Source organism: Netta rufina (genome assembly GCF_964035555.1).
Source record: "Netta rufina genome assembly, chromosome: 8".
NCBI lineage: Eukaryota > Metazoa > Chordata > Aves > Anseriformes > Anatidae > Netta > Netta rufina.
The window spans coordinates 13,688,838-13,977,195 of NC_140131.1; the positions used below are offsets into that span (position 1 = coordinate 13,688,838).

Genomic DNA, 288,358 nt, shown 5'->3' on the forward strand with positions numbered 1-288,358 from the left:
TTTTTTTGTCTTTGATATAAAGAATATCAAAGTTGCCAGACTTCAAGAAAACCAATAGCAAGACACAAGTTTTATGATGAACTTTAAGAACAATAACACTTTCCAATGAACAAGGCAGGTTAGTTGTTCTTTGAAACTTTTTTATAGGAAAGTAAAACCTGCAGGTGAAGCTGTTTTGAAACACTTGTTTTTAACCTATAGATCTATCCCCCTGATAGTAACAATGAGGTCTGCTTTGGCAAAGTCTGTGATGTATTTTTACCTGTCTGCTAACTGTATTTCACAAGGATCAGGCCTGAGGATCCTTTTGGAGCATATCTGTGATTAAAAAGAAATAAGTCACATTGAACTAAGGAAAACACACACACAAAACAGTTGCAAACAGACATGAGAACTGCATTTAACCTCCTTCATCCACAAACATAAAAATATTTGAGAAGAACTTGAGTCATTTTTAATCAAAATGATTATCTGTGTGACAGTTAAGTAGGTTTGGGATTAAACTATCAAAGGGTCTGTCTCTTTTGTGTATGTTTGCCTATTAGAAGTAGGTACTTGGCACAAGGATCGTATGTAGGTTGCAGCCACAGACAGATGCTTGCGCTGCATACACCCTTTTCTGCAATGTTCATTAGGCAATAATATTGTCGAAGGTAAGTGTTTACCAGCAGCTTTAGTCTACTTAAAACCATTTTAGCCTGAGGCTGATTTTGTGAAGAAGGCTTGGGGGAAGGGCAGAAAAGAGGCACAACATTTCATTTTTCATGAAAACAAATGTATTCAGCCAGTATCCTGATTTGAGGTAATTTATAACTCGAAATTTGCATGCTAAGTGAAATTGTAATTATTTTTATTTTGAGGCCAAGTGTGTTATCTACATTATAAGCGAAGGCAATAGGACAAAGGCTTGGGCCTTAAGGGTTACTACAACAAAGACCGTAATAGATTATTTTGGGGAGAATTCCTTTTTATGTGTATAACCATATACACCCCAATGAGTTTTCCCTGACTTGTTTGGAATCAACGTTACACTGCTGATTATGGATTTCCATTATGTAAATGTAATTCAAATATAAATATATTTTAAAGTTGTGTGTCTGTTGTTTAAGGAATGGGAAACTGAGCTCCCTCATATTACTGCAAGGCTTTTTTAATCCTGAAAATAAGATAAATGTCTCAGAAGAAAATAAATTGTTCAATATAATTAATACAAGTTTAAGAAAAAAAAAACACAACTTCTAATTTCTATCTGTGTTTAACTCTATCTGTGTTAAATGAATAAAGATTAAATGCACATTACTTTGAACAGTCACAACATGTAGATTTTAATCTAAAAATGGACTTTTCTCTGTGTATGTTAAGAAATTATATGTTATCTCAAGTTATTCCTAAATACATAATATTTAACGGTAGTGTTTAATTAAATATGTAGCCATTTTGTCATGAATTTTGAATTCTATAACTGTTTTTGATATGTGAAAAATCATGTCTTAGATAAACTGAGAACATAAAAGAACTATTAACATATGTAGAGGGCCGCTGCAGCTAAAAACAGGAGACAAAAAGTAGTTCTCACTTTCCTCTCAATTAAAACTCTGTGCAATTATTCTTTTAGATTATAGATCTCTTTTGGGATTCTGGTTACACAGAACTTTTTGGTTCATTTCACAGGAATAATATTCATCTTAATTAGCAAAAACAATTGATGGGCTTTTCTCTTTTTTACAAGAGGGAGTTCACTTGGTGTACTGATTACGAGTAGTAGATTATCCTGATAAACGAAAAGTTCTTGTCTTTCTGAACAGCAGCTGAATATGTTATCTGTCTTCAGCCTTGTAGCTTCTTTGTTAGACATCACCTTGTTGAGACAGAATGACTTACTTGGTAAGTGGTTGACCCAATTTTTTGTCTGGCACCCTAGCATTGCTGGGCATTATGCCAAGCTGGATCTGTAGCTATTTATGATGGCATTCAATGTTCAACTATGCAAATCACAACTATTAGCCAAAAAAGCATAGCAGATTTTTATTTATTTATTTATTTATTTAATATTTCCATAGCTCACAAGGTCAAAGCATTTGTTTTCACAAATTTTAAGTATAGTTTTGTAAGTAATGATCTGTAGTGTTTGAAGAGATTGTCACCTTTTAACATTTTATTTAGACTGAATTAGACAGAACATAAACATGTTTCCTTATGTGTTACAAAATAATTGTATGGAGAAGAGACATGAGATGAAGTGAACAAACATATTTCATTTTATTTGTCCTGTGAGTAGCTTGGCTGCTCTGTACAGAATTACAATAAAAGGAAGCAAAGACAAAGAGTCTTTGGAGAATAGTCTTTCTCCAAAAGCCCATCCTGATGAGGGTGGCTGTAGGAAGCTGTAGCCCAGAGTTCTCCCTGGCCTTCAGCTTGAGCAGCTCCACGTTGCCTGCATGTCTGCTCTTAGTGTAGAATCAGATCTGAACCCTTGGCCAGTTGATCTGTATGTACTCACAAACATTTATGCCTCTGTTATTTCCAACCCCTAAAGATGGTGCATACCCACCATCTTCTTGATGAATCATAGTTCCAGACAGAGACAGGGTACAAAGTCCCAGGAGACCTGTGCTTGAACTGTGCAGTGAACTGCAGTGGTCTGCTGGAGCTTTGGCCTAGCCAAACACTCAAAGATTCTGAAACAACATAATATAAATAGGCAATAGCTAAAAAGTAATATGCAATATGTGATAGAGTGATATGTATAGTCACTACATATACTGGCCTGTATGTAGTTGACAATATAATAAATAGCGACATATCCTCTTAGAGAAAGGGGAAGTAGATTTAGGTATGAAGAGCACGCGGTGTGTTTTCTAATAGAGATTTCGGGCATAATTTGGATTAGGTCTGTATTTTGTGACAGAATATGAGAGGGGAGCACATGTTTATTCACTGGGTGAGCACCCTTCACATAACACCAATGGCTGCTTAATTTAGTGATTGCAACATGAAATAATTAACAAGGCTGAACCTGTGGTGCAGAGTATTTCTTTGCCTGATATAAAGGATTAACCTTAAAAAGTATAAAATAAAATGAAACAGATATCAGAGTTGTAAGGAAAAATGTGTTTCAGATTCTGTTAGCTAAGAAAAACAGTTTGAGTGTTCAGTAACTGTGGCTGAGTGTAGTTTTCATCTGTGAGATAATTTTTATTCATCATCTGAGTTTTATGGATTGAAGTAAAATACTGTGTTTCAGCAGAAGTACAGGAGATCATGTTAATGTTTGAGTGCACAATAAAGCCAATCAAGATAAACTGGTCAAAGTCTGATTTCTGTTTTTGAGTTACCATCCAGTCAGAGCAGAAATACTCATTGATCTTAGTGGGGTTTCTTCCCTTAAGAACTACAGGACAGAGACTGTAGGGATTTGCTCATCCGTAACAATATTTCCCTCATATTTGTCCTAACAGGGTGTGAAAGAGGCTGCCAACAAAGTAGAGAAAATACATTAAAGTGGGATAAAAAATATAGGTTGAATTGGGAATATGGAGATTTTCCATCAAATACATAGGGTTTGCACAAAGAAGTAGAGTATGAGCTTTCTTAATACAATGCAAAGCCCCAGAATTTATTAATGGTTAAATTTCCATGCTTTGGCCAATCCTTTTTTAAAGAGTCCCTTCTCCAAAGAAAGGCACAGAGCACTGTGTTATGGTAAACACCAGCAACTCTGTCCACAGTCAAATCTAAATAATACTTAAGAAACTAAATCCAAAACATTAGCAATAAAAACACTTAGCATGTATTTCTTTCCTGGGAGCCTACATGGAAATTGAATTCCACTGAGCTGCACTTACACGATACAGAATTCAATTAAAAAAAAATCCGCCTGGATTCCATGCTGTGAAAAGCCCTTGCAAATTTATTTTAGGGACTTCGGGTGTGGAGCCTGGACATAGTTTTATTTTATTTTTAATGGAATCAGTCTTAATGTCTAAGGTTATTCTTTACTTGCCTCTGCTGCACAGTTTTCACATATAAGCCAACTGAGGACAACTCGTTATTAAAGAAATCGGCAGGTGTCCTATGCTGTGAAACATATTAAATAAAGAACTCAACGGGATCATGTTAACTGTAAGCTCCACAAAGGAATTAAATAATGAAGACAGAAGCTCTTCAACAACAACCATTTATGCATAAGTAAAAATGTCTCATCAGAAGATGGAAAGTTCTTTTACAAATTTTTACTGGAATCTCTGTTGTAGTATTTTCTGAAAACATGCGGTCTATAGATTTTAGAGTCTTAAACTTTCTGACCTGAGTCTTATGCAATAAAGTCATCAGAATGGCAGGAATTGAGGAGCCAAAATCTGCCCTTCTCTATTCAGCTTCATTGCTCAACAAAACAGCCATTGCAAAATGGCTTCGTTATCCCTCTGAAGTTTTTGAATTGCCTTACCCATGTCAATATTAATATAGAGTAGCTGTGGAAAATACAAAAAGAATAGAAAAGAGTCTACTGTATTTTTAGTTAATATAACTCTAATATATAAAGCCCTCCTGTCATGGTAACATTTAAAATACAGTCCCCCTTGAGATTTAAAGGGTATTGGGATAAGGTAATTTAAAATCACATTAGAAAGGTTCAAAAATAATATAAATACAGTTTTGAGCTTCCCATTGATTCTGAGTTGCTGAATAATTGCACTAGACAAATGTCTTTAGAGTGGGCCTTAATACAAGAAATCACAAAATGTATTGGATTTTCACTTATTAAAAAATGTTGTCATGCAGTAATTGTTTGAAAAAATTTGACAATTAAGAAATATAACTAAATCCCTTTTAGAACAAAAATAAAACTTGATTTAATTCTCTTTGAAAAAAAAAAAAAAAGTCAGCTTCAATAGAGGTTGGTCTGAGCATCTCAGACTCAATTGGAAAATAAATTATGCTAACTGCATACAGACTCACCCAGCATCTTTAAGAAACAGAGTGTTCATAATGAACCAACATCTTCCGACAGCTTAATATGACTTTGAAATAACTAATATGAAAAAGAAAAAAACCTACAAAACCTTTGTTGACCAGGTGTTTTCCCTTTTTGTCAATACAGTATATTCCTGTATTAATCATCCCATGCTCTGTCATTAAAATTTGAGCTTTCCTTTCAGGCACTCTGCCTCAGACATGTGGAATTCTCATCTGCAGTTTTTACCCTCCCTCTCCAACTTAATCACACCAGGCTCGAGGAGCGACAGCTTGCTGCAAACAAAACTCCACACTCTGGGAAGTGGTGATTTAGTATGAATTTACAATTAAAAACTCCTTCTCCAAAACCTGCCCTCAATTTTAATACAAGACATGGGATGACACATTTCCTTACAGCTGCAACTTCTAAGTTACTATTGTTGATGAGATTTAACAGGTACTTGTAGGACTGAAAATATGGTCTCAGTTCAGCAAAAGTTTGCTCACCAAAGCCTGTATGTTTGCAGAAATGGGGCCTCAGCTTTTTCTATGTTACAGGTGAAAAAGAAGTATGAGGTTCTGAACTCCATTCATGATATCATTCATTCCCACCAAAAAAATTATTCCATATACATATTCATTTTCTCAAGAAGGAAACAAACAATTGAGTAACGTTAATTCTTCCCTAGGCGTAAGATAAACTTTACTTAAATGAGTTATTGTTTGCCAATCTCTTGTTGTTAGCCTAATGCCTGTTGTATGGGTAATTTTGTGTTTAATAGAAATATTTCTCAGAAAGTTCAGATGAAACTGCAGAACTAGTCCAGTTTTATACACGTCAGCCTCAGTATATGACAGAAAATTTTTCTCATACCATTTTTTCAAACCTTCATATTGCTATGTCAGGTCCCCCAGCACAGCAGTCCTCCTCCTCTCTTAAAATGAAGTATGTTCGCATCAGCCTGCCCGGGTCAAATATTCTGCCAGTGCTGCTTCATGCCAGCCCACAACCCAGTGCAAAAATACATCTAACGGACCATATGCTGTACATATCAAGGGCTGCACTAGTAAAAGTGAAAGCAGAATTTGGAGCAATATAGAGACTGAGAGTTATGCTTGTGGCTTAGTCTACATGACTGGCTAAGGCTATAATCCCAAATCAAAGAAGGCAGTAGGGAATTTACTCTTGAAGATCTCTTGAGTGAAGCACAAATGGCAATCTCTAAGTGCACTAGAAGAGTGAGTGACCAAATAAATTGAATGCATTCAATCACTTTTAAGACATCTCATCCATGTGTAGCATTTTGATCCTGTGCTTCAGTAAATATATGATTAAATTTTTATTAAAAGGTAATGCTCCTGTTTTAATGATAGTTAATTATATATAATTAAAATGAAAGGATTAATAATATTAAACATTTCATCAGAGGTAAAGATAAATATAAATACATATATTGTAGTATGATTACATATGAATATATAATATCGAGCATATATTATTTTCAATGCATTATGTAAAATAGTAAATGAATAATATAATTTGTAAAATAAAATTATATTCTGGGTATTATGTAAATCAAAGGCCTGGTTCAGCACTTGTGTGTTCATAAAATCTATTTGATTTTTTTTGGGTGCAATATGCAAGAAATAGTTGAGGTAGCCTAAAAATAATTATAAAAAATGCCCTTATGGAAAAGATGCTTGCATTTTATTGCTACATCACCTTTCCATGTGAAAAGTGAATTGCAATGCTAAATGATGTATAGTTTGGCCTCAGAAGAAATCTTTTGAGGAGTCCTGGATTAGAATTTGGAAAAGCCTCATTTCCAGTTAATCCTGAAACCATGCATCTTTACAGGCCTAACTTCTACTGATTTTCAGAATTTTTACATCAGGCCTGTGTATGTATTTACATTACATACACAGGGTATTCCTCTTGCATGCCATTTGCTTATATCTTACATATATAATCTTATTTTACCTCTTTTTAATAAAATTCTGTATTTAGTGAAGCAACACCACAACTTGATTTCTCATAGATATGTTATATTTTAGGCTATAACACTCATTCCAGTTGTCATTTCTGCCATTAAATACAGAAAATCTGTATCTCCAGATCTAAATTGCAATGAATCCACTGAGCCTTTGTCCTGTAAAATTTTGTATATTAACATAGTTTAATAAGCTGAGAAATGCATTAGGTTTTTAAATAAATCTTTAAATTGTGTAGTTTTAAATCAAAGAGATGTTTTGGTCCCTGCAAACTATATGGAACTAGTATTTGTCTAACAGGACCTTAAGACCTGTTGAAGAATTTTAAGGATTTTTATGAACATCTGCATGCATTCTTTAGCTAGATTTTGGCATAGTTTCAATGTAAATCCAGCACAACTCAATCAGTTTACTTTATAATTAAAAACAAGGAAATAGTAACAAAAATACATAATATATGGTACTCGTGTTTATAATAGAAACATCCATAAAGAAAGAAACATGTTCTAACTCCTCTCATTACCCCAAAAAGAATTGCATCTTTAATCACACAAAGCACAACGGCTTTCTAATTTTGTTTAAAGTGTTTCAGTACTTACAAAAACCAGATCAGGTTATTGTAAATCTAGAGCAAATTAGAATCATTGGCCTCTGCTCAGCTGTATTCAGGAATACTATGTAAATCATAAATTTAATGGCATACTAAGACACACATCTGTTTCTACTTTGTAGAAGTTAATAATCTAACTTCAGAGTATTTAAACATTACTTTCATTAACTGGAAAATTGTGAAAAATATAAACTGCTATAAGTCAGATGTTGCAACAATGTGTTGCTGCAATATGCTAAGGAAAATATAAAAATTGCAGACCTGTACAGTAAAGACTAATTTTCTGAGAGATATGTGCCATTGTCTGTTTCATGACCTTGCATCTCCTCTGTTTACTTAGAAAAACATCACTTATACTAACAGAGCTGCATTGCTAAGTAGAATCTGCACCTGCACATACTAGATTTTAATATGTATCTTTAGTAGCAAATGTCTTTCAGAACAAGGAATAGATGATGCCTAAATTCCCTAAACCTATTAAATGACCAAATGACTTTTCTTATAGTAAAATGATAAAAATTTCTGCTCCATTGATTGATTTCCAGTATATATTTATTTTTACAAAACTTACTTTGTGGTCTAGGATGTACTGTTGTTCTTATTGAAAAGTTTAGTTTATTCACAAATTAACACACAGTCTTCTACTGTATCATAAATTGTCTTGCATAATGTGTATAATTTGCAAAGATCCCATCGTGTGTTTCATTGGAGAAATGCATCACTCTTTTCAACTTTCAGACTTCCAGACACAATTTTTTTCAAAGGAAACAAGTGAATTAACAAACATGTACTAATCTTTTTGAAAATGTATTTGAATTCAGTTGTAAGGCAGAACAGAGCTGGCCTGCTAGCTTTAGCACTGTAATAAAAAATCCAATTGCTAAGGTTTGCCATATTAATGGATTGTAAGGTGATAAATTTTGACCAATAAATACCTTGGAAACTCAAAAGTTGGTTGCATTAAGTGGTAAAGTCAAAATATGTAGGATACTAAAGTATATCTTTATTCATAAAAATTACAATGTCAAAAATGTAATTTTCTAATAATCTGTTTATTTAAAGACATACAAGTCAGATGTCATTTATGTGCTGTTTTGCTTGTGCTAAAATTACCTGCGGTAGTAGATACTTTGCATTAAACTTAGGGTGCATAAAGTTGAATGGGATTTATGTAAATAACCATATGAATATGTATCTCACCTTTTACCAGTGCTAATTTCAATGAGCTGTATTTGAGAGGGAATTATATACAACTGATAGGGAATTTGCACATTCATTTTGCTATCAACAAAAATTCTAAAGAAAGCAAACTAAACCAATGCATCCATAACAGAGGGGACAGGAAGAGAAAACAGAAAGGCAGCACAGGCCACCTAAATGGTACAATGTAAATTTGTGGTTTATTCCTCAGTAAGATTCAGTGGTTGCATATGCATGAAATTCTCTCTGTCCTGTGCAAATGCATACAGAGGTCCCACTTTGCTTTTCAAGCATGCAATAAAAGCTTAAGTGTGTTGTCTTACTGATATATTATATGTAGTACTGTGACTTATCAGACACAATAAAAAATATTTTGGTGCTGATTATTCAACAGGCAGCAGCCAGTGCTCATACTGGGATGGGAAATAGCATCTTAATTAGTTATTGAATATATTTTAATATTTCTAATTAGCAGTAATACTAAACAGTCAATCGATGTTCCTTACAACAGGAGGAACATGGTAGTAATATCATTCTTTTACTGCAGTGTTTTTAGAAAGGCGTAACCATACCTTCAATCAGATTCAAATACTATTTGTCAAAAACATCGAGGTCTGTCAGAAGTAAATGATCATTTAATTAGAGAAAAAAAGGTGGAATATCTTTGATCCCTATACTTTAGTGATATTAATTCCCATGTGCTGCAGGTGTTTGTAATGTATAACAAATCATTACTGAAACAGAGGCTTTTATAGGCAGTTTCAGTGAAGGAAAATGACTGTTCTTACAGCTGCCAGAGTTACACCTGGCAATGTAATGCAAGCATGACAAAACATGAACTAGAAGATGTAAGCCTGGAAACAAATCTGGGTTTCCCTCTCTATTCTCTGCTCACGCCATCCAAGATGAATTGCAAAGCAGTACTGATGTACCAAGTGGATGGGGAGGGGGAAAGAATGAATTTGCTGCTGTTCCTTCACTCTCTGACCAGTGATCCATGATGCATCTCTGGTATCTGCTCCAGAGGGAGCCAATCACATAACTGTCAGCATTTCAATAGCAATCAGTAACAAGAGGAAAAAATATATTCTTATAAAAAAAAAATAAATATATATATATATATAAGGGACCAAGTCCTTGGCTTAAACCACAAAACAAAATCAAAGCAAGTATAACCAATCATCTTAGGGTTATGAGTACCTGCAGAGTGGCACGGGAAACTGAGAAGCAGAACCAGATGACATGCACATAAAGCATCATGTTGCCTTGATTAAAGCTACCAACTGAAAGGTTTAAATAAAACCCAACAACAACATCAAGCAACAAAACAAAAACAAGAAAAACAAAAACAAAAACAAAACACTCCTACTTACAGAATAAAACCTGGTGGCATACTGGGAAAACAGTAAATGTGAACTAGAATATGCAAGTTTGGAAGCAAATATATATATATGGCTCTCGGTTCCTGTAAGGAGCTTTGAAAGTTGCAATCATGGCATGGGGATGACACAGTAGGAGGTTCTTTTCTTTTTGCGATTGATCCTGAACACCCTGTACTTTCGTGTTCCTAACCTTTTACCATATCTCTGAACTTGATTATTGTGATTGTGGACCAGATTTTCATTTGGTGTGGTATAGAATTCCAACAACTAGGCTCTTAAGAAGAAACATGGAAGGAATTTAGGCCCTTAAGTTTAAGAAATCCTCTGCTTCAATGCTGTTCAGTAGACACTTCCATGTCTTTTTACTAAAATTTAGAGCTGTAACACTCCTCATGCCTAATACTACTTCAGTCAAGACAAACCAGGCTAAAGAGCTCTGCGCCTACAACATTGCTAAGGCTGCGAAACAAAACTGAGCAGCTAAAGGTGATAGTCATGCTCGAAGAGAACCTGGAACACACAAACACAGTTATCCTGTCACTAAACTCATCAGTAATCACCACTTTCTTTTAAATTTGTAGCTTTATTTTACAACTGGCAATTGGAGACTTCTCTGGTGTGCGAAACATTGCTAAGGCTGCGAAACAAAACTGAGCAGCTAAGGTGATAGTCATGCTCGAAGAGAACCTGGAACACACAAACACAGTTATCCTGTCACTAAACTCATCAGTAATCACCACTTTCTTTTAAATTTGTAGCTTTATTTTACAACTGGCAATTGGAGACTTCTCTGGTGTGCGAAACAGGATCAGTTCTCTCCCCTGCCTGAAGGGACTCAAATGTATCTCTCCGGCTAAAGAGTTCTCTAACCAACAGTTTGATTGCAGATGGAGATACTCTCCACTTCTCCTGTTAAAGTTGTGCACCAAGCAGAAAACAATTCAGGATTCACTGGGCCAGAATGCAAGAGCACCAGAGGGAACACGACTGTAACTTAATGATCTGGGCAGTCAATTGGAATGGGAAGGCCTGAGTTCTGCTTGGTGGTCCAAGAATTTGATGTATTTTATCCCATAACTTCTCAAAAAAGTAAGTTTAACCATACCCTAAACATAGTTTTCTGAATACTTACGGGTTTGTAAACCTGTGCAGATAAAGACAAGTATCTCTACAAATCTTGGTCTATGCTGTCAGTAACATGGAATTTAATAATACCTAGGTTCTTGGGTAAGAACAGAAAAGCCTTCATGGATTCATAATTGCAAATATAATGGTTTGCCTTTGAATTCTCTATGCTTTGTTCATCTTTCTTGCATCACCTTTCATTTTGTGACACACATCAACGGAAGAGAGTGTCCAGCTACACTAGGTAATATTATAGTTAAAAGCACTCCATAATGGATATAAGCTTTAGATCCACAGCTGGAGTTTGATAAAGCAAATTATAAGAGGTAGAGGGGTTTGGCATAGACAGACAGTTCTTCCCCTATTCTGTTTCAAATCTTTCTGCTCTGCTATATCAAGCAGTAGGGTAACAAGGCAAAGAGGTGATGAGAATACACAGTGATTGCCACACTTGCCAATCTGAGACATGGGACATTCCTTTGACTGCAGATTAGTGGCTGAAAGAGATACAAAGATTTAGCAAAGTCATAGCAAATTGAAAGGGGGAGGAGGAGAGAAGGAGAAGGGTCTCCCTACCTGCCAGGCAAAATTACATTTATTTTAAATAGAAAAATATATTTAATTTCTTACTATTTTTTGGGCCTTGCTTCTTTCCTTAAAAAAAAAAAAAAAAAAAAAAGCAGCTATTTGCTGCCTGAATGCAGAAATAATGCCTAGGCAGATATAGCAGCTGGAGAAAAGGGAACCTAGAAATGTGCAAGACTATTTGGAGAATTGGGATCTCATGACATATCTCTTTCTCCAAAGCTCATCACTGTAGTTCCTTTTCTGGCATCATTGTTTCAGCTTCTGTACTGAGCTTTTCATATGAAAACAGGGAATTGTGCTTGTCTCCTTTTAAAAGTGTTCTTCTACGTGACTCCTAACAGCTCAATCTCAAAAACTCTGGGCTTTATAAATGCCTGTACAATTAAACTGTAAACTCTTCTCCCCAGCACACACCCATAAATACCCAAAGCCCACAGTACTTCATCATGTACTTCATCAATAACACAGCTCCATCGCTCCCCTACATTCACTTTTCAGAAAGTAGAGAGACAACTGCAATGAACATAAAAACATGCTTCCAAGTTCACTGTTAAAAATCTTATTGATGTCTTCTTATTTCTTAATGTGATACAAAAATCATGTTTCAGAATACCTAGTTAATATGGAATACACATGCTTTGTTTCATAGCTGCATTTTCCCTGAACAAGGTTGTTTCTAATATTACTTAATTAAACAAAATTAAATTAATTTCTATCTAAGAAACAAGAAACAACAGCTTTGTTGAATAAAACAATCTTCATTTTCTTGAAGCTATTTAAATTAAAAACATGAGTTTCTACAGTTGGAAAAAAACATCCATGGTTAAGATGTTTGAAGCCCATCAATCTCTTTAACCACACAGCTAATGTGTTCCTTCTGTTTTCTTTGAATGAAATCACCGTGAGTGGTTAGATGTTGATTTAACATAAAGCAAATGGAAATGGGTGTTTCCTTAGTCATGTGTAGAATTTATTTTTTAAAAACAATTAGCAAGTGTTATGAGTAAGTCAATGATTTTGTCATTTCTTAAATAATGATATAGATTATAAGTCATTAAAATTGATTACTGAAGTAAACTATGTATAATGCAAATTCATATTACATTTATTTGTTAAGAACATCTGCAGAATTCACTTTATTGATGACTTTAATTTTTATTTTTTTTTTTTCCCCAAGTGACACTTAAATCAATTACTTAGTTTAAAAGATCAGTAATTGTAAAGATATATTTCCAAAGTTTTAAGACACTACATTAGATATTTCCTATTATGGTTTATATCATTTGCACTTTGTTTTTATAAATTTGTCTGCAAAAATAATTGTCCTTTTTTTTTTTTTTTTTTTTTTTTTTTTTTCCTAAATGAAACGATCAAAATTTGGCTCTTTCAGTTTTTAGTTCAAATGGTAAGATCATATGATAGTTTGTTACTTTATCGTGTGACAAATTAAACCACGTCTTTATATTACACCAATTTTAGCTGTTGCTAATGTATTACACATATACAACCTCTCTGTCAGTCTTTGCTAACATTACATCTAATTATAAGTTCATTGATATGTTATTCACAAGAGTATACACAGGTAGGAGGAAATGTCAGTTGCTAGTATTTAAAGTTCAATCATTTCATAAAACTCCAGTAATATAAAAATAGGTTGCATAAAATCTCTGTAAACCATTTCCCATGGGACGACTGACTCTTTAGGCAATACAAAAAATTATTTATCAAGATGTTCAAACATTTTTAAATCATCCTTTTAAGAACAAGCATATGTAAGCTGCACTTCTATGGAAACAAACAAACAAAACCTCTAATGGAGTCAACAGGATCATATTTGTAGACATCATAATTTGGCTATGTTTTGCCACAAGTTACATCATCTTTCTCATATGCACCTTCTCCACGTAGAAAGTAGACTGTTAAATCTCTTCCAGTTGTTACTGTCCTAGAGATAGTCCCTTGAAATGCTAACTGACACACAGCCCTTGTGCTTATTTAAAAAATCACTATAAATTTGCTTTTATTTTTTCAAGGACACTATCCAGCAGTTTCACCAAAGTGATTTGAGAGCAATGCACACAGAATATATAGCTGAACCTGGAACATCACAAAATTTAATGTTAGTGAAAGGGGTAGATAAACAGTATTGAATGATTTTGCTAGGAGGATAACATTTCTTTTAGTGTTTTCAAGCTAGATATTTTGTGATGTTGCAGCAAAGCAAGATTTTAAGGAAAATGTACTTGTCTGTATTTACTCGTGGAGTCCAAATGGAATGAGGTACATATTTTATAGGGATACAGCAAAAAGCAAATAATAGGCAGTTTTGATGGTGAGAAGAGACTTGACTTGTTATAATTTTATTTTATTTTAATTTTTTTAATCTTAATATTCAAATCTGGGAATAGTTGTGGCCAAGTGAAAAACAAAGGATCAGATTCAAGTCTGCTAGGGGTGTATGTGTATACAATTTTCCTATTTTAAAGAAACAGATGCAGATTCATATGGAGTCAAATTAATTGCTTGAATAGTATTATTTTACTTGCCAAAAGGATATACACTTCTGCCGGGTATTCTTATATCCTAGTCTGGATTTAATGAGAATTCATGGAAGCATGTGCTTTTGAAACAAATGCTGAGAGGTCTCTATCTAACATTTTTACTAGTTGCTTAAAACTCACTTTTACAGCTTAGAGTTGTAATTTTTTTTTTTTTTCATTTAGAAATAAATATGCTTCCAGGTGTTTTTGATGAAAATGGGGGAAAATAAACTTTAGTCCTGCAGTTGAGTCCATATAGGAGAATACCCTTCAACTTCATCAAATATTGACACAAGACCCAATTCTGCAGTTATTTTCAACTTTTTTTTTTTTTTTTTTTTTTGGGGGGGGGGGGGGGGGATTAAAAAATCTTACAGAAACCAGTGGACTTTTTTTTTGCTCCAAATGGAAGAGCTCCTCTCTCTCACCTCCTCTCCAAGGAAAACTGCCAATCACAAATAATTTTTGTTGTGTTCTTGACTGTTCTGTGGCTAAGTCCTGTGTCCTGTTCTCATCAACTAAGCAAAAGGCTTATCTGTAGTTACATTCATTTGACAAAAAGTAGGATGTGTTATTGATATATATTAAAACTAGGGTAAAAAAGTAGCCAATCAATATGTATATTTTTACATTTCTGTGATTCCCTTTTTAAGAGTGTCTCTGTAACAGATGCACCCAATCCTCTTAATGAAAATGTTTCTAAAAACTACATGAAAATGACTTTATGATTGAATTCCAATTGGAAATATGGAAGGAGTTATTTAGGATTCTATAAAGATAACTATATGGATATTTTTAGCAAGACGGGGCAAACAGCTATACTGGGGATGTACCAAGGACTTAAAAAAAAAAAGGGGGGGGAAAATACAGAAAACCTCTTCTGCTGCATTTTGCACTCACTATAACCCACATATTTTACTTTTAGCTATACATAGTAGGTATAAAAATATCACACAGACACATACATGATCTTCTGTCCTCCCATACTGAGCTGAAACTGGCCTTGGGAAGATGCTCTCCCTACGAGTGAATATCTTCTTTGGCCCTAAATGCCTGAGACTGCTCCTCCACTGCCCAGCAGGTGCTGTGGATGGAAGAAGATGGAGGAAGGCCAGCATGGCCATGGCATGTCCATGTGTCAGTGACCTTTAGTTATTAGTCCCTGGGATTATTGCTAGCACCATTGAAAAATCGCTGTGGTTTTGAAGAGCCCCGGACCAGTCCTATGATTCTTACTACCTCATGTAACAAGGTCTTACTGATCCGGTTTCCTTTTAATGTCATGTTTCTCTTAATACACGTTAAAATTTTCTTAACAGGAGCACTAATTGCATAGGTATGCAGCAGAATCCAAATGATTAAGTTAAAAAATAAACCTTTACCATTGACAAAGGTAACGACCCAGGTTTCCTGGCGTGGCGTGGGTGTTTTAAGCTGAATTGTCAATATGCTTTGGACCTGAGAGTTTAACAAGCCCTGAGTGGTCCTGCCTTGTGCCAGCGATTCTGTGGGCAGATGCAATTGAGAGGGTTTTTATTTCACTGCTGCAGCTAGAAAAGGAAGGGAATAGTTTAAAAAAAAAAAGAAAAAAAAAAAGTGGTGGGATTATCAGGGCAGGTTTGTGCTGCTTTGATCTTCGGCTGTGCCTCCGTTTCCCCCTCTGGCCACCGCCCGGAGCAGCCCTCGGTGGGCACTGTCAGGTGCAAGAGACCCCCCCAGGTTCTCCCGTGGGCTCGTGTCCCCCAGGTCTCTCCGTGGGCCCGTATCCCTGGCCACGCGGAGCTGCGCCCAGCCGCTGCTCCCTGACCTTGGGAGCTGCGCATCGTGCCCATCCCGAAAGGTCAGAGCGGATCCTCGCTGTTTCGCAGCAACCCGGAGGGAAACAAACCCCCCGCCACAATCCCAACCTCCCCTTTCTAGGACGGGGTTTTAGGCAGGAAAGCACCAGCGCTTGCAGCCTGCGTTCCGCAGCCGAGCCGTGAGCCAGCCAGGGCTCCCCGCCCCGCTGCCCAGGGAGCTGCCCTGCCCCTCGCGGTGTCCCTCTCTCCTCCGTGCCGATGGCCGCCACCGGGCGCTAACCGAGGGGTCTCCGGGCGGCGACCCCCGGTGAATTCACCGCTCCTGGGGACGGCCGAGTGGGGCCCGCAGCGCAACTTTGGGCTGAAGGGAAGCAGCCAGGGTACGGCCAAGGAGAAAGTGCCGCGGAGACGCCTGCCGGCCTTCAGCGCGCCAGCAGCAGCCGGGGGAGGCGGAGGGGGAGGGGGGGGACCGGCAGGCCCCAGGGCCCCAGCCCCGAGCCCCGGGGAGGCTCCGCGGTGGCTCTGCGCCCCTCGGGGCCGGGGGCGACCGATGCTCGCCCGGCCGCCGGTGGCGAGTGGCCGCCCGCTCGGTGCTAGCCTTCACCCCCCGGCTAGGAGAAAGGAGGGGGGAAGAAAAATAACGAGGGGAGGGGGGGGGAAAGCAGGAAGGGAGAGATTTTCGTCCTTCGCCGGTTCTGCTCTACGTGATAATATGTTTGTATCATTAGCTGAGCCCAGGGGTGGGGAGCGCGGAGAGAGGGGGTGGAGATTGGAGGGGGAGGAGGCTGGAGGTGACTCCAGTTCAGCGCCGGCGGAGAGTCCGTGTCAGGACTTCGCAATCCCCAGTCACACACGGAGAGGTGCATGAGCAAAAAGGAGGCTGCGATACGATTCATTGGGATTTTTTTTTTCCTGGTGTGTATGTATTGCGTTTTTCCCATCGCTGCGCGCCTTACTCGCTCAGCGCCTGCTCTCCGGCCGCCGGCGGGGCAGGAGCACCCAGAGGACGAGGGGAAATAACGCGGAGCCGAGCCGAGCCGGAGGCCGGAATGTCATCCGGGGAGATGTAAATCAGGTCGCTGCGAACGATAGAGACACAGGAGGGGGGGGCGCGTTGTAAAATTTTTGAGTTGTTCCCCGCTACTCCCGCTGCTGGCGTCGCCTCGGTTTCCCTTCTGATCGCTGCCTAGAAAGGACTCCAAAGGCTGGGTACATACAGCACGCTGCGCCCTTCGCCCCTTCCATTTCTGTTTTTTTTTTTTTTTTTTTTTATTATTATTATTTAATTTAATTTTTTTTCATCGCCTGCGTGCGGGAGCCTGGCTGCATCGTGCGTTTCGTGCGGAGCGGAGCGTCGGAAACCGCAGGAAAATGTTGACTTAGCCCCGGAGAAGCCTGCCGGCTGGCTGCGCCGAGGAGAAGCCGCCGCCCGCTGTGCGCTGCCCCAGCCCGCCGAGCCAAGCCGTGCCGCGCCGCAGAGCCGGCCGCCTCCCGCTGCCCCACCGGCACCCAGCCCCAACCGCGCTCCGCCGCCGCCCCGGGACTAAATCCCTCCTCCCTGTGCCCACCGGGGCGAGAGCTCCCGGCCCGCCTTCGGCTCGCAGACAGAGGTAAGCGGGGCTCCGCGCTGCTGCTGCTCCCTCCTCCGCTCGCTCCTTCTGGCGCTGCGGGGAAGCGCCGACCTGGCTCCGGGGCTGCTCGGCTGGCTGCTGCTCGGGGGGCCGCTCCCCCCGCCCCTGGCACTCAGCACGCACCCCCCAGGCCGCCACCCAGCTCCCGGCCCCGCTGCCTGAGGATGAGGAAGGCGCTGGGGGGGGCGGGGGTGGAACGCGCCCCTCGGCGAGGCCCCGGCTGCGAGCAGCGAGGCCCCGCAGCGCCGCCCGGGCTCGCCCCCTCCGGCCGCTCGGCACTGGGCCGGGGGCTCCCGCAGCGCCCCCCTGGCCTTTCCTCGCCCTCCCGCGGGCCCTGCGGCAGCCGCGGCGGCTCCGAGCCCGGCCCGCAGCGGCCGAGCCCGGCCCGGGGGGGGGCCGCGGGGCCCCCGGCCCCCGAGCAGGCCCCGGGCGCGGGGGGGAAAGTTGTGACGGCCGGGGGAATAGCGACCTGTTGCCGGCGTGTGCGTGCGGCCCAGCCGAGCCCCCGCGGGGGGCTGGCAGCGGGAGGAGGAATAAATCGCCCTTTGTCGGATGTGGAGCGAGAGCAACTTTTTTTTTTTTTTTTTTTTTCATTTAAAATTTTCTATTTATTTTCGCGTGTAGAGAAATCTGGGGCCATCTGGAGACAGAAAACAGAGAGTGTCAAGAGGCACCGTTGCTGTGTCTGGCTCTAAAAATAACATCTTGTTGTTAGTCTGCGCTCAGCCCTGCTGGGGCTCGGGCGCGGAGCGGGGCTGTGTCGACGCTCAGGTGCTGCGTTCCGCCGGGAGGTGCCCTGAGCGCCGCGAAGGGGTCCTGCGGAGCCAACGGGCAGCTCCTCGCTCCCCTCGGCTCCCCTTCCTTTGTTACCCGCCGCTAAAAGAGGTGCCCTTTCGCATCATTCTGCCCAAATTGTTGGAATTAATGCAAGAGTGAATTCTTACCGTTTGAAGGGGGGGTATTAGCATATCAAAGGGTGCTCAGCTCCGACTCAATTGAGAAAACTTCGGCTCGTCTTCCATTTGCTTCCCAGCAGAGGCCCAAAGGGCAGTAGGAATTCAAAAGGGGCAAAATGGGGAGGTGGATGTGGGTTATGTTGCTGAACTTTCGCTGTTTTGCAATTATGTGAGTGAAAAACAAGGTCCGGCCGCTGCAGAGCCCTTGCAAGCGCTCAGACAATTAGATCTATTGATTAATGGCTCGTTCCAGGGGGAAAAAAAAGTGACCTTTTATGACAGGCACTGTTGCATGGTTTCTGATGTCTGCTGCCTGTTGGAGGATTTAGAAAGCCTTTTCTGCCGCTCTCCTGCTTTGGGGCTGGCCTGCACGCTGCTGAGCTGGGGGACTGAATAGGGAAGACCAGCTAATGACTTCGGGAAACAAATGAAATCTTGTAATGAAAGACCTCTCCCTTCCAAGCCTTTGAAACAAATACACTTCAGTCCTTAATGGATGGGTAGGCTGGGGTAAGAAATTTTTATGGAGAGTTTCAAAAGAAGTTTTGAGCCCCACCAGGCATATGCTTCCATTTCCTTTTTATTCTGAAGTAAAGTGAAAATGAGTTTGTCTTGTAATCTCATTTCATCGGTTACGTTGTGTTTGGCGAGATAACTTAATTTGCAATTAGTGTTACCCTGTAAAAATAATTTAATAATAAATATGGCAAAACTGCTATTTCGGTGGTAGGGTAGAACATGTACCACATTTAAAGTTGTTTTACATGGCTAAATATTTGCAGTTTTTTAAGTCATTTGTTACTATTTCCTTGTGTCTTCAAGGGGATGTGGTCGGCCTAGCCTTTTATTATCTTTGCCAATCGATATTCATAATCTCCCAAACCAAAAGCCAACAAAAGGCAGTTCTCTATCAATAAGTTGGGACCTTTTCCAGGGACCAGATGCATGTTAGGGACTGTATTCTGGTTTGTGTCTCTGGCAAACAAAAACAAACAAACAGAAAATAAAAGAACTTCCTATGTCTTTGTTTCCTATTCCTTCCTTCCAAACCTTTTAGTTGAATGATACAGATACTGAAATATGTATTTTGTGCTGTTAGAAGTGCTTGGCTTTTTTGGTGGGGGTTGGTTCTCCATTGGACAGTCGGGGGGGGGGGTCTTTTCTAACCATGGAAGTGATGTGCCTTTAGAGTAGGATGTCTTCACTCACGCGTCAATTTCCTTTCATTTAGTGAAGGAACTGAGCATATATGGTACGCCTTGTGAAAAAGCCTTGCGATTAAATAAATAATTCATATAGATTTCTGTTATTCCTAAATGAACACGAACATTTGGGCATTTTGTAAACAGATGTGTTTAGTGGTCCTAAAATTGCATGTCATTACTTTCAGGTAATTTTCAGCAGTTTATTTACCTAATGTCTTCAGCTGTCTGAAGTAGTACCTTTTGGTGGTATAAAAGGAACATATTGATGTAATTGCCATTATCACACTTAAGTTGCTGTTAACTAGTCTGCTTTGAATGCAGAGTGCTGTAAAGAAAGCACATTATCCTCACAGCTATTAGGGATAATCTAAAAATTGTCTTGAAAATGTTGCACTTCAGTTTATATGATGGCAACCCCAAATTAGACGAATCTCTGAAGTAAAAAAAAAAAAAGTGTAGTGGAAAGAAGATTTTCAACATTCAGATGACAAAATTGGACCACTTAGATAAAAATTAATGTGCTGCAGCAGCACTTCAGCTGCCATTTTCAATCACTGGGTTACTATGTGTTGGCAACAGCAAAAAAAGCGTAGACGTTCAGATAGCTGAAGGAGTTGGTAGTTGGGGGAATCAGGATGTGGAATCATGTGGGGTAGAAGAAACCAATTACTTCAGGTTTTGACTTGAGAATTTCCAGTAAACATTTTTTTCTGGCTTTTGTCTCTCCTGCTCATTAATATACCAACATCAAAGCAAGCAACCAAACTTCCAAATGTTATAAAAACTAATGTAAAGATACAGATCTCACATGTAGTCTTGCAAGTCTTAATTTAAGTCAAGCAGTTGGAGTTTTTATTGCTGCAATTTTCACAATCAGCAGAGACATTAACACCAGGCTTCTGGGTGTTTCCCTTCTTAAAATGAGCAAGAGGAGAGCTTTAAAAAAAAAACAACAAAGTTTGCGTAGTTAGTCCTTATTTGATCACTTGAGAAGCTTTCTCAATGTTTTATTTATCTCTTACAGCTTTTAATGCTTAAAGCCAGGAAAGGGGACTACTCTGGAATTCTAGTATCTAGTAAGGAGTCACCTTATGAAAATTTAAAGAAACTAGGTAGTATAGGCTTAGGAACGTCTTGTTTTATGGTTAGTAATGTGTACTGAATGATTATTTTTGTTTTTAAAAATGTAGTATGTAAAGATGGCATTTTTTTTTTCTTAAGTAGAACAGTTCTGATGAAGAAAAATGCTAGTCTCGAATTACAGCCTTTTAGAAAGGTCCATCACTTTCACTTAAGTGAATGTTAGAAAGAGAAGTCTCTAGTTAAACAAAATATTTGTCTTAAGTTGAATTTACAATACATTTCTGTATAGTGTGTCAGAAATTCATACAGATAGCAATACTTACCCAATATAAAAAATTGCTTAGCGTTCTGAAAAGGTAGAAAAATGTCTTCTTTCCTGAAATTTGATCTAAAAAGTTAATGTATTTCCAAGCCCATGCTCATCGTATGTCCACCTAAAATGTTGACCTGTTTGTAAGAAAATACTGCTAATTTCCACAGCTCTTCCCAAGGATTGGGCTGTGCCTTGTACTAATGGAAAAATCCCTACCAATAACTGCCTGCAGATATTTTTTGTCAAAAATTGCTGCATGTCTTCTCTGCGTTCCCACTGAGGGATGACTGATAAAAGGAGAACTTGAAGTAGTGATTAATGATTTTACCTGGTGAACTGCAAGAGAAGAAGTTAAACTACATCTGGTGTATAATTGAAATCATATTCATGCATAGGTAGACAAGCAGTCAGTTATAAAGCAATATACTTTAGAGCATAGGTTAGGGAAATTTATAGTCAGACGTGTTACTTGGAGATGTCATGTTAAACAGGCTCTTTCGAAGCATTTTTTAGGATTGATGTTTGTGATGTACAAATGTGATTCAAAATTACATTATATTCAGCTTTTAAAGTATTTATGTGCAGCTTTTAGACTTAAAAGCTGCCTTTTATTTTTTTTTAACCCTCAGTTTGAAACAAGTAAAAGATTTAAGCCATCACGGTTGTAATTGCATGTCAAGAAAACTGGAAAAACAAAAAGCTATTTTAAGGCCATTCTCAATACTCTTAACAATCATGTTTAATATTTAAATAGTTTTCCAAGATGTGCATTTTTAACAGTTCTGAAAATAAAAGTAGTAGATGGCTCTGTTGGAATACAGATGTAACTTGCGGCATAAGGTGAATATGTACCTGTTTGTGAAAATAATTCCAGTCTTGGTTCAACAAATATGATATTCTTTTAATCATTCATCATATTAAAGGTGAAAGATGACAGGCTTAAAGTTGATTAAAGTTGATTCTCAGTTGATTTTTTTTTTTTATTTTATATTTATTTTTGCCAGTGGTGTATGAGATATGTTTCTATAGCATAGATTTTGAAGATTGTGTCACTTACTGTAAGTGATTTAGTTACAAAAATGCACTTGCTTAATGCATTTTTACAGCATTCTCTAGGTCGAAAGTGGTAGTTAACCAGAAACTAATTCCAATGGAAAAAAAAAAAAAAGTCTTTTTCAAATTCAGAATTGTAGCATCTTCAGGATATAGATCGTTGTATGAAATGGAGTATTTTATGGGTTTTAGAAGACTGTGTGATCTGCATATGTCACGATTTCTTTTGATTTTTTCATGAGGTACTGTAATGATTCAACTTACTCTAAGATGCTATTTGCCAAAATTATTTAGAAAGGCATAATAATCAAAAACTTTGCAGGCTGACTGAAGCAAGCACAATGCTTAACACCTGCAGGTAGAGTGCAGTTTCCAACAAAATGCTATTGATTGTTATCCTGGCACAAAGCAAGCTTAAATACAGTTTGCATAATTACAACAAAAATGCTTTTTTATGAGTAAGGTACTTCATGTTTGGGGAGTGTTTTGTGTGTTGTCTGCTAAGTAAAATCCCATCACACTTGTATAAATTTGTCCAATTATCAGACCAGCTAAGAGGAGGAAAAAAAAAATCAATTTACCCTGAAAAGCACCAGAAATAAGATTACCTTGGCTAGTAGGAACTTGCCAGCATTGTCTAAATTGCTTAATATTATCAAACGCTGCCATTTTTCAAGTTCAGTAAGAAGGATATTGACTATTCTACATGTCCAGGTCTTCTATTTGGCTATTTCTTTATAAGGTATGAGCATGTCTTATTTTTTTTCCCACAATAGCAGTTACAGATAAATCGGAGGATCTAACAATGACTTTATGAAATAGATGGAATAATACCATTCACTGGAGAAATAGTATTTACTTGAGATAAGTGATCACAACTAGTTTTTTTTTCTCCTGTCTAGCTTGTTGTTCTTGTAACATACAAATGTAAATACCTTAGCAGACATTTCAGAGCGAAAGGCAAGAGATAAAATGTAATTACTTTTCAGGGTGGCCCTGACGATGCCCGTGTTCTTGTCTGTAACACACACAAAAAAATCTTTGCTCATCACCTCAGCATATGAAGGCCATTGTTACCCCTGAATATAAAAATATTTTCTGATTTTTAATGTTGACCTCAGTATTTATCTTCAGCTCTTCTGTGTAAGCTGGAATCCTTATAGCTGTAAATTGTAGTCGCTGTTATCCAACCAAGCATTTAATAGAGCACCTAATGGACTCTGCTCCTATATTTTTCTTGAATGTGTAACATCTTGCTTCATTCAGTCACCAAAACCAACTTTGCTACAAGGACAGGCAACACGACAAGTTAGAATCAATGGACCATTTGTAGGTCACAAAGTCAGTTTACTGGAATTTCAGAGGAAACTGGTTGAAAAGAGAGGACAAATGTCACTTTGAATAGAGATGTTTAAATCAGACTTCTGCCTTAGGGTAAAATTTAGGTCTGTTGTAGCCTAGATGTAATGTCTCCCTCTACAGAGCACAGCATTAATCATGGCTTGACAAGTGATCATGGGCTGAGAAAAATAGGGCCTGTCTTGTTGTTTTTTTTTTTTTTTTCTCTCTAAATCTCTTAGGAGCACATTATAAACACAAACATTTACACAAAAAGATTTAAGTATTGGTGTCTGTATTTCAGTAGTGGAAGGAGCTGGCTTCAGAGAAAATCTAGTTAGAGCTATTGAGAAGCTACTTAGGTTTCTTACGTGGACACAGTGTTAGGAATACTTCCTTCTAAAGTCGTGCAGATTTTTGTCCTAGGAAATTCATCGTCCATTTTTACTCCATTTCATCATACAAATAGGGTAGAGTCAGGGTCTGTCTGTTTTGTCCCTTGATGTATTAAATATGTCTTAAACAACTGTTTTGGGTTTTGTTCATTTGTTTTGTTTAAACAGCATTCTAGAATGTGTTTGACACCTAACAGAGATGCTTCCTTTTCCCCCAATGGCAATATGGGGTGACAGCAGTATCCTTTTTATACAGTGCCGATTGACTTGATGCTGATCAATGTATATGAGTTTTTTATGCTATGCTTTTTTCTATATACCATGTTAATATTTTAATGATAAGTTACTTGGCCACAACGAGCTACAAATGCTTGAATAAAATAGCAGGAATGAAGGCTGCTATTTAAGATCCTGAGTTCTGATACTGTGCAGATAAAAGTGAGTTTAATATTTTAATTCTTAAATTAGGAATACGTTGATGCACAGATCAGGTGTAGGGAGTGCTCATACCTTTTACGGTAAAGAATTAACTCCATGAAGAAGGGAATCTCTCTATTTCCTAGGTTTATTTGCTGTTTTCTGCAGTGGGATCAGTACAGGGAGCAGTTCTAGCATTCCGTATGTACACTTTGTAGAGAGGTGTATCTTTTAAAGGTACAATTAGATTTGTATCTACAACTGTTGAAAAAATAGATAATATCAGTCAAGTAGCACCAAAGCAAGTAATCACTGGAGAATTGTGCATTAAAAATTATGCTACCACTGTTTATTTAGTTGTCTCTGGATGTGATAAAATCCCAAATCACTCGTTTCGGGGAGGCTGCTGCTTTCCTTTTTGCGCTCTGTTGGTATTTTCATATCAGTCACCACCTCAAACCGATTATTGCTCTGAATCTAGATGACAGAATAATCTAACACCGATTACTGTTAAAAATTGTTTCTGGCAGCTAGGGAGGGGATGACCGACCTTGTTCCTGATGGTAATACTTGCCTTGCTGTTGATGGGATCCAGTGTAAATAGGCAGCCTTGCTCTGAAATCGTGCTGCAGTGGTGAAGAGAGATCACATGCCAGGAGGAGGCTGTAGTTCACCCTTCTTTCTATATATTTTCTTACTGTATCATATTTGTCATTTTTTATGGCATAGCAGCCTACACTGGTATGAACAGTGTTCAAAAACAATTCCCAAGCAATAGGCACTGTCAGCTCTAAATAAAGTGACATTTTAAGAAAAGATTCCTGAGAAGAAGTTCTGCTGTTGATGCTGCATTTCTCTGACAAATTCCTGATTCCTGTTTTATGGTAGGCATAATTATTTTCACCTGGTCCAGGCATTCTTAATCATTCTTTGAAGTTTAATTTAGACTTTCTGTACGTAAGGTGCCCGAATTGGACAGCTCTGCTTTCACAGGAGAAATGATGCATGTTTGCTTTGAACAACATGAACGCCCTCCAGAAGACCAATTCATAACTATTTTGTTGGTAAATTTAGCATTTAAGTATTGAAGGTCTTCAGTGGTTGTGATTTCCTTCGGCACAGTAAGTATTTCTTCCACGTGGACTGCCAGCCGGCGGGGCTGGTTCTCTCTGGGTAAAGTGCTAAAGATGGGGTGCTAAGGGAGAGAAGGTGCCTCACAGTGATGCTGGCTGGGGAGAGTGGATGAGAGTGGAAGTTGTTTTAGAGAGGAAAGGGACTTGCAGGCTGACAGAAGTCGAATATAAGAAGAAATCCTTTTGCCCTTCAGGCAATAATCTTACCTGGTGCTGGAAGAGAGGATAATCTCTCCATAATGTTAGATTTTTTTTCCTGCTTTCTCTCTTTCCTCATTCTTTCCGTCATTTGAGAAGGTGTACAATGGTATCTGCTAATAACTGGTTGTGGATCCAACTGCTACAGATATTCCAGCAGCAAGGAAGAGCTCTGTATGCAGCAATCATCGTCTTGAAGTGAACGCCTCAAATTTGTCCTACATTTGTCCTGTGTAATGCATGTAACCTTACTAGAATATCATAAGTCTGTTTCTACTTTTTTTTTTTTCTCCAATTGTTCAGTATGAACTTTAAAGGTTGTATTTTGGAGATTATTATTCCAGCAAAAAATTATTATTCCAGCAAAAATTAAACCCTTACTTTTTATTTTATGAGTATTCTTCATAAATCTAATGACATTGCTTGTAAACAAGAGGGATTTGGCCATATTAGAGAAACAAAAATACTGGTGTGCTTTTGTTCTTTCCGTGTTAGAAAAAAAATTAACAGCGCCTGATGTCTTCTTTTTTTTGATGGTACATGATCAGCTACGATGAAGACTTAATTTTGGTCTGCTTAATATTTATAGCTTCATTCATTGAAACTTTTTCCCATTTATGTTTAAGGGATTTTTGTCTATAAAGTTTGTTTCTGTAAAGAACAAACTTAAGATATTTTAAGGTAGGGTAACGTGTTTTGGAAGAAAAGTTGTTTTCATCCAACTAAATGAAACTAAATTGTTACTTCATAATTTGGTATTTAGTATTAGAGACTTTGATTTTTGAGATAAACTTAACCGTTTAGTTCAACTGATTTCTAAGCTTTGGTGGAGTGCATTTGTAATCATATCCAACAATGGCATTGGGTTTTGTCTTGCAGCAGTAAATAGGAGGTATGCTGCTGTTTGTTTTGTTGTGTTAGGGAGATGCATTAGATAGGTTGAATTTGTTTTCTTGTTTGTGGGGTTCTTTCATTTCTGTTTGGTTCTGGGTAAGCAGAGGATTTTTAAAAAAATTAATTGTATTTTATTTTTTCCTCTGAAAGGATTTAAGTGGCTTTGATAAAGAAACCTGTGTATTTTGATATAGGAAAAACTAAAGCTGAATGCTTAGCTCCTTTGAGGGACAAAAACAGGCGGTGGAATGGAAGGGGGAAGACTGTTTTTATATTAACTCTTTATCTGATAACATTTGAGAAAGATTTCTGAGGGAATTTTAATTTCTTTAAAATAATGACTGATCATTTGGGTTTCTGTGCCAGCTATTACCCACATTTTTCACATATTTTCGCTAATTCTCCTTACTACCTGCAGAGGGAGCTTGTATATGAGATAATCAGAGTAATCAAGGCATTCAGGGCTGAATTGTTTCCAGTAAGTACAATTTTCTTTTGCTGTGCATTCTCTGTTATTCAGGGCAAGAAATCCTCTGCAAGGGAACTTTTAAAAAGGTTCTACATGAGTAGCAGTAAACAACAAAAGGCAAAAAATTTAAGTTGTTAGTAAGCAAGAGCTGACATTATAAATACCTATTTGTATTTTGAAAAGTGCCTTTCTATTGAAAGTGTAAAAAGGAACTGAGCAAAACAATTCTTGCATGCAGAGGTACAAGAAAACAGTTTTGCTGCTCTGTGTGACGGGAAGCAGATTTCAGTTGCATAAACTGTCTTCTCTGATTCTGAAAATGTCATGTCAGTGTGAGAGAGACAGCACAGTGCTCTAAGGGCTCAGTACCTCTTGTGCAGAGCAGTGTGCTAGCCAAAAAGCGATAGGTAAGTCTTTTCTATTTATGCAAGCAGTCTTATGAATCATAATCAAGCTGATTGCAGATGCAAGGTTAACAGTTAAATTTGCTTTTTCTGTATTTTAAAATATAAAAAGGTGAATGATTCTATCCTAGTATAATTGATGATTTTATACAATTGTACGTAAGCAGGCAAACAGTGGAAAGGATTGCTGGCGTAAGTTTTTAAGAAAAATATGGGGAAGAAAGAACAAGGAGTATCAGAACGTAAGTTTATTTGCAAATAGTAATTTAAACATAATGTGAAGAATCAGAAATACTTTAGTGATTTTCTTTAACACAAATGAAATGATCTGGTGCATTGCAGGTTTTATAATTTGTATTACAGTGATTTGGATCGTGAAAATATGTGATCCTTCAAAAAAAGTTGAGACCTTTTCAATGAAGAAAACAATAGAGCTTTGTTTGTTGAACAAGAAGCATAATTGACGATACATGAATTTTGTGCTATTTATCTCTGGAAAAGTGGCGGCAATCATTTTACTTTAAAATATTTCAGTAAATTTAAAGATGATTTGCTATAATGCTGCTAGGAAATAAAGCAGTATGCATGCACATTCCATAAAACAGATGCAGCTCTCTGTAATGTGCTCTCCTGGAATAGATTATGCCACATAAATTGGTCCAAGAGTTGATTTTTTTTTTAATTTTATTTTAGTTTGATTTTGTTAGTTTAAGTTAGCAGAACTTTAAGCTGAACATATTCATCTTAACATGGTTTTAGTGTTTTAGTTTGGATTCTCTTTTTAAACACCAGGAAAGTTTACCATATCTAAAAGAGCAGCAACTCAGTGTCGATTTATTATTTATACTGGCTAATCCTTGCTAATGTGAAAAGTCAGCTTGTTATTGTAACACCAAATGGCCCTCTAAGTAGGGAAACAGTTAAGTAGATCTCCTGTAATAGGTTGTTGTCTAATAAAGAGATTTATGGTATTGGCAAGGGCTATTGTATAGGTATTACCCTCTCACAGCATGATCATGTATTATCTTAACAACTCAGTGCCACGTTTATGTTGAACATTTTCATAACAGGGTAAGAATATTAGCCACAGCAATTACACTCCAATAGGATTATAATGGTAAGACTTACAGAAAATATATAAATGTCTTTTACAGAGATTTTGATAGGTATTGGGAGTTGAAAAGTTGCATCGTGCTTTTTGCGTGGGAGAATACTGTTGTATTAGCCATGATGAAGAAAGAGAGATTTCTTAATTTAATCTTGCTGAGGAATTATGGGGAGGCAATGGACATAATCTTTCTTTACGCAATGCATCTTTTTCTGTCCCTGCAAGGTAAGGATGTTTCAGAAATTCAGTTCAGTGGAGACTGCCGTACTATACAAAAATCAAGACGTATATGTAACTTTAATTCTTTTGTGAGGATAATACAGCTGGGATTAAGATGCATTCTTTTGCAGCCTTGTATTTTGAAGGTAGAACAGTGATAATTTACTTGCTATGTTGGAAGAACCTACGTGAATAAAATCATATTCCTTCATTTTAACAATAGCGTTACACACATTTTCTGTTTCACTGGGGCCATTTTTTTAATGGTGGTAAGCAACTCAACTTCTTTTAAAAATGATTACAATCAACAAAAGTGACAATAATGTCATACTTGTACAGTTTTCATGTAAGTGACATTCAAGCTGTTCCTTAACAAAAATTCCATCTGCTTAAAAAAAAAAAAAAAAAAAAAGTGAGACATTAATACTCACTCACTTGGCAGAAGCAGTGTTCCAGCCACATTTAGTAAAACTAATTATGTTTTATCAATAAAAAACACTTGGGGGAAATGACTGAACAAAATACTTTGGGTTCTACAGGCATTTATGCATAACTGTGTTAAGTGTAACAGAAGTTGGAATGGCTAAAAGTAACTAAACAGCCTTACATTTTAAGATGATACCTTGAGATACAATTCAATAAATATTGGAATAATAAGTGTTTAAGCAAACGTACCTTTTTCTCTATTGTACTTTAACAAAAATAATAATTAGGATTATTCCAGTTTAAGACAATGTATAAGATAACTACTACTATTGTAGAAGAACTTTCCAATATATGTTCCATGTATTGTACACATCCACGACTAGTATTAGCTAAATTTGTAAGACATGTTTCCTAGATGTTTGGAATTAATTCTATGTATAAGACAATGTGGAAAGATTCTGTGACCAGCTGTCTTAAATTGTTACTGATTACCAGAAAGTAGAGGAAAGATGCACCTGTTTATATTGACAAGAAATACTCCACTTCTGATGGAAGTGCTGATAGAAAGTGATGTTGCACACAGGTTTGAGTGTTTTCTGGTGGATTACTAGAAAATAGTGGAGAACTCAAAACTACATTAAGCAATGAATATTCAAAGCTTTAATTGTAATCATTATAGCACTGTATGACTTACCTGTCATCAGTATTTTGTACATGTTGTATATACACAACCAGAGCAAAATCTGGAGCTTGGTCTTTAGTCTTGTATTCAGAACAAGAATTATAACTGATGAATGTTTTCAGTTTTAGAAAAACTCCTGTAGGTTCTTCGATTGGCTTCATGTTTCATTCATTTTGAGCTGTGGAAAACGATTGTATCTTTTGTCTGTAAGTAAAAAGCAAACACAAAAGGACGAATGTTACCCCCTGATGAATGTGGAGCTCCAACCGATTTAAGAGTGTGAACCGTGACTGCATTGTTGAGGGCAGAGCTTGGCTTGTAGATGCCAACTAAGAAAAAGCAAATACTTAGAGTAAAAGGAAGAATAACGAATAAAAAATTAATAACAGGTAAAACAAATTTTTCAATAGTTTAGGAAATTATAAATCTAATATTTAAACTATTAAAATATGTTACAGTGCATTTGCTTTAGAAAGCTTTCTTAGTGATACATGTGTATAATGCTCTAGGAGACAATCTGTGTTTGAAAGAGAAAAATATATGTGGAAGTACTCTTGATTAAATTGTTATCCATTTGCTCTCTTAAACCATTTTTTGAGTATACACACGTAACTATAAGATGAAGATTTGCCTTTTTTTTTTTTTTTTTTTTTCTCTGTATAAATCCCATAAAGAATGGTTTCTTAAAATTAGTATTCTTCTGTTTGCGGAACAGTAAATTAAAGCACAAATCCACACTTTAGTCATTTTATTTGTAGCATGCATTAAAAATGAAGCCGCACTAAGTCATACTTAACTGCTTGTGGACAGCTAACTCTGGGATAAGTGTTTTTTTTCCCTTTTTTGTTGATCTTTATTATTATTATTACTCTCTGTTTGGAACAACGGTGTTGTTATGACTAACAAAGCTTTTGTATTTGGCAAATGGAACACAAGTAATCAGTAGTTCTTGGCTCATGACTGAAAAATCTGCCAAACAGAGCCCTTAAAAACAGTCTAACTTTTGAAATATACCTGTGAATGAAATTCTTCATTACACTGCTGTCATCTGTATGTAATTCATATATCATCAGTGCTTCTAATGGTATTATTTCTGGTTATAGAGAGATTTACATCAGTGGACAGTAGCATAATTAGAAAGAACTGTTTAGAGCCTGCTTGTGAACATACAGCCACACAGATATTTTTTTAGACAATATAGTGACTTTTGGTGAAATCAGTTCTTTTTCTATTACCTTTCAATTAATGGTCATTTAAATATACCAAAAAAAAATTTAGTTGAATTCTTTGTCCTGCTTTGATCTTTGTATATGTTAGACTGCCAAGATTCTATAAACAATAAGTTTTAGTTCTTGTTTATTTTTCACAGAAGTCACTTGATATATGAAATGAAAATGAATACCTTTACCTGAAAGAATACTTTGTTTGATGTAGTTTTATGTTAAAAAATCTTTATTGAAATTCCTGCACATTAATTGAAGGAAAGTCAAATAAATGAAAGGTCTGCTAGCAGATAGCCAATGCATTATTGATGCTTTATATATATATATATATATATATAAAATATGTATTTTTTATATATATATATATAAACCAATGCACCAAATAAAGCTGAAGAATTAATATTATTAAAACTAATCTATAGGGAATTTGTGAAAAATACCAGGAGTAATGGGAAAATTTGCTGCTGCTTCAGTGCAGCAGTTTGTACACTTACACAGTTTGTACAACTGTTTGCATGACTTCCGTACAGTTGAGAGAGGTTATTAATGTCTTCTAAATCACTTAATTTCAGCCATTATTTAAGTTACATAGAAGAACAGCTGCTTAGGCCTAGTACATGTAGGAAATACTAGGTGCTGCCAAAACAACTTCTAAAACAGAATCACAGAATCACAGAATTTCTAGGTTGGAAGAGACCTCAAGATCATCGAGTCCAACCTCGGACCTAACACTAACAGTTTACATATAAACATAACAACTATGTAATTTAAACATAGGATTGATAATATGTAAATTAAAAAATGCATTTAATTATGCTCTGTGGAATTTTTTAGGTTCACAAATGGTATGAAGAAGTATTGTGCTCTGAGATGTGTGGTTTATTTAGTAGAGTCCATCTGACTGTTGAACAAGTTGTTTCTTTCTTAAAATAGTAATGAAAATATTTGAATGCACAAGACGTTTTAATCCAAAGAAAAAACAGTGTGTCTTTTTTATTGTAGTCTGGAGATTAGAGCTTTCTGGGGACCTTGTCTGATGCTTAACTCTTGTCATCTTCCTTGAAGTGCTAGTCCCTGTCATGGCTGCCCTGCAGGTCTCTGGGAATGTACGAGTCCTTTTGTGCTCTAAAGCCAAATGCAGGGCTGGATTTCAGTTGCTTCATAGTAAAACAGAGGTGTAATTACTACTAAAAACAGAGGCGTAATTACTATTAATTCAGCTAATCATCAGGAACTGGAGGTAGTCCCATCTGCCCTTCACCTCAAAAATTAGCTCAAAAATTTTTCATGATGCAAAAATACAGTCTCTGTGAGATGAAACATTGGTGTCTTGTGTGAGCTGTCTTCCGATGAAGATACTCGGAACCCAGGTTTTGTCCTTTTTCTGTTATTCACAGACAAAAAGTCAAAATCTCCATTTTAATGAAGATATTTCAAAGAACAGATGGGCTTAGAAAGGCATTGTATTTCCTTACATGCTCCTTACTTTTAAACACGGGAACCCTTAGGCTATAAATTAGAGTGCTTTACCCTGTGTAGCTGATCTCGGTCTGCCCACTAGCAAGAAGAGTTAAGTGGAAAAAAAAAAAAAAAGTTGTAAATGAGCTTGGTGGTTTCGTGCTTTTCAGTCTGTGGTTATCTTATGTCCCCCTCATGTCCTGTTTTTGTCAATATTTTCCTTTCACCTAAGAACTATAGCAAGTGGGAGGAAAAGTAAGTTGAAAGAATGTAATTATGCCAGAGATGCATTTTTGTGTGGGAACCTTTATAGTGTCTTCATGTAAATGAAATTCACTATGGAAACCATAAGAGCACTTCTGAGCAGAAGGGTTTATCCTGTGCTTCATGGGAAACACCAGTTTGCTTATCTCTTTTCCCGGAAACTGTACACACACGTACAGAGGCTGGAGCTTGTCTCTGACCATTCTCCAGGGCTGCAGATGAGCTATGGAGGGGACTCTTGAGGCGATGATGGAGGGGTCTCAGGCGATGGAGTGTGGGAGTCTGTGCACTTTTATGAACATGCAGAAATTGGAGCTACCTCAGTGGATAATTGTGTTTTGCATTTTTTATTTTTTCTTGGTGTTTTTTTTTTTTTTTTTTTTGGTTTTGTTTTGTTTTGTTTTTCCTCTTGGCATATTCTCAGGCATGCTCATTGGCATTCAGACTTTATCTGAATGCTTACTTCTGGAGAAGGAACAGTCAATGTAACAGATTTTAAATCAGAAAATCCTCAAGGCTATATTGACAAACAATGCAGCATGGTTGTCCTGGTTTCAGTTAGGACAGAGTTAATTTTCTTCCTAGTAGCTGGTAGAATGCTATGTTTTGGCTTAGGATGAGAAGAGTGCTGATAACACCCTGATGTTTTAATTGTTGCAGAGCAGTGCTTACCCCAAGCCAAGGATGTCTCAGCTTCTTGCTCTGTCCTGCCAACGGGCAGGCTAGCGGTGCAGCAAGAGCTGGGAGGGGACAGACCCAGGACAGGTGACCCAAACTAGCCAAAGGAGTATTCCATACCATCTGACGTCATGCTAAACAATATATAGGGGTGGCTAGCTGGGGGAGAGGGGCCGGACTGCTCGGGGTTAGGCTGGGCATCGGTCAGCGGGTGGTGAGCAATTGCGTTGTGCATCACTTGTTTGTACACATTATTAGTAGTAGTACTATTATCATCATCGTTGTTATTATTATTATTGTTACTATTATTTTCCTGTCTTAATAAACTGTCTTTATCTCAATTTACGGGCTTTACTTTCCCGTTTCTCTCCTCCATCCCAGAGAGGGAGGGGGGAGGATGAGCGAACGGCTGTGTGGTGTTTAGCTGCCGTCTGGGTTAAACCACTACAATGGTGTATGGCCCTGTGCTGCAGCCTGGGCACTAACTGCTCTCGGCTTTGCTGGTTGGGCTCTGGAATTGGTCCTGAGGACCACAGTCTTTATTTCTTAACCTGGAACGAGGAGTAACGTAGATGAATTTATTTCAAAGACTTCATATTTGTTAGCTTTGTCAAAGGTTCTTGTAGGATTTTAAAATGTTCTGCAATGTTTGTTATTTTTAAAAATTAATCATCTTGTTGAATAGTGTTTCCCAATCATCTTGAATTATTGATGTTTTGGTCCTTAGTAGAAGGTCAGTGATACTTTTCCTCCCAGACAACAGCCTGTTCAACCCCAGTTTAATGAGTTACATCTCCGTATCTGTAAGAGAATGACAACATGAAAGAATCTCATAATTATGGCTTACTGAATGGGGCTCAAAATGAAAAATGGCAAATAGACTTTTGTGTAAGCCCAGGCTTTAAGAAATCAGTGCTTGGTAAATGCTGAAGCAATTGCTGTTTGAATTTGGAGCTGCTGGTGGACTAGAGGAATGCAACATTCACTACTATGTTTAAATATTTGAAAGTATTTAGCTGAATATATTTTTATTCTCAACTATCTTAAACTATTCTTAGAGATTGTAGTTTTCATAAATATTATTTGAAAGTGAATGAAAATAGAAGAAAAATTTGAACAATAATTGAATGTCTGCTCAGAAATGTGTGTATGCTTGAGTATGTCTGTCTGCGTATTTATTAATACAGTATTTTTTCTTTAAGAAAATATAAAGTGTCCACTATATTATGTGATAAAACCATGCAACAGAGCAGGAGAAGAGATGCTTTTCCAGAGCCACAGACAAAGGTCATGGCCAGCCAGGAGGAGCCTTGTTTCCTTTGTCCTGTTCTCAGCCAGCTGGTCTGTGTGTGCACGCCTTCCAGTTAGTAAATAACAGCACTGCGGAAAAGCTAACAAGTGGTATTTACTTAACAGTCCTAAAGTAATACCGTAAAATTGAAATTGTTTTCGATTTTTGGTGACCAGAAGCCATTGTGGTGAAACATCTGGCTGTTGAAATCATACGCTGTGCTTGCTGTAGGCTCTTCTTGTATTTTACACCATACTAATTTTGATTTAGATACTTTTATTTTTAGAAGATCTGTAAAATTGCTATTTTTAGGTGAAAAACAGCAGATCACCTTTTGAGTAAAGAGGCATTAAAATAAAACAGCAAATTCTAGGGAGCATGTTGATAACCAGTCAGGTGGAGTGCTCTGCCAGGCCTTGCTCTGCCACTTCTTGCATATCGGAAAAAATGGGCCTTTTTTGCCTTTTCTTCTGTTTTCATCTGTTATTCCTCCTCTTACCTCTTTTTATCTTTTTCCAGAAATTAAATCTCAGTTCAGCCCAATAGTGACCCATAAATAAACTGCACATTTATTACTATTATGGCCTCTTCTGGACTTGATTTTTTTAAAACAACAATCTTACCCAGAATCTGCAGTAGATGTGTTGAAACTGGTCGGCTGTTTTTTTATTCTTCTGGCACTGTGAAATCATCAGTCATTTATAGCATATGATTGCTTGCAGAACAACAAATGTTTCTAAATAGTTGTATGCAGGTACACATGCAAGCATGCATCTCATTTTGCGCTCATGCCGGCCTTTCCAGTAACATCTAGTGTGAACGTTAGCTTTCTGTCTCCACGTTCCTTACTGCTTTGACTTGTCCTTCAAGTGGAGTGTGGCTTCTGGTGTGGACCGGCGGATAACAAAGCTCATGGCTGCAGGTAGCGTGTCTTGTGCTTAAATTCATTTTTGTGTGTTGGGTCATGAAAGCATGGTACCGTTCCTCGGTGCCAGCAGTCAGCTCGAAGGAGGAGGCATTACACTTGGATATTCTACATGTGCAACTTGTTCCCTTTGTGCACTGCTCTGCGTGCTCCCAGTTCCCTGTCAGCTTGCGACTCTTCACTGTCATTCTTTCCTTGCTCTCTCAACCACTGCTGCACCTCGCGTGTCCCCTCCTGTGGTCCTGCCTCCACATAGTCAGGGCCCAGGTATGGGTCTCCCCTCAGGCTTTCCCTTCCATCAGCTTCTTCCCCCTCTGTGCTGCCCCAGTGCTTTCTTGCTGCCACCGCCTGTGGAGCTGGCTGGGGGGGATGCCATTTTCGGCTCTGCCAACTCCCTTTGTTTTTCTTCTCTTTTTCTTCTTTTTCTGTGGCCTCACAGCATGGCTCTCACTGGCTTCTGATGAGTAATATCAGTACAGGGCCATCTACCTGTCAGAGGTTTCCTCGTGCCTTGGGTTAAGTGCCTGCAATGCAGAGGGCTGGGTAGTGTTATTCAGTGCTACAAATTCTAAATATTTAAGTCCACGGAGCACCACTTAGATCAGCGTGCCTTTCCAAGCATCTCTGTAGCTTGCATGACTTGTTTTGCGCATTAAATAGATCTTTGGGCAAGCTGTGAAATACAGTGATCTAGGTAAAATTTGGAGTTTTTCAGGTTGCTGAATTAGAAGTGGGTAGAAAAGCATGTGTTTTCCAAATGGGAACAGCTCCTCTTAAATTTACCTCGTGTCTGTTGAGCTGTCAGCTACTCTGTCACTGCTAGTGTTGTAATGGAAGGCTTAAAAATGTATTCATGAAAACGAGATTTTGTTGAATTTCAAATAAATTGTTATTTTTGTTAAAAATAGCAGATCAGACCAGAAGGTTAGACTGTCTTCAAAGTGTCTGTAAAAATATGCTTAAGACCCAATTCTGTTCTTTGCTATGACAAGAGAAGATGACTTGTAAATTGCCTTACATGAAAGTGAGTTTGATTTAAAGTATTAATAAAATCTAAATTTGTGCGTTCTTGCTGTGGGGACTGAAGATTTTAATTTAGTGGAATGCCAGAACAGTTTTTTTGTGCTCGGTTTGATGAGTGTTGTGTGAGAATTCCATCTTACTAAATTAGGGCAGACATATATATTACACAGTTTACAAACTGTTATGATTAAAATCTGTTAAATTTCATATTTAATATTCAATCGTCTTTGAGCAAAAGTGTTACCTAGATTTCTCCTCAGCACTGTTAAAATGGATGAAATAGCAAACGTTAATCTGAGAATGAGCGGAAAGCCCCGCCTGGGCTTTGAGAGGGCAGTGAGATCCCTGTGGCAGCCGTAAGCGCCCAGGATGCGCATGGGGCTGGTGCATGGCAGAGTGGGTGTGAGGGTGCTGGCTGGGGAGCAGCCTCAAGGGAAGTCCTGTGTCAGAATCGTCTTTCACTGTGCTGAAGAAAAACGGTAAGAATTTATCGCTTTAATATAAAGCTGTGTTCTTACAGGCAGCGAACAGTGATTTAAACATTTTTTTATTTTAAAATGATAATCTGAAAGTCAAAGTGTGTTTGAGAAAAAAGAATTTGTGAACTGTGTGTGGGAATTGTAGGCACAGACCTCAGCATAAAGAAACCATCAGTCCAAGGAAATAATAGATACTAAATGTACTTACATGTTATTTTAAGCTTTTGCCATCAGTCCCGAAATTATTATTATTATTATTATTATTATTATTATTATTATTATTATTATTATCCTGGCTACGCCTAGCTTCAGCCCTAGTTGCAGATATTTTAAAACCTGATAGCATCAAAAGGTCCTGAGTACTAGTTGTCAAGTGCTGTGCTGGCATTGCTGCTGTCTTTTATTATCTTACTACTTTGGTTTTCTTAATCTCTCTTATAACGTGTCAAATAAGAATGTCGAAGATGTCAGGAGAATATGACGATAGTCATTTTTTCTAGAGCAATGTTTTGACATAAAAATAATGTTAAAACAATCATGTTTAAGCAGTTCATAATGCAAAAATGGGAAGATTCATTACTAATTAAAAAGAAAGGCAAATTAAATGTATTCTACATGCTTACTTGATCCAGTTTGGCGTTCTCTCTTATCTCTACGTACATTGATACAAACTTCATTTTGCTGCTTTACTATTAAATGATAATACCAGTTGGAATACGACTGTTTCATTCAGTGTGTAGTAAGGGTGATTGGCAGGCTCTGTTATTCAGCTGTCCACAGCTGAGCTGCAGGGGTTGAGCTGCGCTGGCAAGGCTGTGTGTAAAAGTTTCTGCCGTGTTTGCCAACTGTGCTCTTGGCTCCAGCTGACATTACACGGCTCTCGATTCCAAAGCCTACTTGTTAGCCAAACTCTCCCTAAAAAATTATTCTGGAGTTGTTAATTAAATAAAACCTTTGATTTTTATTTTATGTCATAGAAAGACATGCATTTTTTCACAGTAGATTCTGCTTTGGTAGAAATACATTTTATTTATTTATTTATTTATTTTTTTTAAAAAAGGATTAAAAAGCTGTAATTGGTATTAGCAAAGAAATTAACTCTTGGAAACATATTGGGAGCTTCGGTTTCTTGTAAGTATTTAAATCATGTGATTTTACCAGGTTCTTCCCTGAAATTCTTTGCATGCATACATTTTTGTTTATTTTTCAAGTATTTTAAAAATTGTTCTACTAGAGATGATAACTGCATCTGGTATATAATTCCACTGATTTTTTTCCCCATAAGCTAAAGTTATCAGTTGCACTGTAAAGGTATAATTTATGCCAAACCAGTCTAGAAGCTTTTTCAGAAGACTGATAACAACTGCTTTTATACATATTGCTATGTAAAATGCTTATTAATGTTAGCAGATGTTGCACTTTAATCCCCCAGAATGATTGTTTGGTAGCAGCAGGAGATTTATTAAGCTTGAGTTGTGTGAAATTGTGTGTGCATAAGCTGCTATTTAGATTGTAAAAATGCCATTGAAAACTGTTAAAAAGTTCTAACTGTAATTGGCAGAGAGGTATTAGCTGTTCAGAAAGAAGTATATATGTACCATTGGCCCTTGTGCTGTAACCTCTTTATCATTTATCTTCTTGTATTAATGTCACTGAATTATTAATTCATGAGCAGGGTTGAATAGGGTGAAGTCACTATTTAAATGTGTGGCATACGTATCCTTATCGCTGGAGACATGAAAAGAGTCATTTTGTGTTATCTATAAAATGGAAAGGACATTTAAAACTTCATTTACGGTAATCCACTTCACTTTCCTGTAAAACATCTAGATTGTTGCTACCATAATATAATGTTCATATTCAAATTTTGTAATCTTTCCACTCTGTTCACTTATAAATATTGTTGGTAGACAAATGTAGACTGTTTTCTTTTTAGTTGCACTTAGAGTTCATGAACTGCAGCAGAAGATAGGAAGAACAGTTTTTTAATAATAACAATTCTCTTTATCATCTAGTAAAAGAATATAAAAGCTATCATTTAAAATCCTAATGTAATCAAATTATAGAAAAATAATTTTTCCAAAGTAGCGGTGTCTGTCACAAGCAAACGAGACCTTATTATTTACAAGAAATTTTAATTGTTTGACAGCGTTCTTGGTCTGCTTGATAAAACCGCATAATATGAAAGGTTATGTTGTTGCTAACAAATGTGTTAAATTGATGCTATGTCTTAAACTTTACCTATGCTGTGTGAATGATATTAAAAAGGGGAAAAAAAAAAGAAAAAAAGAAAATGTATGCGAAATGTACCGTTTTCAGTCACTTCATTGAATAGAGATCATTTTCCATTCAGCGTTTCTCAAAATTCTTTGAGTGAAAGTGATTGAGCAATTCTGTGTCCTCAAGCACTCGCTGCGGATGGTGTGGCAGTGCTGGAGACAACCTCTATTCCATTTTGTTTTATGGCTAGAAGGTAATGCTTCACACCTCCCTTTTCACTGTACATGGGAAAGGTGTTCACTGTTTCCAAAATATATTTTTCTTTTCCCTCACAGGGAAGAGAAAATACTATCTAATACATGTATGCTAGGGAGAAGAGAGGTGCCGATTTTACACAGTGGTACATCCAAGTAGTAGGAGCTTTTCTGTCAAATTATAATTTAAAGCTCTTTTGGCTCATAACTTCTAATTAGTTTAATTATTAGAGTTTTCCAACTTATCTTTTCTACAAAGGGAATTTAAAAGTGTACTGAAATAGTTTTCTGTTTTTCTGTTACAGCTTGAATAAAAAAAATAAATAAAAAAAAAAAAAACACGGTTCACCCCAGTTAAATGGCTGGTCGTCATCCAGCTGCCTATTTCAGTGAAGAACAGTCACCTGAACATTCATTGCTCATTCAATTGTATAAAAGAATACTCTTAATTATAGTTGCACCATTAGATGGCTAGGTAGCTTGTATATCTTTGTAGAGTCCATTATCCAGTAGCAGAAATGAGCTTATTGTTTCTTTGTAGAATTAGGCATTTTTTGTATAGATACTGAAGATTTGCCACACATATTGTGTATGTTTTGGATGTTCTTAATGATATGTTGGGCAAAAAAGCAATTTATTTATGTGTAGTTGTAAGGAAAAGTTACTGCTGTCCATACAGCACTGGCATGTATGACCTTTGACCCATAATTTCTTTTTATGATTTTTGTTATGAATATATGTATTAGAAAAGCTAATTATGAGTGAAGGAAAAGTTTGATTTTTTTTTTCAGGGTTTTGAGATATAAGCCTTTAAGTGCTACTGGTGTGTAAAATCAGTGAACCTGAAAGATATCATCTGCCAACATCTGCTTCCTTTCTGTACTTAATATATACACACAAGTCTTCCAAAGGGTTATGTAAATTCAGAGAAGTTTCCACCTGTAAATCATATTTGGCTGGAGAATCTCACATGTGCTTAGAAAACAGTGTGAAGACCTTTCCTGTATTTTTTGTTCCTTCAAAGGTGACGTTTTTGAGCTGCCCACCATGTCTTTCCTTCTTCCGTTGTCAAAACTACAAATTTTGATGACGCTGTGGCTTGTGACTGAAATTGGGATGGCAGTACACAGCACTTCTCAGGTTTCTCCGCAAGAGGTTATCCACCACCTTTTAATGACTAAATGATTTGTGAAGCACTTGATAAGGCTTTATGGAATTATTCTTACAAAAAGTGTTTGTTAGGTTTGTGGGTTTTTTTTTTTTTTTTTTTTTTTTTTAGAACTAAAATGTGGTCTTCTGGAGCCCTTGACAGGTTGCTAGTAAGAAAACGCTATTATCTGATCACTGTAATGCTAATTATGCTTCACAGGAGAGAAAAACAAACAAAAAAACCTAGTAATATATTAAGAAGGTGTTATTTGAAAGAAGACAAAGAAAAATGCTCAAGTACAGCATGCTTCCAAACTTAATTAAAAGCGTATATAACTGAAATGGTCTTTCAGCAAATGCACTGTTATGATTCTAAGGTAAATTCTAATATGTGAGGTTATGATGGAGGAAGAAGTATTTGAAAATACCTTTATATATCTATATTTAGCCAGAGGTTTTTCACATTTCTTTGTAAGCTCATCTGATATATTTTATCCTAGATTACCTCACTGTTCCCAAGAAATCCCTTTTGGTAATATTGATAACCCAATATATGACAGATTTTGGTCATTATTATTTCATTTAGTGGTCATATGTATAGACCAAGAGGGAATCTGAATATCGATTCACTGAATGGCAAGTAACAGTGATTTATGAGTCAAGGTTTCAACACAGTGAGCCAAACACAGTAGAGATTACATTTTGTGCCACCATTGATTTTGTTTCATATTTCACTGCACAATGATTAGGCCACGGTCTCACAGATGTTGACATTGGAACCATATTCTTCTGTAAGCATAAAATATGCCACTAATATATACCTAGTGCACTGTGTATATATCTGTGTGCCTCCAGCTTCTGATTTATAAAAAATGATAAATATTTTTCAGTTACTTTTGGAAGAGTTGGTATTTTTTCTAGTGACATCAAAGATTTTTGACAGAATTAAAAAACAAACAAAAAAAACACCTGACTTTGCTGCCCACAGAAGCTTCTTCTTGAAACTTGAATAGTATCATTTCTATTGAATACAGACTGCATGCACTGATCTTCAGTACAGCGGGTAGAAACCAGGGTGCTTTAAAATGGATGCTATCACAGGGCCTTCATTAACCTGTTTGATGATATTCCTTGGCAGATGCCTAGAGAAGTCTTTGATGCGGTAGTTTTAGTGGGCTGGTGCTACCAAACCGAGATGTGTAGACACATGCGCATGAATGCAAGGCAGCTGCAGCGTATTGGGGCTGAACAACCTGTTTACCCTAGTTACAGCCTAGGTAAAAAATGCTGCATTCTTGTTCATGTTCAGCCACAACTTGATTTGGGGAGTTAGCAGCTCACGTATGTATTGCTGGTGGCTGGCTGCTGGTATTGTGGGCTGGCTGCTGGTCTTGTGAGGCCATTTCACCTCACCATGTCACTATGAAAGGCTCAGGTGAGCCTGGTGGGCTGCTGGGCCCATGGGCAGAGTGGTTCAGGTGCCCCACAACCACGGCAGTTGGCAGGAGGAGCGCCGCGTGGCTGAGCAGGTACGGGCCTGCCAAGAGCAGCCCTGGGCCAGATCCAGTCTCATTTGTTTTTTTTGCCTGCTTCCACTTCAAACAAATGCTCTGCTGTGAAAATCACTTAGGGTGGGGCTGGGTGGAGGGGGGTAGAGGAAGTATGGGCTTTGTAGGGCCTTGTCAAGACTGCCAGCAAACAATTCACTGTCTTACAAGAACTCAGTGTCCTTGGTTGATACCAGCCTTCTATTTTATCATTTTTTTTTCCAAGGAAAATAAATATTTTAATATAAATAAATTATTTTTGAGGATTTCTCTTTTGTGGGGAGTTTGGGAAGCCTTTGAATTTTCTTCAGCTCTTATGATTGCTGCTTTCAGTTTGTCATATGGCTCTCCCTGTGTTTTTTATAGCTATTCATTATTTTCTTGTTTATTTTTGATGTTCATAAAGTCTGTCCTATGTAGGTTTGAAAATGAGAGCTATTTGTTTTGTGGTTTAATGAAGAGAATGGCAAGCAGCTTCAGACTGTGCCTCTGGTGTCCAAAGCGATCAGCATATTTAAGATGCTCAGCATGACACTCAGATATTACAGCTGATAACGGTTGTAATTGACTTACAACATCTCTTTCCCTCCCCCATTCTTCGGATGCTTGGGATTTATCTCTGAGACCCCAGGAAGATTTAGCGACACAGAGGGCAGCGGTGTTAAAAAGGTTTTACCCTAGCCGTTTGAGTCAAGGTGGTCTGATTGAGCGGTGCGATGTCAATTCAAATGAAATACCGGAAATTTGTAATGAGGATTGAGTGACACTCCCACCCCCCTCCGATTCAGAGTATTTAGCAAAGGCAAAAAGAGAAATTCAGCCTTGGCAAAAGGAGAGTGCCTGGAGCCAAAAAAAGCCATTCTTATTAGCACTAGCAAAGGTTTACTTTGCTGGCTTATTGAATGAAAACTCCCTAGAGTGTCCAGGCTTTATCCTGTGTTAACAAGACGGGGCAAAGCTGCCTTGTTGGGAATGGAGCTCGGGTAACATGCCTGTAAAACACAAGAGTGAGGCCAAGCCTGACTGGATGAGAAAGGAAAATCTTCATCTCTTCCTCTTAAATCCTATTTATTTTCTCTGTGAATGATTGAGGTAGACCACTGAGCTGCTGTGTACTGATGGACTGAAGTGTAATGTTGCACTGTTGAAGTCGTGTCAGCGCACTGTCTGGTGTCGTATCTTGCATAGGTAGGTCTTGCATTTTGAATAATCTTCTGTTCTCATTAGCTGGGAACCCAGAGCAGTAGGGATGGGTATTTTTGTGGTCACTCTAAATTTAGGGTACACGTGTCTATTGCGTGCTATTTCAGGCTTTCCTCCGGCATGGAGATGTCATTTCAGAGCACAAGGCAGCTGAATGCACAGAAATTGCATTTTTGTTTTAAGATTGGATGACCTTGCTCAAGTCTTGTTCTTACTGTGTTACACCCTTCCCTGAGACAGCATTCCTTGCCTGCAGCTTGGAAAGAGATATTTTGGGTTAGAAATCCACTATTCAAGGTGTTAATTGACAGGGACTGTTAAATACAGAAAAGAAGAAAAGACTTTGTGGTGCATTTTTAGTATTGGATTGCTTTTAATGGAAAATAAGTCTTTGTTAATCAATTTTAGATAGAACAGAGTTGGCCTTTCTTTTCTTCTCGCAATATGTGACTTAATTGGAACGGATCAGGCATTGATTATTTATCATAGCTACTAGAAGGATGCTAACTAAATCAGTATAGGGTCTTGCTTGCTTTTTTTTTTTTTTTTTTTTTTTCCCTCCAAGATTTCACAACTTTGAAAATTTTATGCAATGTGATACTGTAGCATCAATGCAAAATTATTAAAGTTATTCTAAAGTTGACTTACATTAATAACCATATTGAGGATTTGGGAGTGACTCATATTGAATGCATCTGAAGATACGTTAAATGTTGCAAACTAGAGCTGGATCTTGTTGCAAGTATGTATAATACCAATCATAAACAATATTGGTCTCATTCTAGTATTTTACTAGTGTAGCTTAGAAGCTTTTACTAATCACACTGCAGTAATTGAATTCTTATGTTACAGATTATAGGAAATTTAACTTTTTTTTTTTTAAATTTGGAAAGCCTTATGGTGGGAAGGCACGTGGATGCGTGATTTCTCAGGAGACTATATAGTCTATTATATTGTATGAATATATATCTACTCACCCATGCCTCCTCATCTCCCCCCTTTCCTCTGCAGAGTGCCTCAGATGTATTACAGAATTACTTAGTTTCATAAACTGGGTTATGAAAGGCAGTGGGGGTGCTGCATGTGTGGCAAGGTAGGTCAGACAGGATTTATAAAGAGCACTGCCTGGGATCCACTCATTCCTTGGCATGTACAGGCTGCATGGCCATAGCATGAGTTCCTTACCTTGCTCTGCACCACTGTCAGTAAAACCAGTCTGGTTTTTATTTGTGTAATACAGATGTTAAAGCATAACTATGTTGCAAGTGCTTCACAGTGTTTCAAAGATCATTTGGAAAATTAAGTGCTACATTGTGAAATACGTTGGTGTTAGTCTGAAAGGCTTTCAGCTAAAGGAAAACATTCTTGCTTAGCTAGAAAGATCTCTGCTTTCCTGTCTGGCTTAATTGCCTGAAAAGCTTGGAACTGGAGGGGAGAGGCAGCTCTTGAGCATGCTGTGTCAGTTGTCCGGAAGCTCTTAAAAGACCCTTTTTTGGCTTTTGAAAATAAAACCTTGGGAAGGTTAAACACAGTAGAGTTGGAAAGAAGCAGTCCTTTAGAGGTCCTTCTCTTCTAAGATGAAAGTATTTCAAGGAGCATGCTTGGAGCAGCTTTCTCTTATCTCTGGGGTGCTCTTGAGCAGTGTTGCGGGGAGGGACATGGTCAGAGGTGGCACGTATTCTGCAGCTGCTTTTCCATCTGTAACAAGTTTTAGAAGTACCGAGGAACAAGGAAGCAAAGTAAGATACTAAGATGTTGGGGACTTGGAGCACAGCCTATGAATACAGTATTAAGAGATACCCAGTACCTTTGTGGGGTGCAGGTTTGAACATTTCCATTACTGATCTAGTCTCCTTGAACAGCACATATGCAAAGGAACTTAACAAGGTGAGCTGCTCTGTTTCCAGTAGAGTTTTTTTTTTTGTTTTTCTACGAGAGACTGCAGTATGGCCCAGAGGTAGGGATTTAAGTTACAACTGAAATTTTCTGGGCAGTTTTTATTGCACTCTGAAATTCAAGCAACCTTTTGCTCTGGGGAATCTCTCTCTGCTCCACCCACATGCCCAAACAGTCAGCTATCCAGAGAAAAGGTTTATTAAGGTCCGAGGGGAAATAAGTTATTTGCGCAGGATAGCCACTTGCTGTTGTCTACTTTTTCTGTTTACGAAGAAGTAACTTAATATGGCTTTTCCTGGTCCTGCTTGTTTGGTTTGGGATTTGTTGTTAGATTCCACCGACAGTCTCCATATCTCTGACAGATGCATGGTCAGGAAGACACGAGTGACGGCAGTGTCTGGAGTCAAAGTGTGCTTTGGCTCCAGTTTATGTCTGGGTACCTTTTTCAGGATTAGCTTTTGTTTTGTTGATGAATAGTTGGTTCAGAATAGTAGCATTAATTTGTTTGAAGCCGCATAGAGCTTCTCAAGTGTATATGTTGCTTTAAAAATTGATCACTGTGAAGCTGTTGATTTTTATTGAGAAGAGAAGAAAGAAGCAAAACTAAAAGCCATTGTATCAGTTTTCAAACATTGCATATTTTTTTCTTGCCTTATTAGAAAAAATGTGTCATTGATAATCTGGTAGATGTTGGTTAGCTTATTTTGAATTCTTTTTGCAGCAGCACACTGAGTTAAATTTTATGTCTGTAGGCTACAGCAATCTATAGAGAAAAATACATTGCACACAAAGTACTTAAATTTATCCTAAAATAATTTCCATTTATTCTTAGTTGAATAGTTTCTGCTGGTTTTGGTATCATAAAAACATCAGTATTCTTTCACAAACATTTCTTATTAAAATAGGTAAGTCAGTTTACAAGGTCAGAACCCCTTATTTAAAAATCAGCAATAACAACTACAGAAAAGTGTTTGCCATGAATTATTTTGCAGCTATTTCCCAGAGAGATGCTAGGTATCTCTGAAGGTGCTCTGACTGTTTTTGTTTTTCTACAATGTCCCCCTACTTCTCCCAGATTTAAAAAAAAAAAAAAAAAAAAAAAGGGGGGGGGGGCAATGAGATTAGGGATACTAATACACAGGTATGTCACTGTCCACTTGAAGGTGAAGGAAGATGTTAAATCTGGGTATGCAGCAATATGTTATGGAAAAAGCAATAAAAATTAAGTCTCAGAAAGTCAAAATTCTCTGGACAAACTGGGAGTAATCAGGAGCCAGACTTAATTTCACTTTTAGTTATTATAGTTCCTCATCTGTTTTCTTGGATTATTCTGATTGCTTACTGAAATTATACTGATTAGTCTGTGGTGTCTGAAATAGTTTTATGATTTTTCATTTGCTACAGCTGAAAAATAATCCAAACACTTCCTCAGCTTTTAGCTGAACTATCTCCATATTTTTTTATTTTTATATAATATATATTAATTTTATATATTTTATTTTATATTTATATCCTAGGGGCAGTTTTTGCTGCTTTACTCAGCAGGAGCTCCTTTGCAATTGTAATCTCTCCTGAATGCAGTACATCTTTTGTGGACTTTGATATAAATATATATGTTGCAAAATGTGCTCAGACCAGTGTTAAAGATACAGAGATACAGTATGACTCCCTCTCATGACTGCTACTGTAGCAGCTGGTGTATCACCATCTAAATTGAGGGCACATCTTTTACCTCCAGGCATGTAGGGCTGTGCCAGGGAGAGCCACTCTGTAGCCGGCCTGCCCTGGTGCACTCTGCTTGCTATTGCATGTCGTTTCTTCAGACATGTGTGGATAAAAGCACCTGTGATTGAAGAGCACCTGTCTGTAGTTGGAAATTAGAAAAAGGGGTTGTTTTTATGTATAAATAAACATAAAATCAGTTACCCTCAGATGGCAGTTCCCTTTCATTTCCCCACATGTGAAATCACAAGCATGCTTGTGTTCTGCGAGGGGGATCCCTACACTGAAGTGGCATGGCTCCCGTTACAGGGGAGCCAAGTAAAGAAGCGTGCTTGGCTATTTAATAATCCCTATTCTGCCACAGTCATATTGCCTTCATTCAGAGCCAGAGAAACTGTACTGCAATGTTTTCTGTTAATTCCATCTTTCCCGCCTTGCCGGAAAAAAGTCAGCGCCAATCTTGTTGCTGTCTGTGTGCTTAGGGAAAAAAAATATTATCGTTGATTAATATTAATATTCACTAATATAAAAGGAGTTAACACTTATTTCTTGTTAAAATGATCTGTAGTTCATAGTATTTCTTTGCCTGGGATTGTGTGCTTTTCATCCTTTCCAATTCTCTTTGGCAAAAGGGTAAAAATATTTTTATAGCCCTAAACATGCTCTAGTACTCATAAGACTCGTAAGTGGCTCTTGGATCCTGACAGTTACATTTTACTAAGCGCTGGCATAGACATTGCTGTATGTTTATAAACTAACGTTAACTTCAGATATTTTAGAAATACATCTGCACATGAAAACGCAGTCCTGTTCATCAGTTTTAGAGAGACCAAGCCAACATGGCACCAGACTCAGCTCTTTGGAGCTGTAATTGCTGCTATGTTCAGAGTTGTTCTTCAGGAGTTGTTTTGTGTATCTGTAATATACAGAGCCATCTTTGCACTTAAAAATCATTTATACTTTTATACTGATGTTCATTTTTGGCTTCCCAAATTCTAGTAGTCTGAGTTGATATAACCTAGCACAGTGAGACAGAGATGAGGATGCTCATAGTTGCTGGGCTGGCTGGTGCAAGAATGGAGCCACTGGCTAAGGGGAGCTCTCTGCTGCCAAATCTTCTCTCACAGGAACTGTACTATTTCTGTAATTTTATTTTTCAAATGCAAATTATGGTTTTAAGATTTTTTTCCATTGGTACTTAGTTTACAGGAGCAGTGAAGTTAGATTTGTTTCTGATTGAGAAATACTTGTCAGAAGCAGTAGAGTATCGTTCGTTACTTTTCTCTGAAGGTGTTTATTATATATAAATGTATCAGACTATAAAGTCACAAAGAGACTTCCTAGCCAAAAAGATAATTTTGTCAGCAAAGTTGTTGTTACTACTTCTTCTCTGAGGCTGCTGACCTTTGTGTGTCACAACAGGGAAGGCCAGAGGTGTGGCAGGGAGAAGACCTGCAGTGTTACTGCTGGGTGGTGTTGCTTTGCTGCCTCCAGCCCCTGCATGGTTTGAATCACTAAGACACAAGGCATGGCCCTAGACTTATTTTTTTTTTTTTTTTTTTTGAGGTAGAGAAATGTAGGCAGTGTCAGATTTGGGAGAATGGGAAAAGCTTCACCTAAGCATCTGCAAATACAATTTCTTAAATCCAGAGAAAATTCTTTTTTTTTTTTTTTTTTTTTGTTCCACATGTCTTAGTACACGTACATCAATAACATTCTTACTTTCAACTTTAACATGTACTGTTATTTGGCATTCTGTTTAATGATCACTGACCTTCAGAGATTAGATCCCACATACCTGCCAAATTCTCAGCTACAGTACAGGTGTACCGTCAGTTTTTATTAAAATGTTCTGTCTTCAAGTCAAGTAAAATTTGGTATTCCAAATTATTGGTGTTCAGCTATTGATGAAGATTTTTTTTTGCCCTTTTTCTTTCAAACTCTCTCTTTCTGCAGGTATGAAGATGAATAATGCAGACCACTGGTTTCGATGATGCTGGGCTTTTATAACTGGATTCATTAAGGAATACAAAGAAAATTCTTACAGGAATCAATAATGGTGTCTTCTGGTTGCAGAATGCAAAGTTTTTGGTTCCTGCTCACTATCAGCTTCCTGCAGTGTACTGAAGGTAAGCTTTCGTTTACTTGTTTACTTTTTACTTGAGTTTGCAAATGAGATGAATGGTCTGTATAATTAATTTCTGTTAGACTACTTGAAGCTTCAGGATGTCAAACTAAGAGTATCTGTGTCAGGCTCTAGGTTTAATTTACAAGATTAAAATTGTTCTGTTTTTTTTTTTTTAAGAAAAAATATACTTTGTGGTTTTGATACAGTATGGTATGTTGAAACTGGAAAGTTCAGGCAACTGAAAGGACAGTATTAATACCCTTGACTGGTAAGTTCCTTATATTTGGACTCTTATATTTATTATTTTCCTGTTCTCATTGTGCAGCCATTTAGAAGCAATGTGTACCATGTTAAATGTGATACAAAATTTCTAAACAGTGCAAATGAAATACCTGTTTTGCTTTTCTAATTTGGCTGGCTGAAAATAAAATGACAATCACTTCATTAAGATTAGAACTATGCACATTAAATTTCAGGAAATAAAACTCAAAATGCATACAGAAATAGCATCTACTTAAAAAAAATTTCTTTTAAAAAAGGGGAAAAATACTTCACTGCTATTGAATATAGTGATTAAAATAGCTCTTAAATTAAGGAGATAAGGAATAAAAAAGCTTTTTAAAGAAAACTTGTATAATCTATCTTTCTTTCCTCATAAAATCTATCTCCCTAGCTGTTCTTGTAGACTTAGTAATAAGTCTTGTACTTAGTAATAGACAAAGCAACACGAACAAATGATCAGGAAAGCATAGTTTGTGAATTTATAATTACAAATATTTGTAACTTGAGGCTATTCCTGTTTATAATCATTTTATTTGACTAGATTGCAGGTAGAAATACTGATTTGGTAATAAAATAGCACTTCCGTGCCTTCTTACATTTTTCAGCAATTGGTGTATAAAATATAGGCTTCTTCAGTGCATCTGTCATGTGATCTCACCATCTTTTAAAGCAGATGCATACCTTACACTGTCAAAATTCTTTGAATTTAAGGCTGGATTTCTAGAGGAAAAAAAAGGAAAGCTGCTGTGCCTCCCCCACTCTTCTTTCCCAAATCTATATAAGCATAAAAGATCTAGTCCCTAAAAATGGTAAAAACAAAGATTAAAAATGTAAGTATTGTATAAGGGGTTCCACATTTACTGTATAATTTCCTAGATTCTATTCTGGACTAAGACTTGGGTCGTGACGGACAAGCTATGCTAAAATAGATTGTTCATTCATATATATATGAGAATGAATGAATAATATGAACATACACATAGAACAGAGTCTATATACTAAGAGACTTCCTGAAGGCTTCTGAACATTGGAAAGTCTTATTTCATTTAAATAGCTTTCACATTTAATTTCTTCTCTCTCCCATTCTTAAACATTGCAAGGATGCTATTAGAAAACTGCCTTGCCAAGGCATGCTGCAGCTCTTGCATGGTTTCATTAGTGATGGTGATTCTGATTTGGTAGCTGCTGCACTGCTTGTTGTCTGCCAAGTCTGCAGTCTTCAGTAAAATCTCTGTTTTATATGAAAAGTCCCATCAGCTGGAAGGTAAACTGTTTTTCAGCCTCTTTGACAGATAAGGAAGATAACTGTATATTAGGAGAACAGAACTGTAAATTTTACAAAAGGCTAGTTAAGTAGTAACCTGTGATAATTTTAAATCCACTTACACTGCAAAAGTGGTTGCACTAGGGTGTAGGAAATAGAGGTAACTATTTATGTTTTAAAATGCTGAGGTTTTTATTTGCTGTTGTAATTGTTTAAAATCCCTATATGTAGTACATTTAAATAAATTCAGCAGAGTACTTGCAGTTTAATACTACGTGTTGGTTGAAGACATTTGAAAACAGAAAGGAAAAGCAGATAAACAACTTATTTTCTCTATTTTGGCTACAGTAGCAAACAGCATGTTACAAATAGTATTATATCAGATGAGTCTGGAAAGGAAAAAGTCAACTGAGAACTTCTGCAGATTGATTTTTTATTTTTATTTTTTCCATTTGCAGAAAGCTAATTTTCATTGTCATCTGTAATATTTCAAGTTCATTTTGTTCTGTCCCTGTTTTTCTTGCTTTCAGTAGCCAGTAGCAATCTTTTGATGCTTCAGTTGTGAATTTACTTTTTTTAAGTCTGTACAAGAGCTGCTTTTTCAGCTAAAAGAAACAGGAAAGGAAATTGGGAGCAGATAACAGAATCATACCAAATTAATTGTAAATTCTTAAAATAAATGAAATATTGTGGCTCTGTATACTGGAAATGAATATTAATATAGAGTTGGCTTCCAGCCACAGAAGCAAAATGAATACCGCATTATTACACTTTCTCACAAGATTACATTGCCTTCTGCTTCAGTAATAAGAGATGCCAAGTGTAACGTGCTTTAGTAGCACTTCATGCCTGGAAGTATGAACATGAACAAAGGTTAAAATAAGAGCATCAAACTTTCCTTAGAAATAAGGAAATCTTTAACTCTCTCACTTGAAATTTATTTATTTTTTAATAGAAATCTTATGTGCATATGCAGGTTGTTGCAGTTGGTGGGGGGGAGAAAACCTGGCTGAATTCCCTGCTGTTACATTTTAGTGTTGCAGTACATTTAAAAAGAGAGGGTAAAAAAGGAAAAGACTCCGGGTGTGGACCAGTGATTCATTTATTCAGATAATGAAACGTTTTCCAATCAAGATAAAGACTTCATTACTCTCACGGTGTCTTGACTTTAACTCACCAGCGAATTATTAAGCATATACAGTTATATGAAGGCTACAATTTTATTTTAGTGTCATCTGCCTGATTGGGAATCATATTTTCAGTTATTTTTTTTGCTTTTTTTTTTTTTTTTCTCTTTCATTCTCTGGAAAGAGCAGTCTAGGTGGGGTTGCTTTTGAAGCAGTCCTACCTTCAGGTAAAATGAACCTGGAACTGACAAATGATGGCAGCTGGGAGGAGAACAGCACTGAGTTATTATATACTGCTGGTACATTGATCAACAACAGGTCAATATTCTTGTGTAGAGGCTTGAAAAACATTATTACCATCAACAGCAAGCATTGCAGCCCTAAATAAGGAAAAGATGAGAAGCATGAAACAGGATGAAAAGCTGAAGTCATGACCTTGAATATTAATGTTCATTCAGAAGATTTCTTTCTTTTCCTTTTTCTAGTATGTTTTGCTATAGGTCTGTCTTTAAAACAATGGTTTTTATTACAAAGGACAGATTGAAAGAGCAGCATTGGCAAATAGTTTGAATCAGAGATGGACAGGTTGTTGTGTAAAGGCTGGCCTCGTATCCTGGCTGACTGCCTGGAGAAACAAGGGCCTCCACTGAGGCTGCACCAGAGTCCATATCTGGGAGGTCTGTGCCATCCCGCAGCTATCCCTTTCAGTCAGATTCCTCTTTATATATCTGTTTCTTTAGAACTGCAGGAAAGGAATTACTTTTGACACCACCTCTGTCTTTTTTTTTCTCCCTCCTGATCAGGTGAAATCATCCAACACGTTAAAAATTATCTGAGAAAATACAGAAAGGCAGAGAGAGTGGGATCACACATGCCTTGTTTCCATAGCAAAGCAGAGTAAAAAGCTTATTATACATATTATTGGTTTCTCTTCAAGCAAGTTAGGACAGATACACTAATATGCATATGAAAAATAGATGTCAGAGCTAAACATTCTGATTAAGATTTGTTTTTGGGGGGCAGTACAAATTTAGCTATTTTAAGCTTTACTTGCTTACATAGTCCAACTTTTCTGCTAGATTTATATATATATATATATATATATATATATGTATATAATTGTGAAGCACAGGCACTTGGGAAGCACAGAAGTAACTTTCTTTTGCTTATGTTTTATGTTAATCAAGGTTAAATATCCTTCTAATTCAGTTTATTATGAATTATTATCTGTGCTTTGTCCAAAGGAAGAAGCATCATGCTTTCATTATTTGTTTAATTCTGTTTTCTTAAACTACTATAATGTTGTTTAAAAAAAAAAAACAAACAGCCTGTTTATGCCTTTGAATGTACATTTTAATTAACATTACTCTGAGAATAATAATTCCTGTAAATTCCATTTATGCCAGCCAAGGAGCTAAGTGTTAAACTGGAAACAGTTTTGAGTGTATATTTGGTGCTAGTGCATTCACTGAAGAGGATACATACTAAATGCAGATAGCATACATTGGGCCACTACAAAGCTGACTGTATCACTTCAGATCTTCAGCTCCCTATGAAGGCACTCTGACTCAGTGTGTTGAGTCCCATACATAAGTCCCAGGTAGAAGCACCTCTATTCTCACACACATTTATTATTAGGACTTTGTCCAGTGTAAAAATTCAAATCTTCTGCCCTGGGCTTAAGAAGAAATCAACTTCTGTTAATTAGTGGATTTAAGTTCTACAAGGGATGAAATTCATTATGGAGTCACACAAGAGCAAGCAGGAGCTCTAATTTGTTTCCTAGCCGGGGAGTTTATCACAGTGAAGGCTGCATGAAGCTCACCGTTAGTGGGCCACTGCCTGCCTTTGCAGGGCTGCCAGCCGTCTGTAAGCATAGCCAGTGCAGTAAGGCTGGGTGGGTATTGCCAGTCCTTTGGCAGGTCATTTTAATGCATGGTCCAATTCTGTCTTCACTTCTATAATGTGTAACTAATGTAATGTATGATTCTGTAGCAATTGATTTTTCTTAATTGGTTAATGCAAATTACATAAAAGGAAATATCTAGATGAAAGGAACAACTGATGGAATAGGTGAAAACACATAGGTTTTCACTGGAATATTCTGGTTTGTTCTACGTGGACATCTTTTTCCTTTTCTGAGGCAGGTGTTAGGTACAACATATCTTCTAAAAAGGAAATTGATCTAAACAATGATACCAAATTTCCTCCTAAAGAAAAATAACCGTTAAACTTTTCAAGTGCATTTCCAGATAATAGAGACTGACAGACTGTCTGGAAAAGCCAAATATTCTTTAACATGCTGGCAGTGAATAGCCTTTCATATATTCCCTGAGCAGTGAGATCTGCAGGATCCTATGCTGTATTTTGGAAACAAAGCAATCCCACCACTGTTTTAAAATGTAGAAGAACTGCATAAAGGAATATGTGAAGAACCATTTTAAATATTGTGCTAAAGTTTCTGTGAGAATTTTCTGGGAAATGTTAATGCAAAGATCTTAATAATTAAGCATTTATACTCTTTTTTTTTTTTCCACCTTAAATTATGTGAGATGAATTATCGCTATTCTAATATGCCATCATTTTTCAGTTACTTAAAAGCATTCTCTGTTATGAAGGGGAGATTTTGCATCTTCTTAAGCTTGGTATTCAGCAGACAGAAAGAACCCTGTACTGTATAAAACTGCAGCAACCCAGCATGTTGCTGCTAAGGACAGATGTTATATTTTCAGACCCCTCCACGTTATCATGCCAGGTCACCATCTTTCATTGCTGTAACCTTGTTGGGTCTCGGTGGGCAAGGCAAGTGGTGCTGCTGACTGCTGCAATGAGAGGGGATTGACTTAACCTTCCACTAGCCTGGACACACACAGTTGCCTAAGGGGATTTTCTTTTCTTTTATGGAATATAAATCTGGATATATTTTGGATTAGATTGTTATTGTAAGATACCTTTCCAAGAAGACAGGAGTGAAATTTGGACATGGTTGCCCTTTAAAAAAAACAATAGTCTTCATTCATACTATATTACTAAATATGAAAAACACATAATTAATTTTTATTAACAGTTGTATTTTTATATGTCCTCTTTAATTATTTTAATTTCTGTTTTCTGTCAAGTGGAAGAATATTGTTTGTTTTAATTATTTTTTTAAAATAACTTTAATGACTTTTTTAATATTGTACTTTGAGGTCGTAGTACAAAACGTAAGTGTAAGTGCCTGAAGCATCTGATATCAGTGAATGCCTCAGCACTGGATTTCTTATTACATTTACAGTCCTCGTGATCATGTTATAAAAAATTATAAAGTATAATAATTTTGGATTTAATAAGCTTTGCCACGTTCTGCAAGCACATAGTGGATTTTATACTAGCAAGCAGATCCATTGGTGTTCATGGTCTACCTCTGTGAATAAACTGTACAGAGAAACAATATATTTTATGCAAATTGTTTCTTTTAAAATATAGCTATTTTAATAGCAGCATATGTGTTTAGGACACAATTATTAGAACAAGGAACTCAGGCAGATTCTCAGCTCCAATGTGAACTTCATACGCATGCCCATTTCCATGCTTATGGCTGAGTTTTAGGTTGTTTAGTTTTAGGTTTCCTTGATTTATACTAGTATAATAATTACCTGTGTTTCCTCAGTGTATAAAATGTTGGGGGGGAACAGGAAAATGAGAAAAAAGCAAAATGACTTTTTTTGTCCGTTGCCTGAGCAACAAATACATGTGAGAAACCCAGAGGGACCACATAACTTTCAGCTGTTGGTTACAGCACTTGGTGAGTTTTATGAGAGATCTTAGTGATGGAAAGAGAGCTGACTTTTGTGTTCTCCTTGTTAGGGGCATTTTGACGTCTCTCTCAGGAGTTAGGTAGTTTTGTTCCATCCCACTAGAAAGCACAATTAATGCAGGGTGCTGTTTGAGCAATTTTCCTGTTTAATTTGTGTTCAGTAAGTCATGTAGGAAACGTGATAGGAAGTCGACACTGAAACCAAATTCTCCTGCCTTCTGCATTTTTAGTTAGGAAAGCAATGAGAAATGCCTTTTAAAGACTTCAGTGCTATTTCATATCATTTTTTGGTTTTAGCTAGCTTGAGTCAGATTTGCCTGTTAGCTGCTGTTCCTGCTTGAATGCATGTAGATTGATCTTCCTTCCAGTGTTTCACATTGCTGTCTCCCATTTCTCCCCATTGAGCTGTCCCAGATTTTTTCTTTAATTTAGGCTTGTGGATTGCCTTTCTTTTTTTTTTTTTTTTGTTATAAAATGCCCCTTTAAGACTAAAGTTACTGTTTTACAGTTTATTCTGCACCATTATTAACATCTACCATAGTAAGTCTGTTGCAAAAATGTTGTTTTGTGGCTCAAAACTGATCATGCTTTTTAGTGGCTTCAAGATAAATATGCTTTTAGTAAACAAAAAAAGAACAGTTTGCTGCTTACACTTTTGCATCATTTAATTTGCAACAGATAAAGCTGGCATGCATGAAGAGTGAAGCATGGAAAGTACTAGAGGGCAAACGGATGGTTTGTGATGTGGATTATTACCCGTAAAGATGGATGGAGTCCACAAAACATCACATCATGTATGAATGTTCCAGCTGGAAAAAAAATAAATATATATATATCAGCATAGCATATCATGCATAAATGGTTGGTTTAGGTCTTCATTGCAAATCCTGCTCAGTAATCAATAACTTCAAATCTTCTCTGTAAAGACATATATCTTTTTAGATATAGAAAAAGCATACTGTGCAAATATATTTTAAAAAAACAACAACAACAACAACAACAAAACAGAATGCAAAACTCTGGAAGTCATCCAATACAAAAGTCTCCTAAAGGGTTTGTAACAGACAATGTTTTGTTCTGCAGAATAAACTAAGTGCCAACAGAAGAACTGTCAAGAAATGCTTCTAACTACCAGTGCTTTTTTTTAACCAATTGCACTGCATCATTTAGTAACACAACAATTATTTTGTTATATAAGAGTATAATAATTAATTTGCTATATAAATTATTTTGAATTTCAGTCTGTTAAATCAGCAGAGTTCTCAATTCTGGCAACAACTCCAGCTATATGCAACCTTATCTCTTGGGTGCATTATTTCTAGCTCCTGGATTGGTTGTGGATCCATTTTGAACAGCATTTCTATGCTTGCTTCTTTTTACAAAAGATTTTTTTAAAGTATGAAGGGACACATTCTGAATACTTGCTGTGAAAAGTTCTTTGTTGTATTAATGTCATTTACAACAGACTCAATACTAATTTTACTTACCTCCAAAGCCTAATGTGTTTCCATTCTTATTGATTCACTGATTCCTTTTTTTTTTTTTTTTGCTGAGATTTTTGTTTGTTTGTTTTGACTTGACGAAAATTTTGCTCTTGATATTTCCATTTGGAATAAGGGATCAGATCGTAACAACAACATAAAAGTACATTTAAAAGCATTAAAAGATGTTAAGCAGCAATAAAACTCTGTAACCATTTAAATGACAGCAGCTGACTATTTGAATTAACTTTGTGTTTGACTTAATTTGGGGTCCTAATTATTCTTAACTTACGTGAGTAGATTTCAATTATACAATACTGCAGGGATTTGTAGCTAAGGCAACTAGAGGAATCATTTTACATAAAGTACTTTTGTTCAACTGATTAGGCAGGTTAAAATGGAATGATAGAAAATTGAAACTCTTGTCTGATAAGGCCCAATGAATTGTTTCAAATGACACTATGAAGAAATAACATGATCTTATTATTTAAGATTTTGAGAATTTTTATGCAATGCGTTTGTATCTCAGTAATGTTTTATTATTATTATTTTCATGGCATTAGTGAACTACTTACAAGTGATTATCGTGAGTAGTAACAATAGATTTATTAGTAAAAAGCCAGTTTGCATTTTTGTGGTACCTTAGTTTTGTCTTCATGAGGTGACCATTCCTAGAAGCTTGTTATCTAAAACTTTAGTTCTAAAAAGATAAGTTGTTCCTGAAAAGGCTTTTTTACATAAATATATACATATTTACCTATGTTTTCTGGTTAACCATTTAAATAAGCAATCATGATGTGTTTTTTTGCATGATATTTCATGTTTTAGACATGCAAGCATTTTTATATGCAGGACTTTTCATCTCCCACATTCCATTAAGTTGGTGTTCCATGAAAATAATTCTCAATTATGCTACATCTGTAGATAACCTGGGGGAATTGAAGGTCAGCCGGGTATTGAAATAAAAGACTCTGGAATCAATTTCCTTTTGTATGTATAACACAAATGTATACCCTTCATTGGGAATTAATTTTTGAGCAAATACATAGTTTGAGCTTAAAAAAAGGATATTTAAATATTAAAAACATAAAAAAGTCTTCTTCTTTAAGTGTGTCCATATAAGTTCAGCTAAAATTTAATTTATTTTCTGAACACTTCCAAATAAAGTCATGCCTCCTAAGTTAGTTCTGTAGGTAGGTGTCTCTGATGACTGCAAACTACCATCCTTGGGCTTAGAATGCATAGTTCTGGTTTTCTCCGGATTTTTCACACTCACCTGTTTGGTTTTGTATTAAAGGCTACAAAAATGCTTATTCTGCTGACTCAGGAGAATAGACAAGACAATAGCATGTCTGAAACCTAAACTGCTAAGTCCATTGTTAAAGCAGTCAGATTTGCCTGTGTCCTTTGAATGTACACCAAGATCTTACATTCAGAGACTTTCAGAGAAGCACTGCAGTTGATTTCTGTCTACATTGTGTTTAGGAGATCAGAACTTGAAGTAGCTCTAATGAGGTCAAAGTAAGGCTTTGATGCTCTTTAAGGAAAAAAAAAAAAAGCATATGAAGCATATGGCTAGCATGTGTAACAAATTGCTAAACTAGATCCCAAATAATTTTTGTAAAAGGAAGAAAAAAATGTTTTCACACAGTAACAGTTCCATGCATGTATCTTCCATACCCCCAAGAAAGTTCCAGTTTTCTGTAGAAAATACGTATTTCTGCTCATATGTCTGATGTTAACATATTAACACAACACACTTTCAATTAGTACTGCTGACAAGTTATTTAGGAAAGTCTCTGGAGCATGTGGAGATGTGCACAGCTTCTCTGTGTCAGGTGTTTGCTTTCCAAAGCAAAAGTATTAAGATTTAATTACCAGAAGATGTTTGCAGTAGGTAGTGCGCTTTTGGAAGACCCTCAAGGGCAAGGCAGCTGGGCAGGAGGACATCTGCACCTCCCTGTCAGCTGCCGTCACAGAGGTCGGGCACAGCTGCTCCTCAGGGTGCGACCTGTCTATGGGATTAGCAGGGAGTACTGTTCTGCAATGTCTTCATCTGGGTTGGGATGGGATATTTGGTTCTGCTCTCACCACCTTCCCTTGTGCTGGCTCTGGCACATGTGGTGATCCAGGGGTGGGATGATATGGAGAGCAAGACTGGCAGAAGTTGCTTGGTCCTTCTTTGAGGAAGGTGTTTCCCTCCCTGATCATCTAAGAACTGTTATAGTGCTTCAGATCGAGAGATGTGTGTGTCAGCTGGGGCTTGGGAAAACACAGTGCCATATGAACGGGCATGTTTTTAGGAGGAGAAGCAGATCTAAAATGCATCAGTTTTTGTTACAGATTTGATCAAGTTGACTTTGTCGGTCTCTGTCATCTTAAGTTGGAGTATCTAGAGCCTGAATCTCCTTGATTTAATTATGAAGATGGCAAAGGGTATTCCAATTTGTCGGCAAGTGTTTAAAAGTGCAAATATGAAGATTGTCTTTTGACTTAATAAGGGTGTGGTTAGGTAGATTTCAACAGAGCTTCATCTCATCTCTGCTCTGAAGAGGAAAACAAGATCTTTCCAGAGGACTCATTTCCCAGATAAGCTAGTCCTTTCAAAGGTGCTTTAGATTTAAGATTGCTAGCATTTTTATAGGAACTGTAAATTGTTTCATTGTATCTTGGTGCTTCTGGTTGAGATTTGTTTTCCTTCTCTGGTAGTCAGTATAGAAAGTTTCAGAGGAAGGTGCCAAAATAGTAAAAACGCACCAAGTAGCCTACTTAGAGGGAATGTTCCTTAATTATCCACTGTCAGTGAATCGTAGTAGATTCTGATCCTGACTCATGCTCAGTTAAATACTTTTTTTATATCCTAAGTTATATCTTCAGGTTTTTGAGTGCATTACTGTGGTCGTAAAACTCTGTCATTTTGTAGACTATTTTTAGAGGAAATGATCATGGAGGAGGGTTCTCCATCTCTCTCTTCTCACCCTATTTTCAGATCATTTAAGGAGTATGCTGAGCAACACCATTGCCTTGTCATCCTTGGTCATCCTGTTTCATCCATCAAACTTTTCAGACTTTGCCACCTCACAAACATCATCTGTGCAGAGGAAATAAGTTAACTTCTCTGCATTGTCTTCTTTATCCTTAGACGGTTCTCTAATTCAGCAAACACGTCATTTATTTCACAGGCTTCCTACTTTTGTTGTACTTAAAGAATTTCTCATTATGAAATCATAGGAAAAAGTTTTGGAAAAACACCTGTGAGTTTTAATGTGTACAGAACATTGGTGTGGAAAAATATACCACAGTCAGAGACGAGTTTATATTTTGCTGCAGTTCGGTTAACTTTATATAGTTATAGAATCATAGTGCCAGATACTTTTCTTTAATTTTGCAATAGTTATAAATTTTGTTATATCTAATGGCAGCAAACCTTTACTGCTCAGCAGATTTTTCTTCTTGCTAAGCAAGTAGTGTTTATTTGAATTATACTTGGGTATATATTCTTAGTTTATGGATGTTTAAAGGCTTATAATTTTCTCTTTTAAAGTCAAACTTAATTTTATTTTTATTTTTTAATGAAATGATTTTATGGCTAACACATGCCCCATGAGAAAAGGAGGGAATTACAGATGGTCCAGAGGAGAAGGTCTGCTTCATACATAAAAACTTCATGTCAGCATTTCAGCAGAGCATTTTCGTAGGGTATCTCTGTTATCACTGACACTTTCCCATTGACAAGCATATGGGATGTAGTGCTGAATGTGTAAATTGAAATGATCACATCTAGCATTTCCCTTTCCCAGGTGCCAGCTTGCTGCTGCAGCTCTGCACTTAATGTTGAAGGAAGAGTGCTAGGAATAGTTTCATTTGCTAATTATCTCTTGTCTCCAGTACATAGTCCTTGGGCAAACAGCTTACCCAGGTGTTTTTGAGAACACCTATCTGGACAGTGCAGGATTGCAGGTGGTCCTGTGGTGACAGTGCAGTGTGCACAACATGTAAGAAATCTCCATCCATCTGCATTTTTTTTTTTTTAAGTCTTCAGTGAAAAACTGAGACAAATCTGAGAGCATTTTTCTCTTTATAAAATGTCAGTGTGAAAACTGAAGACTCTAAGAAAAAAACGTATGTGTTTTTTTAATATATATATATATTTATAAAAAACACACCTTAATTATTCTGTCTTGTGATTTCACAAGAAGGGAAAGTATGTACATACTAGTAAGAGTTTGGCAAGGACCTGCAAATGAAAATAAATAAAAAGTGGTGCTTTAAGGAAGTGGTAGAGTCTAAATTGCCTCTCAGTAATCCTTTTCCAGGATCCAGTTTAACCAGATTATATAATTTTACTAATACCACTTTCATCTGTCATTTATACAAAGGGGCAGGCTTTCTGAAGCATTTGCCTTACATGTTCTTTTTTGCGCTAGACTTAATCACTAGCAGAACTGATAATATTTTTTCAATCTTTAAGAATTCATTTCAGTCTTATGCTTAATATGACTGATTTGGGTATGGAATGGTAGAAGGAGACTTCTAATTCATAATCCAGTCATTCAGACAGCTAAATTATGTCTCCCTTTACCTTGATATTTATTAAAATGCATCCAAAGAAACTTCAGAAATGTTGATGTCATCCAATTGCCCTTTTAGATTTCCCAAATACTGTTTATAGAACAGATAAATTTCTTACTATGAGCAAGTGCAACATCTGTTTCTTTATGATTTCTCCTTGCATTTTTCTGCACTTCTCAGAGGAGTTACAGTTTTCATTCTCAGGCATTCTGTGCAGTGCAAAATTCATGAGCATTTCTTACATATGCGTACCCCAGAAGATTTTTTAGTAGCTGCACCTTTGTGCTCACTTTACTACTTGTGTATAGTTTGCAAGTTAATAAAATAAAAAATAAAATTAAAAAAACATGCGCGCGCGCACACACACACACACACACACACACACACAAAACAACAGAAAAAAACCACCACCAACAAAAAACCAAACCACTTTCATTTGAATTGAAAAACTCAGACCAAAATTTGGATTCCTGATGATGAAAATTTAGTTACTGATGATGCACTCTTTACAACAGAATACAAAGAGTTAATAAATGCTAAAATACATAGTTAATCAATAACGACAGCATCTAGGAAAAATACAGGATTTTTTTTTCCCACTAGCTTGAAAATGACTCCTACAATCTTTTGATGTACGCATGTTGAGTTTGTGCTACTATATGATAATTTTTGTTTAAAAACAAAGAGATCTTAAGTGTATTCAAAAAACATTTCTGTCAGTCCTGAAGTGCATTTTTAAAGGATCTGAGGTGGTTTCCAAGGTTAATTCTGTGGAAACAAATCTATATTTCTCTTTTCCTCTCTTTCACTTCTTCTGTAACCTATTTGGTTTGCAGTGTTACTGAGAGAAAACAAGAAGGTTGTGTTTCAACAGCTGGAAAAATTGCTATTTCATTATCACTTTGAGTAGGAGTAAAACTGCTCAAGCTAATAACTCGAGTATGAGGAAAGGCTGACAATTATTGGTGTAGTTCTCAATGCGTTAGGTGCCTAACTTCCATTTCAATCAGGGAGAATTAGGTGCTTTAAAAATCTTAGAAAAAAAATAAATAAAAATAGAGCCCTTGATAAGAATTCTCACTTGACTGAGAAATGCTTCTTCATAAATTGATGCATTTCTTTCTGCCTTTTGTTTAGATTAGGAAGAATAGTCACTCAAGCCGAGGTTAGATTGATTTAGTGCACAGGTTATCCTGAATTAAACATTGTCTCTGTCACTCCCGTCCCAAATTCATACATCCCCTGCTACACCTGCACTGGTGCTGCCGCTCATCTTGGGGAGGTGCTTGGGGATTCGGCAGGGACACCTTTCTGTGGGATCAGGCTTTCTGTAGGGGTGAACCCTACCATGTGCAGCTAACTGAGCAGGTTATCTGCATGGGAACTTGGAGAATGGTAGTCTTTCCGTGCTGGCTCACCTTGAACCACTACCAACCCATTAGCGTGTGTATTCCTCTTCCTTGCTTTTCTAATGTCTTCTGCATAAGTTACAAACACAACTTTGGTAACAGAAAGGACAGATACTTCCATCTGCTGAGTGGTATATTCCCCCTACTAAAGCCTGGTTTTGTATTAGCAACCTGCTTCTAAGCATATTTCCTAATTAGAAAAGCAAAAATGTCAGAATATTTTAAAAAGGGAAAAAAAAAATAATAAACCAAAGTCTCTTGAAAGCCTTGGAAAGTTTTGAGAAAAATGTATCACAGCTCTCCACTGCATGGTGTGTGTCTTCAGAACATTTTATGAAAGGTTGACTTGTGTGCTGTTTTGTTACTATTTCTCCATTTTGTAGGTGAATAAATCATGGATTGAAAGGTCAAGTTACTTGCCCTAAATTACAGAGCGAGTAAACACTGGAACCCTGATGAGCATCCAGAGGTCTTTTCCTCAAACTATGGATGTTAAAGGAAACATTATTTTAAAAATAAATTAATTCACTTAATGTCAGGCAATTTCCTCTGGCATCTGTTGCATAAAATACATATTCATAGATGAACAGTTTTGACTAAAAACTCAGCAGGTACTAAAAAGGATAGTAAAAAAAAATATATATATAAAAAAATCTTTTTCTAGGTGGGAAACTATTCTGAATCTGTAGTCCTAAAAGGAATTAATCTCAAACAATACTTGAGTGTGCAGTTACGCAGTTGAAATCAGCCTTAAAAACTAGCGTATGGGTTTTGATGTAATGGCTTAGATCTATTTCTCTTCTCTTTATATATCTAAGCTATTGGCAGTGCATGTGTCTGTTCGTGCCAATCTAATGTAAAATAAATATTCATGATAATTGGATCCAGCTTCCTAAAATTAATTTAAACTTTCTCCATGTGCTTAATCTGTATTGTTTTCTGTCTCTGAGTTTGTAGGCAGCAATTCAGCAAGCTCTGAGAACAATTAACTTTTCAAAGAATTTTTTCAATCAATTAACTCTAATTTAAATCTTAATCTGATTATGGAGATAGAATCATCTGGCTAATTCCTGAAGAATGGAGTTTACTTGAAATGCAACAGCAGCCCTGGTCAGTTTGCTTCATGTGTGCTGGGGACACAACCTGTGTATCCAAGGCTGGCTCCTGGTTCTGACCCACTTCCCAGCCTGCAGTGTGAGCCCTGGGCCGTGGGGATAGGCTGAGGGGCTGGGTGATGATGAGGACATGGAAAACATAAGGCTCCACCTTCGTATGGCAGACTAGTTTTGTGCTGGATTAAATTAACTCTGAATCTATTTCCTTAATCTGTCTTTCATGTCCTGGTTACTGCAAAGCTTGTTTTTTCTGTCCCAAGAACCAGGTATTTTTAAAAATGGTGATATGCTTGGAGATGAAGGCAATGACTTCATTGTAGGTTCACACTGTAAATTCTTAGGTGTTACCAAAATATGTGTATGGATGCCATTAGCCATTTTATCTGCATTTTAGGTAACTAGAATCAGGGGAGTGTGATAGTGGCATTTTCCATGTCTTCTTTTTGCAGAAGTACATTTAAAAAAAAAAAAAAAAAAAAAAAAAAAAAGGGAAATGAATAAACATTGAAAACCAAATAGCATCTCGCACCTAGGAATTTATTTCAGGCCTGTGAAGAACTCATTTACTTTGTTCAAGGGGTCACTTCAGTAGGTGACTCCTAGACTAGGAAAAACAGGATTTTCAGAGAATACCTTCAGGCCAGGTAAGGCCCCAGACCTTTTAACTCTGATTTTCATTATAATAGGTTCCCCAGTCCAGGCATGAATAGACATCTGGGAAACTGATCTTTTCATCCTGTAATGGCCTGAGTGAAAAGTCAGATCAGCCATTTCTTGTCTTTCTGATATTTATTGTAGCTGTTTCATAAGTTTCACTGTGAGATTTATGAGCTCAGCTGGGATTGATCATGTAGAAGCACACTGAATTTAGAGAAAACTGGACAGTTTCATGAAAAGTGTGTTTTTTCACTCCCTTCCAAATCTCACAATAGAAAAAAGCACTTCTAAACAAAACAAATGGGAACTACACTTAGTGAAATACTTTCTCTGGAAAAAAAAAAAAAAAACAGAAGCGATTTTAAGAGTTATATTTATGATACCATAAGTTAAATTCTTAAAATGACTAAAAACAATCAGAATTTCAATGTAGCATATTAAGAAAATTCAATTTCTATATCCTGTAATTCAAATATACTATTGGTCTTTAGTACTGTACTCTGTTATGGCTACAATGTAATAATTATTTGAAATATAGTTTTGTTTATTTCTAAGCTTTTTTGCTAGAACAAATGTTTTGTTTTGATCAGCTTTATAACCTTGAATACATCACACGCTATTGTTGAAGAACATGTATACATAAAAACATATAGGGAGATAGGTTGAGCTATAGAAATAAATGCTTCCGTTGCTTTCATCATACTGATATTTCCTATTGTCAACGTTTTATTTGCCTTGTTATATAAATAACCACAAAGTATTTGAACACATTATTGTGCATTTCAATTTCATTTCTAAATATAGTTGTCACTGTTCAAAAGTATTTTATGATTCCATTAGTTATTTGGCAAGCTGCTGGTCCCAAGGCAGGACATTTCTTCTGTACAGGTTTCTGGGTACCATACAGAAGAGGCTAGGTGCACACACAAGGCAAAATATTCCTTTGGGCTGTGCAGGAAGTATTTAAAATATATTTTTTAATCTTGTTATTTAAGAAATGTGGACTGTATTCTCTGACATCTTAACATTTGTATTTTCTGTTAGTGAAGATTAACGGATCTGAATCTGAACAAAGAAATTAGATTGCTACAGCAGTACCAGAAATACAGATCTGTCATGTTTGATGTTTTTGCTTAAGATTCAGCTGGAGGGAACTGCATTTTGTGGTGACAAGAGTCCTAAACTGATAGAAAATAGTAATGGATGATAATCTGGAAAAGGCATTGTAGATGTTAGCTATATTACTTGTGTTACATGTGACCTCAATACAATGCTAAAAATAAATGTAGAAATTAAGTAATAAGTAAGCTTTGTATATGCTGAATACTTCTAAATATGTAAGACTTACAATTTGAGTTGTACATCATAGTAACTCTTGAACCTCCTTTGAGTGAAACCTGATTCCCTAGTGCAAGGGGAGTGGCATTCTACTTAATTGCTTTTTTATTTTTTAATTTTAACTCCAGACAGCACCGGGGAAAAATATCAAATTTGCACAGCCGTGTTTGGTATGACTAGTACTGGCAACAGTGAAAGGACAATGTGCCTGATAGGATGCTAAGATATTCGACTTTGATCGAAAGGAGAGGAAGGTAGCCCTGAGCAAGTGCTCTGAGCAGCCCTGGAGGGACTCCATCTTTAACAAAAGAACAGAGGAAATGTAGCTTCAAGTAATTCTCTGAAGCAAGCTAGCTGTGGATAGAGGAGGAGCTCAAAAACCTGCTAAATGAACCAAGACAGTGCAAGAGCTAGGAAGAATTTCCTTGGGAAGCAAGCTCCGGAATTTTGCTTTCATACCTTACATTTTTCTCAGCTGTTCCCAGTTTTGTAATCAAGAATGTGAGTCTTTTATGCTGCTCACTGTTACAAAACAAAACAACAACAACAAAAAAAAGCACTTAGTGAGAAGCACTAAGTTGCTAGTGTCAGTGTGGCAATCAGTGTTGTGAAGAGTCTGGCAGAAGGAAGATGCTCCTCTGGCTGATGTCCTGCTGGCAGCGAGGTGTCCCTGTTCTCAGGTGATCCCTGAGAAGCAGATAGCAGCAAGCAAGACATTCCTGCAGGGTGGGAGGAAAAATACTTCTTACAAAGGAAAAGCTGCAACCTTTCAGTCCAAACAATTATGTCAAGAGAAATTTGTTATGAATAAATGCAGTTTCTCATACGGACGACTAAAATGATGAAAACCAAATACTATTTTTCTCGTTAATTTTTGTGAGGTTGAGAATATATGAAAGGTGTCTAAGGAAGAAAAACCCATAGTTGCCCACTTTAGGTTTCTCCCCAGTGATGTGCTTGAATGGGATCAATGAAAAACAAACAAACAAACAAAAACAAACACCAATCCAAACTAAAAACATTCAGCGATGTAAACATGGTGTATTTTTAGATTAAAAACAACCAGATTAGCACTGCAAGTACAATATTTGCCTGTAATCTATTTTCTACATGTAGTTAGTCAGAATTGTTGTTTCTGTAAGGGGTTAGAAATGGTAATACGTATCTTGCATCTCTCTGAACAACTATTAGGTTGTTAGCCATAATAATCTCATGAGAGATCTGAGCCCTCTCAACTCCTTATCATCTTAAGGAGTTTCATTTTCTTTCTAATTTTGCCGACAGCTGTTGATCTCTATTTCTGGATTGACCAAAAAAAAAAAAAAAAAGTTTTTAGAATTTGCCTTTTGTTAATCCCTTTCTTTTGCAGCATTTCCCTTTGGGGCAATTCTTAATCTTCCACAAGTACCAAGGCATTCAAGTCAATGTTGATTTAGTGGCCAGTCAGGATAAGAGAGAATTCTTTAGTTCATGTGTCTTTTTTTTTCCCCCTCTTCTTCAGTAGATTGTAGATTTCTAGAAGGGTTTGAAGTTGAGCCTGCAGATTAGTTCAGCTGGTAGTCTCTCCCTCCCACCTTCATACTATATTTCCTTGCCAATAGAAACAGCACTTTCCAGATTTTCTTAATGAAAGTGAGTAGTAGAGGTATGCATTAATTTATCCTAGAAACTTGATCTGTGAGTTATCTCAGATCTATCAGCCTAGGTGCTTGTTGGGACTTGGATCTTTGTCACAAGAATGAAAATTTCTTGCCAGAAATTCTAACTGCAGACATAGGCATAGCTAGCATTGTTGAAATATGAAGGAACTCAGTTGTCTCATTACTGCCCATGTTGCAGAGGCGAGAAGTATGTCAGTATACCTTCCCACAATAAGCATTTCAGATTATAGGTAATATTTTTTTTCTTACTGTTTGATCCATTCCACAGGTGTTTATTATTTTTTCCTTTTGTTTGCCTGTTTAAGACTCTCATTGAAATAAATAAGAAGCCATGCTGTGCATTTGGGGACAGTGCTTGGTCCTTTGAAAATATTTTGCTGTAGGGTCTCTACTGCTGTGGTACAAGTTGCATAATTTGAAATACCTACTCTGCATTTTAAAATTTAAGAAATTTGACAATCAAAACAAAAAAAAAAGAAATCAGAGATATGACTGATTTTTTTTTTTTTTTTTACATCTGTAAGTAAAGTGAGTTCCTCTTGCTAATGAAGTTTGTAAAGAGAGAATCTGGATGAAACAAAGATATGTATCAGAAAAACTCAAAATAATTGACATCAAGATAGTAATGAAAATAGTCACTGAGGTACATAATATTTTAAAATTAAAATATTTTAAATTGTTATTTTAATTTTGACATAATTGTATACACATTACCAGCATTTCAGTGAAGACAACATTTCCTAAAACAAAACGCACCATTTATACATGCTGCTAAAAACTAAGCTCTCAAATTACTCTGACTTCAGCAGTACGAATTACACATATAAGCAGTCTTTAACATAAAATGACTGCAGCAGTGGCATCATCTTTCATCTCTTTTCCCTTCCCTGTCTCACACTTACTCTTTCATTTTGAAAAGGTCATGTCTGTTACTGTAAGTGGTCTTGTACACCAGTACCAATCACAACAGAAGGGAAAGGCAAAAGAATCTCTATTACAGGGAATTATCAATTCTTATTGTTTTGCATGTATTTAAATTATTATTAATTAAATCAACAAATCCTTCTACTGCTGAGAGTAATAGAAAACTGAGATACTCATTTGTTATTAAAATAAGCCAGCATGACCATGTAAAAAAGCAGTCCTACCTTTCTCGCCTACCTTTGGGCCTTGTTTCCAACTTTATTTTGCCTGTACCTGCAGAAATGTGGTCTGTGGCCTGAACCCTGATCAGTTCTGCAGCATGGTTGATGCATTTGCACTGTAAAAAAACAAAACAAACAAAAAAACCCCAAAGCAACCAACTAACCAAACAAACAAGAAACAAGCAAAAACAAAATCCCACAACCAAACAACAAAAAAACCCAGCCACCTAGCCCAAACTGGGGTAGAAAGCAAAAATAAAAGATGAACAAAGATGAACAAAGAAGTATCTTTGTGTGTGTGTGTGTGTGTGTGTGACAATACTTTTTCTATGCCATTTGAAAACGCAGCCTTGGTCTTCTTAAACTCAGTTTGTACTTGGGGAATTGGATTTTCCCAGTGCAGCAGGATATGAAAAGACAAATTGAAGGATAGAACCCATGATATTTTTACTCCCACTTTTGGGAGGAAATAAGAGATTTTTATGACCCTTTTTATTTAAGGAGAAAAATAGAACCCAGGTTGGATTTGATTTTTTAAGTATTCCCCTGCTTATAGTTTTGAGGTATTATCAGTTTTTATAGGTGGATTTAATTTCCATGGAGTAAAATTGGTGCTAATTTCAACATGTGGCAGGCTACTGTAATGTTATTTCTTTTGCTGTTCTACGATTTCTTTTTCTGTTCTATTTCTTGATTACTTTTATTGTAAACCCACAAAACAGCTGGCATAATGCACAGATTGAAATTACACTTTTACAAGAATGATAAAGTGTTAAACTACTCTTACTCTGACATTTTGGGCAGCTGGATTTTAATTATTTGACTGAAGTTGTTAATTCAGCTCAATAAAAGCCATATCCGCATGATAGATGTAGATGTCAAAATGCCACAAAGGGTTCCACGTCTTTGATTAGAGGTGTTACTATGATGTTAAACCCAGATTACAAGAGCATCTTAAATTCTATTGATTCTGTCGTCCTTCTTTCTAATGCGCTGTTCAAAATCAATATTAAAAAAAAAAAAAAAAAAGGCTAGGAATGATGCTATATTCCCCCCCTCCCCGCCCCCCCAGACCTGCCGGTTTCTCTGTAAGTTACCAAGGGACAGTCTTTCAATCAAGGAAGGACTCGATGAAACAGGGATTTAGTCTGATTTGGCTGTCTTGCTTTAAGTTTCATTTTGTTATACATGCTTCACCCATCTTGGGACGTTGTATCAGAGCAAGTGCTTGGGGGATGCAGCTGTCAAGCATTATTCCAGATGAAAAAGAGCCCAAGCTACATCCTATCAGAGAAACTGTCCAGAAAATCAGATACAGCTTCTTCCAGGGTTAGTTTGACTTTTGCTTACGTGTGGCACAAAAGAGCTTACAGAAAGGAAGTGCAGTACTTGGCACATTTTGACTAGTTGCAAATTCATGAATACTCTGTATTCTCTCTTTGTTTAAGGCTTAGTCCTTATGACCGCAAGCGGTCTGTTATTCTGTTCCCCTTTCCATTACCTTGTTCTTCTTTTCTCAGGGAGATAACAATGGTAATTCTGCTATGCAAATGATGCAGTTCTTAATGCCGATATACTTTAAAAACAAAACAAAACAGTAGTGTTCTAGGAATAGGAAGAATAAAGAAAGAAAAAGGCTATCAGTGTTTACGGGAGTAATCCTGCAGAGGACAGATCGTACGGAGTGGTTGAATCTTTTCCTTTAAGTGTTTCTTCCAGTATGTTTTGTCCTGGAAGCTTAAGAGGATAACCTTCTTAAAAGTAGCAGTTAAAGCCACAGCTTATAGGGTAAATATATATATCAGCTTTTAGAATTTGAAGGTGGAAATACAGTCAGGAAATTTAATTTATACTGCAGAAATCAGTAAAACACAGAAGAATAAAAATTGGAACCAAATCGTAGTTTACACCCTCCTGCTTGAAAATGAAGCTTTTACAATCTCTCTCTCTCTCTCTCTTTTTGTTTTTCTAAAAACAAATATTAAAAATCAGAATGCTTATATTTTTAACATTTCTTTTACACTGGAAATCTGCAGCAACACAATTTAAATATTATGTACTCTGACTTGGCATTTATTGCATTTCAATTTTTATGCCTTTTTATGGATGGCTTAAGTAGGAAATAAGACAAAATGATTTTTTTTTTTTTTTTCCATTTAAGTAGTTGCTGGGAAAGAGGGAATAGTCTGAAAATACCATCTTGTAATCATGAATTAGAATGAGTTATGCCATGTAGCTGTGGAGGCCATTTAGTATTTCAGAAGCACAGCAGGGGACCTTTTTTAAAAGACATAATTAAAAACAACGGATGATATAGGCTGTTATGGATCGTAGGTCCCAGGCTTCCAGAATAATTTAAGTTCCTCTAAAATACCTCTTGCTGTTGTTGCCTATTAGCATTTGTGTGCTATTTCCCTTCAGTCAGTATTTTCAGATGGGGAGATTTCAATAGGTCGCATCTGTGTTGGTCACTTTCATTACATTCTAGTCAAATATTGTTTTGTAGGTTTTACATAATCAACCATTTGAGGGAATATTTGAATACTATTTATTAGGTTTTCTGTTTTGAAAACCTTACCGTAGCCTAGTGAAAAGACCATACTGTAGCACTGTAGATGAAGTTGCTTATATTATCATAATAAACAACAAAGTTGTTCAAATGACTAAAGGTCATCTTTTTTCCTCACTAGTCACCAATTGTATATGAGCTGTTTACTCGCCACTCCCTCAGGCACAGAGCACCATGCTTTAAAATAATCCTGCATAGTTACACAGGGTTTTGTCTTAAATTTCACTGTAATATCAACAGCTTTTATGATGGTCTTAAGTATTTGGAGGAAAAATTCTTCACTGCTAATAGTGAAGATTAATGTGCATCTTTGAGAAATAGGGAATGTAAAAACATGCACAACATTTTCAATACTCTAATGATATTCCTGAAAAATGTTTAATGGGGTTTTGAATTGAAACCTTATTCTTTCCTTACTGCAGGAAGGGAAAATCTGTAATGATCTGTAATCATTATATACCATTCTCTAAATTCCAATGACATATTCACTGCTGTAGATGTGGGTCAGTAATGCTGTGACACCGACCATTGGCATCTTTAAACAGGATATTGTCTAATACAGTTTATAGCTTCATTCCCTGTACCATTAAATAAATAAAGCATTCAGCATGTGCATCAGTGCCATCAAGCATGAATACCCTGGTGGACTGGGAATTAAATGCCAAGTGAGGGTCAGAAGCAACAAAGGCTGAATAACATTCAGCAAATGTATACATATTAGGTAAGGAACAGTGCCCCTGATGCAGAAGAAATTGAATAAGCACCTTGCAGTGTCTAGATGGAGCATAAAGACTTCTTTTGTTTGCCTGAACTGCCATCATTGACCCAAGCAGAATATTCCGGTATTGAATGAACTGAACAATAGTTTATTACAGGTAAAAGGAAGATCTTTGGATTCCAAATTCTTCTGGGATATTATGCTGGCTTGATTATTGTACACTCTGTAGCCCCTTAGGCCACATTGACTGGTAAAATATATTTTGCAGTATGTTCTCTTAGCAGTCAGAAAATATCACGCTTCTGTCAGATTTTCTTTGTCTGTCTTAAAATGCACATAACTTTATATTCTTACAGGAAAGGAATAACAGTTACTGTGCTTATTGTGGTAGTTTCACTGCTTCTCGTAGCTCAGTTTTATTTCTATGAAATACTCTGCTTTTCCCAAATTTGAAACAAATATCAAATTGACACTATTGCATTCTGGTTGACCAGCTTGAAGTTACTGCTGAAGCAGCTTTTCTTCATCTAATTTAAACAGTTTTTCTAAAAATATCAATTATGTTTTATGATCTAATATAAATGTAAAACAATGTGTCTAGCAAAAGTTCCCAGAGGCTGAATAAAGTTGTTTCTTTCTTGGGTTATGTTTGAACAGTTCCCATAAAGAGACATATTTTTGTAAATACTTAAATTGGTTATTCTTCATGATTATAGTTTGTTTTGTTTCATATTACCCTGTAGTGTACAAGTATCCTAGGAATATTATTTTTCTTATTAAGATTTAACAGGAGTGAGTGCTTAAAAAAGTTACCTTCTTTGCTTTGCTTGCCTGAAGTATGAATAACAAGCTTTTTGGCTGATCTAGTATAGGTCATTTTATTTTAGTATTAAAGTATCTTGTGTAAGCAACTAAAATGAAAAGGCATAAACTGCATTATGAAACCTTTGTTAAAACAGAAGGGCAGAAATTAAATAGGTGACTTCCTGGTAAGCTAAACCAAGGAATAATTATTTTTAGAGTGGTAACCCAGAATGCTGGAGTACTGATAACTGTCTGTTTTCCCATAAAACTATTTTCTTTAGTTGTAATACATAAAAATTAAGTTGGTTGTAACTCTTGTCAGCAGGATAGGAGAATAATTGACAATAGTTAGAAGAGAAAAGCATGGTTATGGCTGAATTTTCCATTCAGCTGCTTAAGTGTGTTCTGAACAAAGAAATTCAGCAACCCAAAAAGTCTGTGAATTGCCTGAATTGCTGGGGATTAAATCATGAAAATTAAATGAAATTTGTTTTGGAAATAAAAATGGAAAAAAATCAATAATGCATCAAACTGTCATAAGAGGCTATTCAGTTTCTTGCATAGTTTTAGTAATTCATCTCCTGAACTAAACTGGTGGATGTGCTGATATATGATTCTACACACTTACCAAATTTTGTAATTTAATCCTCACTGTAACTCAATAGCCTTTTGCCTAAGATGCTGTAATCTCTTTAGGATGTGCTTATCCATGAAAGTAGACCCCACCAGCCTCTGTAAGACTATATGTGAGCACAGAATTTAGTATCCATTTAAGTAGTCCCATACCCTTTTTGTTAAATAGTTCTACAGATCTCATTTTGTATGGTTTTGTTTTCTTAAACAATAAATAAATAAATTGAAATTAAATTAATGTAATCAAATTAAAACATCATGGTAGTTGTTTCGTGCAGGTGAGAGATCTCAGACCAAATCCTTTTAAAATGAGAACAGGTTTAATCGGTGTGACTTCACTAGTCATTAATTCAGTGCTAGCTTTCTCTTATTAAGATTCGTTTTCATCATCTTGTGTAAGTATCTTTTGTTTTCCTGAGAGTCTGAAAATACACATATAAACCATAGAATTGACATGCATTCAGTGTCTGCAGTGATTTCTATGTCTACTTACATATTCAGAGCTAGCAGAAACATAAACAGGTATAATGCTGGGTACTTTAAGGCTTTCCTGTAATCTCTATTAATGCTCTTTATTTGTAAATTGGATAACGGCATGGAAAAAGTTAAGCTATTGTCTTGATTACTCAGTAGCATAATGCAGCAAAAGCTACAGTAGGTTTGCGTTTGGTCATAAGAAAAAGGTGTTTAACGTTTATCAGTCTCACAGCACTTCTGAAAGTGGGATCCATGTGTATAAAACGGTATTTGTGTGTTAGTAATGAGGGATAGGGATGTTTCAAATTCTAGAAACTCGAGACTTTTATGTGATTGGGACTGCTCGCAGCCAAACAAGGGCATGGAAATAAATGAACAATTACAGAGCAGGAAAAAGTTTATCCTCCATACTCTTCCATTTTAATGATTATATTACCTCTTTCCAGGAATAACTAGAATAGTGGAATACAGATAATAGTAACTAGAGTAACTGAAGTAACTGTAATACATATACTTTCCAATTTGAAAGTAAATTCAGAGAACGTAGATAGTGTTTCTACTATTCTGAATCCAAGGAATAGCTTTTAAAATTACTTTAAAAAAGGAAGCAGTAAGAACAAGCAAAGAACTATCACTTGCTTGGAAGCAAATGCAGATTGCAAATTCATATAAGACTATTTCTGACTGTATTTGTGCAGTTTTCATCATAGTGGAAGAGGTAATGTGGATGTAACATCTTTCATGGGAGAACAACATCAGGGGGAGCTTGTACACGTCCTTCTCCAAATCACAAGAATCCAGCACCTCACATGGCTGGACTCAAATATTTTTTAAATGTAGAGTGAAACTCTGAAGAGAGACTGTAGAATGGATTGTTAGGCTTAACATTTAGGCTTATCATAGGTCAAGAATAATAAAATGTGTTCTACCTTCAGTTAGATGTTTTCCTCTTAATTTTTAATATCTTCAGGCCAATCCATGTGTAAAAGAAGATGGCATTTGGGGGGCATTTTTGTAGCACTAATAACTATAAATAAAAAACTAATTTGTGTGGATTCTCAATACCGTACAATTTGACCCTATTAGATTTCTGAGAACACTTCATCTATCCACTTCCATTTTTACTTGAAGTTGTTAATTTGTAAAATGATAATTAAGATTGTCAATTATTTTTTTTTAAGTTCTAGTAAGTGTATTGTACCGCTATAATGAACATGTTAAATTTGTGCTTGTACAGCACAATTTATTCTTAGGCATCCTATAATCTCTGCTTCATTATCCAAACAAGATTTCAACTTCCCTTTCAAGTACATCCTCATGATTAATTGGGCTATTAACTAGAAGGTACCCCCATGCAACTAAAAGGGTAATGTAGCACTGATGATTTGGGATGTGTGTGCGTTATCCAGAGACCAAAAGAGGCACCCCCAGGATTTTGTATGACAGACTTGAGATACCCTGCTTGTGCTTTAATAAGCAATTGAAATGGGTAATCTGCTAACACGTTGTAAGTAGCGGGTCATAGTTGCTAGAAAATAAATTGGGATCTTACAAAACAACTGCATTAACTTAGGGATTTTCACTGTTACAACTTGCCACTAAGCTTTCTATTCAGACTGATAAACTCTGAATTCACATTTATTGTGAATAATTGTGAATTCAATACAGAGTAGCAAAAGTTTATTTATATTTGTCTCTCTTTTTATGAATAATTGAAATACCCGTGCATGCATTAAAAAAAAACAAAAAAAGGTTGGCACATGTTAAGACACTAGAAGTGTTTATATTACTTCGTGCTAGCTAGAAACTGAAACAAAATAGTTCTTATATTAAATAATTATCACAAGGAGGGGTAATTCCAATGATATTCATTATTTTCTTTTTATTTCAATTTTGTCATTGGAAATGATAGCTTCCATCATTGCATTGAAAGATACTTAATCTACAAATTTGACCAGAAATCTTTGAGACTATCTAAAGTTCATTTCCTGAGAAGTAACGTTCTGAAATTCTGGATAAAGCTGACTATTTGGCCTGCTTGTCCTGGGTGGAAGATCAGGGATTCCTGTTGTATGTGCATATGTCATGTATGCATGTTGCCTTGTGGACTTTGAATTTCAGAGAATTTCAGAAGCAACTGCTTTCTACATTCAGAGAACAGTGTTCCTCACTACTTAAAAACATCTTTTATTGCTAGCAGAGCACCTTGTGGCTTTGTCTTGTGTTTGCTTGCTTCCATCTCTGCTTTTGCCTCCTCTTGCTGTGTTGAAGAGGACAGTTACCAGTGAGCTTCTCCCTCCTGTAGGTACTTACACATAAAATCACCTCTTAACCCTCAGTTGGATTGATTTTGTACCCCATGTAATGGACGTTCATAGATTCTGAGCTATTTCTTTAATTTTATAATAGACATTTCACCTCAAAAGAGCTACAGGCTTCACGTGCAGAGCCCCCAGGCAACCCAGAGCTGCCTCTGAGCAGTAGCACAAACAGGCCTCTATGCCAGGGAACTGCATTTTAAATCCAAACTAGTTTAGTGATGTACATGAGGGCCAGAAGCAGAAAAAAAAAATCATATAAGCATAAAAAAAAAACCACACCAACAAAGTGACAATTTCTTACCCCGTTGTTCTCCACCAAACCTTGCCCCATGGGCCTGCTGTGTCCCCACAGAGTGTGTGGCATGCAGACATGCCTCCCTGTACCCCTCTTCCCGGTGTAGCCCATATGTGGCATTTCAGCAGGCCCCGCCTTGTCTTGCAAATGCACACAAGGTTTACTTTGATGTTGGCTACACAATTTTATTTGTCTTGGTTTACATAGTAACTTCAACAGCTGCCAGAGTATAATATTGCATAAAACGTGAGTGTGCCCAGAACTGCCAAGCTGTGTAACTACTTAACGTTACTGTGCTTCCTTACCCTCCCTGAACCTTGAAGAAAAGCAATATAGTATTTTATAAGCTGATCTGTGCTTGATCTTGCCAAACTGTAAAACAATAAAATATAAATGCTGACTGATTTTGAAATCAGAGCTAAAGAACAAACAGTTTTGCCCAGGCATGCAACCTGGAGTGCCACATTAATTCACCCGGTCTGTTCCTTGCTGTTCCCTCCTGAAGTGGTGGGGGCTCTTGTCTGTGTCATGCCAGCTGGTGAGGTACACTTGTTGGGATGAGGATGGCTCTCTGCCAAGCTGCATCGCTTCCAAACATGTCGAAGTGACTAAAATTTAGATTTGAAGTATTTAGTTACTCTGAGCCAGCTCTTCAAGATTTTCTTCCTCCTATCCCCAGTGGCACCCCTTTTGTTTCTTGTGCTGGAAGATAAAAAATAAAATAAAATTGTGGACTGCTGCTTGGAGACTCGAGCAAAAGTTTCATATGAATACCAGATGAAGAAGAAGACTTTTTTTATAGATGTTTGTGTTTCAGTTAAGTAACATTTTCTTCCAAAGCATTTGCAGTTTCAGACAGTAGAGACTGCTTATAGTTTGGGGATTTTTGATTTTGTAGTAGTTACTTGTGCTTCTGTTTTGAGTCTTGGACTCTTGTTAATTTGGCACATGTCTTGCTCTAAAACCACCTGATGCCTTCTTGGAAATATAATCAAGTCAGACAAACATGAAATTACAGAATGTTTTGTTTTTTTTTTTTTTTCAGCATATTTTTTAGTTTTGCCTTCTTTTCTTTAGCATATGTATGTATATAGCTATCTTTGTCTTTTAAAAAAAATAACAGTTTTAATGAGTAAGTCCTAGCTAATTCTGGAAGGGCTTTTTGACATTTGCAATGTTGGTATGGAAACTTTGAAGTTTAGACATCCATTTTTCTTCTTAACGTTAGGCGTTTGGTCCCTTGCCATTGTTATTCTCCTTTCACCTTTGTGTTACCCTTGAATTGGATCTGAAGCTTCTTGGGGTCTGACCCAGAATTGCCTACTGCTGGCCAGTAAGAAACAGGGTTTCCTGTTTAGTAATAAACAGGGGAAATGAAAAAAAAATAATATATTTTTTTCTGTTTTCTGACTTGGAGTGAGCACTCAGGACTACTTTAGGTACCTCCTTCCACCTGAAAATCAGCATTTGTTCCTGCAGTTGCCCTCTTTCAAAGACGAATGTATCAGGGGTGGTTCTGTCCTTGCTGCTGGTGCCATCTCCCACCTTTGCACAAAAATACCTCAGTGCAGGTGCAAGGTACTGAAAACTTGGAGTGTCCTCTACACTTGACAGAAATGAACATCCATCCCTTCTGAGACCACCCTAAGATCCAGGCTGAAGGGGCTCTGCCTCTCCTGTTGAAACAGCACAAATATGCAGAGAGGAATCTCTAGGGTCAGGGCAGTAACAGGGCCGATAGGGGAAGAGGGTGAGCCCTGGCTTCTGAGCCATCACTGCACTGTAACTGGCACAGGGTCAAATAAAACACTTGGATTCCTGTCTAATGAACAACATTTCTGTTTTGTTGTATTACAGTGTAGCCAACTACAGGGCCATTAAGGCCCAGCATAGTGGTCCAACACTTTGCTAACAGTTGAACCTAATTTGCTTATGGAGGGTACAAGAAACTATGCAAGGTGCAGCTGTAGAATATCCTGATGCTGATGTAGGTAGGTATCCTCCAACCATGATCAAAGATAAATTGTCTTAAAGCATACAGGCCTGTTGCCAGTGATCGCAAAAGTGAACACTTCTAACTAGGCCACTTAGCTCCTGGTCATGCTTCTGATCAAATGACAGTACCCTGTATGTGTTGAATTCTAGGCCAAGTTAGATCTGTAGTCATAGCCAAAATTTATTTGTTCAGCCCTAAAATGAAAGAATCCTCAACTGCCTTTGGGTTAAAATTTTATAACAGGTCTCTGAAACAACCTGGTATTGAGAACTCACAATGGTATTAATGTGTTACCTAGGAAATGCTAATTAATCCCCACATATCATTTCCATGAAAAGGAAATGCTGAGTGGTTTATTAACCTTTTATCTGAGGGAGGTGGAGAGAAGATGTAGGCTCACCATTAATCTACCCTCCCAGAGAGATGGGCAGAGAAGAGGTGGAATGGCAGAGTTTATTATTTCTCCCCACTTAGAGTGGCAGTACCATATGCAAAGTTCATTATGAATGTTTCCCACAGGGAAACAGGAGAAAGAAGGGAAAAAATGTCATTAGTGTCTGCTTAGCAGTAGTGAAGTAGTGATGTTAGGAGTCAGAGCTGGGTTTATTAGTTCCCCTGTGGATGGGAAGGAAGGAAGACAACCAAAGTGTGTGGGGGAAGAATCTAGGGAGGGGCGGCCGGGCACACCACAGTGCTGCTTCCAGATACCGTGGTTCCCTTACAGGGACTTCTTGGTTTGCACACATAACATTCAAGCACTACCAGTTTGCATCTAAGAAACAGGAGTGGTGAAATCATTGATCTGGAACAAAAGTTTGGGAGATGCTAAACTAGCTTTAGGCATAAGTGCTGTCTTCTGCAGAAATAGTTTGTGATTTCATTTCCATTTATTCATTTATTTTTTTTGACTTACGAGACAAATTTGTGAAGAGTTAAAATTACCTAGAAACATGAAAGCAGGAAATATTTAGTTTTCTTTCCTTCTGATCTTTAAGTAAATTTCTGGATATAAAAGGATGAGATTAAAGTGGTTTTAACGTTTTAGATGGCTTGGTTGCCAAAACCAAACAATTTGGTATTTCATTCCAGAAAATGATGTGCTTTTTAAATATATCCATATGTAATATAAACAAGTTAGGCAAATAGTTTAATTTAAATGTCAGTAATACACAACGTCTGAGGAGGTGCATACTTGGTTGAATATTAGTATTTTTTTCTCCCATATAGGTTCAACGTACAACTAAGAGTAAGAATTTGATATTCATTTAATTAAGAAAAAAAGATTCACTTTCCCTTTCTAGTATAACAAAAGAGGAAGAATATAAAAACCTCAACTAAAGCATCACTGTTATATATAGAAAGTGGCAAATGGAAGTGCAAATTCAATCTAAATCGATTTTTATCAATATGTTTGTGTATCGATCACCAAGTTACATTTTCTTTAATAATACAAATAGATTTAAATAAGAATAAATTGATTCTCTAAATACGGGTTCTTTCTGATGATTTAAATTATTGAACTTTGAATTAAACAACAATTTAAATTTAAGTGATTCAAAACACTTAGATTTATAAATGCAGTTTAATCCACTGCAAAGGGATTAAACATCCATCCACGTCCAAAGGTGTGGATGGCATTCTTTGCTCATGCAGGCTTGGGATTCAATTATTATTGCATCAACAGGCTACCTTCATTTCCAGTATGTAAAAAACCACGAATGATATTTTGTATCATATGTAGGAGCACTGTGTGGCAATTGAAACGAAGGACCTCTCTGAGCTTTCTTTAAGATTTACGCACGAACCTGTAGTGCAGAAGAGCTTCTCTCCATTCTGGGAGTCTGAGGGATATATGGGGAAATCTTGTCTCACTACTTGCAAAGGAATGTATGAGGAACACTTGTCACCAGGCGAGATCTTTTATCTCATTTACTGCCAGTGGAGCGTAGTGGAGGAGTTCTGTTTTACCATCAAGTACCGTTGGGACTTGCTAAGCACCATGGAAGTTAACTAAATCTCTGCCTTTATCCTAAAATTAACATCATAATTTAGGAGTGGAGCATGTTTCATTGTTTGGCAGTTATCTTGAATCCACCTTTTAAGACCAAAAGGGAAAAAGGATCAGAGAATGCATTTACCGTGCTTAAAGGCAGACAGCAGTTTCACAGCACAGAAATAAAATTAAAAACAGTGCTTGTGCCTACCAGTAATTTAGATAAACTCCAAAGGGTTTCTTTTGTCTGTCTCAAGCTAGTAGGGTTTTTGTGCAGTCCTGTGACTGGGGATCAAACTTGCACGCAGACCTATGGCTTCCCTTCGTGCAGGAAGACCTGTATTTGAGGACTGATACTCAAACCCAGGGATGTCATTCAGACTTACATTCCCTTCCCCTCTCCAGATTTCTGTGAGTGTAACTTAATTAGTAAGTTGATCTTAACCTTTTCCTGCTGCTGCTTAATTTTTAGAAATGCTAACAACCTTTGGGAATGGTTAGGTGGAGCTATTCCTGTCTAGACAGTAAATACAGCTTAATGACTGTCCTGGTCTTTAAACAATCTTTTAACTCCGTGTAAAGTATGTGCTCCCTTATGTTTCATACCGTGGGGGCCATCTTCAGCATGCCGACCTCTTTTTGCATTGAAAAATCCCTGCTGTACAACCAAAAATGTATATTTACAAGCTATCAAATGTTTCTTAAATCTGTAAATTGAATGAATTGTGCATGTTCAATTTTTCTAACACTTAAATGAGGATGGATGCAGTAGTAAACAGGCACTCTGATATTGCAATGGATTTGTGGGGACTGACCCCAGCTTTTTCTTTCAGGGATACTGGGACATTGTATCATGCTTTCTGTGCCCATTCTCTAAAATGTGGGAGCTAATTTACTATAATCTGCACAGTCTGGGGAGTTATTACTGACCTCTGTGTTTGCTTTCAAAAGACAGCATTCTTTATAGAAGTTTGAAGCCAGACATCAAAGTATTAATTTTGATGGACACTGAATTTCACTGAAATTCTGAGGGAGTTGTCAGAATGTGAAAGCAAACATCACAGAGGAAAAACGACCAAATGCTGGTTTTAGTTACTTTAATCTATTCTGGTTTTGTATAAACACATTTGTGATGTTGCTTACTGCTGACTGTGTATTCTTTTGGGAATGAAGATGTCCTTGATTCCTGTCTCAGGCGGTGTTTCTTCTCACTTCATCAGAAATTGGTCCTGATTGACAACAGACATTTGTGTTTTTAAACTGTCTTTTAGGAATAGTCACAGTGCCACAAAGAAAAATAGGAGACATATGTCCCTGGAAGTGTGTACCGAAAGTAATCTATTCAAAGTAGTAGTTTCCAATGGTCTAGCAGCAGGAAAACTTAAACACATGCATCAGAGGTTTCAAGGGCCGGTCTTCATCTGCTTATCCTAAAACTGCATACATTTAGAAAAAAAAAATCATCCACAGAAGTCCTTTCTTTTGCTTTACTCATACCTTTGGAAATTTCTGTAACTCACTTTGCTGAGGTGGTCATGTCTGCAAGTCGTTGCTAACATTCAAAGTTAAGGCGACTAGGTTTAAGTATAAAACTTATCTTTTAATGTAGATTGATATATGAACAGAGGAAGTGCTGTACTTACCCATGTTCTATTACAGCCCACACAAAGAAAACAGAAAAGACTCAAGGTCTATTCTATAATTCAGGGTTTTTACTGAAATTTGAAAGCAATTTAAACCACCTACTTATTTCAAAGGTAGTATCGATAGACCACCTGCTGTTGACATGCACTAAGAAAGATGGAAGGATGTAAATGAGTTTTAGTGATTTGCCTGCCTTTGAATACAAATGAGGCTAACAACCTCCTGTCCTGCACTCCAGCAGTCAACTACCAGAATGTTTCCAGTGTGCTTTATTGAGAAGTGGGTGTTGTCATCATGAATTATCATTAAACTTTGTTGTTGTTAACTGCTTGTTAGCAATGGATAGTTCAAGTGTAATTCTGTTAGATATTTCGGATATGTCACGTACTATGCAGTTTGTAACTGCTATTTGACAATGAGGAGCTCCTTCCAATAGAAACTTGGAAAGACTTGTCTGCACATAGGTGGCTATTGAAGGATTTGTGGTGAAGAGCGAGATTTAAGCTGAATTAGCTGAAAGAGGGTAGAGACTAGAAAACCGCCTATCCTGAGGTAATAAATGTAATCTTTTAAGTTCAGCCAGTTTCTAGTCTGTCCAGGGAAAACGTGTAAACTTATGTACCTAACAGTAGTCTTTGCTTTTCTTTTAAGAACACTGCAAGCTTTGGAAATTAAAACAAAGATTACAGTAAAGTCTGTACCTTTTTCTTTTAATGTGGATGCCTTTGTGATTAAAACATTATTTCTTCCAGTGGCTTAACAAAAAACTAGGAAACAAACAATTAAGAGCAGGAAGAGCTGAGCTACTTTTTGAGCTGATGAGATAAAAATCTGAACAATTGTGACTGTCCCTTTGGCATAGCACAATTGGCTTCTGTGGAGGGTTTTTGGACTGATTTCCATTCATTGTTTTCAGTGACCCTTCTTGAAGAGTCTGAAAAACATTTTTAAAGTTAGAACCTCTTCTTTCTTCACTTGCAAATTTTGTAAGCACTCTGCAGTGATTCATTTGTGGTTGAAAACTGCTACTGGCTGTCTCCTCCCATACTACCAGCCATTCCTTTGAATATTTGCCACCTATTCCTTGTTTATGCATGGCTTCAAAAGCAACAATTGTCACAAAGAAATAGGCTATCCTAAATGACAGCTTTCACTGTCTTTAAGATCACAGGTCAAAATGGAAAATGAATGTTTCAGGATGATTTGATAGCACTAGATAGTATCTTAATGTCGTTGTATACTGATTTTACAGTTTAATTCACCACTATAAAACTTCCAAGTCAAAGAAATGTCTCCTAGTCCTTAAATGGGCAGCTATCATAGCCATAATTTGTTTATGAGACGCTTGTCTTTCTGGAAGACTGGTCTGTCTCGGTTCCTATCAAAAATAAATCAATTTCCTGTGGAAACTGGCATAAATCTTTCAGATTGTTTCTTAGCATTTCTTCAGCATTTGTCAGAGTTGCTGTTAGCTGTATAGCTTTGTATTGTCTCATAATGAATTGTAGCGATAGATAAAAAAAAAATATTAATCTGTTTTTGTTAATCCTGTTTTGTAATTAAATACATCTTTTATATAAATTCTGTTAAGATTTGAATGAAAGGGGATTTATGGAAACATGACTTGCTTTTTATAAGATAGTTTTAGGATTATGAAATCAACACTGGGAAAAAGAAAAGTTTGACTTGCTCACAGAGCAAAAGATTTTCTCTTTGTTATTCTTGCTTTGCTGGCACTATGAAAAAAAAAAAAATAAGAGCATTCAAGCTGGGCTGCCTGTGGTTTAACTCTAATTCTAAAGGCTGCACACTGTATCTCCCCAAAATCCCCACAGCAAGTGACCTTGTCAAACAAAAGTGTGGAATAATGGGAGGCAGCCCAGGGACTGTGGCTCATTTACAAGCAGCTGTTTGCTACTGTCAGAACAAAGGCAAATCAAAGTTGCATTAACGGGGTATGACAGGCACAGTGAGCAGCTCCCCAACAATGTTCATCCTCTTGTGTTGTTCTGGTTATAATATTGGCTTGCCTGAAGGAGAAAATGGTCATAAGGTCAAGTCAGACATGGGTGTTTTCAAAAGCCTTTCAAAATTGCACACATTTTTCAGCTGATCAACTACTGATGTTTTTTAACAAAATTAGCATAATGGAAAATAAATACATATTTATGTGAGTGCCTGCCTTTTGGTATAAGAATTAGAACCACACAGAGAATTAACAACTATGTCTTCACAGCAAGATAAGTGTCACATGGCCTTCCCCAATTGTCTGATTCATCCAGTCCAAAAAACAAAGCAATCGTAGGTAACGCCACTTCTAAATTTCTACATGGCATTGAAGCATGGCTGGAGGATCACTCTTGCTTCTCCATAGCTTTTGTATTTTACTGCTTGACTAGAACTCTTCTCTGCACCTTGCAAGATAGCACCAAATTATGTGACACTTTGGTGAAGAAGTTACCAGTGTATCCTGAATTTTGAGAAATGATTGGCTGTACTGGGTCTGGCTTGCTCAGTTTAAGCTTGGTAATGTGTATTCATTTGGAAGACTCAACACCAGTGAAGAGCAGAGATTTCTTATGGAGAAGTGGAAGTTTGTAGACAAAAAGGGCCAGAATCCAGCATATGACTGCAGTACTCCCTAACCATGACTTCATGTAGCATACAGAAGGTTTGTTCGTAGCCATGTGAATGAGACTTCTATAATTTGAGCCTGTACTGCTCGACACCAGTCTGTTGTCTGAAATTGTTCTGAGTCAGTTAGACTTGGTGAGAACATGTCTGAAAAAGGCTTGGGAAGTACGGAAATTCAAAGAGAAAGGACAGGAGAACAGTTGGACATGAACTTTGTAACAAGGCACACAATAGGCAGCACACTTCTCAGTGTTTATTGTACCTTGTGTAGCGTGATAAAGGCTGAAGGCAGAGTGACTTTAACAGTCCCTGAAGTGTAGTATTCCCTGAGAAATGCATGGTTTAAAGTGCTTTACATCCATTATGAAATTTATAAATAAAAATAAGGAAAGCAGTAAGACATTAATTTGTTGGGCAAATTGATACAACTACTACATCATTAATAGCTGGGCAGAAAAATCTATTTGTTTCAAAGGACAACTTACAAAGTCCTTAACATTTGGCAAATATTTTACTACTAGTGTAAATTTCTGAATTACTTGATTATTTTTGATAGAGAGAAAGAGACCAGGAAATAGGAGATAAATACGTCTACAGTAAAATATACTGCAGATTTAAGGCAGCTGCAGAGTGCATTTTGGTAATGGCATTTGACATCTGCTATATTTCACAATTCAAGATGTGAAAAAGCCTCTAGAATTTAACAATTTGAAGTGCAGTTACTTCATTTCTCAGTCTCATTCGCATTATAGTTAGGAATGTTGAGAAGGTACAGATACGAATAATGTGCATAAGAGACGATTAAGATATGACCAATGTATCTCCTAACCTTTAGAGACAGCATGCTCTAATTTGATACCTTTTAGGGTAAAACTTTCAAAAGTGCAGTGGCTTGCATGCATACAAAGTTGTACTGACAACATCTTTTAAAGTGCTAACATGAATGTGAATTTAATTTAATTTATTCTCACAAACTTGCAGTTCTAGCTGTATGTGTTATAGTATCATGTACAGGTGCCAGCCAAGATTACAGCTCCATTGAGCTATACTCATCCAAGAAGTTCTATATTTATCAGCCTGGAGGGCTTGTCGAGTTTCCTCTTTTGCTGCCGTTATCAACTGTTTTGAAATATTCAAAACCTTAAGTGGTATTGAAAACTTACCCAGTGTCCAAAGTACATTGTATATTTTGAGCTGAGAAATAGAACTGTATTTGTAGAATTGTGCTTGCATTTAGCTTAACGCTCAAAATAGAAGAACATAATTTTCGTAGGAAATCTGATAATGCTAATTTCTTTCTACAAAACATTCAGATTCCTTGTGCTTCTCTAGATGACACACAATGGTAGCAGTTTAATATCATCATCTTTGTAGTCAGTATATTTAACTGTAATTAAAGAAACAGAGATTTTATTTTGTTGTGAGTCAATCTGTTAAGCTCACATGATAATATGTAAATTCCTTTCAGTTAATGGTCCTACTCTTGCTGGGAAAGGAGGACATTTTGTGCATTGCTTTGCTTGAATAGTACTAACAGACTAGCAGATGGTCACTTTCCAACTGGTTTGCCTTGAAAAAAGAAATTAAAATATTATAGTGCCAGGGAGAGATGTTGTAATGTGTCCCTTTCAAATTAACAGGTCGTTTTTTCTACTATTTTATGATTGTAAAATAGCTCAATGTCACATAAAAGGTTAAAAGCCGAAGTAAATGGCATCATGGGAAATTTGAAATAAAAAGGGACTCATATGGTTTATGGCTCTATACTTGAACGCACAAGGAATATATTTCTTTCCTTGAAAAGGCATTCTGTAAGAGCTTGCCATGTTAATGTGAATTGTGGTCACAATAGATTGTATTTAGAATAGTTTTAATTCACAAGGTAACATTTTTTGTTTACTGAATTATGCCTTAAAAAGGCCACTCGTTCAAACTGTTTACAAGCCTAAGAGAGAATGCAATATTTTCAGAAAAAAAATTGAAGCCATACATTCCAGTTCATTGAATTATTCTGCCCCGTGTCTTTGTGGTTACTTTTCATAGAGCACAGACCTTCAGAATTGATTAAGTTTTAGACTGCAAACCGTCAGGTATTTCATATTAGTGCCAAATTTGTTTTTCATGGTAAAACTGTTTCCACTGACTTCTGTGAGTCCTAGTTCCAGCAACCCTGCTGAGCGACTTGAAGAAATTTTTCAGCTAGTGTCTGTCCCAGTGGCTGACATATTGCTATGCAGGTGAAGAAGGAGGCGATGGGAAAGCCTTTGTAAAGCTTGTCAGTAACTACCATTGCGAGATGACCTTTGTTTCTTTTGATACATGGTCAACTATGGTTGTTACAGGGTTAGGGTCCAAAGACTAAGAGGAGATGTTTAAAACTGAACTGTAGAAATCTAAGGATCTCTAATGGATGTGTGTAAAATTGTCACCATTGAGATCTTTCGTCTTTCAAAATCATTAGCAGATGTAACCTTTAAAATTATCAGTCACATGCAGCTTCAATGGATGTATTACATTCAACATAAAATGCTATGGTTTGCTATTCTGGGATTTGTTTTCAGTCTTGTCCTACTCTCACAGAAGGAGACCTATGGATAAGTTGCCTTTAAATGAGCATTACAGCCAGTTTGTTTCAAAATGCCTCTAATTTTTTATTTCTCATTTGCTTCCAGCCATCTTTTGCTCAATATAGTTGGTAATCTGTGAGGAAATACAGAATGCGTTGCCTTTATTTCTTAGTAGAAGAATAGCAGTGGTAACTGCAAAAAGAGGCTATTCAGATAGGTGATGAAGCCTGAAGATATAATTTCACTAAAAGATAGCTTAGACCAATTAAAATTAATAACCATTTCTCATAACTTTGGCAGAAGGGAGCTGTGGGTATTTCTGTATGGTGCTGTAAAGGGCCATGGTAAAATGGCTTTGGAGCTCTGAACTGCTCAGGAGCTGTGCTTGCAGCTGCCAGTCCTATGCCCAGGCTGACAAATTAGGCCCTGGGGATTGCCGGTCAGTGCCCAGAAACCCACAGCACGCCTTTGGGCTGTTTGGAAGCAGAGGCAGTAGTTTGAAGGTTAGCTCGAGTCTAAGCACCAAGGCAAGGACAAAAAGATAGAGACTGTTCAAACAGAGGATATAAAAATTCCAAAGAATCAACGAGTCAAATTGGCCACCTGGAAAAAAACAGTTCAGAGGAGAAATACCGGGTTGTTGTGGCTTCCTACCAACAGAAGAGATTGAGGTATTTTTTTCACAGTGGATTATGATGGCGCAGGGCCTGGGTAATATTGAACTCCTTTTTCAGCATGTGGTGTCATTGGGAAGCTGGTAGGTGAGGTTAGGAGTGGTGTTCAAAGAACATGAAACGCTTGGGTGAAAGATATGGATTGTCATGAAGATGTTTAGCCCTAAAGTTTCAAGATCACTAAAATTTTGCAAAAAGACATCAAAACAAACAGGTTGCTGTCATTGTGTTCAGGAATCCAGACTAATTTTTCAAATAAGAATAAAACAGTGGTAAGAGTGTGCCATAGTAAATTATCTGTAAATCAGCTAAAGGCCTTTTTTCTTCTGATGGATGCTGCATGCATATTTTGCAAATGAGCATGTTTATGCCCAAATGGCACATTCATTTGCTTTTGCGTTATCTTTTTAATGGAAACCTTTATTTGTCTTTTTCATGTTTTTTTCTTAAGGTGATTGAGTTTTAGAGTCATATGCAGTGATACAGATATTAATATGCATTATTGCAATTGGCTGTAATTAATCCATAATTGCATCTTTTTAACTGGGATGACAACGACAGGGACTTCAGTTTTTAAATGATGTAGGAATAATTCTTCCTATATGTGATTTAGGTTTTTATCTGGAAGAGGTATTTAGATCAAATAATCTATTAAGTGGATAGGAAAAAGCAGAAGTCCATTTCAGCCTGAATTGTCGTATAATGCTGTGATCTTAAGAACTGTTTTGACCTAGAGGTCAAAGGTGAATGTGCCCATGTTCACTTAGCTACCAAAAACCTACATTGGGCTTCAAAGGGAAAAGGAGTATGGCTAGGTTTGGGGTTTGGTCTGGGGAATGAATTATTTTGTTTTGATTGAGCCTGATCTGGAACAAAAATTTCTTGCCTTTTTTTCATTGCATGCTTACAAATCTGTTGAACAAAGGATTTTACTGATGTCCTTAGTTTATGTTGGAATAGTTGAACAATTGAATTGTTGCTCCATGGCTTCCTGAGATGCTTGGCACCAACCAAACACGCAAAAACAAGGGGGGGGGATGACACAATGATGACACAATAAAACTAAACAATTAGCTTTCTTTTAGCTGCTGATGAACAGACAGAAAAAAGTGCTATTAACATGTTATACTCTTTTGATTAATGGATAAAAATAAATTTGTAAATGACATTTACCAAAATGTGATGTCATAATAAAGTTCAGGAATTATGTAATGGGTATCCAGAGTCTCCCAGTGCAACTTGGATCCTAAGCTAAATCCTTTGCATTCTTTAACTGTTGAAAGAAACAAAGATCAGTTAAATAACATTCAGCAAAGAATTCAAATCACCAGGGCTTCTCAGTCTTGTTACACTAATAAATGTATTTTGCTAAAACTAATATTATAAAAATATGTGTATAAAGGGGCTTATTGATTGTTGCATGGAATAGTATTAAGAATTAAAATCAGATTTATCCATTGGTAAAATAGCAAATAGATGGTCAAATGGTTGCAGCGTTTCAAACAAGGATCAGTCACAGTTCTTCTGTTAGAAATCTTTCTGGTAGTCTTACTCACTAGTTCCTAAGGGCAGATTTTCTTTTTTCCCCCTAGCAATCCTTCCCTGTCTCACTGGATTTTTTATTGCTTAAATTCAACTGGGAACATAATGTACTTGCCTGTCGTTCCTCCTATTTCCTCACTTTGAAGATACTTCCTTTAAAACCTGTTTCAGGATTTCTTGAAGGATGAGATAGGGACACTAATATAGCATTTTCCCTTTATTGGCCTTCCTGGTGTTGGGGTACTGGGAATTGCTTGTGCTCCAAGTTTGGTGCGTGTCCAGTGATGATGTGCAATTCCACCAAACGTAGAAGGAAAAAACAACTTTAGATGTTTATAAAAGGTAATTATCATCACAGGGGAAAAAGACAGTAATGCAGTCAGCTACCTAAATGACTTGGCACAGAATCAATTTTTATTTTTTTTTTCTTTTCTTTGTGTGTGTGTGTATGTGCTTTAAGCATTTATTTTGTCTTGTACTTCCTTTTCCCTCCTCATCACTCTCAAAACCATTGCATGTCCATGAGTAAAACCAGGGAGCGGTTTTGCTGGCAGCAGGGCATGCTCGGGAAGTAGGAGTGCCAGGGAGCTGGAGATTCCCAGGGCTTGTGGCGGGCTGAGATAACCAGGCTCAAGATGCAAACAGCGGTAAACGAGGAATGGCCATCGAGTAAACACAACTGCAGAGACCTTCCAGAGCCACTGCCCCGCCAGCCAGGCCCTGTGGCGGGCTGGGGGCCGAAGGATGCGTTCCCGAACCCCCCGGCTGGCGCTGCCCTCAGGCGGCCGGGAGCATGAGTTGCTCACTCGGCCTCAGGCTGGAACGTGGGGTATGGCCCGGAGTCAACGAGGGCACGACTGGGCTCGCAGCGATTATGGCAGAGGCATACTGGTTTCCTTGACAACCAGACCGAGGATTTTTTGTGATTTATTATTTACCACTTCAAACTCTCGTTTTCAGATTTAATTAGGGAAAGGGATTTCCGTAAGTCCCCTCCCTTCCAAGCCTGAGAACCCCTCACCCCTGCTACAGCTAGCCCAGGCTGATGCTGCTCAAACCTGCCGCAGATCAGGCTCAGCACTGAGCTTCTGGAATTTCAGGCAGGTCGCTCAGACAGCAGTTAACTGAAATTCGGTGGATATTACAGTGAGCAATGACTTGTTAATCTGTATTTACTGGCAGGGATAACAGACATCTGCACTCACCGCCTCTCCCCCTGGCCCCCTCCCTGTTTTTTCAGAGGCAGGGGACTGCAACAAGTGACACTTTTCACTGTTGTTCTTCAAGCTATAGGAATGATAAAATAGTATCTGTAAGCACTGGTTTCCCTTGTTCTGGCAATTCACGTTGCTTTCTCCTTGAAGGCTTTATTAGCAATAGATCAGCCACAATTATGTATGTGAAGAGTGTATTTTGATCTTTGGGAGGTATTTTACTGCCACCAGTTGCATTGATATTTGAAACAAAAATCCTCTCCTAATATGTGGCTAAAGACAGGGAATACAATTAGTCTGATCTAACATCACATGAATCTGAAGTATGTATTTCCCACATTTATAAAGGATTGGCTCAATCTGATCTACAGGGCCTGTTCTAAATTTAGTAATTCAGAATAGAATTTTGAACACAATAATTTATATAATTGAGATTTTTATTCAAATGTCACCAGCAAATCTGTGTCATTATATATCAAGATTGAAATTGGGTCCTCCAAAGGGCATTTTTTCTTAAAGTACTTTCCTGGGTTGCATATTTTTTATTTCATATTCAGCATGAGGTGTCTGCTGCATTTAATAACATAAAATGAAGGTCACAGAAGATCACTAGTTTTACTGGAATGTCTCCCAATAGATGACTGGTAAAAAGGTAGTGATTGAAATAGGTTGAGGATCCTCTGTGTAGAAAATCTGTGTCATTTTTTAATTATAGGGAGGAATTTTAGTTTTGTTTCCATTGTGTTTATTTCACTGTGACTGTTCTTTCAGTTGTACTACCTCAGTCATAATTTCAAAAGTTTGTACATGTTTGGTCAGCTTTACCACAGGGAGTTCCTCAAGTGAGTCGGTGGGTGTTGCTCGCCCTTTGGTGGGTTGAACATGAAGTTCACTGAGTCCATAAAAAGACTTAGAGTGAAGTCCTAGCTCACTAGTGTACCAGTGCCCCATTAGGCTCTTGAGGGAAACTAACTGCTGAAGGTGCTTCTTTAAAATGGAGTAGAATAATGAAGCTCATTAATGCATTTTTCATTAGGACAAGAATATTGAGTGTCCAGGTTAAATTCTAAGGAATCTGTCCTGCACTCAGTGAGGTTAATGACAAAGCTCACAATGACATTAGTGATACAGGATGAGAACTTAATTGGGGTAATTAAGATTCTACTTACCTAAATTCCCTATTATTTTCAAGTAGATAAAATATTGCAAAATTACTACTATGAAGAGTTGTATAATGTTGGATCTCAACACATCATTCAGAGATGACAGCATTTCAGTGGGAGATAATATTATTTCTGTATTTTGTATTTGATTCATAAAGCACCCTTGTCATCTTCTAGAGGCTTGTGCAAGTGAAAACCATCGTTATGAAAAGTAGCTTTATTTTTGGTTTCGGAATTCCAACATTTTCTGCATTGTGTTTTTAAAGATAACGTGGGCCATGCATTGTTGAAACCCAGTAACAATCTGAACTTCAGATTCAGCAGAGACAGAGCCCAGATAGACACTGCAGCTCTGTTCTGGAATTGTGTAATGCACAGAACAGGCTCATTAACAAAAGTTTGCTTTGTAGTAGTGTACACTTGGTGAAATCGGTATTTGTACGAAAAGAAAACAGCTTCCTTACGAAGTAGAATAGATAGGAGATCCAGCTTCAGTGCCTTCAAGGGAGTCTGAATCCTCAGTTATAAATGATTATGTCAGAATGCCTAATTTAAACGGTTACCCTAACACCTACCCATTTCTGCCTCCTTTGGACACCCCTAACCTTCTCCTTCCCTCCTTGGCATCCTCAGCAGATTAGCAACTCCCTCCTCAATTACACTGCCACCTCGGCTGCTTTGACACGCTCTGAGCACACTCTGGAAATCATCTTCATTAATAAAACTCACCACCATTGGAGAAACAGCAGCGTGTGTGGATTGACAGGCTGTGGGACTGGGGGTGAAGCCAGACCCTGGCATTCAGCTGAGCAAGGCTGGGTTGGCTGTACCAAGACGGGAGAGAAGGTGTCAGCCCCTAGGACATGCAGCCCCCTGGCTGCTCCCTCCCCGCCTGGCCATTAGATCCCCCACCATCCCCTTGGACTCACCGGAGCTGGCCGCCTGTTTGTAGACCTAAATAATGTATAGTGAGAACACGGTACTTTCCGTAGGAAAGCAGCGTTTTAGTTGGTGTGGAAAAAAGTGGAGCAATCGGATCTTTTATACTTCACAGCTGCCTTCTTCAGAAATTCTTGCTTTAGACACTTAGGGAAGGATGTTTTTCACACAGAACTGTGACCTGGTATGGTGAAATGCTATGTATAATGGATTAATTAGTGAGGAAATTACTTTCCACATCTGTAGTAGCAGTGCAGTGGGTCTGCCTTGCTTGATGCTGAGCTCATACTTGAACATGCCACTGTGGTTTTTCTTTTTCTGTTTTTTTTTTTTTTTTTTTTTTTTTTAATTATTTTTTTTTCTTCCTGGTCTGATGCAGAGCTTTCCTGGTCCTTTCTTTTATTATTGGTCATATTAAGATCAATGAACAACATTGGAAACACTGTCGTTGAGCTATTAGATGTGTGTTTCTAAATAGTGGTAATTAGCAAATGCAAAGTTTTCCTTTCTCTGAAGTGTTACAGTGTGCATTCATCCCTTTTGTTACTTTCTAATGTAAATAGCATTAATTATAGAACTCCTATCACATAATTATGGGAAATTGTTTACTTTCTGTCTTAGTACTCAGAGATTTTTGGGATCCTGATTTTTCATTTATTTCATTTGAGCACTCATTAGCCTGTTCTCTAAAACCTGACAGTATTTCTTGCTCTCATATTGTAGCAGTTGTAGGAAGGAGGACGAATTCCAGGAATAAAAATCGTAATCCAAATTTAGAAGTCCTGAATTTGAGTTCAGGTGGAATTTAGCCTTCCTGCCAATTGATCTCCCTCGTCTTTTGTACCTGTTTGCAAAGAGGCCTTTGGATTCCTTTCGAGGTCATTAACAGCATTTGGACAGGGTGGCAGAGGTGCATATTTCCTTTATTCAGGTAACAGTACCTTTGTTGCCATTGGAACTGCCTGCTTCCCAGGGAGCATGGTAGAATTGTGTATAGTCCTTAGGACTTTTAAAATTACCTTTTTATTTCTAAACCATTAAATAGTTTTCCTTTTTTTTTTTTCTTTTTTTTTTCTCATGCAATTTGTTATTCAGAAGATGCTGCCAAGTATCTGTGTAGGATTACTCCATTATTCCTGGAATTTGCCAGAAATTTAGGTATGTTGTAAAAACTGTGTATGGTATATCCCTCTCCTCTCTAATAGTCTCATAGAAATCCACAAGTATTTCATAGAAAGTAAGGTCAGGAAGAAAGCGTTTCATTCTGACAGGCATTTTTTGAGATTGCTTGCTACTCTTGTCTCATATCTATTTGTGGGAATATTTGAAGTGACGACACGCTTACTTTCAAGTACATTTATCACATAGTTGTGCTACTTGATTTCAAAAGGTATGACTCTGTATTTTGGGTTATAAGTTTTGTCTGTGGGATCTTGGGCCTTTTTGTTTCCAAGAGTTCTTCTTTTACTCCTGAGTCCTCAGAAACATTTCAGAAGCTACACTGAATGAGAAGGGGTATTACTCTGCTATTTGCATACTCATAAGCACTTTTTAAGGATGAAGTGGCTTGCTGTCATTAAAATTAACCACATAATTTTTCCACTGTAAATTATACCATGACAATTGACTCCACCCCATCATTTTATTGAAACAAGGAGCATATGAACTCTTCCTTTGTTGCTTGGTTCTGTTGTTAATGTATACGTAAAACTGTTTGTAAACAAGAAAATGCCCCCTTCATAATTTTACAGCTGCAATCTCATATGTTATTATGTGTTAGCAATCATACAATATTTTTTATTAAATCTATGGTAATTGTTGAGGATCATATACATATTTGGTGTTTTAAACTCTGTCACTTGTAGATTAACATTCTTTAACATGAGGCAGAATATAAGAATCCATCTCCACATTTTAGTGAGACTAAATGTTTTGCTTTGTTGTTAGGCAGGTTAGGGTATAACCCATATTAGAAGGCAGAGCCCAGCACACCAAGACTTATGGCTGGCAATCAACATGTCATCTGATGAAATGATTTAACTTTCACCCATGCACATAGTTCTGAGGAAGTGGTACATCTTTGCATGGTTCCTATCAACCTCTGAGGTGACGGGGCTTTGGGTTTCTTCAGATGGGAACAAAAACATGTTTCTTTTGTCAGCTGTTCACTCTGAATATGCTGATGGAAATCATAGCCCTTTCCTCCTCTTCCCCTACCCCCTCGAACACATGGTTTCCAATCAAAAATGATTGAGAGAACTAGAAATATAAATGGATGTCAAAATGCATTTTTATAGAAAATTAAAGAATATTTATTTTTATTCAGCTACCAACATCCTGTACAGAGGAAATAATTCAACAGGAAATCCTGTTGACATGACATTACTGACACATCACCCTTTGTGTGTCTTACCTCCCTGTTTCTGAGCTTGTTTCTAATTCAGAAGCTTCTCCTTCCTGACAGGTGGTGTGCTCAGCGAGTTCACAGTTGGTAAACTGGAGATAACCTCCAGGAGGTGGATTTACAGAGACCATGGGACTTATTTGCCTTGAGAAATTTTGAAGATGCAATGTATTTAATGGCGAGAAAGAAAAGGGTAGAGTGCTTTCTGTGAGCTGGCAAAGGATCAAGTGTGTGTGATGTGAAGGAAAAAAGGAAGGAGATTCTTGCAGCCTGAGAACAGACATCTGGCTGGCAAAAGAAAAGAAATATCATTGACAGATGAATACTGTTTCAAACTGGGATAATTTTAGATCAAGAGGGCAAAGTTTTGCTCTCATGCATGCAGCTTCCACTGAAAGGGATGGGAAAGGTGCATGCAGATGAGAGTAAAATTTGGTTCTAAGTGAGAACCGAACAACATGCATATTTTTGCACTAGATATTTAGACTTTCATGTTTAAATCACATGGTTTCCATCTGCCATATGTAGGCATTGCTAAAATGCTGCCAGGAACCAGTCTCTGGTTTGGTGACTTTCATTAAAGGAATTAGTGGTTTCTAACCAGTTTCAGTGTGGCTGGATGCAAAGTGCAGAAGCCCATTTTCACAGTTTAGCATTAATTAGCACTCTTGTGGCAGCCTCAGCAGGGAGGTGAAGGATTAAATGGGCATGAAGACCAAACTATCTCTTTTCCCATAGTGGTGATTCCTTCAAAATAGGGTTGAGACATGATGGACTAATATGGGGGATGCTTGCACAGCTGCTGTCTGGGCTGTTCTTGTTCCAGGTGGTTGAAGGACTCCAGTCTGCAGTTCTGACAATGTAGCACTCTCTTCTGTCCTGCTATTAGAAAAAACAACAATAACATACCACCACCACCAAAAAAAAATCATGAACAACTCGGAGAGAGACATTCTCACCCTTATGCATGAGGGGTGAGAGCTGTTTAGGTGAATTTAAATGAGATGCTTGCCAACCATACACAGGAAGGATCAACACGTTAAAAAGCTAAGATGCTGCTACTAACTTGAGGTTTTGCTGAATCATTCAACAAGGTGTAGGCAGGTAAGCCCTGACTCTTTTTTTGCTGAAGAGAGCCTCACAGGGATATTTTTGAGAATTGCATGGAGACTGTAAAATACACAAGAAAAATTGTAATAAGTTCCTGGGAGCCTGGAAGGCAGGACTCGTCCTAGTGTGAGTCAGAGGGCGTAACTCAGGCTTCTGTCCTGAATTTCATTAAACAGATGTACCGTGCTTTGTGTTTATGCACACTGCATATTAAGTGTATAATTACAGAAAATTACTTACTGTTGTAATTCTGCTGCTCACACCGAATCTTGGAAAACACTGAATCTGACAAAGATTTTTAAAATTTTAAATGATTTTTAGACTAAATCAGTCTAATAATTTTTAAAAAGTATTTATTAGAAAGCCACTATTAGCTACTTAATATTTCTGAAAGCTCTTATTGCTAGCAATTCATATTTTTATTTTGCAAGAGATGGGCTTTCAGATTTTATCCAAATAATTAAAATGTACAAGAGTATGTTGGAGAAACTGAACTCTTGAAAGGAGTGCTAAAAATCCCCCCTCACAGCTAATTTATTCAATGAAATAGTTGTCTTGCTTCAGCGTAATTTATGTGCACATTTAAATGATGAAGTGTGTTCATTAGGGCTTCAGACCTCTTTGTTAAAGTTCTAATAATGAATGTACTTTCATGTACATTGTTTTGAGTTAATCCCATTTTTATGAATGGGTTAAAAAAAAAAAAAAAAAAAAGAAAGATGTATCTTCCCAGAAAATAGATTTCCTTCAATAACTAATCCTTTTTTCTCTAATGTCCTCTGCTTCCATATTCTTAAATAAAAATAATGAGTCTATACTTAAAACAGCAAAGAATACAGCTATAAGAGAATATTTTTGAAATGATCGCTTCCTGCCTAATTTTATCCAGACTAGAACAGTGGGGTTTTGTCTGCTGTGCCGGAGCTCTGGCTGTTCGTGTGCTATCTGGTGGCTTTCAGTGAAAGAAGAGCGGAGTGCTGTGAACTCCAGACCTCTGTGCAGTATCAGAAGCTCTCACTGTGCCAATGTAATCTTTTAATAGACATGCTTGCCAGAATGACTTTTTTCCCTTCAAAGATAGAATTAGAAAGCACAGTTGTCATTTAAATTGCCTCTATCGTTTTAGTCGTTGGTAGTGATCTGTTGACCAGTATTGGATAATTTAAAAGCTGTTTTACAAAATAACATGCTTATCTGTGTGAAATATATACAGCACTGAGAGACAAGAGTGAAAAGTCTCCCTTGACATAGTTCATGGGATTCTTTAGAAACTGCAGGATGCTGAGGTTTTTTTCGCCGAATTATAAATGCTCTGCGGGACCCATGTTGAGAATTTGCATGATTTTCAGATGGGAAAGTGTGTTCAGCTGCCTGTGTGCACCCTCTGTGCGTGCGTGTCTGCACCTTGCTGAGCGAGGGAGAAGATGCTGCATACAGTTTGCGTCGGGCTCTGCATTTGTTCAACATATATTATTGAAATTCTGCCCAAGATGCATTGCTTCATCTTGTGTAGAACTTGAATCATCATGTTTCATGATTTGGTAAAATAAAAGAGATTGTGAAAGAGACAACTGTAAACATTCTGTTTGAAAAGATGTGTTCTTTTCAAAAGACCTTTCTGTTAGAGCCAAATAACACAAGAAGCAATATTTCCTTGCTCACCGAGACATATATATTTATTTCTGCAAAGATTTGTTTTGGATTCTCAGTTCTCCTAGTATCTGCATTCTTTGAAATTATTTTGTATTTCCATGTTGACTTTCTCTGTGCTTTAAGTTTTAATCAAAGGTTCCTTGCTTCTGATGTCGAGAAGTACTGATGTACTTAGCCTGTTTACATTCCACTATTTTTCCTCTGTATGGGGTGAACATTCAAATGTAGTGGTTCCTTTTTGCTTTTATCTACCAAACTTAGCACACTCTCTTATTATTGACAGCTCAAAAAGATGGAATGCTAGTGGGCAGGATGCTGTGAATTATTAACTTTTCATTGCACTTTGACAAATTTAGGTTACCTTTCTATAGACAAATCATTTTTCATTAAGGAACCAGGATGGTAGAATGGTAAAAGGCATTGCAAATGTATATATATTAAAAAAAAAAAAAAGAGTGAAATGTGAATTTAATATATTTGAGAAACCCAGTTCTAAGTTACATTTCTTTTGCAAAATGTCTGTTTTTTCATTTTATAGATTAAAGTATAAGAGGAAAGATTTCTATGTGATGTTCCATTTTGATTTTTTTCTCAGCATGTTCCTGTACATGCATTGACCAATAAAGCATTAAAGAATGCATATTACCACTGAAAATCCCCTTTACTTTTTTTTTTTTTTCAAACGGTGATTTTGTAAAAGCAGTTTATTTTGTTCTATGAATAAAGAGCCTGCACCCAACTAATTTGTGAACAGATAAAATGTGCAGGAAACATATGTTTGCCAGGATTTTTTTTCGTAATCAAAACAGTTAACATGACAGAAACCACGCTCTTTTTTCTCATTAGGTATTATTCTTCTAGCATAAAAAAAAAAAAAAAAAAAAAAGTCCACACAACACTGATGAATATATACAGACTCGAATGAATCAGAGACAGCATACGCTGCATGTGGTAATAGAGACTTGCTTCAGTTGCTGTTTAGGTTGTGCTGGAAATCCCAGCCCTGGCCCCAGAAGGGTCTGTGGCAGTCAGGCAGCTCTTTACACGGACACTCCTCTGTAGAGAGGAGCGGTGTCATCCATGGCACAGTTTGCCTCGAAGTGATTAGCAGAAACAAGGAATGTTGATTTCAGCCATAGGTGGATGGCCAAACAAAACACATTTATGCAAGGTGCAGTAAGACAAGCAGCGGGCTGAATACAGGTTGGTTAGAAAAGATGGTGTTGAAAATCCTCATGACGAATTGCACTGGAGATACAAAGTTACTGGTGACAACAGTAATTATTGACAGAGCTACATACTTATGTCTGAAAAGCCCTGGAATGATGCAGAACCAGGCAGCAGCATTCAGATGCCGGTCTTTCAAACTTCCATCCTGTGGCAGTGCATCTGTTTATCGGGAATTATCTCCTGAATGTAAATCAATTTCAGTCCTAAGTCATTGCACCTGTTGCCAAGAGGTATTTATTCCAATCACTTGCCTAAAGCGCAGGGAGTTATTGCTTGACATTTTATAGCTCCAAAAAAAAGCTGTCGTTTCAAAATCATTTGTTCAGAGAGGAGAAAATGGAGCAAAACAGTTCATTTTACCCTAAGCACTGCTATTTGGCAGTATTCACATTTGCACGGCACAAAGCTGCAATATTGATTTTTCGCTCACAGGGCCTCCCACTAGTTCTTTCTTCGATTGTCAGGGTTGCAAGATGGATTGAATTACACTTTGCTTGTTGATATGCTTATTTTTTGTTTTCTTTGTTGATAGGAAAAGATTACAAATAAAGCTTCAGAATAAACATCACAGCAGCTTTGTTAGTAGACTTTATGTTTATTTATTTTATTTACTTAAAATTCCTTCTGCGCCATAGTGGTTCCTTAGAGTGATCTCCCCACCTACCACATGCTGCATTGTTTGGCTTTATGGCTTGCTGCTTATGCGATATCACACCTACGTTACAGTCTCAGGTGTGTCCTCTGTTGCTGGTGAAGTGACCTAACCTTGGTCTAGCATTTTTAATGTTTGTTCTAATACAGAACTTCTCCTGTATGACTGCAGGGAGAAAAGTTGCAGGATGAAATATATTCACAGTACTATGGCAGTGGCCAGTTGCTACAGATGATGAAATAAGATTTGCAGGTAGTTAATCTTGGAGGTCTTGTCTTTGAATTTGAAATATTTCCTATCAGAAGTACTGGCTGTGCTGCAGGGTCTGCAGGAAGGGCTCAGTGCTCATCACAACCAGCTTGGTATGGTTTTGTCAGCCTGGCACTGCAGTGATCCATACATTCGACCTGCTGCTGCAGGCACGCTGCCTGTGCAGCCACCGAGACCTCAGGGGCATCAGCCTGGGCCCCGTGCTCTGCCGTTCACCAAAAATCCCCTTTGGGCAGCAGACCCAGCTGTGTCCCCTCTCGTGGCTTCCTTCTTGCTTACGGAAACCCAAAAGTGGGGCTGTGTGACGGCACATGAGGGGCCCCCATGGGAGGGGGCTGACGGAGCCCTGTGCTGGAGGCAGCCCTGCTGCATGCAGGGGGTGCAGGCTCCGTTGCCATGAGGGATCGAGTTTTATGGGGACGGTGTTAAATTTGACAGGAGCAGTAGGATGTAGGAATGGCAGTCACTGGTAGCATTATTTTTGGTCCCACTGTGGCTGTCGTGATGGTAATTAATCAAAGGAGCCTGGGCATGCATGTGTAGTGGGGGCTTTGTTCCTATCTGTGGTGGGGACTTTGTTCATGCCCCTCTACGTGCCCATTTCACGCCCTCACTAAGCCGTGAGCAGCTTCTGTCTTCATTGTATTAATCTGCTGCATGGGAGGAATATGTAGGGTGTTAACGTGATAGATTCGCATTTCAGCTCTTTCCAGCTTTCAGCTCATGATACTTCAGCAAGCCTCTAATAATAGTGTTTGTTATTACACATGACATGCTCAGCCAAACCTATAGCCAGGAGTGCATTTTAGATGGAATTGTTGTGTTTTCCACAGCAACATGGCCTCTTCTCTTACTAACAAATACTAAAACACTGGCAGTGCAGCAACACCCATTTCATGTCAGATGAGATTCTGTAAAATTTAAAGCAGAGGCAGACGCAGCTGCTGCGCCCTGGCCTGCCCTTCCCTTGTGACAGGGCAAGATCCTGTCCAGCGAGCAGGCCAAGGAGCTGCTCCTCTGGGAGCACATCTCCTGATGTGGAGGGAGCCAGGGGTCAGGGTGGCCCAAGCATTAGTCCTCTGCATGGGGGGGAGTAAAACCTGGTACTGGTGCAGAAGGGGAGCCGGGTGGATGGGACGATGGGCTCTGGCTGCCGGGGAGCCACATCCTGACACTGGTGCAGTTGTTCCCAGCAGCTCTTCCTTGCAGTCCTAGCAGATCATCATCATCTTCATACAGTAGGACTTCGAATCCACAGGTCATTAATTCAGCAGAAAAAGTGACAGCCTCGGGTTCACATGAAAATTTGCTGTCAAGGGGTTATCTCAAGTTATTCTTGATCTTTTTAGATCCTTGCTTCCTTCCCTCTTCTAATGTATCATACTTTAAAAAAAAAAAAAAAAAAAAAAAGATTTTTTTTTTGCCTTGAAAACACCAGAGAAGCAACTTTCCATACTTACTAGCTGTTTCTCTTTGCCGTCATAACTTGTCTCTAACAGCCTGCACTGAAATATTAATGGCCTTGTGCTACTCCATTACTATGACTTTTTTTTTTTTTTTTTAAAAAAAGGAAATATCTGTGGTTCCGTTGAAAATTTACAGATTTACTACCTTCAAGATACAAGTGTTTATCATGTTACCCAGCTCATCCTCCAAAACACAGTAGTGCCCCCATTTTGTAAGAAACGAAAATATTTTGTTTAATAATATACTAGTAGCTATGTACAAGGAAGGGTACAGTTTTTTGACATATATATTGTGCATCAAGAAATGTCTATAAAAGACTATACATCTGGATAAGTATCTGGACCATTGTTCTGTTTCTAAGGCATTTGGTGTGGCTTCATTAGATAGTTTACCTATTTTCTGGAATTCTCTCATGAAGAAAAAAATATTAAAAATGAGAATTCCCTAAAACATATATGTCATTTTTGGGAGGGACAGGAAGATTTTATACAGTACACATGTGCAGTTTGCTGTATTGGTCATTTATGTATTTGTTCAAAACCTTCTAGCTTCTGCTTGTGATTTAATTTCTGTAAAAGGCACAGCGAGGAGAATGGGAGTTCAGCTAGGTGATGTATCAGCACATATATTAGATCTAGTGGCACAGACATGTCCATGTTGGGGACATAAAGTATCTGAGCAAAAGAAAATGAACTCTTTCTGGAGAAAGGGAGATAGAAATAAATTAACTTGAAGCTATGGCTTTGCTCCTTTGGTGTTTTTTGTTTGTTTTGTTTTGTTTTTAATTTACTTCTGAATGTGCAACTCCAGCCTGCTCTGCCACTACCCACTTTCCACCATGATCTGTCTGTGCACAAAGTGGCGAGAAAGAAGCAGAGAGAAGAGAGGTGGGAACAGGAAATGTGCAAGGTAACTGTGCAGACATGCTGCCCTGTCGAGGGTTAGAAACGAAGAGGAATTTCCTCTCTTCCCAGATTAAGGACACAGCAGCAGTGATGTCAGGAAGTGATAGTTTCATGAAAGATGCTTCACTTAACATGGTACTGGGTCAGACTGTTTAAAAGTGCACTTCCTTTAGGACGCTATTGAGAGTTATTGCCTATGTGACAGAAAAAAAGAAAAATAGTCCAATGCAATATATCCCTTAGGCTCAATCCTACTTTTTTTTTCTTTCTCTTTTTTAGGTTTCAGCCGTGCAGCACTACCATTTGGTTTGGTTAGGAGAGAGCTCTCCTGTGAAGGCTACTCCATTGACCTCCGGTGTCCAGGAAGCGATGTTATTATGATAGAAAGTGCTAACTATGGACGGACAGATGACAAAATTTGTGACGCTGACCCTTTCCAGATGGAGAACACAGAATGCTTCCTTCCAGATGCCTACAAAATTATGACACAAAGGTAAAAATATATATGTCACTTTAAGAATCAAAGAGGAAAAAATGTCTGGACTAAAACAGTAAGAGCTATATACTGTAGAAAATGCTGTGTTGCACTTGACAGTTTGATGCTGAGGTAGTTTTATGTCTATGTAGTAATGTTAGAAGGAAATAAAAATCACCAGTTAAAATTAGAGAGGTTTTATTACAATTCTTTGTGCAAAAGGAAAAAGTGGGAAGATAACTGCAAGGGGAATGGAACAATTAATTTATTTGGAGGTTCCTTATATTTCTGTCTTTTACGTGGCCAAACAGCACTTAAATTTTTCTAAATGGCTGTAGCTTCTACATTCCTTGGCAAACTTACACGTTTCTTTTGAATGAATTTAAATTGCTGTTCTTCCCACCTTCAAAATGCTTAAAACGTAAAATGCCAGGATGATTAAATGCCAGGATGATTACATGTCATTATTCATGTGTGTACATACGCATATAACCATACAAGCACATGCTACGTTAGGTCCTAGTGATAGTGACTGTCAGTCATAGAAGATGGAGGAAGAGCTGATAAAAGTGTTTGTAGTACAAAACTTTCATCAGAACTAATATTCATAGAAATTCTTGAGCATCTAAGCTGAATATGAGCATCAGTCCTCTAGTACTGACAGTTGTGGAAATGTCAGCACAAATCAGTCACTGGCATTTTTAGTAGCTTTAACTACAAGGGTGTTCTAAGCCTAGATAAAAAGTGTTTTGCATTTTTATTTTTTTTCTGTAAAGCTCAAAAAACCTGAAATTTTTCCTCCTTTGCCCCACATAAGTTCAGGAAAGTAGTGAGTTGAAAAGTTCAGGACTGCTGGGAATTTTTTCTCCCAGTGCGTTTTTCTTAGGATGAGGAATCCAAAAAAAGGGGCAATGAGAATAACCTGGTAATTCTGCAGTGCATGTACACAGATATAGCAAATCAAACATGCAAGTCATCTTGCATGCTACTATATTTTGTTTGAACATAGAAGTCAGTAACACATAGTCATGTCTTAAAAGTAATCTTCCTTTTTGACTAACATTTCGCTCTAAGTTGTCCTTACTGTTGCAATTTTTTTATCACATTCATGTGAACACTTGGACATTCTCTATTTCTGTAGTCAAATATTTGGGCTCAGTATCAATTTTCAATTTCAAATGGTAGGGGAAAATTAAAGATATCAAGCCTTTTATTTTTGTTCTGTGTTGAACCTATGACTTGTTCTGTGATCAGTAAGGGAAAGGCTCCATTGCTAAGGTAGTAAAAAGGTGATATAACTTCTTTAAATTATGTTTGAATTATTATTTTGTGGTTCCGGTTCATTGTTGTTAATTAGATCAAGCCAGATTTCCATTGAGACTGCAGCAGCAGTGTCATCATCCTGTAATCTGTCAACTCCCTTTGAAACCACCTTCAATTGCTTTTGTAAATGTAGTGCCTCTCTGTAGACTTCCTTGTTGTGTAAAATGCATGTTGTGTTTTGATCAAAGTCCTCCTTATGTTTACTGTAAATACACAGATTAAGGTAGTCAGAGACAAATATAGAGGCACAATCTTGCTTAAAGTGATTTCAGACTGTTCCTGGAAAGCTGAAATTTGAATCTTCCCATTTCAATTAATCAACTATAAGTTTATGGTAGCAGAAAGTATTTTTGAACTTCCCTGCTCTTCCAGTCTTACCCTGTTTTCAACAATCCAAAATGAAGACATGACAATCATATATAAAACATTGATTCAACATATCTGTGCTCAGAGACAATTTATCATTGTCATTCTATTTTCTGAACAAGTGGCAAAGATCATTTGATATGCTACTTTCTATTTTTGTCTAGCATATATAGTAATTTGGAAGTTTGATTTTGTAGTTTTCTTTCTCAGATCCCATCAATGAGTAGAAAAATGTCTCCTCTGCTTTGTTAAATCTTTTTTGAAAGTTAGTCAATTTGTTCTATTACCAGCATGGAACAATATTGCAAATTTCTCATAAAATATTAAAAGTTCTTGTATCTCATCTATTCATAACTGCACTGGTGATTGTAATTTTTTGTTGTCTACGGCAAAATGTCTAGAACTCGGTGCATGTCCTTGATCTGGTATCTAAAAGTATCACATCAGCTGTATTCTGACGGCAGCAATTACATAGAAAATAGCTCACCTGAAGGACTGTCAGACTCATTGGTTTTATTTTTTGTCATTGTCAAGAAAAAATAATTAATCTGTTAGAACATTTGATCACAAGGAAAACTTCTATACCTTTAGAAATAAGCAGCAATAGTTTTGACATTGCTGTTAAACATCTTGCAGTGTTTACTTTTAAGGGTTAATTAAATGTTTTTATCACTTCAGCCAGCAGTGTCTTTGCCACTGCTTTTGACCACTTGAGTCCATTTTAGACCTGTAGTTAAATGCAGTTCCATGACAATTATTAAACATTCATCATTCATTTGCAACATTACTCCACAGCCTTCATACAGCAACTAAATTTATTGTAGCTACAGTGGGAAAACACTAGCGTAATGAGATCAATACTGTGAAATCTGAAGATTGAAAAATAAGATGAGCTTTCCGGTTTAACACAGAGCCGTGTGATCACATGCCCTGCTCCCCTTTGAGAGGTTTGGAGATGGTGACAAATTTTGTGTTGCATCAGCTCCTCTTTATTAGAACAAACGTAATCTTTTCTCCTTTTCTTTGTTTTGTACAGTGCTCAGATTTTTAACATAGTGTTTTCCTAGGAAACCCGACTAGAACACTAATGACTTCACTGCTTTGCTTTTTTACCTTTGTAAAGTCATTATTAAATTTTTAGTTCCTCCTTGAAATTACATCCCAATTATTCTAGCATAAAGTCCTCCACGTGCATTTAGATTCCGTGTAAACTTCAGAGATGCACAGTTAAAATTGAAGCTTTGAAGAAAGGGACTAGACCTTCAGAAAATCGCTCTCCTCATCCACACTTTTCTGATAATTAACCCCAGCGTATGCATGCAGTCATGTCTGAGAGATCTTACCAGGCTGCCTGTAGAAATAAGCTTATTTCTAAAATATTTGGTGATTTAAACTCCTTGGTTCTCTCCTGTCCTTTACAAGGGACATTTCTCTTGCTTCCTTTTCATTTGAAATAGGAATTACACAAACAGGGAAGCTCAGGATGCAAAGCAGCCTGAGGAAATTGCTGCAGCTTCTCGCGGGTAATGTGTGTTCGTGTGACTGCAGCCAGAAACTGTCATGAGACTTTGAAGTTGATAAGGCTGACTAATACTGCTCTTTATAGACACAGCGGAGATTTGAAAATTAACACGATAAAATTTGCTTATAACAGCTTCCATTGTAAATAGATTGCAGGTGGATTGCTGGGGTTATTTTCAAACCACCTGTGCGTTTAAGGAGGACTTTTGGCCTCCAACCTCAACTTCAAAGCTCCGCTCTGCAGGATCCAGCTGCAGCTAGGCCACAGTTTGCTGTTAGGAGAGGCACTGAGGATTTCATAGGTACCACATACTGTTTGGATTTCTGTTCTGTTAGCTTAAAATAACAACAGATCCCTAAAAATACATGTAAGGACACACTCAAAATACATTTCAAATACTCAGGCACATTGTGTGTGCAACTTTATAATGTAACACTAAGGTGCAAAGAAGCTTTTTTTGCATTCTGGGACCTTTCTCTCTGAATTAAAAATAAGCTTTTTTCTTTTTTTTTTTTTTTTTAGTAAGATTCACTCTTCTTAATCCTAAAATTTTGGGTTTGGAAATGTTCCTGTTTATTTTAAAGATGCAATTAGATGATGTTTTTTGCCTATGTGTTTATATAAATACTTGGGTAATCTGACAGATAAACATATATTTTTTTTCAGATCCATTCTAATCTATACACCCTATTTTTTGAGTAAATTGCCATTATAGCTATTTGTTGAGCTTGTAGAAAAAATCTGTTTTGTATTTAGAAAAAATATGAGCTATTAACCCTGAAGCTATGGAATAATACATATTGATATTAAGTTCAAGCAATTAATGTTGACAGCCAAATTAATGCTAACTTTAGAAAGAAAATATTGATCCCTCCCAATAATGGCTAAAATACCTTGATTTTTTTAAAGAGGAATTTCTGATCTGTGTTATGACACAGGGAGCATAGTTGCGATCATTGAAAAGAAGAATAATTCCCAAATCTTTAAAAATTCATTAGAAAATACAGTCTCGCAGTTAGTATGTTCAGATTATTTTTGTTCTGCAACAGAAAGGTGGTTATATCCACCCTGCACTAGGAGATGGCCTTGAAATTTTATTTTCATCCACAATTCATACTATAATATTTTATATATTACACTTCCATATTTAATCAGTATCATTTACCTTTTTAACTATGCACAGGGAAAGCAAACCTCATTATAATAGGTAAGCATAAATAGAAAATCTGTTAGGTGTAATAGATGAACTTGGGGAATAAACTATTTGAAATACCATTTTCCAACATCGCTGCAGAAGGTAAAAGGATTAAAAGAGGCATAAATCTTTTCCAGCAGTCAGCATTTCATCTGTTGCACGTATCCTGTCCTATCTATAGACCGTGCAACACATGTGCCTTCAATTACCATGTCCATCATGACAGCAGCGAGGAGTTCATGCTTGCGTTCTTGTTACCGTGAACTTTTCTCACATGGTAATACGGTAACCTGTTATGTCCATCATCTGTCTGGTGGGACAGCTGCGCTCAAGTGCAGGGTCTTCAGAATATAAGTGGCGTGCCTCCTGCCCCACAGGGTGATCCAGAGAGACATCAAGGAAGGGCCCTATCCACTCCTTTACCTGAGGCATTATTTTTGCCTTAATCCCTCCCAGGGTGGGGGCGGGAGAATGGAGGTGTTCATTCTTTTCCATCTATTCACATGTCCAACAAAGACATCATTTAAAAAAATCCTGTATACAAATGAGAGCAAGACATTTTTGGAAGAAATCAGAAGTTTTCCTCGGAAGACGACACATCTTTTGAGTGTTCATCTTTTTCCTGCTTGTCAGGTCTGCAGTGGGAGCGTCGTCATACTGTATTAGTTTCCTTTCAAGTGAAAACAAGTTTGATCTGTTCCCTAAAGTGAGTGAATACAGAAAATCTGCCACTAGACTCCAGGCTGGGATGGACAGTAGGTAACTGCTATAGCTGATTAATCTCACTCCTCAGAGTGAAGCAGCCTTGCCAAAACGCCAGACCTAACAGCACATCTTCTCTACTAGAAGGCAAAACAAGCTGTGGGGTTACTGCAGAACTGAATTCGAGCCTTTGCGAGACTTCCATAAAGAAGCATTTTAGTGCCTCAAAATGAACTGCCTCACACAGGTCCAGGTTGATTGTGCGTTAAAACTATACCACACCTCCAATTTGCATTTCTTAGCATGACTTAAAAGAGTTTTCCTGGGCAGGATTTGATCCTCTGCCCTTCAAAACTGACTGTGATTGCGGTAATGGTATGCATTTCCCTGGGGGTCTGCCAGGCTCAGACAAGGCTCTGCTGACCCCTGCTGCTATTCGTGCTTTTTTCCTTGCTTTTCCTTCTGTGGACGAAGATTGCCTCCCTTTGCTAAAGATACCATGTTGTGAAAAGTGTCTCGGAACAAGAGGTGTACCTTGCCTTTTGCTACTTTCTGGTCATTAAGAGCTTGCATTTCTGTCCTTTTCGTGTCAGAGAAACACCAGCATTGATCATAAGATATCACATGCTGATGCAGACAGGGAAATTCTCGGAATTCATGTGCAGCAGAGTGGCTGTGGTGTTGGTGCAGATCTCATTTGTGAGGTCCTTTTGCTTTGGCATGCCAGTGGTTTCTGCTTCAGCTTGCTGACAGCTGCCTCACAAAACACTTACCGTAGAAAATTATCAAAATTAGATGTCTCTTTTAAGCATCCTTTAAAAATGAAGGCTTTTACTTATCTGAAGCAGACATAGGTCTTAGTACAGCAGGTACTGCCATCGGTATTTTGCTGTAGCAGAACTGTAAAATGCTCTGTATTTTTAAATGGCACTTTTCATGATAACAGGCTGCGGTCTGATTGATTTTTGTTTTGTTTTGTTTTGTTTTCTTGTGTGTTAATCTCAAGACTTAGTTATGACTCATACAGAGAAAAAACATTAATACACGTAGAATATTTTCATAAACCAGGCATAATCACAGAGCCTAGAATATTCATGACGCATACCATAGTCCTTGGCTTTATTACAGAAAAAAAGAGAAACACCCAGACACCTTATCTGGCATTATTCATTTTCACTGACATTAATAGTTAATATGAAAGTAGTAGGTCTAGTTTACACATTAAAAATAGTGTGTTTTTTTTTTTTGTTTTGTTTTTGTTTTTGTTTTTTTTTAAATTTTATTATTTTTAATGGTGTTGTTCCACTGTGGTATTACTTAGTCAATTAAATACAAACCCTCAAGTTCTGATGTTCTGAGCAGTCAGGTAAGGTGAAGTAGCTGTTAATAGTATATATACATGTATACACATATACATAATCATCAGTCTTTCCTTGATGTTTATGTGTTAAAATAAATGTAACTATATGTTTATATGTTGTTTCTTGTCCATTTGAGTACCATATAAAATACATTTTTCAGACTGTGATTTTCTTGGTCTTTTTTTCAGATTTCTGAAATGGCCTCTACTAGGTATACCTGTTGTTTAGCCTGCAAGTAGTCATATTCTATATATTTTGGCTATGTAATCACCTCTCTTGGTAATTTACTGATGATTGTGAGAAGCTGACCTTCAATACTTTATAGTTGAAATTTGTATGACTTCTGTATAGTTTTGAAATTTCTAGTCTAGCCCTGCTACAGTTGCGTTCATAACTTCAGTATTAAAAAATTCTGATTTACTTATATATTACTGTGTCAAATATAGTTTGTGTGGAATAATACTGTAATAATTGAAGCCCATTAATTCCTCCCACCCCAATATATCCTCTATAACACTGAGCCAAAACATCTACGTTATCAGATAAGTTGATTTAGGACTTTCTACATGTGTTCATATAGCCATTTATCTCAACCCTTGCCGAGGAGACCTTTATTAAGCTGTGATGACTGCTGAATATGAAATGTAACCAAGATTATTTTTTTATTCAAATATAATTTAAATATTCATCAAAGAGGAGTTATGCTTGAAACTGACAGAGACTATTAACATCAAAAAATATAATTAACTGCACTGGGTATCATGAAGCAGAGTTAGCCAAATAGCCGAGAGGTCTAATTGCTCTAGAGTCTGAGAAGCAATAGTTTTATTTTATACAGTTGCTGTGGAATTAATAGTGATGTGGTTTCCTATGCGAGGCAATTAAAAGCTGCCTGTTAAGGTTCATTGCACTATAGGAAATCCGTTGACTATCACTTAGTAAGCAGAACTGACATGCAAAAGGTACGTGAAGATGGGCAGAGAAGGGTATAGATTGGAAATTAGGACAGGTTAATATGAATTAAATATATGTAAGTAAATTATGAGTGCTTTCTAGTATTATAAATCCAGCTCTAGCAAAGAAAGCGAAAAGTTCATTAGAAACACAAAGGAAATAGAATTTAAAAATTATTACAGAGAAGCTATTTAATTCAGAGGAAAGGAATGGAAGAGTAACAGTGGTTTAAAAATTAAAAAGTGGCTACAGAGTATAGAAGTAAGCAGATCTTATAGTCTGGAAATTTCCTTCTGCCACAGAATAATCGCCTACTTATAATAAAAAGAACCTTCTGACCTTTGTGGCTCAATTAAGCTTTTTAGTTGAATTCAACAAGGAGAAAAAAAAAACACTTCTGTATTGAATCCCATAGATTATGCATGTGCCCAGGCTATATAGCCTAAAAACAGGCAGTCATATTCATGGTATTTCAAGATTAACAAGGTTGCTGAAGTGGAAAAGTTTAAGGATCAAAGATTCAAACAGTAACAGTATTTTACAGCATTTCTTTTTTTTTTCCCCACTCTAATAAGAAAATTGCAACCTAATTGCTTAATAAATAGGCCATGATTACTGAAAGACATAGATAATTTCCCTTTTTCCGTTTTATTTTCTACATATTGCAGAACAATAATTAGCAAAAATGCTGTGGCCACAAATTATTTTCTTTCATATAAAAACTATAAATAAAATGAGTTTGCGTGTGTATTCTTTAACTTAGTATGGTAGTCAATTTTTAGACTTTTAAGAAGCAATCTGAAAAAGCTTTGGACTTGTAAAATGAAATCAAAAAAAGAATTCAGATAGACTTGCTGTTATATATATAAAGGTTGGCTGCCTGTTTCATACATTATTTAGCATGCTTACCCTGTTTATATCAGTGACATAAGAGTGCGTGCTACTTTCTCTGAAGAGCACTGTCTTTGCCGCTTCACAGCACAGTGCCTTGTACTCCCAGGCTTGCACATGGTGTTAGCAGATATTTAAAGCACTTCAGCCTAACATTTTATAGGTCATGATGATCTGAGCCTATAAAACAAGTTACTGCAATGAAGTTAATGCAGTCTTAAGAGTGTTACATAGACTAAATCAGTATTTGGTATATTTTTAGCCTGCTATAGACACATCAATGGGGAGCAAAGGCTCTTACCACATAGAATTTTTCCATGTCAAACCTGCTATGATACAGTGGCAGTAAGGAATCTTTACTACAAATTCACTATTGAAAGTCGTATTTGTTCAGCTTTGCACTAAAACACAGTAGCTATTTCAGTCTTTGAATTTTGATTTCTTCCAGCACGCGAGCATACATGCAAACAGGTTCTGTAACTTTTATGAAATAAGTTAGGTAGCATAACAACTTCACTGAGCAAGCTGCTCTGACCAAAGTCATAGCATTTGAACATGTTACAGGAAGAAGTCTTTCTACCTAATGACACAGGGTTGTGTAATGTTTCATATGGCAAGATATGTATTTTGTCATTGTATGTGCAAGGGCATCTGTGTTTTCTTAGTAATAATCTGGGCAACTGTGATCTTTAACCTTACTGTTTGTTGCTTCTCAGGTATCTTGCTCCTTGTGATACATATATATATATATACATATATATATGAGGAAGGAACAATTTAAAAATGTATTTAACACATGTATTTTTCTAGCACTCTAAAATTACTGTTTCAATATAACTCAGATTTAGTGCTCCTTTTCCTATGACCGTTAATACATGAAATTAGACCGAGTTATTTAAGTGTAACAATAACCAGTTCTGAACCCATAACCTTTCCATGTTAACTGAATTTCTTAAGAGCATTGAACTCAGCCCTACTATTACACTCGTGAAGCTGTAGGTGTTTTCTCATCTAGGATGTGGTAGCACTGATACTGCTTTCAGTGCATTATTGTAGTGCCAGCATCACTGATGGGTATGAAAAACATCATTTACTTTGTATATTTAGTTTTCTTAGATAATTTTACTGCCTTTGTGGCTGAGATATACCAAAAGAACACTTCCTGGAGTTGCATTTAAAACAGTAGCTCTTTGGGTAATGTGCTGCAGACAGAACACATATGAGTTAGTGCTCAGTTATCGTGAATGCCATCAGCAATGCCTTGTTGCTTTCTTATCAGCCACTTTCTGCTGTCAGCCCAGTGCTTATTTCAATAGAAAAGGATTTGCATCAAATGTAATACAGTATTATGTATGGCTAACATGGGGTTTTTAATTGTGCAGGCACATGAGACTTCTTCAGTGGTAGACAGTTTGATAAAAGGATTAGATTAGGAATATTTTTGACACAATTAAAGATTATCTGTGTGTTGAAGGAGTCAAGCTAGTGAATTTTCTGATGTGTTTCTTACAGAGGTGAATCTGCTTGACTTGTGTAGAAAACAAAACAAAACAGAACAAAACAACACAGAATCCACTGAATTTTTGGAGATGTAAAAGTGAGCAAATGAGAGCATCTCCCTAGACTTTATTGGGTTTAAAACTGGAAATTGTGGGATTGTGCTTCACAAGTTAGAGCAGAAGGATACTTGTGCAGGGGAAGTCCTATACCTAGAAGTCCTGCAAGCTTTGTAGATGATAATTAGATCCAGCCATCGCTGTGGGTAATGAATAACAGTGCTTTTGTGATAGGAATTCCTTTCAGAAGAAAAGAAAGTACTTGTGGAGAGGACTCTCAGACATTTTATTAGAAAATGACACCACTGTTACAGAGTTGATTAAAGACACCAACCAAGGGACAGCACTTCTGGAAAAAATCAGCAGATTTTGTTAATAATTATCAGTTTAATATACATAACTTTAAAGCCATAAAATCTGCATTAAAAATGTTGAGGAAAAGGATCGTACCAACTTGCTAGCAGATTACACTTTTATAAATCTTGTAAATTAACCAAGTTGTCTTTTGGCCTCATGCTCAGCATTTTGCTCTGCGTTCTGTTGAGCCATACAAACAAGTCACTTCCCAGCCCTGTGGAATCGGTAGAGATGCATCAGTGGCACAAGGCCTCTGCTGATGAAAATTATAACTCAAAAAGGGGATATTCCCCAGGGCAAGTTTACAAAAAACAATTTATTTTTTTTCACCCTGTAAAACTCATCTTACATGCAGGATCTCTTGCGTTATTACAAACTCTAATCCTCTGAGTGGGTAATTAACGGACCAGAAAAGCCATTTGTGGAAAGAAAGAGTCATAAGGGTAAAAAATATTTCTCCGCTGAATGATCTTTAAGGAGTAAATAATTACAAGAGTGAGAGGTTTGGGATGACCAATCTAAATCTGAACATAATTAGGATGAACACAGTTTGAAAATCGAAGCAGTTGGCATATGCAACAATTCTCATATCAGAAGACTAATTAAATATTTAAAAGCCCAAAAGCCCTCACTATTCACAGAAAAATAACCTGCCACAAAAGGGTCTGCAACTTTGGAGATAATTAGGAAGGGTTACAGGGGGAAAAAATCACCAATTGGCTCCAAGGTTCTGCAAGGTCACGTCTTATTATGGTGTATCTTTTATATGGTTTGATAACAACTTTCTTGCTAATTTAATCTAAATCGGGCATAGTGATATCCCATTTCCCTTGTTAAAAATGTGATCATTTTTCTGTATGCAAACTGCAAGAGGTGAACGTTTTTATAAATAATTGCTCCTAATTGATATAGGTCATAATATTTTTTCATTATTCAAGGGAAATATATATGTTAAAGGTCAGTTAGGGTCCACCCCTACACACACACCCCATTTTGAAATTGTTCCTCCTGCCCATTGTAGAGGGAAACCACAAGACCTTATGAGTTCGTGCTACCTCAGTGGTAAATTTCATAATTAGTACATGTTACCTGTTGAAGCCAAGCTACAGCTATGTTGAATATACATTTCTGCAGCCAGGGGAGCTGTGCTACATGCGTGGAACCCACAGTGAGTCCATCTTTTTTTTGCGTTGAACTGGCCTGGAGGTTCAGTGGAACTGCGAACACAAATGTACTGTCTTCCAAATTTCAGAAGAATTTCGGTAACAAATCACCTCTATCAATTGAAATACCTTATTTTAGTAATTAAAGCAGGTGATTTTTTAAAATGTATTTAAGATCTGTACAAATTAATGTGAAGGATAAAGCTATGAATTTTCGGAATTGTAATTGTTCAAGTTGCTATTCATTAAATAAAGACTCAGAAGCTGTCTTAAGTGACATAACTTTCAACTACATTATGAATATGCTGAATGCCAAGCCCTGGATAAAAAAAATCTACAGTGCTGCAAGCAGTTTTAAAGGGTTTTTGCTATTATCCTGTGATCTCTGCCTGGGAGTCTGTTCTCCTGTGAGTTGGTTGCAGTGTTTCACCTAGGAGTTAGACACAGTGTTTGAGGATTTGCTCTTGGATTTGCTGTGGCTCTGCTGTAGTACGGTGTCTCAGAAGTAAACACCACTCAGTGAAGCTCCTTCCTTGGTACCCAACCCTATGTTTCTCATCCGAAACATACCTGACCTACAAGATGTGATGCTGCACTCACGTTCACTCGGTGTGAATAATCTGTGTAAATTGCTCGGATATTATGATGCTGCACTACTAAAGTTTTCATTAGTAAATAAGCACTGCTTCAAGCTATTTATTTTGCCTAAATGGTGAAACATTTAATTGGGTCTTTTGAACTGATTACTTTTCAGCAGTGCAGATCTGCTTAGCTTAGTTTGTGTGCTAAGACATACACATTTAATCCCATACTGCATTTTTCTTGCAGGGTGTACATACATAAATAACCTGACAAGATTACGAATATGACTTTATTTCCATTTCTTCTTCCTCAGACAAGGTTGCATTAGAAACATTTTTGCTAAAAAGTTGGTGTCCTCTCCTCTGTGCTGTTACAAGGTTTTGGTTTTGCTTGCACATGCGCATTCCTGGCAGAAATCACTCACAAGTAGATTATTCCATTTGCTTTGCACACCTAATTGTCATGCCTAATTTTCCTGTCTGTGTTTTGCAACCAGTTCCTCAGAGGCTCTGGTAGTTCTAGTAGGCCTTTCACATACATGGTAGAAAGTAGCAGGGATGGAAAGATCAATTATAAAAACTGTTCAAAAATTATAGAGAGATGACAGTTACTTATTCCACTGGAATCTACATTTCCTTTTTTTTTTTTTTCTCCTCCCCCCCCCCCGTTTGATCTGATGCTTCAGTTTCAGATTAATGATAACTCCATAATAATAGCATTTACACAGATAAACAAAGTACTGGAACAAGAATGAACCGGGAAAAGAAAAAATACTGCTGATGTGATAGCTTCAATGGGAGTAAGTGGAAAGGTCTGCCTTTTTAACAGTGACTGCTTTAAATTTAGCAAACATGAATGCTAAAACACAAACGTGTCATAACTAAATTCATTAAAATTGTAAGAAGTTGAAAGCAAAAACCACTCTGTTAAATGACTTTGCCATACAGATCCAATATACATATATTGATAGTGAATCGGATGTGGTAACCTGAAGAAAGGGCCTGTGGGAGTTTCATATTTTCTGTTGTGTTTTATTGTCTATTTTGAGTTTTCATCATGCCTACCCTTAAACTCTGAAAATATTACATTGTAAAAAGAAAGCACAATTGCATATTATTGTGTATTTATTGAGCAAACAAAAACAAAGCTCTGGTGCACCTTCTTGTACAATATTAATTATACACTATTTAGCTTCCTAATGTTATGTTTACTTAGTAATTGGGAAGATTCAAGAAATCATCAATATTTTATTTAAAAAGAAAATAGAAACAATTTTCTCACCTTTTTATCCCCCAGATACATTTCATCTGAAGCCACCAGGGTTACTGCTGTAGTGATCATATTGCTGAGTCTACATGAAATCCTGACACCGGGTTACGATTTCTTCAAAACAATTTTTAGCATACTTTACTGCTTTCATGCTCACAGGAAGATTTCCAATATTGCAATACAAATCTTATGGACAAATTCTGCTTTCTTACATGCTCATGCATCCCCTGTTCTCTTCTTAGATTATGAAAACTACCACCACAGCCTAAGTGGTGGTAGTTTTCATAACTAGGTGCTAGATCTGTTTTCACTCTGAGCTAAGTAAAAGTGGTGCTACTTTTCTTTAGCATGCTCATTCCCCCATAATAGTTTTAGGAATTCTAACCTGAAAATAACTTTTAGGAAATCTTATACATGTGTAAGCAAAAGTAACTTTTTTAAAAGGCAGCAGTAGGATTACATCTGTCTTGGCTCTGTACGAATGTGTGCATTCACTTTTGGGGGTGTAGCATTGTGCTGCTGCTGCAGTTGCTATAGCAGTCTGGATAGTGCAGTGCTGGGGGACCAAGGCTGCTTCAAGTCAAGGCTTTATAGCAGGGCTAGCTTTTTAGCAGGTCTTTTTTTCAGGCTTTAGTTAGGTCCAATTTATTAAGTGGTTAGGTTTCATTTCTGATATGTAATAATACATTTCTTGTGAGGTGAATTTGAAACTCAGAATTTAAGTATGTTACTTTAAATAGTTTTATCTCCTGTTGCATGTGGGTGTGCATGCATATGTATCTAATGTACCTAACATAAAAAATCTATTCTCTGGTTATTTTATAAGTAAGTTTTTTACATGCTTTCTAAGCTCAAATTAATAAAAATAAATAATTATCAAATTAATCAAATAAATTATCAAATTAATAAAACATAGCATTTAAGTAATATTTGACATCTTCATACATATATAACTTAGAGTTTAATAACAGGAGTGGAGGTCTAGTGATATGCATACACAAGCAGAAGCACACCGCACACGGTAGTTGTAGACCATTAGGAATACATATGTAAAGACAGCCATTTATTCTGGGTAAAGAGGTTCAGGAATTTTTCTGTTTAAAATATGCTGTTAAAAGTCAATACACGCAGCATAGTCATCCCACATTCCCATTGCTTTTTAGTCAGACTGCAACTTACACAGGGTGAATAAGGAACAAGAAGACCTTATGGAGTACGTGGTGCTACAACTCATAGTTTACGTGTGGCGAGTGGTGTTTGAGCAGGTTGCTGCAGGCAATATGCAGGAACATGTCATCATGCTAGCTTTTAAGTATTTAATCAATATGCTGAAAGAGAAATACTGTCAGATCTGGCTTAAAAGTTTCAAAACATACCAGAATAGTTTGTTTTAATGTATTAACAATTTTATCAAAATGAATTTTACTTATTAAGTGTGGTTTTATACTATCTCATATTTTAGCTTTTTAAAGTGAAATATACTTGACTTTTCTGTGTTTGCCAGTTTACTTAAAGAAACACTGCATTCATAGAAAGCTGATGCATTAGGAGTATGCTAAGTAGTCTGTTTCTGGTATGAGCTTAAGCCCGTACCCTTTTCAAAACAGCACTAATGTTTCTTCTATGTTACTATCTTTGTCAAATTTATGTATATAAAACAAAAGCATTTGAAGGATAAATTGTGATGCAGACCTTATTTTGTATGCCTTAACTTCGAAGAACTGCAAGATCCACTTGGAAAGGAGCTGCACATATCTTTATGTGACATATGTTACCTACCCTTAAAGGTGAAGTCTTCACTCAGTCAGTCCATTTGACCCATCTCATGCTAAAGTGTCTCCAGAATCTGCTTTTCAGATTCCAGCATTTCAGGTCTGGTCCAGTCATGATGCACTCTGTTTTTCATTTTAATGCTGGAGTATTTGTTCAAGTCCATAGATTTTGCATTTTTAATCTTCCTTAGAACAGTGGTGAATAATGGCCCTTGGCAGGAGATAATGAAATTTTCTTAATTTATATTTTCAAGCAGAAGCTTCAATTGAAAATGGCATCCTATGGCCTGGAGACATAGCTCTAGTGCAAGTTTCAGGGGAGCTGTAATAATAATGCAGTGCCAGCAGTGACGGGGAATGATAGGACAGTGAAGAAGTAATTTAAGAAAGAAAAGAGAATGTACCAAAGCTTTATTGTAGCATATCTAATGATCTGCTGAAGATTCCCAATAGCTTTTGGAGCATGACAGGAGAAACTAATGTTATCTTGCCAAAACAGAAGCCCCTGCTTAATCAGCAGAACAAGATTATTGATTAAAACACCTCACACAATAGATTGCGCATGGAATCTCATCTCCATACATTGCACATGGTAAAGTGCAATAATGAGCATGAGATAATAAAAAAGGAGCAAAAGCAATTTGTTGGGAATTGTACAAGTCAAGATTAGAGTTGAAATGCAAACAAATTATTGTGGAAGGTACAGCTGTCCTTAAAGATGAGCACAGAAGGAGATGGGTGCAGCAGGGACATGGCTACATAGTGAGTGGAAGATGCTTGCTAACAGCTCTGCTGGAGCTGCTTTCCTTCCCTTTTATTTCTGTATTCATCTGAAATGTGGAAGGGCCATTCCTCATTTGCACAGTCTTCTTTCTGAGGTGAAAGGAGTTCAGACATTGTACTGTAACTGTTAATTAAACACTCCATTTGATTTTTAGATTACTCTGATGCATCTGCATTATGAAAATGTAACCTTTCTTCATTCATACTAAAATACTGAAGAAATGAGTACACAATTACTCCATGAGAACAATGATACTTCCTACATTTCCCTATGCAAAACTCTTGCTGGTAGCACAGGAACCTGAATTATCATTCTTTCAGTGCTACACTTAGTCTTCTCCTAACTAGGGTTTCAAATTTAATTCATGTATTACCTTTTCTAAATCAGCTGTTACCATGTTCTTTGCAGATCTGCAGTATTTCCTTGTAAATGACAAAGTCATAGTGTCATAAATCTTTGAGAATGTAACGAATGTCTCAAGTGATATTTCAGCGTGTGATAATATAAATTTTAAGATTATACATAAAAACCTGTGGATTTGGATAGCTCAAAATAAACTGGGGAAGTGTGCAGTTAACTAGATTACAGAACACTTAAACGATACTTTAATACAGAACACTTAAACACTAGATTGCAGAATTTAAACATGAACGTGTTTGTGATTTGACTTCTTAAATTCCAAGAAACAACTGGTTTGTACCACGCCTTCAGATGGAACACTTATAAAAGAGTTTGGACAGATGGACTGAAGTAACAGTATGTTGTGTAGAAAAAATAACATTGGTAAAAATGCATGAGGGACTTCAAGTTAGTTGGCAGGGTTTTTTGTTGTTATTTTTCTGATGATGTCCAGGCCTACTTTCAAATCTATAGGAATTTTATTACATGCGTGTTTTGGAGAATCTAATATTCAGAAAGGGCTTACCCATTCAAAAAGTAATGGAAAATAGGACATGAGATTATGTCGCAAAGATTGTAACTGTAATATGGGCATAGTGTTTCTAAATGTAAAGATTTCTCAAAATTATGAACCTCAGCTAGAGCAGTGATGAGGTAGCTTTGATACTCTGTAGTCATGTAGCTGGCATAATTCAGAGTTTCTTGCTGTAAAGAATGTCAGCTGAGACCTTTAGTAGTTGGTTAAATGGTCTTGGTAGACAGCAGCAGAACTGTAGGCCAATAACCAATACAGTATATTAGGTTCTACAGAGGAAAAACCTACAACGCTGAAGACAGAAGACTTCCATTTATCCAGAGCACAAATGACAGTACTGTAAATTCCCTGAGTGGCTTGTCTCTGAACTACCTCTACAGAGCCCATATCTTCTTTGTCTCTTCTCCAAAAGCCATGATGTGGGATTGACAGCTGCTGTAGATACTGTTGGGGTTTCTTGAAGATTTCACTGGAATTGGAATATGACCACTAACTAGGTAACAAATAGTTACCTGAATGTGGATTTTTTTACATATGAATGTCTTAATCAAGCTGCTTTAATTTGAAGTCTTAGAAACATGTGAGAATCAGAACCTTATATGAAAATTACTCATGTTTTGTAAAATGCAACCATCAGCGTATTCTTAAATGCAGATCAGTGGTTTGAATGTGAAAAACCACAACTTAAAGCACAAATCCTTCTACTCATTCAGTTATCCAAGTAATTGCCCTCTCTGGGTATGGGGATGCTTTGTAGCACTGATTTGTACTGCAGTACCAGGCAGGCTCATTGTGTTTTGGAACTGGCGTCTCCTTCATTTTGACCAAAGGTGAGCAAGAGGTGGCCATATGGAGAGTAAGCAAAATTTTAGCTGTAGAAATAGTCAAAAGTTTTTACAAAGTCTATGCCTTCCTGGAATTATCACTCAGTGCCTGCAGTTTGACTCTGGCACTCATTGTGGAAAGACAAAATAGTGCATTGTTTTAATTATTATTATTATATAGACTTTTGATACAAGCTACCATGAACTGCAGCTTCCTGACTGATGACAGAGTAATAATTCTTTCACCTGGGGAAAATGAAAGAGAAGGAGACGAGTCCGTCTTTTTTTATACAATTTACAAATACTGCTAATAAAACTTTTTTTTTTTTTTTTTTCCACAGCTAAATATAACCTTCATCAGTTTCACTCACAAGCAATTCCTCCCAATATGTATCCATTTTATTGTGCAACAAATCAATATTTCTCTCTTAATTGCTGCTCATTCAAGTATAAAATGAAATTTTCATACAGCTCAAAGCTGTGGAAACCATTATACTGAGTGATGCACTACACAGAGTCTTTCTGTAGGGATGGTTTTGGCTTCAGCATAAGGTTTTCACTAACAAAACAGAAAAATTTAAAGAAATAATTACAAATAATTACAAATTCTTACATCCAAGGTTTTTATGCTGGTTAGTCTGACCTGAGTTGCAAAAACCTTGTACAGGGAACAAAGAGGCCTGTGAAGTTTAGGACTGTGCTGCCTTCTCCTATTTCTACAGCCTTTTCTTAACACCATGTACATGAGATCAGTGCAGAGGCTTTCTCTGCAAGCTGGTTGCATGTGTCATCACTTCCATGTGGCTTTGAAAACCATCATACTTGTTCCAGTCTCTCAAGTACTGGAGAACAAGTCCTATGAGGAGCGGCTGAGGGAGCTGGGCTTGTTCAGCCTGGAGAAAAGGAGGCTCAGGGGTGATCTTATTGCTCTCTACAGATACCTTAAAGGAGGCAGTAGCGAGGTGGGGGTTGGTCTATTCTCCCACGTGCCTGGGGACAGGACTAGGGGGAATGGGCTTAAGTTGCGCCAGGGGAGTTTTAGGTTGGATGTTAGGAAGAACTTCTGTACCGAAAGGGTTGTGAGGCATTGGAAAAGGCTGCCCAGGGAAGTGGTGGAGTCACCATCCCTGGAAGTCTTTAAAAGACATTTAGATGCAGAGTTTAGGGATATGGGTTAGCAGGGACTGTTAGTGTTAGGTCAGAGGTTGGACTCGATGATCTTGAGGTCTCTTCCAACCTAGAAATTCTGTGATTCTGTGATTCTGTGAAGTACACTTCATGAGATGTTGCCTTGAGTAACACTGGCACCCTGAGTCTCACAGAACCTGTGTGAGGGCTGCATGAGGATCCTGCCTATGCTGGCCGCAAGTCATGGCCGCAAGGTAAACTCCTCACCATCTATCTGGTTGTGTGTGTATACAGGAATCATGGGCTACTTCCACTCCAGTTTGCAGTTATAAGCCTTATGAGACAAAAAAGTAGTTTTTAGAAAAAGAGACAGAGAAATGAAGAGATAAATTCAGAAGAGTCGTTGTTCCTGAGTTTACTCAATAAGAGGCTCACTATGTCCTGACCAGTTTTATACAAGCTTGATTAGAACATAAAAGGGAAAGTGATTCATATCTGAGTTCTTCAAATGGGCTTGTTCTACCTTTCATGAGGTAGCATGAATTATTCTTATACCTGCTGGCAAAGTAGAGCTGTGGAAAGCTGTTGATACAAGATAGATTATTTTAGCTTGGGTATTCAGGGAGTGTGGGAAGTGGTAGGGCAATAGAGAAGTTGATGTACAGCTGGAGTCAAAGGCTAGACCATTACTGAAGCTCAGACGTCCGTTATGCAGTTTGCTGACAAACAAAAGTAACCCCTGAGAAGATCAGCTAAGCTCTTTTTCTTTTAGTTACCAAACTCCCTGACCTTCTCTTCTTTCCATCTACTTCCTTCTGTTTTTTTCTGTATTATATTTTGACCATCTCTTCAGAGTTAGGTGATAATTTTTCCATTTTAAGTTTCAATCTATTGATTCTTTTGTTTCTCTTTCTTCTGGAAGCCTCTACTCATTATTTAAAAAATAAGCAAACGAAAAACAAACAAACAAACAAAATCACCCTTTATAAACATTAAATTCAGTAGATCCTTATGGTTAGAGGCATTGTAATGAAGTTCTTTGTATCAAAATGCATTGACTTCCATTGTTCAACAAATCATTTATGTTCCAGTATTTAGTCTCCTCTAAAATACATTTGAATTAATTTTCTTGCAGTTGTTCTTTTTAACTGTTTTTCTTATTTCCTCAGATGGTTATTCTTTACCTCTTGCTGTAACCTAACAGAGGAAGCATAGAGTCCACCAATTATTCCTAAAATAATTAAAATGGAAATGCTAATGCTCTTTGTCTGCAGTAACTCTTCCAACCAAAATCATAACTTTCTTGAATCACAACAAAAATCTCTCTGAGACATAAAACCATTCATCAGTATGTATACCTACGAAGACTGAAGGAATTGCTCATTTGTGCAATTGTACATTATTCAAATTTACACGTTTTTTCATTTTGTATCATTGCATTTTGCTTTGATTTTATTGAATAGTGGTGTCAAGTCAGTATATATTTGGGATAGCTATCTTTACCAGTGGGAATGAGTGACATTTAGATAACATCGATCCCCAAATTTGAGTGTAAAGCCAGGACTGAAATATTGTGTTGAAGCCTTATTTATGGACTCAGACTGATCTAGTATTAATTAACTTGTTGTCTTATGGATTGGATTGCCCAAGTATGAAGAGAGTTAGAACCGCATATAGCACTTAAGTATGAACTTGCAAATTAAATGTAATTTTAAATTAATTACCTTTCTTTTCCCATTACAGGTGCAACAACCGAACACAGTGTATAGTAGTTACTGGGTCAGATGTGTTTCCTGATCCTTGTCCTGGAACATACAAGTATCTAGAAGTTCAGTATGAATGTGTTCCTTACAGTAAGTATAATCTTTTTATTCTTGTTCACTTCCTTTGGCCCTCACAATTAAAGCTGGAGTGCTGTTACATGGAAAAGAAGCATATGTTTATGGCCCACAGACCCATTATGCATGCAGAGCACTTGCAGACTAGGGCCTCCAATTAGCTTCGCAAAGTGTGGAAGGAAGCCATGGTGTGATGCTGGCCAAGTGTCTGTCTGTGTTCTTAAGTGTTTGGCTTTTAAGGCTACTGTTTTTCCAGAAAACAAACTCGAATTAGCTATTCAATAGGCCAGATAGAAATTTGTACTTTTGCCCAATACCAGTTGCTGACAAATTGGCTTGGCTCACAGACTTCTAAAGAAGGAATTGACTTCAATTTTAATCATTATCTATTTGAAAGGCTACCTGCTGTTATGGTGACTTTGGGTGTACAACAAAGCCCAGCACTGACACTCCTGGGCAAATGCCCTGGTCAGGAGACATTATAAGACAACTTTGTGCTTCAGGGGCGCAGTTGTAAGTGAACACAGAATCAGAGTGAATAATTCATCAGTAAGTTACTGAAACTTGTTTCTTAAAAACAGTGGGAAAAGGAGTGAGAAAGAGACGTTCACTTTTAGTGTAAAGCCAAAATGTGAACTGTGCCTTGGAATCAGCTGTCAAAACAGAACTTTTTTTCCTGAAAATAAAGTAAATACTGAAAACATATTGAGATCAAAAAATTAGAAGTTATGGCTATTTCAGCAGTTTTGTACGGTATTCTTTCTAATGCCAGAATTCGCTAGATTTAGACATACCTCTTTTTCCTTGCAATAATTAATGTGTTTTTTTTTGTTTTTTTTGTTTTTTTTTTTTTCCCACTGATGTATGCATGTTTTAAAAGTTCTGCAGATTCAACACTTTTAACTGGTTTTGCTTTCTTGTAAGGTCATTCTTTTCAGTGACTTCTCCCTCGTCCTGTAACTCCACAGAGAAATATCTGTACTTGCAATGGAATTTGAGCAGTGCACTGATCATTCCCTTAAGTTATTATTAAGTGTGAATTTCTTGATCTGCAGTAATCCTTAACCAAAGTCACATTTTCTGTTGGTACAGGAAACAGGCCAAGTCTGAGATGCAAAAACACTGTGGTGACAGTATACATCCAAAAAGGAAGGAAGTGAGTTCTGGCATAAGCAAAGCTATGTCAAAACTGTCCATTCTATTTACTGTACAACATTAAAATTTAGACTTCTTAAACCAAAATACTACTCTGTACTGCTTCACCACATTGAACATTCACTATTGTTAAAGGCCAAACACAGATCATCTGTTTTTTCTTCATTTCTGCTGTCATTGTGATATGGATGCTTGCTGATTTTTTTTTTTTTCTGTACCATTTGTAGGATTGGAAGCCTACTGCATACAGTGATCCCTAGTACCATTCCTACTGTGTGTAGTATTGGTGGCTTGTTATACCTGTTCTTCTTGTGCCACTTTTAAGGAGTGATGTCTTACCCCAATCTAACCAAAATTTTGTTCCACAAAGATCACTTTTACTGTAGCTCACTTTTTATTCCCAAATTCTCAGAAAGAGGGCAGTACTACTGATTCCAAACCATGGGGTCAGTCAAATGACAAGAGGTTATGTTTCCAGTTCCAGTAGGCTAGTTCATAGAGAAAAGGTATAATGCAAATAATGTTCAAACATAATTTTTTGTGCTGTTTTAGGAAGAGAAGTGTGGATATATTCAACTGATTGGGTATTGCTGTCTACAGGAATCTTTTCTTTTCCAGTTTTCAGAAGTATAGTGTCACAGCGCGGCCTATCCTGTACTCTAACATGTAGTAATTCTACTTTTAAAATGCTTATTTTTGTTTATTGTGAATTTCATTGGCCTACCCCTTCCTTGAATTATATAATTCTATGTCTATCATAACTCAGGATTCTGGATACTTCTTGTCTTTCAAAGTCTAAGTTTTGTAGTTTGTTAACTGCAGCATGTACGGTGATGACACTGCCTAATTCCAGAATTGTAAGAGGAATCATCTGTTGTTACCAGCATCAAAAGGATTGCCAGTTATTAAAATCAGTTTTTGATTTCAAGCTACATTGTGCTGCAGTAGCCATTTTGATTGTTGACCATTTTTTTCCCCTGTCCCACAAAGCCTATCCTGTTATTTTTGCAAATCTCTTGATGACCAATCAACGCCAGTTATCAAGTCTAATTTTTTTTTTCCTCTTACTTGTTCCATTGCTTCACTTCTAAACGTACTAAATGACTAAAATCATTAGGTTTGCAAAGAGCAGCTATCCCAGCAAAAAGAGACTTGTTAAGAAGATGGGATAGGCTTTTGTGGGTCTAGTAAGGGGGATTTTTAGTGATCACAGAACTTCTAACCAAAGTTCAGTTATGCTTTTTTTTTTTCTGAACTTCATCTTCAGTTACTGCAAGACTGCAAAATGTACTATGTTGACGTCTTTCAGCCCGTGAGAGATTACAGCTAGCAATTGTACCAACTTTTGTGGTTAAAGTTGAGAGCTCTTACACATTGGTGTTGGTGTCACCCTTGTACAAAATGCAATTTATGAGCTCCTCTTAGGTCTTGCTGGCCTCTAGAAATATGATCACGCTTTGCTGTTCATGTGTATTGATTGAGCTTCCTCTGGGCTCTCATTGCCCTCAAAAGAACGTACTTAATGAAAAACTTCCTTTTTTGCATCTCGTAGTGTAGACCTGTTACTGATGTTTTTCTAATCCTCTTTAGCTGAAAAAAATCTATTGAAATACTCAGTTGGATCTCCAACAAAACTAAAATTCTAGACAAATTTGATAGGCATTGCTTTGTCCTAAAATAAGAGTGTTATTGATTAAATTACAAAGAAATTGAGAGTACCATACTTGACATTTCTCTCAATTATGCTGCACAATGTGTGTTGACACTTTTACTGAATAACGGAAGTTGGCCCTTTTATTAAGAAGTACATCAGAAGTACCATTTTGTACATCTGTGCATTTTTATTTTAAGCCTTTTTTGGACTCAGGAATTCAATAGAAAACATTTTAAAGTGTTTTATTCTCTCTCTGTCTATATTGATTGGACTTTGCAGCATTTGTTTATTTCAGTAAGCCCATCTGTCCCTGAAAAATGTACAGCTGTACACCAATGCACTTGGAGAAGACATGCCAGTAATGATTTTAGTTATCCCTAGATTTTTCCCTCACTCCTATTACTAATTCTAAGTAGGTACAATATCAATACTGCTCTTTGGCGAGGAATAAGCTCGTGCATGAAAGTTCACAAACAGAATAATATGAAAGTCATTAACACTGAATATGAAACTCAGGAACTCACCTAAGAATGCGTCTTCTGTTTACTCGAGAATTAGAAAATGAAGTAAAACAAATTTGTTACCTAAATATGCACAAATGAACAAAGGCTAGAAAAACTACTGCTGATTTTGACAATATTAGCCCCCTTCCACTCTGCCTGTAAAGCTTTGGAATTGTTCCCTAAAGAAACACTAGATCAACTCAGTCAATACCATTCTCCCAAAATAACCATATGTAATTTTGTTAAATGAAACTGAAAATACAAAACTTTCTATGGAATATAGAAATACTTTTTTCATGATAATACTGGAATACTGAAAATGTAATAGCTGTGCAAATAGTTTTGATACACTTCCTTGGTGCCAGCAGTTACTGTCACACAGATTGGTACATCTGTCATTTTCCAGGTCATTTTATGAAAGTAAGGGAACATACTTCAAAGGCTACTGAGTATATGAAATAGATTTTATTGCAAATAATTATTGGAGAGCTATTTACTATCTGGACTTCAGCTCTAAGTCTTCTATAATATGTTCCTTAAAACTTCCTTGGGGGAAAATTTCTATAGTAATGTAACTTTGTTAATCAGGTTTGATTTATATTTTCCATGTATGGTGGTGGAATGCAAATTTGTTTCAAACACTTAGTATACTTAGTCCTTGCATACTAGCTTGCTGTTTTGGGCTTAATTGATGATGCTGGAGAATATCTGAATGAGCTAAATGTTAATCTTTTCTTCACCTCTTGCTTACTGTGCTTTTGCTTCCTTTTTCTAGATGTTTTTGCTTATTTCTTCTAGTCTGATTTTGCAGTTATAGACAAAGAAGTGTCAAAAGTTCTCAAGATTGCATTCAGGAAAATAAACAAAATAAAGCCTAAGGAGAGCTAAAGGATACAAGCTGCTTTCTTTACAAGAAAGAAAAGCTGGGGGAAAGATGGGAGGGAAGTTTAATAAACACACATACATACCTATATAACTCATATGCCGTATTTTGGATTTATAATTATCTAACTAATATAATATGTATATGTGCACTAGCACATATATGATATATTAACGTGTCACTTTTAAAAATCAACTTGATAGCATTATGCTTTGAGTTTGAGAAGAGTATGTCTAGCATGCATTAGTAAAGTCATTCATTATTTATTCAGGTTCACTAAGTGAAACAACATGCCAACGTATCTGTATTGCCTCCTTAATCTACTAAATTGATTGATCCATGTTCACTTGTGTAACCGTAGAATCTCTCTCCTGCTAGGTTTTCCTGTTGTCTGTTTCTCTTTATCCAATATAGTGCAGTTCTTATTCTCCCTATATTTAGCGTCTGTTACTAATTTAATCTTTAGATTAATAGTCAATTTATGTTAATCTTCTTTCTTTTTTCCTTGCACTTTTTTATTTTTCTTCCGATGCTTAAAATAGAAGTGGAGCAAAAAGGTAAATAACGTATACAGTCCAAACCCCAGCTCCTTGTTATGTGCCTTATGGATGTTAACCTCTTCCCTTCCCCTCCCCACAACACTCTTATATTATGATAATCAGCAGGATCTCATAAGTACACCTCATAAAGAAGTCGACTGTTTGCAATAAAGTGACTTGGCTGCTTAAAGTAGGTGGCGGGGTATAGTGTCTGAAATACTTGGGCTGGAGGGAAGACTCCCTTGCTTTTTTCTCTCCCTTTCTCTTTGTCTTTCTTTCCCTCTCTTTCTCTCACCCTTGGGTAAATTCTTGTTAATAAAGTGTCATCTTGCCTGGCTTCCAGAACCCTCTCCATAGCATGCCATGGTTACAGGGTTTCCTGGTCTGTTTCATTCATTGCTTTGGTTGTGTTTTGTTTTCTCTGCTCCTAATTGCTTTCTCTATATACCTGATGATTTGTTTCGTTCCTTTATTTTAATCGAGGCACCTCCTTTTTCAGCCTCACCACTTCTTAAAGTTCTAAACAAGTCGATGCGATTTTTTTGGACTGAAATGACCTAGCGCACTGCTGCACACCAGTTAAAAGCTCTGGAGCGTTAATGCGTACTCACTAAAAGTCTAAGATGAAAATGCAACAGTAGCTCTACATTTTCAGCTGTCTGTGTATGCCATTGAGCCTTGGTCTGTACTAGTGAAAGCAGTTCCCATCCACTTTCCATACTGGTACAGCAAGAACATGGTAACTTTAAGAAAAGTGGATGATAAAGGGTGATAATTGCATTAATTATAACATAAGGTATAATCTAGTGCCAATTAAATTGATTTTTTTTCTTCCTGACACAGTCATTATGATTTACCTACTTTTTTCTTTTTTATTCTTTTTTTCTTTTCCTTTTTTTTTTCTTCTTTTTTTTGGGGGGGATTATGAGACAGTTTTAATCTGACATAATTCTTCTTTTACTTCTCTCTGTGACTGTTAGTTTTTGTTTGCCCGGGGACGTTGAAAGCAATTGTGGACTCACCGTACTTATATGAAGCTGAACAAAAAGCAGGTGCTTGGTGCAAAGATCCTCTCCAGGCTGCAGATAAAATATACTTCATGCCATGGACCCCATATCGCACCGATACTTTGATAGAATATGCTTCCTTAGAGGACTTCCAAAACGGACGCCAGCAAACAACATACAAACTCCCAAATCGAGTGGACGGTACTGGATTTGTAGTATACGATGGCGCTGTCTTTTTTAACAAGGAAAGAACTAGGAACATAGTAAAATTTGACTTGAGGACTAGAATTAAGAGTGGAGAGGCCATAATCAATTATGCTAATTACCATGACACCTCTCCATACCGATGGGGAGGAAAAACTGACATTGACTTGGCAGTTGATGAAAATGGCTTATGGGTAATTTATGCTACGGAGCAAAACAATGGGATGATAGTAATTAGCCAGTTGAACCCCTACACCCTGCGCTTTGAAGCAACCTGGGAAACAACATACGACAAACGGGCAGCATCCAATGCTTTTATGATATGTGGTGTCCTGTATGTAGTGCGGTCAGTGTATCAAGACAATGAAAGTGAGACAGGCAAGAATGCCATTGATTACATCTACAACACCAGGCTGAGTAGAGGAGAGCACGTGGATGTTCCTTTCCCCAACCAGTACCAGTACATCGCTGCAGTGGATTACAACCCCAGAGACAACCAGCTCTATGTGTGGAATAACAACTTCATTCTGCGATATTCTTTGGAATTTGGCCCACCTGATCCTGCCCAAGGTAACAGTTTGACTTTTCTTATTTTTCATCTCTTTGTACTTCCATTCAAATAACTATTTCAGATCTCTTTGGTCTAAAATATATCTTTGTACAGAAAGACGAGGAGGGTTTGTGTCTCTGCACAGTTGAACAGTACAGTGTTACATTGGTACAAGGCAAATTTACAGAACTTGTGAAGAGAGATAGAATTACTTAATTCGGTTTCATTTGGCTTGTATTTTCCTGTAATTTGTTTTATGCAAGTGTTTAGCTTTTCTGTGCTTGAGAATGAGTTGGAGAATAGCTTATTTACTTTACATCAGTCAGTTTGACTTTCTGCAGCTAAAGTAAGTTTGAGTTCATTCACACTGAGCCAGAAGCCTGTTCCCATTGGTTCTGTGTTACCTGACTTCTGAGTTGATTACAGCACACATGCAGACCTCTTAACTTCTTGGCGCCAGCAGTTGAAAGTGATGTGTGCTGGGAGGTCCCAGAGGAGACATACAGGGTTAATGTGCAATACCAAGCATAAATATTTTTCTGCAGACCCATTTGCACAGTTTCTAATGCTGGATTAGATAAGATTATCCAACATCCTTTTAACAGATTTCTCAGCAAGTCCATTAAAACTGCTGTTCAGCTCACATGAAGTTAGAATAGCTACCTAAAAGGAAGGACACTAATTGGCCAAAAAGAGGAGTAAAAAAGAGGTCTCTAAGTCCCAGCTATCCTAAAGAATGACATGAACAGGCACAGCCACATATTGACGCCTGTGGGGGATAGTATCAAGAGAAATGCTCTGTGGCAGAAGAGTATACATGCATCAAAGAACAGGTTGTTGGTAAGCTGCTTTAGCAATGAAGTCTGATACTTCGCTTCTGTCATCCAATTGGCATATGTGTTTAGCAGCCATTTTTTGTGCTTCAAAAAATAGTAATAACAGTTTCTCCCCATGGAAAGTAGCTGTTCGGTGTTGTCTCAGCTGATGCATGTGCAGCAGGATGAACCACATAGTGGTGCACCTCTCCTGCAAAGACAGGCTGAGAGTGTCGGGGTTGTTAGGCCTAGAAAAGAGAAGGTTCTGAGAAGACCTCATCGCAGTCTTCCAATACCTAAAGGGGGCCTACCGGAAAGACGTGGAGGGACTTTGTCAGGGAGTGAGTGTACTGATAGAACAGGGGGTAATGTTTTCAAGTATTCAATGATAGAGTAGGTTTCAATTAGATATAAGGAAGAAATTCTTCACTCAGAGGGCGGTGAGGCACTGGAACAGGTTGCCCAGAGAAGCTGTGGATGCCCCATCCCTGGAAGTGTTCAAGGCCAGGCTGGATGGGGCTTTGGGCCACCTGATCTAGTGGGAGGTGTCCCTGCCCATGGCAGGGCAGTGGAATTAGACGGTCTTTAATGTCCCTTCCAACCCAAATCATTCTTCAGTTCTATGATTCTCTATCAGCATACATATAACTTTTCCTAAATAAAAAAGTACGTAAGATGCAGCACCATGAGGCAGTTTAGAAGTACCATACGAGCAATCTCCAGAGTCCCATAATGATGTTACCAGTCTGTCTCCTGCAGACCTCCCTGGCTGTGTGATGCCAGTCTCAGCCAGTTCTAGTGTTTGGGGGCTGAGCTCCAGCCTGAGGGCAGCTGTTCTGGCTGGCTCTGCACTCTGTATGTGAAACAAGGCCACTCCTCAGGGAGGCTTTGCAGCTGCTCTTAGCTAAGACATACCCACCTAGGTAATTAGAAAAAAATTATAGCTTTCATTTTCATACATTCTCAGACATGTCACTTTTCATTCAGTTTAACTGAGATGAAGATACAGTTTAAGTTCTCCAACACCTTAAAAATAAGAGCAGTAAATGGAGGTGCCGGCTTTATGTAGCTTTTGCAGTTCAGACATCTGCCATGAATGTGGCAAAAGCTAATCTTTAAATCATTGCATTGAGGGAAAAAGCATTTAGGAAGAGCAGGAAGAGACAAAAAAGCTGTCATTTATGTTAGTACCACCAAACATCTCCAGTGAGATATTTCATAATGTTTTTATTATGAGAGAGTCTCTAAGATCCTAACTTACAGTACACATCTCAGCCACATTCCATCTAATATCAGCAAGAGTTTCAGGTATCCAGCAGCACCCCTTCATGTTTCACATGGGTTTCCATGTGAAGAAGCTGGTATGCAAGACAGAGGGAGAAAGATGGTACTGCAACCAAACCTAGACAAGAAGGGGTCTAGGGCATGCTGCAGAGTGCTTGCCTCTCATCTAAGCATTTTCACCCATGAAGATATAAAATGAATATTTTGAGTGGTTTGTGAGTTTTTGTTTTAAATGCATTAAGAAATCAGTAAATACATTTTGATTGTGACCTTTTTAAATATAGAAACCATATGAAGACATTAGGTTTATTTGAATGTGTATTACATTGATTCACAAAAGTTATTTTTTCCCTGTATAGAGCCAATAACCACTGTTTAAATTTTGTATTGATGTGTAAATGGCAGATCTAAGAATATGTTTCAGTTCATTTCCTCTTTTGACTTTAGCTAAAGGCTACTAAATTAAAGGAAAAATTAGTGTGATTGCCTTGAGAAGTACTGCTATAAAACCAAGAAGACATTCCAGACTTATAACTCAGTATTTTATTTGTATTATAGTCTCAGTTCTTCATTTTTTCAGCATAAAATCTATATAAATTGAAGACCAGTCCATCTATTGTTACACAGTCCAAGAACCTATATGTGTAATACACATTTCAGGTTTTTATCTTCCGTGGAATTAGATCAGATTTTCAGCCCATTTGACAAAGAACATTTTTATGTTTCTTTTTTTTTTTTCTTTTTCTGTGGTTCAGATCTCTTAATCATCTACTCAAAGACATAGGTGTTAGGATAAGATTCTTTAAGTCACCTAATGGGAGAACTTTTCTTTCTTTTTTTTTTTTTCTACAACGGTACTTTAATGTAAGGTATTTAATGGTGTCACAAGGTCAGTGCCTCAAAATTGGAAGTCATGGCCTTTTCTGTTCTAGCGGTTAACTTGGGGCCACTGTAGAAAAGTCAGCAATCTGTGTTGCTTCTGTTGCTGCGGGAGCAATAATGATGTATAGACACCGAGTGATTCATTTTTTCTTCCATCTATCTGTCTTAGCTATCAGTTCTTGTCTGCACCTTAACTTCCTGCTATCAAGGGCTTCAGAAACAACAATCTTCTTCTTCCATAAAAGACAAATTTGTCACATTTGAGTCACACTTCTTAACTCAAAGGTCTGTGTTTGCTCCCAGAGCCAAAATTGTGGACTCATTTGTGACCTCCAGCATGCCTTTTTTCTTTCAGTTGTTTCTTCCATTTTTAAATCTGCCTATTGAAACCACAGAAATGCCACTATAATTAACCTAATGTTGACCTGGCTTTTGCTGCAAACCTACACCATTTCTTCCTCCTCCAACTGTGTATGTTATGTGCTTCCCATATTCATATTTACCTAATCCTCAGGAAAACTCTTCAGATTTCTAAAACCAAGGCTGCTGCAGCCATGCTACCACGACCACGTTTACCCTGGAAATTGGGTCTGCTGCCCTTAGAGCTCTCCCCTTTACCTCAGTCTTTATGTGTTGTTATTTCTTCTCTCTCCTCTTGGGAATTATAGTACATAGGTGTAGAAATGGCATTCAGAGCTAGATCTGGCAAGTAACACTCATTTACAACACAAGATCACATTTTCATAGGTTAAATGTAAAAATTATATTTAAATGTCAACCTTAATTCAGAAATAGTTCAGAAATATATCAGGTCCTGCAAAAAGCAACTACAAAAATGCAGAACAAAGAAAAGTTTTTGTATTCTTGGTAAATTTAGTGTATATGTCCCAGTATATTATTTCTAAGGAGGCATCCAAGGATCAAACAAATCCTAGCTGGAATAAGAATTTTTAAAGGAATTTAGATCAGGAAGAATGAAGGGAATGTTCCCCCTAAAAGTGAATGAGTATTGCATTTAAGGTTTCCTTGGTAACAAAAAGAAGATAAATCCTTTTGTTCTGTTGTAGTGCATTAGGGAGAGATTTCATCTACACTCACCCCAATTTACGCTAACTGTGCAAACTGTTCAAACTGGAGTTGTCTCCCCTTTTGTACCATGATACCCATCATTAACTTTTATTGGATCACTGCAGGAAAATACGGATGTTGTGAGTGTGGACAGAACAGAAACTCAGAGAGTACTATCACCAAGGGCTTGAAATAATAGGAAGCTAGTGCAAATAAATCTTTATAAACCAAGAATCTATGACGAAGTCATGCAGCAAATTGTTAAGTAAATTAGATCTTTGCTATTATAGTGAATCTGCTACACTACAGATTGATTAAAGAGTGGCTGTACAAATAAAGACAACATAATGGGGACCAGATAGCACATTTCTTGATCATAGGTATTTCTCTAATTTTGAAATGTATTTATTATTTTCAAGGTGTAAATTTATAAATGCCTGTGTAAACATTTCACTTTCGACTAAATGGGATTTGGCAGGGTCAATAGAATTCTGGCCAGCATAATAGCTGTAACCTATAAGTAATTAGGTAAGTCTTAGTGACTTCCCTGATATTCACTGAAGCATAAAAACAGGCACATAGCAGCAATAAGCAGAAAACAGGGAAATCTGGATTTGCACAGGTTTCTGATCCTGTTGCTTTACACAGCAGCTCAGCGTACGACACTTTTTGAAAATGAGGTGAGGATCTAGGTTTTCAAATGTCCAAATACATTGAAATATCTAGTCAATAATAGCATATGTTTAAATGAAAAATCCATACATCCAATTTCTGAAATTATCTAGGTCCCAGAGATGAAAGTGAAACCCCTGATATTTTCAGAAACGATGCATTGTCTAAGCATTTCAGTTCATTTTTAAATGTAGAGGGATATTTGTATTGTGTGTGTGTGTTTGTTTGTTTGTTTGTTTTGATGTATTTAATGTCTACTTAGAATAGAAACCCATTGGCGAAGAATGTTAGATTGAAGAAAATAGAAAATAGGTGCTGTCTCTAAATCCATTCTTCACTGTCAGTTGGGGAAACAAAGTTACTATTCCCCTGCTGTCCTAAGCAATTGTGTTATGTTTTTATAGACATCACACTGTTAAGCAGGTGCTAAGTTTTACTCCAGTGGTGTCTTCATTTTTAGAAACCAATAGTACTTCTAACTGTTTAAATCAGCTGTTAGGAACTGCATGAAACAAATGTAAATTAATTACTCTCAATTTGAGTCCTTGCATTTGCTTCCTATTGCTATCGTCATTTTTTTTAATCTTATGAAGACTGTCTTCAGCTGGTTAATGAGACACATCTATTTAAGAATAAAAAAAAATAAAATAGGAAGGAAGAAGGCAGAAGAGGTTTTGTTTTTCTCCTCAGCATGTCCAGCATGGTAAAAAAATCCTAAGTGGAATCTCACATTGCAGAAGTAGCTTTCTTGGTAGTGGACCAAAAATTAAAAATAAAAATCGTCAGCCTTATAAAGGCTTACCCCAGCTGCCTGTAATGGTAAGTTAATAACCCCTACATGTGGTTTGGTCTCCTTTTTAGTTGTGTCATATTAATCATCACTACCATTGTCTTGTATCTGTAAGCACTCTGTAACTGCCTGGGAGCCTGCAGATGCCATCACCCTGGACACTTCAGATTGAGACACTTCAGGTGGTGGCAGCTATCATGTATCTTCTTGCAGCTCAGGACAGTGACCTTACAGATTAAGTTCCCCAACAGGTCATTAAAAACAAAATGATCCACCTTCTGAAGGCTGGATATATTCCTAAAGAGATGTGCTCCTATTTTCAACCTTCCCAGTCACAGGCTTCCAGCACTGCCTGAAGTTTCTTGGTACATTCTTAAATATACCGACTTCTCCAGTTTTGTATTTAAATCAGAGAATCTCTTAGAAATGACCTGTATCTCTTTCAGTTTTGAGAGAGAGAAGGTTTGAAGTCTTTTTCTTAGAATGGGAGATTACAAGTATATTTCAAAAGTATACATTACTACTAAGGTATGCAGGTCATTTTTGAATCATAGACAATATGCATGGGGATTGATTTCAATGGATAGCATTAAAATTGTTCTACCTAATGTTGTGTAAAGACAGCAGAATATTCTAGCTGAGGGTGCAGCACAAAATATATTCTGAAAATTGTTACCTCACTACTGAACTTCAGAGAGTTGTTTTGAATTCTTATAGTGGTATTCTGAGACAAAGCTATCCTAAACATTACAGGTTTGAGCAGTAATAGCAATAATGCTAACACACATTTCAGTGATTAAATATGTACTAATTAGCACACTGTGTTAGGGGATGGATAGTAATAACCAGTTGTCCCTTGCATCATTCTTTGTCCCTAGCAGCTCCCTGTTCCCCGGGACCTGATTCAGCAGGCATTGCCTGACACTGCTGCAAGTGATTGCAAATGCTTTTGACGAATGTTAATTGGGAAAGCAGTAGAAGGCTGGATGCATTGTAATCAAACGAAAATTACAGCAGTTTCACAAGATGTCAGGCAAGCACTTGCAGAACAGATCCAGAGATTTCAGTAGGTTTCATAGTAGCTGGCTTCGCCACAAATTCAGCACAATTACACAGACTGTCTTCAAACAGCCAAGAATCAGATCGAACAGAAGACAGCCTCTGAAGAAGTTTCTCATTTATGAGCAAGAAAGGGATAAAAAAAAACACATCTCCTTATACAGTCTGTAAAAATAGATTCTGATGTTCAAAGCTTCACTCTAAATTCATAGAAAAATAAAAAGATAAATTCATATTTGAGACTCCTAAAATATTATAGATGAAATATAATTGAAAGAGGATTTTGAAATAATAATTGTTATCTTGAATCAAGAGAAAGTCAATATTTTTCAAAACACAAACATAAAAAATAATCTGCTGAAAGAAAGCTAGGCAGCACTTTTGGTTTTGGTGGTGATTTTATTTAGAGACCATGAGAAGACATGCATTGTCCAGTGCCTTGGAGGTCAAGGGCCTAGCAGCAACAAAACCCAACAACAAAAAAGCCACTTTATCCAGTGAAGTTAATCCTAAAATTAGCTTCATTTATTTCTATATTGGTTAGGAAATAATAAATACTCAATCTGAGCATATTTAGTCTCAGCACAAGGACTTGTGCTTTTATGTGCTTGTAAAGCACTGTGAGCACTAATGAAAGATTTGGAAATAATTAATGGTAACTGCCTCAATTACATTACCCGCATAGTTTCAACTGTTGCCCAATGTATATTTGAAGGTGATGAACAGAAATTGCGGACTGCTATCTTCACAAGTATTGACTAGTGCTACCTTTCCAAAGCCTCAGAAAAAATGCAGCAGGCCCAGCTGCGCCTCCCCAGCCCCAGCAGTTCCTTTCTCACGGGGGTTGGTGAAGTGAACCACTGTGAGTCTCAGACAGAAATGATTTGGCCTAAACCAGTCCTAGTGTTGCACGAAAGGTTGTACTAGGTGCTTGCCACTGGCCTGCATGAGTCATGTCTTCGTATCTGCTTTATCAAGAAAGGATGTTAAAACCTGCAATGTTCAAACACCAGACCACCACCTCCCTGCTATGCATTTCTGCTGCTTGGAGTTAATCAGTCATGCTGCAGCTCACTCGAGCAGAATGGCTGCTGGGTAGGAAGATGTTATCAGAATTACTTTCCTGGAAGGTGTGTTGTGGGTGACTTGAAGTTTTTGGGTCTATATTTTTTTTACGGTCCAGTTATTTACAGCCCACTATCTTTATTGCTAAAGCTGAACTGTATTAACTGTATTGTTTATGGCATGCTGATTCAAATGGTTCTGTCCATACAGTCCTTCCTTCTGCAGAAATGATTAAGTAATCATTAATTGCTCTGAGCATATTTGTTATGTACTGATAACTTGGTAGGACTGCCTTTCAGCTTTTAGAAATGTAACTACCAATTGTTATTGTAGAAGAGATTGTTTAGAGATTGTTCTGAAACTTCATACTGGTATGAGCTGGGAGGAAAATAATTCTTAAGCACCCAGAATAACATTAAGAAAAGTGCAGTATTAAGGTAAAGAAAAGGAGACACCAGAGAATCCATTAAAATAACATAAATAACATTAAAAGGACTTTTAAAATCTGAACTCATTCACTCATTCACTTCTTTATTACTCTAATTTTCTCTGTGCAGTGCCTACTACAGCAGTGACAATAACTTCTTCAGCAGAGCTGTACAAAACCACAGTGTCAACCACTAGCACTACATCTCAGAAAGGCCCCATAAGCACAACATTAGCTGGAGGAACAAAGGAAGGAAGCAGAGGACCCAAGCCACCACCACCCATTTCCACAACCAAAATTCCTCCTGTGACAAGTTTCTTCCCATTGCCAGAGAGATTCTGTGAACCAACTGAGGCCAGGGGGATTAGCTGGCCCCAGACACAAAGAGGAATGATGGTTGAACGCCCTTGCCCCAAAGGAACACGAGGTATTGCCTTTAAAAATATGTCTTGAATTCAAGCAGTCATTTCAAAAGCACTGTGCCACTCTGATGACGATTTCTTTTTTAAATCTCAAGCTGTCTGTCATGATTTTTTCATGTTAGTTGGAGAATGCAGTACCTACAGGCAGTGGTCAAGTTCTAATCTACAAACAGCATTTGAACGTAGATGCAAAATTACCTTGCACATATGCTTTGAGAATCCAGGTCAAATTTTAGGTCTTTGCTTGGGGACTGTTGTGAAATATGCTTACAGATGCCTTTCTCATTATGAGCTCCCCTCTGGATGAGCTCCAGGAAAAATCAAGGGCTTTTTGTTTGTTTGCAGAAAACGTCTGGTACTTTTCACTGACTTTTTTATTGCTGTTCGTCATCTACATTATTTCCATACGTTTTTGTAAATTATTGTCAACTACTTACATTAGCGGCATTCAGAATTTAACATTGCTTAGGAGTACATTGTAGCTGATTTCCTGAATGCATGCAGAAAAATGGTTTCAATTTCACTGTAGTTTTCCACATCTGTTGTAGGAACTGCCTCATATCTTTGTGTGGTTTTAACGGGAACGTGGAACCCCAAAGGTCCCGATCTTAGCAACTGCACCTCACACTGGGTAAATCAGCTGGCTCAGAAGGTTGGTTGAAACCTTTTTATCTGATGTACACTGGTGACTAAGGATAAAACTGCAAGCATTAATAATTCAGTTAGTTGAAACCGTCTTTATTACTCTGTGTTCATTTGAAATAGAAAGAGTTATGAGCATTTTGTGTGTGAAATATTTACCAAAAGTTAGGTTCATAAGTATGTTTAAGCATAGTCTTGCACTAAGTAATTGTATTGAGTCTGTGCTTACATGTTTTCATCACGTTTTAAAGCAAAGTAGCTTTTCCAGTATCTTTGCTTAATGAATCAAATATTATAAACCACATAGCAAAAAGTCTGGTATGCAACCAGGTTTTTAGGTTTGGGGAAAATTACGCTGTAATAAGTAGATTTTTGTATAAGTGCATTAATAACAGTATGATTAAAACACAGAGCCACTTTCTGTGCTTTCCCTCCCTACTGAGATTTACTGAGTTTATGAAAACTGGATAATTTGTTGTCAGTACCAGGCTACTTGACTTTCAAATGCCTCAAGCACTACTATGAACAAATAGATTTCTTACTGTCTGATAATGGCAGTAAAATAAAAGTGAGGATGAATAGAAGATCTAGCCCAAAAGTCCCAGCCTGATTTCTGTTTTGATGGCTGTTAAGAACTGCTTTTGTGTGTCATGGATCTAAGAACCTTTAATCTTCTGAGATAAAGAGAATGTTATTGGTCTCAATTAGTTGCAGATTTCAATGTATGTGTAAATGGTTATTTCACCACAACAAAGGTATGCGGGGAATTGGAATTAGGAGCCGCAAGCAGAACAAGGGACCCTGCTGAGATAATATAAATTGTCATTTCAGATCAGAAGTGGAGAAAATGCAGCTAGTCTGGCCAATGAACTGGCTAAACACACCAAAGGACCAGTCTTCGCTGGCGATGTTAGTTCATCAGTGAGGCTGATGGAGCAGCTTGTGGACATTTTGGATGCTCAGCTGCAGGAACTGCGGCCCAGTGAAAAAGACTCAGCAGGAAGGAGTTATAACAAGGTACACGTTTCCCTTCAAATCTTCCTGCTGGGATAACCATTGCCTTTGATTATTTTTTTTCTCTTTCAGAAATATTAATCTATACTTTGTTCCTGTGTACTTATAGTTGTGGAATAAACATGTAAGAGAAAACAACAGTAAATGCATAGCAGAAAGTTGCAATTACTTTCTTTAGGGAATAAGATAAAATTCACAATAGCTGACTGGTACTCAAAAACAGCTATGTGTCCCTTATTAAAATCTGGAATACGTTAAAAATAACATGAGAGAGCTGGGTAATAGCTTACAGAAATTCTGTACCAAATCAGTATTTTTATCCAGTGATCATTTTAACCCTGAACATCCTGAACACTCAGTGGGATTCAGCATAGCTGCAGGGTTTTGTCTTAATCTGACCTTCTGCGAAATAATAGCAATTTTTTAGACTTTTTAAGACACCAACATCGCTTATAATTGATCTTATATGTCAAGACATATCTAAAATGCAAAGACTTAGGTTTTATCTGGAATAATGCTCAGAGAAACATTTCAGAGAAAAAAAAATATGTCTTACAGTTTTAGATAGAAATCATAAAAGTGTTACCATTCCTGTTTTTCTCAGAAGAAATGCTATATTTCATGGCCTCCTCCTTGCCTCAGCTTAGTCAAGAAGCTATAGACAAAACTTTTTTAGCCTGCTTTATAGAGAGAGCTCCATGCATTCTTCCGTTGTCTTGGCAATAGTTTAATTTACAATCCCTAGCTACCCTTAAAAGAGTTTTCCCAGAGACAGATAAAGTGACCACACAGGGATTTTCTCCTTTGACCTTTTCACACAAATCCCACTGTTCGGGAAAAAATACCTGGGCACCTGTATACTGGTTGGGAAAAAAGTTTCCTGTATGATGTTTTTCTGTAGTCATCATTGGACGGATACTAAATTAATATCCAGAATCTTTGTAGTTCAAATTAGGGATTTAAAACACCAGACTAATTTTTGGATATCTCTGAAGCTTTCCAGAATGTGTCTAACTTCTGATTTTCTTTTTTCTTACTAAAAAGCTCCAAAAACGAGAGAAGACATGCAGGGCTTACCTTAAGGTATCTCTCCTGTGCTGTCACCCTGCTTTCTCCCTGCTTCAGCAACCTGCCACGCTTTATCATCTTGCTGCATGATCCTATGTATTTCAGTCTTTGATAAATGTGTATTGTGCCCCATATCAACTGTACAAATGTTGGCTTTGCACAGGTATAACACTCAGGAAAAAAAAGGTCAAAGTTTATACGTCTTTTACCTCAACTTGTTCCAAAGTATAAGAGGAGAAATAGTCATTATCTGAATTGGAAATAAAATCTCTCACATAATACAGCTTTTGGTGGAGGAAAAAACTGGCAACTTAACAGAAATTACTTCAGCTTGGTAGTATTGTATATCAAAGACTGTTTAGAGTTAATTTGCTTGCATGAAAAATACATTATGTAGCCTACTTTGTTCTTCGTGCATTCCTATACCTAGTAAAATGATCCTTCTTACAATTTTAAGAGTTGTTACAAAGGCCAGATTCAGTGATTCCAGTATTAAATGGATACATTTTTAGGACAAACTAGCTTTACTAGTAGAATACATGCCACATGTCCTATTAACCAGGCTATGTGAAAGACATGTAACATTGCTGCCCAATTTTCAGTTTCTTTCCTCTCTGGTAAAATGGTTGCCCACAGTGGCCAGCTTCTGTTCTGTGATACAATGCAAATAATGCCACCTCATGCCTGTGAATAAGAGAAGAAAATGTCCTAGGATAGATTGTATCTGTGTCTCTGAAAATTTTTATTGCACATTTTTTTGAAGTTTCTTTTAAAATACTGTTTTTCACTTGTACCTTCTGAGATAAAATGTAAGAACAATTTTTGAAAAGAACTTTAAAATGCTTTGCAACATAATAAATTAATTCAGACAGTTACTGAAGAGACACCTCTCTATAGCAGGCACTCAGACTTTTATCCTGCAGCTTAGGAAAGAGATGGGAGGTGTCCAGTTATGGCAAAAATTTGACAAAAGGAGGCCAAGATCTGGAGCGAAATTCACTTCTCAAATAATATATATATATATTTTTTATTAGAAAGTTTTTTGTTGTTGTTGTTTGTTTGTTTGTTTTTTAATAGGAAAAGGAAACACAGCAGGTATTTACTAGACTGAATTTTCGTTCTTTGTTTTCAATAGTAAACATTAACATGAGAAGAGCAATTATTGGGTTGCTTCAACAGATGCATCAGAGGGGCCACATGGTCTTCCTACTTTCCCACTCATCTTTGAGTGGAGAAAATGCCTCAGAAATCTTATTGGACAGGTGATCATTTACCACAGGAAAAATGCAGAGTTAGCTTATCCCATAATAAACAAAAAGCATTTCAGATTAATAAATGCATACCATCAGCACTAGATGGAGACACATAAGAAACCATAGCCACAACCTTAATTTTTGACTGGTGTCATTTTCTGTAGATCTCAAATGGGCTTCTCTGGTTAGATAAGACTAATAAACCTCTTGAAATGACAAATCAAAAGCTGACTTACACTATGTAAAGGAAGCAAGTTCCCACTTTGTGACAGAGGATTCATTTGTACCTCAGATTAGAGGCTCCAATCTGTATTTCTTGGTGACTAATGAATCTGGCCTCTGCAGACCAATTTCTGTTCCACTCTAGTTAATGGCTGCAGCAGTATCAGTGTGAGCATTTTGACTATTCTGTCTCCCATTAGAGAAAGAAAAAAGGCTTTAATGCCACTTCGAAGTATCTTCCACCTGCCAGGAAGGTCATGGTGACTCACAATGCAGACAGAAAGAGGATATTAAAATGGGTTAGGCTAATTAATCTTGCTCTGACAATAGCCTTGACCAACTTTTCCTATTCCTATTACACAATGTAGTATTCCAGACCAACATCTTTCTGTTTGTACACTGTGTTCTGTTTCCATTCCCAATACTTTCAAATTGATCAAACACATTATATATATGCTTAATGACACATTATGACTCGGTAAATGGGACAGAGTAAACAGGGTGTTTCAGCAATGCATGGCATACTCAATGCACAGCTACATTATGCATTAATGTAAGAGCCTGCCTTCAATTGATTAACTGATTACTGTGATTGATTGGATTATTTTGTAAAAATAATGTAATCATGTCTCTGAATTCTTTTCTTCCTTATTTACTGTTACTTTATATGCAGCTTAATGAACCTTAAAACATAATGATGGAGTTGTTGCAGGAAAGACTTAAAATGGCAGCTTTATTCAGTTTTTCAGTTTTGCCTTCTCTGATAACAGGGGCAGTCAGTGGACATCTTGTTTGCTCTATTGATTTCCTTTTTTAACTGACCTTTGTGTAGGAATGGGAGTTAGTAATCTTTTTAAGTATCTATGAACAGGTACAGGAACAGGAGGAGGAGTGAGAATGGCCCAGGCTAATTTATATCCACCGAGTCAGCTTCATTTCATGCCTCCTGTAATAAAGAAAGCAGTTTGTCATAGACAAGTAGTTTACAGCACCATGGCTGCATGAGTTGTGCTAAGTTTCCAGAAGAGAATTATTGCCATTTTAGCCTAAGCTGCAGAATGCCAATTTTGGCATTAGTATTTTTAAATATAAGTTATATATTTTGACATTAACTTTAAGATGAAAGCTTCAGGCAAAACTTCTGGCATTTATTTTTTATATTTTTTCAGCACATTAACAAAGCTGTCTTTATATTTGACAAGAGACGAGTCAAATCTGCATGTTTACCACTTAGAGACTACACAATGCTAGTGGCTAACTGCACTTCTATTAATGCTTATCCAGCAAGGGGATGGAAAATATTTTTATTTTGAAAATAGTTTTATAGTGCCATTAAATCACAGTAAATCATTCTGACAGTAAAGTATTATAATTGTCACCAGATAATGTTGGAAATTTTCCCCAGCTGCCTAGGGCAATCAGACCTAATGATAGTTTTCTAATGAATGCAGGCAATTGTTGATACAGTGGACAACCTGCTCAGGCCTGAAGCACTGGAGTCCTGGAAAGACATGAATTCTTCAGAACAAGCCCATGCAGCCACAATGCTACTTGATACATTAGAAGAAGGGGCTTTTGTCTTAGCTGATAATCTCTTAGAACCAACCAGAGTGTCAATGCCCACAGAAAATATTGGTAAGTGAATTTATTTTCAAGTATTAATTAAAGTCGTGTGCACTGCTTTCCACAAAAACAAGAAAAAATATTCTGGGTTGCCATATGCTCTTTGAAAGGTGAGCTGCACAAAATTTTTAGAAAGCTATATGTTACCTGCCTGTGTATCAAAGGACTTGCTCCTGAGGAGAGGAGAAATGCTTTTCTTGCTTACTTAAACAAAATTAGCATTCTTCTTTAGTATCATTAATACAGTGTATAACGTAAAATAGTTGATATTGCAAAGTTGATTTACCACTGAAAAATCATTAGCAGAATGTATAGATACGAAGAGTACTTAAATGGCAAAGTATGGATTTTTTGAGGTAACTGCTTTCTGTAGGGCTGAGGAAATGCTTTTCTATTATACATAATCTGTTCCTAATGAATTTAAATTACTTTTTGCAATGCAGTCTTCCAGTTAAATATTTTAGGCACTCAGAGCATAGGCCAAATGTTTATATTAAACATGACTGTCTTCAGGTAAAAATGTGTTCAGTGGACTACATCTCCCATAATGCAGAATAGTTATGCTCCAGAGACTGCAAAATAGCTGAAGATAGTTGGAGCATAATTTGGAATTTAAGTGGTGACAGAGAAATGAAGGGGTTTGGTATTAGAGATGTGCAAATATTGGTACACGGGATGTGTTAAAGCAAAAATCATTGCTATGCATAAAATTAAAATTCCTTCATCTTATTACAGAGATGAATGTAGTCTCAGTGAAGTACAAGGAAGCTGAAAGTCTGCTAATTTGAGGGGTACCGAGATGGAGACTTGGAATAGACTCAGAAATGAGACTTTTCACGTTTCAATGTCTCCATATTTGTAACTGTAGAATATGATTCTGCCTAGTTTTTATTGAGTAGGAAGATACTGGGAAAAGATCAGGAAGGGTGTTATAGCCTGGTATAAAGTTGTTTCTGAAGGAATGATGGTAGAATTGCAGAAAGTTATCTGAGAAATTAACCATTATTATTTCCTCTAAATTATATTAAAAAATGTACTTTGGTTTCATGGGAAAAAAAATCTTTTTCCCAACTACATATGTTTCATTCGTAAGACCTTTATTTCTAAGACCTTTTAAGGTCTTTTCTAAGACATTTCTAAGATGCACCTTTGTGTAGACCTGGACATCACACTTAGGATGTACATGTAGTTCCATGGAGCTCAGTAGACTGTCTGAACATCACTTCCTAAGTGATAAGCTACCGTCAAATCCTGGTGGTGCATCACTGATGCCATGCAAATCTGAATAGACCAGTGCTGAATTCCCAACACACTTACTTGTACGTGGTTTAGAGAATGAGGAATGGCTCTCCTAAATTCCTTTTGTAGGTCCATAGTTTATAGCTATGGACTGATAATTAAACTAGTTTAATGTAACATAGATATTTTACAAAAAATTGACCACTCTGACCCATATAATTTACATATCTCAGGAAATTCATTCTTTCATGATAATCCCATGAAAGCTGCTCAGTATGCATTGCAATATGAAATTAAAACTGACTGTCTGAGATCTAAATTTTCAATTTCAATACTGTTTTTTAGCGGAACCAATACATTTTTTCCTATCAACCTTTATACAAAATTATATTTAGGAAATATATATATATATTTAGATATGAATATCTCTTTAGCTAAATACATGGCATAGGTATACTTAGGCATCTGTTTGCTGACTTTTAAAACCTCTTTATATCTAAATCAATACTTGAAGCTCTAAATCTGTGGATACTGCATAGTCGTGTGAAGCTTCAAAATAAATGTTTATCTGCAATATGTGTATTCGTGGTATTTTAAGTGGATTTTTTGGTGGCACACATTAAAGCAAGGTTTGATGTTGTGTTTTCACTATTAAAATACTGCCATTTTAGTAGTATGCACGAGGTTTAATTAAAGTTTAAAGAAACTAACTCTATGTAGTTGAAACATGCCGGTACAGATCTGTCTTTCTGGTGGCAAATGTAGAACAGCAGTGTAAGAAAACTAAATAAAGATTGGGGGAAATAATTGTCATTTGGCGTATTGCAATCTGGCCAAAAGACTATCTCTGCATCTTCCTTTTTAACACTTGTTTTTTTTTTCTTGGGTCTGCTTAGTTTTGGATGTTGCAGTGCTCATTACTGAGGGCCAGGTGCAGGACTTGAAATTTCCTCAGGGCAATAAAGGAGGCAACTCGATTCAGCTCTCTGCAAGCACTGTGAAACAGAACAGCAGGAATGGTGAGTCCTGGGCACATAGCACTGCAACTCCATCACATTTTATAAAACCTACATTACCTCCTCTAGTTAAAAAATCAAAACAAAACACAACAAAACTGCTCTGTGGCTTTTTCTTGAACATAGCGGGTACCTGGGCTTTTTTCTTCAAATCCGTAGCCTGAAAATGTCTCTCTGTTTACTTATTTTCCACTCCTTAGGGTTACAGGTTGCAGCTTTTCTGTATAATTCTCTATGGTGTGATGATGGGATTTGTTTTCTTTCGTAGGGTTAGCAAAACTGGTTTTCATCATTTACAAAAGTCTGGGGCGTTTTCTTAGTACTGAAAATGCAACCATAAAGCTGGGCAGTGACTTTGCTGGGCGGAACAGTACAATTGCAGTCAACTCCCACGTCATTGCAGCCTCTATCAACAAGGAGTCTAGCCGGGTGTACCTGACTGATCCTGTGCATTTTACTCTGGAACACATTGATGTGAGTTATGCTAATGAATTAATGGGAAGGTCATAAAATCAGCAAGAGAGAAAAGCAATGCAGAAAAATAACCTTTTTTCCATTTGAATTTTAAATGTTGGTCTAGGTCAGAAACATGAGCTTAGTTAAGTCTATGAACATAAAATTAAATGAGCCTGGTTCAGTGATTATTAGAACTTAAGTGTATTCTTAATGAAAGCTAATTCAGTAATCAACATGAAAATGTAAATGACTAATTTGTTTCTAACTAAAAATTAACTCTTACCTTAGTAGCAGGGTAGAAAACAACTGTTAAGATTCATGTTTGTCTGATGTAGCAAATTTAAATGACACTTAAAATTTTTACATTAGATTTGGACCAAGCTCTGGAAGCCTATACAAAAGAATTGCTTAAAATGAATTTATTTAATGAAGAATGAAATATTATATCTTTTTTTTTTAATCATTTAAATTTGTGTATATGTTTTTTCATGATAATTTATTTGATGTTTCTTTGCTCTTCTGTTTGATCCTGTCTGTTTTCATGTCTCACATGGGGAAAGTAAATAGCACAGTGACAGAGAAAATACGGTTGGATTTTCCTCCCATTTTGCCCTTTTTTATAAGTCTGTTTTGATTGCTTTTTATCCAAATAGATAAGACACTGAAGAATTAAATTTTTCCTAATGTCTGTTCGCATGACTTTGGCCTGACCAAATGTTAGAATCAAAGAAGATCATATTTTCAAATTCTCAGTTACAGGAAAAAAAAAATCTCTTCAGAATAAATTTGCTGTCCTAATTTCACAGACAGCAAAAATGGCTATAATGTACCACCGGTGCATAAAATTGTAAGATGGAAATTGTAATTGTTTAAAATTGGGTCTACAGTAATTGAGACTATACTTTAGAGTGTTTCGGACTATAAAGTCCCTTTTAAACTAGATGTCTTCCTTGTATAACATAGTCCACAATTTTGCTGATGAAAAACTTTATTGTCCGAAACGTGCAAAGTTTAATCTAAATTACCCTTTACACATATTAAACAATTGTTATTGCCATCTTAGTGTGTAAAATCCTGATTTTATTTTATCCTTTTATCTCCCAGCCTGACAATTATTTCAATGCAAATTGTTCATTCTGGAACTACTCAGAGAGGACTATGATGGGATACTGGTCAACTCAAGGCTGCAAACTGGTTGACACAAATAAAACTCATACAACATGTGCTTGCAGTCACCTAACCAACTTTGCAATTCTTATGGCTCATCGGGAAATTGTGGTAGGTAATGATATTACTAGCCATCAGCAGGAAACAAACTTTCAAAGATTAGCTTTAAATTTTCAGCAGGATACAAAATTGCTGAAGTTTCTTAAGTATTTATAGCTTCTACCTAGTTACTCCAAAACAATTTGCTTTCCATAGCACTTTCCATTCTCACTCATAAAGTTACAGGTAAGATAACAGAAAGACAAGGAAGGACAAGAGACTTCTTCAAGTCATACTTTAAAGTAAGTGACCATCTTAAAACCATTTTACAGACTTTGCATTACAGTTGGAGACTACTGGGGGGCAGCTGTGCAGGCTGTTCCCACAAGCACAAGTGCCAACTCTTTTTAAAGCAGGAAGGTCAAAGGGTTGGTGATGATATCTTAAATGCCTTTTCATACTCTGAAATTCTGTTGTCTAGTTAAAGCATTTACTGGATGGCAGGGGGCTTAGAGGAAGCAATATTTGCAAGGAAATGAGACTTTTCATAAATCTACTGTATTCTGAAGGGTCACTGAAGGTATAACTGAGATGACAAAAATGATTCTGCTGGAACTGAAGGAAGGAACCGTCTTTAGCTAAATGTGAGATTAGATGTCAAATTACATATGTAACATATTCTGCATTTTGTCCTAATGGTTGTATTAATCACCACTTTCTTCTCCACTGTGGAGTTGCAGGTTTGTAGGAAAGAACATGTACGCTTACAGGATGTCCAGCAAAAGTTCTTTTCATCAGAACCTAGTGGTACTTTCAAAATGTTATGTGTCACCAATTACTTTTGCCTTACAAGTTTACAGAAAGTCATAGGAAAAGTGAAAATGCTGTCTAATCTGGCTAAAATAATCTTTTGCTCTTAGACCTGCTCCTCTTCTACTTCTCCTAATCTTGTTCTTCTGGGAAGCTGACCTGAGACTGAGAAATTACTGAATACATTTTGTCCATCTCATGTAATGAACAAGTAACTTTTCTAGATGCTACCTGTTAAAATAGATTTTTGTTTATGCTCATAAGGAGTCATATTAATTTTCTCCATTCTTGGTTATTTCTAGTACAAAGATGGAGTGCACGAATTGCTCCTCACTGTCATCACCTGGGTGGGAATTGTCATCTCTCTTGTTTGCCTGGCCATCTGCATCTTCACATTCTGTTTTTTCCGTGGTCTACAAAGTGATCGTAACACTATTCACAAGAATCTTTGTATCAACCTATTCATTGCTGAGTTCATTTTCCTAATAGGCATCGATAAGACAGAGTACAAGGTAAGGCTTCTGTGTGTGTACTGTTCTTTTTCTCTCAAATGACTGAAACAGATTTGAATTAAAACAAGACAACACTGCCAAGCTTTCAGCATTCTGACACAGCAAGTCTGAAATGAAAGCTCTAAGTGAAAATAAGATAGACATTTTCATAAATAGTATTTGCATTCATCAAAAATATCACTGTGGCCTTAATTTCCCACATACAGCACTGCTTTTCATTTTCCATTGAGAAACATCAGCTATTAATGAAGCAGGTGGTTTAAACTTCTGAAAGAGGAGCTGAAATGAAATGTTGATATACCAGTAACATACGTATGTTCTCTCTGTATATTCTCATAAGTCTCAACAACTATTGACAATTTTTTCATATATATATAAGTACAGAGATGTACTTATCTATTTATTCATTTTTGCACTGCACATTCATGCAGGCTTTTTGTCAGTATTCATGAAATTAATTCTGTCATTCAGAAGCAATTCATTGTGTTGAAATCTAATAATCTGTTAGAGTTTCATCCAGAATTCAGCTATAGAGGAGAGAATTCACACTGATTTCTGTTATGACGGTAGAAACTTCCAAAACTACATCAGATGAAAGTGACTTGATGGATGCTTCATAATTTTACATAAGCAGTATTACATTATGCATCTAGAACCAACTGTTCATGCTTCAGATAATCTAAACTACAAGCCCTAAAACCATATCAATTTCAAAATTAAAGCGTTGTTTATAAAAATGAAAACCGCTGTATAAGTGAAAATTGGAGGGTAAGGGTGTGGTTTTCATATCTGCATTCATACTGTTTGGCTTAATTTCCTTTTTGCAGCTTCTGTGAATGTATTAGTATTTGCAAATGTTCAATATGTGTTTTCAGGTTGGGAAAATGCTCCTGAATTTATGAAAGATCTCTGATAGATGTATATGCTGTTCTATTATACCCTATTTGATTAGAGATGTAATGATGTAAAGATTTTGTGGTTCATACTTCCATCTTTCTTTTTCTTTTCAGATTGCATGTCCAATATTTGCAGGTCTCTTACACTTTTTCTTCCTGGCAGCCTTTGCCTGGATGTGTCTAGAAGGAGTGCAGCTTTATCTAATGTTAGTAGAAGTATTTGAAAGTGAATATTCTAGGAAGAAGTACTATTACGTTGCTGGCTACCTCTTCCCTGCTACAGTAGTTGGTGTCTCAGCAGCTATTGACTATAAGAGCTACGGAACAGAGAAAGCGTAAGTAATTGCGAGTGACCTGAGTGTTTTTCAAGTGAATAATTTTTTTAAGCCTATTAGCTGTCAGAGGGTCCCTGACAGACTAAAATACCATCTGAAGCTTTATTGGTAAGAGAATGGCAATGCAGTGCACAAATTACAATCAAGTCTTTTGTAATTCTCTAGGTTCAGCAGATTTTTACTCTAGAGAGACCAATTCTAAATTATGGTCTTTCTTTTAGCACAAAAGATTGACCTGAAACAAATTGAAAAAGTAAATAACTTTTGGGCCTCAATGTGTATTAAGTAAAAATTCTTCTCAATTTAAAGTATCTATGGGCTTAACCACCCAGTTTTAACCTAATGCTTCATTAGATCTTTTTGTTCAATTGGCCCTTTAGCTAACTTTCATCCTGAATTGTGATAGTACAATATTCCAACCCATATAGTTAACTTTGATAACATTTTATCAGGCGAGTAGGGCAGGATTAAAATTAGCCACTGCTTTTTATTTATAAAAATATAGATACATATATGAAGTGACAGAATGTAGACAGAAAGCATTTTTGAGGATTTAAGTTGCTGGAGGCATGAACTTGCCTTCCAGTAGCGTTTACTTTGTCCTTTGATGAAATTAGTTACAGGATGGGAAGAGACTGTTGACTACAAGAAAGCTGCTTGATTTTGCTATTGATGAAAGACAAATAAGAGCGATTCAGCAGGGAACTGTATGAAAAACAAATCACTAAATGAAGTCAGCCCTAATAGGTTTACACGTCATTTGGTCAGCCGTAATAGGTTTACACGTCATTTAGTCTGGTGTCATATACATTCTTTCTCTCATGTCCAACTCCCAGTTGGGGCATTTCATTTATAACAGATTGTTTTTCAGAAAAATGTGTCATCTAAACAATTTCTGTCTCATATTCTCTATGAGTAAGCACAATGATACAAAGTTAAAAGCAGATTCCTAAAATGTCACGGAAAACTTGTGAAAAGTGTAAAGATGTTACACTCAGTAATCAGTGACAACACCTATGACCAAACCTTTTAACTAGAAGAAGAGAGAGTTCATTTAGTTTTTGGTTTTGTTTCTTCTTTCTACGTTAGCTATTCTGATGATGTACGTTGATGTTCAATGGTGTTATTAAACTGGACTCATCAGAAGAGTTACAGGTTAGGAAAAATTTTCCATGGACTAAGTGATACTGTGTACTGTTTATTGTTGTTTACCGACAAGTTGTAAGACTAAGAAATATTTCTGCACTTTTAATTCATTGGACTGTTCACTTCTCGATCTCTTTTTATTTTTTCTACCGTAGTTGCTGGCTCCATGTAGATAACTATTTTATCTGGAGTTTCATTGGGCCTGTTACCTTTATTATTCTGGTAAGAACTTTTCTCCTTTCGTTTTACGTTGCCTTACAGCAAAGTTCGAAAATCAAAAGAATGAATAACATCTGTCATTATTCATTCTTATTCATGATACATTTCATGAAAATTCTTATAAACAATTTGTAGCATGACCAGTGGTTATATATATAAATGTTTAGGAGTCTTTAGAGAGTGCTGACCAAATGATTAATTGTCAAAGCTATGGTGGCACTTCAGCATAGTCATTTTTTCTTAATGGCTTGAACTCTGAAGGTCATATTGACATGAGTAGTCATATGAAAAATCAATGAAATAATACTAAACCCATTTTTTTTTAAAGGAACCATTATTATTGCTTTCAATTGAGTTACTATTGGACATGTTCCAGAATTTAACTGCTAACTCTCCAATATAATTATCTCAAAAGGGTATTCTAATGTGTTGGATAATTAAGAGAATCTTATATCTTGTTATATTTATACAGTACTTATATCTATATTTGCATATGCATATTTTTCAGTGACTGTTTCTGTATGTATTTATGCTGCATGCAGTGTATATCGGACACCGAAGTTCATCTGTTTCAGCATAAACAATATTATGTAACCAAAAGCTTATACACATTCTTGCAATAAACTCCATAAATTCGTTGTATGCATACAGACCCATATACACACCAATGCCTGTGTGCCCCATTGTCCATTTTACACATCCACTGTCCGTTCTCTGAGCACCACTGCACAGTTTCAGGTAAAAAGTGCATAGTCATCTGTCAACCCAGGGAAAAAACATCTCCCTGTTATTTCAGGTTAATAATATCAACACTGTACAATCCAAGAATTTAGAAGGAAAATGAATGCAAAATGTACATTTTGTCTCACCTTGTTTTTAATCTGGTAGTTTAGGATCTTTAAGCCTGGCAATGCTCAGGAAATACTCAAGAATGGGGACTGGTATATAGAAAGCTTTTTCCATCACTGCTGATAGTTCATAAGGATGTTTTCATGCTTCTGAAAGTCTAAATAGTTGCCTGTACCTCTGCCTTTATACAGTAATGGAGTTGTGAAAAGTAACAGAAGTTACTGTTTTTTTCCCTGAAGGGCATTCATCAGGCAGAATTTTGAAATTTCTGAATTTTGAAATACTGTTATAGATCTGTATGCCAGACATACTGTTTTGTTTTTGTTTTTATTTTTATTTTTATTTTTATTTTATTTTTTAGCTTATAGGTTACTTCTGCATGTAAGGATAAACTGGGACTTTTATTTTGGAAATTTCAATTAAAAATGTACCCAGCCAATCTTTCATAAGTTCTTTATTCTCTCTTGGTATTGTTCTTTATTCCCTCTTCAATATTGAAATAAGCTTATGTGTATTTAGGTCAGTGTCACTCACTGTTTACATTGAAAACTGTTTTAACTCTTGAGTAGCCCCTTTAGAAAATACAACTGTTCAGCATAGTTGTTGTTTTAGTTCATTAGCATATTTTCAAAGAAATAGGTTTAGATCTATATATAAATTGAATTAGAAACATTAATATCTTCACAAGATTTTTGTTTAGAACATTATAATTTTGTGGAGTTTATTCTAAAAGCATTTAAATTAAATCAAGTATCAGGATAATAGCAACTTTTTAAATTAAACCTACAGTTCTGAAAGAGATCCTTTGTATTTTCAATGAGAGGTGATATTTTTCAACACAAAGTTGTTCCTTCCAGTTGTAATGATTACTAGAAAATTGTTTGAAGTTTCATGTCACAGCAGTTCAGTTACCTCTAGTCTGATTGGTGATAATTTCACTTTCTGTGTCTAGCTTTTTATTTTATTGTTACTGCAAGTATTTTGCTAAGTCACCTCTATTTCAGTCTTGCTTTAAAATAACATTTCATGTGGGAAGCTTTGGGCATTGCTGACAGCTTTTTCACTTCCTCATAACCAGGTCAGAGTGAGAATAGAGGTGAAGGACATTTAATCATATTGACCATGTACAGACATAGTTCACTATTATTTACTGGCCATGACATTATTATCCTCCAGCAAATCATTTAGGCTGAGACGCAAAAGGCCTTTGGGAGCAGTATTCCCAACTTCAAAAATATGAAACAGCAGGTAGCAATCACAGCACAGTTCCTGGGAGTAATTCTTCTCTAGCAATTGCTTTGCCCTCTAATCGTCCCAGCTGAGAAAGCAAGAGAGACTGGAGGAAGTGTGAGAAGTGTAATGGCTGAAAAATAGTACATTGTGAGCAGTGTAACAAAAGAAGAGCCATATTTGCAAAGTAGCATCCTTAGTAGTGTGTAAGAAATTCACTTTGGTAAGCTTTTTTAACATGTTAAAACAATTTCTTGACAATGTTGATTACTACTTTAATTCACAACATTTTCTCTGAGCTTATAAGCTGTTGCACTTGTATCTGTATACGTGTCTGTGCAAAAGGATGGGGAAGTAAGGGAGGGGAAGTATGAAGTTCCTCAGTACATCTTCTGAGGAACTTCCAACTTCACTGTTTCCATAGCCTGCCATGCCTTTGGGCACCAGGGTTATTATATCTATGGAAAAAGAGCATGTAAGTAATGAGCGGTGGGAAACCATTAGTATGCCTGAAATGGTTTAATGAAAGCTTGGATCATGACACGTCAGGAGCTGTTCTTATCATTTGGACAGCTCCATCTGCATCTTTAATAATTAATTCAGTTCAGTAAGAGTTCAGCTTGCACACTCATTTAGAAGCCTTCTTCAGAGAGCACCTCTCTCACTGCCAGTCCCAGAGAGAAATAGGCTTCTGCATGGCTAAGAGCAAAGATCTGGAGATACAAGAACAGTTTTAGAGCTGCATTTGCCAGGTAACAAAAGCTCCGGGGAGTTCAAAAAGGGTCAGAACATGTGCAGTTCAGCTAGGTTACTTCAGAGTGGTGTTTCTGTTCTTCTGTCTTATCATATCCATGTCAGCACTGCAGGCTGTGTGGAATGAATTTTAAGCTGCTAAGCTCAGGCGGACGTGATTCAATTGAGCTGGTTGATGGCTATAAAACAAACAGTGCACTCCTGTAATCTGTGGTGAGAAAAGCCTGAGTATTTTGACTTCTATGTAGATCCGTCTTCATTCATATTCAAGAAATGGATGAAGTTGATTTGACTTTAATTCAGCTGAAACAACTAGAGTTTGCTCCTCTCAGATGGAGCCAATTGATTAGGCTACCAAAGGCTACTTAAGCAAAAATTCATAGGATGTCCTGTTCTGTTAACATTGGAAAGAGCATTTCTCTTCTTCACTCTGACTGAGAAGTTCACCAAAGTCTATATGTATAGATATGGTTGCACACATATCTAGCTCCACATTTAAAAGCAGCCTGTATTTGCAAGCTTATGCATATAAATAATATATATATATTACAGCAGACACTTGATAAATGGTATTTATCTGCTGCTCACAAGGAAAAATTTATCATAATTTTTGCAAAATCTAGCTTTCTTTGGCCACTAATTCATTGTACCTGTGACTAATTCCAATCCATTAGTCTTCTGTGCAGGTTATTACATCCACTTTTTTTAAAAGGTAATTTGACTTTGAGACATTCAGTCTCTTAAAATTATATGGGTTTCGGGTGAGAAAAAGACAAAATCCCCACCTATATAATCTATCATATCGAGTACCTTCTGATTTTCAAACCAGAACTGCCATTGTTTGTGTTGGATCTGAAATAAATATGATCTTCCAAGGAGTTCCATTTGATTATTACCATAAAAGTTATACAATGTTAATATTTTAAAGTAGTGATATTTTATCTTTATTTAATATGTATTCATTTGTGTTTATTTTGCACAATTCTATCCAATTATATTAGTCAAATTAAGAGACAGAAAGGAATGGGTACTTTAAAAGGTATTCTACTTTTTTTTTTGTACTTTGCATACATTTCCAAAATCAGTGTAAAGATTAAACTAGTTGTCTATGTAATCCAGTATCCTGTTTCTCATAGCAGCTATGTATTTCAGAAATTACAGCAAAAAAATAACATAAACATCCATGAAATACTATTGTAAAATATTTTGCCAATGTTTTAAGGTGATCGGACATTATAGCTTCACCTTCTGTAGCCCTGTGTTCTGTCACTGCAGAATCACAGCAGAATTCTCAAATCCTATCCTGATTCCTGACCAGACTTTTAAATTGTTATTTTCAGACTCATAGGGAGGGATTGTCTGATTTCCAGAAGTGCAGTGTGAACAAGAAAGAGATTTTACAGACTACAAAGGTTGCAATTCTCCATGGCTGCGTACACAGAGATGTGTTTACTGTCAGTGTGTGTGTGTATACAAGGTGTTTATATTTTTTTGTTGCTGTTGAAGGAGGGCAGTATTGTTGAGGTACATATTTTGGTTCATCTGGGATGAATGCAACCCAATTGTCAGGATGAGGCCTACCCATCAGTAGTCCATTGCGTTATAAGAAGTTTGAGGAATGTTATAGACCCAAATTTGCTTTTGAAAGTCCACCTTGCTGTTCATGTGGGCCTTTATGCGACGCCAGAGTACTTCATGACTGTGGTGAACGTGCTTAAAGAAAGGTGGCTTACTGAGGCCCATCTGCCAAGCTGGAGAAGTATCTGTGAATTTATTTGCTTAGATTACTAACAGTTCAATCATCAGTCATGATATAATTCAGGTTGGAAGGGACTTCCTGTGATCTGTGGTCCAAGATCCTGCTCAGAACAGTCTGAACAGACCAGTTTGCTCAGGGCCAAAAAAGCTTTCCATATACAAAATTAGTACAAATGAATGTGAAAGCAGTAAGTTTGTTTCCTTCTTGTACAGACTTCTTCCCCCATGTATTTCGCACCAGGAAAAGTGATGTAGCTGCTCTTTCTACAAGTTATTATTCTCCGACAAATTCCCTTCTCTCACTGCTTAGTGTCTGGTGTCATAAAATGGCAGAATGCCCAAAAGTCTTTAACTCATGAGTTCCTCCAAAACAATCAATTTCTAGATGAAGAGCAGTGAGGGAGCCAAAAGTGACTGCATTTATAGAAAGGTTTGGTTACAGTTTTTGTAAGCAGGCAGGATAGGCTATTGGTAATGACACAATGTGCAAAGGGATGCTAGTGTATCTGAACAAGTGGCAAACCATGGTCTTTGACTGCTGAAACTGAAAACCAAGCAATATTTCACAGTGATGGAGAAACAAGTATCATACGCCCTGTTGTCATAGTTACTTTGTCTTCAAAGTAATTTTTTTTTTTTCCATAGGAGGGCTTCTTCAGCTACTGTGATACAGCAGTCTGATTTTCTGTCAGATGTTTTTGGTGCTCTGTTTCCTCAGTTATAATTAAAATGTATAGTAAGCAACTGTTATGTAAAGTTATTTTCTAGCCCAGCAAGGACATAGAGATAGACAGAGCTGAGAAGCTACATAAAAACTTTTTAATGTGCTGGAGCTTGGTTTAGGCTCTAGGGTAGGGCCATTCTGGCGTGTATGTAACTGGAGGAACCTTAGTATCTAAATACAAGCTTTTTTTTGATATGTCACTTCACTCCTACACAGAATCAGAGGATATAAACCTCTCATTGCATTAGGCAGCCATTTATGGGTTAGGCCATGCCTATGAGTTTTTGATCCAAGAATGATGTTGCTGCTATATCCTATATTCAGGATACTCCAGGTTAGCTTCTTAGGCAAGTACCTGTGCTGTAAATACTGTTCTGAACTGGCACACAGCGTCCATCCTGATTTTGAGAGTACAGTAATAGCGATAACTTGGTTGCCCATAGCATTAGGAATTATTTCTGTAATATATGTTTTTGTTAAACAGACTGTGATCAGAGTCTTCAAAATGCTCCTAAGTATAAACGGTAAATACTGTTAAGATCTTCTGTTTACTAGGAATTCAGTTACATTTCTGACCATTGTGGCTGTGGTGGTTTTACAGCTGTAGGAAGACTTCTGGTATGAAATGATATCTCCAGTATTACAGATACTGTGAGGAGTTTGATGCTTTCTCAAATCAAAGACTGCCCAAAATAGGGGACTGGGTTTCATGATTCCCATCATTGACCATTTGAAGATGTATAGGGAAGTTTATAAGAATGAAGTTATAGTCTTTTTTTTGTATGTATGTTATAAGGATATCCAAGCATATTCTTCCATCTTCTGTTAGTGAATTGGTTTAGTTATTTCTAGTGGACTGTTGTACTAGTAGATAGGGATGTGGTTTTTTAATTAATGAAGGGGCATAACTCTTACTGTTCTCAAACATGATTTTATTTGAATTGTGTGCGTGATATAGGATAGTACGTACTAATTATTCAAATTAACTGTATACAACTTTTCAATTCATATTGTGCAGGCATCCTTTGCTTTGGCTTACCTATGTTCTTCACTTGCTTTGAAATTGATAGCAGAAAGGCACCTAGTGCCTTTGATACCTGTGATGCCATTTTACAATAGGAGCTATAAAAATTATGTTCACTATCTTCCCTATATGAATGACACAACAAGAATAAGACAGGATAGTCCTTTCGTTCAAGTGGCATGCAGTTGCACTTCAACAGAATCCAGACTACAGAAGGAAAGAGGGCAGTAGGAGGGTGCGCACACGGGATATGTCTCTGGCACTGTTAAGTTTGATGCATTTGCTACATCTTTACATTTCTTTTTTTTTTTCTCTTTCTTTTTCTCTTTCTTTAATTATATTTTAGCTGTTTTCAAGACCTGAGTGGGATTTGTGAGAATAAAATTATATAACAAAAAAAAAAAGAAAGAAAGGGAGAAGCCAGCAAAGATGAAAAACCTTCCAGGAGCAGAATGGGATGGTGAAAAGGTGACTAGTACAGCACAGTAAAGGATAACTGTAGTCTTCAGAGGAAGTCAGTGAGATGGAGAACAGGGCCAGAATTAAAAGGCAGAGGTGAACAGGGAGTGAACATGCTGGAAGACAGAGCTAGACAGACACTGACTAGTGTCGGACATGAGCTGAATGTGGCTGGTTCATGATGCTGGGGTCAGTTTGGCAAAATCAACTGAAACAATGACTTAAAACATTTTTGCCCCACATCTGTATTTGCAATCACCTTTTATAGACTGTCTGATAAAGTTAGCCAGTTTCTCTACAAATTTGAAAATAAACAATGGGGTTTTGTTTAGGTTTTAACATCCTTATTATTCAACCTATTACTTGAAGTAGTTTAATTTCATTCTTATCTGTTTTGACAGCTGAATCTTATCTTCCTGGTGATCACATTGTGCAAAATGGTGAAGCACTCAAACACTTTGAAACCAGACTCTAGCAGGTTGGAAAACATTAAGTAAGTGCTTTGTGTTCAAGTATGAGAACTATGATTATTTTCTGATTGCTGAACTGATTGAAAGCTACTCTCCATTAGGAGCACATGCCATCGTCTCCCAGCAACTGCAGATGTCAATTAGAAACAAACAGAACCAATCCTGCTTTCGTCACATTGTTGCTCTAATCTCACAAACACTGGTCAAAATTAGATAATTTCAGCCTGGAACTAGTGCCAAGAAACTGTTTCACGGAAATGCCACAGAACTGTAGTAATTTCATTTGCATTTAAAATGCACTTCAAAAATGATGTTCCTGTTTGCATGACTGATATGATTATATTAAGTTTGTTTTGTTAAATGACTTTTTGATTTAGGGATTCTGAGCAGTTTCTTCTCGTAATCCTGTTCTCCCAAGAGAATTGACTCTATTATTATTGTTAACTTGAAGATTATCTGCTGTCTTCATGCTAATTTAACAACTGTTTACTTTATCTTGGTGCTGTACTGTAGTATCCCTTTTTCAGAGTAATATAAGTGTTATATAATTAGCAAGGCTTTGTCAGCTCTTGATTCTTTAGATAGTCTTTTAGTGTATCCTGTATAGCTTTATGTTGTACCAAAGGTTTTTGTTATCAACACTAAAGGGATGGTGCAACTTTATAACACTAAGGGTTGGATGCAAAAGAGTCTTAGAGATTTGCTTTGAATGTTGAAAATGGCAAAGGGAAATTTACAGTAAGGCTAACATTGTGAACTAGATGTTATGGATAGGTCAGTATCAGCTTCATTGCATGTTGCATGATGAGAGAGAGAGCTAATCTTTAGCATCTCTCTCTTTTCTTCCTTTTCCTCTTTCTGTCTTCTCATCCACACCAGTAATTACCGTGTTTGTGATGGCTACTATAATACGGACTTACCTGGGTAAGACAGAACCCTCCATTAACAAATTTCTGGCATGACTTTTAACTTTACAAACTCAGTCAATATTGTGGATTGCCCTTAATTTTAATTAACTAATTTTGAGATACCTGATTTGCTAAAGATTTTTTAACTATTATATGCCTTTATAATTTTAAATTGCTTGCCTCTGCATTTTGAATTTCCTAATTTTGACTAATTTTTATAGACGTTTAAAAATGCTCTTATTATTTTCTGTTTCAATTCTGTCTAATAATTTTGTTTCTCTTTTCTGCTTATAATGCTTTCTAGCTATGAAGATAATAAGCCATTTATCAAGTAAGATCATTAGCTAGATGTGGAATTCACTGACTAAATTCCCTTTCCCTTCCATTCTGTGCCGTTCTCTACAGTTCCTTTTCCTTAACCTATTCATGATGGAATTTTTTTTAGACTATTCTGTAAAGCAATATCCATATTTTTGCCACATTTCAGCAGGGTTTCTTCATGCGGAAGTTAGATCATCTAGCTTCAGTTTAGCCGAGTTTATCAGAGCATTAAAGATTTGGGCTCTAGGCTTTTAATCTGCTGTTTAACCTTTGTGTTACATTATTTGGCGTCATATGGCAGCACCACTGTTTAAAATCTATGGTGTGATTAGAGGCTAAGCCAGATTTATCAATCTCTTTTGTAAAAGCAGATAAGGCAATGGCATAGCTGGGGTTTGCACTATACTTCTGCATTTCAAAATATTTTTGACATCCTATGCAGTTCTTGAAAAAGAAAAAGGTCATATCTACTCTTCCACTGGAGACTAAAAGTACCAAATGGAATTGTTCTTTCTTTAATAGATGAAAGGTTAAACCCAAGGAATTTTTACATTTGAATATGAACCTAGTAAAAATCAACTGCAGGAACTGAAATGTTAATATTGGATTTGGCAACATGCAATCTTATAAGTAATGATAGTAAAACTAATTTTCTTTTACAGATCCTGGGTCCTGGGTGCATTTGCTCTCCTGTGTCTTCTTGGCCTAACGTGGTCATTTGGCCTGCTGTTTATCAACGAGGGGACAGTTGTGATGACTTATCTCTTCACAGTATTTAATGCTTTCCAAGGAATGTTTATTTTCATCTTTCACTGTGCCCTTCAGAAGAAAGTAAGTTACTGAAAACATTAATGTGTGCTACCTAACTCCTTAATAATACCACATATTTTTCTTTAAAAATAGAGAAAAATATATAAGGTTTCAAAAAGAGGAGTATTTTGAAGTAGTTTGGGGCAGGTACTAGGATTCAAAACCAAGTCTTGCTCTTTGTGCATCTGAGAGTCATTTAGCTGCTCTGTGGCCTAGATTGGATTAAAAATGGCTGCAGCATTTCCAACCCAGGCTTGAAAAGTCTTGAGGTTTTGGGAACAAAATTATTATAGAAAATGTTTAACATTGGTAATGTGGTATGTATGATTTTGAATTTATAGCCAAAAGTCCTTTATGTGTTCATGAAACAAATCCTGCCTGCAGCACTGAAAACAAAGAACCATTTACGATATGAGCCCATCTCAGCCTGGAAACACTCTCTCAGATCAAGGCAGAAGACCTCTCTTGAGATCCCATTAAGCTGCCACATAAAGCTACGGGTGATAGGCAGGGATTATGCTATGAGTGCTTGTTCATTACAAAATTAAGAGAGATCTAAAAATTAATTTCATTGTGAACTTCAACACACCTAAGAAAAATAGTAGTCATTAACAGTAGACAACTGCTAACGGGGACAATTTTCTAAATACACCAGCATGACTACTTCTTTTCAAGTGTTTGCTTCCCCCAGCAATCCAACAGCTAAGTGTTCTTAACTGGAAAAACTGGAAGTTCTTGGCAAGCTCCTTCTCTGATGAAGGGGTATGCTAAATTAGTTCTGCTCTCTCTTTCCCATTGGGAACAGTGGGGTCCATACAGAGCATATCTGCTGTGGAGACAGAAAACTTACAGGGGAGAGAGGAACGGACAGGAGAGAAGGAAGTGAAGGGTGCAGCAAGGAGGGATTCTCTTGGGGTTTTCTTCTCCCCTTCTCTTCCCCAGACTGAGAATGGAGAATGTTTCTATGGATGCCTTAGAGATGCTTCAGTAAAGGATAAAAGAAAACTGCTCATAGAAGGCATGGCAAATGAAAATAATGAGAGGAGAGGGGAAGGGTAAATGTCAAAAAAATCACGAACCACATAGCATAGGACAACATGCAATAAATCCTTCATTTGGAAATACCCAACTTGCAATATTTAGGTTCTAAACATTTTTACTAGTTTTAGGCAGGAGACCTAGCAGTTATTAACTCCCATTATAATTAGCTCACCAGAGACATAATTAACTGATATTTATAAAGTGGTTTGAGATCATTGCATAAAGCATTGCTGTGTAAGGGCAAAATCACATTCTTGCGTGTTCTAAACTATACCAGCTCTAAGAGTATCAGTGTCTCTAGATTTAGTGTAAATAATGGCTTTCAGACATGTTTTAGGGAAAGATCTGTGAGACAGAAAGGATTTTATCCAGATGAACATGGCACTGCTCTCGTTTTAACAGAACAAAATAACACTTAGAGAGGAGGTTAAGAAGAGAGGGAAGAAAAGGCACACATTTTCAAAATGCAAATAATTTATAGATTAGGGTTTCATATAATGTTGCCCTTTTTACCACTTGTATTGGACTTGAAAATCAAAAATAGATTCATTTTATATTTCTTTTTACAGCTGGGCATTGTTTTTATATTAAGTGGAGTCAGCAAAAAGCAATATTAAAATACCAGTCAAGTATGAAAAAGCATAACTTGGAGCAATAAGATTTATACCTGAAAGAATGTTAAAGCTGCCATTTAAAATTTTTAAGTTTTGATGCCTTTGACTGGATATTATCCTATCCTCTGTCTGCATAGCTAATGTAGTCTTTTTATTCTTTTATTACTAGTTGGTCACTAAATTGAACAGAGAAACAGAATTGTGAAAATGAAAACTATTATGTTTCCAGTTCTGACAGGATGATAGTGCTGTTGCTTCCATCAGTTTCCAACAAGCTATAATTTAGCAATAATGACAGAGGAATGCACAGTGCTGACAGATAATGTACATTTACAGCAATATAGGCATTAGACAAAAACAGCCCTGGGGGTGGTATTTGGGTGAAAATATAGTTTTGATTGCTATTGTCTCTACTATGTAGTGTTTTGAAGCATTTAATATCCATTAATGTTCAGGAATGTATTTTCTTAGGTGTTATACCCTCTAGTGATGATATATATAAACTTATATTTTTCAGAATACAAAGTTAAAGATTATAATTCTGTGTCCACGCATTTCTGTTTTCATTTTTGTAAATGTGTGTTTTGTGCTGTTGTAGGTAGGGGTTCATTTAAAATATGTAAAATATACTTAAGAAAGTTGAGTTGTTATCCCTAGATTGAAATTAAAGCACTAACCGTTCAGTTTGCTCAACCTTGTTGTAGTTTGTAGAAACATCACATTATGTATTCCATCATTAAAATTCTTGAAATACTGAAAAAAACACATGGCATACACAAATCTACACTATGAATTTTTTGCATTTTCCCCTCTCCCCTTTTTTGGTTTTACATACACATAGTTTTATTTCTGTCCCATATATTTTGTAGGCCAAGCAGAATTCACAGATTAGCTGAAACCTCAATTCTCAGAGAAACTTAGGAGTCTCATTAATATAGGTGAAACTCTTGGATTACCAAGTATCTGGTGGAAGATTTATGAATTTAAACTTAGATATCTTTACAAGTTTTATCCGATGTTTCTTTCACTGATGCTGTCATGTTGCCAAGATGTGTGTATCCTGATTACTTCTATCACAATGTTAATATATATAAATTACAAAACGAAAGTTTCCAGTAGTTCATTGGAAAGAGAAGGTGAATAAATGCAGGTCAAATAAAAAAAAAACAAAACAATAAAAGAAACAAAGAATACCACCAGTTCTGTTACTCTATCAGAGAAAAGTTTTGTTTGAACACACTCATCAAGTGTGTTCAGACTTCTGGGGTCAGCAAAGACAAAGATTTTATTTTTTTGTCCTAAAAGCAAAATATGCTTAATTTCTCAGCCTTTCTGTTTCAAATTCTGGGTCAGAGCCCCTGCTGGTGCCCCCACAACTGCAGATGGCTCTGTGCTGGGAGGGGGCGGTGGTGATTGTGAGCCTTGCATAAACCTGAAGCAGGTGTGACCAATGAACTAGTAACTGTTTGAGTTACCCAACCTAACTTTATATGAAAACTTTTTTATATAGTCCTTGCAATTTAGAGTCCAATGGAAAGGATAATTTAAATGGGTAATGTCAAGAAACACAAAGATACCTCAGCCCTTCTTGCATGATAGGATGTTGCATGATAGGATGGGAAGATGAGCTTTCTATGGTTTATGTACTAAAAGCTAATACAAAAAGGACTGTTTTCATCCAACATTCAGTTCAGGTAAACTTAACTATACTAATCTACAATTTGAAGACAAAAATAATCCCATAATAACTCAGTAGCTATTATTCAAACACATCTGAATGAAGTACATGTGTACTTCAGAAATAATCTGTTAAAAAAAACCTGGGTGACTGCCATTGAGTAAGGTAGAATATCTGATTTTGTTAATGGCCAGCATTTCAATAGACAAGAATTATCCATTTGCTTGAAAAACAGTTGAGTATTTTCAATGCAAGATTCATGTCTTTTTGCCAGTGGAGATATTTGATGCTATTTTTTGCGCTAAGTGTTTTTATGTCCTCTTAGGTACGTAAGGAATATGGGAAATGCTTCCGACATTCCTACTGCTGTGGTGGACTACCAACTGAGAGTCCTCACAGTTCAGTGAAGGCATCAACAACAAGAACTAGTGCTCGATATTCCTCCGGCACTCAGGTAACAAAGATTTTGACAGCAATTTTTAATTAAACTTATTTATAAAAAGCCTACTGAGATGTGTTGCAAAAGTACTAATTGTCTTTTCATTATTATCATTTAGATGGCAAATACACACTTGTATATACTTGAATTGATTTCTTTGTAAAGATTTCCTTTTGGTTTGGACTAAAGCAAACACCTTACTTTTTATTGTAATTAGGGGCTGGTTTAGTGGAAAGTTTATACCATCATGTTTCATCTAAATGAAATTTAATAAACTAGACTTATAATAACAAAAGATGGAATTTCACGCTGTGCTAGAAGAATGGCTTACTTTAGACCAAAAGAAATACAAATACTCTACATAATAGCACATAGGTCAGAAAAAATCTTTCTGTGACTTACCATGCTTCTGTCTCATTGCTTTATGTTAACAGAGTCGTATAAGGAGGATGTGGAATGACACTGTGAGAAAACAATCTGAATCTTCTTTTATCTCAGGTGACATCAACAGCACTTCAACGCTTAATCAAGGTCAGTCACTGGGAACATTTCAGTTCTAGAAGACTTAAATTTTATACAGATTTTATATCATTTAATTTAACACAGAAGAATTTAAAAGAATGTGTTGAAAAATAATCTGGAACAAATGTTCTCTAAAAGCAGAGTTTTAAAGTCATGCACCAGCACATTTTAAAACCATTTTCCCTCAGCTGGCCCCCACTATATAAGTTGAATTCCTCCATTTGTGGGAGTGTATTTAAATAAGTTTCATCAATAATTTAATTTAAAAGCAAGATCATAATTTTAAATCCTTCCTAACCTTTATAGGTTAAATCTGAAACAGAAATATGAGTGCAGTAACATTTTAATGCATATTTGACTATGATTTTTAGGTGCAGAAATTTTCCCAGTGAAATCCAATTGATATCATTTCTATGCAAAAGATGTCTGTAAAGCATTTATCTTTTTTATTTCAAAGAGCATCGTACCTGTCACATGGGATAGAATCCAGAATCAGGCACAGAGAAGCCAGAACTTCAAATTTCTTATCTCAAATAGATTTTGAAATCTGTAACTTCATTTTCATATCCAGTTACAAGGGTATTAACCAAGACAGAATGTCCCTTCCTTGTTCTCCTTGTTTTATTTATTTATTTTTTTATTTAAAAACAAACAAACAACAAACAACAAACAAACAAAAAAAACATTTTAAGCTAAGTAATGGAGGGAAAGGCTGCTTTGTGGAAGCTAAGCTCACAGTTTATTCTTCCACTCACATCCTTAAGAGAAGAACACATAGTTCTGACCAGTTCCTGCTCAACTCAGAAAGTTTCAAATAGAAAATTCACTACTGTTAGGGCTGCTGTAAAGCTCCCATGAACCATGGCTGGCAAATTTTCCTACCTTGTGCTTTTTTTAAGATTCAGTGGCTGGGACCTGTACTTAACTCATATTTATTTTAGAAGTAAAAAATGTGGTACTTTGCAAAAGAGAAAATTTCAAAAAGCATAATCCTACTTCTGCTGTTTGGTGTATAAAGATGGATGAGACTTGTGTGTCTCACTGCTCCCCTCACCTGAATCATTATTATCCTCTGGTAAAACCAAAATTAACTAATATTTCCTAAGTAGATTTTTTTTTTCATTTATTAAAACCCCATATATATGCCAGAATCCCAGATAAAAGTCTGGGATTTCCTGCTGCAACTCAGGTAATTCAGAGTTGAGCACAGATCTTGGAATTTTCTCCCTGCTTTGGAACTCCAGTCTCAAGTCACCTGAGATGCTCTGTCATGAGTAGAAAAAAATGATACTGTCATGATTCAACTGTAATAATTTTACTATCTTAGTATGCATGTAAGGGTAGCTTAGTAATTATTGGCAAGTATCATTTCATAAAATTCAAGGTTTTAAAGGTGGCAAACTATTTGAATTGAAAAACAAAGTTCTCTTACTATAAATTACGGGTAATAATTCAAACCAAGATAAAACATATTACACAAAAAAAAAAAAGTCAAAACGTATTTGAGCTAGTATTTCTAGTAGTAAATAGATAACAACTGAAAAAAAGCTATGATAAAAACTTTCTTAGTTGTTCACTGGTATAAACTTTCAAATAACATTGGCATAATCAGGCAATAAGTCTCTGAATCTTAGAATTATCTGCTTCTTTGAACTACCAAGTACCTATGGTAGTACAAAAGCATTAATATTTGAAATATATACTGCCTTTTCTATTGCCAAATAAAAATATAGTATAAAAATATAGTTGGCTCTTTATTTGTACTTTAGTCTATGATGCAATCCTGATGCATTGCTGTGCAATGCAGTAGAAAAGGAAGTAGAATTTTACTTTAATGAAGTGTTTAAAGTAAGTTTTAAATGATAGTTTTTCATGGTGTTTTTCTTTTTTCTTCTTTTTTTTTTCTTCCTTTTTTTTTTCCTGTGTGTGTGCATGTCAATTTTCCAAACAATTACTCTTCTGGTAACTAGAAATCAGAGCTAATAGACTCTATAGTTTTCAAATGATGCTTAATTTTTTTTCTAATTCTTCTGAATTGTTTAAATGGTATTACACTAACATGTAAACTATGTTCTAAAAAATCTGTTAATTCCTGTAGTATCTTGCTTCATGTTACACTGTTTGTAAACTGCTTGTTTAAAGAAAAGTTGTCATTCAAGGAATTCTTTTTTTAAAACCTGGCAGATAAATTTGCTTTCCCCTCAGCATGCATACTTTTGCATATACTAAGATATGCTTGCAGTTTGTCATCCACTGTCTGTTTGAAAACAGCAATTCCCTTCCACTCTCTGTGTGTTTGTCATAAAGTGAATAACAGCTCTGATCCATCATAAGACATTTTTCAATGCATTTAAATTCAAGAAATTCAGTTCTCTCAATTCTGGGCAGAAGTGTTCCATAATATCATTTTAGAAGTTACCATAGCTTTATGTAGTACCTTGATCTCTACACATTTAATTGCTATTCTTGTGTAACTGTGATTTTGTATACATTAGTAAGTGTCACTCTCACCAGATGTTTACTTTGGGGATTTGGACAGCACCTGTGAATTACTGGCATCTAACTATATTTTTCTACTCCCATTTCAAATACATAGCTCAAATACATTCAGAAATTTTCATCTGAATTACATTTGACAAGTTCTACATGATTCATGATGAATAAAAAATATTCTTTATTGAAATTGTCAGAATAAAATTAAAGAACTGACTTTTTTTCTGTTTCTTTTGCTTTAGGAATGACTGGCAATTACCTACTAACAAACCCTCTTCTTCGACCACACGGCACTAACAACCCCTATAACACATTGCTCGCTGAAACTGTTGTATGTAATGCCCCTTCAGCTCCTGTGTTTAACTCACCAGGTGTGCTTATACTTCCTGAGTAAAACCGCTTTTCTTGGCTCGCTCCAAATCCCTTCTTTTCCCTAGATAGAAACTCAAGTTGCAATACCCTAGCTATACATTCTGAATTTCTGTCAGTTTGAGAAATACAGTGTTGCCTATGTCAGCTTGTAAAACTGCACTATATTATAGTAATGCCTTTGCCGTAACAGTATTTACCAATAATTATCCATGTTTTTAACACAGGTGGCATAAATCTTAATATACTATTACAGGACTGACATCACATGGTCTGAGAGCCCATCTTCAAGATATATATCACTTAGAGGTATCATGTCTATGCAATGTAAGGTTGACTCAAAAGCTTGCTGAGAAAAACATGTTCATGGAACAGATTAGATACTAAAGCAGTGCAAGGCATCTTGACACCTTTGGATACTCCAGTGTAGAAAATTGTATCCAGCGTCAAACAGATCTATAGTATAGTGCAGCTTTATGGTAGATCATTTCTTTTAGGAAAATCTTGAGATTAACAGTTAGAACAGTTTAGTTCTGAATGAATAAAGGGTGTCATCACTTACCTAACATTTTGTTGTTAGAGTATCTAGTTGCTTTTTCTAACTACAGTGCAATTCATCAGTAAATATCTAGCAGTTACTGTTAGATGAATCATAAGATCACTTTAGTGTAACTGGAACGATAAATCTTTGGTAAAGTGCTCATAAGACCTTGTTTCCAGTTTTTATTTCAAGTTTCTTTTTTAACTGTACTGTAGTTTCTATTTTCATTCTCTTGTTTTCTTACTTTCCTTATGCTTTCCTCTAGCAACCTACAGAGAGACAAGTATGGGAGTAAAACTTAACTTTGCCTATCAAATGTAAATTTTTTCAGCATGATTTTTAATGGGCACAATTAAAACATAACTAGCGGTCATGAAGTAGACTCAGCGGGCAAGTGGTTCACAATTTGCAAATGAAATGTTTCCACATTCAAAAAGTACTTGCATACTGCTTTTTGGAAAACAACATGAGGTCTGTAGCAAACCCTATTGGTAACAGAAGTTATGGAATGCTGAAATAATTTGCTTTTTAAAACCAAAGCAGTGTCAAGCCGAAATACTTAACAATTTACTTATATTTTTACATTCCCACGGTAATCTTGCTACAGGCTATGGAAAGATTTCAAATGAATTACCTGATCATGGGCAACAAAATTTGCCTCATCAAACCAATTTAAATATATTCTAGCATGCTTAACTCTGCAGTGTATCATAGAAAACTCATTGTGGATTATCAGATATATTTTGGTATCTGTTTAGAAAAAGAAAAGGGAATTAAAATTATAGAATTAAATCACTTTCATGAGGGAAATGAGTGCCAGCATGTGGTCCATGTGTTGTCTACTTTTATAAATGCCATATGTTCTGAGCAGCTAAATCCTTTGCAAGAAAAATCTTGGAACATATATGAAATTGCAGAACTATAAAACTGTTTAATCAAAGCTTAAAGAGACCTTTCAAACAACCCTCATCACTGTTTAAATCAATACACATGAAGAGGAGCTAACAATAACACCAATACAAAATGATTTGCAAATTATTTAGAATTTATTTGGAGATTATTACTCCGTTTTCTAAAGTTGAAGACAAAAATCTTTTCTTGAGAAAATGCAATTACTTTTTAATTGAAAACAATATTTTCCAGAGAAGATGGAATTTTCTAGGATAAGCTGCAGCTTTAATTATGAAAAACAAAATAAAACAAACAAACAAAAAAAAACACAGGAAAATACATCTTTTCCAAAACAACTTTTTCTTATACTCCTCCAAGCCTTGCATATAATGCAGCAGCCTCACAGTGGTCAGTCTCATTTCAGTAAAGTCACTCCATTCTTTCTTTACTTCTAGACATATCTGTAGATAAAGTGATTTTCTAGGAATGCTCTAACCATTCAACTTTCCATGGTTCAGACTGTTTAGTTTCTTTCAAAGTTTGTTTTTTTTTTTTTTTTTTTTTTTTCCTTTGCTTGGGAAGCACTGTGCTGTCATAGTTTACATGTCTTTGTGTCTATAGGAAATCCTTTTCTTTATTGTGCCCCCCCCCCAAAAAAAAAAAAAAAGCCAAAATCAAAAACATAAAGACCTTAATCATCATAAGACTTCATTTTTTTTCCCCCTTAACTTCTTTCCATGTTTCTAAAGGACTTACCCGATCTGTCATTTCTTCAGCAGCTATGAGGTATCAGCCATTGCTGATTTCCTCTTCCCATTCCACAACTAATATTTATTCTTTGGTTTAATTTCTGTGACCCATACTTACAGAAATTCCTAACATTTCTGCATTTGACTTCCATGGCCATGGTAACTGTGGGCCTAACTCTTAATTAACGATTCTGGTTCATTCAGTGCTGTCACTGTGACTGATGCAGACTGCAGGCAAACTTTGACCTTTAGAAGCCTGGGGCCATTGTTGGCAGACAGAATATTAGTGCAAAAAAATTACATTAAGTGGGAAAAGAAAAGCTGTTATTGCTTCGTAATCTAATTTGCTGAACCCTTGCTCTGACTAAGTTGCTGAGAAGCTCAGTAATTCTTCATCATGTTACAATAAATCATTTTACTTTCTTTTATATATCAGCTACTCTTAGGCCAGATAGCCTGAGCAGACAGACATGATGTGAGTTGTCCAAAGTGAGTCATTCCACCTGCTGTCTATCGTGTTGTTGGATGGTGCTTGTGGGCCCTGGTCCCTGTAGTGTGAAAGATGGCTGTCCTTGTTTAACATAAATTCTTTGTATTTATCCATTTTTTTCATTCTTTTCTTTACTTCATCTCAAAAAAAAAAAAAAAAAGGAAAAATGTTAGAAATGTTGTTAAGTAGTTGCTTGCCAGTTATGTGGGTTTATGTTGTACATTTACCTTCAGTTATGTCTGTGATCTAATTCCTTTTTAATTTAGTGTCGTTTAGGACAAATTCTGTTAATTTTCTTTTTCTAAATCATGGTGGTGTACTTCAAAACATAGATGTTTCCAAATGAATTGCTTTGCATTACATATGCAAGGGCATGGAGTGATCAGTTCCTTGTGGAAGAGTCACAGAATTGACATTAAATTAAGAAATTAAAATGCCACTATTCCCCACAGGAAATACATGTTACTATTTTAAAATGCATCTTTCATATAAAGTGTGCAACTGTTTACATTTGAGAATGTTCAATAACCTTACTTTTCTCAAGTCTTACTTTCAAGTACAACTTTGTCCTGAACTACATTAAAGAATTTGTTTAAGAAAAAAAAAAAAAAAAGTGATGAAATAGACATCAGGCAATAACCAGAGCTGTCCTTTTCTGTTTCAGGACATTCACTGAACAATGCCAGGGATACAAGTGCCATGGATACTCTACCGCTAAATGGTAATTTCAACAACAGCTACTCATTGCGCAACGGAGACTATAACGACAGTGTGCAAGTTGTAGACTGTGGACTAAGCCTGAATGATACTGCTTTTGAGAAAATGATCATTTCAGAATTAGTGCACAACAACCTGCGAGGCAGCAGCAAGAACCATAACCTGGAGCGCACACTGCCAGCCAAGGCTGTGATCGGCGGGAGCAGTAGCGAAGATGACGCCATCGTGGCAGATGCCTCATCTTTGATGCACAGTGACACCCCTGGGCTGGAACTCCACCACAAAGAGCTTGAGGCCCCACTCATTCCTCAGCGGACTCACTCCCTTCTGTACCAGCCCCAGAAGAAAGTGAAGACCGAGGGAACCGACAGCTACGTCTCACAACTGACAGCCGAGGCTGACGACCACCTCCAGTCCCCCAACAGAGACTCTCTTTACACGAGCATGCCCAATCTCAGAGACTCTCCATATCCAGAGAGCAGCCCCGACGTTGAAGAAGATCTCTCTCCCTCCAGGAGGAGTGAAAATGAGGACATTTACTACAAGAGTATGCCAAATCTAGGAGCTGGCCATCAGCTTCAGATGTACTATCAAATCAGCAGGGGTAATAGCGACGGCTATATAATTCCCATTAACAAGGAAGGATGTATTCCAGAAGGGGATGTTAGAGAAGGACAAATGCAGCTAGTGACAAGCCTTTAATAGTGTAGCAAAGAGATATTAAAGGCCACATACAAGTATTAAAAGACTTAATTGGCCCTGTGCAGGCTCCCTCGTATCTGCTTGAAGAGACAATTCTGTTGACCCTGTGGTTCTCCGGTGAAACGGGGATTACTGGACCTCGCAGTTCTGTGAATTTTTATAAAACAAAAACTTTGTATATACACAGAGTATACTAAAATGAATTATTTGTTACAAAGAAAAAAAATACCAACAAGGTATTTTAAGATATCTTCTGCTGCTGAATTTAACAAAATTGTGAAAAAAAAAAAAAAAAGAAAAAGAAACACTTTCCAGCCATTTTACTGCAGCAGTTTGTGAACTAAATTTGTAAATATGGCTGCACCGTTTTTTTTTTTTTTTTCCTAGGCCTACATTGTATTATATACAAGGCGTAGGCTCTAAAATCCTGTGGGACAAATTTACTGTACCTTACTATTCCTGACAAGACTTGCAAAAGCAGGAGAGATATTCTGCATCAGTTTGCAGTTCACTGCAAATCTTTTCCATTAAGGCAAAGATTGAATACATGTCTAACCACTAGCAATCAAGCCACAGGCCTTATTTCATATATTTCCTCAACTGTACAATGAACCGTTCTCATGAAAAAAATGGCTAAAGAAATTATATTTTGTTCTATTGCTAGGGTAAAATAAATACATTTGTGTCCAACTGAAATATAATTGTCATAAAAAATAATTTTAAAGAGTTTGAAGAAAATATTGTGAAAAGCTCTTGGTTGCACATACGTTATAAACTGTTTTTCTTACACTCTGTTCATAGTACAGTAGTATATTAAAAATGCAAGTTCTACCTGTTTTCACTTATTTTTCACTGTAAACAGTGTTCTGCTTTGACAAGTTAGTTTTTATTCTTTTTTTTTTTTTTTTAATTTTATTGCCAAAAACATGATTTGGGGAGAAAATTGTTTTAGAAGCCAATTATGCCAAGCCTTGCACAAATTTGGTATAGCTAACAAAGATTGTAACTGAATTCCCTGTTCATTCTTTAATCAGGGTTGGGTGGTAAGGGGTAAAGGGGACACTGGACACTTCTCACAAGCTTTCTCATGAATAAAAGGTGCCTGTCCTTTAAAAAGATAAATAAAACATAACTATTACTCTTCCATATTCCTTCTGCCTATATTTAGTAATTAATTTATTTTATGATAAAAATATAATGAAATGTAAATTGTTTCAACAAAATTCTGCTTTTTCATCCCTTTGTGTAAACCTGTTAATAATGAGCCCATCACTAATATCCAGTGTAAAGTTTAACACCTGTTTGACAGTAAATAAATGTGAATTTTTTTTCCAAATAGGTAAAATGTGCATTATTATGTACGAAGCATAATTGGCATCAGCAGTCTTTTGACCCAGCTGTATCCTGCTTAGAATGGCTTCTTTACATTTCATGATTTAAGTGTTGAGAGTACAATGGAAACTGTCTATGTAGTTCGACAGAAAAGAGTTCATCTTTACTTACTATTTATTACCTTAGTCACAATTGAATAGGATCAAACTCAGATATAGCAGGGTCATTAGGAAAATGTACTGTAATTTCATATATTTACATAACTTTTAAGTAGGCATCTGTACTGAAATCAAAAATAAGGTGGTAAACACCACCATCGTATTCTCAGCAACAATAATTAGCAGTTAATTATTAGTGATGAAGATATAGTCTTATAATGGGGAAAACGTGAGTAAGCAGCATTTGGATAGCACTCCTGTGCAAATAATCTGCTGTGCAAATAATCCATCACAGCACCACTTTAAGTTAGAAAAATAAGCATGACTGCCCCATTTTTATCAGACTAGAAAACTGCAGAAGGCAGCTGATGCCCAAGATGTTATCAACAAATTGGTGGCAAAATTGGAAGTCTGAAGTCTTTGTTCCCAAGCCTTTTTTGTCCCTCTCAACCAGAGCTTCTCAAAGATAACACCAAGGACTTCATTTTTTTTCAACTTCCAAAAGTGTGTTCTTTCATAGCACAGAGGCCATGTTTTCATATGTGGCACCTGCGACTATATGTATGACAACAGCAAAAATTCATTTGAAAGCCTTTTAAATTCTGTTAGCTTCTAATGTGCTGGAATATAAGAATACTCCATTTGGAATGTGTATCGATACACACTGGTTTTGTGTAGGTGCATTTTGAAAAAGTTTGGATTTCAAAAAAATATTTTGGGCAAGACTTTGTGGTGTTGAGACAATTCAAACTTTGTAAAAAAATATCCGAGATGAGATGGAACCTCAGAGTTCAGATAACCTCAGTATGTCTGTAATTGGGACTGTGGCACTGTAGCAATTGTTGAAGACAAAGGCATGTTTACCTTACCCTCCTGGTAACGCTTGTCAATATGTTCCTTAATACATAAAAGTTACTATCTTTGTGGTAGAGTCACTGGAACAGTTAAAATTTAATCAGAAACTGTTTACTTCTGTTTAGCAGAGATGCTTTAAAAATCTGAAGTCTTTGTGAAATAAGGATTTGTTCTGATTCAGGGTATACAGCAGACGCTTCGGAGCAAAATGATTCCCTTGGTCTGTCTGGCAACTTAAAAGCATACTTGCTGCCTTCTACCTAGGAAATCATGTCTTAGGGATTTAAAAACTGTGGTGCTCAAGTAATTATAGTACACGATATAATAACATCACCAGCTTTCAGCAGAATATTCAGCCCTAATTTGAGCAAGTACTCCTTTGTGTCATGTGTTGTCTAACTTAATGGTGGCGAAACTACATGCTGGAAAAAGGTTTGTAGCATTGTGACCTTAAAAATATATTCAACTGCAATTGTAACACGTATACATAAAACAAGAAAATTGAGCTGATGAACCTAAGATGAACCAGCTGAACCTAAATATCATAAGGGAATTCTTTTGTTAGCGTCTTTGTAATGTAGATGTTGCTTTTTAGTGAGCCTATTTTTCTCTCTCTCTCTTTTTTTTTTTTTTTTTTTTTTTTTAATGTTATACTAGTGAGTGTCCTGTGTTTAGCTAACAACTAGCAGCCGATACCTTGCCAAATTTCTGTTGGTGTAACTTCTCAGTGTAGTAGTTTACAATACAATTATATGGCCGACAGCTTACTGTAATTTCTTTATGTTCTCTCTCATGTTCCTGCCATCTTGTCTTGGGATCAGAAGGACAGAAGAATTGAGAGGAAGAGTCGAGAATAACGAAATAATGACAGCAGAATTAATGGAAACAAGTGTTTCTTCAGGGTCATCAGTTAACCAGTTCCTATGATGGTGCCAAGGATATGCTGCTATTTTAGGCACTGTCTTTCAGAAGAGCTGTAATTTTCTTATGGCTAGTAATCTCCTGTTAGTATCAGTGTTAACCCTACTGGCTCCATCCAATTCTTCCTTGTAACTTCAGTCCAGTTATATTCCTACAAAAGATTAAGTGGGATGTGCATTTAGTGAACTGTTGTATAATGGTGCTATGCATTGTTGAATATAAAATACATCTCAATTCTACATAAGTGAACCATAACATGAAGAAACGCTACATTGGTAATACCTTTATAGTTAAAATTAATCTTTATCTGTGAATTCTACAATACACCTTTGCTTTTAAATTGGAAATGAGATTACTAATAAAGTTTACATATATTCACTTATGTAGGCAATAAAAGATGTTTCAAATTGACATAAGTTATGGATAAAATACGTGTCATATTTTATGTCCTAGTTTTTAAGAAAAATTTCTTTCTGAACTACTCAGAACAGACATTAACAGAAAAACAACAAAAAGTAAATGATCCCTGTGTATTGTTGTTATCCCACTTTGCCTAAAGACTAACAAAACTTGTCTTCTAGAATTGATTATATGACAACATATGCTAGTGTAAAATTTTATCCCTGAATAAAATTATTTTTTAATTCAAGAGAAGCTACAGGCAGATGTATATATATATATACACATACAGACAAGTACATCTCCATGGGGGTCTTAACTCACAAATTCTAGGGGGATGGTGGAGAATGAAAAGTGCTGGGACACAGGCACTCTTCAGTTCCACTCTGCTGTAGCCTTGCAAAGACACTTTAGCCCTTCAAAGACACAAAGGGAGCTCATGGTGAAACATACATTAGATTTTTTTTTTTAATAGATGGTAGCAGTCACCATATATATTTATGAAGGTCATTGCTACCAGTAAGCAAGGGTCTTGCTGTATGGATCCAGATTTATGAATGCTGCTAGCCTGCTGAGTCTCTACCCTAGAACTACGTTGGAGGTTGGAAGCCAGCTTTGTACTGAGCTGGGGACAAAAGTTAGCACCACCACAGCTCTGGATACAAGAGATTTGTGCCTCATTTATATAAACACTGTGAATTAGTAGGAATTCAATTAGCAGATCTGGCTGAAGCATCCAGCTCTGACAAAAATCTGGGGTAAAGGTTCGTTAGGACCCTGTCCATTTCAGCAGGTTTTTTTTTTTTTTTTTTCCTCAGTAAAAATACCTCATGCGGTTTTTAGAACGACAACTTCTAAATCCTTTTATTCATGCAGGATAAATTCTCAGTGGTATTTCATTAATTCATGCCTAAGAGCATTAGTATCTCTTCTTACTCTATTATGTCATCATTAATCTCAACTGTGCCCCATCAAAGTTCCTGGCATGTGAAACAGATCACACGATGATGCAGCCAGAGTGTTTAGAAATACTATAGAAAATCATACAAGCCTCAACTCAGCACCAAGAAGATTTTAAAACACCATTCCATGTAATGCACCAGCTGCTGGTCTTCGGCAGGGGATCACAGAGTGGGGAAGTCACAGTGACAGAAATAACAATCATAATAGGTAGTTTTATCAAAAAAAAAAAAAAAAAAAAAAAGTTCTTCTAAAGCAAAGCTGATAAAATTTTAACCATTTCTTCATTGGGTACATGTCTCCTGTCTAACTGTTAGAGTAGAGCCCTGCCTCAGTGTAGATGCTGTACTGCAAACCAGTTTAAAGCTTAGAGGCAGCAAAGTTGAGCACAGAAACATCTGCTTACATTAAAAGGTCTGATTCACAAATAGTTAGCACAACATCCTGTGTCATAAGTGTATAATTAAAAGAGAGGCGGACTGAATAAGAATCATTGAATATCTATCTGGAATAACTGTCCCAGTCTTGTAGCATACAAGTAGCTTTAAAATAGCTTAATGTTGCTGAACTCAGCCTCCATGATTGCTTAGGAGAATGAGTCCCAAAGGTTAACAAGGTTTTTATGGAAATAATTCATTTTCATTCACTTTGAACAGACCACTTTGCCTTTTTTTTTTTTTTCTTTTTCATTTTCAGGATAAATAGAAACTTCTTAGCTTGTATTCTTAATACTACTCATTGTTTTAAACACTTCCCCATTATCTTCTATTACTTGACTCCTTTCTAAATAAATCCTTGTTTTCAGACTCTTCCATTTTTCTAATTGTGTAGTTGCCAGTCTGCTGAATTACTTTTTGCCAGAATGCTTTAAGAGAAAGGGCAAACCACAAAATTGTTGGTGGATTGTTATATCTGATTTATGGATGGAATTGTATTTTCTATTCCATCTTCCACCCCACCCCACCACCCCAACACACACACGTGCTCCCACGTCACATTTTGTCTTCATAGTATCCATTCACAACACCAATTTTTCCACTAAGTTGATCATAGAAAGTAATGACCTAAATAATTATGGTTAATTTAGAACACAACAAAGCCTACAGATACTTCCAATTATTCCCAGGAATGTGTGCCCAACCTTGTATTTGTCAGCACTGCATTTCATCTGCATCACACTGCCCATTTATTCACTTTGTTAACCCAGGTCATTCACAATCTTCCCTAGTTCTGATTAACTGAAGTAATTCTCTGTTAACAGCAAATGTTGCCACCTTTCAGATAGCATGTTCATCCCCTTTTACAGATAGCACCAGTTTAAACACAGAGTGTTAGGGCACTATACCATTAGCCTTTTGCCATGATCAAAAAACCTGACCACTTAATCCTGCTCTACCTCTTAGTTTCTAATGCACAATTGCTTCAGCTTTCACTTCCTGAACACTGTTCTGCTTTAATGACCTCTTGGTAGGGATTATTTTTTATTTTTAAAATACAAATAAATTACATCAACCATTCCCTCCACCTCCAGCAGCTGCACAACTAGCTTAACTTTAGTATGTTAGAGAGGCATGATTTTCTTGCCCTGAGCATTTACATCTCTTTCAGCAGTGTTTCCTCTGCACTGCATGCTTACATATGGAGTTTCTACATGTCAGACTCAAAAAGCACTTACTTATCTGTTCAAAATGAAATTCAGATGGAAATTAGTCACTGAAATCCCAATATACATCACTCACAGGTACAATACAATGAACATCATTTCAGGGGAAGAAACAATTCCAACCTTGTAGACACATACATTTCTGGCACTAAGGATATTTTGGCATCCCACATTCTGCTGCTGCATGTCTGCAGCCACACCATCACAGCGGAGGTGAGCCACAGCAGGCACTATTATTGCCCTCCTCATGTGTGACAGTGCAGCCTCTGAATGTCACAATCTACACTTTCAGTTAAAAGGGGGCTCCTTCCCCCCTCGTGCTGAAGTTCCTGTCCTGACAATAATTACAGCTGGAGCTAGCAGAGAAGCCGTGTGAATCTGTGCAACTTCCCAGTGTAAATGTCACCATGGAAGCTCTGCACCAGCCCCAATGATTCCCAGTTTGTGTTGTGAAAAGGTCACAGATTCCACCTGCACAGATCCAAAACCACTACAGTTTTTGACACAACATATATCACATGTGATGTGATGGGGCTGTGTTACTCTGATCATGCAGCTTTACATGCATGGTACTGGCTGTGCACACAGCCCACAGGGAGCGTGGGTGCATCACAGCCAACAAAGTGCCAAAACTTGGGTGCGTTCCACAATGCTGAGGTGTTCTCTGGGCCCCAGTGGACTTACTGGTCCTCATTTCCACATAGCTTCTAGCTAAGAAATTCAAAGAGTCAAACTGGGGCTGGCCAGAGTATTTAGCCCCTCAGCATGCCACTGATGAGCTGCTCCTGGTGACCTACTTCTTTCCGTGCTCGGTTACAGTCATGCTGCTACTGCAAATGCTGAGATGGGTTTGCAGCTCTGCTTTTCTTTCAGGCAGGTGTGGCTTAACGTGAAGCTCCTGGTAAAAACCTTCCTTAGGAGATCCTCACTGTAGTTGCAATGGCTGGTGGCAGGGTTGTCTCTGTGACGAAGCACAAACACATGCAAGCTTGCATGAACCAGTGATGGTTTCTGTACACATTAGAGGCTGCCTGGAAAAGCCAGACCTGGCCGTTTCTTTCAAAATGTGAGGGGAACAAAGAGAATACACAGAGATAGAGCAGAAAATAAAAGAATAAAGTGAGGTACAGGAGTAATTTTGTTCTCATGTTTCCTTCCACCACTACTAACTGTAGCCCCTTCAAAGCAACACAGAAAAAAAATCTCACCAGTGTCCATTCATCTGGGTTGTATGACAAAATATGCCAGTTTAATGAAGCATTTCTAACTCTTCAAAATTGGTATTTCAGGTTAATGTCCTAAATACTTAATCTAATAGCATTGCCAGATCCCAACATTCTCACAGAAAGCAGACTAGAAATGTACCATTCCAAACATGTCTTGACATTTTCAAAGAACACTTGAAAAAATGGATTTATCCAAAACAGCTTATTTCAATGACCGAAATTCTACTGCTCATACAAAACACTGAAAATGAAGAAAACAGTCAATACACATAGTGAGAGAAAGCTATTTAAACATTTGCCTTAGCACAGGCTTCCCATATGCTACACAGAGCTACGAATGCTCCCTTCCCTGCTGAGACTGATCAGTGTAAATGAAGCACTGATACCCATCCAGAGGTGCTGGTGATTTGCCTGATATCCCACTCCTCTGCATTACTACAGGAATCTGGTCTGTGTCTACTCTTAAAAGCTGTATATCTTCAGAGACAATGTTTGTCTCTCATACACGGAGTATTTCTGTTCTAAATGAATGCTATAAGCGAGTAAGTGAACATGCAAGTAAAAGTGACACATATATATAAAGAAGGCTAACTCACATTTATAGGCACAACTGGTCTCACAAAGTGCTGTGTGAATTTCTCATGGACCTTTTATGATCCAGCTCATGGTGTGCATGCTGAGACCACACTTAATGTGCCTGCAGAAAGAGAGTACCAGCAGCTACAGCCCAGGCAGTCTGATACCGAAAGCAAGCAGGTAGCTGCTGCAGGGGGTTTCTCCTAAATCTCAGCAAAAGTTTGTTGTAGATTAACTGGCACTTAGGGGACTGCTTGGTCTCCCCACGTCAAGATAAGAACATACTACATGCTGCTTATAGTTATAAGTGTTCTAATTAGGTCGACTTGATTATTGTTCTGTGGTTTGATAGATGCTGTATTTAAAGTAATTTCAGGTACTAATTTTTAGACCTTTTTTTGTGAACTAGTAAATCAAGTGCAATTTATTCACAGAATTATTCTTTTCTTTCTTAATGCCTATTCCCTCTGGCTTGTAACTTTAATTAGAACCTGCTATCTGTTCACATTGGTAATGGTAACAGTTGTCACTAGAGTACAGATGCATAGATTGAGCTTATATTGCCACTTTGACTTTATATTTAAAACCTAACAATCTTCCCAGCTATACATCTGAGAATACAGTCCATTAATGCTTGATTTCACTGCCACCTTGAACTCCAGACTCTAAACACTAACAATCTGATTATTTTTTAACCATCCAGTAATGCATTTTCTAAAGAATAGAAACTTTAAAATAAATAAATAAATAAAAAATAAAAAAGCCTCATTTGGAGATAAATATATGCCTGAAAAGGTTATTCAGTCCATCCAGATTTCTTTTTTATTGCTATAGATTTTCCCAAGGCAATATTGTTTCTTGAATAATTATCGATCTAAGCAATTGTGTGCTAAAGTAGGCTGATTCATTCATTAAATATATACACAGAAAAGCTCTTGGTTGGGCTGGTAAAAACAAACAACTCCCCTTCTCCTTTCCACTCCTCGACCCCTCCCTAGAAGGGATGATTACCTTGAATATTGAAGTATTTAATTTGCATTTGTCAGGAAAAAGAAACATAAAATATATTTCTGTGGAGCAGAAAGATTATACAGGACCTGGAAAATCATTCAGAAAACACTACTCTTATGTGGTTTGATTATTTACACACTGATTTGCACATTTCATTGATGTGAAGGGAGTCTTCCAGCATCAAGTTACAGCTAGGTTTAAAAGGCTTAAAGGTTTAAAAACCTTGCAAGTTTATTATACAGACAAAGTTTTCCTTCTAATAAAAACTAAGACCTTTTTTAGTATATGATGTGGAAAAAATATATCCATTTTACGTATTTTCTAATTAAATATATCAGGAAAAGAATAGCTTTCAAGGTCTCTGTTCATAGCAGATACAGCCAGGCTGCTCTTGAAGCAGTCTGCATACCAGCCAGAGTACTTCCTGTAAGAGTAGCAACACTGGCAGTGAACAGGGTTAAGAAGGCATCCATTAGCAAATGCTGAAATGAAGAGGATGTCTCTTCATTGTCTCACGTATTCCATGGCTGGTACAAAGTTGCATTCAGCCTAGCAAATTCCATCTTCAAACCCCAGCACCATTTGCCTGCGGAACAGCTTTTCTGCTGAGTGAATGGTGAAGATGCTTAATCAGGCAAGGGGAAGGTTTGCCTCATGTCAAATACTTAGTATTTGTTTATCCTCCAAAACACAAAAAGGAAGGATGTACAGTATCTCCATGTGAAATGGTGGATCAGCATGTTGTTGTCTGCTGTGTACCACAAAATGAAGCACAACAGGTTATACACTCAAGAAAAAAAAAAAAAAAGGTATCTTCAGACAAACAATATAGTTTTAACATTCAGCATCAAATCTGCTCAGTATACTGAAATTTGTGAAGCAGCAATTCTTACTGAAAGAATACAGTTGAAAAAAAAACAACACAACACTACGAGGAAGGAAATTTAATTTTGTGACTCCTTCTTGGGAGAGATCATTAGGATATCTGGTTGTTTTTGGTGAATTGGGGCAAAATACTATGCTGTAGTTATACAGTCCTTCATGAATATTTTTCAGAAATACTGAAATCCTCATCATTTCAACGAAGATATGAGGCAGTACACACACAGACATTCTGTTACAACACGGGGAGGTACAGGGCAAGCAGATTCTGTCCAAATATATTTTGACTCCACTTATGCCGATATGAAATCAGCATATTTTGATTGAGGTCTGTGGGATTATTTCGGACTTGCACCAGTTAACAGGAACAGAGTGAGGTTTGCTGTATGGTACTCTCTATTTCCTGTCACTTCTCTCTGTTGCTCATCCCATCTGTTTCATTACCTTATCGCAGAGCCAGTGCTGTTCCACATCCATGCTCTCCTATTTGTATCATCACTGGTAAATTTAATGCTCACTACTTAATCACTTTTCTCTCAACAGGTAAAGAATAATAAAACAGTTGGGGGGTGGGGAATGACAAGATTTGGTGCATTATTTTCACTTAAGAAACAAGACAACTCACCCATTTATATTTATGCATATTCAACTTCTTCCATTAGTGGAATGGCCCTATGAGTAAAGGAATCCAGCTCAGACCATCTAGCAGGTAGAAAATAGCCACTACCACATACTCCAACGCTAGGACCGACCCACAGGAACATCTTCAGCAGGAGGAAGAGTGAGGAGAGCAGAAGATAAACAACAAGGAAAATGTTTTGCCACATGTTCCTCATGTTCCTTGTTGCCTTGCTTTGTTTTGCAATCAGCAACAGACTACTGTTAACCACAGTAAAACCTGGAGCAAAGCCCTGGCAACCACTTAAATCAATGGCAAATTTTTTTTGCAGACTTCAGTGAGATTATGATTTCTCTTCTGAACCACCATGAATATCTCTCTGTACTCTGTATTCTCATCTGTTGATTCTTAGACTTGGGTACGGGACATTAAAAACAAAAACAAACAAGACTTCAATTTTAAAAAATGTTTTCCAACTATGGGCAAATGCTTTATTTTTCTTCACTTGTAACCTTGTTTCTGCATGCATCACCCCCAGTAAGTGCTATTTTACAGTGGAGAGCATATGTTCTTTTTTCCCCACTAGATCAATACCTGTCTAAAAGTATTTACTCACCAAAATGGCCATGATCCTTTTCTTTGTCACCCTTGAATTTCTTTTCTGCTCTTGATTTTTTTCTGCTTCTTGACACAGGTTCTTCTTTTACTTCCTGGCTACTACTTGCCTATAATAGGATGTTTTTTCTTCTTTGCTCTTCTTCTTTCTGACATTTATTAGAGAGTATAAATCACAGCTTTTCCACTTGTTTAATCAGGAGGCTCGTCCAGCACTGAAATTGCAGCTGTTTTAAAATGCTACCTACAAACACTTTATCTTCGATTCCTGTTCATAGTAGCTTAAAGGAGACAAGAAGACAATGATCTAAATAAGGAACGGGAAAGACTGTGAGACTTGTTTTATAGAAGGAGAAGAAGAGTAATACATATAAGTTACCAGTCTATACTAGAATATGTCAGAGTTTATTGTATCATACTTCTGTGAATGTAGTCAACTAAACAACTTAAATTCTGACTAGCAAAGACTGAAGTGATGAAAGGAGATGGAATGAAAGGATATTAAATAGGCCCAGGATAGCTGACTGCAATATTCACAGCTTTTGGAATCCTTTATCTTTTCTGCAGTTGGCCACTGACACTCCATTTGTCTTTAGAGGAGCTTGTGCTTCTGTCTGGCTGTCTGAAAAACAGATGAAGATCACTTAAACTACACCTTTACTTGAGTTCAATACTGAAGTCTTTGCTCACCTTGTTTGATTTTGCTGAACAAGGTCAGGGAGCAAATCATGCTAGAAGGCATAGGGACACAGGGAGAGGATCAAAACTACAAAGGATAACCTTCTGAACTGCATGCTTTTGTATCCAAAGGTGTGCTCACGTTTTCTAGCTGCAGCTGTGCCAAGTAGAAAAACCTGCTAATCCAGATAACCATGTGCAGTAACTTGGAAGTACACAGCCCACTACTTTAATAGCTCATCTGAGTGACAAGCATTGTCCTAGTAAGCTCTCATAGACTGCCAGATTCCTGTAGTAAAGCCACGCACCTTTGGGGTTTGAGATCATCCTTCGCTTTCTCTATCAACTAGGCTTATGTGGCAGAGTTTGGAGCCTTCAACCACCCATCTATGGAAACCCTCAAGCTTTGTTGCTTTCTCCATCTTAGATGCCATGCAAATCCATGTTTCAGCCTTTTAACCTTTCTGAACAACCATCCCTCAGTCGGGACTTAAAGCCAGTATCCCCAAAGCAGCATCCAGAGCAGAAAAAGCTGTTCTTCACTTCCTTCAGCCAAACTGAAGGCTTCTTACAGAGATACAGCAGGAAAATTAAGATAGTCACCCTTTAGCACCTCTGGGTTGAAATCCATGCTTTGAATCAGCTAGAAAGGATTTAGCAATGGATCCCTCACCTTGAGGAAGAATAAGCTAATTATAGCAGCACCACGTACCCAGCACAAACTGTCAGGCCCTTACTGGGCCCTGACACAAAATGGCCACCAGAAGGTCTGGTTCGGAAATGAATCTCACAGCAGGGCTGGAAGCCAAACACAAGCTAAGATACCACAAATTTCCATGGTGCGTGGACTTTGCAATAGAAATGTAGGCAAATATGCTATGTGAAAACATCTATTTACTTTCATAGGTAATGTGGTATTATATGTAATATGACATGCAGCGTTCCTTAGGGGATTGCCAAGCAGTGGATAAACTTCACCTCAGTTGACCTAGATGCAAAACATTATCTTAAACACTTTCTTCTACAGAGATGTTTCCTTAGTGCCCTGAATTTGAAGCTTTATGTAACATATCCACGAACTTCTCTGCTACAGAATGCTCAATCAATGGGTGGTAGTCTCTTATTTCACATACCAGACACCATAATCTTTACCTATACTCTGGCCTCACTTCTCCTTACGCTGATGTGGTTGCAGAGGCTACTAACCTCTGTTCTTACTGCGCAGAGGTGGCATCATTTATAGCCTGGATTTTTGACATGAGACACATACATGACTTTGGAAAGAAATCTGAAGTGAATCTTTGTCAATGTAACTGAAATATTAAGAATACATTTTTCTCAAAGGGCAGCATTTTAGCATATTTCTGCATTTGACATAAAATGGGAACTTTGACAATGCTCTCTTACTTAACAAAATGCATTAATTAATTCACTTTTCCAGATTTCTAGTGGCAGTTACCTTTTTCAACCTTAACAACTATTCAGATTGCCATAATTACAAAGAGTACATGGTGCACAATGTATGATCAGAAGCATATAATATACTTGAAGTGTAAAATGCTTCAACAATAAAGCTAGAATAATTGTATTGTTTAGTTATTGGCACAACTGGAACATTTATAACTGCATCCAAATAGCTTTCACTCTGAAATGAATGCCTGTGCACAATTCTTGCAATTTGGTGCATATCATTTTTCATTTATTAAGCCATAGGTTAAAGCTGGAGAGAGGAACATTTAAATAGGTCTCATAATATTACACTCAAACTAAGGCGCCTTTTTTTTTGTTTGTTTTGTTTTTTTTTAATGAAGGTGTGTTTAGGGGCAGGGTAATACCATGATGAGATGAATAATTGCATAAAAAAGTTAATTAACCAAACCAAAAATCAACTGCCTTCTCAAGCCAATTCCTGTATTTTCTGCTCAAAGACAATTGAATGATTAGATAAGGAGATATAGATAAAAACTGAAATTTCATCAGATTTTTTGTTCTTATATCATCCTTCTAGACTCCTAAGACAATTGTAGTTAATGAGCATCTTGATTTTGATTTAAACAGGGCTTAGGTCATCATATTGCTGCTGCTCCTTCAACCTTTTTTTTTTTTGTTCCTATTTGTTACTCACTCATTGTACCTCATCTAAAAGTGTCAACTGTAAGCTTTCTTGGGAAGTGACTACATGTTTCTCTGTAGGAGCAGAAAAGAAAATAGACTTTGACAACCTAATTAGGATACCTAAATTCTAATATAAACACAAACAATAGCATGCTATAATTTCCATTCATTGTCTGACACTACGGCAGCAAAGTCTGAACAGCATCAGTGTCTGTTCCAGTCATCAGAAGAAGTTTATAGAGTCAATGACTTGGCCAAAAAAGTGGCCAATAGCCTGGCTCTAACAGCACTACAAGAAAGCTAAATTACATGAGGGTCGTGGGTGTTCAAGAATACTTTAATATTGGTACTTATTTAATAATCAGTACTGTAAGAGGAGGGGGCAGGCATATCAGCATATTTTATAGAACCTCTAAGATAGATTGTCATATCATAGTTGCTTTTTTTTACAAGTTTTCTCATTCATTGCAGAACAAACCCAGCATGTGTTACCAGGCAGAAATATTCTGCTTTGTACAATTTTCCTTCTAAGCTCTTGCAGTAGCAGTGCCTAATGAAGCACAAAAGACTTGAAGCATATAATACCACTTTTAACTTAGCAGCTGCATAGACCCTTTCCTCCCCTATCAATAAAATGGCTGCAGCTGACCTTGCATTAGGCTGGTTTTAAAAGAGAATAGCAGTGAGGACTGTATCATATTACTTTACTACTTTAGAAATTAGCTGCTGAAGTCACTACAATTTCTATCAATGTATCTTTACCCTACTTTACAACTTTGTTTTGTACCACCTGTCTTTCTCCAACCCTTCCTCTCAGCCCAAAAGAAACAATAAGCTTACTCCATGCATCTAAGATATGGTAGGAGAGAAATCTCCAATTTCAGAATTAACTATAGCTCAACCAATTTGATCGCCTGTGACCCAAAACTTCAACCAAAAATAAAACATTCTGCAGTCTATCTATACATCACTCTAGGACAAATTTCAGTCCTGCAATATATCAGACTATATTATTAATAGTATTCTGTAGGTTACAAGCTGATTTGCCCACATTATTTCAAGGTGACTGCACTTTCATGTAGCATATGCCTAACACCATCGGTACAATTACTATAACCATGTAACTTCAGTTTTCATGGGTAATTAATTGATAAATGACGGCCAACTCCTTCTTAGCTGGTATATAAATCCTTTATTAACACATTTAATTCAATAAAGAGTGAGATAGTACAAATCATAGTGAAGGACAGAGAATCAATTTGTTCATTTTCATACACTGACTTTTGCAGCACTCACTAACAGGGCACAGCTCATTGCTTTCTCTTATAATGGGTCATCTGCACTCAGGAGAAAACAAAAAGCAAAACCAAGAGACATCATTCTTTTCCCAGAATAGTTTAAAATTAAGCAGAGGAAAGACAGGAATCTCAGAAGCTCACCCTTTAAGGTCAGTCACTGTAGTTGCAACATTATGCAAGGAAAGGCAGGGGAAGACACTGGTCAGAACATGTGTCACTGGAAAATAAAAATTGAACAAAAGGAAGCAGGATGACAACAGAGAAACAGAATCTGAAAGAAAAATAGAACAAGCAATTGGGAAAAAAAAAAAAAAAAAGAAAAAGAAAACAAAAAATTAAAAATCAGACTATGTTGGTGAAGGAGGGTTAGAATTTTAGTGATTCACTAAAATAAGCACAAATATCCATCCACTGAGAGATTTAAGTGCGAAGATGTAGTGGCACTGAAGGAGGGATCCAAAATAAATCCTCCTTCTGTGGTGTGAAGAACAAAGAGCTGGTGGAATATTTATTGTAGGTAATTTGGTATATTTTAAAATAAACCAATCCTGCCAAATTTTTAATAAAAACAAACCATTAGAGTTAGCAAAAGCTTCTGTTCCCTTTTTTGACTACATATTCTAGTTGAACTTTGAAAAAGGGCTATCTAGAAACTTTTCTTGTACTCATGTTCTTGAGGCTTCACAACAGCTGCATGAAACTAATAACCATATACAATTCTGAGATTGCACTTATAAAAGGAAGTTGCAAAATTAATATGTGCATTTCCAAAGAATGTTAGAACTATACACCTGACAATGCTAATTAGAAACTATGCCATTCTCTGGAAAACTTTTAAAGAATGTCTCCCCTAAACTGTCATCCTCTACCAAAACAATAACACAAAGGTTGTCTAACTTTATTCTAAAGTAAGCTGATTTTGGTGACCTTCTGACAGGCTGCAAAAGATATCTCTTTGGCTCGGTTTCCAAAGTGAGAGGAGTACATTTTAACAAGTGCCTTTAGGTACCTAAATACCTTTAATATATTTACAGAATGAAAAGCTATTGGCCAAAATCCTACCTGAGTGGTTCCTATAGTCCTGTTGTAATAGTGTGGCACTATCAGTTAGAATAACTTGCCTCAGATTTAGGACGATAGTCAAGCAGTTATCTAGTATCAACCTTGTAGAGCTTTTAAATAATTATTGAAATATAAAGTCTATAAAATTATTGAAGCAAGTAATTCTAATGCATTATACTTTTCTACTTTTTTTTTTTTTTTCCACCCCATAGTAAGATTTTTGCATAGTAAGCATTTGTAAGTTTCAGCTTTAGGAACAGCTGAAAAAAAAAAAAAAAACAAAACAAAAAAAAAAAACAAAAACAAAAACACAAAAAACACCACACATCTTAGATCTGCACTCAAAGGGCAAATCTCTAGAGCTGTCTAATTATATTTGAGATTTCTCTACCCCTGTAAGACACAAGGAGCAGCCAAGCAATAAACAATGAGAACAATTCTGTGCTTAAACATCACTATCTAACATCCCTTTAGACACTGAGTGAAGACATCTGCCCAGAAAGCATCCCAGATGGGACTTTAGGGGACCATTCTAAAAGACAGAAATTGCTGTTACATGTCTAATTCCTTTAAAAGAAAACGGGAGTTTATACTGTTTCCATATTTATTAGTTGAGGCCATGATCCTTAAAATATCGCACCATATTCTATATTAATCACAACAGAATTATATGCAAAGATAAGATATTACAACCTTTGCTATTTTATATTCAATACACTATCAATCTTGCAAGCAAGTAGATATTTATGAAAATCCTTTAATGTTTGTATTTAATTCTGTAGCTTAATTTGGGAATATTGTGAATTAGGAGTCTTCAGCTTTGTTTCAACAACATATATATAATTAAAGGCCTAAAATAGTTGCCATACTTTGAACAAATGCTGTCCATTGTTTGAACAGTTTGAAGTCAAAAGTAAATCCAATGAATAAACACAAATCTCATATCTCTGTTAAAGTCACAGACTTTACTCTCAAAACATCAGTGGCTCTTAGTGTACATATATTTAGTCCCTACCAGAGTTTGGGTACAAACAGGAAAGGGAACTTAGAGAAGGATGATGGAGAAAATGTAAAAAGTGGTACAAAATAAAAGATTACTTTCTGAAGAGATGGAGAATAAGCTTTTTAGAGCAACTCCAAATCTTATTTTTTACCTGCTCAAAGCAAAGACACAGATCATTCCAGTCTGGTAATAATCTTTTTCATTTGCAGGGTTTGGGGATGAAAGCTAATCCTCCATGAATGTGCTTTGTCTGCACTTCTGGAGTTCAGGAGCAGATGGGGAAGAAAACAGACATAGTTCCCCTTCTTTTAAGTTGCATCTTCATAACTTTACCCACTTTTCCCTATAGACTAAGGTTTACTGTAAGTGTCAGCCTTCTCAATAACAAGTGAGGATTTGAGGGTACAGTTTTCTTTTCCAACAACCTATTTAAAAAAGGGGGATTTGGAGGAGAATAGCAAGACCTACATGCCTTCTAACACCTGCAAACACTGTACGGCAGGGCACTTGCTTCTCCTGTTGCTAAGAGAACAAGCTGGAAGTGTTGGGTTTGTCCCAGGCTTTGTTTTTCATCATGAAGTGGAATTTCCTCTGGGAAAGATTAGCAAGGTGTGCTATCACCACCTTTCACTATAGTTCAGAATGAGATGGAAGAAGATGGACTTCAATTCTGCTGGTATCTTGAGAGTTTCAGTATTCACCCCCATCTTCCATCCTATAATTTTAGCCATTATAGTGCTGGAAAACACAAAGTTGGAAAAATGCAACATGACAAATTTCAAAGCCAATCCTGGGATGCAAAATGAATCCTAGGTCAGAACTATTGATTACTTGGCATTCATCACTGGCAGCATCAAATGGGTGAGGAAGACGAAAACTTATCTTGAAAGCATTGTTACTAAGGTTATTAGAAATAAAATAAAATTAAACAAGGGAATGATGAATGATTTTTCAAGCTAAAATGAGTGTCTTGCCAGCTAAAATACTTGAAATGGAAAAGAGTAAAAATTACAGGCAGTTGTAACCCCATGTAGAGTCCCGTTCAAACCTAATAAATCAAATGATTCAATTAAGTTTTTTTGTTCATACTTTTGTTAACCCTGAAATGTCAACCACAGTTGTAAGAGAATGGGTTGGACTGTATTCGGCATTACATTACTACTGGACTTCTTAAACAGGTGTTATGTGCTAGAATTAAATCTTCTTTCATCTGCAATTGAAGATTCCTTTTCCCCAGGTAACCACATAGTCAGACAAAAGCTAATGCTCAAATTTTACATGTGGTGGAAAATAAAAAATCATTGCCAATGATTCTTGGTGGCTGGACTTGTGTATTCAGGAAGATTTTCCATAAGATTCCTTCACTTCTGAAGGAATGTGTCCACTCTGGCTACAATCATTCTTTGATAGGAACTGGGGGTTTTTGTTGTAAGACACCTTAAGAAAGATGTCAAAGTCTCTTACCCTTCTGCTGAATTATCAGAGCTACTTATACCATGGCATACATATCACATTTGGATTTTCCTTTTTTTGCAAGGAAAAGAAACTATACCTATTCCAACTGCAGAAGATAACTTTCAATAGCCCACAGGTTTCCAAATGTCTTCGGTGACATCAGCTTGTCAGCAGCTGCTAAGGCAGGAAATGCTAAGCTCTAAGAATCCATTTCATAGTGGTGATACACTAATTCTTAGCCACGACAGGCCATATAGCATCACCTAAGAGGTAACATTCATCCTGTGCTGATAGCTGATGTAAGTCTAGATAGCTTTCAAGTCACCTGCAGTTCAATATATTTATGTGAAATTCAGTGGTACATAAACATTCTATAGGATGTTTACACAGGACTAATATTTATTCTGCACATAAAATACATGCTTGCTGCTGAGTGATGAAAGAGGTGAAGGAGGAAAAAACTGAAAAGATCTGAAATGAGGACAGTTCTAATTAATGTAAGCAAAAGTATAGCATAACATACAAGCCAAAATTGCCCTTTAGAGATTGTAGGTGGTGGTTTATTAGCAGTTTCAGAAATGTGATTTTACACTTTAAACATCAGCTCAATAGTCTCCAAAGTGAAGGTTTCTGCTTTCACTACTGAGCTGTTATTTGGCTGAGTGCTACAATTCCAATTTGATCTTGCCACAGACAGAAACTTCCATGGTTAGTAGCACTGAAAACACAAATTAAAAGTTTATTATATTAGCAGGAAATATTCACCCACATATACCACAGAATTGTTTTGAAGTCAAGTTTCCTTGAACACTCTCAGTTTAACTATATACACCCTGAAAGGTTTTCCATTTTCTATACTTATTGTTAAGGTTCTCCACTGTTGCAGACCTTGAAGACAATAAGATGATTAATGTAACTATACCACATGAGGAAGATGTTCCAGAATAAGTATATCTTGTACACTGCATTTCCACGAATGGTTGCTACTTCCAAATTAATTAGCTAATGGTGGGGAGCTGTATTGGCATACCATGGGACACTTAGTGCAACTCTGATAAGGAACATATTTATTTTGGCAAAGGAGCACAAAACAAACACTGCATTGTTTCTTATACCAGTGTTATCCCAGTTATCTTTGTACAGGATCACAATGTAGCATGAATTGTTTCATAGACTGTGGAGTGACAAAGGATAGAATTGATTTCAAAAATTGACAGTGCTTATCAGAAATTTAATTGCTATGAAATACAAACTGTTTTTTAAAACTGTTTGCCAGAACTGCTCATTCACCATTAAAGTACTCCCAGGAGAAACAAGATATGATTTTACATTAGAATAGTTCTGAGTTCACTAACAGACAAAAAGATATTTTTATAGAGTATACAGGGATAGATCTCTAGACCTCTGGTATTTTTGTTTGTTTACTTGCTTGTTTTGCGTTAGTTGGTCTCGTCCACTCACTGCCAGTAATTTACAGAATCATAGAATATCCCAAGTTGGAAGGGACCCACAAGGATCAACGAGTCCAAATCCTAGATTGATAAATAATTTGACTGACAATTTATAAATATCAATTCAAAAACAAAGTTTTATCAGTCCTTTTCATCTTTACTTCCAATGCGGAAGATTTATTGCTAGGGCAAAGAAGTTGAATGACAGTGCAAAGTGTTGAATGACAGCGTAAGATAACTACTTGGGCTCTTCATGTTTTCCTATAATCATTGCCCAAAGTAAGGTGCACATCATTTTAGGCACAGGTATATTTAACAAAGAATTGGAATGTAGCCCTCACTGTCACTATTTGAAAAGAAAATCTACACTGAGAGGATCACCAGGAACTCAGGAGAGGCTCCTGTTTTTTTGAAATCTCTGCATTTCTGAAACAGGCCACTGAATCCTAGCTCTTTAAGTACACCAGGAGCTGGGGAAGCCAAGACCACCTGACCTGCAAGAGCTTCTGGATCACAACAGCCATCCTGCGTCTCAAAGTCAAGATCCTCAGGAAGATAAAGTTGTGCTTTTGAGAGTAAGAGGAACTAAGAACTCTACAGAGACTATGAAATCAACAGGACCAGTGGCAGGTTGATGCAGGATTTTGCCTTTGTAAAAAGAGCTGCTTGTGGCTACCAACCCAAACTGAACTCAGTGGCAGCCCAGCTGCTAAACCTGGTTTCAGGACTGAGCTCTCCCTTCAACTGCTGCCTCCTATATAGCAAGAAAAGATCACAGACCAAATAAAGTGCTACACATCCAGCAGCTGTAGTAGTATGGTTTCTATTAACTGCTTTCCCCTCTACCCCCAAAAGCCTTCTAATTCATGGATTCCCCTCAGCTTCTGCTGACACAGGTAAAGGGGCAAATAGCAACAATCATTTGCTTGCATTGATTCTGCCACAGAAAAGCATAAACAAAGCCTTCAAAGGGCTTGATCCAACCTCTTGCTGGAAAGCCAACCCCATTTCTCAGTAAATACATAAGTAACACATGTCTAAAGGAAAGGTCAAACATCTGTGCACAAGATGTACATAATCCTGCACAAAACCACCAATTCATCATCCTCACGCAGATAATATAGGTATTTTACTGAGGAACTCTTAAGGATTTAATTTGTTAGTTCAGCTAGGAATTTGCATGAGTTACTCCAGGAAACCCAGGGGAAGAGGGAATTATAAAAGCAACAGTATAAGTTGTGTGTGTTTAAACCACTTCTGCAAATCTGTCTATGAAGCTATACATACTGAATGTGAGGGAAAAACAACTATGAGAAAGAGAATCTGGTCTTCTCTAAGTAGCTGTAGCATAATGAACCCTTTAAAGTGACAGCCCAAGTAACAGTAAGAACTTTGCTTAGACAATCCTCACATCATACTGCTGTTATTAGATGTGCTCTATGAAGAAATTAAACTGAACAATTTAGCAGGGCAAAAATCTCACAAAAATTTCTTATTTGTATGCAATAAAAAAAAATCATTTGAACATGCAAAGAGAAAACATATCAGAAAGTGGGTTACCAGTTCTACAGGATTGGTCAAATCCTTGCAGCCTCCAAGACGACAACATTTAGAATTCCACCACCCTGATGAATCACTCACTTGAACTACAGACCCAGTTTCATCTCCTGGATCCCAAATTTAATAGAAAGCTGCAAGCAAAATATGGTATTGCAACATGTTAGGTCTTGTGCTGTTGCAGTATAAACACAGGCCTGAAGGATTTTGCAGTATTTTGCTGTATTTTTCTGTGTTTAAGTAGAAGAGAAGAAATAAGAAACAGTCATATCCTTTGTTTCCACTATTACTAGCTATTCTATAGCCAGGTTTCAAAATGTAGTGTTCTCAGCTTTACTTGTAGTATAAGAATGATAGCAACAATAAAGAGAACAACTAGAAAAGACTCAGAAGACACTGTAATGGGGCAAGAGAATGAGGAGCCATACAAAATAAATAAGGACTAGTAAGTCAGACCACATCAATAATGTAGGTCAGCAAGAATGTCTAGGAGTAAGCCTGTACAAGGTATTTGCAATTAAGAAAAGAAAATCCTGTGACCCCATGGCATGTCTTCCAAGCTGAATATCCCATGGCTACAATTAAAATTATTGTTTGGGTTGGTTGACCCTCTCTGCACATATACCCTGAGCTTTTAAAGTACTTGTTCTTTAAGGTGATAGGAAGAGATCATGATGGTAGAAGAGGTCAGGTCTAGAACTGAACTGAAATAGAAATTGCTGCTGGCAATTTTCACTTTTTTTTTTTGTTTTGTTTCCTTCTTCTTAATTTCTAACTTTATTAAAAAACAACAACAACAACAACACACACACACAAGAGAAATACTTACTTTCAAGGCCAGGTTTATATTGCCTTTCAAGATTTTATCAAGATTTTATTTTGGTAATTTGATTTAATTAACTCAGCCTACATATCTCTTAAACAATACTGAGTGTTCAGAACTACACATCCGATAGCTAATATGGCTCTCTCAATAGAGGCTAATCACTCTCATAGCTTCCAGTCATGCCCTGTTTTCTTTTTTTTTTTCCTTTTTTTTTTTTTTTTCCCAGCAATATCCACAAACTTTGCAAAATAGCTATAAAATAAGCAAAAGTCACAGACCATTGTTTAGTGAAAAACAGCAATATTCTTTTCTTTCTTTTTTTTTTTTTTTTTTTTGTTTTCTACCTATTGTCCAGTGACATAAAGCAATGCCAGAAATGTAGGACTACATCTGTTTGACATACTGCAATGTGTTCCCTATAGCCTTCCATATAATTCTAACCCAAAGTACTTCAATAGATGAATTAATTGTATCTGCAGTTGTTATACATCAACATAGCTTCATTATAGCTAATAGAACTACTAGAACTATTTTGCCAGTATACATTTTAATTAAAAAAAAAAAAAAGTTTACTGAGCCATAGGATGATGCAGAGACATTGCTTAATCATTTGTTCCTTTCTGCAAATTTTCTTTGCAATGAATGTTCACAGTGAAAAATTAAGAGTGGCGTGGACACACACAAAACTGTGTATGATGCTCATGAAGGATATATAATAGTGCTTATCTTGCTCATTTTGTAAATCACTATTCTAATTCCACCATACTTCTATATTCCATCAGCTGGAGTAACGTCACTAATATTACTTAAGCTTTCAGAGGGGAAGATTTACAGAGAACATGGATTTCCTATCATCATTCCTTTACCAAAAGCCTCCTCTCCTCTTTTTCATTATACTGCAAACTGTGACAAATCAGGTTGATTACTGCATTGCACCATGTAAATATAAACAAAAGTGAAACATCCTTCCTTTACTCTGAAGGTATCTGGCCTTCCATTGCTCAGCTATCTATAGCATTTTGCTGTGCTAATCATGATTTAGTTTTTAGAAAAAGCACCTTTAATTATACAGTTATCTTTAATATCGGGGGAAAAAAAAAAAAAAAGAGAAAGAGAGAAAAGAGAAGAGAAGAGAAGAGAAGAGAAGAGAAGAGAAGAGAAGAGAAGAGAAGAGAAGAAAAGAAAAGAAAAGAAAAGAAAAGAAAAGAAAAGAAAAGAAAAGAAAAGAAAAGAAAAGAAAAGAAAAGAAAAGAAAAGAAAAGAAAAGAAAAGAAAAGAAAAGAAAAGAAAAGAAAAGAAAAGAAAATACAGTTTTTCTTGGTTTTCAGAAGACAGCATTTCACACCCTAATGATTTTTTAAAAGGAATTGAAAAAGTAAGTCTGAATAGTTTGAGAATAAATTACTCCAACATAAAGTGAGCTCTCATTCACCAATACTTAGAAATAGCTTAAGCAAAGATAAAATAATGTGTATTGTAATTAATATTTTAATTTGCTAAGAAAAGCTAAATAGTGATTAAACCCCTTCCCCTCCTCCTTCCCCCTGATAATAATGAAGCCAGGCAATTTCAAGAGAAGCAGAGCAGCCAGGAGTTTAATGTCGTTGATTAAGAACATGTTTCCATGGTGGCTATTATGTCCCTCTTTAAAAGAGGAAAACAAAACCAAGCCTTATTTCCTTTTAGAGCTACAGGGTTTCTTCTGCCTCCATAAGACAGACAACAAGAAAATGTTTAGGGATAATTAAAGGCAATTAGGCTCATCAAGGCTCATTTCTGGTCTAGCTCCACTTCTTCTCCCTACAATGTGTGCTAATTGCTGCTTCAACATTCCAAGTAGCATGGGTTATTTATTTATTTATTTATTTTGTACTTCCACAAAAAAGACTATTTGGTCATTACCAGCATTTGACAGTGTGAATAAGAGATTCCTGATTAGTGGTTTGTTTGCTTTTTTAAAGGTTTATACTACACATCCAATTGAATCTGATAATAAAGAATCATAAATTATCACTTAGCAATTGCATAGTACCTTCTGCTAGAGGATCTCAAAGTTCTTTGCAAACATTAATGAATTAATTCTTTCAACAGTTGTACATAATAGGTATCATCATCATAATTTTGTGGACTAGTGAACACAGGGATAAAGAGTTTGGGTATTACATTTAGTGTTGCAGTCAACATATGATGTTGGTTCCCTGTTTGTACACAATAGAAATATTAGTGTGTTTGACATAAACATGCCTCATGTGTAACTTTGCTTCTTCTGTTATATCTATTTTTGATTCATTGATAGCCAGGCATGTATTTAAATGTCTGAAGAAGAAGACATTGAAGATATTTAAATAATGAAGATATTTAAATGTCTAAACTTTGAAGATAAGTACCTATTGGGAAATTAGTAAGAGCCAGATATGCACAACATGATATAAAAATATTCAAGTGCATCTAAACTATTTGTTGCAGTGGAGGATATTAGGCAGTTTAGCTATCAGAAGCAGGAAAACATTAACAGAACTCTCCAATTCTCAACTTATGACAGCACAGTCATGACCTGCTCAACTCCTACAGACTCCATGAAAAACTCTAGGTCACCTACCCAGCTCAACAGCTCTCCAGCCCTGAAAGCAGTTGGATGACACACACATTTAATTTTTCTACCAGAAAATTTCTTTCTGTACTGCTTCTAGGTCCAGAACACACAAAGTAATTTCATGCATGTTTTTATGATTTTGTTCGTGAGGTAATTGACAATACCTTCTCTGACAGTGAAGGCGGGATAAGATCACTTGCATATACAGCACATGAAACAACAACTGACACATTAATTTCACTTCTTTGAATACAGCATTTTTTTCATGTATCACACATCCAAATAACTCGGAATGAAATCACAGAATCATTTAGGTTGGAAAAGAAGTTGAACATTGCCAAGTCCAAACATCTACCTAACACTACAAGTCCACTGCTATATAGATGCCAAGCCCCCATCAAAGTCCAGACAGGATCCATAAATTTGACATTTTTTCAATTTTCTCATCTTCTAAACCTGTCTAGTGAATATGATCAAATAGATTATGTTTCTCATAGAACAGAAGTTCATTCAGCATATGTAAAATCTGGATACAATTCTTTGCTACAATGGATACAATGCTTTGGAGGGACTTAAGCTCACATCTTCCGCCTCTCTCTTTACAAAGCCACAAGGTGAAAGGAAGGACAGATGTTACTCCTGTTGAAAGTGTTTTACTTTGATGAATATTTAATAACTAAAAGAAGAATGCAGGCAGCCACATGAGCACTAGCAATAACAAATCTGAGTTTTGCCCCTTAAAAGCTGATTGCAGACCCATTTCCACTATGTTGTCTGGTTGCTAGCACAATGTTTTGAGAGGTAAGAGAAGTACTGAAATGTATAGAAGAGGAGAGATCTGTACCGAATTTGCCACATGTTGGCTGACTGAATTGGCTACATAAAAACTATATAATAAGGTACCATGATCACTACCTCCATTCCATTGTCCCCCAAAAATGCTTTATTTCAAAAGCATTATGACATGTCTTTTCAGTCAGCCTTAATAAATGAATGGTACAGTAATTTCCTACATCATCTGATGAGGGGGTTCTTCCAAAAGGCACCCAAAAAGCAAGATCGTGCTGCTACTTTTTTGTTTCACATACAAGATTCACACCAGTTCTGCAGATCTTAAATGCCCGATTCATTATCCGCTGCCAAATAACTAGAGAGAGTTAGCAGTATTACTGACATTAGCTACACCTACTTAGGGTTTCTCTAGGATCTTGAACAGCAACAAAGGAAACAATATGAACACCAGACATTCTGCAAAAGTCTTTTAGCTCTCATCTTAATGCTTGTGTGGAAATGGATTATATGCAGGTTTGAATAGACACAGCATAGCACATCCTATGGTAAATTTTTTCAAGTTAGAGGGTTTCTTTGGTGCACAAAAGTATGCTTTCTAGCAGATATAGTGTAGAGAGCAGTTTGGCTGAAAATTTCAAGCAGTAAGCTGTGCTTTTGTGCAGTCACAAAGTGAAGCTGAGAGCAACAATCTCTGGCTCTAAGCACAGCTGTCTCTGCTGCTACTTATCCGTCTTTGCTCCAGGCAAGTAAGAAAGACCATGAAAAATATCTTGGCTCTGATCAGATGATTTCTTGCTTAATAATAAAAATGACCCCGCTGCACAAATTTTAGTAGCTCCACCAAAATTGAATTGCTTAAATCAGAATGTGTTTTCTACCTGTTTACAGTATAGACCTCAGCATACCTTCGTCCTTCCAGACACCTGTATCTTCCCAAAGCTATTAGCACAACTGCACACTGTATTTTAGTGAGAAAAGAGGCAGAAACCTTGCTATGTAAGTTTGAATATGAGAGTGTAGTCTATTTACCACTCTCAGTAAAATGTGCTTTGGGATGAAAGCAGTATGTTTGTTTTTTTTTTTTTTAATTGAACTTTAGTGTATTCTACAGGTATTGTGAAAGCAAGAAGCAACCATTTGGATTTTCTTAAAAAGAGGATTATGATTTAATAAAAGAATATAACACACTTGAAATGGTCAGAGAGGAACAAGACAGCATGACTCATTTTTAAAATAGAAATACTTTCTTCGTTTCTCAAAAGCTGCTCCCATTTTCAGTACATGCACCTCCATGTACTTTTGCAGCTGAAAAATTAGTTACAATATTCTTTTGGTTCCTTGAAATTTCTAACCAGTAGAAACAGGAGATTTTTTCATATTTATAAATCAAATAAACTTAAAAAAAAATACAAAAAATCAATTCAAGTATTTCCACAATCCTTTTAGCAGACCTGTTGAGTAACAATTACTACATAAGATGTAAAGTCTGTGAACAGGGTCTGATGTAAGTCCCTACTCAACCATATGTTGCATAAAACCCCTATATCAAGGACAACAGATTTTTTACTTGCTTAAAATTGTTCTTAAATTAATATTTTTTTCCTCCCTGCCAGTACTCATGCCAATTCAGCAAAGAAAGGCTGTCTAGATCAATCTTTTTTGCTTCACTTTCCTCTACTACATTTGTGAACATTTGTTTTGTAGAGTCAGATGTCATTCTGAGACCCACAGGCGGCAATAACCTCCTCAAATATAGTTCTGGACCTCTCATACGGAGAACAAGCAAACACCTCACTTCTAAGCTAGTCTTTTAGATAGGCAGCTCTGGACTCACACAGATAATGCTCTGCAGTAGGTGGGGATAAGGCATCTTCAGAAAGGGTGTTAGACCATGGGTTACAGAGATACACTTTCAGCAGAAGGGAACGCAAATTGAGAATTAAACATTTTTTGTTATTTGCTAGTTACAGGGACTAGATCCAGTCAGTGCCACTAACCAGTTGCTGTGGTCTTCCTACTGACACAAAAGAACATAAAACACTTTGACAATCACTTTGACATTTAGGAATTGAGTCCGTGCTGTTTTTTATCCAAGACTTCTTGAGCACCAAATGGTGAAAGGCATTGCTGAATTCCCCCATGCAAAACCTCATATGGTCCTTCCTTACTAGAGTGGTAGGACAGGCAGAACTTTACAGCATGTCAGAGTTAGTCTTTAGTCCACACAGTAATCTACTTAGAGATTAAAAAAGACAAACAGAAAAAAAAATTAAAAAAAAATCTGACAATGGTGTTTACTGGATACATTTCTGAGGTCTGGGTAGTTAACAGTTACTTTCCATGGTTTCAAATTGTTTTCTAATACATTTCTTATGATAGCCTGAGAACTCCTTTCACTAATCTAACAGTTGATAATATGACATTCTTGTTTTCGGACAAATAGTCAAGGGTACTGTGAAGTTCTTCCTATCCAGAAACTCATTTAATACTCAGATATTTGTCATATTCTATGAATTCTGCTACTGTGTGAGGTAAAGACAGACAAGAATTGTGCTAGTACATCCATTATTAGGATGAGACCTATAATACTTTTTCAAGAGCAGCTATAAAGGAGGCTGTAGGGAGGTGGGGGTTGGTCTGTTCTCCCACGTGCCTGGTGACAGGACGAGGGGGAATGGGCTAAAGTTGCGCCAGGGGAGTTTTAGGTTGGATGTTAGGAAGAACTTCTTTACTGAGAGGGTTGTGAGGCATTGAAATGGGCTACCCAGGGAAGTGGCGGAGTCACCATCCCTGAAGGTCTTTAAAAGACGTGTTTAGATGTAGAGCTTAGGGATATGGTTTAGTGGGGACTGTTAGTGTTAGGTCAGAGGTTGGACTCAATGATCTTGAGGTCTCTTCCAACCTAGAAATTCTGTGATTCTGTGATAATACTTTTTCAAGAGCAGCATAACTTGTTTGTCCATTTCTTTGAGATACTGAATATGAAAAGAAGGTTAGGCCTGTACTGTCCTCTACAGAGTCTTTTTGAGATGTCATAGTTGAAACATCACCCATGAAAACTAGTTACAACCGGTCAGGTACTTTATAAAGATTCAGTAATTTCCTGTGATGTTCCAATGTCCTGCTACATTTCTAGTCCTAAACAAAGAACTATTCATTTTTAACTACAGTGGCATGGATTACAGTACTGATTACAAGTTAGATAGAAGCTTGCTTTAATAATTAAACAAGGCTGAGAAGGGATCTAATTTCTTTGATTATCTTTGACTTTGCATTCTACTTCAGCTTTGATCTGGACAAGTAGATAAATGGCTTATGTAGAAGGTGGTACAACTTTGTTCACCTAACCCTGGAAGGTGCGCTATATATATATGAAAATATAAATATATATATATACACACACACACACATATATATATACACACATACATATACATAGCAGACACTTAGCTGATGTTTGCACTCCTCGTTTTCAACTGAATCCAGTGCAAGTCTGGAGTGCTCTGTAGGTCATAGTACAAGCCAACTAGGATAGAATTTCCAAAGCCTATCTCAAGCTCTCCATCCACTTCTAAATTTTCTTTATCTACTATACTTTTGATCAGGGACAATAGATATTTTCAAAAGCTTCAGCTGAGACAGCTTCAAGGTTTTTCTTCTCCTGAGAACACAAAGATCATTAGCAGAATCCCTGATCTCATTTAGTCTCTTGAGACTAATCTTTTTAGTCTTTACTTACCACAAACATCAGCTACAATTTGCTATGAATTTACATGCTCATATTTTCTGATATTAAGCTTTCTGGGTCTTAACTACTTTCAACTCTATTACATGGAAAAATGCAAAAAAAGTTTGTCTTCTATTCCCTAAAAGTGATAGATACAAAGATATAAAAGTCTCTAGATACAGAGAAAATAAAGATGGCATGTTTCCAGCTGGAACTGCTCATATACTGCAAAAAACAAGGGTGGGGCAATAGGCTCCTGAAAGACCTGGAATTTAAATAAATAAAGCACTTACTAAATTGCTAATCACTATCAGTTTGCCTAACCTCTGCTCCCCAGTCAAAGGGAAAGTAATTTCAGCATCACAAATATGTGGTTTTATATCCCTATCCCTTCAGCCATTGTATCACCCCTCAAGCTGTGCACTCAGCATTAAGCCCATGTTGACTGTAAGCACTGTGGCATTTTATGAATTTAGAATATTATGATTTATGTGATTGAAAGTGGTAAGTGGTGACGAGAAAAATAGCCTTTTCCTTTTTTCCACTAATATCCATTTCAGAACAAGCTTCCATTTTCTGTATGAGTATTCTCAGTTGTACCTGCCATAAAAGTACTGCTAGAGAAACAGCCATTCTTGCTTGCACCTTGTGGATCTGAATTTTCCAAAGTATTGACTGTTGGTACCTGTGACCAGTCAGAAAGTGCAACAAACATATTTGTGTTTGGTCCACAGTAGGTAAGTACCTGGGATTGTAATTTCTCTGCTAAGGACTCTCAGTAACATAGAAATTTTAGTCTCACATACAGTCAAAGCACTAGGCACTCCATCAAAAATCCTATTACTTTGACATAGGCTCCCTATGGGAGTTTATGATGAGCTATTTTAAAGACTTAACCTGTTGGAGAGCATCACACAGAATGTGTACTTGAAACACTTTTCTTTCTCTTGCCTTTCCTAAGAGTCCAAATCAGCTATGGTTTTTGTTTATTTGTTTGCTTTGTTTTCAGGATCTCTGTATTGGTCTTTCTGCAGCCAGGAGTCTATCATTGTCTCACAGTCTCTACAACACAGACAGATCCAGTGCAATTTGGACTGTGAACAATTGGTATTATTCTTTCAAAAAATAAAACACTGTACGGCCATTTTCTCTAAAACAATTCTTCACATAAACATGACCTTAGTACTTATAATGACTTTTGGTTTTTTATATCTTTTTGAAAACCTATTGAATAACCAAGTAACATATTTTTACACTGTAATGAAGGGTACATATCCCTATTTTATTTAAAAAGAATGGGGGGTTTAGAATAAAGGCTACAGAACACCTAAAAGTGACAAGAATGTCACTTTATCACAAAAATCACCTTTACTGGAAAACAAAGCATATATTTACCTATTGGTCAGTGATGGCAGTACAAAAAGGGCAAAAATTACCATACCTGTGAAAAAGGAATAGTCATTGCTTCAGATTTCAGCTTCCATCTCTTAGGTATGGTACTTCTATTTTTTACAGTATATGTTTTGCCATATGTTTCTTACATTACAGATGAATCTATTCTAGGGTCGCAGGGGCTGAGTTACGATATGACTAGATACATGGCAATACAGCAGGAGTGATTTACAGTGTGTCATTTGTGTGAAACAAATTGGCACCTAACCTATAGTATCTATGTTTGTATCTGGTTGAAGGATATAACACTGTTTGTGAAGTACATAACATTTGTTATCTTGCTGTAACATGGACTTCCCTTGAAATGACTTGCTCTTCCACCACTTATGAATAGATGGAAGAAGCTTAGCACAGGTGCTTTCATGTGAAGAAATGAAATGGAAGAGCCTGTGCTAAGATCTGCAATTTAATTCCTACCATACATACAATTTCAACTTGACTTCATCTGGTAACACAACTCTGATTTATCATGTACAAAAATAGTTCTTGAATAGATCCACAGCATTTTATTTTTTATTTTGTCCATTAAAATCCAGATTATGATCCATGATCATAATACTGAGTGCTGAAATCACTCATATGTTTTCAATTGCAATTATTACTCAATGCATATGAGTAATTACTCATGAGTGGGAGAAATGGCTGCAAGCATTTCTTTTAATACTGAAACTTTTCTCTTCAGAGATTCTAACAGCTGCTGGCTTCTAACTGTTACATGCTGAAAGTCTATTCTGCCTCTCCTCTTCTTTCTTGACATTTTTTCTCTTGTTGTTGCTCACATTGAGTAAACTGGCTTCAGGATACATTTAAGAATATTAACATTGCAACCTGGATAATGTGATGAAAGTTGTTAAAATGTAAATTTGCTTATGTAAATCTTTTTTTCCCATTTTAATTTAATGCCAGTATTCAATAATAATAACAATAATAATAATAATAATAATAATAATAATAATAATAATAAAAGTCACAGAAATGCCAAATTTAATAGCAGTATAAGAAAATTAACAGAAACCAGCTGGCAAAACTTATGAACTTAGATTTTCTGCCAGTTTATTTTGTATTTATTTATTTATTTATTTATTTTAAAGAGGGAAGCACAATGGCACCTCAGTAGAAAGTAACCCAATGTACTTTGCTGTGAGCTGAAAATGCCAGCTGCAGAGGCCAGCTCTTCTGGATTGTTTTTTTGTTTATTAACTGTTCAACATGAATAGAGGTCTCAAGCTAGCAGAGTTAATAGAACACTTACCATGATCATTTTGAGGATTTAAAATATTTCCAACTGGAAAATAGCTAATTAAGTGTATTAAAATGAAAGCACACTATATGTGGATGATTCCAAGCATGGTTGGTACTGCTAGATATAACAGGGCACCAAGTATATGGTAGACACAGGGCTACGGTATGCAAAGTCCACACTCTCCCTGAGGAAGAGCAACCCAGACACTTTATGGTAGCCTCTGGCTAGCGAAAAAATAACAGACCTGAGTAGGCAGTTGTAAGGATGCAATGGAGTTTTAAACAGGCACTAGCAACACTGTATCAGCAACTTATGCCAGAAGAATTTTATTCTACAAGTAAAACACATTCTGTTCATTCTGATAAACTCTGAGCTTCCTGGTTGTTTCTTATAAACACCCATCACCTTTGCCCTTTCTCGTTTGGTTATGCCCTTTATCCATGCACAAATGTATGCTGGGGCCACTCAGCTAGAAAGCAGCTTTGCAGAAAAGGACATGGGATCCTGATGGACTTCAAGCTGAAAATGAGCCAGCAACATGCCCTTGTTGTAAAGAAGGCCACTGGTATTCTGGATTGCATTAGACAAAGCACTGCCGGCAGCTCAAGCTTAGGTTCCTTCCCTTCCACTCCGCACCACCACTGTGTCCTGTTCTGGCCTTCCCACTGTAAGAGACATGGAGCTACTGGAGAGAGTCCAACAAAGGACCATGAAGATGATAAAGGGAAAGGAACGTCTCACTGTGAAGAAGGGCTGAGAGAGCTGGAACCATTCAGCCTAGAAAAAAGAAGACTCAGGGGTGGACCTTATCACTGTTTATAAATATCTTAAGAAAAGGTGCACAGAAGATGGAGACAGACTCTTCAGTGGTGCTCAGTGACAGGGCAAGAGGCAATGAGCACAAATACAGGAGGATCCTCCTTAACACTTTTCTTGAAACACTTTTTAAATCAAAGGGTGACTGAGCACTGGCACTGGTTGTCCAAAAAGGTCGTGGAGTCTCCCTCCTTGCAGATCTTCATAAGCCACCTGGACATGATTCTGGGCAACCTCATCTAGGTGGCCCTGCTTGAGCAGGGGTTTGGATAAGATGACCTTCAGCGGTCCCTTCCAACCTCAGCCATTCTGTGATTCCGTGATCTTTCCAATCTGCTTCTCCATACTTTCAAATAGTTTCTTCTATACCTTGTCTGGCCCATATAGTAGCACTTGTAGGCATACGTGGTGCTTAGTGTTTCCACCTCTGCTTGTACTATACTGCTGAATATATTGTCATGTACTGTCTTGGTGCTATCTCACCCTTTCCATTTCCATTCTTCTTCTCGGCAACCTTCTTGACATTTATTCTGTGTTGCTTTGGCATATCTCTGACAGTTATCAGTAGTAACTTTTATTAAAGACAGGTGCTTCTGCATCTTTATAGAAAATTTTACATACGTTAAATGTGAGCTATGAGTTTATCTAGCAAAAGTTAGTTCAGAGATCATAATTTTGGATTCCCAGCATTTGGGAGTAGGAGTCCAACAGATGTGTACAAACCACAAATTACAAAAATTACAGAAAAAAACTCTCACTGTAGTAACTCCATGGGAATCAAATTTTAGTGGATGGGTACAATAATATCAGCTGAGCATTTGCACATATCCATGACTAGTCAGGCAAATTATTTAAATTTGCTGCTACAAACAGAATATTTGCAACATAAGTAGGCACACAGAATTCTGGGCATATTATACATAATTTAAAAACATTGGCCAAAGGTTTCTTCCCTAATGAATTTTCCCGAAGAAGCAACTATCTTAGAGCCTCTGTTAGAAATGCCTGGGAGCACTACCATTAAAAATCAAACCAAAACAAAATGGATTTTTTCTTCTAACTGCATTTTTTTTTCTTCACTATAGAATAAGCAGTTAGTCTACTTTTCTTGCAGTCTTTACTGCAAAGCTTTCCCAGGATGCTCTACCTCGTCAGAGCCCATTAAACTCATCAGTAAATAGAAATGTCTTCAGCCTAGATTTAAAACCCCAGTCTGATCCAGTATTTCAGATCTTGGCCAGGAATTTCTTTCACAGTCACCATCTGTAATGACTGAGAGGTCAGAGGCTACTTTGCTACTCAATAGTGCAAATGGAACTACAGCAAATGTACTGGAGTTCACTCACTACCAATTGTAAGGCCAAGGCTTGTTTTGCAATAGGGCATGGAAGATTAAAATAACACAGGGAACTTGACTAGAGGATGAGTCCAAGTGGACCTTGAAGGAAGTAATTACTTTGTACTACCACACTCCCTTCTTCCCCCCTCGGCTCTTTCACTTCTTTATGTGCTTAATTGTAAATTACCCTCCACTCCTTCTACCATTGTTTTAGTTTTTCCTTGTGCCACTGAAGCGACTCGAAAGTGCTGGTACTAAATTCCTGCTGTAAAACCAGTGCCAATACTTGGGTGTCTATGAGCTTTGGAGCACTTTGAGCACTGGAGCTAGTGACATTACAAAGCTTGTTAACGTAAAATCTTCTTTGTGTTACATTTTTTGCAACACATTTTACAAAACCCTACCCCAGGGAGCCAAGGGGCAGTTGCTTCTTTATTACATTTTAGAAGAGCCACATTATTAGCGTTCCAGTCTATATATTATGAAATTAAGTGGATACCCTTGGGGTTAATTCCTTGTTGTAATTGTAATGAAAAGAAACAATTTCTAACCCTCCATTTAAGATCTATAACTATTAAAATCCACTAGTCTTAGTGACTCCTGGGGCCAGTGAAGTACTTCAGTGTATATGAAAAAGGGCACTCCTACAGTGTCCAATATCAGTAATTTATAAAAATAACAGCCTCCAAGTGGGAAAACTAACAAATGAGTTTCCATTGAGCCCCTCCCTGCTGTTTACCATTGCACGCTGGATTCATCAACTACGTAAAATTATATGCATATAGAAATTATAGATCTGGGTTGCAAGATTATATTTTGCATAGAGTAGGAAAGGTAGAGCAGGAATTATACAATGCAATGATTAAATACAAGAAAAATCACACAATACAGCCATAGAGAATCATATAACAAAGAAAGTATTGAAAAGGTTTTTATTTTTTTTTCCTAGAGGTGTCTCTGTAGTAAGAGATAGCTTCAACCAATTTTAACTGAAAATAAAGCATTTTTGTAAATAATTGAAGGAAAACCAGCTATGTAGAAAAGTTTGACTTTCCTCTAAAAATGCTTAATTTATTCAGCTTGGGAAGTATATGATAGTATACTACAGCTACTGTCTACTTTTGATGTTTTTACTGTGTATGTAGCTGTACATTGTAAGAATTCCTGCTCACTGGTGTTTTCCTTTCCTATTGAACTTAATATGGCCAGCTTTTATGTCATCGTATATGGCAGATTTCACTATCTCTCCTACACATTTGCACCCCTGTTCACTTTACATAACACTTAATAGAGAGAGAAACATTTTCATAAATGAGAAAAAAAAAGGATTTAAAAACCACAGTGCTTAGAGGGAGATGCAGGAATATGGCACTACAAGAACCAGTTATTAAATCATTTTTATGGACTGACTAGATTTCAATTTGACAGCAAACCTGTAGCATGCAAAATATACACCATCAGATAGTGCCTTCCGATTTAATATCCTTATTAAAATCATTGTTTCTATTAAGCTAAAAATTGTATAAGTGCATTATTGTCTAATAAAGCATAAATTTCCATTTGGTATGTATTCATGCTCAATGGATATACTAATTTAATAATAGAAAAGCTTTCTAGGACTTTGCTAGAGTTGCCATGTAAAAAAGAATATCCCTTTAAGATTTCAGGAGTGGTCTGTCTTTTTCATAAAGGTACTTCTTTAGCTGTATAATAATACCTTTATTACCATTTAACTTTCTATTTTTGTTCATCATAGTATAAACTCCCTTAGGAGAAAGGAAAAGGCTCTTACAAGACATGAAAGAAAGAAATAGTTGTTGCTTTTAAGAATACCATTCTGCCAGCCAATAAAATATGATGTAAGTTGCTGTATACAGAGGAGTTTAGACCCTATTTCTTATTTTTAAGGAAAAAAAGGAATGAGACATCATTTTTATGTCACTGATCATTGAAAAATGGGATTACTTTTATAAGTATTTACTTATGTAAATAATTTACTTAATGTAAATTATTTACTTAATGTAAATTCATGTTAATGTCACTTGTTCCTATTGGCAAGCCATGGTGAAGAATTTCCTTATGTCTCCAGTGTTTACAAACCATTTACAAATCTGATCGTTCACAGCTTGTGCACTCTCTAGTCATCACACCAACCAGCAAAACTAGCACCGCCATCTCAGGCTGGTGTCTTAGTGAGATTTAAATTGCCAGCTTGAAAGGACAAAGACCTGTTACTCTTGTCTGCCTTTAAAGGATTACAGAAAGTTGTAATTCAATTTTATTTGTATTGCAATTATTGTAAGGCTGATAGAGAAACACAAATGCTATTGTTTTTATCATTGGCACTGTTTAATGTGCTGAATATATGGATCTTTAGCAATTGATGATTATTAGAATTTACATAAAATGAGCAGGTGGCTTCCATCTCACTGGACAGATGTTAGCATCACATCTAATGAAGCTAAACAGAACTACTGTCAATAGAAGGCTGTAAGTTTAGAACTTTTCAAGATCATTACATCCCTTTTAATAAATCAAGAGCTGTTCAGAAAATACGTGGCCATCCCTAGGAAGAAGAACATTTTCTAACATTGATTGTACAGATGGTAGAAAGGGCCGCATTTCTCAAGGCCGGTTGCTAATTATCCCATATCAAATATGGATAGGAAGACTGCTGTGCAAATAACTGAGCAGAATGTTGATACTAGGAACCTCAGCAAGAATTGGAAATCATTAAAAAATTTAACAAGGAGCTTTGACCTATGAACTTCTGATCATTTCTTCTTTATGTCTTCATAGAAACAGGTTTATCCAGCAAGCTGGCTGACTTCAAATACACCTGCAAGTTCTTGCGATTCCACTGCCAGTGACGTGTTGAAATGTTACCCATGACTAGGAGGAAGATTTCCTGAAGACACTTGGATGGCTTGGGAACTTGGAAACTGTTCTCCTGATTTTCAACAAAAAAGCATACCCATTTTACTGTAGCATCAGAAATCATATACAATTTTGGTATTAAAATTATATCAATAAAATCATTTCAAAGCTGACAGTGGGTCCTTATGTGTGAAGGAGCATGCATAGGGTTAATGTTGACGCTGCTTAACTTGCAAAAATGATATAACACCACTGAGATGCTCAGCCTCTGGACTACTTTACTTTAGTAGTTGTAGTACAGATTACATTGGTACTGTGCACTGCATTTTGTCAAGGTAAAATTCATGTTAAAAAAAATAAATAAAGATAAAACACAACACAGATGCTAACAACACATTACAACTTGAATAACTGAAGTTTAACTGTCTAAAAATGTCTTAATTTCAATTCCATAATATATCCCTTACTTTTTTTCTCACTCATATCCTTTACTTCTGCAAACATAAACATCAGTAAATTTGTGAAAGAATTTTTTCACCATATGTATATTTGCAAGCTCTGAATGATAAATGTATACGTATAATTATCAACATTGTTTGTCTAATACTGAAGAGTAAACTGTTAAGCAAACTTTGAAGCAAAGAGCAATACAAGAGTATTCCAAAAAGGCAGAAACATGCTTATGCCTATCATTAGTTTAAGTTTTGGGATGTAATGAACACAAGTAGGAATTCGCTAATTACAGCAAACAAAATATCAAAGACACACTTGGTTTAAATAGCTTGTGTTCAATTTTAAAACTTGCAGTCTTATCTACTGACATAATCTCTTTTTAATCTAGTGCAAACATAAGGTAGCTCTACTTTGTAAACTGTGTTTTGTGGAAAAAAATAAATAAATCACAAATTAGAATCCTTTCTCTCTTACTGTGCACTGTCAGACCATAAAGACAAGAAACACTGCAGTTCTCTTGGCTTGTGAAGAAAGTTGGTAATATATTTATAGATAATAAAAAGCTCAATAATTCTTTTATTAAAAATAATCAGAAAAACTCAACCCAAATAAACCAACCAACCAACCAACCCAAAACTTATCCAAACAACAAAAAAAAAACTCCAGCATTGGTTGAATTGGTAAAACCAGAATAAAATTTTGGTACTGTAATGAAACTAATTTTTCACTTCAATAATTGGACATGTCACGTGCATATACTTTGCTGTTATGTTCTAACTATGAAACCATAGAAAAAAAGATGGAAGTTAGGAACAAATATCACTCCAGAACCCATTGTTTTCTGCATTTACCTGGGGGGAAGGAATTCTGGCTTCCAGTTTCTGCTTCCAATTAGCATTTGGAATACCTCCATCCTAAATACCTCCTAGCCACCAGGGAATGTGGATTCAATCATCAAGCACAGACAGAAATTGAAGCCAGGACGTCCACATTCCCAATGGGTTCAGCACTGCTCTGTGAGATAAAATCAGGTACTTGCTAGCTGGGTACAAGCCAGCCCTAAGGGCAGACTGGATTGCCTAATGTCTTTGACTCTTTTGAGAAGACAGGGATCAAAATCTCCAGCATTTTAGGTCATTGTATACAATAAATATTACTTAAAGTCATATCTGAGCTACTGAATCTAGCCACACAATGTAGAGGTACCTTAGCCATGGACTCCTGCAGCTTAGCATCACTGTGGCATGCCATTTACTTTCTTGGTAAACATTTTTCAAAATGCAACTGCCCCAAGCAGAAGAGCAGGAGGAATCACACAACAGCCAGACTCACCCCAGCACAATGTGCCACTTGAGTGCAGCTGGATGAGGGTTTTGGATGGGCAAAAGGGACACTTATCCACCCTGAGAAGCCTTTGGGTCTCTTCTTTAATCTCATGTTTTCCTTTGTGATTAACTTGTTACATGCTTAATCCATAAAGGACTTGTTTAAAACGATCAATCAAACAAACAAACAAACAAAAAAACACAACACCACAAAAAAAAAAAAAAAACCAATTAAAAGAAAAATAAAATAACTACCTTGTCATCACCTCATTAAGGAGGAAACAGTTCTTCAGTGCGGGAGATCTTTGGAGTTGCTTGCAATGCAGGGATTGCAAGTTTAAGAGCTGGCACACTAGCAAATATTGCCTACCATCACCTCTTTCCATCACACCAGAGGAATAGCCCTCCTTCGTATATTCTGCTTAGAAAGTGTAATGGTCTGAACTGCTTTGTTCCCCACACGTATTAAAAGCAGACTCATCACTGAGTTACAGAAAATAACCAAGTACTGTCTCCATAGACTTTAAATAACAGCCCCTCCCCTTCTATTCTTGGCACTGCTATAGATGAATAACAGAATATTGGATGCTTGTTGCAGAACCTTGGGCTGTTTCATTTGCAAAGAAACTTGGAGCTCTTTGAAAGAAGCATGTCCTAGTTCCAGCAGAAAATGTACCACTGTGGAAGTTTCATTTTAATAGCTGAATAAACCCATGGATCTGGCCTGTTTTTGTTTTCATTTTTAAACTGGAACTGTGAAAGTTTTTTATTTATACTCTGTAAGAAGCAGCTAATAATCCTGTCTCTGATCAATGGTGTTAATTTCAAACCTGATTGGGATTTCCCACTTAAAACAGTTACTTACTGCTTCGAGGGAAACATTCAGAAAAAAATAATCAGAAATGTTTCACCACATGTGAAAGCAGAATAAATTCTAAATGGTAAGAGGGGTCACATGACTGTTACCAGAATCTCCACACTCCGTGCAGCCCTGCATCAGTGACACAGCAATTAAATGAAGAATATCTGTTAGGCTTTTCGTCCTGGTCAGAGCCTGGCACTCGCATCTTAAGCAAATGTATTCAACACTTCTTTCAGGCCACTTACGGATTGAATCATTCATTAAGTCTGTAAGCCTTCTTCAAGTTTGCTGATGTCTTTTTAGATGTCTAATGATTTCTAATTAGATTACTAACGACCACAATATTGAGTTACTATGACTTTATTTACTGGAGATAAATATATACTTTCCCCCCCCCCCCCCCCCCCCCATACACAGTATTTTGAGTGCTCTGTCAGGACTTTTCAATAGCAGCAAGTGCCATGCGCAGACCTCAAGAGTTCTTAACAAAATGGAATTAAAGCAGTTCAATACCCACACATAAAATCAGAAGAAAAATATTTCCTCTGGATTGCTGGACAATGCATTCCCACTTACAACCAAAAAGTTTCTGTACCAAACAGATAGTTTCATAAACTGGAACACAGGAACACAGTATTAGTTTGTGAAAACACAGCAACAGAGTACAAAAATAAACCCACAACCAGGATCTAGAACAACTGAATTTTTTGCTCAGTTTCTTAGCACCCCAGATACATTCGGACAAGCACCTCTGCAGGCTATGGACACTACTGCATTTCTTGTTACCTGCACTGTCTGCTCAGACCTCTCCAGCTGGACCTCTCTTGACCTGAAATGACCTCTCTTGAGCTGAAATGTCATCTCTGCCTGGTACCAACTTGGCCTCCGCACTTCTACAGGTGTGAGGGATTTTTGTGGTGCTGGACAGGCGTCTTCTGGAGTGTCCACAGAGATGCAGTCCCTGCTGCAGTTGCAAAAAGAAGTCCAGGTGCTCACCAATCTGCTGGTACTGTAGAAAAGGAAATCTTGGGGCAGCTCATTTAAATCTTGAAGTCTTCTGTAAACTTCTCATTACCTCCCACAATGCTGCCAAGTCTGCGTTTTCATTCCTGTCCTTATACTTTGGGGGAGGCTTACTAGGACAGTAGAGTCTACTGAAGATACATTTCTGTCATCAGTCTCTGAACTCTATATTATGTCTTCAGTGCACCCTCTGGGCTGCACATGGCCAAGTTGTTGGAGTAGAACGTACACTTCCATATTATTATTATTATTATTATTATTATTATTATTATTATTTACACATACAAAAAAAAATACCAAAAACTCAACAGTTGAAATTCAGAGGGATGTTTGTACTGCCATAGGTTTCTAATTTATTTTGTTTGTTCTGCCTCTTCTTGCAGTTCAGTGATACACAAACAGGTTTTCAGCTGTCAACCATACTCAGCAAACTACAACAATAACCACTGCAATTAAGCTTAGCCACATTTTCCTTTTAAGTTGATTTAAACTGTATTGTGATAATAAGTTCTTCCTAATATCCAACCTAAAACACCCCTGGAGCAACTTTAGCCCATTCCCCCTCGTCCTGTCACCAGGCACGTGGGAGAACAGGCCAACCCCCACCTCTCTACTGCCTCCTTTAATGTACTTACAAAGAGTGATAAGGTTGCCCCTGAGCCTTCTTTTTCTCCAGGCTGAACAAACCCAGCTCCCCCAGCCACTCCTCATAGGACTTGTTCTCCAGACCCCTCACCAGCTTCGTCGCCCTTCTCTGGACTCTTTCAAGCACCTCCATGTCCTTCTTGTAGTGAGGGCCCAAAACTGAACACAGTACTTGAGGTGCGGCCTCACCAGAGCCGAGTACAGGGGGATGATCACTTCCCTTGACCTGCTGGCCACACTGCTTCTTATGCAGGCCAGGATGCTGTTGGCCTTCTTGGCCACCTGAGCACACTGCTGGCTCATATTTAGCTGACTATCCACCAATACTGCCAGGCGGAGAAGGACCTGGGAGCTTTCCAACCACTCATCTCCCAGCCTGTAGCTCTGCTTGGGGTTATTGCGCCCCAGGTGCAGGACCCAGCATTTGGCCTTGTTGAACTTCATACAGTTGACCTCAGCCCATCAGTCCAGCCTATCCAGATGCTCCTGCAGAGCCTTCCTACCCTCGAGCAGTTCGACATACGCACCTAACTTGGTGTCATCTGCGAACTTACTGAGGGTGCACTCGATCCCCTCATCCAGATCATCGATAAAGATATTAAAGAGGACCGGCCCCAGTACCGAGCCCTGGGGAACGCCACTAGTGACCAGCCTCCAGCTGGATTTGACTCCATTCACCACGACTCTTTGGGCCTGGCTATCCAGCCAGTGTTTAACCCAACAAAGCGTACGCCAGTCCAAGCCATGAGCAGACGGTTTCTTGAGGAGAATGCTGTGTGAAACAGTGTCAAAAGCCTTACTGAAGTCAAGGTAGAATCACAAGGTAGATCCACAGCCTTTCCCTTGTCCACCAAGTGCATCACTTTGTCATAGAAGGAGATCAGGTTCTGAAGACCTCTTCATCTCTTGTGAAGAGAAGGTCTAGCGGGGCACCTCCCCTGGTAGGCTCACTAACTAGCTGTGTCAGGAAGCTATCTTCCACGCTCTCCAGAAACCTCCTAGACTGCTTTCTCTGGGCTGTGTTGTGTTTCCAGGATATATCTGGAAAGTTGAAGTCCCCCATAAGAGCAAGCGCTGACGATTTCACAACTTTTGTCAGCTGCCTGTAGAACGCCTCATCAGTCTCCTCAACCTGGTTCGGTGCTCTATAACAGACCCCCACCAGGATGCTTCCCTTGTTGGCCTTCCTGCTGATCCTAACCCATAGGGACTCAACTTTATCATTCCCAGCCTCAAGTTCTGCGACATCAAAACTCTCTCTGATATACAGAGCCACACCACCACCCCTTCCATGCTGCCTGTCCCTTCTGAAGAGCCTATAGCCAGACATTGCAGCACTCCAGTTATGAGAGTGGTCCCACCACGTTTCCGTGATGGCAACCAAGTTGTAGCCTGCCTGCCGCATGATGGCTTCCAGCTCCTCCTGTTTGTTACCCATGCTGCGTGCATTCGTGTAGATGCTCTTCAGTTGGGCCATTGCCTTCTCTCCCAGCCTTGCCATTGTTCCCCCTGGCACAGCTCTAACAAGCCTTGTTTCAGCCCCAACCCCCTTCTTACCTAGTTTAAAGCCCTCTCAATGAGCCCCACCAGCTCTTGGCCCAGGATCCGTTTTCCCCTTAGAGATAGGGACCTGTCTGCGGCCATGAGGCCGGGTACAGAGTAAAGCACCCCATAGTCAAAAAAAACAAAATTTCTATGTTGGCACCAGCCTCTGAGACACGTGTTTATCAGGTGGGCTTTCCATGTCCTCTCTGTACCCCTTCCTGCCACCGTAGGGATGGACGAAAACACCACCTGTACTCCCACTCCATCTACTAACCGTCCCAGTCCCCTAAAGTCCCATTTGATGGTCTTCAGGCTTCTCTCTTCAATGTCATCACTGCCAGCCTCTATTAAAAGAGGATAATAGCCAGAGGGGCAAACCAGGCTGGGAAGCTTTCTGGCAATGTCCCTGACCCTGGCCCTAGGGAGGCAGCAGACTTCCCTCCAGGTAGGGTCAGGTCGACAAATAGGGCCCCCTGTTCCCCTGAGAAGGGAGTCAGCCACAACAATCACCCTTCTTTCTGTCCTGGTGGAGGCAGTCCTGAGGCGTGGAGTTGACTTCCTGCCCTAGGCATCCCCTCTTGGGTAGAGTTATTACCTCTTCCTCACCTACTGGTCTCTCAAGCTCCAGGGCCTCAAACCTGTTGCTTAAGGGCACCTGGGAAGGTGGGGCTGGGGGGGGAGCATCGCCTGCGATGTTGAGCAGGGACCTGTTTCCATTCCTCCTCAACTCCTAGGTCTCCTCCCTCTGCCCGACAGCAGCAGGGCAGGGGGTCCACCCCCATTTGGGGTGCCTCACCCCAGTACCTGTCCTTCAGGCCACGCAGGGCGTCGCTCCACAAGTCTATCTCCCATTCACACTCCCTGATATCCCTCAACCTCTCGACCTCCTCCTTGAGTTCTGCCACGAGGTTGTCCACCTGCTCACACCTCACGCACACAGTCTCTTTGCCCCCCGCAGGTGGTAGCAATAAGCTCAGGCACTCCCTGCACCCGGAGACCTGAACTGCCGCAGTTTTGAGCGGGCAGTCGGTCTGGGTGTGTACAGACTTCCTGGATTGCACACTGTGCCTGGTGGAGACCATTGCAGCTGAGCTAGCAGTAGACCGCCGTTAGAGGAGGTGTTCGTATGGGCGGGGGGGAGTGCTCTGCCCTTCCTGCTCGCCCTGCCTGCGCTAACTGCCTTCTGACGCACCACGCCGTTCGCCCGTCCTGTTCACGCAGGCAGGGCGCTCGTGCTCTCTATGGGCAGTTATGAACGGCCGGGGGGGGGGGGGGGGGGGTGGTGCTGCTGGCTCCGCCTACGCCTCCATCTCGCCTCGTTCACCTCCCTCGCGAGGGCTGCCGGGTTCCGGCGGCTGCCTCGAGTGGGCTCGGTGCCGGAAAAAATTAGTTCTGCCTGTTCGATCGCCCACTCCGCTGCAGAAAGCGTCTGCCCCAGAGCCGATCGCCTCGGCAAGTGGCCATTTCATGAACTTTAAGAGAGGCTTGTAGTTTTCAGGGTAAGATCACAGATATCCATAACAAAATGTACTGAAAACATACTATGACTCCTTAGTTCTGCCTCAGAAGCAGACTGGAGGCTGAATATTATAGGTTGTGCAATATTAATATCAAGATCTTCGAAAGAATTAGTATAGCATTTCCATCACTCTCCCCATGTGGATAACAGTCAAATACCAGAAAGAGTTTGGCACAAAGCTGAGCTTTTACTACACTAAACAAAGTCAGATCACATTTCCTACCACAAGTGAGTGACAAGGACAAAATAAGAGTATTTTAAAAGTTTCAAAGACAGTGAATCTTTGTCTGTTGGAGGTGGTTTGAATTTTTTGTCATCCCATTCCTTTCCATAGATTTTTTTTTCCAAAAGAATGAAGCCTCCAAATCTAGGCCAGTACATCTGTGGTCCAGATAAGGAAAGTGATAAACAGTCCCATGATAAATGATATCTCAGGGAAGGATACCAGATATCTTGTTGATTACTATGGAATTTCCACGTGGAGAACAAATGCTATAAGAAAAAAGAAAGACATGAGAAAATTACAAACATCTCAGGGACATGAGGCAAAATGGGATGTTGAGGAAATGCAACAGTTGTCTTTGAAACTACATTGAAAGTGATTTTTTTTCCATGTTAATCTTTATTTAAAGTGGGGGTTTGTAGTTTTTATTGAAAACTTCGTTATTTGCTTTGGACTCCAACGATATTGTAGTTAAGATGAACATAACTGTGTTACTGTGTTCTTCCACTGGAATCCTATTAGAAAGCCTCTTACTTTTTTTTTTTTTTTTTTTTTGTCCCCAACATAGGCAATTAGCAGTGATGACTTTTTTTTTTTTTATAAACTAAAATGTAATGTTAAAATGGAAATATTTTCAGAACAGCAAAAATACCGTCACATGAACAGTTAATTCAGAATTTGATGGCAGTCACTTTACTGTCCTCACTGCACCTAATTCCTATTTAGAAAAGCCTTAACCCTAGAGTTATAGTAGTAGAAGCAGTGCTTACTTTAGTATTTTTCTTCCTTAATCCAAGATAAATCTCTATAATTAGAATTGACTGCTTTTTAAAAGAACAGAAATGGCAAGTGGCTCTATCTTAAATTAAAAGATCTTTTACCTTTGGTCTTCTAATTCTTCTCGGCAATGTGTTATCTCTGGAGGCACTTTCCCATCCTTTTAAGAACTAACTTACTGAAGGTGCGGAGGGAAAAACATATCATTGGAGTTAGGTATCAAGTGACAGCATAAGGAAGATATATACAAGTTTAGAGCAATGGAAAATAATTGCCAAGGATGTCATCTATGAACACTTTCTTTAAAAAAAATCTGTAGCATAAGCTATTCATCAAATAAGACACTATTATTGTGGTCTAAATTCATGCAAATAGAACTTTGGAAAGTAAAAAATAGAGACCTGCCATTTCTGCTACCATGTGTGGAAGTCCTAAGTCTTAGTGGCACCTCTAGTACAGAAGAGTTCTGTACAGCCAGACCCCAGAACCCCACCATACTACGTAGAGGTACACAGACAGAAGTAAAAAGTCACCCCACCACAGTATCATGACATGTATTTTCAGCTAACTGTTCATTCTTCTTGCTCCCAGGATTTTCTTACCTATGTCCTTCACAGGTAGAAGTTTCTCTTTTTAACTTTTGCTATCTTTATCCCGTTATTTATAAGGGACAACATAAATTGTCCCATATAACGCGTGTTTACAATCTGGAGCTTAATCATCCTCTAATTGTGTGTGCTCATCAGTCTTTCTCTTCTGAGTCAGACAAGCAGCAGATGTCCTAAAGTCTGCCAGTTGATTTGAGATTTTCAAGACCCATTGTACCTTGGAATTAGTGAACACTGGCAGCATGTACTACAATAACAATACTGGAAGCTTGGCTGATGCTTTGATGATGAAGTCATTTATATAACAGTAACCAACATCATTTGTCTAGCCTCCCACAACATTCAGTGGATCATATGCATCACATGTTACATGTAAAATGACCTGGATCTAAACCGGCCCAGCTTTCTTTTACCCAAAATAAAACCTAAGAACCTAACCAAATGAAATTTTGCCCACCAGCAAGAATAATTCTCTTGTCACCCCTCCTCAAAATGCTTAGCTTTACTCATTCTGACAATTATTTCACCTAGGTAACATAATGCATGCCATATTTCAATACCTTCTGGTTTTCAGATCTGTATGTATTGTCCATTAAAAATACATTCTACAAACACACTAGCATCCACTGGAGGGATTTTAGAAATCATCAACAGGCCAGATAGCTTACGGTTGCTGAACACAAGGTATTTTGACTCTCCTGGAAAATTCCACTTATTTCAGCAGAGCTGTGCCAACAGCGAATCTGAGCTCTCTATCTAAATTTAATCTGTTCATTACCTCCGAAGACTATTGCAAATAAATAGGCAATCAAGTAGCTAGAAGGACAGAAGAGAGGGATACAGTTTGTAATAGGTAACCTTACAGAAGACAATCAGATCACTGATTCCTTTCCATCCAAACAGCAGACAATAACAGTTCAAACTAATCATCATTCATATTTTCTTTTCTACATTTAATTGATACTCTGGAGAGTTTATTCAGCTCTAAATCAGTCCCTTGGTAACTGGGATCAACCTGCAGGTAAGAGCTGGACTGGGATCTGTAGAGCATGCAGCCCTTTGCTTTATGCAGCTGTGTAAACCGCTCGAACACTTGCACAGTGCAAGTGATTGTTGGGAAGGCATGAGCTGCCCTGACAACATACTTTACCTTGAACTGGTAAAACAAGCTCAGTGTTTACTGAGTTCTTGGCTTCTTTGCTCCTGCTGCACTGAAAGAGACACTTCTGAGTCAGATCGACATCTTTCTCTGGAGAACAACGTGAAGAACAATTCAGTTTACAAACTCTAGGCTATGAAGGACCTTTCAGATAATGCTTCCAGTGAGGACTGTTTGGGTTGTCTGTTTACCTGGAGCAACTCACCTCTACACCCCTGTGGACTCCTGCCACCTGTCTGATACTATCTAGTCATTACCAAATAGAATTCTATCTATTTAGAAAATTTCAATAGACATTGCTATTTAAAAGATCTTCGAAAGATGTAAGATAGCAGAATGTGTCTTCAGGTCAAAGGAGAATCTTATCTCCCTATGGTTTCTAAATCTGTATGTTTTTCTGAGGAATAGAGTGTTGAAATCTGATTGCTGAGGCTGTGCAACAAGAATGAAAGCTAAAGAGAAAGATTGAAGATGTTTAAAGTTCAGATATATCTTTACTATCTTTCTCAGCACATTGACATAGGGATTAAATACAGTTTCTCAGAAAAGTGAAAAAAATAATTTTAATAGAGTCTAGTCAGAATTAGGTAACACAAAGATTGTTATCTGTACACCTAAAAAAAGAATATTCTTATTCCATCATGAAACAGAATAACCCTTGAAGTAGGATATTCACTAATAACACTCCCAAAACTGTTTATTTTTTTATCAGACTATCAGACTTCAGATTCTTTTAAGATTTTTTTTTTTTTTTAATACTCTTCATATTAAATTTTGCGGTCTTTGGGCTGCTGTCTCTGAACTCTTCTTTGGAAACTTTTTTTTTTTTTTTTTCAATGTGTCCTCATTCTAAATATCTGTAGTGCCATACAAAGCTCTCCCTTCTTAAAACAGCAGTAGAGCTCAATCATTTCACGTGGGACATAAGCTTCCCTTTTACTAGATCATCTTGGCCAAGCCATGTAGTATTTGAGAACTCAGGAGCATGACTAATGTATGGCTAATGACCAATACCTCCTCTGTGAAATGATTTCAGTTCACTGGAAGAAAGCCATATCTCTTGTCTTCTGCAAATACTTTAGCAACCTGCAGCATTGATTTCATGAGTAACCCTGGGGGCAAAGGGGTGGATATGAGCAAACTCAGAGAGTGGCCCAGGTCTACACAGCATTGCTGTTAAACTAATACGATCTTTGTTCATAATGTTATTAGATACCCTAACATCAACATTTGATCTTTTGAATAGTTGTGTTTTCTGCCTAATCATTCATAATGGAGTTAATTTGCAGCCTTTCCCATGGCTGTTTTTAGCAATTGAATACTCAGGAAGAAAATATGTGGGAGACGAGAAAAATGAAAAGTTGTAAGAAGGGAAGGGCATTTTAGTCTAAAATACATTTGCATTTCAAAAGATTACAGTAAATCATTCGCACTTAACTGGCACTTGCTTTTTTAAATTTAATTAATGCCAGAAAGACACTTTAAGACACAGTGCTCTAAAGGTGCTTGGAAGGAAAAAACTTGTCCCCCAAGTGTCTGCTGTGAAGAGCCCCTGGGTGACACTCAGAGTAATGCACTTTTTGAGCACTTCAGCTTACTAGTGTCTTTCAGTGCTTAATTAACATAATTTGACACAATTATAGATATAAACACTTTATAAGCACTTGGTACAAGGAGTGTCAAAAAAGTGTTGATCTCCATCAGTTTTCACTGGAAACAAAAAGCTCCAGCACAGCACTCAAACGAGCACTTAGAAATGTTCCACACTATTAAAAACATTCAAAAAAGCACCACACTAAAGAAAAAACATGTACTACCAAAATGTTCTCTGGATAAATTCTTTAGAGATTTTACACATCCATGTAGCAGGCTAGCTAAAGCAATCAAAACTTTATGAAATGCACAGCCAGAGTTGATCAGTTCTGCTGCTCACTAGCCAGCTGCAATGACTGGGTGAATAAGCAAGCAGTATTTGGGAGAAAAGAAGAAAAACAAAATGGCACCGTGCACAATAAAACTTATAATCTTACTTATGTATTTACATGTTAGGTCTGATGAAAGAGGATGAAGAAGAATGCTCAACTCCTACTGTTTAGTGCAAGAATGAGCAGAGTTATGCCACATGACATTTTATCTAAAGACTTTTTCTCTTTATGCTCCCAACTTAAAAATATCTTGAAGAAAAAGTCCAAATGAAAAGCATGGTGTATTTGCTCAATACAGCTAGCAAATTCTCCATTTGCTTTACACACATTAAAGAAGTGAAATGTTGCTCTCCTAGAAGACATTGCTGAGGATGGATTTCAACAGGCAGAGTTTGGCCAGCAGGAACACCACATCAACTACACATACTCTGTTTCTTATCTGAGCAAGAGATCTGGGTTTTGTGCTGAAAGCTCATTCTGTTCAATGGGGAAAAGAGTAAAGGCACAAAGCTTAGGTTTGCTCACAGGACACTGCAATATCACCTCCCCCTCTCTTTTGATACATGGATTTTCTTTTCAGAGAAACCTTTTTAATTATTAATATTTTAACTAATAACTTCTGTGCAGTCCAAAACTTCAAATCAGGAGGACTATATTTTGTGTAAACATACAGTAAAAGTATCTGTTTTTAGAACTGTTTTGAAATAAAAACTAAAAAGCATCTTACTTTTCCCCTCTTTTTCCTTCTTATTTGTAATTTAGCATGCATTTACTTAAGTCAAAGTTGTGTTTTGCAAAGTGCATGAAGCACAAAACCCTTAATATATAGTATGTCTTTGCCTGTGAGGTAAGTCACCTAAATTTATGAATATTCCACCTGACGGTTACATTAATCATCTTAACAGTTTGAGATTTTTTGCCAATGAAGTAGAATGACAATTGATCATATTGAAAAGCAGTTATCTTAAGACGATACCATCTATGTAAACTGAAATAAACAAAAAGAAAATGCAATAGGTGACAATTCTAAAGTCGTAACTTACTTTTGCCAGAGTTAGCACCTAATTGCTTTTGAAAATAACCCATTAGAAATTGTCCCTATTTACTTTTTTAACTGATGGAAGTGTTTTCTTGCACAATCTATCCATTTTGATTTGGGAGATGCCTGATTTACAATCAGATTGTCTGTCATTTGTAGTTCCTAAAACATGGCTTGTCTGAGAATTTTTTTTTTTTTTGAGTAGTATATAACAGAGGATCTTTAAACAAACAAACAAATAAACAATCTGCCTCCTCCCCTCTCCCCCCAAATGAGAGAAAATTCAGCGGAAAAGTGGGAATTACAGGATCACCTGAAAAAATAAACCCAATTTTTTAGGCATCTACCTGCAGAGACTACAAAAACTGTGCCCTTCCTTTCTGTGTCTGAAACTTGCCATCCACCAGTTTAAGGCACTATTGCAGCAAAGCACTTAAGCACTGCTTAAATCCTCTTGAAGTCAGAGGGATTTAAGTAAGTGAATAAAATTACGTACATACTGAAGTACTCGGCTGGGCTGGGTTGCATTGTTGAATTTGGCTATGGACAATTTTAAAAGATTACTCCAAGACTGAAACTGTTATCTGTAATTTCCTTGACAAAAGAAAATGTATTCTGCCTTTCTCCTTCTAATACATTTGAGCTAAATAGAACAGAAACAGCTAAAATTGGTTATTTTTTCAGGAGTATGGTGGGGGGAGGTAGTCTCTGAGAGAAAAAAAATGCAAGCTGTTTTTTATTTATTTTCTGGACAAATGCAAATTATTTCAGGTTCTTGATCCACTTTTTCTGAAACAAATGTCTTTGCAGTCAGTATTCCCTTTCTGTCTACCAATTTGCATGTTATATCCCTCAACTTTTTGGGTGTTGCTGTGAAAACACTAAGGGCTATACATTTTAAAAACAAAACAAAACACAAAACCACCTTCTCTCCTCTCAGTTTAGCTGCAGTTGAGGAAAAGACTAAAACTGTGATTAAAAAAGTTCCAGCTTCCCTTCTATCTAACAACAGAGGCGTCTCTTTGTTTGACTTAGTCTAATTCCTCTAGGATATAGAAGTCTGTTTCAGAGCATATTCAAAACCACTCCAATTTTAGCAGTTCATTTAGTTTGTCTTAAGCCTGATAGGAATCCAGAAATTATGCAGAGGATTCCTTAAATCCTGAAGGGTGCAATACGGGGGTGGAAAACATACATAATGTACAGAGTTTACACTCAACGCAAATACAGCAGAATATTATTTGGAATGAATGCACAAGAAGGAGGGTATAATGGCCTAGGAGGAAGAGCACTTATTATAAATAGGAAATGTGCTGAATTCATTCTTCATCCTGAGAGGGCTTACACCTATATCTCACAGAACACAAAACAAAACAACAAGAATAAAAAACAAACAACAACAGAACAAACAAACAACAAACAAAACTAAAACTGGTTAGTGTTAGGTCAGAGGTTGGACTAGGTGATCTTGGTCTCTTCCAACCTAGACAATTCTGTGATTCTGTGTGACTCTGAGATTCTGCGATTCTGTTTAAAACCAACCAACCAACAAAAACAACAGCAAAACCTTAACCATACAGTTTCTTCTCCACAGGTGCATTTGAAAAGAAAATTGCTCACGTTCTAGGTGCATAATCTGAGAAGCTTTGGGAATGCAGGGCAGAGTTCAGCCTTAAAACCATTGCTCAGTCAGCTCTAGACAGGGAAGGAATTTAAAGCACATTTTTTAAAACATTTCTTACCAAACAGCTTCGCATGCCTCTACTCACTACACAGGTGTTCAGATCCCTTTTCCTAGGTCAGAAAACTCTGTGCATGTTCCATTCAGGTAGTGCAAAAGTCCTGAATTTAAATAGTTTAATTTAAATGAATTTAAAAAATAAAATGAATAGTTTAATTTAAATGAATTTAAAAGTCCTGAGATTAAATAACAGGAACTTTGTCCCTGAAGCAAAATCACTTTTGTGTGGTTATAGTTTACGTACTCATCTATCAGAGGGTAGATATAGCACTCCACATGCAACCAAGAGTTTCAACTTGATGGTTGATGTGCCTGTAATCACACTTCTGGTTTTCCCTAGAAAGATATTATACATTTTTTTTTTTTGTTTTTTCCTTTCTTTTTAAAAGATAAAAAACGTGAACTCCTATTTTTATATGGCAGTTAATCTCCTTAATTCAACTAACAAAAAATACATTTTCCATGTCTGGTTGATTGTAAACAAAACTCAGTGGTGGAAGAGTTGACCTAGATGACAACTGTCTGTCTGTAACTTTTCAGCTGCCACTACTTCATCAAAACACTGTGGGACTATGGTGGTTACATGGCAAAGAGGGACCATTTAAATGTGTATTCTATGTGTAGCTCAATGCCAGATTCCTTCATAAAAGCAGTCCTGGAACAATCAACCTCATCCCTTTGCTCATTTTCAAACCCCAAACTCATTCAGCATATATTATAAATCACTTTCTTCACCAGAAAATATGCATTCTGGATCCTCTGGCATCCCAAGGCCTTTTATTCACAAAAGGTCTCATTTTGTTCCACTCATATACATATATATACTTTTTCTTTTGTGTCCCTTCACAGCTTTATAACAGACTTTGAAGAAATGCATGAATTGAATACCCAAATACCATTAGTGAGCAGGGAATATGTAAATGATAATTTACTAAGAAAACAATCGTAACAGTTAACAGTGCAATTACAAAAAACACTGATGGAATGATTATGATAGTGCTGAACTATGTGAACACACCCTTACAATAGGAACACAATATAATGTTACTTAGTTTGTTGGACTACATATCTTCTGAATGTGCTTGTGCTATTCAATGAAAAGGTTACAGTTTGGCATGGCTATGACAACAGAGAACAATACTCCAATGGAAAACATTAAGCAACCTTAACAGCAACACAATCAGACCCACTTAAAGTAGCATACAGCCATTACATTTTGGGAGGCAACCACATTTGTTCAGCATCTATCTTATTTTTGCATGTGATTAGCTTAGCTCTGTCACACTGAGTAAGCATGACAATAACATATTGTTGAAGTTAATTCAACTTTTTTTTGTTTGTTTGTTTGTTTTTGTTCTGTTTTTGTCAAGGGCAGTAAGACACATCCAGTAAATTGTGCTACATCTAGGCCTGTAGCCTAGACTGCAATCCTGGACACTTACGGAAATCAGGCACAGCTGGGGCTGATTCCCATCTACCTCCTCCATGCAGCTGGATTTAATTCACAATTATCTTCTCTACATCTTTGTCTAAAAGTTTGTTCAATGTTTGTTGATTTTTTTTTTTTTTTTTTGGAGATCTTCATATGCAGCTTTTTCTTGTTATTAGGAAGCTTTGATGATTTTGACAGGTATCATTTATTCAACAGAGTGAGTTGCTTTCAAATCGCAGTTAATTCCCTGGTCTGCTTCATTTATTATCTGTTGCAGATGCATTGTTCCACTGCCAACCCAACCTTTGCTCAGATACTGACTGGACAAATAGCTGGCTCACACCTGCTGAGGAGATTGCAAGAAAATCTTGTCTCTCCTTTTCTTAAGCCTGTCATGTGTTGTTATTAAAACCCCAATGCTTCCCTCTTGACAAAGAGGGAACACAAATTTGCAATAGCATAAGTTTAAAAACCCTGCTGTCCGGATTCTTTTTCTCTCCTCAAATCACTCATATCAATCTACTTGTTTCTTTTTTATTTTCTTCCTTCCTGCAATCGTACTGTTTGCAATGAAAAGAGTCTGCAGGCACACAGAAAAGAGTGGCTAAAGCCTCTCCAAGGGAAACAGATTTGTCAGAGGCACCACAGAGTTCAGCTACAGAAGTAGTGCAATGGGTGTCACACACAGCTGCCGCAGATCGCACAGAAGCATGACTGTTGGCTCCTATTCCAGAGCAGATTTCTGATTGAAATGGGTGGGAAAAAAAAAAAAAAAGAAAGAAAGAGCTATGCAGGCAATTGCAATCAGTTTATTTGATGTGGGAGAGTTTGCCATACTCCCTTGTCTGGTAGGTGAGAGGTATAAAAGACCTTCCAGAAAATCTGTGCCATTATACAGAATAAGAGATAATTTTCCTGTTGTTGCTGTTAAAAAAAAAATAAAAAAAACAATTATCGAATTTATTCACATTTCACCTCTAAGCTTTGCAATCATTTTCTTTGATAAAAGAACTTGTCCATATAACTGATATATGAAGAGGTGTATGTAATAAGTACTATCACTGTGTAGTAAGTATATCATGGTTAAGTGGAATTACGTATCAGTTTTAGTGGCATGAAAATCCACTGACTCTGCTCTGTTAACAAGGACTCTAGATTAGTGAGATGTGGTTTTAAGAGATGATAACAAGATCTGAACATTGTCCATACTGATTTTAAAAGTTAATGAAATATTGCTGTGTAGCTTTGCATACCCAAAGATGAATTGCAGTTTAACTTTTCATAGTTGAATAACTGATCTTAATTTCCTTACAACCAATGTTCCAAGTTCTTGAACATTTACATAATTGATTCACGCATACAGGATCAATTTACAGGTCACTTTTTCCTTTATATTTAGCTCTACAACAATTTGTTCCTCCATTATGAAAAACTGCCAATCTCTCATTGCCTTGGAATTTAGCTTTTGTGATTTCAATTAGATCATATTTTCAGTAGTGAAAGATTAGCTTGTGACTATATTTTTGTTGACAAATCTTTTGCTATTCTTGTACTTCCCCTCCCCTCCCCCCCCCAAATAAGAATAATAATTATCAGATGTCTAGATGATCACTTACTTTCTCAACACTCCCAGGGTCATAATGGGTTGCCAGGAAAGTGGTAAAAACCTTATTAATAGAAACAACCAAGGTAAATACATTTTTATTCAAACCTATATTTGAAGTGTGGTAGATGCAGGGCAGAGTTCAGATAGACATCTGCCTCTGTGGAACTTTATCCCCTATTATTGCCTCCCAAAAAGGTTTATCATTTAGCTTTTACACTGTTTTTGCCGCCTACCTACACAGAAGGAAACAAAATATCAACTATAAAGACAAAGGCGTGTATGATGTCTTCAAGGAGAGTTTTGATTCAAGGCATGCCTGCATAATAATATTAATAGAAATGGATAAGGCTACTCATGAACAACCTGTAACATAAAACTCTAATGAAGTCAGCAAGAAAATAATTCTTGTTAGCATGAATTATTACCTAAATAATAGAAAAATATCTCCTGTCTACCCAACAGAACTTCTCTGAAGCCTAAAGGACACCATGTTCATAAGAGATTCAACAACAGCACTACATCTATACAGGACATATTGTCAAAGAACCCGGAACTTTTCGCTCTGAGAATTCTTGGAGAATTTTCCACAATACCTATGAAGGTCTGGAGATGCTTTGGGTGTTGTGAACTGTTCTTTTCTCTTGAAACAAAAAAAACCCCTCACTCTAATGAAGTTTGTAACCCTTAACATCTTAAAGTCTGCAAAGTAAACAGTTCACAAGGATTACTTCAGAAAGTATTTTATTCTCTTTGCAAAATTTGGAAAAGCTTGGGGTAATTTACTAGAATAACAAATGTATTCTAACATTGTAACTGACTGCTTCAACTAAACTAAAAAAAGTTTATAGACATCAGAGCAAATGAATTTCAGAACAAAAATTCTAGGTGAACAAAATCACTCATTCTCCAGATTATATAAGTAAATGACCTAAACCATAGAGAAGCTCTTACCATCGAAGACTTTGAAACATCTTAGGAAACTTCAAACACATTCTCCCAGTCACTTTGAAGTGCACCTTGCATATATTTAGTTCAGGATGAATTTGATTCTATCTAAAATAACAACAGTACATATTATATTATGACACTTATTTCCATTGCATCACTAACACATAAAGCAATTATAAAAGGATATAATTTCATACTGGGTGACATCAGCAGCTAACTGCTACAGTGGAAGAAGACAAAAGCAAATCTTTTGGTTTTATAGGTAACACATTGTGCAAGAAACATGAAGTCAAGACAGAGCCTAAACGTTGGACTGTTTCAGAACATATGGGTACCTTCCCATTGTCTTTCCCTTCAGCTTTGAGAAATAACACCATAATTGTGTACATAGAAATAAGAAAATATATTAGAGACTTCACTGTGAACCTAGAAGGTAGAATACCTAACAAGGTATTGAAGAGAGAACATTGATCAACCTATTAAAAAAAATAAATCTCAAGCTATGTACTCATATTCATATTCATTTATCTCCCATGGGATGAAGAATGAGCTGTTGCTGTACTTTCCTTGTTAGCCCATAGTATAGACTTCGTTCAAGGTCAACAGAAGTCAACCAAGAAGGCTCCATCTTACAAGATACTCTGCAAAATATCCAATGACTTCAAATAACTGAAGTGAGAATTCACTTTTAAATTCAGTGGAATCACTACTTCATGCAACAGTATTTTTCTTCCATCAATTTGGATAAAAATTTCCTATTTCATAAGGGAGTTTCTTTGTGTAGTCCCTTTCAGAGACATCTTCAATATGAGAAGAGTATAAGAGTATCTTCATATTGGTTGCTGTCATTGGCTCTACATGGGTTCACTAGCATTTGGCAGGGAGGAATTTACACTTCCCTAGTCTAGGGAAGTGTAAAAAAAATAAAAAAAAATCAAGAGCAACCAGGAGATTAAAATTACAACTGCACTCAAGTCCATGAAATTTCTTTGCAAGAAAGAGGTTTGAGAAACAAATTTATAGAATAACATGGACATGTATTTCAAATGAACTTGAGCTCCACTGAATCATAGTGAAATGAAGTGGGCAAAATCACTGTTAACAATCATACATAGTAAAAAGTGAGGCTTGTGCTTTGTTGCTTTCAAAAGTGTTTCCTTCTCTGAGCTTTGAAGTTAGTACCATTATATCAAATGTAGCCATTGAAAAGGAAATAAATCCACATATTCAAATTAATGACATGTACTGTACAAGGAAAATAATAGTTACTGTAAACTTGGCTCATGAGCATGTTATTTTTTGTATGTTGCAAAGCTCTGGGAATCTTGTGGTCACAGTTACACAATAACTCCAGTACAAAAGAAACAAAGCCTTGTTATGAAAAAATCAACATACATCAAACAATTAAATGAGACTTCATGGGCATAATAATATGTGTAAACAGGAGAATTAAAGATCAAACCAACTTAATTAAATGTCATTTACAAGCATATCCTCACCTGTGATACGCAGATTTAAAAGTATGTAGGCAAGACTCACAGTAGGAAGCATTCTTTGTTTTTATTAATTACTGGAATATCTAAATAGCATTTACTGAAGAAAATATAGGCCCATTTAATGGAAATGCAAAAGTTCCTAACAACTTCCAAGGTGCAAAGAAAAAGAAGTGGTTTGATCTTGAACCAAGTATAGGTAGTTGCTATGAACAGACTTGGAAAGCAGGCATAATTACAAAAGTTTAAAATTTTAAAGGAAAAATAATATTTTTGAGTTAAGGAAAAATTACTAAAATTTAAATTCTGAAAAAAAGTATAAAAAATAATTTCAAATTAATTATATTAATTATATAAAATAAAATATTAAATTAATTATAAATTGGCAAAAAATTCTCATATATGAACTGCACAAATTAGAGCACTGCAGAAAGTAATGATTTGTATGGTCAGTCCCTTACATAGTAAAAAATGCAAGGCTCTTTTGTCTTAGCACATTTCTGATATGTTCTAACATATGTTCTGATTATTTTCATTCTGGACTTATTTTTCAAAATTAGGTAGCAATATACATTTCTTCAAAATATGAACGTGATTTTGTAGAGCTCTGAATTAATTGTTTACATGTCTGAAAGACTAATGGAATGATTTTAGGCTAGGTGGGTACAGAAGAACATACTGAAGACTCCTGCTGAATTCCTGTCAATTCACTTTCTCTGCAAGCCAAGACTTGGCTTCTTCAGTGAGGCCACATGCAGGTACACAGGTGTCAAACTCATTTATTGTACCAAACCCAAGATCAGTGAGAATTCCATTTCACAAAAGAAAGAAACAAACAAAAAATGGCATATTTCCATCTCTTAGTTATTATAGACTGTTATCACTGTGAAGGTTCTTCATGTAAAGATTGAAAACTATTACGCACTTTATATAATTATCGTTCTCATTAAAAAAAAATAAAAATAAATAAGAATCATACTTACAATTCAGGTAGAGTTCAGTAATAGAACTATAAGGGATCCAGCCCCAAAATTTAGTGACACCAGACATATCTTTCCATTGAATTAGAGGCTACAAATGAAATTTGAGACAACTAACCTCAGGACACGCAGTTAATTAAGAACTAAGATGGAATAAAGCTCTTGGCTTTCAAACTGAAAGCTAATGTGTTGCCAGCTGGAATGTATGCTGCCCCCCACACTCCCCATGGTAAGATGGTAAGACTAAAAGACTGCAAATACACATTTGTAAACTGTGTAAGTTTTAAGAAAACAGCCAAGCCAGGTAATAAAGGAGCATCTATAAAAGTCAAAGCATGGCCAGAAATGGCACCAGATGGAAGAAAGTCGTATATATGCTCAACCATGTGAAGAACTTCACCTCAATTTTGTGTTTTTGTAAACATGAGAGTAAAATAACTAGAAGACACAAATTATAGAAAACTACAGATATCTGGTGCTTATGGAACTACTGGTTGTTTCGTTTTAAGAATAGACTGTCTAGCAAATTTTAAAGTATCTAGCGAAAAATGCAGTGGTCGTTGTGGTTCACACCTGTACTAGGAGCTCATGGCTCCTACCAGAGAACTTGAATTCATAATGTTAGTGGATTAGCTGACTCCTGAAAACAGTCTCCAATCTTGTCTGACAGTGTGCGTTATTATGTAACCAGTCTGGTATTCTTTTCCATGAGCAGAGAACCTAATGACCATAATGTAGCTGGTTATTTGTACACAAATCTTTTAGAATACAAAATATTTATACTATTTAAGTAACTAGGGAACTGTTTTTCCACTTTCCTTAACAAGTTCTGAAAGAATCACTTCTAGAAAAACTTGGAGACAACTTGATAATTGATGGTCATTTACATGTAGAGACATTAGACACAGTTTAGATTAATTTGAAACAGATGTTTAGCTCATGATTGAACAAAAAGCTCTACCTCATAACTTTAATTAAACGATAAGACTTGGAAAAATCTGTCAAGAAAGGCCAAATACTTTGCATCTGAACTGTTGCACACATGCTAGTAGGCATCACGTTCTTGGAATGAATTTTTACAAATATAGTATGCTACACTCATGGAGGATTGACTTCCTGACGCCCTGAAAAACAGGTCCTTTTTTCTGACAGGAAAGAAAAAGAGAACAAGACGTATACAAGTGAAAATATACCTGTCTCTGAAATAAGATGTTAATTTTACATTTATACATTTTCACTTTATTCTTCCTAAACTAGTAAGCTTCTGAAGATAAAAAGGAATTTGTGAGATAACATTGGCAAAAGATCTGCCAAGAGATCAGATTTTTTTTTTTTTTTAATTTTAGTTTTTATTTTTATAGCCAACAAACAGGAGTGATACCAAAACTTAGAGCAGTTACATAACACGCCAGGTAAACACTGTACTGTCTAGTGTGCATTCTGGAAAGAATATAAACTTTCATGAATAAAGAAATTGAATTTATTCTTAATTTGTCATCTCCAATATTCATTAATTTATCTGTTAAAAAATCACAAATAGATAACAAGCAAAACCCAATATCTAAAGCTGATATTCACTCCATTGTTTAAATTAAACATTTTTAATACAATTAGGTCAAATAATTCACATTTCTGCATTTACTAACTGGTTAGCTATTCCAAATTGCCAGCAAGGATTTCCTAATGCTAAAACTGAATTCCTCTGTCCATCTCTAAACCATTTTAGTTATCTGTTATGGAATAAAACATGAATAATAGGGTTCTTGCTTCTCTAGATTATACATATTTAGTAATTTAGAGATAAAACCAATTAGTATTAGTATTTGTATATCTTATTTTAATGGGTATTGTACTGAACATTCTTATTCTTCTTTGGGTAGCTCCACTAGCAGAAATCTAATATTAGTGTGTCTTTTGTACATTTTAACTATCTGAAATGATTCCAGTAAGGATAATAATAAGACTTCTATTTTTTTTTTTTCATTTACTAGTCAGCTGACACTGTAAGACTAATATTTAATGTTATTTATAATTCTCAAGTCAGGAGTTAAGGATTAAATAAGGTATACAAAAAGACTGCTAAGTTTAAAACACTGTTTAATTTTGGTAGAAGTATGCAAATCGAAAACTGGAACAATGCCCAGGGGAAAACTATTTATACATACTTGAATTTCTCTTTAGTTCTGTTTAACCCTCATTTTTTTTTTTCCCCTGATAAAAATTTGCCCAAATGCATGCTGTGCAAAGAACAATATGAAAAACACCAAAGCTTCTGTATGAGTGACTCTTCCTGATACAGTTCCCGAGTCATTATCTTGCAGCTACCATAAGTAGCATGAAAAGTCTGATTTCTACCACTCCCAATAGGGATCCAGTGCAAAGTATTCAGCATGTGTTGCACAGAGAAATCAAGATCTAGAAACTACCTTGGTATCTATCCAAACAGTCTCCAACCTCAAATGCTAGAAGAAAAATATTCTTAGTACAAGTTAGAACTTATGTGATTCTACTTCTCATACTTGTGTAAAACTGCAGCCATACAGTATTGTTTATTACCTTGCTGGTTGACGAGCCCATTGACTACTAATGACAGCTGTCAACAAGAAAACAAAAATCCTAATATGATCTCATGAAAGGTTGTCTAGGTGGGAAAGCATATTCTGAGAATGAAATTGCAGTGTAGAACATTTGCTAAAGCATTATAACTTTATGTAGCACATTAAAATACATTAGCCTTTTTTTTTTTTAATACACTAGAAGTTTTCTCTTCCTGACAAAAACTTTAATCTTACAGACATCAAGACAGTTTTTGTTTTGCTTTTACAGCCATAAAAATGTAATAAATGGCTCAGTCTTCAAAATAGGACTATAATCAAAGTTTACAATTTATTAAAGGAATAGAGGTAAGCAAACAGCGCTGGGTGCGCCAGGAGTCTCTGCTCCACCAAGACGCACACCAGTTACATCAAGCAGCTGATTTTTATGCTCCTAGGCTGATACATATTCATTACTACTTCTAAAAAAACTAGGGTTATTATAATTAGTTTCTGGAATCCAAACCCTCCTACTGGAGCATGCGTATCAGTCCCCGGTGGGTCTTTGGGGGTCTCTCGTGCTGAAGGCTCATAGTCTTCCTCCCTCTTGTCCTTCTCCTTTGTCCAACTTGGCTGTATGTCAGAGACTTGTGCAACATCCCCTCCAAGCTTTGTCTTTTAGTTGTTCTTCAGCTCTCCCTGTCTCCTTAATCTCCTGGCCAGATATCAGAGACTTGCATAGTGTCCCATGCAATTGTAATAATAGTTAGCAGTTATTCTGAAACCCCCTAGATATCAGAGACTTCAAGGAAAAACCTACAAATACACTTCCCTTCAAGCTCTCTATTGACACGAATTGCTAAAACATTCCTTTGCAAGATACAAGAACTATATACATTAACCACTCTGTTTTTCTTAGATTTGTGGTTATACAAGAGTATGTAAGACAGGTCACATTCATCATACCATGCGGCCCTAGCATCGTTCCATACTGACACGAATCAGATGAACATATCTCACAAAAACAATTATTGTGAACCAGGAGGCTGCCTTAATAAACTTTGTTATTAAGTTTACTTTTTCCCCCTACATTCTTGGTAATCTTAGCCTGAAACAATTTTATGTCTAGCATTACTTAAAATATAGCTATACATTATTTGAACAGAAAACAGAAATAGGTTTTGTGTGTGTACATGCACACACACACACAAAGATAGAAAACACGGGTGAAAGAATGATTCATTCTTCTCTCTGCTGCCTTAAGTGCTTGAAAATCCAGGTTTCCCAGGAAAAATACTTCCATGTTCTACACATACATGAATAAATGCATAGCGTTCTTGGTGAATGTACATGGTGTAACTGCTTTTCAACCAATGTCAGAATTACAACAGAGAGTGATTGTAAATCATAGCAACAGCATGCCCACCTGTACTTGTTACATGTATTTGCTTTTGGCTCAGAATATACAGTTTCCATCAGTCATCAGATGCAAGCAGACCTGCAACAATATTTTTTAATTAGCAAATGTGATATAGATTGATTCAGCATTTGCTAAGATAGAAGAGATGTAAAGAATCGTATATACTTGGAAACTAAACACTAAGTAAACACAAATCAGAGTTCTGCTCTGGAACTAGATTATATCTGTGACATTTTATCCAAGAACTTTTTCTGTCTCCCCTTCTATTCTTTGCTGGAGATCTGAAGATATAAAACTTCAAAAGTCTTATGGGGACAAAGCTCAGGGGGTCAGAGAGAGAAAAATAGCCTGGATAAAAGGTCATAAGTTGTGGAAAAGGGCATGAAGTAGAATCCAAATGTAAGTACACGTATGACAGATTCCTAAGCTTATTTCCACTGAAATTATCAATGTCAAAAATCTTTGAAAATAAGTGCACCCATGCACCCATAAAAACATAAGACAATAAATCAGAGTGAGAATAAATGCAAACACCACAAGACAGTGAATTGTTGTCACTGATAAAATGTTGAAGACGTACACACAGAATACACACCAATAACTGCAGTTCTTTTGACTGCAATTTTTTAAGATTCAAATTCTTTTTTTTTTTTTTTTAGTAGGAGTTTGTGTTATTTTTGCCTCTCAAACTATAGATTGCTGTTGTATGTTTTATAGCACCAATATTTCAATTAACGCATATGAAAATATACAATATATACAGAGAGAATTCCATTCTTGTCATCCTTCAAGTATATCTGCTACAATTAATTGTGTTCAGAAAATGCAAGAATGGTCTATACGCACTTTTTCTTCAAAATGAAATCCAGGAATTGCATATGATATTCTTTTCAGGCAGAGTCGTTTTCAAATTGCTATCTCTCTATATATAATTAAAGATGATAATATTTTGTTTATCGTGATTGTTTTTACAGTTTTGCATGAGTACCTCAGTATATAAGTGGCATTATGAACAGATTAGGAAAAAAAAATTAAACCTTTGATCCTATTAAAGTTGAGTTGAAAGTTACTGTGGCAGCCTGCACATAAATATAAAAACTCTTATACCACCATTAAGAAAATAAAACTGGTAAGTTACTGAGCATGGTTTCATAACCACAAGAAAAAAATATTTTTCTAAGTCTAACACATAATCAAAAACTAGCTCATAAAAATCACCCATGCTTTTTAGGAGAAATAAATACCCACGACCCTGTGAGAGAACAAATCATTTTATTTCATTAGTTACACTATGTAAGGCCTTCATCAAACAAAGATTTATGCATGTGTTTATGCACACAAACAATCTCATGGATAAATCTAGCACATATAGTTCAAGACAGATTAGCTGCTACAGGATCAGATCCCAAATAAGTGCTTGCTCAAATGATTGGGAAGCTGTTCCTGAGATTGATACTCAGCCATCCTCAGTGTTGGCTAAGATTTAATTGAGTAATTCAACTGAGTGCATTTGAATTTGATTACTTGTGGAGTTAATGCTACACAACATGAGAAAAATGGCAGCTTTGCACCATTAGAGATGACAATTTTTGGTTGATCAACCTGAAGGTATAATCATGCTACAACATTAATGAGAAGCTTGAAAAAAGCTCAGGGGGAAGAATCAAATAAATGTTTCTTTAATTAAAAAATATGTTAAAATCTTTAGTCATTATTATCATCAAATTTATTTTCATGCATTGTTTGGTAGAATTAACCAAGCCAATATTGGAGGTATCATAGAGTAATGCCTTAAAAAGCTATAAGCATGTAACAGAAAATCACTTCAGTGTGTAATGTTAGCATGCAGAATAAAACTGATCTTATTTAGTGAACTTTGTTCCTACTTAGTTTTAGTCTTACAGGGGCCAAGATGATTACCTAGCTTAGCTCACAACAAAATGAATTCTGTAAAATATTTAGATTCCTAAATTACTACTTAATTTTAAAATCCCATCTATCCTGCCCTGCCATTACCAGTAATAAGGAGCATGAAATCAAACTAATTAAGGACAATATGAGAAAGACAGTGCATTTTAATGACAGTATATTAATTATGCCATCAATGCACAGTACAACTAAATGGTCACTGCAGAAAAAAACACTAGTGCAACGTATTCTGATTGCATGAATCACCACTCAATTGAATTCTATTTCACAGAATCACAGAATCACAGAATTGTCTAGGTTGGAAGAGACCTCAAGATCATCAAGTCCAACCTCTGACCTAACACTAACAAGTCCTCCACTAAACCATATCCCTAAGCTCTACATCTAAACACGTCTTTTAAAGACCTTCAGGGATGGTGACTCCGCCACTTCCCTGGGTAGCCCATTTCAATGCCTCACAACCCTCTCAGTAAAGAAGTTCTTCCTAATATCCAACCTAAAACACCCCTGGCGCAACTTTTGCCCATTCCCCCTCGTCCTGTCACCAGGCACGTGGGAGAACATACCAACCCCCACCTCTCTACTGCCTCCTTTAATGTACTTACAAAGAGTGATAAGGTTGCCCCTGAGCCTTCTTTTTCTCCAGGCTGAACAAACCCAGCTCCCCCAGCCACTCCTCATAGGACTTGTTCTCCAGACCCCTCACCAGCTTCGTCGCCCTTCTCTGGACTCTTTCAAGCACCTCCATGTCCTTCTTGTAGCGAGGGGCCCAAAACTGAACACAGTACTTGAGGTGCAGCCTCACCAGAGCCAAGTACAGGGGGATAATCACTTCCCTAGACCTGCTGGCCACACTGCTTCTTATGCAGGTCAGGATGCTGTTGGCCTTCTTGGCCACCTGAGCACACTGCTGGCTCATATTTAGCTGACTATCCACCAATACTGCCAGGCGGAGAAGGACCTGGGAGCTTTCCAACCACTCCTCTCCCAGCCTGTAGCTCTGCTTGGGGTTATTGCGCCCCAGGTGCAGGACCCGGCATTTGGCCTTGTTGAACTTCATACAGTTGACCTCAGCCCATCGGTGCAGCCTATCCAGATGCTCCTGCAGAGCCTTCCTACCCTCGAGCAGTTCGACATACGCACCTAACTTGGTGTCATCTGCGAACTTACTGAGGGTGCACTCGATCCCCTCATCCAGATCATCGATAAAGATATTAAAGAGGACCGGCCCCAGTACCGAGCCCTGGGGAACGCCACTAGTGACCAGCCTCCAGCTGGATTTGACTCCATTCACCACGACTCTTTGGGCCTGGCTATCCAGCCAGTGTTTAACCCAACAAAGCGTACGCCAGTCCAAGCCATGAGCAGACGGTTTCTTGAGGAGAATGCTGTGGGAGACGGTGTCAAAAGCCTTGCTGAAGTCAAGGTAGACCACATCCACAGCTTTTCCCTTGTCCACCAAGTGCATCACTTTGTCATAGAAGGAGATCAGGTTCGTCAAGCAGGACCTGCGTTTCATAAACCCATGCTGACTGGGCCTGATCACCTGGTTGCCCTGTAAGTGTCGCATGATGACACTCAAGATAATCTGCTCCATGAGTTTCCCTGGCACTGAGGTCAAACTGACAGGCCTATAGTTTCCTGGGTCTGCCCTCCGGCCCTTCTTGTAGATGGGCGTCACGTTTGCTAGCCGCCAGTCAACTGGGACCTCCCCCGACAGACAGGACTGTTGATAAATGATGGTAAGCGGCTTGGCCAGCTCCTCCACCAGTTCTCTCACTATCCTCAGGTGAATCCCATCTGGTCCCATCGACTTGTGTACATTCAAGTGCCGTAGCAGGTCGCCAACCATTTCCTCATGGATAATGAGGGCCACATTCTGCTCCCCATCCCCTTCCACCAGTTCAGGGTACTGGGTATCCAGAGAGCAACTGGTTTTGCCGCTAAAGACTGAGGCAAAGAAGGCATTGAGCACCTCCGCCTTTTCCTCATCTTTTGTAACTAAGTTCTCCCCCGCATTCAGTAAAGGCTGGAGATTCTCCTTAGTCCTCCGTTTTGCATTAATGTATTTGTAAAAACATTTTTTGTTGTCTTTGACGGCAGTCACCAGATTGAGCTCCAGATGAGCTTTGGCCTTTCTAATTTTGTCCCTGCACTGCCTCGCAACATCCTTATAGTCCTCCCGAGTGGCCCACCCTCTTTTCCAAAGATTGTAAACTGTCTTTTTCCTCCTAAGCTCAAGCCACAATTCCCTGTTCAGCCAGGCCAGTCTTCTTCCCCGCCGGCTTGTCTTTGGGCACGTGGAGACAGACCGCTCCTGCGCCATTAAGATTTCCTTCTTGAAGAGCGCCCAGCCTTCCTGGACTCCTCTGCCCTTCAGAACCACCTCCCAAGGGACTCTACCAACCAGTGTCCTGAACAGTTCAAAGTCAGCCCTCCGAAAGTCCAATACAGCGGTTTTACTGGTCCTCTTCCTGACTTCTCCAAGAATGGAGAACTCTACCATTTCATGCTCACTCGGCCCAAGACAGTTTCCAACCACCGCATCTCCCTTCTCTGTGAAGAGACGGTCTAGCGGGGCACCTCCCCTGGTAGGCTCACTAACCAGCTGTGTCAGGAAGCTATCTTCCACGCTCTCCAGAAACCTCCTAGACTGCTTTCTCTGGGCTGTGTTGTGTTTCCAGGATATATCTGGAAAGTTGAAGTCCCCCATAAGAGCAAGCGCTGACGATTTCACAACTTTTGTCAGCTGCCTGTAGAACGCCTCATCAGTCTCCTCAACCTGGTTCGGTGCTCTATAACAGACCCCCACCAGGATGCTTCCCTTGTTGGCCTTCCTGCTGATCCTAACCCATAGGGACTCAACTTTATCATTCCCAGCCTCAAGTTCTGCGACATCAAAACTCTCTCTGATATACAGAGCCACACCACCACCCCTTCCATGCTGCCTGTCCCTTCTGAAGAGCCTATAGCCTTGGTTGATGGCAACCAAGTTGTAGCCTGCCTGCCGCATGATGGCTTCCAGCTCCTCCTGTTTGTTACCCATGCTGCGTGCATTCATGTAGATGCACTTCAGCTGGGCCATTGCCTTCTCTCCCAGCCTTGCCATTGTTCCCCCTGGCACAGCTCTAACAAGCCTTGTTTCAGCCCCGTCCCCCTTCTTACCTAGTTTAAAGCCCTCTCAATGAGCCCCACCAGCTCTTGGCCCAGGATCCGTTTTCCCCTTAGAGATAGGGACCTGTCTGCGGCCATGAGGCCGGGTACAGAGTAAAGCGCCCCATGGTCAAAAAAAACCAAAAATTCTATGTTGGCACCAGCCTCTGAGACACGTGTTTATCAGGTGGGCTTTCCATGTCCTCTCTGTACCCCTTCCTGCCACCGTAGAGATGGACATAAACACCACCTGTGCCTGGTGGAGACCATTGCAGCTGAGCTAGCAGTAGACCGCCGTTAGAGGAGGTGTTTGTGTGGGCGGGGGGGAGCGCTCTGCCCTTCCTGCTTTGTTGGGACAAACCAATCTATTTGTATCTCTTTTTGACAGAAGATGTATATAATTTAATAGAATTATATCACTTTAGTATTTATCTTGAGTGGGTAAAAAGGTCTGGCCAACACTGTCAATGAACTACTAGAGTAGATAGTCTAATACAAAGTAATTTCCATATTGTTAATATCTGAAACTATGCATTCCACATATTTGATTGTGGAATGTGTTTTCAAACCTGAATTTATTGAATCTCTTCATATGAAATACATAGGTGTTTCTAAGCAGCAGTAAGAAGCTGGACACTTCAGTTGATTCAGGACACTGTTTCCATCTGGGACTGACAAGCCTTCAACAGATAGAAGAATGAGGAAGAGAACCTATAGTCTTGGCTTAGAAGTCCAGAGATAACAATCTATCTTGTGAATGATATTTATATATATATTATATTATATATATATTTATATATATTATATATAAATATATATATATATATTTTTATATATATATATATTATATATATATATAATGCTAAAAACTTAAGCTGTTCCCACAAGAAAAAGCATTTTAAGTTAATAGCCAAAATGAAAAAGAAAATCCCATATGGAATGAATAATTTTCCTAACGCGTCTTTTTTAATTTGAAATAAGATTTGTGATAACAATGTTAATGCTGGGGATTTTAAGTGACAGAATGTTATTCAAACACATTCTTTTAAATAGTCTCAAAAAAAAAAAAAAAAAAAAAAAAAGGCAGCTCCTTTGTTAGGCCTAGTTTAGGCCACCTTAAAGCTCCTTTCAATCAAAGTATAGCTTCTCATTAAGGGAAAAATGATTATTAACATCCTCATTTTGCTTCCTCTTGTGAATTATTTGCATTCAAAAATGTGCACGGCATTAGTTTCAGGGTAAATGCAAATATGACAGCGGGATTTCTCACCAAGCTCCTTTTTATTATTAGCTCTTTTTATGCCCTCCATTTATTATTTCCTCATCATTTTTCACAATGTATTAAAATGTTACATTTCCTAAAATAATAATATTTTCCTTCATTTGGTAATTGTCTCAGTCCAGTCTACAAAAGTCTCCATCACAGTGCCTACTGTCTATAAATTGGAATAGTTTATAATAATTGTTCATCATTGCTTCAGGGAGCTATCACTATTACAGAATTCCTTCTCTCCCACTGAGTATGTGATTATTTTAGGAGAAGTTCACATGATAGGTGAAGAGGGCAGGGGCACTGACAAAACTTACACTGTGACTACCCATGGTAGACTCTCAGTCTGTGGTTTAAAGATAAATTGGAATATTTTAAAGTTTTTAAGCTTCATCTGTCCCGTGTCTAACAAAAACAAGGTCAGCTCTGAAACATTATTTTGAGATTCTTTTAAATAAAACACCAAAACAAAACAAATAAGCAATTACCCTGACTCATATTCCTGACATTTTAAGAGGAGTGATCTTGGATGCTGAAGATTAGTCGAAACATAGTGTGTTCAGTTAGAAAAAAAAATCAAGTTACTAGTGGCATGCTTTGCTAGGGTTGTATTTGATAAACTGAATACAATTACTTTTTTTTTTCTTTTTTTTCCCCCCCCGGTCATATTAAAAAAATGGAAATAGATCTGACTAATAAAAGCAAACTAATAAAATCATTTGATCATCCTGATTCACCGCACTTATCGTGCCAAGCTTCCCTGTTGACTCTCAAATTGTTATTGTCAAATTCTAAAACATTTATTACCTTCAGGATGACTTACATGTCTCTTTTTTCTATCAGTGTTGATGTCCATCATCACACCATCACCACAGTCTTATCAAAACAAGGCAGAGTAAAGACCACTCTGATACCACCCTATGAATATGATTTTTTCTCAGAGTAATATATTCTGCAATAGAATTATTTACTGTGATCTGTATTGACATGAACACAAATAACAGTAAATTCAGAAACGTATCTAAATATGCTTAGAAAAAGCTCTTGGTATAGTTTTTAACTTTCTTCCAGGTGAGTCCCTAAGATTTATCATAGGCTCATTTACCAGCATATATTTGAAACATTACTACTGTCTTTGGCCTACTGATGTTGAAAATTACTGAGAGAAGTAGAACCAATAAAGCAGTTACTAGCAGGATGTATGGTAAAAGCAGATAATATCCTGTTTATATCTTTCTTATGCCTTATTCCATCTCACTTGCACAAATGCATGTGCTCATTTTGTACTCATGAGTGTCAGTATGAGTAATCTATGTAATACTGAGTTCAAGTAGCATAACTTACTGCGTTGGTATTTGTTCTTCCTCATAAAGTGCTTTCTGAGTTACGGTGGATTAGATTTCTGGAAGGTTTTGTGGAAAAGACTTGGGTTAACTTAGGGTTCCTCATGATATGGGACCACAAAAAACTGAGAGTGGTGAAAAAGCTAGATGCATGTTGTCCATATCATTCTGTGGAAACCCATTTAGCCAAATTAAAAATAGCATAAATGAACTTCAAAAATTGTACTACCCATGTGAAATCAAGACAGACATGAATTGTGGGGAGGAGGTTGGAGGGTGAGTGAAAGAATGGTAATGGCAGTGAATTCTAAAGACACTGCAGGCTAAAATCTTTGCCCACTGATCTTCTGTTAACAAGGCTGTTTCATATTAGCAGGTGCATTGCTAGTGTTAGTAACAGCCAATAATGACTTCCACATTGAAGTAAACTTTTGAATCTGAAAAGTTCTTCTCAGTGTTCCTATACTCTCTTTCTTTAAAATTGAAGTTATTTCCTATAGCTTATTTATGTCTTTATGTCTTCCCTTCTCTCTCTCTCTCTTTTTTTTTTTTTCTTTTTCTTTTTCCTATTCTGATACAGGAATATGTAATTATCATTATTTCATGTTTTAAAAACCATATTTGGCTTTGCTACATTCCTGTCATTCTTTAACTATAGATAATTACATCAATAACTTATATTAAGAGAAGAGATATTGATTGCAGAGAGCTTATTCCCTGTTCTTTTGAGGAGGTCCTTCAGAGCACTAAGCCTTTCATTTGGGCAAGTAGTACAACTTATTAAAATAAATTTCCTTTAATGTCATCTAATTCTGCAATGATCAGTTACTTATGGAATCCTGTTTAGTTTTCAGTCCAAGACTAAGTCATAAAATGAATGAAGATTCATAAACCTGATGAAGAGAGGAGCATGTTTCGACGATTTAAACCATACTGCAGTACTCAGATACACCTTAAGTAGTTCATTATTTCAGGAACAGTAAGGAAAGAACAGGTTGTATTGACTGGTTATTAACTATTTTCTCCAAGCTCGGCCTCCAATTCCTTTACCACATGGAGATTTTCTGAACATTGGACAATAAAGCAATATCTACAGTAGAGATAAGTCACGAACACAACATCAGAATGGTCAAAACAAACAAGACAATGCCATTTTGCCATTTCCAAGCAATTGTAATGTGATTTTTAGCATTTGCATTAGATTTTTTTTTTTTTTTTTTTTTTTTAAGAGGAATTCCATATATGTGGTATTTTCTTTAAAAGGGAATACCACAGAAACCAAACAATCCTTCCAAAACATTTTGAGAGTTTTCTTATTTGAAGAGTGGTGGTTTTGTCTTAGAATCTGACCTCATTTTCCTATACAACTGCTTTGGGAGACAGAAAAGTTATTATAAAGTGGAGACAGAAAAGTTATTATAAAATGGAGACAGAAAAGTTATTTCAAATCTTTCAAAGAGTTACATTTCAGAATAGATAATCTAAGATCTGTCTGATGTTTCTGTTCCACAAAGCAGAAGGCCTTACAACCTTTTGTCTAGCGAATCAAGAAAAGTTTTTCTCTTGCTGTGCCAAACGCTACATGATAAATCTCTCTTGCCTCTCAGCATTTGTCTTTAGCTGTTTCAAAACCTATCAGAATGGGACAATGATCTGTCTTTGGGCTTACGGTACATCTAGATCAGAAGATGAGCCAAAACCATCGTAACATGGTGAAAGATCAATGAGATTCACCAATTGCAAGGTCTACCACAAGGACAGGACACAAACTGTAGTTGGCAGAGCACGTATCACATACAGGCTAAGAACATATTGTTATTCTTCAGACCTGTGAGGCCAAATCCTGACCTACACATCTACTGCTTGTTGGCTGCATAAATATGTTTTTCCAAGACAAATTTATAGAAGTAGGAAATCTTGCACAGCTCCAGGCAGAATTAGCAGCATGAATACTGGCTCAGCTTTGCTGAGGTCATAGTCTTTACAAAGGACTGATGTATAGAGGTGACCATTAATTTTCCCTGGTATGATTTTACTTTTCTTATTACGTACAAGAATTTTGTTCCAGGCTATGGCTGCAGGCCGGGGAGAATGCACTCAGTGAGACTGAGCTCATAAAAAAGTGTGACAAACTGCAATGCCAGGGTTGTCTTGGTTGCAAGTGATGTACCAAAATTAAACCTCAGCCCAGACAATAAGGACAATGCTATGGTAGTTGCAGTCGGGCCTCTTAGAAACTACACAATGAGACCTAAGGCCACTACACTTGGAAGCAGACATTTCAAAGAAAATTACTAACAATTATTTGCATCTCCACAGATATTTTTATTTACTGATTTCACTATTTTTCCTTTTGCAATCAGACCAGTGAGATACCCAAATAAAAAATAATCAAGATGTTTCTACATATATTGGGAGGATGGTTCCTGTTAATACAGAAATAAGCAAAGCTTCTTCAAAATATTTTCTGAGAGAAAAATATCTCCTTCATCTACCTCTAAATCATACCATGCAATTGTATATATTAAATTTAACTTTATTTTCTCTCTCTTTTATTATGTATACCATTCCACCTGCTGTGGAAGTTGAAATGTCTATCAGTATAAAGCATATATATATGCATATAGGAAGAATAGGTCTGGTTCTTTTATTAGTACTCTTTACTGAAGATAGATTCTTGTCTCAGCTGAACACAGCTCATCCAGGATAGAGGGACTGAGGTCACCGTGTTGATCCATTGTAGTGGGTTTACATGGCAAGGTTTTGGTAGCAGGGGGCCATAGGAGTGGCTTCTGTGAGAAGGATCTAGAAGCTGCCCTATGTTTTGTAAGGGCCCCACTGCTGACCAGAGTCGAGCCAAGAAGCACAAAACAACATTGCTTATGTGAGAGCATATTTAAGACAGGGAAAAAAAAACGCTGCAATACATAGCAGCTGGGAGAGTGAGAGGAGTGAGGAACAGCCTTGCAGGCACCAAGGTCAGTGAAGAAGGAGGGGGAGAGGTGCTCCAGGCGCTGAAGCAGAAGTCCCCTGCGGGAGTGAAGAAGGAGGGGGAGAGGTGCTCCAGGCGCTGAAGCAGAAGTCCCCTGCGGCCTGTGGTGAGGACCATGGTGAAGCAGGATGTCCCCCTGCAGCCCATGGAGTACCACGGTGGAGCAGGGTTCCACGCTGCAGCCCGTAGAGGAGACCACGGTGGAGTAGATGGACCTGCACCAACGGAGGCTGTGGCCTGTGGAAGACCCCTGCCTGAGCAGATTCCAGGCCGAACCTATAGCCCATGGAGAGGAGACCATGCAGGAGCAGGTGACCTAGCAGGAGCTGCTGCCCATGGGGTCCCAGGTTGGAGCAGTATGCTCCTGAGCGATGGACCCTGTGGTACAGACCCATATCTGGAGCAGTTCTGGAAGAGCTGCTGCCTGTGGGAAGCCCATGCCAGATCAATTCACCTAGGACTGCGTCCCATGGGAGGGACCCCACAGCACAGGGGACGAGAGTGACCGAGAAGGAGCAGCAGAGAAGAAGCGCTGTAGACTGATCATAACCCCCATTCCCCCGTTCCCCTGTGCCACTCGGGGGGAGGAGGTGGAAAAGGGTGGATGGGGGGTGGGGGGGGAGAGGAAGGTGCTTTTGGTTTCTTTGTTTCTCACTTCTCTAGCTTGTTAGTAATAAGCAATATATCTTACTGTCTTCCTATGACGAGTCTGTTTTGCCCGTCACAATAATTACTGTGTGATCTTCTTGTCCTTATCTCAACCTTTGAGCCCTTTTCATAGTATTTTCTCCCCATTCCTCTTTGAGGAGGGGGAGTGAGAAAGCGGTTGTGGTGGAGCTCCGCTGCCCACTCGAGCGGAACCACCACATCCATTTGGGCCAATTCTTTTAGAAGTTTATTGGTGGAAAGTAGTTTTTACTGATGGGAATAGATGGGAATACAGGAAGAGTAAGGGAAGCACTACATGTCAGAAGGGAAAAAAAAAAAAAGAGGAAGTTAGTGAAGTCCAAAAGAGTTGAAAGGACACCCCATGAAAAAGGAGTATGGAGTCTGTCAAGCACTTCTTTTCCCCTAACTACTCAAGAGGTTCAAAAATACTAAATTTAAGAACATACAAACTGAAAATATTACTTCAATATTCAGTTAGAAAATATTACTTCTATAGTGAACAGTTACGATACAAATTGAATTTTAAAGGTACATTCCTAGGAGAATTTCTGAGGGTCTTGAGTTAGCCCCTTCATTGTCTGCTAAAACAGAAGTCTGATTTGACTCTTATCAGGGCTGATGAATTCCCTTTGGAATGATATTAATGAATATTAATTTTAATATGAATAAGTATGAATTCCCTTTAAATGATATTAATAAAACTCCAGAAAAATTTTATAAGAGAATAAATAATTATAATAATAAACTCAGTACATACTTCTTCAAGAAAAACTTGGATTATTCCTAATACAATCCAAATAATTGAACAACATTGTTTTAGCAGGAGACAAATTATATTTTGGTGAACACTGAGAGTGACCGTGAACATGCAGCAGGAGGAGTGCCGGAATTGTTACCTGTCTAGATTCCTTCTAGATTATAAGTGAGTACACAAAGGGATTTTTCAAATTTACCAGAGCCACCCAGGTGTAACAGCATTAAAACCGTGCATCAAGGCTATATGCACCATATTCTCTTTTCACCACCCCAGGTGCCTATGCATGTTCCTTTGGCCTTCTGTAATTTTCCTCTGGTGTCAACACGATGCCATACCACTATGCAAGTCCCAGCACTGTGCTCTATATTGTCACTTTTCTTTTTTTGATATTGTTTTGTTTTGTTTCAGGAGATTTCTAAGGCAAATTACAGTGTGTAGAACTCTGCTTAGCTGAACCAAATTTACTAAACTATTACTCATAAACCAAAACCTGAAGAGAAATAACAAGATACAGTCCATTTCATTTTATATTCGTGAGGTTAAGAATTTTCCAGATTTTGCATTCTAGTCCAACAAATCAAATACTGAAGCTTTGTCCTGATGGTCTTTTAGACAAGAGCATTTATTTCAGCTTTTGTATCAATTGCTTTATGAGATGAAACTTTTACTTAGTCATATTTATATTAATTTTAGTAGCCAGCTTAGTGACTCAGCTTTCTAGGGGTCTTCTTAGTGAAGTCACTTTCTTAGTGACTTCTGCTTTCTTTCCTTTAAAAAATAGAAGCAATGCACTGAAGACAAAAATATATGAAATTATCCACAGGAAAATTACAAAGAAGCTACATCTGCAGTAAGTGTTTCCACTAACTACCCATTCAATGACCTCCTTCTTGAATTACCTACTTGAGTGAATGACCCAGCAGAGAGACAAACTGAAAGACCCGTTCGGATATCACCCTGCTGAAAATGTCAGCTGAGCTTGTTTGTTGAGGAATTCTGTTCATGTTGATCAATTGCTAAAAACCTTAAAACAGTAAAGGCTTAGCAAGCACACAGCTGACTTCAATACAGCAACTACATAAATAAATGTACACATTTGTTTGAGTCTTCACCTGATATAGAAGTTTCCATTGCACTGGGAAAGGTATAGTTTAAAAATGTACAAAAACCTACAGTCTTAACTAGGAAGGACAGCATCAAGAACAGTATTCTCCTAATTTTTAAAGAAAATTATTAAAGCTAGGATTTATTTATTTAGATTAGTTGGCTATTGTACAAATGTCATTTGACATTAAAAAAAATGAGATATATACTACAATGGGATGGTAGAAAATACAGGTAGACTATATATTAGTTTTCAAAGCTGACATTTGACTTGGAATGGGGAATGAAAGCACAGCAAGTGAAGGGAAGAATGCTGTGAGTGATTTGAATGAGAGTTACACGTGTAATCAATGTTGTTACCTTGCTGCTGTTGCTGACACCTTTCTATATTAGTTACACTATTTGTATGGGGATGAATTCATCCTGCAAACATCTCTTGCCCTTAGTAAAAGTGAAATGTATGAACCATTAGACTGTAGGTAGAAAGGTATTTTTTTTAGAAAAGAGCAGGTTCAGTAGAACAGTTGTTCTAGCACTTATTAAAACTTTGCAAAATGGTATTTCATCTTGTGTCCCTAATTACTGAACCACACTTCTTGTATCCTGACAGATGAACCTGTTTAAAATTCCTGTGGAGGCTGAAGAGAAATGACGTATCCAGCGCAAAGCACCTTCCACCACATCTCTGACAACATTCAGCTCAGGGCATCCTGACCCCTCAGTTGATTATCTGTGACTTGACAGTACTGTCTACAAAAAATGCCAGAAAATTAGCACTTCTGAATGCCTGTTTTGCATTCTTCAAGTACATTATTAGAATTCTTTTGTCGAAAGAAGCATGCTACATCATTGTATTCATAATAAATGCTCTTTGATTTGTATGACTTTGTGTTTGTAATACACCCAAACAAAGATCTAATTTGTTCTGCTGGCAAAAGCTAATCTGTACAAGATTTTTTTTAATATTATTATTATTTTCTGCAAAAACTGCCTTTCTGAGCCTAAAGATTGGGTTAGCTAAAAGCTTCACATTCATTATCTTTAAGGTACCATGTTAATGAAAGGATTTTAATCATTGACATTGCTATGTGAATTATTATTACATAAACCCCTGCTGTTGAGTTAGACAAAATTAACCCAGTGTAAGGGGCATTAAAAAAAATCACAGCTAATTAGTAAGCTAACAGGAACAAAGAGAATGTATAACAAAGATGTTGAGAGGAAGACACGTAAAATCTGTAGCTTGCATTCCAACATTGATCTTTCTGTATGGAAATCTTTTTTTTCTGTCTGGTTTGTTCCATTAGACTTGAGCATTTTTATGTTTTGTAATTAGTTTCCTAAGCCACAATGTCTCACTTCTCAAACTATGGAAATCCAAAGGCTCATAATAGAAAATGGAAGATATTTAAAAATGCTTTTAAATTATTTCCCCAGCGATCTATATCAGAAACATAAAGCAATTCTCTGGATTATTCTAGGAAATTATTTCCATATTCTCTGCTGTTATCCATGAATTGCAGAATACTTTAACTAATCTAGCCAGGTTCCTTTGAAATGAGCCCTTTATTTTAATGGATTGTTACTATTGTCCAGGTTACAATTCCATATGGAGCAGATAAATGAAGCTATAGGTTTAAATCACTGCATGGCTTGTCTTCTATCCTCCTAGTCATGCTGATTTCCAATGGGCAACACATCACTGTGCTGATGTAAGAGCCAAGGATGAGATGATCAAACCTCAGAGAAGTATTCATGCTGGGTGCCATTTGTGGGTGCCATTTGTTTATAATTGCTCTTTGTAAGTTATAGTTTCAGATAAAGCTCCCAAAATAGAATGAAGAGAAAATAATAATTAAGTCTGTTTCTCTTTTTGAGCCTGACAAAGGCTTTACATTTTTTTTTTAACGGGTTTGTCCTTCCGTTCACTATTCCACACATTTCCCTCCCCCCTCCCCCCCCCCCCCCTTTCCCTTTTCTCTTTTGTTCATCAGGCTTTTCAGTCTGATAATTAAGACTCAAAATATTTGTTGCTGTTTTTTTCCAAGCCATCATTTGGTTTGTGTTGTAAATGTGGAACAACAATCATCTAATTCTCTTGTGTGCCAGTAATTTAGGATTTCAATAATCTCCAATTGTTGAAAGGTTTAAAACAAATCAACATTTTTAACAGTTTAACAGTTTTTCTTTGTTGGGGAAATATATGTGGACGTAACATTTACAGCATATGCTCTTATTTCCCCCCCCCTTTTATTTCCCCGCCAATCCTTATGAGGGAATTAAAACATAGGGAAATTGCTGAGCATAAAATAGAAGACTCACTTCAATAACATTCTTGTACAGGAGCAGTTTTTACAAGTAGTATCACTGCTTCAGCTCTGCTTGTGCTGGAAAACTCCTAAATCTATTTTTATCTAAATTCAAGTAAAATAAAAGAAACAGGTAGTATCTAATATATTCTGAAAGGAGCAGTATATTTCTTTAATGTAGACATTTTCCATGTGTTTTCTTACAGTGTTTTAGAAGTATTGGCTAAGCATGCCAAATATGTATAAGTAAACACTGTATTAGTTCTGCAGTGTACTCAATAGCTCCAGGGAGGTTAATGACAAAACTGGGAACAAGGTGTTCAGCACCTCAGAAGACATTGAAGAAAGTAACAAAATGTATTTTATTTCCAGAATCCCTGAATAACATTCTTCTCTCATAACTACCAAATCCATATGGAAATATCTGAGAATGGCAGGTGTTAATCAGGCCAGTTGTCTAAAATGGATTTAGAGATCCAGTTTACATAGAACTAAACTGTTCGCCAGTGAATGGCCCAGAGTCAAGTAAATCAGGGATAAATCCTGGAACATAACCTACCTGAGAGTCCTCGAGTCCTCACTCCCAGTATATCACTTTTATTTTTTTTTTTAATGGAACATCAGGGACAGGTAATTTTTTTTTTTTCTGTGTTTTTTAATGCATTAGTTTTCCTATTATACAACTTTTAGAGCACAGAAAAGCAACACAAAATTATCCTAAAATTTTATCAAAATCCACATGTGATTCATCTGAAAACCTACCAAAGACATTTGAGTTGCAGATAAGAGAGACTACAGGCAGCTCTGCCTTCTTTAGAAATTGGAACTAATTCATTTGTCCACTTGAGAAGTGACTGGCAGTCACAGAAAACACCATTCACCCTTGCCAGTGTCAGCAGCCAGCTTTCCAGTCTTGGAAGTGAGGAACTTTCCAGGCAGTGAAAGATAACAAAGCTGCTCAGTAACATATGCTCTCTCTGCAGTCAAAATTCCTATAATGCCATCCAGACTTCAGTTAGATTAAATTCTCTCTCTTTAAAAAATAGTAATGTACAGATGTAGAAGAAACTCCTTGGATAATCACAGAACTCACAAACTTCCTTTCAACTTTTAGATTATTCTGGCAAAGACTTCCTTTAGATCTTCCCTAGCCACCAAAGTGGTTACCTTTCCTTCTGTGTGCTAAATGACTCAGAATAATGTTGACATCTTGTCAATCTTGCAATGGGAAAAACTATAGATAGTTTTAGGTGTAACAGCCCCTACTTATACACTGGATTAGAGTGAGCATGAATAGAAAATAAAAAATGTCATGAAAGGAAAGAATCTGACTTCTCAGATTTCCACAGCAAATCTCTGCTGTCTGTTGAATGTCATTCTTTTACTGACGGTAAATATCTATGTACTTATGAAAATCAGATACAGGTCTATCTATTTATATAGGCATTTTAAAATGTATTTCTATATGTATGCTTTCATTTAAAAGTGTGTATGTGCACTTGCCTTTAAGAATTGCATAGGAAAACTGATTAGAAAAATAAGACTATCGACCCTGATCCATTTGTGGTTTTCAGCTTTGTATGCTATGCAATTATTTGCACAGGTTTCATACTGATGCCAATGAAAACTGTATGCGAGCAATGAATGCCTGATACACAATAGAAACTTTATAGCAGAGTTTTACTTCTTCATAAATACTATTTAAGCTAGCCACTAAAATCTGAAAATATAGAGGTGGTCCTGACAATGCCTTTTTTGAGCAAGCATTTCATGTTATTAAAAATGTTTCTAGCTCTGGTTCTTCAAAGCACTTATGTATATGTTTATGAATATGTTTCCATATTACTACAAATTGAAGTTCTTGCTGAGTGAGGCTGAAATTCTGCATTTTTTTTTTTACATACATACTTAACATTCTAGTGGCAAAACAAACAAACAACAGCAATACAAACAAACAAACAAACAAACAAAAAAACCATTTCTTTAAGTGTTATACAAATGATTTACAAAAGTTTTTGAATTTTCATCTTTGCTCTGCTGAGCTGCAAAGCAGTTATCAGACCCCATTGTAAACACTTTGGAAAAACACAGCCTGGTTGACAAATTAGTAGTATTTGGTGCTAATATTACTAATTCAGTATTTGAAAGGGCTACTCACTGGGGAAAAATAACATGTTCTCTAAGTCACAGGAGAAACTAGGGAGATAGTTAATGGGTGTTGGCTGTGCTGCACATATTGTGCACAATGCTGTTCACATTGCAGCTGACTGACTGCCAATAGATGTGGAAGTAATTGTCAACAAGATTTATTGTTACTTTCACATTTATACAGTTAGAGCGGAAAGGTTGAAAGAGTTTTGTGAAGTTCAGTGCTGACTTCTACTGAACCATGGCAACACACACTGATTAGCACTAATGCATGTCACTGAAAGAATTTTGCATCTTTGGAGGCCTCAAAAGTCATTCTTTCTTGTCAGAGCAAAATCCCCCACAATCCTCAGTAATTTTCTTCTGAGATCAATACCTAGGCTCTGACTTTAGTTCTATCTCACAAACTACCAATTTTTCAGAGTAGAAGTGGAGCTGGAAACCCCAGACATTTTAACAACACAATTAGGACATTCAGGGGTAATTAAAAAGTAACCACGAGACAGATGATTTTACAGATGGATTTTACTTGAAATTAAGGGTTGTAAGTTTGGGGGGTAGAGGATAAGGCAGTGGATCATCTTTGCAAAATAAAGACTTCAGTTTAGTACATCAGTTTGAAAGAGCATAACACATTATATAAATGTATAAACTCTGGAGGCATGAAATTCAACAAAAGCATTTTTTTTTTTTTTTTTTTTCAACTTCTGTTCCTGTGGTTTACGCTTCCAGAGAATGTTTTTAACCTAGCTTCACTAAGGCAAAACTGCCTGATTTGCATATAATTTTGTGCCTGTTCACATATGTATATGTATTCTAACTTTAAAAGACTAGATTTGTTTTACCAAATGCTACAAAATTCAATCAGAAACCAAGACTCAATATCTTGGCATTTTTGTGTCTATCCATAAGAAAGCAAAAAGTTTCACTTTGATGGCTCGTTGTATTGTCCTGTTTGAATCTCAGGTGGTTTTAGTTTTTTGTTTCAGATGGAAATCAACTAAGGTGAACTTAGTTAAGTTTTTGCTTTTAAAAGATATCTCCAACTCTGGCATCTTGTTAACTAGCAGCTCAAGACACAGACTCTGACAGGCAACAGACAACCTGACTCTTTCAAACATTTCTGCAAGAGGAGGGGCTACATCAGAGGACTTACCCAGTGCTTCCAGATGTTGCCACAGTCTGTATCAAGATCTCTGAAAGCAAATAGGGAAGAGATTTAGGCCCAGTTATTATGTGTGAAATATACTCCTACAACCATGCACAGATGCATCTGTGCAATTACCCTATCTGTGTTGAAGATAATTAACTGCTCAGTCTCTGAGGTGGACACCTACTTGTTCATTTAGCAGGATATTTTGTCAGTTTGTGTGCACATAATTAGTGCTATTAAAGTCTCCAATTTCAGACAGTACTGGTACTGATAATATTTTATTTTATTTTATTGTACTTTTGAAGTTCACTGTAGCTAAAGGCAGCAAGAGCGTTTAGAAGTGCTTACCTGCTATCTATTTGGAAGCATGACCCTAATTTGAAAGCTAGGCATGCAAACATATGCTAGGCAAACAGCTGATAAAAGTCTTGCATTCTTTTCTTGCCAAAGAGGGTACAGTTCATTATAAACTAATAATAATATAAAAAAAAATCTCTTCACAAAACTTGATCTTGTCTTTCAATTTCAGGTGGCATTTCCAGGCACTGTTGCACATGTTTAGAGAATTATCTTAGTAATGAAGGACATCTGGATAAAGAACAAGAGTGTCTGGAAAGAGTGTCTGGTAAACTGGACGGGAAAACAGTTATGGAAGTTTTGGATTGCAGTGGCTCTAAAGTGTCCTAACAAGTATTAGAAAACAAACAAACGAACAAAAAACAATAACAACAAAACAGCATTTCAGATAAGGGACCTGTTTATCTAAACATTATTTACATGGAAAACACTTTTTTTTTTTTTTCTTTTTCAGGAAGACAACTGAAATTATAATGCCAATTTCAAAAACTATATTTTACTACTTAGAAGAAAATGAAAACTTAGAAGACAATGAAACAATCTGTTATTAATTAGCCAAATGCTGTTACAAGATAAAATATGGAAAAGGGTCTGAACACATTCTTGTGAAAGTAATGGATTGCAACCTCAGTGTTGAATGTTCCTGACAAATAGATTTGTCCTAAAGGTGAAAACATTTTATATCTATGTCCTTCTCTGTTTTATGATTTCCCCTGTTTTCCAAAATACCTACTACTTTATATTACTCTACATAACCTCTATACTCTTATTTCTCCAAAAATATATGAAAATATTGTATTTGAAAATATGGTTATAAATGTTATCTATGTACAGGAAATATGACTGCTCTTTTCATAAATGCTGAGAGCTCCGTAGTCCAAGTCCAGAACACGCATTGACACACACACATGAATCACTTCTCCAAATCTGCCTGCACCATCTGTCCCGAGGTCACTAACAAGCCACACACCCTAAAGCAAATTTAGTCTCTTATAGTCAAATAGTTCCCAGAATTAGCAGAAGTCTGAATAATGAGGAGTGCTGAGAAATCATTGATGACTTGGGTATCTGCATGGGACTGCATGAGTCAGAGTGAGCGCACTCATGCAGCTGTAAATCAGAAGATAAGGCAAGGTAAAGCAGAGTATTAACAAGGGTAATTTCTGAGAGAATGAGGCCAGAGGGCTAGGTAAATGCTACATTGCCATAGCACCCAGAAGAGACTTCTTCCGGCCCTTCAATCTAGTAGTTCTGTGTTATGCATATGAAATACATGAAAATTGGCTACAGAAGGTTGAGCTGTTCAAACTTTGTGGGTTTGGATAACAAAAATGCGTGCCAATTGCTTTCTCTCCTAGAGAATCAAATCCAAAGCTTCATCAGATTTTCCTGAACAGCCTTGCAGACTGATAGCAGGATATTATTTGGTCCTCATCCCAGGTGAGGACATGAGATACTGCTACTACTGACAAATAATAAGCAAAGTTTTCCCTGTCAAAGGTTAAAATCCTGAATAATTTCAGGGCTCACATCACCTGTACCCCAATATTTAAGTGCTCTAGTTCAAACAAATGTTTAATGTTGTAAGAAAACTTCAAAGGAGTCAAATCCTATGTCCTTGAATGTTACTGTAAGCTAATGGGTAGAAACTTAACAGTCTCAAAAAGAAGCACATTTGTTGGGCCATTAAAGAGAATTTGTATGGGTAGAGATACAGTTGGTCAAATTTACAAAGTCAAGCAATGCAACAAACGATTCAGGAAACAAACATAACTAAATACTTACACAACAAAAATATTTACTGTGACTTGGTTTTGTTTTTGTTTTTTAAGATAGCATTACAGGTCTCTCTCATCAGGCCTACCTGTTAGATTCAGTAAGGGAAGATCTGTGTTCGTTACAACACACCAGTGTAGAACATACTACTGTTTGGCAGCTGGATGGCATTAATGCTGAGTAATGCAGAAAGTTTCCAGAGGTAGCATCTTCATTATAGCAGGACTACAGGGGTCCTACACTGGCTTGCTTTTAGGCCCACTAGGCTGCAATGCAAATACTATGGAGGAAACCTTTCGATATCCTGAACAATTTTGTTCCATGTTTGCTGTAAAGAAAGGAAAAATGTTGAAGCATAAAAAAAATAATAATCTGGTGACTGATGCAGACAATCATCCAGTGCCCTGTTTTTCTTTCTCCCAAGTATGTCTGAGGCACTCAACTGTCTGACATCAGCCCCTCACCCCCCTGCTCACCCTCCCTTTTTATGTGTCAGTAAAAACCTAGTACAGATAAATTAAGGTAGTGCAGAGTGTATCCCCTGGTTTCATCATCTCCTCAGTTACTAGCCATAGGACAGATTACAATTTCACAGATGCTAGGAAAGGAGATATTATAGGAAAGCAGTAGTGCCACTACAGATAAGGTTAAGATGGCACTTCCATTATAAACACCTATTTTCAGTGGCTTTTAACTTCAGGCTACAAATTTCTCTCAGGCTGAAACCTGGCATATTTGGGCTCAGGTTGGTAATGGCTTTCCCTGTCTCCTCAGACCATTTTGATTAGGTATTTGTGATACGGGAATGCAAACAAATATATGTCTCCGGTGGTTTGAAATGGCACTGAAGTACCTTTGTTTTGTGAAAGAGCCCAGAGGGCAGGATGTTCCTGTCATTCTAGCACCCATTTTACTCTTAGCTATTTCCCCAAAAAGATCATTTTAAAGTGACAAAATTCACATCATTATTTCCAAAAGATGTTTAGGAGAGTTGAGGGGTGTGCTCCAAAGGACATCCTGCGACCCTCTCTGCCAGGAGCTTGCTGTGCTCACTGGGGCCATGCTGTCTGGGCCAGGGCTGTGATGAACCCCCCCCCAGCAGGACAGCATTTTGGGGAGTTCAGCATCTTGACCAAAACTTACACATTTTGGAAGAAGGAAAAATACAAGCATTGTTATATAGCACACAGACCTCATTATTTTAATGAGTCATTCATTCTAATTGTCTAATTATTTTGAATTCTACCTCATTATTGAAATCCTGTTTTTTCACTCTGATCTTTAATGAAGGATGTAATGAAATCCCTAAATACAGTACAGCTTTTTTTTTTTTTTTTTACTTTTTATTTTTTTCCCCTGATGTCATCTGTTCTCATAAAGTTCAGATTTTTTTTTTTTTTTCTTTGCCAAGGATAACAATTTTTCACCAATCTTCCAAAACAATAATATACCAAAACCTACTTGCTCATCTGTCTTCCTGTCTGTCTTCCTTCATCTATTTTACTAGCTGTTTAAGAAATAAGCCTTTTAAATGAGTATTGTCTTATGAGGTAAAACACAAATTCTGCATTATTTTTTCCTTTGTATTATACAAATACCAAGATATGTGCTGAATTACTTTATCACAACCAGTGCATGACCTTTCTATTCTTTTAATGAGCTGAGAGGATGCTGTATCAGTCAAAGCATATTTTTAAAGAGTCAGACTCACAGTGGACAGAGTACAAGAGGACAAAGAAGTGGAAACAGGAAGAGGAGAGAAAGAAAAAGCATACCAACATCTGGAGAGGGAATATAAAAATGACTGAATATCAGTTATTGATATTTTTATTAATATATATATCTGATTACCCTCATCAACTTAATTTTGCCAGCATATCTAGTACACACTCCAATGCCTTTGTAGTTCTGAAACATGTGGTATGTACATACTTCAGGATTCTGGTCTGTTGTAAATCTACTATGTGCACTCCTCAGGACAATGGGCCCAGACATGCTATAGAGAGGAAGCAGTATGAATGGCATTGCATTAACTAAATCTCCCTAAAGTCTCCTAGGGATGTTGTAGTGATATTTATTTTAGACAGCAGACATTCATATATAGACAGCAGTATGAAGCATATGGAAGGAGGTGACATCCTTCTTACTCTGGTCACTCCCAGCTCAAAACATTTGGCAGGATTGGAAAAAGGAAAAAAAAAAAAAAAAAAAAAAAAAAAAAAAAAAAAAAAAAAAGAGAGAGAGAGAGAGAGAGAGAAAGAAAAGAGGGTGGGTGAATGATGAAATTTATGATGAAAAATTGGAACAATAATGGCAGAACAAGAATATTGGGAAATTCCTACATGGAACATACCCAACAGAAAGACACCCACTGAAACAGAAAAGCCATAAATTAAATATACGCATATACTGTACTGTGAGAGTACATCAGCAGTGACTGCAGTACACCAGAGAGATACCCACACCAGCTTTAAACTAGCGAGCCAGGGCACTGCCAGCAGTCAGCTACGGCAGTGCAGATCTCAGCATGAGCTAATTTACCCAGCTTCTCAGCAAAGTAAATTGGCTGTGCTGAGCTCAGTGCTGCCTTGGTTAGATTGTTACCAGTGTTTGAATTTAAATCTAGCTCAGGTTTCTCTGCATTACACTGCAGGCACTTGACTGATTGCTGGGTAAAGCTACCAAAAGACTTGTAGAAAGACAGTTTTTAGATAAATTGTACACCTATGGAACTCCTTCTAAAAATATTATTTAGTTAACAGTATAGTGCAGTAAGACTCTGCTCCAAATACTAGCTGCAGAGGCAGTAGGAACGTTCAAGGGAGCCTCACAGAGAAGGAAATTGCAAAGGCTATAAGCAAGAGATATTATTATGCTTCAGGGCATAAACCCCAGTTTAAACCTCCTTTTAAACTGCTGGTCCATGTAAAGACTGGATGACAATCCCATATGGTGTATTTTATATTCCTAATTGGATATCATAATTAAAAGTACCTTTGCTATGATGTGGAAGTAAGTATAAGCCATCATTATAAACAGCTAAAAGCCTAAGTGTAATTTGGTGAAAGGGATAACTTTCTAAGTCAATGTGGTTATACCAGGAAAAAACTAACATACAAACAACCAAACAAACACACACACACACACACACACCAACAAAGCAAATAAACAAGCCAAAATACCCTAGCTTAGGAATGTTTAGCATTTAGTTCTAAATCTCCACTATCAAATGCTGCCATCTATCTCATATGTTAATTCGGTAGTGAATAGATTTAGCTGTTGTGGTTGTGTCAGATGAACGTATGTTACACAAAAATATTCCTTGAAGAGAATATATGCTTTTTTCTCTTTGTAAGAAGGATTGGCAATGGTTCAGTGGGACTGTGAAAATACTCTCGAATTAGGCATGAACTGGTGATAATTGTTAGTGATTGAATGTCAATGGGTGAGAGTTGGAAAAAAAAAGCAACATATAACGGCAGATGATGGTATGTGAAAATGCTGGTTACGCTGACACAGTATCACTCTATCAGACTTTATAAATGCAGGGCAAATTAAATTACATTAAATATATGGTTATTTAACAACAGTCAACCAAACATTTCTTTGCTGGATAGCAAATAAGGTTTGTATTTAACCAAAGATTAGTGCATTCCAATTTTAATACCAATGCAGTTTGTTTTTATTGGAGGATCTAAACAGCACATTATGTTGACATTTCTATTGCGTATTTAATGAACGCATATCAAATATGCATGGCAAATAAATACTGTGTTCCATGTAAACCTTTCCCACACACTCCCTATCCTTTCTGCTTTGAAATGTATTTGTTCTCATAAAAATGCATATCAGTACAATGTAACTAAATCTTATTTTAATTTTTTTCCCAGACAAGAAACAGAAATCTAGATCATTATAAGTGCTGCTTCACTGATGCTTTAAAACGCAGCCCTGAACTGTACCTCTGCCTCCCTCTAAACAGTCAGTCTGGTGAGAAAGTACCCTTCTGACAGAAGAGATTAAGGCTATCCAAAACTCCTTAATCTACTGCCCATACAGAACTGTGCTGTACTATTGCAACTGATGCAACCAATAAAAATCAGACCTGGCAGCAAATCCTAACTATGTTCTTCAGCCTTCCTAGCTAAATGTTTCTTTGTGCTCAGGAAGACCACAGGAACAATTTGTTTGATAGCAGCTGGTTAGTTCTAAGTACAGGGGTACATTTTCACTATAGTGTTCAACTTTCCTGGATAAAATGTTCATCACTTGCATCCCAGTGGATTCTAGCTGAAGTTTATTTCATTTTGAATTACAGGAGATGTAGAAATATTTGTCAGGTGTTTACTATGTAGGAGACTAAAATGTTGTATCTATTTAAAGGACTATTTAAACTATTTATTATGGGAAAATAATGTATAAAGAATACATAAACATATGTTTCTACCACACGTATCTTCTGGCTACTTCTAAACAAGTCTAAAGTTATAAGAATTGTTCCAAGTTTAATTTTAAATGACATAATCTCATGTATCAATTTAGCATTTAGGTGCCCTGAATTTCTTACTGTTTCTCTTGAGAAAAAGACAATTCCTTTATCTGTGCAAAGACATTAACATAAAGAGAGTAATTGCTACTTTTTTCTTTCCTCTTTTCTTTTTTTTTTTTTTTTTTTTTTTTTTGATTTACGAGAGCTTTCCAAATAATAATGCAGATTTTTTAAGGGGAAGACAAACATTGTATTTCTTTGGTATTTTTGAGTCCAGAAACAACAACAACAACAAAAAAATCCTTTGCTCAATGGATTCTGAAACGAATGCTTATTTCTGCACATCTTCAGCTTCTGGTATTTATAAAGGAACTTTAATGCTAGTCTGCCTAGTAATTCACTATGGGATGTCTTTATATACCACTGACAGTAATATGACTCATTTTGGGTGATTAACTTAACCCCCAGTATTGCAAGTGCCTTGCTACATTAGCATATCTTTCAAGGAATAGTTGCAATGTGAGAAAATTGCCTGTAGGATTATTTGCAACTAGAACCTGTGAAATGTAAAATAAAATTGAAGACTATAAAGTAAAACATCAAAGCTACCTAAAATATTAATAGCCAGTACTCCAAAAAGTAATTTAGAAGAATTGTATGAGGGAGTGAAAATTACTAATTTAAAAACAGATAGCCTTGGCAAAATAAAGTCAGAAGTTTAGAACAAACAATAGATAATACAAATTCATTGTATATATGATATAAAAAGAATGCAAGCAGCATATGCAGCCTCACCAGCTAAAGAAGGCTGGGACCAAAATGCCTGACCAAACAAACAAGGAGATCTGCACAAAGAAAACAACAAAGTTGCAGTATATTGAATTTAGGCTTCTGGAGAGAAAGAAACACAAGTACTCTTTAATCTATCTAGTTTTCTGTTACATTTTCATTCTAATTGAATACAGACAGAATTTGTGGGCAGAAAGATTTTCATTTTAATTGATGCATTTGGAGCTGAAAGACATTGTCACACTGTTCCAAATCATGTTTTCACCTTCACTGTGTGGGGCAAACCATGTTGGAAGTTTCAGTTGGTTTTCTGGCTTCAAAGCTAACATTGTGAAACCTGTTTCCCTTTTGATATGCACTTCTTCTTTTAACAAATTTCAGAACAAAGCAATAAACTTAGATGAATCATAAAGGCACAGAAAATAGAAGAAAAAGTCTTCAGTCTTGAATCAGGGCCCAATTCTGTGTGACGTGATGGAACTTTGAGTAGGATTCGTGTTTCTTATAAGTAGGATTCTTATGGAATCACTGCCTCTGAGAAGATCTTATGTGCTTACATTGCTAACTGCTCAGGGAGTGAATGCCAGGCCAAGAGCCGGACCATGAACTAACTCTGCATGAGTCCTTCAGGCTGCCAGCCATCCCGAGCCCAGCGTTTGAATGCTTTTCTCAGAATTACACAGGCCTGAAGGTGACTTAAAAGGCCCTATAAAATTCATGGCACATTCAAAACTACTCCAAGTTGCACAAAACACCTGCAAGTGAAAGCAATGGGACTATTCTGTCCTTGTCTGCTCTTGACTTTGTACGAGGTGATTCCAGGTCAAAGTCTAGGTAAGAAGCTGTGATTCACTGAAACACATATTTGACTTCTGAAAGTCTTTAATGTGTTGTTGCCAGGGCTGTTCAGTGAAACCACATTAATGTCGTAGCAGGTGCAGATTTAAACCCCACCAGTGAAATATGTGCTGTATAGCAAGGAGGAATGGAGCTGAAGAAGTTGCTGTATATGTGGGCTCATTCCCTTACACAGCTGAATACTCCACAGGCATAGTTTATCTGTCATCCACCCCTCCCCCCCCCCCCCCCCATTTTTTTTCCTGAAATGGGCAGTGCCCTAATGCTGAAGTTTCTTGTGATAAAACATTAGTAAATGCTCTATAAAACAGTCTGTAAAAAACAACATAGTTTTGGTTGAAAGGGCACTGACTCAATGAAGAGATCTTTGCTTAATCTGTAATAAGAGCGATTCTGTTATTTTCCTGGACAACCTCTATTACAGGATGATAAAAACATCTTGTTTGGGAAGTTCCAGTACTTGAAAAGGTAAAGAATTCTACCAGATGCTTCTAATATGAGAAAAGATTTTTGTACATTAAATACTCCAAACTAAATCCTTGATGCTGTTTATTTATTTATTTTTAACTTGTGATTAATATATATCAAGACCCTATTTGTAATCATGCTCACTTGTATCACCAAACAATGTGGATGGAATTATTACAAAAATAGGGTTGCTATGACATTTCTAGAGTCAGGGAAGAGTCGTTTAAGAGTCAGGGAAGGAACCTTTTTCAAACTGACCTATCCATCCAAATAGCAGATGAAAAAACAATGCCAGCAGCTATTTTCGGATGACCTACTCTGAGTACTGACTGGAATGCAATACCTTAAAAGAAAGGTGCTTTCTACTCCTCTTTGAGCTAAAATGTGTAGAGCAATAAAGGAAAGGCTCCTTAGATTGAATGATTCACTCTCCTATAATAATGTGTGGGGTCTGTTCTTGCTATGCCAGACTTACAAGGTAGCAGTAAACAGCTTTGAAGTGAGTTAACTGAATTGTCGGGATTATTCTATGGAGAGCCTACTGCTAAGCTGCTGTATCTTTTTTTTTTTTTTTTCTTTCCTGCCATCTTCCACAGAGAGACTTTTCCTAATAAACGCTGACATTCATCATATTGATTAACTCATGATCCCAGCTAACCTGTATGTCTTTGGACTTCTGGTTACCAGGAACAATTTAGAGCAGCATAAAACAGTTCCAAAACCTAAATCAGTGTGAGTTGAGGGGTTTCCCAAAATTCTTTCACATCTGTTTACTTCCATGTATGATGAGCTATTTGATCCAAAGTGTTTCACTCATAATGAGGGCAAAAGAATGACCTGCATAGAGAAATTTGTTATAATTACATTGTCCAAGCATACATTCAAACAAAAGAACAGAAAAATAAAAATACCCAAAGATAATACTGTGATCAATGTGAGGCTAAATGGCCACTGATTGATTTCTGTTATTTTGCTACTGATTTCTAAAATCAATTACTTGATGTATACTAGGCATGCTAGATTCTTTACTCAGGAAATACATTCACCAGGACTTCTTGCTCAGAAGTCAGTGCTGATGCAGGCCCTTATCCACTATGAAATAGAAGGTGATGACAACCTTTTTGTTGTTGTTCTTGTTCAGCTTTACATTTAGTATTAACCGCAGCTATGCTTCTGTCAGATCTGAAACACTGTGTGCAGTGTTGCCTTCTGCAGATCTGTGATCCTGATGCTGGTGGCCACACAGATGCTCAAACTATCTCAAGGAGGCTCATGTCTCATGCTTTCAGAAGCTGAATATTTCAGAAATCCATCTGAATCCATCTGACTGATTCACCTTTCCTCTGGGTGTGACGCATTTTGTGAGGCTGCCTGGACTAGACTGCTCTCTCCCAGGCTTGTGGTCTGACTGCTCCAAGCACTGGGCATCCACATACCCACTGAAAGCAGTGAGAAACACGAGTGCTGTCAAAAATTCAGCCATTTGCTTTGAAATCATGTGCAATATTTATATTGTTACCTTACTTTTTTTTTTTTTTTTTTTTTTTTTTTTTTTGCCAGCTGGGGTAGCCAGCACAAAAAAAGGCTTGCAACTTGGAAGGGTTTTGCTTTGTTTTATTTTGTTTTCTGAGGACTTCCATTCTATTCATGGCCATACAATTCTATGACTGTAAGAAATAATTGTTACTGAAGTACATGACATTCCTATAAGAATTTGCAGACACTTGACTTCTGTGTGTGTGTGTTGATAACAGTACTATTTATTACAGAAGCCTAAAGTGTCTCTTTGAAAAGAAATTACCAAACATAATATTTTTCTTTGTACAAAAATATCCTGTAAAAAGATTATTTTCATGAATAGCATCACTTTGCTTCAATTTATATGTCTATTTGCAATTTCTAAAGAAGCTTTTAGATAGATCTCATTTCTATGAGGATTTGATAAGACAACTCTGAGGAAATAATAAACAGATTCTATTTATAATGGACTTGCTAACTAGCACTCAGAAAAGGCTTTTATGGGTGAGGTCTTTACTTTGAATTGATCTTCACTGGGATAAAATTATTATCATAGGATCCTGCTCAGTCCATAAGTATGCAGGGATTTGATTCTGTCTGAAAACAGATCTAAGGAGAAAATTCAATGCTTCTTGGAACAGTGGGTGATGTTAGCATACTGGTGTTTCCATTAAAAATAATATTTTGAAAACTAAGTGACACTTTTCTCCATTTCAGGATTCTTGGAGAGACATCATAATGTTGTACCTACAATGTCAGAATAGTTTATCATCTGGTAATATTCATACCTAACCTGTTTACCAATGAATGAGGACCTAGCCTACTTTTCTTAGATCTCCTGTTGTCCTTATTAAGGTTTATTGAATTTATATACTGAGAGGGGAAGGTTTCAGGGGGTTAGTGGGTTTACTTTCACAATTATGGGAAGCACAAGCTTCCAAAAAAAAAAAAAAAATAGCTTAGCATGATTGACTGAGCTTATTGGTGATTTGCACATACAAATATTTAGATATTGAATGAGCAGAGGCTCTAAGAGTGACAGTCAAGTTGCCAGTGCCTACTTCATGATGTCCAGTAGAAATGTTCAGACAGGACGTTTTCTTTCTTCTAAAATGCAACACCCCAGAAGAAGACAGAGCTGATATGATACTACTACTGGAAAATTGAACTCTGCAGCCCCATTCCCACTCAATCAGCAAAATTTTTGCTTGTTCATTTGAAGAGCTTGTTTATCTAATCTGATTCTCCCAATATGCAAGGCTGTGAAAGATTTCTCTTACTTTCCTGTTGTGTGTGGAACGTTATCTGTACTGCAGAGACTTGTAACTAGTTTAGTTAAACACTAAATTTTTACCTCTGCTCAAGGACCACAAGGTGCTCTCCAAATGTTTTTGAAGACCTGGGGTAGGAAAATGCATGGCAGCTGGGGAAAAGAATCACCCTGAATTGGGGGAGGTCCTTTCCCATAGTAGACAGCTGGGTAACTTTGAAAGTTCAAGTGTGAAGTATTCTTCAATGCATTAAAGGTTACTGCTTAAGTCTTCCTGCCTGAGACAACGGTTACCATCTGACCAGGCTGTCTGGGACAGTCTCGGGAAATACTGCAGAAACAAATGACAAAAACATACTTAGAGCAGTTATCTATAAAACGTTACAAAAGAATTGTATCATAGTGGTATAAAAGAATGAAAAACAAAACAAAACAAAACCCTTGACTTTAAAAGCTGTTTTTTTTTTTTTTTTTTTTTTTTCCCCGCTACAATTTGTTGAAGAAAATAAAAAGTATAAAACACTTTACCATTATTTTAATGGATACATCATGTTCCCCAGCATCAGAATTACAAAGGTATAATTTGTTGTATTTATAACCTCTATCCTCACTTGCAGTGAAAATCTTACACATTTTCTGTAAAGAGATTTCACTTGGAATACTTACCTACCTTGCTATTTTGCTCTTTTTTATGATTATTACACATTTTATTCTATTCTTTCTAGGAAAATAAATGGCAAAAGACTAACTCATTATATGCTATCTCATAAAGCTCTCACATTTCTTAGAAAAAATGTTTTATGCTAAGATTGGTACTGACAAGCCCCTTTTTAATTGTTAGTAATGTATACACAAGGACTACAGTACATATTATAACTGATAGTGCTGCTGAGGCCATAGTAATTTTCTCTGTATCAAGAGTCCATGGTGTCATTTTGTTCTCTAGAGGATATGGCTTGATTAGGACAGTCCCATTGTTTCATCTGAAATCTCAGCAGATTAATACTTTCATCAGAGCATCAATTTGTCCCACTTTTCTTTTTGCTGCTCTTTGTGAGTGACACAGCCAAAGGAATGCACCTCTTTAAACTGTCATTCAGTTTAACTCCTCCTCTGCAATTATACTGGCATGCATAATACATCATAACAAATTGGATTTTGCAAAGAAGCAACAACAGAAATTATATTTGCTTGTGGCATAAGATAGAAGCTGTTGTAATAGGAGAGGGAGGGGGTGAGTGAGGGATAAAGAAATGTAATGAATTAAAACCACTTACAGAAAACAGCAGTTGCCATTTATTTTCTCAAGATTTCTTCTTTAGCATAAAGACCAATCACAAGAGTAAAATGGAGGGGAAAAAAAAAAAAAAAAAAAAAAAAAAAACATTAAATTAAATAGCATTACAATTAGCAAAGGCTTTACGAAATGAAATACTGTGTTTGTTGTTTCAGCAGGGAGATTTTCTTCTGACTTTAGAGGTCAAAAAAACCTGCCTTGCTTCAAGGAAAGCTTTTTGTTTGAACAAAATTTTTTAAAGAGAATCTAAAAATATAAAGAACTTTTCACCTCATGAAAAGTCCTGCATCATATAGCACAAATATCTTTACCAGATCTCCTGGCAGGAATAAGGAACTTCCATTTTCCTTTGCTGAGTAAACCCCCCTCCCTCATCTACCAAACGGTGAGGGTCTTCCAAGTCTCTTTAAGTCTAGCAGACTCAGTGGCTCATGATCTTCCTCTATGCAAATGATTGCCAGAGTTACTGTAATGGCAACCCAGCATGTAGCTGATCAATGCCAACAACACACCCACAGTGCATGGGACTTCAAGACAGTAACCAGATCAGCTGTCTGCTCAGAAAAGCCAAAAGATGCATTTGGCAGGACATCCGCAAAAAGACTTTTGGTTTACAAAAGAATTTAGATGGAGCAGAGGAAGGTTTCCAGCAGAATGCTGACACCATTCTAGTGCTTTAATTCTGAGGTTTTTCTTCAAGATGGTTTAAAATTTAAAATGTGTGTGTTTCTTTTCTTTTCTTTTCTTTTCTTTTCTTTTCTTTTCTTTTCTTTTCTTTTCTTTTCTTTTCTTTTCTTTTCTTTTCTTTTCTTTTCTTTTCTTTTCTTTTCTTTTCTTTTCTTTTCTTTTCTTTTCTTTTCTTTTCTTTTCTCTTTTCTTCCCCCCCCCCCCCCCAGTTTACTTCTGTTAACTTCAATTAATCTCAATTCTATGGCAGGTAACAGAAAAACAGAAAGGAGATGGGGGAGATCAGCTTTGCAGGGAGTAGGAAGAATATCTTTGTTCTTCAAAAAAATTGTTTTCTAAACACTGAGCCAAAGATACTGTACAAAAAGTCTATATTTTTCATTTTTTTTTTTTTGTAGGTAAAATCTGAACATTTAATGTGGAAATAGAACTGCATTGTTCAGAAGCTTTGTGTCCCTTACCTTTTACTTTTATTTTAGTGCAGAGGTGTTACTTCAATAACCTGACAACATACTGGTATGCCACAAAAGTGAAAGCAAAGAATAGGAAATAAGTAGACGTGAATACAACAAGCAAAAGCACAAAATCTAAGAACAGTAAACAGTAGCATCTATGAAATCCCAAACTTTTTTGCACACAGATTTCATAGAATCAGACATTCCCTGGAATGTTTCATTTAACTTGAGGATAGTAAGTAGCAGTTGTGTAGGTGGTGAGTTTGCATGTCACAGCTATAAGTGACCCAGATATATGGGATATCAGTGATAAAGTGATATAAGTTGCAAGTTTAGACAAGTGAACATTTCAAAATACAGGTTAGAGCTACTAAGCACATCTTTATAGATAAGGGATTAATTCTTATCTCCTTTAAAACTATATCGCTCCAACTTTTACCTTAATGATGGACGATAGCTTCAGGGCCATTGCAAGTCCCCACAACATAGAAGCATTGTTATACCAATTAGGTGGAGAGCAGAAATTAGCAGTAAGATGACAATTTCTAGACTGATCTTAAAATAACCAGGCTCTTTCCTTCCTATAATTAAGCCAAGAAGTTCCTTTTCGATTAGACTGGCAGGTGGATATAGTTATTTCCAATATGTATTTGTATGTCACAGGTGTAGAAATGAATTAAGAACTGGGAAACAGGACAACCTTGTGCGAACAGGCAAGTTTGGCTGCCAATTATTTTGGTTGCATTGGCAGACTGCTATGTCAGATACAGCTACAGCCAAAGTTGAGAAAAGTGGTATCTTCATAACACGTACTGTGTTCATCTACCCATCATATTAGGATGTAGCATTTGGTTGCTTACACAATTATTATCATATTAGTGACCATTTTCAAGATGTGCCCTCCAGCTACTGCTTTTCCCACTCTAACACTGCTAAAACAAATCACAGATTTCACTATGAGTAAAATGTGTATCTTTTGAGAATGATTAAACAGACTTAAAGCACATTTCTGTAGTTTAGTATCTTCCTGTCACTAGCCTTTCTTGCAGTAAAACTGCATTTTCTAAAATAATTTTTGGCTTCCTCATTTATTTTATTACTAATTGTGTGACTGTATTGTTACCCAGTTGTCAACTGGGAGTTGTCAATTAAATTCTCATTTATGTTCAAGCATGAGCCTGTTCTTAGTTCCTTATGCACATGCACGAAAAGAAGTCTGCCTCTTGTAAACTGCAGTCTGCTTGATATATGCATTTTTTTCTAGCTTATCAGATATTACTATGCCGAAGACTTCCATTGTCTTCATTTTTTTCTTCAGGGCAGTACTGCATAAGCATGTACTCTACATTTAATTTTTTCGGACCATACTTTAAATTTGATTTTTTTTTTTAAAGTGTTAAATAAAAAATAATAATGAAAAATTTGAAATGGATTATGTCCAAAGATCATGATCAGGTCTGTATCAGGTTTTTTAAAATATTTTTTCCCTTCTGTTGAAGGTAAATATTCCATGGCACTGTTCTTTCTCAACACTATGAAAATACTTCTGAGAGTAGGGCAGGCAGGATACTTGAATGATAATGGGCAACGCTGTCCACTACATAATAGGGAATTTCACGCAGAAAGAAATGAGCTGAGTTTGATCTAGCTGTTCATGATTGTCATGCTAATCAATGTGCAAAAAATATAGGATCACAGGTAATGATACCAGTCAGAGCAACATTTGTTAGGTTTTTAACATTTCTTTGCATTATATGTGAACCCAAACAGTACAATGCAGTGCAGTTCAGAAAATAAAAGAACAGCCTTTCCTTTTTGTCCAAATTAAACAGTATATGGACTAGCAGCAATAGGTGGTGAAAAATAAAAAACATTTAGAAAAAATACATCAATTTACTAACTTAGGGTGTAATTAACAATAAGAAAATCTACTTACAAGTTTTAGCCTATTGCGTCCCTCTAAGTGTAAGGCAGACCTGACACTGAAATCAAGGGAAGTTTTGCAGTTGACCTCAACGAATGCTAAGACTCACACATCAGATTTTGCAACAATAATACCTACACTGATCTGGAGTTGTGGATACATAGGCTTTGCCTGAAAATTAAAGACCAAAAAAGAAAGGCTATACTGCCTTGGCAGCCTAATTCACAGGCTACATTATCCTGCCCAGAGGTTAAGTGCCCTCAGATTGCAAAAAAAGCTGTAGTTATTTTCTCATAAAATGCAACATATGATACAGATATTTAACGGTCTCTGCAGCTGGTGAAGAGTTAGTCTCAGAGGGCTGTGAGGTTCAGTAACTTCCTTAACTTTTAAATACTTAATGGACCTCCCCAATGAAGCTAGAAATCTTGTGAGACCAGGCTTTTAAAAAATGCCCAGTTCTGCTTACTTCTATCCAGATGAGATGTGCCAAGATCACAGCTTATATAATTAGATCCATTGTTGATTCTCATTTTCTAAGCCTACAAGCTATGCTTGAAATTCTGCAGTACCAAATGCTGTTATTCAGATGTTATTGATTATAGCAAAGATTTGTTTTGAAACAGCAATGGTAAGGACTTGAGACACTTACCACCTTTTTATATGAAAAGAAGACAACCACTGGAAAGCCTTCCCAAATCTTATGGGCTGCTTGGCCCAGAGCTGTTAAGCAACATTATACCATCAATCCAGGTGTTTCATCACAACCTGCATTGTAGCGCTTTTGAATTCAGTGTCTTTTCTAGCTTAAGAAAAAAGAGCAAAAATAAATAAATAAAAAGAAAAAAACCCACAGCCTTAGAACATCCCCGACAGACCTAATCAATGCATCGTTGTAGCAAGGACTATCCTTGTGGTCTAGCTATGAAGAATTCAAGCAGTGCAGCTGTAGCGGGGTTGACCAGCATGCAGACTAAATAAAGAACCTTATTGCACACCCTCAAGTGGAAGAGTGGTGGGTAGATGGTTAAAGAGGACAGAAAACCCTTTGAATCCTGGCATGAGAGTTCATGCCAGCCATCCAGAAAAACTGTGATTGTTCTCTTTCTTCTTCAAATATGCCATAATTTCTCCAGCCTTAATGATAAGACCACCCTGCATATCCAGATCATTTCAACCATTGTCTAGTGATAACCCACGCATGCTTTAAAATGCTCATAAACAAGATGGACAAAATTTAACCATTAATAAATGAAAGAGTTCCTAATATTATACACCTTAAACAACCTTAAGTAAACCTGAACCACGAAATTGAAACAGCTTAGAAATAGCAATGGATCTTTGATCATAAATAGGTGGAAGACATACACGTTTATTGTCCAAATGCATTCAACATTTGTTTGTGAGAAGATTTCTCTTAAAAAAAAAAAAAAAGAAAAGAAAAAAAAGAAAAAAAAAGGCGAGTACATGGATTTCAGTTCAGTCCTTGTCAAAGAGTAATAATGAGGAGTTTTACTTCATTTGTGGTATCATACAAAAGTCAATTGTTTCTCCAGTCCTTCTCTATAGTATTCTCAACCACCTAGGTGAATTTCTTGGATTAGCTAGACTTGTGTCTCAATAAAACAATGAGGGTATTCAGCTTTTCCTATTTTTTCCCACAACTCCACTATACAAAGTATTTAGATAAGATCAGTCCATCTATAAAAACACCTGGCTGCACTTGAATCTAAAAAAGAGAGTGCTGAGGGGCAGAGGAAGGTATTATGAAGAATTTGCAGGAAGGGACATTTGTCTTTGATTGAAAATATTGGCAACAAATTAGCCAGTTCAGTCCAAAGCTTAAGGGTACTTGGATTTCTCGATGCAGCTACATTTATATAGCAGTATCCATAAGCAGCAGTTTCTATTATCACTGACTGCTACAAGGCTCCATCCCATCTTGGCAGACGAAGCCCAGCCTTTGGTTATTTACATGTGTCACCTCTCAGCTGGATTACATCCATATAATTCCTGGGCATGAAGCCATCACACCTTAGGAAACTCCAATTAGAACAAAATGCTGTAATACATGAGCTGCCCTGAGCAAATCTATTCTCTCCTACGTTGGCTCCTTATTGACTCTTATATCAAGTAAAATTCTCAGTTACTACTTTTAAGATAAACAGTAGCCTGGGCGCAAGATTTTTAAAGGACTAAATAAAAGTCTGGGATCCAGAACCTTAAAAAACAGCTTTACCTGTTTGGTAACAGAGTTACAGATTGTCTAGACAGAAGACAGAACATCCCCAGTGACTGAAGACAAAAACTAATTCAGTGCTCTCTTCTATTATCCTAATGTCTTTACCAAATACTCACTGTTCCCCTTCCCCCCCCCCCCCCCCCACGCCACCCCCCAAAAAAAGAAAAAAAAGAAAAAACCAAGAAGCAATCATCAACAATAATACTGCCAAACTCACAGCCTCCACTACACATGTTTTCTTGCCCCTAGGGAGAATATTTTGAGAATAAACAAGAAAATGCAATAAGGAAATAAGAAAAATTAAACAGATGTTTCCTAATAACATACTGAAAAGCACTCACAAAAGATTAATGAGTGCAGCACAAAGCACAATGCCTGTACAGAACTGAGAGCATGGACTACCTGACCATGCTGTCATGCCTCTAGTCATTTACTTGTTCTTCTTCCTGCACATATCACATCTATAGGTTAAAGGGGATATTATTGCTGATGATCTTAGTGGTCATTTCCAACCTAAATGATTCTATGGTTCTGTAAAAGAAAGGGTGCTTGTGCCTTGACTAAAGCTTCACTATCACCTTTCTAAGAAAAGCCCAGCTCCTGGCAGGCAGATGCCTATCTCCAAATTGACACCAGTGCAGAGCATCTCAGAACAGGCCACGGGATATGGCACTGTGGTTTTGTCTCCCTTGATGATTTTCCCTCCCAGTGCGGTGAGCAAGTTTGAGTTGGTGTCTGAGCAGAGGCTGTGGTCACTGCCTGGGTGCTGCCTGCACTGCACCTGTTCCGCACTGAGTGCAGGGCTGCAGTCTTCAGGGTTACCAGCCGGCACCTTTCAAAAGCACTAAATTAACTCTGAAAGAAAGAGATTCCTGTTGCAACTGCGACGCGTGAGGAAACAGTGCCAACTCTATGAATGATGAGTGTTCTGCTTGCCATGTTGAAATTGTTCGTCCTGTTGTGCATATCCATAAATTAAGCAGCTGTTATTTTTTTTTCAATTAAACACAGCCCTTACAATGCATAATAGGTCATTCAGATGTGCAGATGTGTGTCTAATCTGTCTGTCCTCACTAAACAAAAGACTTGATTCAAGCTTACAAATGAGTCAGTTGTGGCACATTCTTTTTTTTTTTTTTTTTTTTTTTTTTTAAGTAAAAAGTAAAAATAAAAAGAAGCTGTAGAGTTGAGTTCTAAAAGGATTAACATTTGGGAAAAGCTCCAGACCAATAAAATAAACAAGAACCAGTGTGTCCCCACTCCAGACTTGATGGCAAAACTTCCTCCCAGTCCTCTGTGCTATTCTAGAGGATAAAATAGGCTTATGTGTAATTAAAAATGACTCTGTATTTGCACTTACTAAAGTGACATCCAGACCACATACAATTTTTCAACAAGGAACGTACAAAATTCTTTGTTAATCTGTCATCTTGGTATTTAGCTGGTATGCAGTTTCCATTGGACAGGTGAAGCTTGTGTCATAGGTCATTAATCAGCAATCATCCCCCTCATACAAGAAAGCACTACAATTGATCAGACATCCTTAAATCTTTCTGAAGTTACTGAAACAGCAAGAGTTCAACTTTTTCTAGAATCTGAGAAGCTGAATTTCATTACAAACAAACCACTCTCCTGCCACATAGAGGCTGTATTAGATAACTCAAAGGAAACACTGGGATTCCATGATGCGCATAGAGTAGCCTGTCCTTTGAATATATTTATTTCTTCCATCCACTCCACTCCCCAACTTCTATGCTGATAAAAGAGCACATCTAATCTTTATGACCTTGAAAGTTGCCTACAGCAAACACCTGTACTTTGCTTATCCATACAAAATGTGATTTTCTTGGGGCTCTTATTCAATAATTTGTGATCAGTGTTTCTTGGAGCAGAGGGCTCCACAGTTGATGAAAGCAACACGTGTCAACAAGAGTGACACCTTGTCAACAAGAGTGAGCTGGAGCCTCCATTCCAGCTGAGCTGGGCTTACTGGAGATTGCAAGCAGATGAAGACAGAGTTGAGGGAAGACTTGAGTTGCTAGCTTCAGTCTCACTCTAGGGAGACAGTCACTTACAAGCTTAAAAGCAGGTAGACTGCACTGTACCTCTTTATCACGTGCTGCTACTCTGGGAGGCCACAAAGGAACTTCCAGTCTCATCTCCTTTCAGTCCTCATCTCTTTTTGCAGTCAGGGTGAACTGACTGAACTAACCTATCTGTAGTATTTAATATCCTGTTTGGCTTGGAAACCATTCGTCCCATTACTATGCAATGACTAGCTCTCCAAGGCATTGCCTGCTTTTTTCCCTGCAGGTTTGGGGTGGGTAAGGGCTCATGAGACCACAGTAGTTCAGGCATGATACAGACAAAAAGCACGAGTAAGTCTCGGCAGGTCTCAGATATCAAGTATGATTTTGGTATAGTAATTATCTGGGCAATTCTTATTGAATGAATTCCCACCTGTAGGATTTCACACCTCCCAGGGAGAGTTTGATTTATTAAAAATGCCAAAGATCTCACACAAACTGAGTATCAACTGGAATAAAATTTTCTTTAACTAAAATTGAAAAAGAGAGTTCAGTGATATTTTCACCCAAGTTTGCTACTATTGCTATTTTTACTGATGTGGGCCTTTTAATCTGTCAGTAAACTTTGTCTTCTGCTAGGGAGAAATGGGACTTAAGTGGGGGGGGGGGGGGGGGGGGGGAAGGGTGGGAAGAGAGAGGGGTGGGGAGAAAAGAAAAGACAAACCACTGGAGCTTAAGAAATTTTCTTAAGGAGAATTTACTGAAATTGTTTGCAGCCCTAGAAGTTGGTGAAAATTATGTCTGGGGGAATAAATCAATGCTGGTAAAACTGCAGAGTGTTAGATGACATTTTTCTTAGGAGACGGTGTTCAACTACGTCTCCTGACGTTATTATCTTTTCATTGGCTTTGGGACAGTAAAAAAAGAGTGATGAAAGAATTCGGATCAGAATGAATACAGGACAAAGGCAAGCAAATTAAGACCTTCTACATGCATCTCGCCTTCCCTGAATCTTCATTGTCTGCTTAGACTGCAAGGATATCAAATGGGGATAGCTTCCTGCTGGAGCTGCTTCAGGGCCCTGGTAGGTCTGGGCACCATACCAACAGCCACTTACTCTCGCCACTCATCCTCTTCCACTCTGATAATCACAGCAGCAGGTTGATTATTGGGTTGTAAAATACAAGGGATTTAGTGCTGACTGCAGCACTGAGTGCCTCCTCAAATTCCTCATTGCAGATCATTTTCATAAAATTTGTCAAGGGTCTTGTCTGAATTGTATTTTCACATAGTTAATCCTCTGTCTGTACAGCAATCTGGCCCTGTGCTGCTTGCACTGCAAAACGTGCCTGTGGTTGACCTCTGTGCACTCTTTGCACATTTATCAGGATGCAACTGGCCCAACCACCCACTTAGCTGGGCCTGACAAATACAGCTACACACACATGTGGACTGACCACAAAGAAGAGTAAAGACAGTGAGGAAATGAAAAGAATCTAGAGGAGGTAATATGAGATTACTGCTGACAGACAGACTTACCCTACGCACACCCTGCAATGTGTAGGAATAGTCTGCGGAACGGCGTAAGAGATATCTGTGACTTCAGGCCCTGAACTATGGCAGAGCTCATGGAAAAGTTCAGTGGGAGCCAAGCTGAGCATTTTATGATAAGGAGAAGTTAATAAAATTGAGAATGAAATTAACTGGTACCTGATAGCAGTAGGTATAGTAGGTAGAGCAAATTCAAACTAAGAGAAAACAACAACAACAACAAAAAGTATTAAAACACAAGTTATCTGCTTAGTCTTGTATTAAAACACAAGTTATCTACTTAGCCTTTATGCTGGAGAGAGAAACGGTGGGGATTTTCCCCATCCATTTGCTGGTCCAGACTGTTAATTTACTATATTTCTGTTTTCCTTACTTTCTTTTTAATTATGGATGCTGACACTCTTGTTACCTATAATCCCAACTGTGACTATGTTTAAGGTATTTATTCTTTGCAGCTAAAAATTTTTTTTTTTTTTGATTCTTCCTCACAGATTTCCATTGTCTTACTACTTACAGGGCTGAAAAGGACCACAAATAACTGTCTAGAAATGGGGACAGAACAGAAAGATTGCATAAGAACGCATTGTGCTTTATCTTGACAGACAACAATACTCTCCTTAGGTCATGTTTCCATCCTGAAAGTTAAGTATGGTGGAAAACAATGAAAGTACTTTGTAAAGGAAACAAAGATTATATTATTCAAGAACAAAAGGAAGCGGTACAAAAATACCTCAGGAGGAGACAAGAAACAAAATGTCAACTACTTCAATATTTATTTTTGGAAGTGCCATCATTTTGTTTTTAACTAATATCTAGCAGCCCCTACCTAACAAACTATGCTTTCTTCCACACTCCCCTTCAAACACAGGCCATTTTTTTTTATGCAGTCATTTCCCCAAGTATTTTTAAAGCATAGTTTTCCTAGTAAGATGACTGATTTGTGAAGGAAAGAAAAAAGCTTGCTGTGCAGCTGAACTGAGAAACAGGACTTTGCTCACTCTCACTAATGGATCAACTGACAGTCAGAAACATAGCCGTCTTTTCATTTGAAGGACAGCAGTTGAGTTAGCAGAATACAATGAAGTTTTCAGGTGAATTCACCTCAAATTAATTGGTGTTTTATTTAACAAAGAATATAAAAATCTCTTAAGTTTCTTGGCTCAAAAGCTGTGGGAAATACATAAATACGCATGTGGCTCAAAAGGTATAAATATAAACCTTCAAACATAGAATATTTTTGTTGCTGCAACAATTCTAAGGTGCTTGATGACCTGAATTCTGTAGCAATACAGCATATAGTGCATACAGTTTTTTATGCAGTAACATGATCAACTATAGTTATTATTCCCACCACTTCTTTCTTCATATACATTTTAAATAGCCTCCATAAACAGCAAAGTAATAACAGGTATTTGCAGGCTTCTCTTACAATTTGTCAAGTGGTATTGCAAAGGTACTTTAAAATCATTGTTTTCCTGTGCTCAAATCATTGCCTTGTGTTCATAGGAAATAACTGATGAAGACACCTTCATGATTGTATTTAATCCTTTTGCCAGAGCATAAAAAAATGTTTCTTAGTAGACTTTTGCACTCAAAATTATTATTCTGCCACTACTTTACAATACTTCCAATATTTTTCTACATATTCACAAACCCATTCTCATTTCTGAACTACAGGTTTATTACCATATAATTACTTCTGATAAAAATAAGATTATCATTTCATTTAAAATGAAGTATATGTGAAATAATTCTATTAACTTCAGGGGTGACACTCCACACTTAAAGCATAGCTATACTTTGGCTCCAGTACTTAGTTTTTAACTCTCAAACACATGAGGAGTGCACAGAATAAATAAATCCTTGTTTCTCATTTTCTTGAATTCTGAATGTGTTGGTATGGCAGTGTAGCACTGACAAAATATTGTAAGGAATAAATTCTTTATAAGCACTTTCTATTTAAAAATCTGTATTCTCTTTTTCTTTCTTTTTCTTCAGATAGCAGCTACTGAAAAAAAAAAAACAAAAAAAAAAAAAAAACAAAACAAAACAAAAACAAAAACAACAAAAAAAAAAAACACCATATTGTAATACTGAGTAGTGAACAATCACTATCACCCCCAGGCATTCTCTATGTAAGGTAGTAGGAGCCTGTGTTTAAACACTCTCTTAAAGTCAGACACATGCGCTATATGATAAGCGTCTGTCATGATGGTGCTATCCTAGGGCCATAGACTCTGAACTACTGCCTTAACCCACAAGCTAAGATTTTTGAAGATCAGGATTGAAATAGTGTACCAATGGGGAAAAGTAAAGATACTATTATCCTAGGAATTCATTACTGGGTTATTCAGTTGTGTCCTTTTCACAAACACTAAAAATTCCTTAAAAATACATAGAATCCACGGGAACAAAAAAAAAAAACACACAATCGTTTTGACTCCCAAGACAAGGAAGGCTGGAGGCTTGCAGCTTCTGGCAACAACCAGAAGGCTCCTTCTCCGCCTGATCTGCAATTGCAAAACAGTTTCAGTGCCCTGGCAGAAGGTGAGGAGAAGAAACCTCTGTCCTGGGTATTGTCAGAGCTGGCTAAATCTGAACCATCAGTCAGCACAGAGAGGAAGCAGAAGTGACAGAAGAGTGAGACTTCCCACTGCAGGGGAGGTGGCCCCATCTGCCACTCTGCCACCAGGCTGGCTGTGTGGGTAGCTGCTTAGTGAGAGCACCCTGAAGGCCAGCTGAGCAGTGGAGCAGCCATAGAGGCTGTGTAATCTTTTCCTTACAGGTTTTGAGCCCTAAACAATCTTGTCTGACCTCTGAGCTGGCTCTGATTTGAGCTGGTGGATGGACTAAAGACCTCATGATGTCCCCTCCAAGCTGAATTATTCTGTGATCCTATTAGACCAGAAGAACATACTACTTGAATTACTGTCAGACTCTGCTATTGTGTCTTCCCTCAGCAGCTATGGTGGCCTTAGATCACGTGCAAAAATGGGAGTAAATGAATGCCAGCCTACAAAAAGGGCTGGCAACAGGAATTTGTACCAAAAAAAAAAAAAAAAAGAAAAAAAAAAAAGAGGGAGATGTAGAACAACTCCTTCTAACATTATATCATTACAATGTCTTTGGTTTGTAGCTTCAGGCCTGGCTAGTTCAGGTGTTACAAGAGACTTTCAAATACAAAATGCTTTAAAATACAGCTGGCATACACAGCAGCAGCAAAATTCACACTAGCTTCAGTAAAAATCCCCTTACATCAATAAACCCAGAACAAAAAGCAAGGACAACTTTTATAATTGTGGCAATACATTGCAGCTGGGATACATGAAAGCAGAGACAGAGACAGCAGCAAATGCAATAGCAGGTTCTGCAGTCTTCAAACCAGCAAGAGGAGCCACTGATGTTGTTATTCCTTGCTCTGTACACCCACACTTAATGTATTCTCATTTAGTTTATCCCCACTGACAAAACTTTCAATTTACTCAACTACTTTGTCTCTGGCCATTCTTTCAAAGAAGGACTGTGGAAAGCACACAAAGCCTTTCTAGACTCAGCTTGGAAACTTGCTCCAGGCCCTTGGCCAGGAAGCCAGCAGTGCCAGTGCTCTCTGTGGACAGCCGTGAAGAACTGCATGTCAGGGGGCATGGTCAGAAGAAACCTTCCTTTTTCCTGCACTCTCAGGAGTAGGCTAGCTAAGCAGAGAGCTTTGGTGGATGGCCACATACTCAAATCCCAGGTGTAGGGAGCAGCAAACAGATGCAATCACAAGCACCTGATGTCAGCATCATCCCACTCTTCTTATTCTTTGCCCTGCCATTTTGTAGCCTGCCATTTGTAGCCAGCTCAGAGAGTCTGAAACATTTCCAAATGGGAGAGGAAGTGTTTTACAGGCCCCTTTTCCCCAGCTGGCATAAAGAATCTATCCTGTTCCCTTTAGAAGTTGTATCAATGATCTAAATGACCTCTTCTAGGGTTATATCCACTTTATCTCCCTCAGCCTTCCTGACGTGAAATCTACATGCCTGGAGTTGCATCCTGACCCAGTTTCCTACTGGTAACCAAATAGTATTTTAAAGAAACTGCTCCAATGGTCAGACATTGGTGTTACAGAGACAGAGTCAACAACTCTTACTCATTGTCGTAAAGCTGCCCTCCCTTTCCCCAGACAGCTGGTGCATCACAATGTGAGCAGACCCAAACTAGCTGTACAGAACACTTTACTGTGGGAGTGCATGCAGAGAAGATGACGGCAGCTCATACCTTTTAAAAAATGACTAATGTATACCTCTGCCCATAAATACATATTTATGACAAAACAGCTGTTTTAGTCATTTTGTAGATGTTTAACTTATAAGATTCCAATTTTATAATCAAGGCAAACAAGTCCCACGAGAACAGTCTGAAATATAAGTACTCATTTTGGTGATTCTGACTGGAGAATGCTATACCACAAAATTCCAAACAAGAAAGAAAAAAGTATGTAATATGATGAGAAAAATCACCAGTAATTTATGTTTTTCAATCATCAGTATAAGTGGTGAAGCGTTGGTAATCTGTACTTACCAATAACTACAACAGCCAATGGAAAATTTCAGTTGAAGAAAGATGCATACATCTTATTCATTCACTTTATTCATGACTGAATACTTCCATCAGTATCTTATTCCAGGCTTTTTAGGCTCTAATGTATCACAGAGTCCTTCTGTGAGTCAAATGTTGCTTCTTCAGCAGCATTCTAGGGCATGATCAGATTGATCCAGCTGAGAATTTGAGATTTTCCACCTCTGCCTACATATGGAAACTGCCTAAACAGATACTGTCATGATCAGCCCACCTGCTCACATGTGACTCAAGCTGGTCACTGTTGCATTTAATGCCAAGTAATACCCAGAGGGTGAAACTAAGAGGGTTCTTAGCAAAAGGCTAGCACTGAAATGTTATTATTTTGTTTTCCTTCTCTGCCACAGGAACCATGGATGATGTTATGGTACTCCATGATCTATAGATTTACAAAATGTAGCACAGGAAAGGTCCCGATCCATGACTAAACCCTAAGCATTTTAGTAATATATAAATATAATTTGATTTCTGCTTTTCTTTCTTTGAGAAATTTTTTTTTTAAACTAGGGATAGCAACACTGTGTGACCTCAAAAGAGTCGCAATATTATACTAGTATCTTAAAAAACTTTCACAGTATGCATCAAACAGAAAATCTTAGCAAACACGTCATGTATGTATTTGTCTACGATAAGCTTCTTGCCATGCTGTACTTCTAATGAAAAAATATCAATGTCAGAACACCCACTAGGACAATTTTCACCCTTGCTGGTAGTCCAAGAATAATTTACAATGACTAAATGTACATGAAGACTGGCTTCTCAGTTTGGAAAAATTTTACCAGTTATGGCCATGATTAAAAATTCTACCAGTTATGGCCATGATGACTCTTTCTTTGGTAAATGGTCTTAGTCCCACATGTTGTCACTGTAGCTCTTTTGCATACTAAAAATGCACTTAAATTTAATGTATATAAACTTCAGACTTTTTTTAAGCTATGAGCTCTGGAAAGCATTGAAATATTTGACCAGATTTCATATATATATATATATATAAAAATATATGATGTATATATAAATATATATATATATATATATGATGTAGGTATCTATTTATTGAACTAATGTTTGTGTTTACACAAATTACGAATTTTATACAAAAAGTATACAGTAACAGATGCTTTATACAGATTAAATGTTATTTTTATATGTCTCTGAAGTCTGTGCCTCACATTAATACAATGGATTGTCAGATTTTTCCATTGTTCCACTTCAAAGCATACAATTATATTACCTTAATTGGAAGCACTGATGTGTTTTCACCAAGGATGTTTATTTGTATTCTGACTACTGAGATATAAATATGGGACCATTTGCTATATTTAGTTTTCTTCTTACATTAACTTTTGTTCTCTGTATTTTGTCTTTACAAACTATCTCATTGAGCTTATTTCCAATGCAGGAACTACAAAATTAAATGAATATAATCTAAAAACTTTTTTCTCATTGGGATCTCTAATCAATTCTGTATAGTCAGAGAACTTGTTGAGTCTGCAGAGTGCAGAAGCGAGGAAAAAACACAGCTTTTGGACTTGTGAACTGCAGCAAAATCCAACTAGTTAGATATTCATGCACTGCATCCATTAATTCAAAGGATGCTAGAAAAGTTTGTGTGTCATTCATTATCAGTACAGTCAACATGGATACCCAAAACTTTTTAGTTTGAGCGTTAGTGAAAATACAGTGTATCTGATAGCTCTGAACTGTTGGAATGAGGATGTAATTATTTTTTTTCAGGATTTTTCACTTAGACAACATTCTTACCTCATCATACAATATCTGTATCAAATGATACTAGTCCTTTTTCTAATCCCACAATGAAAATACATTACCTTAAATTTTGTTTACTGCAATACACTTCTGCTTATCCCCATACACACAGAGGTCTACGCACTCTACAATGACACCTGTGGTTAATGGCTATGAGAACAGTGGGTATTCATTAGAGAAAGGCTTACATTTCACTCAGTAGAACATGACACCTAAGAGTATTTTTCCTTAGATAATTTCCTATTAACTAAAAAAAAAGGTCATTCAAAAAAAATCTGAAGATAACTTATCAGGTCATAGCACTATGTTTCTCATCTAATTAAGGTTTTACTCCACAAAAGGGTATGTCTTGGGCTTTGCTTTGACTCCTCTAATGTGCAATAAATGTATTACTGAAGGTTTAGACTTGCTTGGTTTTTGGTCTCCTGGTGATTTACAGTTAAATTTACATAATAGCACCTATGAGACTGTTTCAGAAATGCAATCCCAACACAAGTCTAAAAAGTGCACATGAAGTACCTAGCTGTAACCTTATACAGTCACATCTGTTCACCTCAGAATTGTCTAATTTGACCTTTTGAAGTTAGCTGGTTTTCTTGATATTCACCCAGTGTTCAACCCAATGAGAAAAACATTTAGAATTCCTCACAATGTACATCTAGAGATGAAATGTCATTTCTCTAGGGGATGATCAGAACATGTTTAGTGTTACACTTGCATTAGTTGACATGAGTGCTGATTAGATGAAAAGGTCTGCAGCCTTCCTAAGCCGACAGTATACAACATAGTGCAGGTACTAATCATGCTTCCCCTTTAGCTTGGAGCATGAAAATAAGTGAGGAAGAATAAAATAAGGAACAAACTATCCCAAATCTGTAGGAGAAAAAAAAAAAAAAAAAAAAAAGATGCCTGACAGCTCCATAGACCATAGAATCGGTATCCATATTCTCAGCACTCACCTGACATTTTGGGGCTTTATTTTTCAATGGTAGACAGGATTTGAATCAAAATATTGTGAGACAGTATTCTGGACTTCCCTGTGAAAATTCCCTACAGTATCCCAAAGTCAACTTTCTAGGTAAGTTCAGATTTTGGCAAAAGAGGATATGCTGAGATTTTTTGGAATGCTCGTCCCAATGTCTTACAGTTTTTTCTTCCATGTGAGAAAAAAAAAATTAACAGACAATGGCAGAACAGTTTTCACATGTCACAAGATGTGGAAGGAAAGAACCTCTTTCAACCTGCTTGGAAGTGGACTGCTGTTAAAGCTTCAGTGTTAAAGTACCATTACTGAATATCAGTTTTGCTGATATGCAGATAAATCAGAGGTGTCTCCCTTAAAAGGGGTCTTTTTCTTTGGAATGAGCATATGTATGGGAAGAAATTGGATAATTTTGTCCAGGCAAGTGATACTGACCCCCATACATGGGACTTATCTAACAAAATAGTAGTGTGTTCCCTTAATTTCCTTTTCTTTGAGTTCATTGCTGTGTCCCACTGGTACTACGTGAACAAGGTAGATGACATCTCCATCACAGATCAGCCTAGTAGATGAGTGTATGGCTACCCCGAGATGCCACTAAACTGCTTCAGTCCAAATGATTGGTAACAGCAGGTGTGGGAGAAGGGCTGTTATTGTGAAGAAGGAAATGCTTTTATTAATCATAATTAGACACAGCAATACTGCCATAATAATAACCTCAGCCTTTGCTAAAACATTTACAAAGGGCCAAGTGCCTCAAACATAATGGAACCAAGTGCCTCAAAGATCCAGATGCCAAGGTACAAAAATGTAAAGGTAGGTAGAAAAGTGGCAGTCAGATAATCAGGAGACGTTATTCCCCTTCTGACAAGATCCAGGACAACCATGCTTTATCGCTCTTCTCACTGCATGGGGCAGTAGGTAAGACACCTCTCTTGTCTTCAGAAGTCTATGTATTCAATAAATAAAAAGAATTCCTCGTCAGAGGATTTTTATAATTTTATACCTAATATGTGCTAATGAATTGGGTGAAATAATAGAGCTGCCTTGTCTTTGCTGGCCTGGATGTAACTGTTCTTAGAGCAGCAAAGTTCTGCCTTTGGAAGAGCTCCTTTTCATTCTTTGTGGATCACGAATGGCTTCAGTTCACTAGAGAAGGGCTCCAACCTGCTGGAATCAGTTGTCAATGATATAAAATTAAATGAAGTCAACATACTGCCCTAGGATATAACCTACAGAGCAGATTATATTAAAAATAATAATAATAATAATTTCAATGAAGTTTTTGTAAGACTTTCACCAGGTACCCCTGCAGAATAAGATGTAATATGATTCCTACCAATCCTGATAACTTCCTGATAATTTTCTACAAAAAACAAACAAACACAACAAAAAACAAACAAACAAACAAAAAACACAACAACAAACAAACTCAGAATCAGACAAACCGAATCAGACAAACCACAATGTCCTTTCACCACCTGCAGAAGTTGAAAACACTTCATAGACATTTCTCTGCAATTCCTTGAATGACGAAGGAAGCTATGTTATAACACTCATTTAAAAGTAAATATGTCGAAGGATTTGCTACTAAACATATAAAATATACTAGCTTCGGTAAGTATGAAATTATTATTTTTGTTTGGCAAAAGAATCTTTAATGTAAATGAAATAAGACGGTAAGTCTGTGTGGGAATGGAGGACTTCCCATTTTGTGAATTCTAAACAGAAATGGCTCACTAAAGACTGCTTCTCTTTAAATGAAACAAAAAAAAAGTCAACATTCCTCATGGAACAAGTAATACGAGTAAAGGTCTCCATGTGTCCCTTAATGATGGAACAAATCTTTATATTGCAAGCCATAAGGGTGATTGAATGGTTCCTCTGTAAAATGTGAAAAGAGATATGGGGGAAAATATTTTAGAAGATGCCATACTAAATTAGGAGTTTCACGTCTGTGAAGAAAATCTGAGTAAAATCTATCCACAGGATAGTTTTTCACTTTATTACAGTAGAACTAATTATACGTTCATTAAAACAATGACTGTTTTGTAAAACATGATTCTTTCTGCTGCATATGTCTCTTAATGAATCCAAACAGATCTAATGTTAATCTTAATGTTTTATGCATGAGAATTAGGAATAAAATATATATGGGTCACAAGCCTGCTTTTCCTTAAATTATTTGCCACTGACTACAGAACTAGGACCCGTGTATGTTTTGGTCATACAAGTTAACTTAACTTAAAATACTAATTCTTGAACACTACCAGAAAGCTATACCTGATAGTACCAGCATAATAGTAAACTTAACATTTCATTAAAACATTATTCATCTACTGATTTTAGTAACAATTTTTATTATTTAAGAATTCATCATAAAGAGGCCTTTTCAGGAATTGCCTTTTTAGATATTTCGCAGCCTAAAATATTCTGAAGAGGAGTTTTTTTTTTTTTTTCAATATTACACAATTAAATAAAATTTTATACTGTATGTATCTCATTTTCATATGGGAAATTTGTAAATCATGCATTTATTAGCCAATATTATTCTATATTTTAAATTACCGTCAAATTACATATGTTTGGTAACTCCCTTTGAAGTAAATGAGTAACATTTATTCTCTATAAAGCTTTCATTTTAACTAGGCACATTAGATATCATTAGTACAAATTCATTATAAATTATACTCCAGATTTCATACAGAGCTATTTATACAGCCCTTTTTATATTTGAAAGTTAACTAAAATAATATTAGTGTTAGTAAATGCCCTGCAGTTACCTAGATTTTAATATGAAATTATTTTCCCTTGTTTTCTATTATATTCACAAGGTACAAATATATAACTCCAGTTTCTTTCACAACTATCAAATTATCAGTCTAATATTTATTTTCATTCCAATGATATATAAAAATTTGTAAGAGTAATTTAAAATGATGCATTATATACTACTATTTTGAGTGTAATTAATTATGCTAAAAGGTACATGAATTCTAAACAGTTACCTAATTAGTAGTGAACTTAATGCTGTTTTATACAATCCTTCTTTAAGAATTGATGTCTGCTTAACGTACTACTTTCAGCTTCATATGTTAGTGTTATGATACTTACATCCATTACTTTTAGTAAATTAATGGGACAACTCATAATTTCTGCTCTGTCTTCAGTGTGGATATGAGTCCCGACAGAAGCTTGTTGTTGCTCTGGAGAGCTGGAGGCTCTGTGCAGGCATACAGTGTGTCGCTTGTACTCACATCATACCTGTTGTGCTGCTCATTGAAAGCTGCTAATATGCCTGATTTGTACACCAGAGCTGCCAAGCACAGCACACAATAGTACAAAATCAAAGTAAAGAGCAGGACATAGAGAGAAAGAAAGCTCAGTCTTTCTCCAACAGCATGTCACTAAGTCACCCTGACGAGGCAGCAGGGGAAGGACACTCACACTTCCCTGCCATACTTGCACACTCTTGACCTGGGGTTTCCTCCAAGGCTCCTCCAAGCCATCTGAGACCCACTTCCACTAGGGCATTTATTGGCTTTGCTCCTGCCTCGCCTCAGCCACCTTCTCCTTGGAGGAGAGGCACAACCTCAAACAAACACGCAGGGACACTGAGCAAAAGGAGCAAAGGTCAGTTGATCCCAGCCCTCCGCGTCTGCATGCTGTACCAAGAACAGCTGGGCTCCTAGCCATCACTTAAATACCCTTCCCTTTGCCCTCCTCACACCTGTACCTGCACTATGGCCCTGAATGAGAAAATGCAAACAAGAGAGTATGGAAAGAGAAGGAATTCATGCAGCCTCTGCAAGGGCCAGAGTTTGACCTTAAGTAGCACAGTGCCTGAGTATAAAAGAAGGAAGTGTAACTGAGAACAAATTACCAAATTTTTTCTGTCAGAAAGATTTATGACTTTTTCTTTTGCCATAGAAATGCCAGGAATGAATAATAACACTGAAGCACGAACAACAGAATAAGTGTGCAACATGACCCTTATAATTAAGTAAAGGATGCAAATGACAAATCTAATGAGGGAGAAAGCACATCCACGATCACTTTACACATTATCTTTAAATATTTGTTTTCTCTGTTTACATATAGATATTTTTCCTTCCCCCCCTCCTCCCCCCTCACAAATTAGATAGGAAAAAAGAGCCAATGTTCAGGTAGGAAAAGAAGCTGGATCTCCAGCTGTGCCCTCAGCTAGAAAAA

At 37.0% G+C, this 288,358-nt stretch overlaps 1 protein-coding gene across 3 annotated transcripts; it reads left to right on the top strand.

Moving 5' to 3' along the window:
- Positions 1–16,476: 16,476 nt before the first annotated feature.
- ADGRL2 (adhesion G protein-coupled receptor L2) lies at positions 16,477–174,899 on the top strand. Of its 3 annotated transcripts, none has more exons than XM_084291350.1 (22): positions 16,477–16,572; positions 17,157–17,802; positions 49,405–49,577; positions 103,580–103,793; positions 124,202–124,311; positions 130,011–130,811; positions 138,984–139,280; positions 139,824–139,927; positions 140,749–140,934; positions 141,976–142,014; positions 144,926–145,109; positions 147,233–147,355; positions 147,621–147,826; positions 148,913–149,086; positions 150,127–150,336; positions 151,347–151,567; positions 152,869–152,935; positions 160,131–160,222; positions 162,091–162,259; positions 165,897–166,025; positions 166,445–166,541; positions 172,730–174,899. In XM_084291350.1, the coding sequence occupies exons 3-22, from the start codon at positions 49,505–49,507 to the stop codon at positions 173,482–173,484; spliced, it is 4,251 nt and encodes a 1,416-aa protein (XP_084147476.1). In that variant the 5' UTR covers positions 16,477–16,572; positions 17,157–17,802; positions 49,405–49,504; the 3' UTR covers positions 173,485–174,899. The 3 variants fall into 3 exon arrangements, with proteins under 3 accessions (XP_084147476.1, XP_084147477.1, XP_084147478.1); XM_084291351.1 differs by having other exon boundaries at positions 166,445–166,508; XM_084291352.1 differs by lacking the exon at positions 141,976–142,014.
- The last annotated feature ends 113,459 nt before the right edge of the window (positions 174,900–288,358 follow it).

Excerpts from the sequence above, each read along its gene's own strand:
- ADGRL2 (XM_084291350.1), top strand. The coding sequence starts at position 49,505 with ATGGTGTCTTCTGGTTGCAGAATGCAAAGTTTTTGGTTCCTGCTCACT. Across the intron at positions 140,935-141,975 it reads CAGGAAGGAGTTATAACAAG|CTCCAAAAACGAGAGAAGAC; the intron begins GTACACGTTTCC and ends CTTACTAAAAAG. Across the intron at positions 147,827-148,912 it reads TTACTCTGGAACACATTGAT|CCTGACAATTATTTCAATGC; the intron begins GTGAGTTATGCT and ends TTTATCTCCCAG.